Source organism: Dipodomys spectabilis, unplaced genomic scaffold, assembly GCF_019054845.1.
Source record: "Dipodomys spectabilis isolate Male_0828 unplaced genomic scaffold, ASM1905484v1 ptg000199l, whole genome shotgun sequence".
NCBI classification, from domain to species: Eukaryota; Metazoa; Chordata; class Mammalia; order Rodentia; family Heteromyidae; genus Dipodomys; species Dipodomys spectabilis.
This window is the reverse complement of record NW_024870876.1, coordinates 485,224-773,581: the sequence shown is the minus strand read 5'-3', so window position 1 is coordinate 773,581 and position 288,358 is coordinate 485,224. Positions and strand designations below refer to the sequence as shown.

Sequence of the window (288,358 nt, the reverse complement as noted above, 5' to 3'; positions counted from 1 at the left end):
ATGCAATATCCATCAATATCCCAACAACAATCTTTAATGAAATAGAACAAGTAACCCAAAAATTCATATGGAATAACAGAAGACCTCAAATAGCAAAAACCAATCCTTAGCAGGACAGAGTGCTAGAGGAGTATCAATACCAAACTTCAAACTCTATTGTACAGCCATAGTTATAAAAACAGCTTGGTACTGGCACATGAATAGGCCCAAGGACAAATGGAATAGAATTGAAGATCCAGAAATGATCCCATAGACCTATGGCCACCTAATTTTTGATAAGGAAGCCCAAATCAGCAGATGAAAGACAGCTTCAACAAATGGTGCTGCAGAATTGGCAGTACACTTGTAGAGAAGTGGACCCTTATGTATCACCCTGCACCAGAATCAACTCCAAATGTCTCAAAGAACTTAAGGTAAAAGCAGATACCCTGAAAATATTACTGGAAGGGATAGGGTATACAGTAGGGCTCTTTGGCACAGGTTGAAAATTCCTAAAGACCCAAAATCACAACAAATCAACAAATCACAACAAATCTGAATAAATGGGATTGCATTAAACTGCAGAGCTTCTGCATGGCAAAGGATATAGCCAGCAAGATAAACAGAAAGCCTACAGATTGGGAAATCTTCACTAGCTATATATCTAAAATATACTCAAGAGCTCAAAAATTAAACTCCCCAAAAACAAATCCTCAAAGAAACAACACCAAGGGGGAGGAATAATTAAATAATCATTTATAATTAATAATTAAAAAGAGACTTCTCTGAAGAGGAAATAAGAATGGACAATCAACACATTGTTCAACATCTCTGGACATAAAAGTCAATGCAAGTCAAAACTACATGAGATTCCACTTCACTCCAGTTAGAATGGTCATTATCAAGAAAACAAACAATAACAGATACTGGCAGGGATGTGAACAAAAGGGAATGCTACTGCACTGTTGAAGGGAATGTAAATTGGTTCAACCACTCTGGAAAGCAGTATGGAGTTTCCTTAAAAAGACTTAAACATAGAGCTTCCCTATAATCCAGCAATTCCACTCCTGAGCATATTCCCAAATGATCACAAACAAGGCTACACTAAAGCTACCAACACAACTATATTCACTGCAGCATTTTTACCATAGCTAAGATATGGAACCAACCCAGATGCTTCTCAGTAGATTAGCAGATCAAGAAAATGTAATATGTATACACAGTGGAATTCTGCTTCCATCACAAAGAATAACTTTGCCCATAAGGAAATGGAAAGACTTGGGGGGCGGGGGGGGGAATCGTATTGAGTGAAGTAAGCCAGACCCAAAGACATATAGGCTCCAGTTTCCCTTATTTTTAATAGACAATAATGATGTTTATCGAAATGAACCCCAAGATATGGAAACAAGAGGGACTTTTTGTTTTTGTTTTTAATGTACTATGTGAAGTTATTTCTCCCCCCCCCCCTTTGGTTTATCCCATTGTCACTGTTTCTGATTTGGTACCCTGTGTCTTATATATGTTTATCTGATTTGGGGGAGGGAAGGAGAATCACAAAATGGTGTGACAAAGGACAAAGGATGAACCAATGCAACAGCAATACTCAGAGGACAATATGTTGGAAATCAACTCTACACTTGGGAGAGAGGGGAAGGAAAAACAGGAGAAAATGAGGGAGAGGTAATACTGCTCAAAAAGAAAGGAACTAATTACCTTACATAACTGTAACCCCTGTGTACATTACCTTTTACAACAGAATTTTTAAAAAGTAAACGGCTAGATACAGAAGAACAGAAAATAAATAATAATAATAGCTTTTCCTATTTTACCAACAAATGAGGTGTTTTATTTTTCTCTTGAGTCTTTAAACACCCAACTGTTTCCAAAAGGCAGTATTTTTTTTCTTCCTTTTTTTTTTCTTTTCTTTTTTTGGTGCCAGTACTGGGTCCTGCACTTAGAGCCTTGGTACCATTCCTTAGTTTTTTCGCTCAAAGCTGGCAGTCTACCACTTGAGACACAACTCAACTTTCAACTTTTTGCTTGTTACTTAGAATCTCACAGACCTTTCTGCCAGGACTGGCTTCAAATCACAATCCTCAAATCTCAGCCTCCTGAGTAGCTAGGATTACAGGCATGAGCTATTGGACCTGGCTAAGAACAGTAGCTTTTTGATGTCCTCTATGATAGTAAATATTCACTCTGTAAACATCTGTCAGCATTAATCCCAACAATGTTCACTACTGCAGGGTTTAACCCCAAATGCTGTAAACTCACTCATCATTGAGATGGAGAATCAAATGCATTTGATATGAAATGTATTTATTACATTAGAATATCAGGTTTATTTATAATTATTGTTGATGAGAAAAAACAGAGTAAAACAAAAATATCAATTTAAAGTAAGAAAATGTCACATATGCAATTTCACAAGAAAATGTTCAGATATGCTTTTTATTTTTACATTGTTTAACTTTATATACATATACATATCATAAATATACGCTCGTAATACAAAAATCTATATAAAACCCAAATACTTAACACCTAGAAAAGGGAGAGGAAGATGCTGCATTTGATTTCAGATACTTTTCTGTTAAATACTTATTAAAATCAGTTTTCAAGAAGGCAACAAATCAAAAGCCATTCATTTTCAGAGCACTTTGTGTTCACGTAAATTCATCATTCAAGTACATTTTTACTGCAATAATACACCATCAAACAAGCTGCAAAATCAAACTAAATAAGCCTCAACAGTGAGCACAGTAGAGCTCTCCTCGGTTCTGCTCTCCAGAGCCTAGAATGAGCCTCTAACATAAACCACAATTTCCAAGTTACACTATTAAATGTCATGTTATAGAGCTGACAGCGCATTCTAGACTGTTTTACAGACTCTTGTTAAAATATAATAAATACCAAGCCAGGCGTCGGTAGCTCACATCTATAATCCTTGCTACTTAGTAGGCTGAGATCTGAGGATATCAGTTCAAAGCCAGCCCATGCAGGACAGTCCATGAGAGTCTCATCTCCAATTAACCACAAAAAAGTCAGAAATGGAAGCACCAGCTTTGAGCATAAAAGCTAAGGATAAGGGACAGCACCCAGGCCCTGACTTCAAGCCCTAGTACTGGCACACACACACAAAAAAAGGAAAAAATAATAATTGGAAATTATGCTATTCTTAATTTCTTTTTTACTTTACAGAATAAACACAGTACACCTTTTCATTGTGCTTGGCAACCAGACATATTTGAAAATGGACAAATATATGTACCAACTCCTGAAGAGTTTGATATTGTTTAACCAAATCAGTTATAATTTTGGTTCAACAATTATCCATGACAGTCAAGATACACAACTTAAAATAATGCTCCTTACCATGTTATTATCATGTTTTAAAAATTAAATTCTTGAGGCACAAAAGCTTCGCATGATTTGCTCAAATTATACAAGGACTGAAGCACAAATAAAAGCATTTCTTATTTAACCTAATCAAGCAACTAGTGAAACGTTAACATATACCCTCTCTCCAAATTAGTCAATCTAACAAACACAGATATTAAATGCATTATTCAGTAATACTGCTTAGCTAAACTGTTAAACCTAAACTGCTTTTATTAAAAACGTTTAACTTCAAAAACCTATATTTTTATCATTCATCACTAAGAATTTACAAATAAAATATGATCATTTTCTGAATTATTATGCATGTAATGAGTTGCTAATTAAATTTAACATAATTGATTACAAAAACACAATTGACAATATAAATTTAAATAAACAAGATCTAAGAAAGATGCTTATTAATATGCTCTTTTAAAAGTACCAAGTGTAGGACTTATAAAATGTAGAAGACAGTACTATAGTTGCAAACATATTAATATAGATGTATTAAATTATCTTCTAGTTGACCTTCTGTTTCTTGTGAAAACGTTCTAACAATGCACGCATAATATTTCCTGGTATTCTTTGGTGCTCATCAATCAAAGCTTGAACAGCATTCTTGGTCTATGAAGAAAACAGAAGAAAAGCCATTATCTCTTTGGAGCCCAGTATAGATCGGACATCTTGTAAAGGTTTCAGTATTCTACTACTTTCAACGAATCTCTCAGGATGAATTGTTTCCCTCTCAGTATACCACAGCATTTTTTTTATTAAGGTTGTATTTTATTTTATTACAGTTGTCTACTTGGTTATGTCTACACTGAGCGTTGTTAGATACATCTTAGTATTTTACCACTAGTGAGCACAACACTGTCTTGCAGACCATAAACATTAAAATGAACTGTAGGGGGTAAAAAAAACTCAGAAAAAAAGTAGAAAATGTTGTAGCAGTTGATTGAAAAGATTCAATCCTTCCTGGCTGTTCATAGACTATAGAGCATGTTCTCCATTATCGTCTTCACTCTGCAGTTACATCAAGTAAGGCAACAGGAAGAAGTAAGGAGACAAGAATGAGCTGGCACACTTCAGTCCCCACCTCGATTTCCACACAGCTCAACAGGAAAGGTAAAAATTCATACCAAAGGAAAAGTCATACAGGATACATCAAGTCATAGGGGCCCCCTGCTTTATCTCTTTAAAACAAAGAATTGCTATGTAGACCAGCTTCAAAAGGGCTAGGATTACAGGTATGTGCCATCTCTCTTGACTAAATTTTGTTTTGTTTCCCACTATGTTAATGTCAAAATTCAACAGTATTTTTTACTTTCAGATCACTTTATAGTTTTCAAAATTGTTTTATATGTGTATAAGACATGTATACACATATACATTTAATTTATAAAATTTAATCTTTGAGTAAATAAAGCCTAGCCCAAACGTGTTTTTTAAAATATGCTCCTCTAAACTAACTTTCATATCTGTAAAATGAGAAGTGCTTCATACAGTTACTAGAAGGATTAAATGAACTTGAAATGACATCTTCGGTGTTTAGCACAGTGATTGATATACAGCTTGCATTTTGTGAAGCGTATTTCTAAAATTTCATTCATTTATTCTATGCTATAAAAGCTATCGTGAGTAAAACAAATTTGTCATCTCAAGGCACTCACAGGAACAATTAAGTACAAAATATTTGCAGTCTGAGATCATTTGTGATAGATATGTGACATCTCAAAGAAATTCAGACTTGAGAGTGCACTGGGTGGGTGGCCATTGTACTGTTTGGTCAGGGTCTTGAAGGACAAGTGAGATTTTAATAGTGACACAAAAAGAGTATGAAGAACAAAGACCACAGAGAAACAAATGGGTAAGGAAGGGGAAATTAGTCTTTTTGGCTGGACTTTCAAATCTGATTTCAAAAGGTAGATGATATAAGGCTTTAAAATAAAGCTTCAGGAGCTGGGAAGGTGGTTCAGTGGTAGAGTGCTTGCCTCGTATGCATAAGACCCTGGGTTCGCTTCCTCGGCACCACATGAGCAGAAAAAGCCGGAAGTGGCACTGTGGCTCTAGTAGGGCGCTAGCCCTGAGCTGAAGAGCTGATGGACAGTGCCCAGGCCCAGAGCTCAGGGCCCACGACCAACAACAACAACAAAAAAGCTTCAATTAAATATCCAGCATGACTATAGATGATTTAGGATGAATTGAGGAATGAAAGAAGGATTCATGGGTAAAGTACCAGGGCTATGTATTAAGAAAATGCAGTTTACGAAAATATCACCAGTGACTCCTGTCATTAAATTCAAAAAACCAGGCTTCCAGGCTTTGCCTTACCAGTCCTCTCAAGTCACCACTAGTTACCCCTTTCTTGTAATGCTATTCACTTCTGGACCCTGGTGTTCTCTTGATCTTCTGGTGGCTCTCAGGCTATTTTCCTTCCAAGGACCCATTCTCTAAAAAGCATGCATGGAGTTACTCCCCAAAGACTCAGGAATCTCATCCATTGTCACAGCTTCAATCACCATTCATTTGCTGAAGATTTCCAATTTTTCATCTTCAGTGCCCTCAAGCCTCACAGGTATGTTAAATATGATTTCCCTTGGATATTTTTTATTGTGAAAATACTGTACAGAGGGGTTATAATTACATGGGCAAGATAATGAGTACATTTCTTATCAAGTATTGTAGCCTCCTCCTTTGTTTCCCCTTCACATCCCTTCCCATCCTCCCCCTGCCTCCCCTACCCAATCCTCCCCGCTCCCCCCACCACCAAAGTTGTAAAGTTCGTTTTCTACATAACGACTTGTACATCTCATTGTGGCAATGGGTCCACCTATATCCCTATTTAAACCATTTGTTTTTCCCCTTCCCTCCACAAATTATACCGACATCAAATACAGTGAAAGCAGGGGTTATACTGTCAGGGAGGGACATACAAAACAACAAAGAAATTATCTTATAAATGTGTTAGAAACAATCACATGAAAGAAAAAAAACATTTGAATACCTATCTTAGGGTTCATTTCCCTAACATCACCTTATCTGACCTTTTCTGCTTAACTCAAACATATACTAGATATTGCAAATAAGGGAAACCAATGGACCTATGTTTCTTTGGGCCTGGCTTACTTCACTTAATATGGTTTTTTCCAAGTCTTTCCATTTCCTAACAAATGGGGCAATGTCATTCTTTCTGATGGAGGCATAGAATTCCATTGTGTATATATACCACATTTTCTTGATCCATTCATCTACTGAGGGGCATCTGGGTTGGTTCCATATCTTAACTATAGTAAATAATGCTGCAATAAACATAGTCGTGCTGGTAACTTTAGTGTGGTCTTTTTTATAAACATTTGGATAAATGCCTAAAAGTGGAATTGCTGGGTCATAGGGGAGCTCTATGTGGAGTCTTTTGAGGAACCTCCATACTGCTTTCCAAAGTGGTTGAACAAGTTTACACTCCCACCAACAATGCAGTAAAGGTTCTCTTCTGTCCACATCCCCTCCAGCATCTGTTGTTATTAGAGTTCTTGATTTTAGCCATTCTAACTGGGTGAGGTGGTATCTCAATGATGTTTTGATTTGCATTTCTTTTATGGCTAGGGAGGTTGAGCATTTTTTCATATGTCTATTGGCCATCCTTCTTTCCTCTTCAGAGAAGTTTCTCTTTAAGTCTTTAGCCCACTTATTTATTGGGCATTTGTTTATTTGAGGATTTATTATTGGGGATTTAATTTTTTGTGTTCCAAGTATATTTTACATATGAGACCCTTGTCCATTGTATGGCTAGTGAAGATCTTCTCCCAATACGCTTTCTATTAATCTTGCTAGCTATGTCCTTTGCCATGCAGAAGCTCTGCAACTTCATGCAATCCCATTTGTCCAACCTTTCTATGATTTGTTGTGTTTCTGGTTCTCTATTAAGAAAATTTGGGGGCTGGGAAGTTGGCTCAGTGGTAGAGTGCTTGCCTTGCATGCCTGAGGCCCTGGGTTCGATTCCTCAGCACCACATAAGCAAAAAGAAAAAAAAAAGCCGGAAGTGGCGCTGTGGCTCAACTGGTAGAGCACTAGCCTTGAGCTGAAGAGCTGAGGGACAGCGCTCAGGCCCAGAGTTCAGGCCCCATGACCGGACCCAAAAAAAAAAAAAAAAAAGAAAATTTGGGCCTGTGCCAAGACCTAGGGTTTCTCCTATTCCATCCTGTAATGTTTTCAGAGTGTCTGCTTTGACTCTGAGGTTTTTGATCCATTTGGAGTTGATTCCGGTGCAGGGTGATATATAAGGATCTAACTTTAGTTTTCTACAAGTAGATAACCAATTTTGCCAGCACCATTTACTGAAGAGGCTGTCTTTCTTCCATTCTATGTTTTTAGCTCCCTTATCAAAGATTAGATGGCTATAGGTCTGTAGGTTCATTTCTGGGTTTTCAATTCTATTCCATTGGTCCTGAGGTCTGTTCTTGTGCCAGTACCAAGGTGTTTTGATTACTATGGCTTTATAGTAGAGTTTGAAATTTGGTATTGATATTCCTCCAGCAGTGTTCTTTCTGTTGAGGATCGTTTTTGCTATTTGGGGGTCTTTCATTGTTCCATATGAATTCCCTCAACATGCTTCATTTAAGACTAACTTAACATTCACCTTCTCCTGAGTTCCCCCTCTGTCCTCATATGGTCCTCTCATGAATCTTATAAGTCAAAGCCTGACATTTTCTGTCTCTTGCTCACACCAGCCTATCACTGGCAGTACTCTTAGCTCTCCAATCTCTCCATTTCTTTCCATCCTCTCTCCACCTTAACAATACAGGCACAAACAAATCATCTATCTTGCATATAGGTGAGAATATGGATGAAAACACAGAATGAGACAAAGAGAAAGAAAGATAAAGAAAACATGAGAGCAGAACAGAGTCTGAGAGATCTTTAAAGAAAATCCTGTCATCTTTCCCTTACTACAGGATAGTTTAATTTACATTAGGTGGTGTTTAGAAAATGACTTTTTTCCACAATTAGATGCCTGAACTACCTATGACCCACTTTTACTTAAGTTTTAATTTCTATATTTAAATATTAATTTGCATGATAATGTGTTTGGATTTGTGATAATCCAGGGATCATTATGCTATGGTTTATGCTCCTGTTATTAATAAGGAAGATTAGCAAATTATGAAAATGCATCCATTAAAGGAGAATTTCAAGTACTCTTGATTTTAAGCATACTTTACTGCAATAATATCAACTTAGACATTCATTTATCCAGACTGACACTCCTAACTAGTGGCAGAGCAGGATTGTGGCCACATCCATAAGCTTCTAGGCCATGGTTGCTTTGGAGTTTTTCCCTCCATTACTAAAAAAATAAGACAATATCTGGAAAAAAAAGTTCCGAACTGGTTCTGACCTACTTAAATCTTAATAGGTACACGGGGAAAAAAAAACTAGTAGAAAAAAATAGAATTCAACTGAAAATGGATTTTTAGGAAGCAGATACTAAAAATGGTAGGAGCACAGGTAACATCAAAGTGTTAGTGCCAGGTCTCAGCTATGTTGTATCTCAGTGCACGAAGCTCTCAGTAAAGAATATGGCCCTAAAAAGCCAGTGTCAAGGGTTTTACTCCCAGCACACAAGACAGAAATAATGTGTGAACCATCAGAATAATTGGACAAAAGAAGTAATATATCATGTCATCAACATTGCCTTTTGAAAGTTCTTCCATGTCACCTTTACATGAACAGTCTCCTTCAACGTGTTAGAAATGCTGAATGTTGGGCTGGGAAGGTGGCTCAGTGATGGAGCGCTTGCCTTGCATGCATGAGGCTCTGGGTTCAGTTCCTCAGCACCACATAAACAGAAAATGCTGGAAGTGGTACTGTGGCTCAAGTGGTAGAGTGCTAGCCTTGAGCTGAAGAGCTCAGGGATAGTGCCCAGGCCCAGAGTTCAAGCACCATGACTGAACAAAGAAAAAAAAAGAAGAAGAAAGAAATGCTGATTTTTTTTTCTTTTATTTTTTAAATTTGTGCTAGTATGGGGGCTTGAATTCAGGGTCACCCACTGTCACTAAGCTTTTTTTTGGGGGGGGGGGGTCCGGTCGTGGAGCCTGAACTCTGAGACTGGGTGCTGTACCTCAGCTCTTCAGCTCAAGGCTAGCGCTCTACCACTTGAGCCACAGCACCACTTCCGGCTTTTTTCTTTTTGCTTATGTGGTGCTGAGGAATCGAACCCAGGGCCTCATGCATGCAAGGCAAGCGCTCTACCACTGAGCCACCTTCCCAGCCCATGTCACTAAGCTTTCTTGCTCATGGATAAGGCTCTACTACTTGAGCCACACCTCCAGTCTGGCATTTTACTAGTTAATTGGAGATGTGGTCTGGCAGACTTTTCTGTATGGGCCAGCTTCAAACTGCAATCGGCAGGTCTCAGCCTCCTGAGAGAGGATTACAGTGCTCAGTTTGCATATTCTACATATATTTTATATATATATATATATATATATATATCTTAAGTAGTTGTACAGAGGTTTTAACATATCAGCTTATGAGTACAATGCATCTTGCATATACTTTTCTAAGATAATGTACTTGCTAAGCCATGGTATGGCAGGATGTTTCATTCTTTCATTCCCCTACTAGGCTATCTCCATGGAGGATTTCAGATCCTACCTTAAAGTAGTCTAGTGTGGCCATGTTGACTGCTTTGACCAATAAAACACCATTGGGCCTAAGTGGGCCACTTCAAATAGAAGCTTCAAGAGCCACTCTATGGCTGTACCCCTGACCAGCAACATGCCATATGGTATTATCTTTACAGCCTGAGTCTCAAAGCAATGAAGGCATGGGGGAACAATGCTGCAGCGGAGTTTCAAGGAAACATAACATGACAAAGTTTACTGTCAAAAGCCTCTGAGATATTGTTGTTTATTACTACAGTATAATCTAGTAATGCTGACTGAATACTTAGTTTTTTCTTGTGTAAACTAGTAAGGTCTACACTATAGGGATGACGGAGGATAAAGCCAGATAATATAAAGAAAAGAAATAAGATTATCTTCTATGGAAAAAAAATCCTAGCTGACACAAGTGATGCTACTATGATCCTTAATTTCATGTCTTGGAGTTCATTTCCCTTAGCATCATCTTGTATGGTCATATGTACATAGCTATTAAACTATTCTGCTCATCTGCTAAAATTACCCTAGACATATACTAATTCTTACAAATAAGGGAAACCATGGGACCTATGTTTCTTTGGGTCTGGCTTACTTCACTTAATATGATTTTTTCCAAATCTCCAATTCCTTACAAATGTAGTAATGTCATTCCATTTCTGATGGAAGCATAGAATTTCATTATATTTTACATTTTCTTGATCCATTCATCTACTGAGGGGCATCTGGGTTGGTTTGTTGTTGTTGTTTTTTCATGTGCTATGTGACTTTTTTTGTTTCTTTTGTATGTTCTTCCCCCTATGGTATATCCTCTGTTGTTACTGTATTTGATTTTGGTACCCTGGTATTGTATATACATTTATTGGAATTAGGAAAGGGAAGGGGAACAACAGAATGGTGAGACAAAGGACAAGGGGGGAACCAATGCAACAGGGATATACACAAGACAGTATGTTGGAAACAATCTGTACAACTTGGGGAGGGGGGTTGGAAGGAAAGAAAGTAGGAGAAAATTGAAGGAAGAGGTAGCAAAGTTGACTAGAAATGTACTCCTTACCTTACTTATACAACTGAAACCCCTTGTACATCACCTTGACAATAAAAAATGGAAAAAAAAACTAATTTCAAATATTAAAGCTACAATAATCAAAACAGTTCTATCTGGGGACAAAGACAAATAAAGGAATACAGCTCAGAGATAAACCTTCATGACATATGGCTAAATGATCTTCAATATGAGTTCCATCCATGATCACACAATGGGAAAAGTACAGGCTCTTTGGCAATGGCACTGGGAAAACTCAATAGATAGCAAAAGAATTTGGACATTACATGGCATGCAAAAATTAAAACATATCAAAGAGGTAAATATAAGAATCTAAAACCACAAAACATTAAGGTCTAAAACCACTAAAGATAGAAACAAACAGAAAATATAGAGGGAAAGTATCATCATCTGGAATTTGGTAATGAGTTTTTAGGTAGCACTTCCTCAAACTCAAGGCTTCTGAGCAGCATAGAAAACAATCAGAAAAGTGAAAAGGAGCCTACAGAATGAAACGTATATTTAACAGAAGGTTAACATATGGAATAAAATTCTACAACTCAACAACTGACTGACAACTAGGCAAACCAAGTTATAGAAACAGCCCAGATGTCCTACAACAAACAAATGGTTAAAAAAAAATTGTCTCATACACACGCACACACCTCTCAATGAGGTTTTATTCAGCCACTAAGAGGAATGTAATTATGTCATTTGCAAGGAAATAGATGGAGTTGGAAAAAAAATTCTACAGAGTGAAGTTAAGCCAGACCCAAAAAGATAAAAGTGCATGTTTTCTCTCATACATGGATCTTAGACACAAAATACAACCTCTTGTGTAAACACACAGGAACATATGTCTATATATACAATCAGGTTGACTAATGTACAGTACATGCAGGAGTGAAAACCAATGTAGTAAATACTTTGAACAATTAAGAGAGCATAACAAAATGAGGATCAGGAAGCTGAAATTGGTAGGAAGGGCTGGATGAATAAAAAAATGAGAGACAAATATAGTCACAGTACTCAGTGTACATGTATGAAAAAGTGAGAAATGACAGGCCTCAAAGGAGGGCAGTGTGGCGAGGATGAAGAATGATGCAAGGGTGATTCAGAGCAAGATGCATTGGACTCATACATGTGACCCCCACTGGAAGATTAAATTTAACAAATAAAAACTTTCAAATAACTTGAAATGCAAATCAAAACCACAATAAGATTTCATCTCACTTTTTAGAAGTGTTGAGAAAAGTGTTGGGTCTAAGGATACATTCTCCATACTGTGAGAACCTAAAGACAAGTCACCATGGAAAACAAAATGGAGGTTCCTGAAATAGTCACATGGGATCACATAAAACCAACAATCCTGTTCTGCACATCCATCCAAATAGGATCTCCAAGAGCCATTTGCACTCCTATTCTTTGTGGTATTCTGTACGATCTAGTCAAGTAGAAACAACCAAGGTGTCCATCAGCCAATGTGAATGGGTACTGAAAATGTGATAAACACAGGGAATAGTATTCAGCCTTAGAGAAGAATGAAATCCTGTCACATGCTACAAGATAGATGAAATCTGAGGACATTGTGATATATGAGAACGGCTAATTATAAAGACATAAAATCTGTATGATTTTACTCATGAATTATCTAAAGTACTAAGAAACAGAGTATAAAAAGGAATGCCCAGGGTTTGAAGGAGGGAAAATGTAAATAGTATCTTTCTTGGTTTAATTGTTTTTCCAGTAGAGTCTCATATTTTTGTCTAGGGCTAGCCTCACACTATGAGCCTCCTAACTCCTAGCCTCACACTATGATTCTCCCTCCCAGCTGGGATTACAGACATGCACCACCACACCCACCTTATTAAGGTATGGTCTTGCTAACTTTTTGTTTGGCTAGTCTTCAACTGTGGTCTTTCCAATCTCTGCCTTCTGATCACCTGGGATTACAAATATAAACCATTGTGCCTGGTTTCTGCATGACATTTTTAAATTTTTCATTTTCTTTGATCTCTTTGCAAGAACTCTATTACTGATCACCCCACTTGAAAAAATCTCCACACTGACTTCTGTCACACAAATTTACTTGCTGTCTTACTTAAGCAATTATCCTTCTTTCACCTCCTGCAGTCTGTCCTTGGTCCTTCTCTCTGTCTCTCTAAACTGCCTGGGAAAGCAGTCACTGCAGAGCAAATGACTTATAGATCCTCAGCAGCAATCAGACTTCTCTCCCTAATTTAAGTTCCTATTTCCAGACATTTCAGAACAGTATGTCCCTCCATGTCCCAAGAGACTATCAACTCCATCACTGATCTCCAGCCACTAAAGGTCTATGGCACCGGAGTCCTCCAACTCCTTTCATCACAACAAAAAAATGTCACAACCCAAGACCTTCTGTAGGACAAAAACCCCAGTAGTGGAGAAGCCCGACACAGAACACACTTATAGGACACACAGATGAGTAATGCCATTTTACATCTGGTAATCTCAAGAGAAAAATCTATCCTAAGACTAAGAAAGAAAAAAAAATGGTTTACCTTTTCAGCTAGTTCTTCTGCTGTGACCTTTGGATCATATGGAATGGGATCCCCTAAATAGGTCCGTAACTTCACTGGAAAACCCCCATACATTGGTGCAAATGGATAGCGGAATTTTTCATAAAGCCACCTAAATAACCCTGTTTTAAGGTAAGCAAAATCATGTTTGTTGATCAAATACTCTAAACATGTAATTTTAAATTTTCTTTGCAATTAATATAACTTTTTCAAAAAAGATCAACTTTTCAAAAATCCATTGTAACACAGAGATTATACACAGGCCCCTACCATCAATCGAGGACCTGAAGAAGATTGAGGGGTGTATGTCACAACTCCCTGTGTACTTCATACTCTATTTTTGTAGTAAATCTAAAAATGAAAAAAAACCAAGTCTACTAACATGAAAAGAAAATTTGAAAAAAAAACAAATTTGAAAAGACTAACTAGTTACAAGTGCTGCAGATCAAAGATTAAAGCCTGCAACCTAGAGCAGGCAGCTCAAGTCTAGACAGGAAATAGGTGACTCATGGGAACAAAAAACCCAAGAGAGCGGGAAACAGACTTGTGTACACATGAGACTACAGGGCATTTACAGATTGTATGCAGACTACAAACTACTACTGTAAATTAGGAAAAACAACCAACATATCAAAGAATTACTAAAGCTAAAGACCAAGTTTGAAACATAGCAGGATTGAAAAAGTGGTAAAAATGTAAAATAAGCAGATGGGCTAAGTTTAAAACACAAAAGCAGCAGCAAATGAACCCCAAAAGGCCATCTCCATAAGCTACACAGCTTTGTATGGTGTTCAAAATTGAATACCTCATAAACAAAAACTACACCGAAGTAATACTCCTGAAATTAAATAAAAAGAAATCCCTACACACTATCTTTGAGATTCTGAGCTTTAAAGTAAAAAAATTAATACATTAATTAATTAAAGAAATATATTTTCTGGAATAATTTCTGGTTTGCCAATATGAACAAACAGATTTGGAAAAAATGAGAAACAATTCTTAAATATAACTAAATATTACATCATAAATATAAATAAAATATATGAAATATATAACATATAAAATATATATAAATAAACTAGAAAGGCAACCTGCCTTTCTAGTTTACATCTGGGAAAAAGCAGAAAAATTAAAATTTAAAACAATAGGAGGCCAGGCACCAGTGGCTCACGCCTGTAATTCTAGCTACCCAGGAGGCTGAGATCTGAGGATCCTGGTTCAGAGCCAGCCCAGGCAGGAAAGTCCGTGATTCTTATCTCCAATAAACCACTCAGAAAACTAGAAGTGGCACTGTGGCTCAAGTAGGTGGAGTGCTTGCCTTGAGCTGAAGAGCTGAGGGATAGCACCCAGCCCAGAGTTCAAGCCCCATGACCAGAAAAAAAAAAAAAAAAGGAATTTCAAGCTCTTTAAAAAAGGGCCTTATATTTGGATACAAATCCTAGCAATGCAGAGGTAGGGATATACAATATAACTGACTGAATACAATACAAAAACAATGGGGTACAACAAATAACCTGAACTCTTAAAATAAGAAAACAGATGTGGCAAAGAAAAATCACATCCAAGTGTTGTCAATCTAATAACTGGATTACAAGTTTAATCTGCAATAAAGTTAAATGTAAAGAACTTTTCCAAGTAAATATATTACAGTTCAAAACACTGAAGGAAAACAAAAGATGTAACAGAAATAAACCTAAGTGAACAAACAATATCTCCTGAGATTGTTAACCTTAGTTCAATATGTAGGTCATCTATTTTTCAGAGCTGAGTTAAAAGGATAGTGTGCACATCTTTTTCTAACTCTCATCAAAATAGCCTGATACAATAAATTAAATCATTTTTATAAACATAATGAAGTTTTGTAGTTTTGTACATTTTTAAGTTCATTACAAATAAGTTTCCATATGCATGATATTCTTAATGAAAATACAACATTCAAGAACTGCCATTGCTTACAACTAGTTATCATTTAGATTTGATATAAAATAACATCTAAATAATATGTCTATTATCTAAAGTTAATAACTCAAAAGTTTTCTTTATAAGGCTCAAAATTTCAAACACTTTAAATACTACACAGTAGTTAAAAACCATATGAATCAGAACTTACTTGTTCCTCCAAGTGATCTAAATCCTTCTCGAATATTTTGTGTAAACATAGGAATAATGGGCTAAAGAAAAGAATTTGAGTTAAAAAGTAAATAAATAACTCCAAATAAAATCTCCATGAGTCAATAAAGCAAACTTTTGAGGGCATTGATTGAAATTATAAGAATAATATTTTTAATAAAGGCATTCTTAAAATAGTATAATTTGTCATATTAAATTTAAGTGGATTATTTATAAAAATGTGATTCTTTAGGAAATACTACCCTCCAGTGGCAATATATAATATTTCATTTACCAGTTTTCTTAGTATTCCATATAAAACCTTGAAATTCAATAATAAGAGATAATCATTAATTTATTTTTAAAATGAATGTGGTAAATTGGCTTTAGTGGGCTCCTGTTTAATAGATTACTGAATAAAAGTTAGATGGTAAAACTCTTTAAGATGGTAAAACTTGTAAGGGGAAATTTATATAAATTTAAATGATAGGTTTGGGCAAGATGTCATATAATAGTAAAACACTTTTTTGTGAGCCTATTGAAACTAAAATAGTCAACATCAACAAAAAGTATAAGATTCATATTTTTAAAAGGGGAAAGGAAAAGTACATGCACTAAGGAATTCTTTGTTTCACAAGTTCATGACTTTTTATTTTTCCATGAATATCAATGATTGTGATTTTAATAATTAAAAGCATTATATACAATAATGTAATATAATAAGGTATAAGTAGATTATACCACTGAATGCTGAAGCAAATTTTAAAGTTGGGTAAATATTTTACTATATTAACAAATATACTGAATTAAATGTTTTAAAATAGATTAAATTGCATATATGTATATGTTTGTGTAAAACTACCTGCCTAAACAAGCAAGGTTTAAGCTATTTAAGTAAGCTGGTATTTTTAAAGTGCTTCTTGTTCAGCCTTGGACAATATATAGACTAAAACGAAGAAAACAGAGCATAGCTTTTTGTTTTGACAGTTATGAGACATGAACTCAGGGCCTGGGCACTGTCCCTGAGCTTTTTTGCTCAAGGCTAGTGCGCCACCACTTTGAGCCACAGCTCCATTTCCAGTTTTTAGGTGGTTAATTGGAGGTAAAAGTCTCTTGGGGACTTTTCTGCGCTGGCTGGCTTTGAACTGCAATCCTTAGATCTCAGCCTCCGAGTAGCTAGGATTACAGGCATGAGCCACAAGTGCCCAGCTAGGCATGGCTTTTTCCATACAAGTAACTAATCTCTCATCCTATGTCTCCTCTCCACAGCAAGACATATATGTGGCAAGGACATTGGTTTACTGTGGTAATCCTAATAAGTAGGGCAGTACCTGGAACAGAGGAAGGGTAATGGAAGCTTTTGGATTAATTAAAGAGCGGGGCAATGCTTCCCATGGGTTTATATTTTCTGAGTACAGAGGTCCAAAATTGACAATAGCAGTCTCATAACTAGTTTAAAAGAAAAGTCAGGTAATCTAAGATGCTAGAAAAAGAATTCAAAGTTTAATTAATTCGTAAAGCTAACACATAAAAGATAAAGCACACTGAATACTTCTGTTTAAAAAAAACTCAAGTCTAGGAAATGGTCACTAATTTTGTAAAATAAAATGATAGCCAACATCCTAATGTTTTAAATTGTTAGAAAATGTCTTCAGAGGGCTGGGAAGGTGGCTCAATGACACAGTGTTTGCCTTGCATGCATGAGGCCCTGGGTTCGATTCCTCAGCACCACAAAAAAAGCAGAAAAAAGCAGAAAAGTGGCACTTGTGGCTCAAGTGGTAGAGTGCTAACCTTGAGCTGAAGAGCTGAGGCACAGGGTCTAGGCACAGAGTTCAGGCCCACAACCAGCAAAAAAAAAAAAAGAAAAGAAAAGAAAAGAAAATATCTTCAGATTGAGGACTTAGAATAATGTCCAAGAAGAAAGACAAACCTTTCAGTTCACAGATGCATCATTCTACTCCTGACCAGTACTGCTGGACGATGTCACTATGGCATGATCCCAGAAGTCTGTATAGGAGCATGTACCTTTCTAGAGCCCAATAAATAGGAGAAGGCTTATGCTAGCTGGTTCAGTATTCCATGCCATACTCTTGGGCCTAAGGTTTCTAAATTTGCATTCAAGCTTGTATCCAAAAAGTCACCAGCACTACCATGTTATAAATTTAAATAATTACATTTAACCTTGTTTATTCTGTGCATATGAGGTTGTTGCATTAGTAACTCTAGAGTTCAACTGTTTAAAAATATACATATTCAAGCCCCACTAGCAACAAAAAATAAATAAAATATGTGTATTTCTGCATGCATACATGTGCATAGGACATTTTAAAAACTGTTCTGGGGAACTGTGTGTGTTGGTACATGCCTGTGATACTAGTATTTGGGAAGCTCAGGCAGGATAATGACAAGTTCTAGGCCGGCCTGGGCTATATAGTAAGTCTTGATTTCAAATAAGACTAATAATAATTGTTAGAGAATAGGGTTAGCATAGTCCTAAAATCTTATTAATGTTATTGAAAACGTGGGAACCACAGGACAGCTGCTTATCTCATCTTGACAACATGTTCTCACACACACAAAAGGATAATTAACAATAATTACCTCTAGTCCAAAGGTTTTTCATGGATCAAGTGAGATTTTACTAATAATTTTATTTAAGATGTTATTTTAAATATTTTATTCATTCAATGTTATTTTCCTTTATATGTTGTTTTATTTTTCAATTAAATGGGCTAATTTTCCTCAACCTATTTAGATACGAAGTTACCTCAAAACTCTTATCATAGTCTCAACTCTCAACATTTCTCAACACAGTATCAACTCTCTACTCAGGCATTCACAAGGGTCATTTATGTTATATCAGAGAATCTTTCCCTTTCAAATGAACAGTTTTCTACCACTATTTTGTAAACTGCATTAATAATCTCAATTTCTCCCTCTTGCTTTCTTGTATGTCACAATTTGGATGTTATTATTTGCTTATTTATTTGCAATGTTGGGGGTGGACTCCAAGGCCTATCCCATGCTACAAAAGTACTCTGGCTGGGTTACATTCTCAGACCAGTAGTAATCATTTAAATGTAGTTAACTTTTTTAATTATAGCTTATGATAAATGTGTTAGGCTTATGAAGAGATTTTTCCAGGTGATGCGTAATTTTCTGGGGACATGTGTGTCGTATATTACTGAAAGATTTCCTTCACATACCTCGAAGTCCACTCAACCTCAGATGTCAGCAGACTCACTATGGAAGGTAGTCAGAGCTGGCAACAGCACCACTGCCTTGAGTCCTGTACTGTGCTGTCTGTGGCTGCCTTGTGTGTGACCAGATCCCTTCCATCCCTCCTGCTCTATGCCTCATTCTCCTCATCTGTAACATTTCAATATGACATATATCACCTGTGTGAAAGTCTTCAGAAGTGCTACAAAATGTTGGGCTGACAACAGATATCTAACTTATGTCATTTTGTAAATCTACAGCATTAAAGGCTTTTGTTTGTTATAAGCTTATAAAAAGCTAATTTTCTGAAATTTTATATAAAAACCTTCATGAAATTATCTAAACTGATTAAAAAACTTAAGAATTAAAAAAAGTATTCTTTATGTCATTTCTTTCAGTCTTCTAAGCAATGCTGCTAAAAACTACTGTTTTAAAAAAAGATGAGTTAGAATGATAAATTTATTTGATTTTAAATCTATTTTGTCCTTTTTTCCTGAAATTTATGAGGAAATAATCTTCAAAATATAAAGACACCTTTAGATTTTAGTTTGTTTTTAATTTTTATTATTGCTTTTGTATATATTATTATTACCACTTATTTTTATAAAACTGCATATAACCTTTTCTATTCCACATTATTTATGCAGTCTAAGTTTTTGCTTTCTAAATCAGTTTATGATTTTTTGGAAAAATAAGTAAAATACATTGTATCTCAGCTGTCTGTATAACATTAGTAATATAAAATTAATTTTCCACTAGTGTTAATATTCTGTGTCTAAAAATGTCAAATGAACAAATACCTAAAGCCTAGTCAAAGGTAGTCACTGTACTAAAGATTTAAATATAAGATCCTTGTCCGCAAGGACTTTATAATCTACTGTAGGACACTACTATTTAAATATTTATGTTATTTAGGCAGGCAAGTATCTTCACTTGTACTAGAATCACATTATAAAAAACACTAGAGCAACGAATGATTCCTAGGAGTTATATTTACACAGAACAGAACACTATGTATTTTACTTTATTATAAATTTTGCAATTAAGTCATAAAACCGTCCATCCTCCAGGTATTATTATTCAGTTAGAAGTCATCACTAATCTTTCTTTTTGAATCACAAGTCCTCATTTGCAAGACAGGCAGTCAAGTTAAGGGTGCAGATTGGTCTTTATGGAGCAGCAATGGAGACAAAACACCTGTTTTCATTGTATTTGATGTTGGTATAATTTGGGGAGGGGAAGGGAAAAAAACAAATTGTTTAAATAGGGATACAGGTGGACCCATTGCAACAACGAGACGTACAAGACGTTATGTCGAAAATTAACTTTACAATTTTGGTGCCAGGAGGGGGAGGGGAGGGTAGATGGGAAGGGATGGGAAGGGGAAACAAAGGAGGAGGCAACAATGCTTGATAAGAAATGTACTCATTACCTTGCTCATGTAATTGTAACCTCTCTGTACGGTATTTTCACAATTTAAAAAAAAAAAAAACCACCTGAAAGATGAAGGTTACTGGCAGTAGTCTTTATCAGGCTTGGAAAAGCAACTATATATCATGGAAAAACTACAATTTATTTTCCTAACACTCTAAAATGAAATTTAACAGCAACAAGGAGAAAATTTTCCTAAGGAGAAGATAAGTACTTCTTAGAATAAAGTATAATACAGGGACCAAAAAGCTAAGAATTTTTTTTCCAAAGGCAAAGGAACAAAATGACATTCAAATTATTCAGTCTTCTAAAGTAAAACAATTACAGGAATTACCAGGGACACATTTAGTTTTATTGACAAATTCATTTGGAAAATGTTTTTAACTATCTAAATTGTACCAGTCTTTCTTATCTTTATACTAGAAGATTAGCTGATGAAAAAAATGATACAAATCAATACTACTTCTGGCTTCTTTAAAACAAAGACTGGTCACAGACAAAAGAACTATTAAGAAACACAACAGGGGAAGGGAAGGGATAGTAGGGAAAAAAGGAGAGAGTAACAATGTTCGACAAGAAATGTACTCATTACCTTAACTCATGTAACTGTAACCACTCTGTACAGCATCTTTACAATAAAATAAAATAAAGAAAGAAACACAACACTGCAGCCAATCATGAATTCCAGCACTCAGAAGGTGGGAGCAGAAGGATCATGAATTTGAGGCCAGTCTGAGCTCCACAGCAAGACCATGTCTCAAAACTGGAGGGAGGGGAGGAGGGAGGAAAAAGAAACCAATATCCACCATGGATATATACAAATTTATTCATATATAAAATTTAAGTATATAAAACAAGAATTGTTATGCTTTCACTTGTATAAAATTATAAACCTGGTTGAAAGAAGCAGGAATTTGAATTATAACTATGATTGTCCAATTTCCACATTAACTTTTTCAGATTTAGCTGAGTGCTGGTGGCTCACACCTGTAATCCTAGCTACTTAAGAGGTTAAGATCTGGAAGGTCTCAGTTCAAAACCAGGCTGGGCAGAAAAGTCCATGAGATTCCATCTCCCATTAACCAGAAAAACAATAGATGGGGAGGTACAGCTCAAGTAATAAAGTGTCAGCCAAGCAAGCAAGAATCAAACACCAGTACTACCAAAAAAAAAATCAAATTAAGATTGCTTATCATGCATTAAGAATATTTTTACAATGCCTTATTGTATCACATAATAATCTTTAAAGTCTTATAACAAAATTACCTAAGCTCTTATAGTACCTTGGCTCACTATACATATAAGCATTTATTTTAAATCTAGCTCAGCTTTACTTGAGCAACTTCTGTGACACAACTTACCACTTGTGCATCAATTGCAACCTGAGCAAAGCCTTTCCGGCTGCCCCATATGATGTTGTAGGTTTCATCACTAATGAGGGCCTCCCGAACTCCACCTGGTGAGATAGCTAACAAGTGACCACTTCTCAGAATTTCAACACATTTTTCTCTTGGTCCGTGTAGAGCACAAAATACATCAAGTAATAAACTAAACCCTGTAAGAAACATGAGCACAAAGATACACCTAAATACTCCTTGTCCAATCCTGTAAGACCAAAAGTCTTTACAACCTATATGATTTACTCTCTGTACTTATCCAGTAGACTTTGAGTTCATAAAATCAACAAGTCAGAGGGTTAACATAAGATTAATATTGCTTACAAAGAAATATCTTCATTGTACTGACCTGTTACTATTAATTTACTCCTTGCTGATCAACTACAACTCTTGCTATTGTACATACTTGAACTCTTTAACCAAAGATCACAACAATCATAGAAAACAGAATCCATTTTATGGATGAGGAACTCAAGTTCAGCAATTAGGTAACAGGTTCAACGTAACACAGCTAAAAGTGTGTAGGCAGAAATTCCCAGTTAGTTATGTCCAGTCCAAAGCTCCTTCTACTGCATCTCATGCCAAATTCATTCTAAAGTGTTTTTTTAGGATAACAGCAAGCCTACCTTACATTAACCCTAAAAGAAAAAAAAAATCACTTGACACAATAAGAATCCGTGTTTTGTCCTACAAAAACTGGAAAGACTATAATCAAATATATTAAAATTGAAAGTAATGATGCTAATGCCACATTAATTTTTAAATTAGTAATAGTAGCAAACATCATTAAGAGTTTTTAATAAAGTGAGGATATTTAAATTCAAGATCAGCTCATTCTAAGTCTAAACATCAAACAGCTTTTCAAATTACAACTACTTATGAATAAAAGACATAATCCTGTCAGTAATTACTTTAATAAAAGCTGACACTAGAAAATTAGATACACATTACTCCCTAAGTTTGAGAAATATAGGAATAGGAGCTAAAACTCTTAGGACTAACCACGCTTCTCATTTATTTAAAGAGATAAAGTTAGATGATTAAAATTAGGATTTAAATAACATTTACCTTGTATTATACAAAAATTCACAGATTTAACTAGATGAACAAAAATCAACACTTTATAAGTCACAAGAAAAAATATAAAATCTTCCATTTTGAACTAAGATTTATGATTTCTACCTTTAGAAAGCAATGCCAGTATTATAAGGATCATAAAAGAGAACTTTTTTTAAAAAGACAAAAATATAGACATTTTTGTTAGTAATGAAAAGTAGAAAAATGGGAGCAACCTAATGTTCCATAAGAGAAAAATAGTTAAGTAAACCTTTTTCTTATACCTTAAAACTTGTTCCAGGCTGGCAATATACCTCAGTGGCAGAACCTTTTGCTAACAGAAGCAAGGCCCTAGGTTCAAACCCTACCATTATTTAAAAAAAAAAAAAAAGGCTTTCCCATGTAAAACATAGTAAGATGCTAATGCTTATATTAAATCTTTTTAAATTGTTTGCAAAATATGTGGAGGGATGCAATTTAAAAATAAATGAAATAGGGGCTTGGAAGTGGCTCAGTGGTAGAGTGCTTGCCTTGCATGCATGAGGCCCTGGGTTCGATTCTTCAGCACCACATAAGCAGAAAAAGCCAGAATTGGCCCTGTGGCTCAAGTGGTAGAGTGCTAGCCTTGAGCTGAAGAGCTGAGGGACAGTGCCCCGGCCCAGAGTTCAGGCCCCATGACCAAAAAAAAGAAAAAGAAATAAAAATAATATTAGGATGGTAAATAAAACATGTTCTGATGTTCTTCTGTTGTTTCATTTCTAAATCCATTATAAAGTGATCATGATAATTTTTAAAGGAAAATCTTACAGCCAATTTAATGTATAATGAAGAACAAATGGGAGTTTCATAGAACAACAATATCCAAAGCACTAACCATGATTATGCAAAGCACTGATGTAGGTCATAACTTAATTCTCTGCTTGGTTTGAGTCTGTCTGGTTGATGGGTCAGCTTTGCTTTTATTATTCCACGGAACATACTACCAACTTTCTTGACTTGTTTCTAGTAATTTGGTGACAGAAAAAAAATAAGATTTAATCTCAAGGAGTTTCATTCAAGGACTAAAAAAAACTTCATTCTGTCTGAAACCATTTTGCTAATTAATCTTTTTTAAAGGTACAAAATCGTAATGACAGACTTACAAAAAAAAGTTAAGGCCTACAAGGCAAGTTATATATGCTAAGAAACAAAGTATATATTATCTTACTTATAGTATGTTAAAATATACCCTTACTATCCCTTTCTCTAATTTTGTTTTATTGAACTCTTACAACAGTAAAATTAAACTTTAAAACTCAGTATCTCAGAAAAAAATTATTACACAAAATAATTTAATGACCTTCCATACCAAAATATACATTGTTGTACAAAAATTGTAACTTATTTTTAAAGTTAGAGATATGGGCGGAGAATGTTTTCCATTAGTAGAGGACTTGCCTAGCAAGGGAAAAAAAACTGGGTTTTAATCCTAAGCAGGAGAAAAAGCAAGGAAAGTCCAAAATTTACATGAGCTGTGATGGCAATCCTAGCTATTTGGAAGACTGAAGCTAGGATCCTCTTGAAACCAGAAGTTGGAGCCAGCCTGGGCAACACAGACAGACCCTGTCTCAAAAACAGTTTTCTTTGGGCCATTTTCCCCCTTGTTAGATATACCGCATAAATAGGATTATTAGATATCCTCAACTTAGAATTCTAACTTTGTACATTAAAAGGGCAAACTGCTTTTCCAAATGATACTAAAGTGCTCCAAGACAGACTACCATGTAACTTGGCCCAAATAAACATTTTTACATCACCATCTATAGTGAAGTTTACCTGTGTGTGTGTTTATTGTTTTGTTTTTGTTTTTGTCAGCTGTGGGGCTTAAACTCTGGGCCTGGATGCTGATCCTGAGCTCTTCAGCTCAAGGTGAGCATGCTACCACTTGAGCCACAGTGCCACTTCTGGTTTTCTAGTGGTTAACTGGAAATAAGAGTCTGACAGACTTTCCTGCCCAGGCTGGCTTTAAACTGTGATCCTCAGATCTCAGACTCCTGAGTAGCTAAGATTACAGGTGTGAGCAACTGGCAGCCAGCTTACCTGGAATTTTAAAGACAAAGTGATCAGCTACTACTCGGCACGTTCTGCCTTTATGGATAAAGATTTTAGCCATGAAGTAGTAAAAATCTATGGGAATTGCTCCATGATAAAAAATTATAAGTGCTGGTCCTTCTGGTATTTTTTCCATCCCATGAACTTCATAACCTGCTCAAAAGACAAAAATGCAGACACTTAGGACTTTTTTTTTTTTATCTATACTAAAAGATAGTAACTGAAAAGCTGTCTTTTCTTACAAAGAACATAAACCTTCCTAGTATCCATTCCCTTTCCCTTTTCCTTCCCTCTCCTTTCCTTGAATGAGTCAGTACTTTAACCATAAAGATGGACAGGGTGAAGAAGCCATTTGGATGGAGAGGTGGCTCAGAGTGAATGCTGTAAAACTGAACACCTGAAGCAACTCAGAATGGGGAGTCCAAGGTAGACATCCACAGAGGAAAGAACCCTAAAGCACAGGTTTCTGGAATCAGTAGGAAAAAGAAGGCACTCAAGAGTGGGCCAGGCAGCCGGGCGCTGGTGGCTCACGCCTGTAATCCTAGCTACTCAGGAGGCTGAGATCTGAGGATCGCGGTTCAAAGCCAGCCCGGGCAGGAGAGACCGTGAGACTCCTATCTCCAATAAACCACCAGAAAACCGGAAGTGGCGCTGTAGCTCAAGTGGTAGAGCGCTCGCCTTGAGCTGAAGAGCTGAGGGACAGTGCCCAGGCCCAGAGTTCAAGCCCCACGACCGACAAAAAAAAAAAAAAAAAGTGGGCCAGGCATGGGGATCAGAGACTGAGTAAACAAGGAGGACATTGACACAACAATGGTCTGGCAAAGGGGAGAGCCTAATGATGTTAAGAGATGTCTGTGTGAGGCTGGTGGTCTATTTTAAGGCCTTGCAGCCTGAGCAGATGCGGATACCATGCAAGGCAATGGCCTGGTCTGGGATGTTAAACCCCAAGCAGGGTAAGAGAGTGCCCATGAGTGCTAAGGGACAGAGGCAAGGAATGGAAACTGATGGCATAGAGAGGATTGATTACTATGAGCCTAAGAGTTTCCCGAAGACCCAGTAATTCCACTCCAATAGACCACAAACCAGGCCACACTAAAGCTACGTACCAGCACAACCATGTTCACTGCAGCATTCTTTACCATAGCCAAGACAGGGAATCAGCCCAGATGCCCTCAGACAAACGGATCAAGAAAATGTGGTATATATACACACAATGAAATTCTATGCTTCCATCAGAAACTATGACATTGTCCCATTCGTAAGGAAATAGAAAGACTTGGAAAAATTATAGTAAGTGAAGTAAGCCAGACCCAAAGAAACATAAGCTGCATGGTTTCCCTCATCTGCAGTCACTAGAATATATCTGTAAATCTACAAGTAAACACGATGGATAGTAAAGACAACAAAAATATACTCCGACATGATAAATTAAACAGGACTCTAAACACGCACAGTTTCTAATGACAAAAGGAGAATTTTCTTAGGAGAGGATCACAATACCTCAATAGCTATGTGCATATGATCATATAAAATGCTTATCGAAATGAACTCCAAGAAATGAAAACAAGGAGTTTTTTATTGTACTTTTATGGGGTTTTCTTTTTTTTGGGGGGGGGGGTCCAGTCGTGGGGCCTGAACTCTGGGCCTGGGTGCTGTCCCTCAGCTCTTCAGCTCAAGGCTAGCACGCTACCAGTTGAGCCACAGCACCACTTCCGGCTTTTTTCTTTTTGCTTATGTGGTGCTGAGGAATCAAACCCAGGGCCTCATGCATGCAAGGCAAGCGCTCTACCACTGAGCCACCTTCCCAGCCCTCTTTATTATTATTATTTTTTGTTTTTCCCCTTTTGTCACTGTTTTTTATTTCTGTTCCTATTGTAGGTAAGTTTATGTGATTTGGGGAGAGGAAGGGGAAGCACAGAAATGGTGGGACAAAGGGTGAACTAATGCAGCAGTGATACTCACTAGACACTGTGTTGACAATGAACTACACAAGGTGGGGAGAAGGGAAGAGAGAGGAAAAATCTGGGAGTAACCGAGAGAAGTGGTGATATAGTTTATAAACAAATGTGCTCATTACCTGACTTACATAACTGTAACCCTGCTATATATCACCTTAACAATCATTTTTTTTTAAAGGGTAACTTGAGCTCCTCCTGTTGGAGGAGGGGTTGCAAACACAGACAAGGAGAGAACTAGGTTTAACTCTAACCACAAGAAAATATCACTTCATCTGAGAAAGGGCCAGACAGTTTACAAATGCATAACTCTCTTAAGCAGATCAGAGAGCCAAAGACGCTAGTGGTTTGCAGAAAGTTCATCTGATGGTTCACAGTTGTGTGGGTCCTTGGGTAGTGATTAACAATTAAGATTGTGTTAAGCTCTAATATCACTTAATATAACTTATTAAAACTTTTAGATTTTATGATTTTTGATCTTACATGATTTTTTTCACAGAGCAATATGATTGTCTTTTTGTTAGTTTTGAGACTATGTAATCTGGGCTGGCCTTGAATTTAAGATCCTCCTCTTTGGGGCTGAGAAGGTGGCTCAATGGTAGAGTGCTGATTCGATTCTTCAGCACCACATAAGCAGAAAAAGCCGGAAGTGGCACTGAGGCTCAAGTGCTAGAGCGCTAGTCGACAGCTGAAGAGCTGAGGGACAGTGCCCAGGCCCAGAGTTCAGGCCCCATGACCCGGGAGGGGGTAGGGGGAGGTGGGAATCCTCCTCTTTTAGCCTTCTAAGTACTGGGATTACAGATGTGCAAAACCATACCAGACTTAAATGTTGTTTTTATTTGTACATTATTTTCCAGACAGGCACAATGGCTCACACCTGTAATTCAGTTATTCAGGAAGCAAAGATCAGGAGATAAAGGCCAATCTGGGGGAAAAAAAAAATTAGGAAAACCTCATCTCAATCAATAAACTGTATGCCCTGGGAAGCCTTAAGTAGGATGATTGTGGTCTAAAGCCAGCCCTGGGCAAAAAAAATTAAAATAACTAAAGCAATAAAAAGGCTGGTGTGGCTTGAGTTAATGCAAGGTCCTGAATTCAAATCCTAGTAATGCAAAAAAAAAAAAAAAAGTTTAAACATACTATTTTCCAAATATTATGAGGATCAATTTTCTTCCCAATTACTTAATTCTAATTCAAGCAACTAAATTTAAGTACACAGAATATTCACTGAAATTTGTACGTGGTTACCAAACAGATCAATTGTTCCACTGGATAAATTTTCTAAGAACTATTCCTTTAAATGATATTATACACAGAATATTCCTAAAGGTTACTCTGGTATACAAAATGCTTTTTTAAATTACGAAATCCTTAAATTGTTTACATAACTATCTTCCAAATCCCCAGTTGAAAACTGGAAAAGGAGAAACAATAAGAACTAAAAAATAATAATAGTTTGACATGATTTCACTAAGGATAAAGCCTAGGAGTATTTAATTGTCAGTCTAGAAATGTAGATGATATCATACCTCATGAAACCCAGAAAGTCTCAATAGATTTCCCTACTCCAACATTCTCAAGACCTTTCAGGTCCCAAGTACCTATCAAGTGATACTGATTACTTCCTATCAAATAAATGTACTTTCCCACCTTTGAGCTTCTGCTCATGTGGTTACTTTTAATTGAGGCATTTTCTGTACCCATGTTTCCCTAATAGTAGAAACTGTCTGTACTTAAGTCCACTTTCAGACTTTACATTCCATCACTATTGCATTTTGCTTCAAAACCTCCCAATCTACCACCCTTTTGCCTGTGTAATTACAGTTTCAAAGTGCAGCTTGATGAGCAATGGAAACTCAAGAGGAAAGCACACCTACAGGCAATTATTGTCACTGTCTATCTAACCGCTCTCCAGGGAAAGGGCATCCCAGCTTGCAGTTTGAGTTGTCTGAGCCCCATTAATAAAAACAGCCCTTTTCTGCAGTAAATGAATGACACTTTTATTTGATGTCATTAAATACAGATTTTTTATTCTGCTCTGATTCATGTTCATCAAGCACCAGACTGAGCCTTATGGAGCTTAGCCTCAAGGGAGAGGATCTGGAGATCAGATACATGAAACTCCATTAAGTCCCTCTGTGGCAAAGAATTATCATGCAGATGAATGTCCCCATCTGGTAGTGGAAACTGTACTAAACTGCTCCTCTGTCAGACTCTGCACTCAGTCACAATAGTTCATGTCACATGAATGCACTTCTAGCTTTGAATACCAGTATCCTGAATTCAGGTAATGACAATTTGAATACTAGGTAGATCCCTTTTAAATTTGTCATCAAAATTCTATTTTTAAAGCCTATACACCTACACATTATGGTAAATTACCTAACAACATCATCATTTTAGATTGTCCTCAGAAAAACAACTAAAATTAACCTACAAAATAAAGAACACTCAAGATGCTCCATAACCTGGCTTCCATTCTGTTTCTTCATCCCTCAACATATTTCTCACCCACAAATGACTAAACACACCATACAAGGCACCTGCTGTTATGTTTAACATAAATGACATCCTACTATTAGTAGAGTTATTAATCTTTTATGTTCAGCAGTGTATTTTGGGGATCAATCCAAGGCACTTAAACTGATCTTGTTTTTAGTGCTATGAAGTATCCCTTAATAAACCCATATAGGTTCATTTTGACATTCCAAGATTCAGAGAGAACTAGATTGTTTCCAAGTTTTCACAAATATTGCTACAATGAGCATATACATCTTTGTACACTAAACATGTGACTATATTACTAGAAGAGATAATAAGAAGGGCAACTGTTGGTCAGAGGAAATTTCCATCTTAAAGCATAATAGAAACTAGAAATAAACTGTCCTTCTGAACTGGTTCTACATTACTTCCCAACTAGCACTAAATGGGGGATTCTAGTTCTCTACATTCTTGTTCTCTGATGTTATTAGTTTATGACAATCTTCTGGGTTAAAAAACAAAAAACAAAAAACAGGGCTGGGAAGGTGGCTCGGTGGTAGAGCGCTTGCCTTGCATGCCTGAGGCCCTGGGTTCGATTCGTCAGAACCACGTAAGCTAAAAGAAAAAAAGCCGGAAGTGGCGCTGTGGCTCAGGTGGTAGAGTGCTAGCCTTGAGCTGAAGAGCTGAGGGATAGTGCCCAGGCCCAGAGTTCAGGCCCAACGACCGGACCCAAAAAAAAAAAAAAAAAAAAACAACAACAACAAATCTCACTAGCATTTTAATTTGCATTTTCCTAATTTTCTAAAGAGTAGTCTATGTACTTGTTATAATTATTGACCATTACATTGCCTTGCCATTTTCCTGTGGTTTTCTTGCTACATTTTTTTCTCAGATACATTATAAATAAGTTAATGACTTGTCCTATCACTTTTTTTTTTTTTTGACCAGTCCTGGGGCTTGAACTCAGGATCTGGGCACTGTCTCTTAGCTTCTTTTGCTCAAGGCTAGCATTCTACCACTTGAGCCACCCACCACTTCTGGCTTTTTCTGTTTATGTGTCTGAGGAATCAAACCCAGGGCTGCATGCATGCAAGGCAAGTACTCTACCACTAAGCCCTATCTCCAGCCCATGTTATATTTTTTTAAGTAGCTTTTGCTTTTCTGTCTTAAGACCATCTCTACTTGAAGATCCTCAATTAATTGTTCCCTGCTTAGGTCAGTGACAATTTTACACTTATTGAACTCATGTGTTTTTGTACACCAGTCTTTTTAATCTACATGTGACAATTCTCATCTTGTCCCAAGGCCACAATTTTAGTCCATATAATGTTAATAAAATGTTTTTGAGATAATACTGGAAATAACTTATTTTTTTCAAATTGTTTTTTATTGTTATTGACTCTCCAATATAAATTTTTGAAGTTTCATGAAAAATCAGTTGGCACTGCACTGAATTAATGAAATAACTTGGAGAATAAACTGTAGTAGTAACAGTATCTTTGTACATTCTTCATTATTGGAGTTGCCTTCATACTTCCTAGCTCTATCATATTATGTCCACTCAAGATTTCTGGTATATTACTCTCAAAAGTTAAAGAAGTACTTTCAACTTATTTACTAAGCCTTTTAATCATAAATATTGAATGTTATAAAATTTTCTATAAGACTAATCTGTATTTTTGTGTGTTTTCCTTAGTTTAAGTTCTTAGCAAAATTGTGCTTTCCAAATTATCACAGAAAGATGTTTAACCAGGGATAGTGGTATACATCTGTAATTTCGGCTACTTGAGTGATTGGTGAAGGTAGAAGCATTGCAGTTTGATGCCAGTCTCAGCAAAAGCGTAAGACTCTATCTGAAAAAAACTAAACAACACAAAAGAAAACAAAAAAGCCCTGGGGGTATGGCTCAAGTGGTAGAACACTGACCTAGTACAGTACCAGACCCAGAGTTCCTCTAATTCCCAATACTTGGGGGAAAAAACGCTTTGTTATCATGATGTAGCTAACCGTGATTGAAATTTAGTATATAATAGCAATTATGTTAAACATTTTACGTGAAATTTCTCAAAAGTAAGGTTTAGAAAAGTTAAGTATTATATTTGAGGTTATTTATATAATTTTAACATAGTTTCTTCACATCGTTATCAATTCCAAGATGAAAAATAACAACTGCATAGTAGAATATCCTGTGAAAGATCTCCTTAAACAAGTGGTCAAAGATAATAATAGGACTAAGAAGACACATTAGTACCCCCACTGCTCTGACATAATGCCCTAAAAAGCACACTTCATCATTTTTATAGAATTCTTGCCAATACTTCCTAAATTCCATCTAATTGTGCAAAATATCAAATCGAATTTAAGAGCCCTTCTACGAAATTAACCAATATTCCTCACAATGCCAAGGTCATGAAATACAAAGTAATATTAAGAAATAGCCACACACCTGGGGGAGATGAGACAATCAAATGCAATCAAAGATCTTGCAAAAAGGATACTGGCAGAAAAATCTAAAATTCGAGTAATATCTGAAGTTCAATTAATAGATTGCCTTGGGGTGCACTGACCACGACACCTTATCCTTACATACTGATCTGTTAAATTGAAGTCCCTTTGTATAACTATTTAAGGATAATAAAAAATTGTTTGACAGGGAATTAAGTAAATTACTTGCAGGACTTATAGTATTCTATATACTCACTAAGTCTTAGTCATTGGAAGGGTTAATAGCATGACAAACATTACTCAGCACACATACAGGAATAATAAACATTACCAAAACTTTAAGAGAACTCATTTGGATGGTAAATTTTAGGTAGCTATTTTTTAGTGATTTTTTTTTCAGTACTAGGTTTGAACTCAGGGTCTCCTGCTTCCCAGGTAGGAGCTCTACCGCTTCCAGCCCCTTTGTGCCTTGTTTATTTTGAGGTAGGGCCTTCCTTTATGTCGAAGAAAGCCTAGGCTTCAATATTCCAGCTTCAATATTCCGTGATACTGGGGTAACAGGCATGTGCCACTGTGCCCAGCCATTATGTAGCTGGGATAACAGGCACACACCGGTGCACACTGGATGAGATGAAGTCGCCAGGAGTTCTTTTTACCTATAATGGCTTCAAATTGTGATCCTCTGAACTCTGCCTCTGAAGAAGCTAGGATTACATGTTCACACCACAAAACCTGGCTATCCCTACATTTTTCAGTGAACATTTCTACTACTAAAAAACTTTGCTGAACATTCTTGAAAAAGTACACATTAAAACTTATTATCTTAAGAAAACAGACTAAAAATGTATTTTATTTCCTATGAGCTCTAAGTACATAAAAGTTTTAGTGTTTTAATTTACCTGAACTGAATTATGTCTCCTGAAATATAAACACATTCAAATGCCCTAACATATATTAACTTGAAATATAGAAGGTGCATGTATAGAAGGGGGACATAAATTCCCAAGAAGTATTATGCCACTGAATTTCTATTGAAGGGCTTAAAGACAATGAATAGTAGTCTATACACATACAGTATCTCCAGACGTGCAAAGTGGAACACCGAAATATCATCTTGCTGCATGCAAAACAATATAGGGCCATAAGACATATCACCTGACAGGACCTTTAATAGTTGTCAGTACATATTAAGATTTAAACCATCAAAGGCATATGACTTCTGTTTGTGAGCATGTAATACCATGTTGAGTACCACAGCTGTAAGTCCTGAGTTGCAACCATGGGGCAGATTTACTATCAGTACAGAGCACAGAGCCAGAAGTGCTGTACTCAAAGTCTTATGAAATCATTTCAATATTCAACAACATAATACAGAAAGCCATATCTTTTTCACATGTTGCTATGGTCTGAATGCAGTTTGGTACCCACCAAAATACATGATGAGGTTTCTCAATTTCTCAGTGATAGCAAGAGGGCCTAATGGAAGATGCCTGGGTGATAAGGAGAGAGTCCTTATGAGCAGGTTAATGTCATCTTCAGTTTTCATGCTTCGGGGGCTATGCAAGTTCCTTGAAGAACACAATGTTTGATATTTTAGATAGGATCAGGAAAGCATGGACAACAAAAGTAAAAATAGACCAATGGGACCACATCAAACTAAGAATCGCTCCACAACAAAGGAACAATCAACAGGACTGAGAGAAAACTCTGAAAGTAAAAATATGTGCAAATGAAAAGGGCCCGAAATTTAGAATATAGAAGGAATTTTAAAAAATGAACAGCAGAAAAACAAGCAACCTAATTTGAAAATGACCTAAATTACTAAACAGATACTTTTCAAAGCACATCTTTAAAACAACCAATAAAAACATGAAAAAAATGCTCAAGTTCACTGATCAGAGAAGCACAAATCAAAGCCATGATGAAATACCATCTCACCCTGGGGAGACTAGCCTTCATCAAAAAGATAAGAAAAATCAAATGCTGATAAGGATGTGGAGAGAGGGAGACTTTTTGCACACTTCTGGTGGGAATATAAATTAGTGTAGCCCTTAGACCCTCCAGAAGAAAATATTTACACAATGGAATACTACTTGCCATAAAAGAAAAAAGTTTGTTGCCTTTTTTAAAAGCAATATGGATACAACTAGAGAACATGACACTGAGTGACCCAACAACACAGAGAGACAAAAACTACATGCTCTTACTCATTTAAGGAAACCAACAAGTCAGCCCTAGAAAAGTAGGAAATGGAATGTGGTCACTACAGATAGGGGAGAGGAAATAGAAAAATTAAGAGGGACTTTCAGAGACTTTTAGAGACCAGGAGAGGACCAAGAGCAGAAGAGTGGGAGGACGTGATTAATACACAATCTGTGCACACATGGAAATACCACAGTGAATCTCAATTTGCACAATGAATATGTGGTAATTATATGTTGTAAGGGGGGAGAAACCACCTTAGACACATACTAGATAAGGAGAAGCTGTATCACTTCCGGTGTGCCTTTCATTAACTCTGACGCGGCTTTAGTGGTCCCCACCAGAGGGCGACAGAACTCCCACCCTCGCTCACCATGCCAAACAGCGGCGTGTCCATCCCACAGGGTGGCTACCGTGTTCCTGGCACCGTCCCATAAATTATGAGAGTAGGCTTCTTTTAACATATTCTTCCTCTTATAAATGTGCAGGAAAATAATAGTAAGGTAGAGAAGAAAGATGGTAAAGTAAGGAAGTATTAAAAGTAGGAGCGGGGTAAAAACCCACAAGAGATGGTTTGCAAAATTCACGTAGTCCTCCAACTGCTCCACGCCAAGCCATGCTTCAAGGATGTGAATCAGACAAGTCATATAAGGCAGGGAATCTTGTCCTGCAATGCAGGTTTGATTTTTGTCTATCATTTTTCTTCAGGTGAAAATAGCAAAGTCAGTCTCTTTCTTCATTGCCATATCAAGTCTTTAATTTAGATCCTAAAAGGTAAAAAAGTAATCCAGAGTTATTCTCTTCATATTTACAAACTTAAACATTTCAGTTTACATAAATCCTACATATGATCTTCTTTTTTTAAATTAAGTAGCTGCACAACAAGTTACAATTCCCTGAGTCAGATTATGAGCACAATGCTTTCGGTCAATGTTACCCCTTCCATCATTCTCCCTCAATTTTCTCTCCCTCCCTCATCCCTAGCCTCAAGTCACAAGTTCCTTTTTCACATAGTACGCACTGGCTTTAATGACTCCCTCCATTCTCCTGCCCCTCATGCTCCCAGCCCTCCAAATAACACGTTTCCACTCCCTAGCATTGATTCTGGTAAACAGTTATTTCTTCAGAGGAGTCAGTCATACCACTGAACTCAGCTATCATTTCTTAATACAGAAATAAGTTGTTTTTAATGTTTTACTTTGTTGCAGAATCAAAGGCTACAATAATAAGGTTTAATTTATGCTTGCATGAAATGTGTTGGGTTTAGCTTTTGAAATAATTTGCAGGCTGGTGCTGAGAGGAAAAATCTTAAAAGGAAAGAAAAGTTCAAACTCATCTTAATATTTTGATTCCTCTTTAGTGGAAGATGTTGAACATTTGGATCTAAACCTAGGCCAAGTTGAGACTGTGTTGTTTACAGAAGAAAACATCATTATCTGACTCAATAAAAGTAACCAAATCTTTTAGAAAATGATGGTGCATAGATTTGGACATTATCATTTTAGAGAAGGAGATTTACAAAAAGTCTATTTATTCTTTTGTTATTAAAAAATTATAGGATGGGCGCTGGTGGCTCAAGCCTGTCATCCTAGCTACTCAGGAGGCTGAGATCTGAGGATCGTGGTTCAAAGCTAGCCCAGGCAGGAAAAGTCCAGGAGATTCTGATCTCTAATAAACCACCAGAAAACTGGAAGTGGCACAGTGGCTCAAGTGGTAGAGCACTCGCCTGGAGCTGAAAAGCTGAGGGACAGCGCCCAGGCCCAGAGATCAAGCCCCATGGCCAACAACAACAACAACAACAAATATATATATATAATAAAAAATTATCAGTATGTCTATCCTATAATTACCCAAATTTCCTTTAAAACATAAATGGCTGAAAATACAGTTGTTACTTTATAAATTTACTTTCTAAAAGTGACTTGACTTACCAGAAATTGAGTAAGTTTTGTCTCAAGCTTCAGTGTATATATTCTGAAAAGCACAATAAATAAATGCAATATATGGTTAAAGAAGAAAATGTCATCATTAATAACTAGATTTAAAATTTCCATAAAATCAATCGCAACAGACATTCACAAATATTTGACAAATGTAATTACAGCTTCTGGCTGTACCAAAATTAAAAGTTATACTCAAGCTACAACTGCTTTACCAAGGACAACTGTTCAGTACCTCCATGTAAAGCCCCACCCAGAAGTTTGTTTTAGAGCGATTATAAGAAGCCTTGATTCCTTTGTTTGCGGGGATGGGGGAGTGGGAGGAAGGGTGGCACGCAGTTTAGATTTGCAATTGAGTATGTCTCTTTTTACTAACTTTTCCAGATATGTTGATAGTCACATGTGATACTTAATGATCCTATGATCATAATTTTTATGTAAAATTTCCTTCTCATATTTCCACTGATTCTGAGTCTTTCCTTAGAGAAACTTTATAAAAACTAAATGCAATCATCTCAAATGAGGAGAATCATCTCAATTCTTTGTGACTGAGTCAGAAAAGAAAAAGAGAAAAACAAAGTCAAATATGTAAGAGCATACATACTATCTTTATGCCAGGATTATCTTTCTTTTTTGTTTACTTCGTTGTTTTTAAATAAAGCATGCATTTTCACTTCTCACAGAGACAGGATTTAGTTTAATTTCCTCATAACCAACAGCATATACTTATGAGAAATAGGGACCTATTCTAGTAACTAAAAATAAACATATCACACATTAAGCATCTTAGCATGGGCTTTATTTATATCCTGTTCTTGCCACTGCATATGAAGAGCTACAGCTGAAATGTATCATGTTTGATCATCTAAAATACAACACTACAAAATTTAAAACTTTTAAAATTGAGAGCTTATTGTAGTAGGGTAGTCATATTGTTAAAAAAAATATAAAAAAAATAACAAGTATTGATAATAAAGTAGATGGGCTGGGAAGGTGGCTCAGTGGCAGAGCACTTGCCTTGCATGCATAAGGCCCTGGGTTCGATTCCTGAACACCACATAAGCAAAAAGAAAAAAGCCGGAAATGGCGTTGTGGCTCAAGTGGTAGAGCACTAGAGCCTGGAGAGCTGAGGGACAATGCCCAGGCCCAGATTCAGGCCCCACAACTGGACCCAAAATAAATAAATAAATAAATAAATAAAGTAGAGGAATTAGAATCTTTAAACATAGTTGATAGGGCTGGGTAGTTAATAGGCTCAAATGGTAGATTGCTTGCCTCATGCATGAAGCCCTGGGTTTGATTCCTCAACACCACATATGCAGAAAAGCTGGAAGTGGCACTGTGGCTCAAGTGGTAGAGTGCTGGCCTTGAGCTGAAGAGCTGAGGGACAGCACCCAGGCCCAGAGTTCAGGCCCCACGACGGGAAAACAAACAAACAAACAAACAAACATAGTTGGTAGGAAAGTAGTTGTGGCCACTATGCTAAAAATAAATAAATAAATAAACATGGTGTTATTCCCTTGAATCAACAATTCCAGTCCTAGGTAAATGCCCAAGAAGACTGAAAATGTATTCACACATAAGTCTATATACAAACATTCCCAGAAGCATTATTCATAATAGCTAAATCATAGAAACAGTTCAAATTCCATCAACTGATGAACAGATAAATAAGATATTGTGTAGTCATAACAGAGTATCACTCAGCTAAAAAAAAAAAAAAATGAAGTACCTATAGTTCATAAAATGGGAAAACCATGGAAATAGTATATGTTAAGTGAAAAAAGCCAGACTTAAATTGCCACATACTGTACAATTCTACTTCTATGACATACACAAACTAATCCATACAGACATAAAGGTTAATGGTTTCCATGTGCTAAGAGAGAAGAAATGGAGAAATTACTGCTAATGAAAAGACAAAATATTTCTAGAACTAGATAGTAACAAGCTTGTAAAGCTGATAAATTTCCAAAAATAAACAACATTATAAAATGATGAATTCTATGATGAATTTTATCGTAAATTTTAAGTGTGTAAACATTTTTAATTAAGTTATATCCTCTCAAACAGTTTATCATGAACTCTTCCTAGGCCCAATCCATACTTCAATTATGTACTCTCTCTGTTTAATACAATTATTTAGCCCACAATTATTTAGCCTTGAGTCTAGTTTTTAATAGGACTGCAAAATACTAAGGATAGAGCCAACCTCTAGTTAGAACATCTCAGACCCAAAACTCAAAATGCCACCAAATGAGGAACTTCTTGAGTATTAGCAAGTTGGGTGTTTCCCCACATGACCTCATGTCATGGGACATAGTGAAATTGCAAGAAATATCATACACAACTATCTTTAGGCTACATGATTAATGTGAAACTTAGGTAAAAAAAGAAGAAAACTTAGGCACAAATTTAACGTAGATAATCATTACAATAAAAACTAAAAGTTATAAAAGAAATTGAAAGAATGCTAAAAATGGAAAGACTAGAAAAATTAAAACTATTAAAATATTCATTCTGCTCAAAATAATCTACATATTCAAAGTAATTCCAATCAAAATATCAATTGCATTCTTCAGAATAAGAAAAAATATTTTTAAAGAACTATTCTTCAAAGTAAATATACACATATATTTTTCACAGTAATCTTCTAAAAAATACTCTTCAAATAAAAAAAAAAAGAAAAAGAAAAACCCTTATATGGAACTTCAGAAAAACTCTTGCTAAAGCAATCTTGAACAAGAGGAACAGAGCTGAAAGCATTATCAGACTTAACTTGAAAGTGTACTACACAGGGTATAAAATTAACCCTCAAAAATAAATGGGAAGAGCACAGCTGAAATCAGGACAGCAACTCCTTTTGTAATAACCCCCTCAAAAATAAAATAGCTAGGAGTTAACTAAAGAAGTGAAGGACCTCTACAATGAAAACTTTAAAAACCTAAAAAAGGAAATCAAAGCAGAACTTAGGAAGTGAAAAAAACTCCCATCCTCCTGGATTGGGAGGATTAACATCATGAAAATGGCAATATTTCCAAAGGCTATCTAAAAATTCACGCGATACCTATCAATATTCCAACCACATTCTTCAATGAAATAGAAGAAGCAATCCAAAAATTCATATGGAACAATAAAACACCCCAAATAGCAAAAACGATCCATAGCAGAAAGAACAGTGCTGGAGGAATATCAATACCAAATCTCTAACACTACTACAAAGCCATAGTAATCAAAACAGCTTGGTACTGACACAAGAACAGACCTCAGGAACAATGGAATAGAATTGAAAACCCAGAAATGAACCTACAGACCTATAGCCATCCAATCTTCGATAAGGGAGCTAAAACATAGAATGGAAGAAAGACAGCCTCTTCAGTAAATGGTACTGGCAAAACTGGTTAATTACTTGTAGAAAACTAAAGCTAGATCCTTATATATCACCCTGCACCAGAATCAACTCCAATTGGATCAAAGACCTCGGAGTCAAAGCAGACACTGAAAACATTCCAAGATGGAATAGGAGAATCCCTAGGTCTCCTTGGCACATGCCGAAATTTTCTTAATAGAGACCCAGAAACACAACAAATCAAAGAAAGATTGGACAAATGGGATTGCATGAAACTGCAGTTTCTGCATGACAAAGGACATAGCTAGCAAGATCAAGATAAGCCCACAGATTGAGAGAAGATCTTCACTAGCCATACAACGGACAAGGGTCTCATAGCTAAAATATACTTAGAACTCAAAAAACTAAATCCCCCTACAACAAATCCTCAAAGAAACAACTGCCCAATAAATAAGTGGGCTAAAGACTTAAAGAGAAACTTCTCTGAAGAGGAAAGAAGGATGGCCAATAGACACATGAAGAACTGCTCAACCTCCCTAGCCATAAAAGAAATGCAAATCAAAACAACATTGAGATACCACCTCACTCCAGTTAGAATGGCTAAAATCAAGAACTCTAATAACAACAGATGCTGGAGGGGATGTGGACAGAAGGGAACCTTACTGCATTGTTGGTGGGAGTGTAAACCTGTTCAACCACTTTGGAAAGTAGTATGGAGGTTTCCTCAAAAGACCCCACATAGAGCTCCCCTATGACCCAGAAATCCCACTTTTGGGCATTTACCCAAATGTTTACAAACAAGACCACACTAAAGCTACCAGCACGACTATGTTTATTGCAGCATTATTTACTATAGCTAAGATATGGAACCAACCCAGATGCCCCTCAGTAGATGAATGGATCAATAAAATCTGGTATATATACACAATGGAATTCTATGCCTCCATCAGAAAAAATGGCATTGCCACATTTGTTAGGAAATGGAAAGGCTTGGAAAAAACTATATTAAGTGAAGTAAGCCAGGCCCAAAGAAACATAGGTCCCATGGTTTCCCTTATTTGCAATATCTAGTATACGTCTGAGTCAAGCAGAAAAGGTCAGATAAGGTGATGTTAGGGAAATGAACCCTAAGATATATATTCAAATGTTTTTTTTTTCTTTCATGGGATTGTTTGTAACACATTTATAAGATTATTTCTTTGTTGCTTTGTATGTCCCTCCCCCACAGTATAACCCCTGCTTTCACTGTATTTGATGTCGGTATAATTTGTGGAGGGGAAGGGGAAAAACAAATCATTTAAATAGGGATACAGGTGGACACTGCAACAATGAGATGTACAAGTCATTATGTGGAAAACGAACTTTACAACTTGGTTGGGGGGGAGGATTGGGTGCCTTTCATTTAGTTTTGGGATACTTTTAGAAGGAAACTTTCTGTTTGTAATAATCTTTGAAGAAATTGAAAATAAAATTTCTGCTTAATTCATTAAAAAAAAAAAAACAAAGAAAAAGAAAACTGGATGTTAATATGAAGAAAGAAACTAGACCTGACTCTCTTGACTAACATCAACTAAAAGTACAGAAAAGGTCTGTAAGACTACTATAAAAGAAGAGGGACAAAGGTAGAATTTATTCACAAAAGCAGGAATTTCCTGAATAGAACTCCAATAGCTCAGCAAATAGGAATAAGAACTCACAAATGGATTGCATCAAGCTAAAAAACTTCTGCAGTCACTAGCTGAAAAGACTGCATACAGAATGAGAGAATGTTGACTGCTATACATCTGATAAGCGATTGACAACCTAAACATACTGGGAGTTAAAAAACAAACTCTCAAAAATGCAATAGCTCAACTAATAAATGGACAAATAAATTGGACACTTCAAAAAATACTAAAAATGGCAAATAAATAAATAAAGAAATACTCAACATCCCTGGCCATAAAGAAAATGCAAATCAAAACAACACTGAAATTCCATCTCACCCAAGTTAAAATGGCCATCATCAAGACTACAACTAACTGATGTGGGGAAAAACTAACCCTAATACACTCTTGGTGGGAATTTAAATTTATGCAGCCACTGCAGAAAGCAGTTTGGAGATTTATTAATTAAAAAAAAACCACTAAACAAAACTATGATTCAGAGATACCACTGTTGGCCATTTATCCAAAAGATTACAAGTCAGGATAAAATAAAGCACAATCATGTTCATTGCTGTACTACTCACCATAACCAAGTTATAAAAGTAGCCCAGATGCCCTTCAATGGACAAACAGATCAAGAAAATGAGATAAAAACACACAAACACACACACACACACACACACACACACACACACACACACACACACTCATACAGAATGGAATTTTACTCATCCATTAGGAAGACTATTATATCATTTGTAGAAAAATGAATAGACCTGAAAAAAATTATATTAGTGAAATAAGTTAAGACCTGGAGAGATAAAGGACATGTGTTTTCTCTCATGTGGAAATTAGGTTTCATTTATAAATACAATGTATGTATATGTATGTAAACATATGCAGGCCCTGTATATGTTTACATAGATGCATAGATACACAAATGTATTAGCTAAAGAATGGTATATGCCAGGGAGAATTCAAATAGTGTAACTCCTTTCAACAACTAATCTACATTCTAAGAAAATGAACTTGAGGAATGGAGGGGGGATAGTGAGGGGCTAAGATCAAGAGGAGAGGAGTAGACAAATGAAGAGAAGAAAGATAAAAGAATGCAATCATAAAATTCAGTGTATATACATGAAAACATAACTAGGAAGACTGGGTTATGAAGTGCGAGACATGGGGACAGATTGATAAAAGGGACGACATAGATCACCTTCACACAACCACTCAAAAGATTTTTAAAAATCCGAAAGCAAATTAAACTAGAGGTGTGACTCAACAGCCAAGGCCTTTAGTTCAAACCCCAGTACAAGAGGAAAAAAGTCGAAAGAAAACAAGCCAGACAAGGAGGTGTGTGTCTGTGATCCCATTTCCTTGGAAGAATAGGCAAATGATCACAAGTTTGAGGCCAACCTGCCAGTTAATAAATAATTGAGTCCAGGCAAATTTACCTATCTCAAAAACAAAATAAAGACAAACAGCTAGGGGCATAGTACAAGTGGCAGAATGCTTGCTTAGCAAGAACAAGGACCTGGATATAATCTCCAGTAATGGGAAGAGGGAGAAAGAAGAAGAGAAAGGGAGAGAGAGGGAGAAAGAGGAGAGAGGATTAATTGAAAAGCCACCTCCACACTAATGTTTACTATAGTACTTAGGATAATAAGGCATAATATGGAATCCACTAAAGTGTCCACTGAGGGATGAACAAGGGAAACTGGTTATTATTTACACACTATGGAATACTATTCAGCCACAAAAAGAATGCAATTCTGTCCGGAAGCAATATGGAAGAAACTGGAAGGCATTGAACTAAGTGATATCTCAGCATAGAAAGACAAATACAGCATGTTCTCACTTACATGTGGAAGTTAAAGTTTATAAAAAGAAATAAATCGGGCTGGGAAGTTGGCTCAGTGGTAGAGTGTTTGCTTTGCATGTATGAGGCCCTGGGTTCGATTCCTCAGCACCACATAAGAAAAAAAGCTGGAAGTGGCACTGTGTCTCAAGTGGTAGGGTGCTAGCCTTAAGCTGAAGAGCTAAAGGACAGAGTACAGGCCCAGAGTTCAGGCCCCATGACAGGAAAAAAATGAAAGAAAGGAAGAACGAAGGAAGGGAGGGAGGGAGGGAGGGAGGGAGGAAGGGAGAGAGAGAGAGAGAGAAAGAAAGAAAGAGAAAGAAAGAAAGCAATCAAATAGTGGTTATCAGGTCTTGGAAAGGGTGTAGGGAAGGAAGGGATGGAAAGAGTATGGTAATGGGTACAAGGATGCTGAAAAGGAGGAATAATTTCCAATGTTCTAAAGTACAATAGGCTAACTATGGCTGACTGCAAATGAGTTTTTCAAATTAGCCAGTAGAGATGACTTTGAATGTTCTCAACACAAAGAAATGATACATATGTCAATTATCCTGACTTGATCATTATATCACACTGTATATGCATTTGTATATATGCATTAAAATGCCCCACTGTACCTTCTGAATATGTAAAATTACTGTATCAATTTAAAATATAAATAAAAAATGAACATGCTGGCACATGCCTTTAATTCCAACACTCAAGAAGGTAAGGTAAGAAGATTGTGAGTTTGAGGTTCAGCCTCCATTACATAGTCAATCTTTTCTCAAAAAGGCAAAACAAATTTTAGATAGAAAATTTTTAAACCGTTTGAATTCCAAGCTTCAAACTCAAGGTTCTGATATGAATAACCTTTCGATATTAAACAAAGAAAAAAGAGGAAGAAATCCTGGAATATCCTTCAACGCTTTGCTAACACATTCCTCTCTCTTTGATGCTTCTGTTGTGTCCTTAATGTAGCCACCCATCCCTATGATGTTACAATGCATATCTAACGTGGTGCATGTGGAACTGCGCAGTACTTGTGCCTTCTTAAATCCCTAAGGTCAGCCTATCTCTGACTTCAAAATAAAGCAGAAAGGATATGGGATTAAATAACTTCTTTTAAAACTTAGTATTTTTATCCACTCATAAATACGGCTTGAATACTAACAACCCCTCTAGGTTTTAACTCACTTCTCCCTTTATTTCTTTTGTTTTTTGAAAGACAGGAGATCATTATGTGTCCCAGAACTGGCCCTGAAATTCTCCCATGTGCTAGACTCACAGATACCGGGCTTAACTCAGTCTTTACCTCGTCCTAGAGAAATAGAAATACTAATGCAATTTCAGCATGAATAGCACAAACCAACTCCTCAACTCCAACAACTTTCAGGTCTCAACTTGCTTCTGGGAGGGAAGCTGTCTGGCCAGTGTCAGGGAAAATCACACAAATTCTCACAGTGGTGCTGTGACAGTTCTCTCCATCTCACTGGGACATATGCATATTTCTTATTAGATATTTAACAGCTTGAAGGCAGAGACCTGTTTTACAGGTTGCACACTTCATCCAAAGATAGGGTGCCTTACCAGGTGTGTAACTATTAATAGCACAAATGAAAGGTTTGATACACATCCTTCCATTTAATCCTTTCAGCAGCCCCGACAGGTACTGTTGTTGCTACTGTAACAACCTCAGTAGTTACATAAAAGCCAATTTTAAAAAGATGCTTTTGTGGGGCCCAGAAAATTAACTTTGGATCTGTGCCCTTTGATCTGAACTATATTGCAATCATGACTTCTTTCCAGGAGAAAAGATTTAGGTACCCATCTTGTGTGGAATGCACACTGCCCCTCAAACAAGCAATGCCTTCTTGTATTTATCTTAAAACAGACAAAACCTCAGAAAACCACTTTGTTCCTGTTCTGTCTCCGTAATAAAGTAGTAACTTCTCCAGGCTGTTCCGGACAAAGACTAAGCTAATGGTCAGCCAGGCCATCCCTTCAACTTGGGACTGTTTAAAGTACGCATATCTTTCTCATCCCTTGCCCTCAATTCTATGTAACCTGAAGCCAACGTCTGTACCTACCCCCGCCCCCAGAAGACTGCCGAAGATGTTAAGTTGGTATGCGATTGATCTTTGCCTGCCCTTCACCATGTCTGTTTATTTGGCATATGGGGCGAGTGCTCCCACCTATAAACCCAACTTCGATTACAGATGATGCGCGAGGGATGAAGTTGAGAAAGCTTCGGTCGCCTGCCGGGCCCACAGGTAGCAAACAGCCCGGGGGTGGGGGGAGGGAGGGTCCACACCCGCCCGTCCGCGGGCGGTGCCGCCGGGCCCTGCCCACAGGCTGGGCGCTGCGAGGCGTCGTCACCGGGCCAGCCAAGGCCTCGGGGAGCCCGCGGCTGAGTTCCAACGAAGCGTGCCGAGAACCGGCTAGCCCCAGTGAACCAGGAGCGACCTCCTTCCGTCCCAGCCGAACTCCGAAGCCGGACCCCCGCGGGAAGCGCAGCCCACCAGCCCGCCCGCGTGGGGGACTCCGGAGGCCGGAGGGAGACCGGCCGGGTCAGACCGACACGACGCCCACCCAGCGACGGGAACTCACGGCGGCATCGACGTACCTCGGACAGAAAGGAGCGGAGATGCTCGGCTCCACCCCGGTGGCGGGAGATGCGGAATGACTTGTGGGGCACCCCGCGAGGAAGAAGCCCGGGCTGCATAGAGTGTGACACCGCGCGTCGCCCCGCCCCTTCCTGTAGTCACCCGGAACCACTTCCTGTGGCGGCTTCCCCGGCCGGCTCCTGGCTCGAGCGGCCCCGGGCCCGTTCCTGAGCTTCTCCCTGCCAGGCCCACCGTGGGCGGCTCTTGTCTGTCTCCAGTGCCGAGCAGAGGCTTGGCTTGGGCCGCTGTGGTTGAAATGTGCTGTGAGAATTGGAGCCGCGTGGCCGAGATGCTTCTGTTCATTGAAGGCCGGGAAGAGGACTGTCGGGTCCTCTGCCTGTGCTCCCGGGCGTTCGTGAAGTAAGTAGGCCGCGTTTCCCCTCCTCGCGCGTTCGAAGCCCGCCGGAACGCCGGTGTGCTCGACGTCGTGGAGGTGTAGCCCGAGTGCCTGTGGGCTGGGGAGCGGGGTAATGCCTCTAACGCCCGACCCCTCGGGGGTCACCGAATGGCCGCCCCCCTCTGCTGCCATTGCTATTAGGGAGAGACTACGCTTTTGAAGGGGTTTTGTGATGCGAAAATGTGGCAAATCATAGATATCATTTAGTGTTTACAATGAGGGCATTGAAAAATGGAGGCAGGGTGGATGAAAGGTATGATGTCTTACAGATGTGACATCATAAGGTCAAAGTTTGAACTTTGGAAAACATCTGTTCAAGACTTTTTCGGACCTTACATCCCTTTTCAAACCAAATCTACTCAAGCCCAAATACACACTATTACGACTTAAAATTATTTGGTATAAAAGGCCTAATGATTTTTTTATCTCCATTTTTTTAGATCTGTATTTTAAGAAAACTTTTTTGGTAAAAAATTATCTGGCATAGATAATAAATAATGGGGGTGGGGGAGAGTAAGAAGAAAGTTGGAATTTAGATTTTTTTTAAACCGGGTAGATTAGCCACTTAACTCATTCCTTTCCCTCTAAATCGTGTGTATTTAATCTCACATGCTTCACATTCATATCTTCGTGGAAGTGAATTGTATGTAATAAACTTTAAGTGTAGCTTAATGTGGTACAATTTTAAATTTGAAGGACTTTTTTCATTACATGTTTTTGTGGAGTAAGCTGAAAATCCAAAAAGAAATAAAATACTGTAAAGTTTCAAGTAAAAAGAAATTGTCTCAGCCAAGGGCAGTGACATAGGCCTACATTCACAGCCATTGGGGATGCCAAGCAAAAAGATCCTGAGTTCTAGCCTATCTTCCCTCCAAAGCTAAGAGAAAACATCTCCAAGCAAAATGCAAAGGGATGGGCTGGAAGCTAAAGTGGTGTGAGATCCTGGTTCAATCCCAGTATGCATTAAATCCTCAGTCTTAAATAAGTATTCATTTAATCTGTGGGTGCTTTTTATGCTCCTGCGTCTCTGGTATGCTTGTAAGGCCCTGGGATAATGCAGAGATTCTGTCCCTAAATGTGTTGTGTTTATTATCTAGCTCTAGAAGTAGATCGCTCATTAAAATATCTGGTTAGGGAATTACAGTGGTTAATCACAGTTGTCATAGTTATGAAGGAGAATAACGTGATGCTTTGAGAGTAACCTGAGCTTTCTCCAAGCATCACAGATGTCTTTCTTCAGAAAGTAGCCTTTGGAATGGGGCCAAAGGAAATAAACTGAGGTACATTTGAGTAGATGCAAGCATTCCACAGGCTAGATACTGTAAAATAGCTTTAAAGAGCAAAGGAGGCCTGTGAAAATGAAACAATGCCTAGGAAGAAAAAAATCAGAGACAAGATTGGTAAGCAATGATAACATGTAAAACTTGCAAGATGTTGTAAGAAGACTACATGCATCCCAGATTATTTTGAGGTTCAATGTTAATGATGATATGAAAGTCATATATATTGGATAGATATACAGCACCCAGCTGTTGTAAGATTGGATTGTGATAGATGGGCAGTAGAAGCAGAAAAGGTGAAAAAAGAGATTTAGGGGTTGTGAATTGACTTGCAGTTGGGGGAGTGAAGGAAAGACAAAGCACAGTTATGAAGGAGATTAGGTGAAAAGTAACTCCTTGGTTAAGTTTTATTTTTAGAACAGTGGTGAGGATCATAGGATTAATTTTTTTTTACATTTTGATTTTGAGAGTTAATGAATTATATTAAGAATAGATGGTACAAGTAGTTGGTTGTATTGCTTTGGAGCTTTAGAGAAATTTAAGCTGATCTTTGAAACTTGAGTCATTCACATGTAGATAGTAATTGAAACCATTAATTAGAAAGGCAAGAGTCCATCTTTGAGGAATTATGTGGGAAAACTGAGTTTGAGGCTAGCCTAGGCAACAGAGCAAGAACTTTTAAAAATAATAAAAATAAAAATAACCCATTAAGTGTTCTACATTTTTACTGACAAGTGATAGCATCACCAAATTTTATAGGCTCTTTTGATCCCACTTTGAATTTAGGTCTCATTTTCAGCTTTCCTGGTCCAGTTTTTGCAATAATCCTCATAAGAATTGCTGCTGAAGCCAGGCACTGGTGGCTCATGCCTGTAATCTTAAGTCTGTGAGACTCTTTAACTCCAGTTAGCCACCAGAAAACCAGAAGTAGAGCTGTGGCTTAAAGTGTTAGAACTATAGTCTTGAGGGCCTGAGTTCAAGCCCCACAGCCAACCAAAAAGAATTTGAAGAGGAAAAAGGGGGAGAATACAGTCAGGAATTCATTATATAACCTACAGAGAAAAGTGAGGGAATGAAAGGGATTTGAGGGATGGATGAGAATATTGAAAGGGATGACATTGATCAAGATGCGTTATAGTCAGAAACTGCTTTGTTTAATGGCATCTCCTTTGTACACTATTTCAAGATAATAATAATGGGCCTGGCACCAGGTGGCTCACGCCTGTAATCCCACCTACTCAGGAGGCTGAGATCTGAGGATCGCAGTTCAAAGCCAAAGCCAGCCCGGGCAGGAAAGACCATGAGACTCTTATCTCCAATAAACCACTCAGAAAACCAGAAGTGGTAGAGTGCTAGCCTTGAGCTGAAGAGCTGAGGAACAGCACCCAGGCCCAGAGTTCAAGCCCCACGACCGACAAAAAAAAAAGATAATAATAATGCAATTTTTTTAAAACTTCATTGTTTTTTCCAGATAACCTTTGTTCAGACCAGGAATTGTCTAGTAGAGAAGGGATAGTTCAGTCTGCAAATAAAACTAGTCTTACATGTAAGCTAAATCTTTACGTTATGTTACACTCAACTCAATAGGAAAATTTTACATATCATAAAGCAAAATGTTTATATGTCATAAAGAAAATCAGATTCTTTCCTCAGTAGTAGCTATAATTGTAAATGCTACTCTGTGTCAGAAAATGTTACTGTTTTACATATACTATCAGTTTTTGACTCCATGGGAAATACATTACATCTGTGTGATATGGGAGGAAAATGTATTGGCAAATTATTTTTCTATTCCTTAACTTTTTTATTTGTTAAATCTGTGTTGCCTTCAACTTCTTTCTCAGTTTTCACTTACTTCAATATGGCTCTTTAATTTTCTTCACAGGGATCGAAAATTGTGCAAATTGGGATTGAAAGGCTACTATGTCAAAGGCAATGACAATAATACAGGTAATATAACACTATTTAGGTAGAAAGCACTGTTAATTTATGTATAACTTATCACAATGTTATATTAACTAGCATAAAATATGATAAGTAGCAAGTAATCTTGTAATCATAGACACTCCTTTGTATTCTATATGAACATAAATATGTATAAACATGTTTCTAAAATCTCATCCAATCTCATGTTTTATTTCTACATAGCTACTATATGGACTTGATGTAGACTCTCTTGTCCTGTGTAGCATCCATCCTGAGGTGTCAAATTAGTAAAAAGTAATAATATAAAATAAAAAATCCCATCAGCTCTCAAGATGGAGCATATCACTAATGCTTCAGTCACACCTTGGATGAAACATTCGGTTGGATTTGTGCACTGCCACAAGTAAGGTTTCTGTAAACACTGGGCTTCTGAGCAAAGGAAAATAGGTGTATGCCAAACTTAACTCCTGCTCTTCTGAGCTACATGTAGTTCGTTGAATGATGAGTGGAATCACCTTTGTTTATAGATAGTGCAGGTTCCCCTCTTTGCCAGTCTTTCACTTTGCTGTGTAAGATTCCCTTCCTGTTGTGTGAGATCATGAACCTAAAGGGCATCTCAACTTAGAGTGTACAAAGTGTGTGAAGTGATTTTTATTACCTCACAGTTTAGATAGTTAATAGAGCACTTAAATGGTGTTTTTCTAGATAGTTGTATGATATATTTAGTTTTAAGACAAGATAAATTTTATTATAACGATTGCTTTTCTGTAAGGTGTAGAATCAAGGAGCTTCAACAGATTACAGTTGTGTAGATTTCAAACTTTCAATAGCAGGACCTTTCATTAATCAACTCTTCCACAGAATGTAGGGACCTAAATTCCTGTTGTGTTGAAGGATCTGTGAAGGGCTTGAGGAGGTACCTCTCATCTCTCTGGTTAACAGGTTCTAACATAATTCCACCAGTCATGATTTACAATCCCCTGATCTTGTCGGTGGTGTTCTGTATAGGCCTGGAACATACAAGTACTCCCCCGTTATATTGCCTCCCTAAGTAAGAGATCCTCCCTAAGTAAGACATTGACATTTGTAGACAGTGACAGACAAAATGTTGTTGGCTGGTTTTTAATTTCGTTCATACCACATTTCCTTAAAAAAAAAAACTTTCACATGTTTTTGTCAGGTCATGTAATCATTCTAGATCTCAGGTTGTTTGTTATAATGGGAATGAGAAAACTTGTCACTAAAATATTCACTATAATGAAACTAATAAGTGTTGGATGTAGGAGACCAAACTACAGAAGAGGAGGAAGATGATCATTCCCATGACACTATGAAATCATACAACAATGAAGACATAGGTCCAGATGAAAGTGAACTTGATTCTGAGGCCGAACTCATGAGAAGTATGGGATTGCCACTTCAGTTTGGTGGAGTATCTGCACATAAGAATTTTGAGGTAAATATTAATGTATTTATTTCTATTTCTTGGTTTCCTTCCTAAAGTATTATAAGGAATGTTTTATCCAAAAAGTAAATACATTCACTTTGCTATTTTCAAGTGTACAGATTTATAAGTTAACTAAGATTAAAAGCTGAGATATATCTCATTTTTACTTTTCCTCCTTAGAGGAAGGATCATGTTTTTATGTAATAAAAAGCCCAGGTCGGAGGTTGGGTTTAGTTTAATACCAAACTAGACTTAGATTCTACTTTCTTTTCTAGCTTATGAAGTAAATTTTACATTCACTTCTCATTTGTCTGATGTAGGTGTCTATGAATAGTAGAAATAAGGTTAAAGTAAAAAAGAAAAAGCGAAAACATCAAAAGAGGTACTTGGATCAAATTATGCAAGAATCTTGGAGAGAAAACTGTGAAAGTGATCTTTTAGTCTCAGATGATCCATCTTCAGTTGAACAGTTTGAGGACACCATAGCATGTGAATCTCAAAGCAAAAAAGACATTGCACCTGAAAATCTTGTTGAAAAGACATCTCCAAAGCTAGAGGTTACAGAAAAATGGGAAAAGTATTGGAATGAATATGGAGGAGGACTGTTATGGCAAGGCTGGCAAGAAAAACATCCAGATCAGACACTCTCTTCTGAACCTTGGAACTTTCCTGACACAAAGGAGGAATGGGAGCAACATTACAGTCAGCTTTATTGGTATTATTTGGAACAATTTCAATATTGGGAAGCTCAGGGCTGGACTTTTGATGCCTCACCAAGCTATGATACAGATACTTGTGTGTCTCAAACAGAAGTAGGAAAGAATGATGAAAATCACATGAAAATGGACTTTATAACTTCATCTTCACCTAACATGATTGATAAAGAAAGCTCAAGTGATAAAGATCACAATGAAATACTTGATGGCATAAGTAATATAACTTTGAGTTCAGAGGATATAGACCAGAGGCAATTAGGAACCTCTGTAAGGTGTGGTGGACAGCTGAATGAAGTTAGCAGCAGGAGAGAATGCCCTGCTTCTGGCCAGAGTGAACCATGTAACGGAGCAAGCAAGGAAAGCAACTCATCTGGGAATAGCAGCCCAGACCAACCAGTTCCAGGTAAGATCAGCAAGGTTTATTCTGCCAAGTTGTAGTTCGCACAGTGAATCTACTTAGCACAATAATTTCCACTTATCCTTCCGGGTAGAGTTAAATACCAACTATGCTTCATAGTATAGTAATGAAAGTTTTGGATCTTGTTTTTATATTTATATTTTGTATTAGTATAAATACCTACATACAGTCCTCAAAATGTTATTCCTTACTCTGTGTCTAGGTGGCCAGTGAGGAAAAATTCTTAAGAAATCTAATTTAAAATGAGCTTAGACCTTTCAGTTTTCCAGATCAAATGAGTTAGAGAGTGGTTAAGAGCAAGCATTTGACATTAGGCAAATGTGAGTCATATTTGGAATTCATTTAGGATCAGTGAAGTCTTACTTTCTAGAGAATATCAATAGGATATCATTCAAGTTTGTAACAAAAGATTGATTTCAGGATTCTTATCAGTAAAATATCTAATACTGAATTTGAGACTCTTAAATAAGAATTAAAAATAAAATCCTTATTGTACAAACTGCTATCATTGTCTGTTAAAACTAAAGAAATTTAATGAAAGACATTCAGAGTAGGGTGAAGATACTCTTTTTAAAAAAAAAAAAAAAAAGGTAATGAGTGCATATCTTATCAAGCATTGTTGCCTCCTCCTTTGTTTCCCCTTCTTATTTCCCCTCCCCTCTTGCTGCCCCCCCCTCCCAAGATACTGTTAACAAAAAGAAGTCTCTAAACATCACATCAGAAAATTGGAGAGGAGGAAATAGTTTTTAGTTGTGTTATTCTTACTGTTTGGTGCTAGAGACATCTGGTAAAGACTGATTTTGTTCTCAGCCTTATTCCAGTGTGAACCAAATCTTTTTTTAAGTGGTTATACAAAGGAGTTTTAATTTAGCATGTCAGTTTGTGAATATAGTACATCTTGATCAAAGTCACCGTTTATCATTCTCCATTTCTCCAAACTCCAACTCAATTTTTCTAGTTCCATTTTTCACATATATAAAATTAAATATTGTGACTTATTCTTTCACTCTTCCACTCTTCATTTATCTACCACCCTCCCTTTGACACACTTCACCTCAAGTTCTATCTTCCTGGAATTCATTTTGTTAGGACTACAGGTTAGTTATTCAAAGGAGTTACACCACTAGAATTCTTTCCCGCATATACCATACTTAATACATTTGTGGATAGGCATGTCACCTGTATATGTTTAGATATATACAAATTTTGGCTGGGAAGGTGCTTCAGTGATAGAGTGCTTGCCTTGCAGGCATGAGGCCCTGGGTTGGATTCCTCAGTACCACATAAGCAGAAAAAGCCAGAAATGGTGCCATAGTTCAAGTGGTAGAACAGTAGCCTTGAGCTGAAGAGGTGAGGGCAGCACCCAGGCCCAGAGTTCAGGCCTCACAACCAAAAAAAAAAAAAAAAAAAAAAATTAGATCTAACTACTACATATGAGAGAAAAACATATGTCCTTTATTTCTCTGGGCTTAATTAACATAATTTTTTTCCAGGTTCATCCATTTCTCTCCAAATGATGTAATAACATTCTTCCTAATGGATGAGTAAAACTACATATACATACATATACATATACACACACACATACATGTATATATATATATATGTACACTCAGAGAAATAGCATGTACATAGAGAGAGACACTTTTCTCTTTTTTTTTTTTTTTCTGCCAGTCCTGTGGCTTGAACTCTGGACCTGGGCACTGTCCCTGAGCTTATTTTGCTCAAGGCTAGCACTCTACCACTTCGGCCACAGCACCAGTTCCAGCTTTTTCTGTGTATGTGATACTGAGAAATGGAACCCAGTACATGCAAGCAAAGCACTCTACCACTAAGCCACATTCCCAGCCCTAAATAGACATTTTTCTTTTTGCCCACTAAAGGGCATTTCCATTTGCCCATTAAAGGACATTTGGGCTGTTTTCATAACTTGGCTATGGTGAGTAAATAGTGCGCAATGAATATGATTGTGCAAGTAGTTATCCTGACTTGTAATCTTTTGGATAAATACCCAAGAATGGCATCACTTGATCACAAGGTAGTTCTGTGTTCAGTTTTTTGAAGATTCTTTAAACTGAAGAAATGTTTTGACCTTTCACTTAACAAATGGATTTACCCTGCTCATCTTAGGTTGCTGATCTTTCTAGCTGAAAGTTTTCGAGCTCTGTCATCTTCTCTTTTTGCTGAACTGTTAAAAAGAACCTTGTATTATATAGCATTTTCATTGTTTTCTGTCAGTGTTTTCATCCTTTTCTATCTAGTGATTTTATTTTAGTCTTCTGATACTCTTCTTTGCACTCCCTATATATTCCTTATTTAATTTGGGCACTAAAGTTACAATGGACATACTGATGAGTATACTGGAAGAGAATCAGAAATTAACATGAGGTAGTAACACAGGGGCCAGTATATTGGCCATTATGTTCATTGTGATGCTCAAAACTAAAGGTAGCAAGTGCCCTGGCTGTTTCCATAAGAACTGTATTAACGACATATTGGCTTTGTAATGGAGAGAAGTTATTTGTAATCATGTGTCTTTATTGTAATCATATGTCTTTAGAATTACATAGATTAAAGTTCCTTAAGAATATGATTACAAGCCGGGCGCTGGTGGCTCGCGCCTGTAATCCTAGCTACTCAGGAGGCTGAGATCTGAGGATCGCAGTTCAAAGCCAGCCCGGGCAGGAGAGACCGTGAGACTCCTATCTCCAATAAATCACCAGAAAACCGGAAGTGGCGCTGTAGCTCAAGTGGTAGAGCGCTCGCCTTGAGCTGAAGAGCTGAGGGACAGCGCCCAGGCCCAGAGTTCAAGCCCCACGACCGACAAAAAAAAAAAAAGAAGAAGAATATGATTACATGGGATTGGAGGCTTATGGCTCAGTTGGTAGAGTGTTAGCCAATGAATGAAAGCATCAAGTACCAAGTGTAAGTCCCACTCTTGGCTTGAAAGAAAAGAAAATGATTACAAGAATGGAGAGAGGAAGTGTGAGCAAATGCAGTCATTATACTCAATTTATGTAACCTAGAGTAGAAATGGAAGGGGGGATATGAGAGAGAATGATGGAAGGGGTGACTCTGACCAAGAAGCATTGTACTCATGGAATTGTAACCTCCTCATACAACTACTTAATAAATAAGAATATGATTACCTACTGCTATCACACACATATGTTGGTAGATTAATTTTTATAGCTCTATACAGCTAAGAAGTACTTTCTGTTTGCTTTTATAAAATGATAGCGGTATGTTCTGAGAAGTTCATTAGGCAAATTTTATTGCTTTGCAAATATCAAGAGTACTTAAAGCAGATGAGGTAGTATATATCTATAATCTCAGCACTCAGGCTGAGGCAAGAGGATTGTTCAAGACCATATAGGTAGAGCTACAGTTCTTATGTTATACTCAGACTGCAACTAGACATACAAGTAGCTAGAACATGATATTTTCTGGTGTACTACACAGTTCATTGCAGGAAAGGCACAGAAATATTTTGATTGCCTTTGCAATTGGCAGAAAAGTTGTCAAACCAAGGAGGAAATCCACTGTACTACCTTTGCCCCTTCAGAGCCACAGGAGTCTTTGGGGGCAAATACATGCAAAGACAGACCACACACCAGTGGGACTGATGGAGATGAGAGTGAGGAAGATCCACCTGAGCATAAGCCCAGCAAACTTAAGAGGAGGTAAGTTGCTGGTGAGCATTGTGTCCATGAGTGAAGGACCATTCCTTGCTTGTTACTCATTCAACATATAACAATAGCGGGAGATCGGATGTCTGGTAACACTGAACTTTTGGACTCGAGTCATTTCCCAACTCTGATGCTCACATGCTCTATTTTTCTTAATTTCTCATCTGTAAAATTGGACTGATCATTTGGTGGACTTAAGTTGGCATGTGATATGTGTCAGGTGCTGTTAGTGGATGATAACATAACTAATAAGTATCCCATCTCTCCCTCCAGTTCTTTTTTTTTTTTCCTCAAAATCTAGGTATATGTTATTCCAGATTTTTAGTGCTGACATAGCACTGATTCTAGTGCTTTCATTGAATGGATAGAAATACTGAGACAAGTTAAACTGTAACAGTGGGTAACCTAAAACTAGAGAGCAATCTAACTCTACTGTAACCAGTGTTCCATTTATCACCTATAAGTATAATTAGACAACAGAATAATGAAGTTATAATGTAAAGTAGGATATAGTCAGATGCTGATACTGTAGATAACAAAGATTGGATCATTGCAGAATTTCAACATTAGAGAAATTTCATTAATAGGATGGGAGGTGCTCCATGTCTTTGCTCTCTATATAGCCACTAGAAAAACAAACAGTAAGCAAGCTCTGGAGGCTTTAGTTAGTACAGAGAAGCATGCCTCTTCAATATTATTCCTTCTTTGTGGTAGACCCATTTCATTTCTGCAAGTTCCTAGAAAGAATTGGAAAAACTAACTTTGTGAAAAATATTTTTTTCCATGTTTGTTTACTTGATGCTATCCAGGTAGACAGGATTTGTAAAATGTATCTAATAGTTGGACTTCCCTGGTCTACCTATTTGTATTACAACTTATTTTTCTTAACATTTTTTAAAATTTTTTTGATCAGCTGTTAAATGTTTCTTTGTTTTCGAGAGAACCTCTAGAGAAATCACTCTAGGAGATTAATTTTAGGCTACAGCTTTTATTGATGTTTTTCCAAAGTAAAATGGAAAAATCAGTATTGGGATCATGTTCAGAAGAAGGTAATTAACTGAAGTGTGTTGAACATCAGGGTGCTTATTACTATGTTCCAAACTCTTCTGAGTACTTTAAGTCATTTGGGAAAATCCTGATTGAAGTAATATTTCTCCTGGCTTCCGGGATCTGCTAGCTGTTGTTGACTATTGATACTTGATTGAATGAGTAGACTGGAGGTAATGGCTTATTGTTGTTTACCCTTTCTTTGTTTAGCCATGAACTGGACATCGATGAAAACCCAGATTCAGACCTTGATGACAGTGGTTCCCTCCTAGGATTCAAACATGGCTCAGGACAAAAGTAATTATCGATAAAAGTTATTATCCACTAAAAAGCCTAATGACTTAAGTTGGGCTTTCTGAGTTTAAAGCTGTCCTTAAACTCACTGGTATTTGTGTAGATAATAAATAATTCTTTTTTTGAAAGTGTTTGATACATTACAATTAAGTGCAAACTTGTTAGTAAACATTATAATAGAGATATCAAATAAATTTCATGTATCACTGTATTACTAACTTGCACTTCTAGCAGTTTGGTGTTACTCTGTTTCACAGATAAAACAATTGCATCTCACAGAGGTTTTCACTTAATGGAAATTATATCATTCCTTAGGAAGGAGATTTAAGCCCAGCCATAAACATAGTTTTCACCTAGCATGTAACCTATTTACTCCTGTGTACAAATAAAGAACATGACAGATACACCATGAACTGTTCAAATGTGCAATAACCGTTTTGCTTTTTTCATTACAAAAATAATAAAACTGAAACACTGAAAAAGTAGAAAGTGAAAATCTTGTTCTTAAATCACTCTTAAAGGTAGACTGTGTTTAAAGAGTTTGGCATATATCCTTCCACATTTACTTGTTTGTTTTAAAACCTAGTACTGAAAGAAAAAAATGGGGTCATATTATGCATATTCTAGCTTTTTGTTCATGTGTTGCTAGTGTTTGAAGGGCCTTGATCTTTAGCTGGTTTGCTAGACAGGTGCTCTGCCACTTGAGCCACACCTACAACCTTGCTTTTTTACTATATTTTTTGGAGATGACTTCTGCCTTGGCTGGTTTTGACCTGCTGTTCTCATCTCAGCCTCCTGATGAGCTAGTATTAAAGGCATGAGCCATCAGTGCCTAGCTTATATATCCTGAATACCTTGTATATACATTTATGTAATCCTTTTATGGGGGCTTTATGTTTAATTGACTATCCTAACAACATTATTACCTAACAGCTAAGTATATTGCCCTCCAGCTTACTGTTTATCAGTGGTTCTTCTTAGTGCTGAATGTTCATTGTGTGAATGCATCAAAATGTGTTCACAAAAGGCATTTTGCTATTTGCAAATAAAGCCATTCTGAAATTTGAGTATACAAATCTAAGTGTTCTCTGGGATTAAGTGACCAGACCTTGGTTATAAGAAGGAAAGTATGAATAAGTAGATGATTGCACAAGAATAATGGGAAATTTCTTCTATGAAAGGAAGACTAAACTAAGTAGATAAGTCATATTAAATAAAGTACTATTTATGTAACCTTACATTCATTCTTTTAGTTTTATGTTTCTAGATATTGAAACTTCATGTCCAACTTTACCTATTTTAGGAATTTTCAATATATACCTATACATTCTGAAGTCAGAAAGAAAAGACCATGAAGAATTTCTCAAAAATTGACATCAAAATTGATACCATGTCAGTTTAAAAGATATGCTGATAGTTTTATACCATAAAAGTTTCTGAAGTTAACTCCTGATACTTCCAGAGAGTCCTCATTTGCATAATTGTTTGAAGCTAAATACCATACAGGTAGTGCCAAAGATTTTTAAATCTCTGGCATGGTCAGGTACAGTTGCTTGAGCCTATAAATCCTAGCTATTCAGGAGGCTAAAATCTGAGGATCATGGAACAAAGCCAACCCAGGCAGGAAAGTTCATAAAACTCTTTGGTGGTTTATCTCTAATTAACCACCAAAAAAAGCCAGAAGCCAGCTGTGGCTCAAGTGGTAGAACTAGCCTTGAACAAATAACCTCAGGGACAGTGTCCAGGTCTTCAGTTCAAGCCTCCATACCATCACACACACAAAATTCCTGGCAGTATTTATTGCTGTGCACTTAGGATAGCATTTGACAAACTATTGTATAGTTCTTCATAGTATGCATTTGTAGACATCTATTTTGTTACTTGGAATTTACCTTAAAAGAGAAGGATAAACCTGGCACTGGTGGCTCACGCCTGTAATCCTAGCTATTTAGGAGGCTGAGATCTGAGGATCACAGTTTAAAGCCAGCCTGGGCAAGAAAGTCCATGAGACTCTTATCTCCAGTTAATCACCAGAAAACCAGAAGTGGCACTGTGGCCCAAGTGGTAGTGCACTCACCTTGAGCTGAAAAGCTGAGGAGCAGCACCCAGGCCCAGAGTTCAAGCTCCATGACCAACAAAATAGAGAGAGAAGGATAAGCCTGCTTTTTAAAATAAAGAACTTCCTGAGCAATACATCTTTTTTAGAGTTGGAAAATTTCCAATAGTTAACATCAAATACCCTGTAATTATTTTGGTAGTAGAGGTTTTTGGGTTTTTGGGGGTTGTATTTTGTTTTTGGTCAGTCCTGGGGTTTGAACTCAGAGCCTGGGCACTGTCCCTGAGCTTCTTGCTCAAGGCTAGCACTCTACCACTTGAGCTACAGCACCACTTCTGGGTTTTTTGTTTGTTTTACAAACTCAGATTGCTCTAGGTTAAGAATTTAATGACTACTTCGAGTGTAATCTGAATACGTTCAAGTATGTGTTAAGAACTTTGTCATCACCCTACTTTAGGGATAATTTTCCCTAACAAAGGAATATAGTTTTTTGCTATTGTGATATGCTGTATGTATTCAAATTCCTGTTGTGCATACATTAGGAATGTCGTATACTGGACATAGTATTGCCTATCTGTAGTTCCAAAAATGGGGAAGCTAAGTCAGTAGGATCAAGAATTAGAGGCAAGAGGGGCTGGGAAGATGGCTCAGTGGTAGAGTGCTTGCCTTGTATGCATGAGGCCCTGGGTTTGATTCCTCAGTACCACATAAGCAGAAAAAAAGTGGCGCTGTGGCTCAAGTGGTAGAGCGCTAGTCTTGAACTATAGAGCTGAGAGACAGCACCCAGGCCCAGAGTTCGGCCCCATGACCAACCCAAAAAAAAAAAAAAAAGAATTAGAGGCAAGACTCAGACCCTATATCAACAAAGGAAAATAAAAAAAAAAATTGCCTATCTTTGACAGTTCACATTTGTTTTAAGATTAACAAAAGCTATAAGAACACTTCTGTAATTTATACTTGATTTCATTTTCCTTTTTTTTCTTTTTTTGTCAGTCATGGTGCTTGAACTCTGGGCCTAGATATTGTCCCTGAGCCCTTCAGCTCAAGGCTAGCACTCTACCACCTGAGCCACAGCACCTCTTCTGGTTTTCTGGTAGTTAATTGGAGATAAGAGTCTCATGGACTTTCCTGCCCAGGCTGACTTTGAACCCCCGTCCTCAGATCTCAGCCTCCTGAATAGCTAGGATTACAGGCGTGAGCCACTGGCTCCCAGCGATTTCTTCATTTTCATAATTCAATAAAATTGAAGTGGGGGATACTAATAACAAACTAGTGGAAATTGTTCATTTTTCTCTTTTTCTTTAAAGAAGCATTCTCCTAGAACTTAAAGTGTTAAGTCCTTTCTTTTGATCTGTTCACAGATATGGAGAAATTCCTAACTTCAGTCATCGGCGCGTCAGGTATCTAGAGAAGAATATGAAACACACATCAAAGTACCTGGACATGCGCAGACAAATAAAGATGAAAAACAAACACATCTTCTTTACTGAAGAATCAGAAAAACCATTTTTTAAGAAAAGCAAAACTCTGAGTAAGGTATGTATACATTTTGTTTTATACTTAGAAGGAATTGCATTTTGTGATCTTTACTCCTTAAAATCATCGCATTCAAATGGCCAGCCTGTTTCTGTATGGAGGGTCCTAAAATTCTTCCCAGCCTACTTCCTGAATTTGTATAGTGTGTAAACTAGACCTGACAGAAAGGAAGGTGACATGATACAAAAAGGGTGTGATAGAAAGCTAGCATGTAGTAGTGTTTAAGAAGATAAATAAGTCAAATGGTGCTGTCTGTGCCTTAACAGACAAGGTCAAGGGGAATTTCTGATCTGTTTCACATAAGTCATGCAGTCCATATTCTGATACAGCATATGCCATCAGCCTTAATTCTGAGTTCCTCCACAGGTAGTTAGTGGATTACACTTTGAAATACCAAGCTTACCTCTATAGTGTGAAATATAAACCCAGTTTTGTGATTCACATTGTAATTTGAGAAAGTCACATATCCTGTTTTCCACTTTGTTATACCTGCCATTCAAGCACCTGGGAAGCAAACATAGAGGATTGCTTGGTTTGATGAGCTGTCTTTTACCTTCTAAGAAACAGGCTTTGTGCCATTGCCTGAAGCTGGTTACAATACAACCTAATCTCAAAGTCTCCAGCTTACCCTCAGGTTTCAGTATCTTTCCTAACCCCAGCATATTTGGAAAGCATGCTACAAGCTTATAGCTGATCTCATTTTTATTATATTTCAGATTGATTGGATGTTGGTGATATTTAATGAATGTTTTAGTGGCCCTGGCTGTATCTGAAACAGGCTCACTAGTGTTAGTACTGTAGGACTTTACTGAGTCAGTAGTAGAAAGGTTCTAAGTGTTAATTTACTGACTTATGACAAGGTTGTAAAGATTTGCTATGAAGAATTTTCGTACTACAGAGGATTTAAGTGTATCTCCTGACCTGGGCCTTGATACCATTTCAACAAATAAACCTACTTCATTGGGACTTAATCTTACTGGCACTGCTACTTCAGTAAAAGGCAGTGCTCATTCTTTCCAGAGTAGTACCACTTAGTTAAAAAAACAACTAAGCACTCTCTTTTAAAAAGAGTTCACCTTTGATGCCAGGAGACATTTAACATACTATAACTTGACCATGACAGGAATAACATGAGAAACTAAAATGAATAACAAATAAGGACATTGGTCATAGTAAATCATAGCACAGCTCTTTGTGCCAGCATTTATGTAAAGCTACTGAGATTTATGGCAGGAAGTATTTAATCTTTTTTTTCTTTTCTTTTCTTTTTGTCAGTCATGGGGCCTGAACTCTCGGCCTGGGTGCTGTCCCTCAGCCCTTCAGCTCAAGGCTAGTGCTCTACTACTTGAGCCATAGCACCACTTCCAACTTTTTCTGCTTATGTAGTGCTGAGGTTTGATTCCAGGGCCTCATGCATACAAGGCAAGCACTCTACCACTGAGCCACCTTCCCAGCCCATTTTATATTTTCTTCCTTTTAAAGAAGTATTTAACAAGGTCATGGGATGCCCTCAATTACTTTTATAAGCTTGGGTGATGAACAGTATATCCCTGTGAGCTAATAACAGTTTGTCAGTCAAGTCACAAGAGGGAAAAGGTAGAAAGAGATTATGTTTGCTATTAATTCATGCTCATAATGGCATCTTCAAATTTCAGGTAGAGAAATTCCTGAAATGGGTTAATGAACCAGCAGGTGAGGAAACATCACAAGCATCATTTTCACAAGACCACGTGCAAGATACCTGCACAAGCAGTGAATCAGAACAAGACATACCTGCTAATAAAGCTGATGATCCAGTGAAAACAGGAAGTCCAGAACCTGGAAAATGTCAAGTCAACACTTTTGTTGGGGAACTGGAAATGGAAGAAAAGAAAGAAGGAGACAGTTTTGTAGCTGCTGTCTTGGAGGAGCAGGATTGTGTAACTAAAGAAATACCAGACTGTTCCCAGCTAGAAACTGACAGTAAGATTACATATACTTTAGTTTGCTGGTTGGTTTCCATGAGTACATTTTGTCTTTCATTTGTATTTCCTTAGTTTCACTCTGTGTCATCTGTGCTTCCAGTTTCATCGTATTTCATTTGAAATGAGAGAAAGCACTTTGGGTGTGAGTGCATTAGGTAGCTATGACATACAACCCCAAGCCCTCTTCACTGTCAGCTAAGCCATCATGATAAAATCAAGGAGAAAGCGTAGGAGAATACTACATGTAAAGACCACATCTGCCATCAAGCTTGTGCTGGACACTGTTATGCCTAAGGTGGTCCATCCCTCCTGAAATTTACTGTAGCTCTGATTTTCTTTTTCATAATTCTTTTTGTTTTTGTAGTTGGTTGTGGTAGCGTATTTTTTTCTAATGGTACATTGATATAAAGTTTTCACAGTACTCGGCTCTAATGAATAGGGAAATGTCACATTTCTTACTTTATACCCTTTTATACTATTTGAATTTTTCTGTGTGCCACTGGGGCTTGAACTTACGGCCTGGGCACTGTCCATGAGCTTCTTTCACACGAAGTGAGAGCTATACCACTTGAGTCACAATGTCACTTCCGGCTTTTCCTGAATAGTTTATTGGAGGTAAAGAGTCTCATGGACTTTCTTACCCAGTCTGGCTTTGAACCATGATCCTCAATCTCAGCCTTCTGAGTAGCTAGGATTACAGGCATGAGCCACCAGCTCCCAGCTTAACAAGTTCGTTTTGTTGTTTTTATGTTTTGTTTTGTTATGCAGTACTGAGGCTTCAGCTCATACTTGATAAGCAAGTGGTCTACCACTTGAGCCACTCCACCAGCAAAATGTAATTTTTAAAATTTATTTATTGTTATTATTAAGGTGATATACGGAGGGGTTATGTAAGTCAGATTGAGTATATTTCTTTTTTAACAATGTCATCCCTTCCCTCACTCTCCCAGTTTTTCCTTCCCATTCTCAACCACACATTGTATAGTTCATTTTCAACATAGAGTCAAGTGAGTATCACTGCTGCATTTGTTCACCCTTTGTCCCACCATTTCTTTGCCCCACCTGCCCTCCCCAAGACAGATAAACAAGACAAAAAGAAATGAAAACAAAAAGAAGAAGGAAAAAAAGCCTCTTGTTTCTTCTTCCTGGTCCTGGAGTTCATTTCATGAAATAAATATTATTTTGTATAGTCAAATACACATAGCTATTGTACCTATATGATCCTCCTAAGAATATCCTCCCTTCGCATTCACATAGAGTGAATGCCTAGGGACCTATATAATTTATCATGTTCCCAGTGTTGTTGTTGTTGTTGTTGTTGTTGTTGTTGTTGTTGTTGTTGTGCCACCAGTATGTTACTTGTAGATTTATAGGCATATTTTAGTTACCACAAATGAGGGAAACCATGCAACCTGTGTTTGAGTCTGACTTATTTCGCTCAATATAATTTCTTCCAAGTCTTTCCATTTCCTATGGATGGTACAATAGCATTTTTTCTGATAGGAGAGAATAGTTCCATTATGTATATAAAATGTGATCATTCTTATCTACCTATAATGTTTGTGGCCCTCCCCCCCTCCCCCCAAAAAAAAAAAAGCTTAGAGCTAGATTGTTCCATTTGGAATATTTGCAAAGAGAAAAAAGAGAAGTATCTTTAAGAAAAAGAGAAGTTCTGTCACAAATTCATTTATGTTCTTGTGCACTTGAACAGAGAACCTAAAGGCAATTTTATACAGTTTTTAATACACTCAAATATTAATTGCAGGTAGATATGTCAGAGCTCAGAAAGTTTCAGATTTTGAAAGATTTTATAATTTCATTTGGGGATAATCAGATCATCAGTGCTACAAAAAAAAACTAGTAAAATGTTATATGTTCATTCTTTTTATAGGTATAAAAAATTGAATATTGGAAAGCCTTGGTTACTTTTCCAAGTTCTCAGATTAAAAACAAAACAACAGCTATAATGTGAAGCCAGTGGCATGGCCTTCCTGCTACTCTGGATGTGTCTTTACATGTGTTCTGAAACAATGCAAAGCTGTAACTATTTGGTATAGCTACTACCCCTTTAGACTTTGGGTTCTCTCTTTTTTTTTTTTTTTCCATAGTGAACACCTGTGTATTTTGCATTTTATTTTAGCTGAAATAAAGAAGAAAAAGAAGAAGAAAAAAAATAAGAACAAAAAGGTAAATGTGCTGCCTCATGAGATAGCTTCTGTTCCTGAGCTGGCAAAATACTGGGCCCAGAGATACAGGCTTTTCTCCCGTTTTGATGATGGCATTAAGCTGGACAAAGGTAAAGTGTGTATTTTTTAAGTTTATTTTAAAACCAGTAAAGCTGTAATATAGCAGAATTTTCATATCCTCCTTACTTGGATTCTGTTACTTCCACACTCACCATATTTATCCGTTCTCTGTTTATATGTATATGTATTTCTTTTTTGTGTGTGTGTGAAAATCCCATACAGAGGGGTTGTATTTCTGATCAATACATACATACTACTACCCTTTAATACTTTAGTCTGCATTTCCAAGAACAAGTATAGTTTAATGTAGTAATAATAATAATTATGTCTGCAATCTTCATGAATTGTCCTACTTGTGTTTCTTATACAATCTTTTTTTCTTTTTCAGTATAGGATCAGGTATTACATTTATTTCTCACGTTTCTCTAGTTTCCTTTAATCTGTAAGAGTTTGTCAAGTTCTCCCCATTCCCAACCCCAATTGGGGATTAAACCCAGGGCCTTACACATGGTAGATCTTGGCTTTGCCAATGACCTACACCCCAACCCACGTTTGACAGTTGCCATAGCAATGATGTTCTGTACAGTAGGCTTCAATTTGGGTATTTATGTATTTTTAAAACCTTAGATTGAGGTTTAATCTGTAGTTGTTGTATCTTCCAAAAGTAATGAATAAATTATTAAAAGGAATGGCCACTGAAGATTTAACAAATGCCAAACATTATAATTTAATTAATTGACATTGGGAACTTGAATTTTTTAACCTTTCCTATTCTGATCATGAGCAATTTACTTGCATACTGACGCTCATTTTCATATTAAGGTTTCCTAAATTCTAATTTTTTTTTTTTCCAGTTCTGGGGCTTGAGCTTAGTGCTTGGACATTGTCCCTGAGCTTCTTTTGCTCAAAGCCAGCACTCTACCACTTGAGCCACAGCACAGTTTCCAGCTTTTTCTGGATAGTTTATTAAAGATAAGGGTCTCATAGATTTTCCTGCCCAGGCTGGCTTCCAACCACAGTGCTCAGATCTCAGCCTCCTGAGTAGGTAGGATTACAAGTGTGAGCCACTGGCACCCAGCTTAAGTACGAGTCTTTATTAAACTATCAGAAGCAGAATGTCTTGATCCATAATAGATTTTTTGGAACTCATTATAGTTTTCTATCATAATTTGCAAAATATTTATGGCAGTTTATAACCATTCTCTTTTTTAAGGCTGGTTTGTTTGTGCTGGTACTAGGGCTTGAATTCAGGGCCTTTGCTAGAATTTTTCACTCAAGCCTGATGCTCTGCTACTTGAGCCTCACCTCTACTTCTTCATTATAGTTCCTTAGAACTAGGAAAAACTTGAAGGTCTGTAAGGAGTTTATATGGGCACCAGTAACTCACACCTGTAATCCTAGCTACTTGGGTGGCTGAGATCTCTGTTCCCAGCAAGCCCAAACAGGAAGTTGGTGAGACTTTTACCTCCAATTAACCAGCAAAAAGCTGGAAATGGAGCTGTGATTCACAGTAGCCTTGAACAACACATCTCAAGGGCAGTGCCTAAGCCCTGTGTTCAAGCCCCAGGACTGGTACCAAAAGGGGCAGTTTATACTTTTAATATTCCAGTAAAAAGGAGCCATTTAAATTTTTACTCGTGAGGAGGGGGGACAGGAAATTTGGCATATTGTTTTGTTCAGAGAAATGCCTCTGAAAAATGCATATTTCTACTAGGGGAAGAGAGTATATCTCCTTCCCTCCAGAATAAACACAGGACCACATTTCTGAAAGTGATGAGGGTACTGTTCACACGGTACTTAGGTTACTAGCTCTTTCTTTTTCAATCGTTGAAACATGCAGATTTCCCTCAACATGTCCAGTATAAACTGGGACATTGTTTTTCCATTAGGAGCTGAATTATTTCGGAAACTCACTGGTGTTTTGGGGAGCTAATGTTAGAACTGCTAACTTATAAGCGGTTCTTAGTACTTCAAACAGAAATATTGATGTTCTATACAGTTACTGGAGAAATGGGAGTTAGATGAATCTGGCTAAGAATTGGAATGTTAACTTGTACAAAAATTAGGCATAGCCAAGCATCGGTGGCTCACGCCTATATTCCTAGCTACTCAGGAGGCTGAGATCTGAGGATCACCGTTCAAAGCCAGCCTGGGCAGGAAACTCTGTGAGACTCTTATCTCCAATAAACCACTCAAAACTGGAAGTGGCATTGTAACTCAAGTGGTAGAGCACTTGCCTTGATCTGAATTGCTGAGGTATAACACCCAGGCCCAGAATTCAAGCCCCACAACGGACAAAAAAAACAAAAATAGGAATAGTACTGCTTTTTGTAACAAGCTTTGTTGAATTTTCCTTTAAAAGTAGTTAGCTTCAATTTTTTGGAAAAGAGAAAGTAAGCCTTTTTTAAATATGTAATAATTTTTTTAAATGTTTGTTTTGTTTTTACTCGGCTTGAAACTGAATGTCTTAACAGATCCCCTTCATTTGCAGAAGGTTGGTTTTCAGTTACACCTGAGAAGATTGCTGAGCACATCGCTGGTCGGGTCAGTCAGTCCTTCAGGTGTGACATTATCGTAGATGCGTTCTGTGGAGTTGGAGGAAATACCATTCAGTTTGCCCTAACAGGAAAAAGAGGTAATTAGTCAGTGATGGAAAAGAACTATTTTATTTGCAGTTTATTCAGTGAATGTTTTCATTTTTCTTTAGTCTTTCTAGAGATTCAGTAATTGACAGTTTTGTTAAATCATCTTCATAGTTGTTTGACTTTGGAATCAAGAGAAAGAAAATTTTCTTTATATCTGTCAGTGAAACCTTTAAGGAATAGGCCATGCATGGTGGTTCACACTTATATTTCCACTGTGCAGGAGTCAGAGGAAGGAGGATTATTGCTTGAGTCAAGCCTGGGCAAAAAAAAAAAGTGAGATCCTTTCTCAAAAGACAAACCAGGTGATATGGTTAACTATGGTAAATCAAACTATTCAGGAAGCAGATGCAGCAGGATTACGTTTTCAAGACTAGCCTGGGCAAAATTAACAACCCTCTTTTCTTAGAAACAAAAGGGCTCAGACATAGCTTAAGTACATGAGTCTGGGTTTGATCCCAGTACCTTTAAAAAAAAAAAAAGCCATACCCTGAAGATCCTTTTTTCCCCAATATCTTCTTAATATACATATTAGTTGATGATAATTTCCATTTTAGTAGATTTCAGCAGAATCCTATAACAATTTGTGTGGCATTCTTAATGTTAGCTGGGAAAATGTAATGTGATTCTGGAAAACAGTGGGGAGTTTAGATAAAAATTCAGTGGTCTTACTGTACCATTGGTTTTAGGATCATTCGCTAACTTCACAGTGTTTTAACATCCTAGGTAAAAGCTATTTTCACATTTGCCCAGAAATAACTATGAGCCATTCCTATAAGGTCAATTGTCTAAAAAACAGTTTTTCTTAAAAAATTGTAAAATTCATCTTTGTTTTAACATTGTATGTTAAAATTAAAGGTAAATATCTGGTCCTGATGAAGCCAATGAGTCTGGAAATTTTCTTTAAATATGTGAAACAGTTTTTATTGTATATTTTTATTTTATTGATTTTATCTTTTTTTTTCCCTAGTACTAGAGTTTTAACCTAGGACCTTGCACTTATCAGCTTTGGTGCTTTAACTGCAGACATACTTGCAGCCTTACTTCTGCTCCTTATTTTGAAGATGGAGTCTCACAGACTTTTCTCTCTGGGTTGGCTTCAAATTGTAAGCCTCCATATCTCAACCTCCTGAGTAACAGATATAGATAGATAGATAGATAGATAGATAGATAGATAGATAGATAGATAGATAGATAGATAGATAGATAGATAGATAGATTTTATTTTTTTTATTTTTTTGTCAGTCTTGGGGCTTGAACTCTGGGCCTGGGTGCTGTCTCTTCAGATCAAGGCAAGCACTCTACCACTTGAGTCACAGTGCCACTTCTGGCTTTTTCTGCTTATGTGGTGCTGAGGAATCGAACTCAGGGCCTCATACATTCAAGGCAAGCATTCTACCACTGAGCCACCTTCCCAGCCCCCTGTAAATTTATTTTTAACAAGTAAAGACCCATTGCCAAGGCTTTTGTAGTTTTAGTATAATTGGGTAAAGGAAAATAACTACTCTGAGTCCCAAGCCAAAGGGAGAATGCTTCTTCTGTGTTCTCACAGTCCAGCTCCTTCATGGCCCCTCAGTTTCATTTAATCTCACTCACTTAGCCAACACTGGGCCTTCCTTGTACTATCACAACCTAGCCTCTGCTCCAGCAGCATGTAGGACCAGAAGTGGACTCAGCTTATTCTGTGATGTGATGTCCTGTGCCCTGCTTCCCAGGCCAGAAGTGATTGTTGAGGTACTCTGAATGCTACTTGCAGATGTTCTTCCTAAAATTCTACTAGGTGGGTGAGCTGACTACAATATGCAAAGAATTCACAATAATTACAGATTGTGTGTGTGTACTCACCCATATGGACACATTTACAATTATACTTAATTCTTGAACTCTAGTGCAGGCATGTGTTTGTATGTATACATATAAAAATATGATTTGGTATGTGGTTTGTAGTATCCCTTTGTACAATGAATACCGTTATTGTCCGTAAATATAAATATACTAGGTGATTAGGGAATCTGCAAAGCTATTAGGGATATTATATATTCCAGTAGTTCAGCCTTGAGACTTCCTGATAGAAGTTTGCATGATAATAGAAATTTTCAGTGTCTGTACGGTCTAACAAGGTAACTAATAGCCACATAAGGTTTTTTTGGTGGTGGGGGAGGGGCCGTTTTTTGGTTCTTTAGGGGATTTTGTTTGTTTATTTGTTGAGAAAAGGGGCTTGCTTAGTACTCCTGTCTAGTCTTGAACTTAGTCTGCCTGCCTCCACCCCCTATATGCTGCACATTTTTCTTAGTATTATTAATTTTAATTAATCAAAAGGTAAAAGTTGCTGGTGGCTACCATTATTGAACAGCACAGATTTGTCATCGTTTCATTTATGCGGTAGTGTTTAATGTTGTGTTGGCCTGAAAATAACATTTGCCCATAAAAACAGTATAGATAAAACCAAGATTAACTAAGTAAATGTGACACTGAAAGTTAGTTTTTGTTTGATTTTTAGTATTTTTAATGAATTTAAAGAATAACAAATATATAAAGTATATCTTATAAGTTAGAATATTTGTTTATTTAAAACAGGAAAGACCTCATTAGAATTAGCCTGCTTTTGCAATACATTGTAATCAATAACATTATTGGGCTGCCAATTCTATAATAGTATTTACATTCGTTATACATCATGTACATTTAGAAAATAGGATATTCATTGTTCCAGTGATGTAAGGAATTACCTCTCAAAGGTGTTAATAAATCTTGAAAGTAGCATTTTTCTGAAAAACAATTCCATTCCCGTGATAACATGCTGTCTGTATCTAGGTTCCCTGTTGTCCTTGTATGTATAGAAAACTGCCCTAACACACATATTGCACATTCACACCCATGGGTGCAATTAACTATAAGATGTGAATGAGCTAACTTAACTTTTATTTGTGTTGGTTGCTATGAAATTGCAATAAGTTAAGTGAAGGAAAATAAAAGCCATCAGGGCTCCTCTACCTAAAGGGTCACTAATATCTTTTCATCTCTTATTCCTGACTTGGCTATATAGGTTTATAAAAATGCTTTGATTTGGGTTTTCTATAGAAGTTGTCAAATTCGTCTTCACTTGGGCATTTTCATTCTAAGGAAATTTGTCTTATGAAAGCAGGCATTTGCAAGTGCTTCTTGGCTGTTCATAGCATGGCAAGGGCTGACCACATATTTGATATTTGGTATACACTTTATGCAGCTATCACCTGTAGCTTAGGATTCTGGCTGAGAGAAGCACCTGAAACCTGCTCTTTCTTAACCACAAGTGAGTCTAATGTAAATAAAAACATTATGACTTTTAATCTTGACAAAAAGGTTGTTTGGGGGTTTGGAGAGGGGTGGAGGTAGACTTTTTTTTCCCCCCAGTCCTGGAGCTTGAACTCAAGGCCTGAGCACTGTCCGTAACATTCTTTTTACTCAAGGTTAGCACTCTACCACTTGAGCCACAGTACCACTTCTGGCTTTTTCTGCATAGTTTATAGGATAAGAGATATAAGATGAGAGTCCAATGGACTTTCCTGCTCCCCCAGCTGGCTTCAAACCATGACCTTCAGATCTCAGCCTCCTGAATAACTAGGATTTATAGGAATGAGCCACCGGCACCTGGCTTGTGTAAAACAGGTGGTTTTTTTTTTTTAATAGAATATCAGCATACTGTTGGACAAAAGCACTCTCCTATGTAACTAAAATCCGTGTCAACTGACTCATTTTTTTCTTTCCTGATTCTTAGTGATTGCCATTGATATCGACCCTGTGAAGATTGATCTTGCTCGTAATAATGCTGAAGTTTATGGGATAGCAGATAAGATAGAGTTCATCTGTGGAGATTTCCTGCTCCTGGCACCTTGTTTAAGGGCTGATGTTGTGTTCCTGAGCCCACCATGGGGAGGACCAGATTATGCCACTGCAGAGACCTTTGACATTAGGACAATGATGTCTCCTGATGGATATCCTTTGAAGTCCTAAGAGTTTACAAATTACTTGTGGAGAAGAGTGTGAGAGAAACTGGTGAAGGAGGGAGATACTAGCTAAAATCATTTGGTATATTTCAGTTTATTTGCAAAAGAAGGAAAAACCCAGATAATATAAAAAAAAAATCTCTGGTTGACCTTTAAAAGGAATAGCAAATGTGAAGTCACATACTACTTGACTTACTATTATAAAATAAGAACTTGGATATATTGTTTGGAATTATCCTCAAAGCTATTCTTAAGAGTCTTGAGTGGCAGGCACTGGTAACTCACTCCTGTAATCCTAGCCACTCAGAAAGCTGAGATCTAAGGATTCAAGCTCAAAGCCAGCCTAGGCAGGCAACTCCGTGAGACTCTTATATCCAATTAACCACCAGAAAAATGGAAGTGGTGCTGTGGCTCAAGTGATAAAGCAGTAGTCTTGCGCTGAAGAGCTGAGGGACAGGGCCCAGGCCCAGAGTTCAAGCCCCATGACCGACCCAAAAAAAAAGGCTTGAGTGACTGATTTATAGAATCTTGTATTTAATTTTCATGTAGCCTCCCTTGAAGGATTTAAATTTGTGCCTTTTCTATATATACTAAAATACATATGGCTTATTATTAATAAATATGTTTTTTCTGGTCAAAGACCAGCTGCTTTTTCCCTTAACTGCTCTCTACCTTTGAAATTTTCAGGCTTTCTCAGAAGATCACTAATAATATTGTTTATTTTCTTCCAAGAAATGCTGATATTGACCAGGTAAGCCTTGCTGCAGAATTTCTATGGGCCACTGATTTGTTACAAAGAATGGGCAGAAAAAGGATGCAGGTCATTTCCTCACCAGAGTGCCAGTTTGTGAGAATTGCCTATGTTGTGGACTGTAATTAGCTACTGGAAGTATCCAGCAGATAGATACATGTCTGTTACACTATCCTTCCTCTCCTCAGTTCTAGGAAACAAGGACACAAATCTAGCACTCTGGACTTTAATGAGGATGTATTTTCAGTGCATCCTTTTAACATGATTGAGTGTGTTGTTTTAGATACTATAAAACTAAACTAGCCACAGTCTGCTTTGACTGATATCTGCCTGGAGAATGAAGCCTAGCTAGAATTAAAGAGATAAGACCTTTCATTTGGCCAAGAACAATTTTAACTATATCTCCTATTTGTCCCTCAGCCACATTCTCAGCATCTTTTTTAGGGGCATTTCTTACCAGTTGATCTTCCATGTCTGTGCTTCTTCATGACTCAGAGCTAATATCTAGAGTTTTAGATAAGGCTTGGCTTTCTGATTCCATACTTCTTTTTCTTCTCATGTAATTATTTACTCTATAGCTGTCTTATCAGACTGTCCTTTACTGGGCTATTGTATTGTGATCCTTATCAATCCATCGATTGATCACTGTCTCTCTCTCTCTCTCTGTCTCTCTCTCTCTCTCTGGATAAATAGTTGGAAAGTGGTTGTTCAATGTAAATTTTTAAGTAAGTAAATTTTTGTCTAGTTAAATTAACATTTTCCCAACAAGAAAGTTAACTTCCTTAATTTCTGCTTTTTGGCTCTGGAAACCTGCCAAAATTAGGGCTGATAATTCATTCATGTTTTCTGCCTGTAGAGGGAGTAATAATACTAGAAAATAACACAAGTCAAAAGGAAACGGGGAAGACTTCAAGTTATTTTTTGTGGTATTAAATTTAGATCAAATTACAGTAGGAAGTCAACTTTTTCCTTCTTAAAAGAGAAAATGTATCTATATTTGATGAGAAGAGACAGTAATAAAAGACTGAGAGAAACCAGAGGTACCAAGAAACTGACTTTCTGTTCAGAAACACTGAGAATGTCACAACTTTGGGCTACGTTCCCGAAGTTCATGAGTCTGCTGCTTAAAACTCTAGCTGCATTTCTTCCTATATTATCCTAAACTAAATATGATGCATCACAAAAACAGGTTGTCTCAAAAATTATTCTGTGTAAAAGATTATGCCAGTTGTTCTCTGTATCCAGTGACATATTTTGTTGTGTTCCTTTTGGTGATACTAGGATTTGAACTCAGGCTCACACTCACTTGGCTTCACTTGCTCAGCTTAGCTTGCTCAGGTGGCACTATACCACTTGAACCCTTCATTTGAACTCACTTCAGCCCTTCATTTTGGTGGTCGTTGCCAGTTGGAGTCAACTGGACTTTTTCACCTCAGCTAGCTTTAAATCACATTCCACTAAATCTCAGCTTACTGTGAGTAGCTAGGATTATAAGGGTGAATACCCAGTTGGTAAAATTTTTCTAATTGTTCCCTTACTCTGATCTCTTGATTCTCTTTTTCTTTTGGAGCATTACTCTGGACATGAATCCCTTGCTATTCAAACTCTCACTTTTAAACTGAGAACTGAATAATTTTAAAACTCTTGTTTTGTGAGAAACTCTGTGAAAATAATCTCTCTAAAATTGCCATTGAACCTCAAAGACATGTCTTAGATTAGATTTAATTCAGAGAGCCACAGTGACTATTTTATCTACTTGATGCCTGTATTTTCTAGGTTTCCCTTCATTTCTTTCTTTGACCATCATGGATTCATGGATATCCAGCTTGAAATGAGAATCACCTCCTCTTTTAAGTAGTAAACCTAAGCAGAATGATTCATCTTCCCATAGAAGCTGCGTAGTAGTTACCAACCACCACTGCTGTGTGAAATCTGTAGTGGGCTAAACCTCTAGACATGAAGAGTATTGTCTCTTAGCCAGACATCAGGAAAATGAAAACAAGTTCTGATGCATTTTGAACACTAACTCTTATCTTTGTTTGATTTTCATAAATAGACATAGAATGGTACAGCTCAAAAAGTAATAACATATTCATTCCAAATGAATGCCTTAACCATGTTCATACCAATACAGACAACAAGTAACATTGGATGTAAAAAATAAACTGGGGGCATTCCATCAGGTAATTCCTGGCCTTATCCAACATACTATACCTGCCATAGCCTCTTCAGCTGTACATCCTGGCTGCAGTTAGACCAGCTTCCCTCCCCCCCCCCCCCCCCCCCCGATATATTTCATTTCCTCAAAAAAGTGAAAATATATTCAAATTAACATCATGCTTGAACAAAACGCCCTATGATTGTATTGTGTCTGTAAGTACAGAGATTAATCAAGGAATGTATCCCTTTCTAGAAGGCAGAACTCCAGGATCCCATTGGCTTTTTAAATTCCATTCCGTAGGGGTCTGAATGTGTAGCCCAGTGGTAAATTATGTGGTTAATATGACCTTGGATTCAATCCCCAACATAAAAAAGAAAAAAATTAGCAAAATTCCACTCTGTAATGTCAAGTGAGGGAAACATTCCTAATCATAGCAGTCACCACATTTCATAGGTTTTTTTCCTGCATTTTTTGTTTTTGTTATTTTTTTCAGTTTAGGGAAATGAACACAGGGCCTCTTGCATACTAAGCAAGCACCATATCATTAAACTACCTCCCCAGCCCCCAGTGGATTATTTCATTGGTGTGTAGAGGTAAGTAGATAGGAATGAGGTGTTTCTTTGTGCAATTTATAAAATTTGCCATGAGAAAAATAAGAGTAGTATACATTTGAATAAATAGAACTGTCTGCAAATGAGAGAATTCATTAGATGACACTTTCATTTGGAAAATATTTTAATATAACCAATTTCAACTCACTGGCATTGTTAATGATTTTGGTTAAAGAACAAAAATTTATAGTTGGTTTCTTTATAAATAGTAGCTCTGCAGAGGGGCTAGGAAGGTGGCTCAGTGGTAGAGTGCTTGCCTTGCATGCATGAGGCCCTGGGTTCGATTCCTCAGCACCACATAAGCAGAAAAAGCCGGAAGTGGCGCTGTGGCTCAAGTGGTACAGGGCTAGCCTTGAGCTGAAGAGCTGAGGGGCAGATCCCAGGCCCAGAGTTCAGGCCTCATTACCAGCAAAAAAAAAAAATAGTAGTTCTGAGTAATTCTATTATTTGCTTATTTAATAAATGGAAAATTAGGGCTTTAATGATTGCTAAATATTAGAATTAATTTAAAACTTCATGACAAAATGTTCTAAATTCAACTGGATGGTAGGTGGCTCATGACTGTAATCCTCTCTATTCAGGAAGCTGAGATCTGAGGATCACAGTTCAAAGCCAACCCAGGCAGGAAACTCCATGAGACTCTTATCTGCAGTTAACCACCAAAAAGCCAGAAATGGAGATGTGACTCAAATGGTAGAGTTCCAGCCTTAAGCAAAAAAACTAAGGGATGGACTGGGAAGGTGGCTGAGTGGTAGAGTGCTTGCCTGGCATGCATGAGGCCCTGGATTTGATTCCTCAGCATCACGTAAGCAGAACAAGCTGGAAGTGGCACTGTGGCTCGAGTGGTAGAGCTCTAGCCTTGAGCTGAATTGCTGAGGGACAGAGCCCAGGCCCAGATTTCAGACCCCACAACCAACAAAAAAAAAAAAGAAAAAAAGCTAAGTGAGAACAGCCAAGCCATAGGTTCAAGCCCCAATACCAGCACCAAAAAAAAAAAAAAAAAAAAAAGGTTCTGAATTAAATTAATATATTTGTAATGGGAATCTAGCCTACTGATAGCATTCTCATATAGTAAATCTGTATGCATGTGGTACTATGAAGTCATTCCAATGGATAGAGGACTTTAATCTTGGTTAGGGAACCAGAAACGTGAGAGACTAGTCCTAAGGACTGGATTAGGTTTCTGATACTTTCAAGAATTGTAGGCTTTAAAACAACTGAATCTGAAAATAGTCTTTACAACCCAGAGTACCCCAAAAGCATTCATCCTACCAACAATACTCTGCAAGTATACATGTATACTATACATGAATTTAATAAACATTTTCTGTAATATAGATACTTAGGATTCTGTACATTTCATTGGGTTATTATAAATTATAAAACCTGTAGGATATCTGTTAATTGATTTTATTACTGGTTTTATTTTCACGTAAGCTAGGGAAGTTATTTGCTTAGCTATTCTGCCATGACCACCATAATACCTTGCTGCTTCCCACTGAGGGGATATTTGTTGCCAAGAAGGAATAGATTTCATCTGTTACCACCTTAAGATTAGAAGCAGTGATTAGAAGATGAGGTGACAAGAAAAGCAAAGGGAATTTCTGATGTATTCAGAAAAATTCCTGATGAATCAGTTTCAGTTTGTACCTTTTTATGCAAAAGATGACAGATCTAAAATATTGTGGTGAAGTAGAAAGTCCTCATTGCCCTTGAATTTGACCTGCTGCAGGTATTCCTTCATTGCTCCATCCTCAACTCTCTTGTCCAAATTCTTCACCACTCTGGTCTCACAGTCTTTAAGGAAGATAGGAGGAATAGGAAAAATACTAATACTGCACTGAAGTGATAACTGAAAAACATTAGAGAGAGCCGGGTACCCATGGCTCAGGTCTCAGCTACTCAGAGGCTGAGATAGGAGGATTGCTGTCTGGAGCCAGCCTGGGCAGAAAAGACTATCAGACTCTGTATCTCCAGTAAACTATTATTAAAAAAAAAAAAAAAGCTAGAAGTGGAGCTGTAGCTCAAGTTTAGAGCACTAGCCTTGAGCAAAAGAAGCTCAAGGACAGCACTCCAGCCCTAAGTTCAAGCCCCAAGAGTGGTGCATGCATTTACACACACAAACTGAGAAACTGTTAGATTTAGATGAGCTGGTCAGAATTCCTCATTTTGCCCTTTCTTGTAAAATGTCAGCCTTAAATAAAGATAAACAAATAGAATGTAAAACACATTTCTAAGTGAGACCACTTGACTATTTCTAAATTTCTACTTTCATTTCAAGTGTTCCTTACAAAAAAACAGTATCCATGTGTTCTTTGAATCATTATAAGGTATTTGATGTTGGACTTGTTTTCATGTACCTCTGTTTATAAATGATAATAAGCACAGCCAACTTGGGTTGTTTTGTTTAAATCCTTTGGCATTGGTGTTGGTCAATGATATTACTGCATTGGTGGAACAAATTTTTTTTGAAGAGTGTATCATAGAATAGCGTGGTTCTTCCCTATTTATCTTCAACCTTGTTTCTAACAGGAAGTTGAAATAATTTTAAATACACTCTCATTAGTAATGCACAGTAAATCTGACCCTACCAGATGTATGTGTGGTTTCTATTATACCTCTAATTCTCTCAGCCCTTGAAACCAAACTAGACTGAACACCTTTTTTTGCAAAATATCTAACTGCAGTTTTACTAATGACAGTGCACAGGCTTCCTCTGCTTGTACCTAATACTTGAGATACCCCTTTCTCTATCCCTGCATGACTTCTGCCCTGCCTACCCAGGGTTCTCCACCATATTCTCCCTTCTGGCAATCTTTCCTGTTGCCACTCTAGTAATCTGATCTCTGTTGCCATGATCCTGGGTTAGAATTTACCATGTCTGTGAGCTAATAGATCTCTGAGATGGGGTGAGGGGATGCATCAAAACACAAGGCTTATCTGTGTAAGAACTTGGTGTGAAATATAGCTGTTTTGAAGCCTTAACAAAAAAAAAACAAACAAAATCAAGAGCCGGGTGCAAATGGCTCTTCCCTGTAATCCTAGAGGCTAAGATCTAGGGATCATGGTTGGAAGCCAGCCCAAGCAGGAAAGTCTGTGAAACTCTTTATCTCCAATAAAATACTGAGAGAAAAAAAAGAAGTGGCACTGTTGTTGTTCAAGTGGTAGGGTGGTAGCCTTGAGCAAAAGAAGTTCAGGGACAGTGCTCAGACCCAGAATTCAAGAATATTGTATTATCCAAATAAAAGAATCTTTAGCAGCTGATTGCACCTATTGTCCAGCATTAGCATGACATCATTTTGTTGTTATCTTTACAAAGGAGTTGGAAGAACCTTTAGCTCTCTGATAAAGAGAGTTGCTTATTATGTTGTAATACAGCTCAAAATAAGCTATATATATTTTAGCACAATAATAAGTTTTAAAAGACTTAAAGTAACTAAAAAAGAGCAACAGGTAGAGAATGTGGTTCATGTTAGGAGAACAAGAGCCTGGCTAGAAAAAGAAAAAAAAGTATAGAGACTTGGCTCCTCATGAGACTAGGAATCCTGGCTGGATCAAAGCTATCTTACTCTGCTGTGATCATAATTTATGTAACAAGTACTCCATAAATATTGTTCACTAATCCAGAGGGTGATATGAGGAGTGAACAAGACATAGGCCTTGGAAAGTGGCTTCTCCAAATGTCTGTGTAAATAAATAAGCCTGACATTTGAAGAAGGGTTTGTCCATTTTCTCTTCCTCAGAGATTTTTAGCTTATGACATTACAGAGAGCAAGACCTTTTTGCTTCATTAATACCTACCTGAGAAGTGATGTTTGAAATGGTTTTTTATTTGAAGGACTTAAAAAGCTAATCTTCCTGATACTTGATTAAGCAAAGTGAATGAATGAAAGAATTGTTCTAGAGATAATATTTGTGTATATGTGGCTTTCTCTCTGTTAATCTTTTTAGGTGGCATCCTTGGCTGGGCCTGGAGGGCAAGTAGAAATAGAACAGAACTTTCTTAACAATAAATTGAAGACAATCACTGCTTATTTTGGTGACCTGATTCGAAGACCAGCTTCTGAAGCCTAAATAAGAGGCCATATAAGGACAAAAAGATCATGTGGTAATCAACATTATCTAAATGAGACTGAGGAATGTCCACCTGTGCTCATTAACACTTTGTTACTCATATCTTATGTTACCACATGATATGGAGACCTTAGTGAGTTGTAATGAATATCAGTGAAGTGTTTTGAGATCTTTGGAGAACATTAACTATGAACCATATATTATACAGCAGAAGAGTCAAGTATCTGATATGGAAAGAAGTGTGCCTTTGTGTTTAATTTCAGTGTGTATCTATGTAAATGTATGTGTGTTTTTATTTTCTAATTTTTTATATTTTGTCTTAACATCTTTGTGTATGTACATATATATGTTTACAAAAATTCTGTAGATTTTTTATTTTGGTTCTTTTGTGTGTGTGTGTGTGTGGTGGTGTTTATGTTGTGGTTTTTTTGGTTTGGTTTTTTTACTCAGAGCCTCACACTTGTACACAGCTTGCTTCCTTAGCTGGCCCTCTACCACTTGAGCCATACCTCTAGCCTTACTTTTTGCTGATTAATTGGAGATGGAATCTTAAGGTCTTTTCAAAGCCTAGTTGCTTTGAAATATGATCTTCTAGATAACAATCTCCTAAGTAGCAGGGTTGGCATGAGGGCACCTGGCTAAGTATTCTGGTTTTAATGTAAAGAAATAGAAAATAATGGATGAGTTGTATTCTGTCCACCCATTTAACTCCTGTAATAATGTTAAAAATTAATGCTAGAAAAGTAAATAATGCAAAACAGTTCAAAAAGGAACGTCTCCCCAAAAATCCCTACACTTTATTCATTTATCTAAAGATAATCACAACTAACAATATTTATAATTTTTTGGAGAACAGAAAAAATTACAGTATACCCTAATACAAGTGTAATTTTTCCCCTTTATTCAACCTGCTTTCTTTTCCCCTTTCATATGCATTTTACATTCGTGTATCATGAGGACCTTTCCATATCAGTAGATACATGTCTTCTACCTCATTCCTTTAAATTGCTGTCTTATGTTCCATCTTCCACTCGTACCATCATGACCAGCATCCTATTGATGAACCCAGACTGTTTTCACGTTTTTGCATTACTGACTCTTCTGTGCCATCCTTACTTACATATTGCTGAGCAGGTGTCCCCTTTGGTCATTTCCAGCAGTTAGTTTGCAGGGAGGCAGAACGGTCTACATAATAGTTTTGATGGTATGGTTGAAACATGCTTTTATCTTACAGAGTTTGATGTTTTTAAGATTCCTGTTGCAAAATCAATGTGAAATATATTTTGTAATATACCAGTTTATATTCCTTTTTATTAAAATTGCAATGAAAGGAAAAGTAATATGTGTGGTTTAATTATTCAGCCAAAAAGTGTGTTCCATCATTTTTGCATGTAGGAAAGAGTGATACACAACTTTGCAGCTGTCGGGTTTCTTCTGGAGCCTTAATCTCTTAATAATGTGAACATGTGAGTGGAACATTAAGCAAAACATGATTTGAGCTGCATGATAGTACATGGGAAAATGAGATGAATTATAGAAATTTTCGATAAGCACTGGAAAAATCACACAAGAAAAATAACGGAGGGACTGGGAAAGTGGCTCAGTGGTAGAGCGCTTGCCTTGCATGCATGAGGCCCTGGGTTCGATTCCTCAGCACCACATAAGCAAAAAGAAAAAAGCCGGAAGTGGCGCTGTGGCTCAAGTGATAGAGCGCTAGCCTTGAGCTGAAGAGCTGAGGGACAATGCCCAGGCCCAGAGTTCAGGCCCCATTACTAGACCCAAAAAAAAGAAAACAACTGAGTATATATAGCTCACTGGTAGAGTATGTACTTAGCATTCATGAGACCCCAGATTTAGTCTCCGGAACCAAAAAAAAAGTTGTTGAGTATGCTAAATTAATCTCTTGAAATTTTACATGTATACTCAATTGCCCTGCAGTACAAACAGTTGAAGTAGTCATGAAGAATAAAATTACTTTTTATTAATTTGAAGCATCACAATCTGTCCAAATGAGAAAAGGAGTTTTACTAGAGATTAAATTCAGGCTCAGTAGGCAAGTGCTGTACTAGACCCTGAGCCACAGTCATCTTATACTTCATTATGTACCAGTACTGGATATCTCAAATTTGTCCATATTTTGAATCAAGCCAGCATTGGTCATCAGCAGTTGTGTACATGCGTACATTTTCCAGGGCACATCCTATTTGGATATTTCTAAAATTGACGTCTTTCTAAATACATTTAACTTTTTTTTTATTTAGAGAATACTTTATTAGTTTCTATAATCAAACCCACATAGATAAGACCTTACATATTTAATACAGTGCGTTTACTCCTGTACAAATGGAAAAAAATTAAGTTTAACATTTCTAGACCAATATGGCTATTAATTTCTGTACAATGCCAACTCAACATGGTAAACTGGGATACTTTTTCCAAAGTTGACAGCACAGCTAAAGTTTCCAAAAATTCAAATTATATATATGTATATATTTATATTTATATAAAAAGACCAATAATAGCAGTATAAATACATTTAACCTTATATGCATAGAATAAAAAGACTAGCAAAGCTAAAGTATTCCTGTCCCACTGATCACTCTGATATATAATCATAGACCTTTTTTGTTTTTCTGCTGGTACTGTGGATTGAACTCAGGGCCTGTGTTTGCTCAGCTTGCTTGCTCACCTGGCACTCATCCTTTGAGCCACACCTCCAGCCCAGCATTTGCTGGTTACTTTGGAGATGGAGTCTAGCAAATTTCCGTTGGGCTGGCCTCAGACTGTGAACCTCCTCTGTACCTCAGCTTCCTAAGTGGCTGAAATTACACATGTGAACCACTTGAGTAAAGCACTTTATCAGATTTTTAAATGGGCATCTGGGCAGGTTCCCGTGGCTCACACCTATAATCTTAGCCACTCAGGAGACCGAGATCTGAGGGTTGTGGTTCTAAGCCAGGCTGAGCAGAAAAGTCCCCATGAGACTCTTTTCTCCAATTAACCACTCAAAAACCAGAAGTGGTGCTATGGCTCAAAGTGGTAGAGCACCAGCCTTGAGCAAAAGAGCTCAAGGACAGCACCCAGGCTCTGAGTTCAAGCCCCAGGGCAGACAATAAACCTTGTCTGATACCATTCTAGTTTTGCCATGTCATGTCAATATGAACTAGTTTGGAGGGCAGGCAATTTGGAGATTTCTGGAGATGGAAGCCAGGTCTCCATGCTGCTAGGCAGAAGCTCTACCACTGAGCTATACCTCCAACCTCTACTTAATTTTTTTTTAACATAAAATTGTTTTGTAAAGGAAATTTGGATATTACTATTAAAAGTCTTATTATTGTTTTAATGTTTGTATAATGTGAGAAATGTCCAGTCCTTCACTTTGGGAAGCTAGGATAGATGGTGGGTGAAAGACACACTGTCCATCTTAGGAGTTGTGTAGTATGAACTTCTCACTGGTATGTTATCAGAGTTGGAGACATCTAAGCAGAGTAGAATTTTCAGGTTACCAAACTAGGACAAGACATTCCTGGAAAGGAAAGCAGCCTCTAGAATGTACAAAGGAAACCCCAGAGTATTTAGGTATCTGAATGCTAATCTCATGTAGGAATTGCTGAAGTAGTGGCTGGAGAGAGAGTGGGTTTCCTATGCTGGACTGAGGCTAGCTAGCTACATTCCAAACACAGAGGAAGTTGTTAAGCCCAGGGCTTGGTGAAGCCCACGGGCCCCTTGTCAGAAAAAAAAATGCTATAAAAAGCACAGAATAAAAGTTTAAGGTTACAAAACAATACCAACATACCAAGATATTTTAGTATATATTTATTAAAAGAGCAAATGTGACATAGTAAATATTTTTATTAACACTTTAAGCAATGAAAATTACTGGGGTGTCCACTAGCTATTAAAATTTCAGAATAGTATACAAGTAAATGGTATTTTAAGGAAATTATAGCTGGTACTAGTGGTTCATCCTATAATCTAGCTACTGAGGAGTCTTGAGATCTGAGATTCACAGTTTGAAGCTAGCCTAGGCAGAAAAGTCTTAAGAAATTTTTGTCTCCAATTAACCAACCTAAAAAAACAATGCATCAAGTTGTAGAGTGATAGCTGATGAAGAACACAAGGCCTTGAGTTCAAACCCCATTATTGGCACCCAAAAAAAGACAAGGAAAATTAAAACAGCTAAAATATTACATAAAGGTATTAACATATTTAAACAGCAGTTATTGAAGGGGGAAAAAGTAACTGTGTATAGTGGTATGCGTCTGTGATCCTAGCATTTGGGACTGAGGCAGGATTGTAAATATATATCATCAGTGTATTTAGTTGCAAAGCACATGTGCTGTTAGAAGTTTGTTTTCTGTTCAGTGATTTCTGTATTCACAGATGGCCTAAGTTCTATCCAGGAGCCTACAAACTTCAGATGAGCTTTTAAGTCATCTAACACAAATGAATTGGGTCAGTTCAGAAGCTAGAGGCAAAGAGAGGCACTGCTCACAGTCTGACTAAGGGGAGGGCTGGTGTGAGAGAGGCAAAGGAGGCAGAGCTCCTAAGAGGGGGCAAGTTAACATCACTCCCTGCAGGATCCTTGACTCCTTTCCAGCCCACTTCTTGGGGCCTTGTGAAACAAGGTAATCTCAGCAAGAGAAAGAGTTAATGCTCCAGTGGTGAGTGGGGAATGCATTCCCTATGTAAGTGAAGTACCAGTGGAGATTCTCAGGAATAGTACACATGAGAATCAACTAGATTAGCATTTCCCAATAGAATGTACTGTGTAAACTACTAATGTAACAACTTTCTGAAAACTTTAGAAATTAATTTTAGTAAAATACTGAACTATCCAAAATACCATTTTAACATGTAATCTATATAAACAATTGTTAATAAGATTTTGTTTTTTGAGATAGGATCTTATTGTACATAGTAAGCCCAGGCTTACCTGGAATTCATGATCAATCCTACCTCAGTCCAAAATGCTAGGATCACAGACCTCTACCACCATACCCAGCTATGTTTTTTTTTCTTCTTCAATAACTGCTGTGTTTTAAAATTACAGTTTGTACTACATACATTTTGAGTTTTTAGTCTCCACATATGGCCAGAACTAATGGCTCCCCATTCAATGGTCACATCTAGATATCTAGAGAGGGAAGAAAAAAAAAAAAAGAATACTATTTTGTACTTCATTTGCTACTAGTGATAAGGACAGTAGAGTTCATTCGCAGGTAATAGGGAACCACACACAGGACCATAATGGAGAAAGTAAACTTACTAGATTTGCATTCTATAAAGAGAATAAAATACTTAAAAGTTTTCCTTCCACCTAGGGAGGTGGAGATCAATCTTTGAGAGTATTTCAGGTGGAGTTTAGGAAGTCCTATGTCAAAGTTCTGTTAATTCCAGTTTGACTGTCTTGATTGAAGTAAACTCAGAATTGTTTAATTATGAATACTTCTAGCCTAGATGCTTGAGACAAATATAACTGATATATAAAATAGTGTGTATGCTAAAGGTTTGGCTAAATAGTTCCTGAACCTAGAATGATTGATTTTTATTGTATTTCTTTTGTCTGTGCCAATCTTGGGACTTTAACCCAGGATCTGGACACTGTTCCTGACCTTGTATGCTGAAGGCTAGCACTCTACCATTTGAGCCACAGCTCACTTTCAGCTAATTTGATAGTTAATCAACATCTCATGGGCTTTCCTGCCTGGGCTCATTTCAAACTGTGATCCTCAGACCTTAGTGTCCTAAATAGCTAGGGCTACAGGTGTGATCCACCAGCACTCAACTGGGTGAACTTGTTTTGCTCTTTGAGGTCTCAGATTTCCTGGGAACTTGAGGCATCAGAACCAATGAACAGCTCAGGCCTGGGCCACACTCCACTCTGGGGGAGAGGGGACCTTTCTCACTTATACCCACAGTAAAGGATATTCTAAGACACACTCCTTTCACTCAAATCCACTTTCTTTAAATTATTTGTCCAGTAAATAAACTGAAAAATACCCAAATACTAGTATTTATTAGGAAATGCAAATAACATGAAAGCTATATATTTCTTCTTAATTATTTGTTGAACAATAAGTATGCCAGACATGGGTATGCCTTGATTCACTAAGCTAATGAAAACACCTGCTTATATTCATCAGTTTGCAATTTAATCATCTGTTGGCCACATTGCCTTTTGTAAAAGCAAAACAATAAAAGGGTTGATGGCTTAGAGCTCCTATGTCTCACTTCCAACCTAAGCCTATGGCCATGACTCAAAAAACAAGGTGAAGCCCTGTCGTGCACAGGTATAGCTTCTTAGTAATACCATCCCTGGCCTCTGTGTGCCATCTGTTTCTCCAGGGCTCTCCACATTGATGCACTGAGATGGCACTAGCTGCCCCACTGTCTGTTTTCATTGTGTGTCTGGCCTACCTTAGTCCAATCCAGACGTACCCACTTGATGTCACTAATCTGTCTCTTAAAAGGAGACAGATCTGTCCTGAGGAATTACTTGAGGATTAAAAAAAAAAAAAAGGCATGACACCAGAACATGATAAATTATACAGGACTCTAGACATTCACACACAGTAAGATCAAAAGAGAATAACTTAGGGGAGGAGCCCAAAGAGGCACTGCCTCAGTGCCTCTGATCATATAATATTTATTGAAGTAAGTTCTGGGAAATGGAAACAAGAAGAAAAAAAGGCATGAAGATGTTCAAAGCATATAAGCAAAAAATTTAACACAGCTTAAATGTTTCATGAAGAGGAATAGCTGAAGTATATTTCCTCCACTTTGTGTAGTAGTATACAGCCACTATTATGCATTGTGACTAATAACATTATGGAAATGCCTTTGTTCAAAATCTGTACAGTTCCAAAGAATCTGATATATTCCCTAGCACAAAGCACGGTACTCTAGACCCCTGTTTTAGGTCCACCTACCCGAGAGGTTGACCAGAGTGGGTCTTGTGGGTACTGTCTGCTCTCCTTGCAGGGACCCCCACATCTATACTATTCTGCTGTGTCCTTGCTTAATCTCAGCACAGATACCAGAGGGCCTAGGAAAACATGGGTTGAAACACATCGATACAAGTTCTGCCCTGGGACCCTCGCTCATGTAGATAATTTCCTCTTCTCTATGCCCACCATATAAACAGAACAAAAGTAGATACCTTTGTTGTGAATGCCTACAATGAGAATCTTTAATTTCTAATTTCTTACCAGAAGGTTAATGAGAATCACACCACTTGGTATCAGGATTCACTTTAGAGAAGTGTTTCTACTTACATTCCATCAGAGAATTAGAACAGATGGGAAAACACTTATACTACATTATAAAAAAAACCAATAAGCAGCATTTCATTGAAAGGCAGAAAAATGAGAGCTGAGGTTATAGCTCAGTGGTAAGAGCACTTGTTTAGACTGTATGAAATGCTAGGCTTGATTCCCCAGCACAGTAATTTGAAAACTACAGAAAATACATAGAATAAGAAGTAGATCTTTACATTAGCATCAGATAGTGATCTGTTCTTCTCAACATATTTATGAATTTGCAAAAAGTGGTTTACATTTTCATAATTATTTGTCTTAGGAATTTGGCCTTATGTGACAAAATGTTCTCCTCTACTTTCCTAATGTATATCCTAAGAAGAGGGAAGTCTTTATAGTTACTAACATGTGAGCAGCCTGAGCTGGCCTTGATGGTTCTGCCTTCCAGTATATACATCCTGTATAAATCCTCTCCCCTTTGTTGTGTCAGCCTGACAACCCACTGACTTTCTTCTAACCAATGGACTGGTGAAACTGATAGCATGTCACTTCTGAGACAAGGTTGCAAAGGGCCATAGCTTCCATGTATGCACTCATTTGCACTCTAGATAGCTCACCCTGAGAGAAGCCAGATTTCACATACAGGCAAGCAACAGACCAACAACTACGTAAAAGCTCTTGAAAAAGGATCTCTCCCCAGGCAAGTCTCCTTAAGAACATAGCCTCATCTACCAGCTTAACTACATTCTCACAAGAGACCTCAAGCCAGCCTCTATGTTCTCTACCACAGAAGATGAGGTAACATTTGAATGTTGTTTTAACCTGATCAGTTTGAAATTGATAAATACCATTAACAGATACCCGAAACAAGATCAGATATGTTATTAAGATTAGATATGTTATTAAAAGCTGGAGCTACAGGCTGGGAGGTGTTGCTAAGTCGTAAAAAACATGCTTAGCAGGTACAAGTTTCATCCACCAGAAAAGCTAAACAACTTTTGCTTGGGTCTTTTATTTATTTTCACAATGCTAGAGCTCACACTCAAAGTCTTAGACATACTAGGTAAGAGCTCTACCACTGAATCATATCTCCATCCAAGTTCAGGGGTTTATTCTGTGTAGCCTGGGCAGGCCTTAAACTTGCCTCAGTCAAACTTTGTAGGCATGAACCACTATACTCATCTACCTCCAAGTTCAGTGTTTTGGGTCTGAGTATTTTGTTTTGGAGGTATGGAGGTTTGAACTCAGAGCCTCCAGTTTATAAGGAAGTTCTCTACCAGTTGAGCCATACCTCCCATCCTCAAGTACAAATTTTTTTTTTTAAATTTAATTTAATTTTATTTGTGAACATACTGTACAGAGGAGTTACAGTTACATGGGCAGGATAATGCGTACATTTCTTACCAAGCATTGCAGCCTCCTCCTTTGTTTATCCTTCACATCCCTTCCCAGCCTCCCCCCTCCCCCCCTAATCCCAATCCTTCTCCCCCCCCCCCCCCCCCCCCCCCCCGCACCAACGTTGTAAAGCTCGTTTTGGACATGACAACTTGTACTTCTCATTGTTGCAACAGGTCCACCTGTATCCTGAAACAACTGGTTTTTCCCCATCTCCTCCACAAGTTATACTGACATCAAATATAGTGAAAGCAGGGGTTATACTGTGGAGGAGGGACATACAAAGCAACAAAGAGATAATCTTATAAATGTGTTAGAAACAAATGCAGGAAAGAAAAAAACATTAAAATACACATCTAAGGGTTCATTTTCGTGACATCACATTATCTGACCTTTTCCGCTTGACTCATACATATACTAGATATTACAAATAAGGGAAACCATGGGACCTACGTTTCTTTGGGCCTGGCTTACTTCACTTAATATAATTTTTTCCAAGTTTTTCCATTTCCTAACAAATGGGGCAATGTCATTCTTTCTGATGGAGGCATAGAATTCCATTGTGTATATATACCACATTTTCTTGATCCATTCATCTACTGAGGGGCATCTGGGTTGGTTCCATATCTTAGCTATGGTAAATAATGCTGCAATAAACATAGTTGTGCTGGTAGCTTTAGTGTGGTCTTGTTTGTGAACATTAGGGTAAATGCCCAAAAGTGGGATTGCTGGGTCACAGGGGAGCTCTATGTGAAGTCTTTTGAGGAACCTCCATACTGCTTTCCAAAGTGGTTGAACAAGTTTACATTCCCACCAACAATGAAGTAAGGTTCCTTTCTGTCCACATCCCCTCCAGCATCTGTTGTTGTTAGAGTTCTTGATTTTTGCCGTTCTAACTGGAGTGAGGTGATATCTCAATGTTGTTTTGATTTGCATTTCTTTTATGGCTAGGGATGTTGAACATTTCTTCATGTGTCTATTGGCCATCCTTCTTTCTTCTTCAGAGAAGCTTCTCTTTAAGTCTTTCGCCCACTTACTTATTGGGCAGTTGTTTCTTTGAGGATTTGTTGTTGGGTGGTTTAATTTTTTGAGTTCCAAGTATATTTTAGATATGAGACCCTTGTCCGTTGTATGGCTAGTAAAGATCTTCTCCCAGTCCGTGGGCTTTCTATTGATTCAAGTACAAATTTTTTATTTCCAATTCCTTTCCATGCTCAGTTCTTAAATCTGAGTTCTTGGAAGAAGAGGAAAGACTCTTGAAATAAAACACCCCAAATCAGTGAATGACAAAGGCAAATTTGACTTGGATGTATTTAATTAATTTCTGACTTGACATTCATGAAGCACACTATGGAGAACAGAATTATGTAGTTTCATGTTAATAGTATCAGCATAGAAGACCATTATTAATGATTGCCAACTTTCCGGTCATTCTTGAAGGAACGTGAACTTCCTTGCCATAGATTTGAGTAGGTGGGCCCTGGTAACTGTTCTAAGGATGAGCTTCAAATGGCTGAAGCTGCACTGGATAATCCCATCTCCTTTTAGTCTAAATCATAGCTATACACAAGCCATACACAAGTCCTGTCTTGTGTATGTAAGTGTGTGTGTGTGTGTGTGTGTGTGTGTGTGTGCATGCACATGCATGTGCACTGCTACTGGGGCTTGAACCTGGGGCCTGGATGTTGTCCCTTAGCTTTTTCACTCAAGGCTAGCACTCTACCACATGAGCCACACCTCCACTTTTGTCTTTTTGCTGGTTAATTGGAGTTAAGAATCCCATGGGCTTTCCTGCCCAGTCTGATTTTGAGCCATGATTCACAGATCTCAGCCTGCTAAGTAGCTAGGATTACAGGTGTGAGCCACCTGCTCCTGGCCATAGTCTGTCTTAAACAGAAGAAGGGCAGGACTTGCGTATGGTTGGGAAGCAGCCATCTTGACACCATGAGTGGCCACAAACGGACCTGTAGATCTAATCACTTAAAACTCTACTACTGGTAATAAACTCCTTTTATTATTGAGTCAGTTGGGTCATATTGTTTATTTCCTGTAAGTGAAGGCATCTTAACCAAATACATAGCTGGCCATCAACTTCCTATGCATAAAATTCCTATTAACAGTTCAAAAATCTATAAACAGCTCCCAGGAATGGCTCTAATTAATTACACTATCATGTGAATAAAGCTCCCCAAAACATTGATTTGAAAATAATCATGTTGGGAAATGGAGGAGCCTACCAGGAGGGAAACAATTCTATTTCCTTCACCTTACCACTTTTCATGGGGTAATATCCCATACATGTTCATGTATTGAAAGCCCAGTAGTCAGCTAGTGGTGCTATTGGGATATGATAGAACCATGGGAGTTCTGCTTTAGTCCTTTGATGGATTTATACTATAGTGGCATTATTAGAAGGTGGTGGAAAGCAGGAGGTGGGGCCCAGTTGGAGACAGTAGGTCACTGGAGGTGTGCTCTGGGAATTAGTATCATAGTCCTGCCCTTTCCTAACTCTAACTCTCTCTCTCTCTCTCTCTCTCTCTCTCTCTCTCTCTCCAGAACCCCTCAACTATGACACTCTGCTTCATCCAGGCCCACAGTGATGGAGCTAACTATCCATGGTCTGAAATCATGAGCCAAAATAAATCACTTCTCCTTCAAAACTCTTTCTCCTCACAGCAACAACAACAACAACAATAATAATAATAACAAAAATTATTTAACACTACATTGGAAGCTAATGGCTCATGCCTGTAATCCTAGCTACTCAGGAGGCTGAGATATCTAAGGATCTCAGATCAAAAACAAACTAGACAGGAAAGTTTGTGAGATTTGTATCTCCACTTTTAGCAAAAAGTAGAGCTATAGCTCAAGTGGTAGAGTGCCAGGTGAATGAGTGAATGAATGAATGAAAAAGCCAGGTGAGAGCAAAAAGCCCTGAATTTAAGCTCCAGTACTGGCACATACACACACAAAACTACCAAAACCCTAACACTATTCTGTTTTTTTACCAAGAGCCATATCGTAATGATTTCCTCTTCTTCCTCTCTTTTCCACTGCCCCTGCCTTGAAATTGATATTTTTCCCTACCAATCTTGGAGACCTTTACCCCACAAGAAAAAAATTAAGAAAAATGCTCTATTTAAAAATGAGTAACAGGATAGTGGGAGAACAACAAAGAAGGGGTAACAATGCTCAATAGGAAATGTACTCATTGCCTTACTCATGTGACTAAAACCCTCTATACAGCATCTTTAAAATAAAATAAAATGAATAACAAAAAGGAAAAGCACTCCTTCATGATCCTACGTGTGACCTGATTCATAAGCTTAATAATTCAAATGAAACATCCCATTTCATTAATTCATTTAAATGCTTTTACTTTAAATTGGCTTTTGATCTCCAATATTATTCCAATAAACACCCCCCAATTTTACCACTAGACTCTGTAATTATCTTAGGAGTTATCTTTATTGGGAAAGGGGAAGAGAGGAGAAGGGACTGGAGCTTGAACTCAGGGTTTTGTACTTTTGCTCACTCAAGGCTGGCTCTCTACCACTTGAGCTACAGCTCCATTTACAGCTTTTTGCTGGTTAACTGAAAATGAGAGTCTCACAGATTCTTAAAAGTCTTTCAGGATTTGTCTGCCTGGACTGTCTTCAAATCAGGATCTTCAGATCTCAACCTTCTGAGTAGCTGGGATAGAGGCATGAGCCACCAGTGCCCAGCCTAGGAGTCATCTTAGCAATTGAGTGTGGATAATTTTTTAACAGTAACTTTCATCACACCCCTTTAATTTCTCTAGTTTTTTTTTAGGTTTGTTTTTCCAATCACCAGCCATCATCACTCACCACTCACTCATCAAAATACACCATTAACCTGACTGGAGAAGCAGCTCCCCGAGCATCTCTAACGTTCAAATATCAAATCAAGAAAGAATTATATTGTTTTTTTCTTTCTTTATTTCACTTTTATCATTATTCTGATCATTTCATTTCCTTGAGTAATCTCAATTACAATAAGAATACTAACAAAGATCAATGAGCTACTGCCATTAATCAATTCCCATTAGTACAGTGCAGCCACACCCACAGAATCTCAGGAAGAACACCCCTCAAAAATTACCCAGTCCCCTTAGCCAGGCACTGATGGCTCACACCTATAATCCTAGCTATTCAGGAGACTGAGGATCCTGGTTCAAAGCCAGCCCTGGCAGGAAAGTTCATGAGACTCTTATCTCCAATAAACTCATCAGAAAAAGCTTGAAGTGGTGCTGTAGCTCAAGTGGTAGAGTGCTAGCCTTGAGCACAAACAGGCTCAGGGACAATGCCCAGGCCCAAAGTTCAAGCCCCAAGACTAGCCAAAAAAAAAAAAATTACCCAGTCCCTTAGATTATAAAAATCTGGGGTAGGGGGAAGGTGGGGGAAGTATGGGAAGGGATGGAAAGGGGAAACAAAGAGTAGGCAACAATGCTCGATAAGAAATGTACTCGTGGGCTGGGAAGGTGGCTCAGTGGTAGAGCACTTGCCTTGCATGCATGAGGCCCTGGGTTCGATTCTTCAGCACCACATAAGCATAAAAGAAAAAAACGGAAGTGGCGCTGTGGCTCAAGTGGTAGAGCGCTAGCCTTGAGCTAAGAGCTAAGGGACAGCGCCCAGGCCCCAGAGTTCAGGCCCCACAACCAGACCAAAAAAAAAAAGAAATGTACTCATTATCTTGCCCATGTAATTGTAACTCCTCTGTATGGTATTCTCACAATAAAATTTAAAAAATAAAATAATCTGTACAGCATCCTAATTTATTATTTACACAACTATAATTAACTCTATTGATAAACTCCAACATTACTACAGCCCAAATTATTATACTTATATCTCATAGAAATCTATGAGGTCAATAGTATTTTGCTTGTTTTTGCTGAACAGGAAACTGAAGAATTAGAAGTTGAACTAATGTAAGTGTGGTAGCTAGGGCCCTCTTGTTCCAGAATCTACACTTTTGTCCACATGATATTTAATACATGGGGACCCCCGCCCTATGATGGAAATCTGGGGAGACAGAGATGAGTCCAGAAACAAACCCTTCCTGTCTATGCCCAATGTTCCCCATCTGAACATGAAAATACTTATGACACCTGTCTCATTCAATAATCATGAAGATTGTTATATACTCAGAGGAAAATGTAGGGCTAAAGACAACTCTCAAAGTGCTAATAAAACCACATCTCATATGTGTTACATAAGAACTACCTCAAATATATATATATATATATATATATATATATATATATATATATATATATATAACTTTTAGCCAGATGCTGGTGGTTCACACTTGTAATCCTAACTACTTAGGAGGCCAAAATCTGAAGATCTAGATTCAAAGCCAGCTTGAGCAAAAGTAGTTTGTGGGACTTTTATCCAATTAACCACCAAAAACCTGAAATGGAGATATGGCTCAAATGGTAGAGCACCAGACTTGAACAAAAATGTCAAGTAAGAATATGAGGCCCTGGGGGCTGGGAAGGTGGTTCAGTGGTAGAGTGCTTGCCCTGCATGCATGAGGCCCTGGGTTCAATTCTTCAGCACCACATAAATAGAAAAAGCCGGAAGTGGCACTGTAGTTCAAGTGGTAGAGTGCTAGCCTTGAGCTGAAGAGCTGAGGGACGGCTCCCATGCCCAGAGTTCAGGCCTCATGACCTACAAAAAAAAAAAAAAAGACCCTGAATTCAAGCCCAAGGACAAGTATACACAAACACACACACACACACACACACACACACACACACAATTTATTTTCACTCATTGTGAATTGCTAAAGTTAAAAGCATGTATTTTAGAGTTTCTGTGTGTGTGTGTGTGTGTGTGTGTGTGTGTGTGTGTGTGTGTGTGTGTATAATGCCAGTCCTGAGACTTGAACTCAAGGGCTGGGTGTTATCACTATTGAATAATAGTTCCACTTCTGACTTTTTTTGCTGACTAATTGGACCTAAGAGTCTCTCAGAGTTTTTCTGCCTGGGCTAGCTTTAAATTTTGATCCTTAGATCTCAGCCTCCCAGCTAGGATTTAGGCATGAGCCACCAACACACCATTGTCTTCTCCTTTTTCACCTTCCTGATCACATTGTTTTAAGCATACAGAAGTGTCAATATTGAGACTGGGGACATTAAAAGGTGGATTTTTGTGTTTTGTTGCTGTTGTTGTTGTTTTGTAGTACTGGAAATCAAACCCAGGACTTCTCATATTCTGGACATATACTCTAACTCTGCTCTCCCCACTCCACCAGGCCAATTTGATTCAATTCTATCACTTATTCTGTAATTGTGGGCAACTCACTCCATGTCTCTGACAGTTTTATTAAAATGGAAACAACTCCTGCTCTGTAAAATAATCAGCATGACAAATAAGGAGACATTACAGCATAGTGGTTAGAAATACTAATTCTAGAGTCATTCAAGCTGTGTTTAAAACCCAGCATCTCCCTGAACTTCTTTTGTAAAACTGAAATTAAGGTGAACAGACTCACAGGGTTGCTGTAGGGCTGAACATAGTGATCACTGTTCCAGATCCTGTAATTGCCTCAAAACATAAGAATTAAGCTGGGCACTGGTGGCTCCCACCTGTAATCCTAGCTACTCAGAAGGCAAGATCATGGTTTGAAGCCACACACACACACACACACACACACACACAATCAGGAAAAAAACAGGGTTGGGAATGTGGCTTCGACTCTAATAAACAAGAGTTCCTGAATTTAGATCCCAGTAACTGAAAAAAGACTGGCACAGGAAGGAAAGGAAAGGAAAGGAGAAGAAACAAGAGGAAAGGGGAGGGGAGGACAGAAAAGGAAAGGGGAGGGAGGAAGGGAAAAGAAGGGAAGGAAAGAGAGGATTGGAAGTTCAAGGATGGTGTGTGACTATATAACTCAATAAATAAACAGGAGAACAAGGAATCTTTCCACCTTAGTTTCACAAATTCTGGATTCCTGAACAGCACGCTAAGTTTAATTCCAGAATTTAATCTGTCATTATATAGAGATTGTTTCAAAAAGAGGAGAGAACCATGAGGAAATGTTCTTTTTAGTCTATCAACCAAGCAATGTTAATTCTATCTCTTGTATCAAGACTATCCAAAAGGAAAGAAGTCAGAGTTTTCTGAGTAAGCATGAAGCTGAAGTTGGTACTTCAGAGATGAAATGGGACATGTCAGTTACTATTGTATTGTCTAGGAATCAATAGACAGTAGGACCCCAAAAACCACTGATACGTTGTGGTTTAAACAAATTTTATTTGAAGTCTAGGAAAGTGGCTCAGTGGTAGAGTGCTTGCCTTGCATGCATAAGGCATGCAGAAAAAGCTGGAAGTGGTGCTGTGGCTCAACTGGTATAGCACTAGCCTTGAGCTGAAGAGCTGAGAGACAGCGCCCAGAGTTCAAGCCCCTGACCGACAAATTTTTTTTTGAGTGAAAGAACAAAGGGCTGAAGCGTCAGGAGCATGCCCAAGGTCAGGATCTTAGCGTACGGCCTTGAGTGCCAGCCTGAACCAGCTTTTAAACATTTTTGACCAGAAGGGGGATGTAAGGAAGGACTTCAGCCTGTGCAGTTGGGCTCTGTGTCCATTTTGGCCAGCGGTCACTCCAGAAGTTTTTACAATTTGTGCCAGGGCCTTCTGCGTAGGGACTGTTGAGGGGAAGCTTGGGGAATAGAACACAAGCTGGGAGCGACACATTTAGTTAGTAGCAGAAACAGAGTTACAGTTTAATTTTACAACCACAAAAACAAAGTTACAAAATCACCCATTATTGATAAGCAGAGGATTCTAATTCTTACATGGCCTAAGTCCCCAAATCAAACGTTATATCTTTCATTTTCATACCACACTACAACAAGACTCAAGCTTTAACAGAAGCATCTGGAACATGCCTTGCACTCTCTTCTTGGGTAGCGAGGGAGGCTCATTGGTTATATTGAATTCTAGCTACAATTCCAAAGGCTTTCCTCACAAACATCAATGGGTCTGTCCTCACCAGTGCTCCTCACAGGCCTCCTGAACTGCATGGGCGATGGGCGTGGCCTGTGCTCTCTTCTGCCCTGCATTCCACTCAGAGGAAGCCAGCCAGCCACTGGCATCCAGGCATAGGTATGACAAGGTGTGTGATGACCAGCCAGCAATGGAGTGATAACTAATTGCCAGATGCAGCCTTGAATGTCACCTTGGGTTCAAAGTACCTTGGCCTCTGAGACCCTTATTTGTACAGCAGGCCCCATATCTGTAAGATGGGGAGAAGGGAATTCTTTCTAACCATATGGAGACTTGGGGTGTAGCTCGGGGGGTGGGGGGGGGGGAGACATGCTAAACATGCACAATGCTCTGGTTTTAACCCGCAGCACCAATAAATAGAAATTGTTTGAGTTGTTTGTAATGAGCACAAACTGGATACTTCTTCCCTTATCATTCCTGAGATAATGCAGAAAGACACCTATTGGTACACCATTTATATTGAGTGTAGGCATTATGAGGTATCTAGAGATGATTTACAATATGCAGGAGGAGCTGCCCACACTCAGCTCATGGAAGGACCTTGAGGGCCCTTGGATTTTCATATCTTTTTTTTTCTTTGTTGTCTTTTTATTCTATTTTTTGCTTGTGTGTGTGTGTGCATGTACACACCAGTATCGGTGCTTGACCCCAGGGCCTGGGTGCTGTCCCTTGGCTTTTTTCTTTATTAATTCATTTTGTTGTTATTATAGAGGTGATAGACAGAGGAGTTACATTTACATCTGTCTGGTAATAAGTACGTTTTCTTTCCTACGGTGCCATCTGTTCTCTCATCCCTTGGCTTTTTCACTTAAGACTGGTGTTCTATTACTTCAGGTGTTTTGATGGTGAATTGAAGATAAGAGTTTCATGGGCCTTTCCTACCTAAAGTTGATTTTGAACTGAAATCCCCAAATCTCAGCCTCCTGAGTAGCTAAGATTACAGGCATGATCCACTAGAGCCCAACTGGGATTTTGATATTCAAGAAGGTCTGGCAGTCCAAGAGACAACTGTTCTCAGAAAAGTCAGATTTCAGCTGGGTGCAATGATGAACATCTGTAGTTCCAGCTACTAAAAAGGCTGAGGTAAGCAGAAAGATCCCTTTGAGCCAAGGAATCCGAATCAACCTGGGCAGCAGCTAGGAAACAGCAAGACCTCATCTCAACAAAAAACAAACAAAACACTAACCTAATTGCATAATGAAAGTCTTACTCTTTTGACTAAGGAGTTAAACACATCATAGCTATTCAAAAACAATGAATTTCTAAATGGAGTACGATACATACGTATGGAGAATACTACACAGAACTATGGTAGAAATACATAGTCAGTTCGAGATGTTTTATGCAGGCATTATGACAGTCTGAAGCAATGATCTAGTGAAGGTGAGCTCAAAGGCTCAAGTCTATAATCCTAACTACTCAAGAACTAGAGATCTGGTGATCACAGAGATCAACCCTGGGCAAAAAATGCAGTAAGGAGACTTCATCTCAATTAATGGCTGGGTACAGAGGCACATGCCTGTCATCCCAGCTATGAGGAAAACTCAATGGCTGGGCAAAGTGGCACTAAGGATGGCACTAGGGATGCACTTGTCATCCCTAGAAGCATGAGTAACAACAAGTAGGAGGATTACAGTCCAGGCTGGTTAGCAAGACCCTACTTTGAATATAATCCTGGAAAAAGAGGCTAGTGGTTTATCTCAAGTAGCAGAGTGCCTGAGTTCAATCCCAAGTATACCAGGAAAAAGAAAAGAAAGAAAAAAAAAACAATGAAATGATGTGTTGACCTACTCATCAGCAGTTTCAGGTCTACTTCCTGTCTGAAGCAGTCCTCACCCCTAGCTTCCCTCACTCTCACTCGGCCCTTGGCTTAGTGTCTGTTCTGTATACCTGGTAGTCACAAGGGCCTACAGGGGCAGGATGGTGTAGCTCACAGATAGAGTACTCAACTAAATTTAATCCTCAGCATTGTAAGAAAAAAATTAATTAAAATCTCCATAGCCTACATACTCTCCCCTTTCCAAAAGAATAAAAAACAGAGAGGTGCAATATACAAGTCTTTTTCATAAGACATCATCTACTCAGTTCTTTATTTGAGCTTTATTATTCACTTTGAACATTTGATATTAATGCCCTATAGACATTTAAAAGAAAACAAGAGGTTTATTGAACTAAGGGTAAATTATGTAAATAGCACCAATGTACTGGCATCCTACTACCACAAGAACCAAAGAAAGATTTGCACATGTCACCAATTCCTTTCTGAGCCTCAAGAAGAGTCTTTGACTGGGCATCAGTGACACATGCTACTAGTATCCTAGTAGCTAGTAGCTAGTAATCCTAGCTACTCAGAAGGCTGAGCTGATGATTGTGGTTTGAAACTAGCTCAAGTAGGAAAGTCTGTGAGATTTATCTCTAATTAACTGGCAAAAAGCTGGAAGTGGAACAGTGGCTCACATGGTAAAGTGCCAACTTTGAGCAAAAAAGCTAAGGTACCTGAGTTCAAGCCCAGGCCCTGAGTTCAAGACCCAGTGGGCAGAAAAAAATGCCTTTGAAGAAGCCCATTAGGGAATCCCAGACAGCACCAAACTCCCTAGTCTACACCATTATTTAGTAACTGTAATAGACTGAGGTGTGTCTCTTCCCAAATTCATATTGAAAACCTAGTTCTCAGCACCCAAGAATGTATTTGGAACTAGTAGTCTTTTCCTCCCTCTCCTCTCTGCTATCCTCTTCTCCTGGAAATGTGGTCTTTAAAGAGAAAAATAAAGTAGTATGGTGGCACATATCTAAAGTCCCAGCACTTAGAAGGCCAAAATAGGAGAATCACTAAGTTCTAGACGAATCTGGGCTACATATCAAGATATTGTATTTTAAGAAAGAAGAAGGAAAGAAAGGAAGGAAGGAAGGAAGGAAGGGAGAGCGAAAGAAAGAGAGAAAGAGAAAGAGAGAGAGAAAGAGAGAAAAAGAAAGAAAAAAAAGAAAGAAAGAGAAAGAAAGAGGAAGGAAGGAAAAGAGAGAGAGAAAGAAAGAAAGGAAGAAAGAAGGAAAGAAAGGAAGGAAGGAAGAAAAAGAAAGAAAGGAAGGAAGGAAGGAAAAGAAAGAAAGAAAGAGAAAGAGGGTGGGAGGGAAGGAAGGAAGGAAGGAAAGAAGGGAGGGAGGAAGGAAGGAAGGAAAGAAGGGAGGGAGGAAGGAAGGAAGGAAGAAAGGAAGGAAAGGAGGGAGGGAGGAAGGAAGGAAGGAAGGAAGGAAGGAAGGAAGGAAGGAAGGAAGGAAGGAAGGAAGGGAGGAAGGAAGGAAGGAAGGAAGGAAGAAAATAGGATAATTAAGGTAAGATGAGGTCATGGAACCAGGCCCCAATCCACTGTAATTGATGTCCTTAGATGACAAGATTAGGTCATAGATATTCAAGGAAGACCGTGTGAAGACTCAGGGAGAAGGTGACCAAGGACAGAACCTGTGGAGAAAGCATGTAAGCATATTCCTTGGCCTTCTCCAGAATGGTGACAAAGTAAAATTCTGATGTTAACCACCCAGTGGTGTCCATTGTGACAGCCCTGGCAAACAAATACTGTAATGAAATCTTGCTGTAGTGTGAGAGAGCCCTTCCCTATTTGTCATCTGACATGAGCACCCCAGGAAAAGTCCTGATGTGTTCATGTGTTCTTTCCAACTAGAAGGTGGAGTTCTTGAGGGCTGTATGGAGGGAACTCCAGGAATGAGAGGGGGCCCAGGTGTGGGTGGAGCTGAGGACCAAAGGTGAGCATAATACTAACACTGAGTAGCTAGGATTGCAGGTATGAGCCACCAGTGCCCAGCTCTATAAGACTCTTATCTCTAATTAGCCAGCAAAAAAGCCAGAAGTGGAGGTATGGTTCAAGTGGTAGAATGCCAGCTTTGAGCAAAAAAGCTAACGGACACATTCCAGTACCAACATGAAAAGAAGGAAGTGTGTGTGTGTGTGTGTGTGTGTGTGTGTGTGTGTGTGTGTGTGTGTGTGTGTGTGTTAATTAAGCTCTGGCATGGATCTTGAGTACTTACTGCAAAGTCTCAAAGGGTTTTTTCAGGGCAGGGTTTCTTTTTCCACTCGTGGTTTTCCGGTTGTGAGCTGGGTGTCTATGCACTGAGTTACAGTCTCACTTCTCCATTCCCTGGGCTTCCTCCTTCCCCTTGATGAGCAGCTGGGGGAGTCTGTGGACCTGAGAAAGCACTTGGGCCCAGAGACACCATTGTTACCACATTCAACTCTGCTCTCTTTTTTCGGGGGGAGAGGGGAGCAGAGTTGGAGAGTCACAGATACTACCACCCTTCTTCTTCCAGCCTTGTTTGAGGTTGTCTACCCTCTCTCTTTTCTCTTGTCATAAGCTCAATAAACAGATATGGTAACAGCTATTAAACACAGAAAGCAAGAAAGAATTTCTATCCTAATGAAGGGACATTATTTTTCTCTAGCAGGTGACCGGCAGGAAAAGTAATTAAAATCCTATTTCTGTCTTGAGGTGCCTCATGCCATGCCCTCTTCCCCCACCAGGAGTGATGGGAAATAGGACAAAGGTAAGAGTGCGATGGAGAACTGGAAGCCTGCGAGTGTTCTATCCTTAATAAAAACAACAACTATGCATTGCAAGAGCGCTCAAATTTATTTCCTTGTCTCCACTTGTTTTGTTTTGTATTTAGATGGTGCTATTTGGTTACCACTAAAATTACCTCGTAGATGGCCATCTCTGGTCTCAGATTTCGTGTGTGTTTATGTGTGTGTTTCTCTGTACTGGAACTTGAACTCAAAGTCTGGGCACTGTTTCTTAGCTTTTCTCCTCTCAGGGCTGACACTCTACCACTTAATCCACAGCACCACTTCAGGATTTTTGGTAGATAATTAAATGTAAGAGTCTCAGAGACTTTCCTGCCTGGACTGGCTTCAAACTGTAACCCTCAGATCTCATGCTCCTGAGTAGCTAGGATTGCAGGCATGAGTCACCTGCACTTGACACAAATTTCTTAAGCAGTCAAGTCCAAGTATGTTCTTCAACTTCTATTAAAAACTTTCACTCTGAGGAGGCTGGGAAGGGATGTGAAGGGTAAACCAAAGGAGGAGGCTGCAATGCTTGGTAAGAAATGTATGCATTATCCTGCCCATGTAATTGTAACCCCTCTGTACAGTATGTTCACAAATAAAATTAAATTAAATTAAAAAAAAAACTTTCACTCTGTATTGTTAATTACTCATCTACCATTCTATCCCTTACCAAGTCACTTGCCAAAAATATGTCACTCATTTATTTTTTTATTTTATTTATTTATTTATTTTTTGGGGTCCGGTCATGGGGCCTGAACTCTGGGCGCTGTCCCTCAGCTCTTCAGCTCAAGGCTAGCACTCTACCACTTGAGCCACAGTGCCACTTCCGGCTTTTTTCTTTTTGCTTATGTGGTGCTGAGGAATCGAACCCAGGGCCTCAGGTATGCAAGGCAAGCGCTCTACCACTGAGCCACCTTCCCAGCCCTATGTCACTCATTTACATTGGTATATCTGTAATATGGCAACCCACTTACTTCATTTTTACTTTGTCTACTGTGAGCATTTTATGTCATTTACTGGACATTTTTGGTGACTAAAGTTGGCTTCTCAGCTAGGTAAAGTTAGCAGGTTGCGCTTATGTCCCAGGGGTTTATTTGGCAATAAAGCTGATCTGAAGGAAGGGCTGACATGAAGAAAGAAAGAAAGAAAGAAAGAAAGAAAGAAAGAAAGAAAGAAAGAAAGAAAGAAAGAAAGAAAGAAAGAAAGAAAGAAAGAAAGAAAGAAAGAAAGAAAGAAGAAAGGAAGGAAGGAAGGATGAAAGAAAGAAAGGAAGGAAGGAAGAAGACAGAAAAAAAAAGTTAGGAAGGAAGAAGACAGAAAAAAGAAAAAAGGAAGGAAGGAAGGGAGGGAGGACAAGGAAGGAAAGAAGGAAAGAGAGAGAAAGAAAGGAGGGAGGGAAGGAGGGAAAGAAAGGGGGAAGGAAGGAAGAAAGAAAAAAGGAAAAGAAAAGAAACCAGCTCAATGAAGCCCTCTGAGCTAGAAGTCAAGATACTTGTGGGACTAAAAATACATGATCCCATAGTCCACACCACTTAGTGTTTGTCTTCGTGGCATACCCATACTGATATTGAATATCCTACTATATGTCTAGTGGACATTGTTAAACTGTATTTTCACCTGAAATGAACAGCCAACAGAAGTAGTAACTACTATATTCCTAATCTCAGAGCCTCAGGCTGAGTCAGGAGCAATGCATCTCAGGGCTAGAGAGATACTGAGGAGGAGATAGTGGCTCCAACTGCCTCTCAGCCCTCCTTTCCAGAGAAGCCTGGCCTGCTTCAAGGGATGGGTGGAGGCCACTGGAGATAAGGATAGGATCCTGGGCGCCTCCAGCGGAGCATCTTCTCCTCCTGGAGATCTTGTTGATTCTTTGTTTGGTCTCAGATCCTAGAACAACTTCAAAGGGAAACCCCAACAGGATATTCCGGTGCCCTGGACATCTTTACAAGTTCTGCATTGTCACTGGCTGAACAAGGCTCTGTTGTTCCCTTGTGAATAAGAGCTCAGAGGACTTCCACGGAATGAAGACAGGTGAAAAACTGCACATCAGGAGAAGATTCCCCAGGGATGAAGGGACCACCAGACATTGTGAGAACCTAAGATCCATCTTCCTGTAGCTTTCCTGGAAAACCAGGGGCATGCCTGTCTATCAGTTCCTATGGAGAAAGCCAAAGAGTAGGTCCTCATGTTCCCTAGGAGTGGAGCTAGAGGCTCAAGGCTGTCTGGGACTGCTAAGCAAGTTGTCACAGCTTCAAATTGCTACTTTCCTCACACCTGCTCACATCCCACTGCCTGTTCCCTGGGCTACCTGAAATGACTATTTAAGCAGCTGATGACGTTTCTCAACACCGGGCCTGTGATGAGATTTGGATGGAAGGATTTTTGTTCTCATTGAAATTATGTTTTGTTTTTATACATTACACAGCCTATACTATTTTTGATAATCAGGAGTGTATCAAAAGCTTTGCCCAAACAAACTGATCCCTGTAATTATTTCCTTTATTTGTTGGTGCTGATAATACCAGGTTTTTATAACTGTGAGGCCACCAGAGATAGAATCATACTAAAATACATGGCCTCCAAACATACCCAGGGCTTTGTTTCTTTAAGATACCCTACAATAGTGTTCTCTCTCTCTCTCTCTCTCTCTCTCTCTCTCTCTGTCTGTCTGTCTGTCTGTCTGTCTGGCAGGACACTGTCCCTTAGTTGTTTCACTCAAGACCAGTTGAGCCCCAGATCTACTTTTGGCTTTTTGCGTGTGTGGTTAATTGGAGATAAAAGTCTCACAGACTTTTCTGACCAGTCTGGCCTTGAACCTTGATCCTTAGATCTCAGCCTGGTGAACTGCTAGGATCACAGGTCAGAACCATTGGCACCAGATATTCCATTTAGTCTAGTGAATTATTTGTACCACCTTGAGCTGTGGCTCATGTGGCAGCATTTAGCTTCTGTTGCCTTTGTGATACCAATGACAAGCTTGATGTTGCCCCATATATATACTGTTAGGTAAATTAAATCAGCAGCCAAGGAAAGAGAACACCATGTTGTATTCAGGCAGGAAGAGGAGTTTATTTACTCAACTGCTGCCCAGCTGCCTTGCTGTGTACAGTAGAGGGTTTAAGTAGGGAAGAGCAGGGAGAAGGTGCATGTTGGTGAGGGAAGGTGTGGTCACACTGGATGTGGATGTGACCTCAGGGACCCTCCCTTGGTCCAATGGGAGGCGTGATGGGGGTTGGGGGACTACTGCCTCCAGGTGTGCCAGTTACCTAGGTGACACAGGTACTGGGTGGAGACATAGCTAAGAGGTAGGCAGGCCAAGGCTTGCATATATTATATATAACGTATATTATATTTATATGTGATAGTATATATTATATACTATAATATATATTATGTATATTAGGCAACATCTCACTACATAGAAGTCTAGATCCTTTTGCCTCTGCCTCATAAAGGCCGAAATTACAAGTGTGCATCACCAGGCCCAACCCTGTTTATGTCTTTGTTTTCTGTTACCATATTTCATTCCCATCTTTGTCTATTTCTGGGCCCCCTAAAAGTGCTCTGATTTTGTATCTTTCCTAGACATTATCAGAAAGTCTTGGAAGGAAGATCACTAGGTGGACAGCAACAGTACAATCCCCAAGTTAAGCGCTTTGTTAGTTGGGTCTCTGGGATTTCCTCTTTACCCACACTACATATTCCTAGCCCAAGGCCAATTTATTCTAGCAGCATGGTGGTATAGTTTTATAATCCCAGCAATTAGGAGGCTGAGGCAAGAGGATCACTAGAACCAAGGAGTTCAACAGGCAACACAATCCATACACTTCCAAAATTAACAAAACAGTGAAATGTGTAGCTGGTGTTGTAATTCTGCTGAACACTGCAACAGAAATAATGCAACATACCTAGGCAGGCACCTTCTCCAGGGGTTTTGCTTCCTTATCTCATGCTAGACTGGTACCTTCTCCTAGGGGTTATGCTTACTTCCCTGAAGCACAAGGTTGACATTTCTCTGACTGTAAAAGCAACATAAAAGGTACTTTTGCTGGACCCTGTGAATGAACTAAAAGCCCCTCATCTTTTTAGCTATATCCTTTCATCCAGGTTATTCTTGGCTATAGTTCCTTTGCAAACACCTGTTTGCAGGAGAAAAGAATCATTTAACTACAGTATGTGGAAGTCAAACTGCTACTCAAACAAGAAATGCCTTCCTCTTCCACCTTAAAGAAAATAGCTCCCAAACTCACCTTGTTCCTGTTGAGCTCAAGGCCAACCAGGCCATACCTGAAACTTAGGATTATTGTAACTCTGCATGTTTTTCTCACCCCCTGTTCACAGTTCACCTTGTTTAGCCTGAAGCCAATATCTGTACCACTCAAGATGGGTGGCTGAAAGGTTGTCTTTCTATGGCCTCCATGTCAAAAATCTTCTCTGTCCTTCACTATGTCACTTTATTTGGCACATGGGGGTGAGTAGCTGGAACTAATTTGAGACTCCTGGACTTTGGGTCAGGGGATCTAAAAACACACTTATAAGACCTCCAAGCTTCCCAATGTTCCATTCCCTTCAAGACTTCAGTTCAACACAGCCCATCATCTACAGTCAGTTCGGTGGACCCTGGTGGTCAGGTAGTCAGGCTCCTCCGGATGCCAGTCTCTGTGTGTGTGTGTGTGTGTGTGTGTGTTGTGGAGAATGTTCTCATTTCAGGTCAACTTTACTATCTTATAATCCTCAAGCCTCTCATGAGAATTTCAACATCTCCTTCTCCAGCCATAGCTCTACATCCACACTCACACCCCTCACAGATCTCTGCTAAAGAAAATACAGCATCCATGGTGAGTAGCTATTGCTCCACACTCAAGAACTGAGATATGCATTATCATGCCAGCTAAAAACAGCTTTGGAGGGCTTTGACTAGCTCATGAATCCCGATTTCTCAGACAGGCCAGCTATGTGGCTTTGTTTCAGCTAGCCAGTCAGAAATTTTAGCATGAATGACTCCATTTTAATTTTTAGCCTAGTGTATCAGGACACAATGTGAAGTCTAATCCAAACCAGTAGCATCTTGTACTTCTAATGGAGCAGCCCATCCATGGACAGTCTATGCAAGTCACTTTACCTATATAGGAACATTCAGTCACGCATACAGCTCTCTTTTACCAGACAAAGGCTATGGCTTGCCCAGCATCAAAGAGTTGATTGAGAGCAGTGGTAAGCCCAAGAGCTGGCACCATGGTGCTAGTCTTGTTTATACTTCTACCTAATTCAAATTCCTTTCTCACCTAGACAATATATATATCATATCTTATTTTATGTTGTATTTATTATATACTGAGAAATCAAACCCTGGGCCTTGGACATGCTAAGCAAGCACTCTACCATTGAGCTACATTTCCAATCACTGATTTTTTTCTTCTGTTTTTTGTTTGTTTGTTTGTTTGTTTTGGGCTCTGGTTGTGGGGCCTGAACTCTGGGCCTGGGTGCTGTCCCTCAGTTCTTCAGCTCAAGCCTAGCGCTCTACCACTTGAGCCACAGTGCCACTTCTGGCTTTTTTTTCTTTTTGCTTATGTGATGCTGAGGAATCGAACCCAGGGCCTCATGCATGCAAGGCAAGCATTCTACCACTGAGCCACCTTCCCAGCCCCTTTTTGTTCTGTTTTTTAAAGAGTCTTAATATGTAGTGACCCAGCCTAGACTCCAACTCAAAATCCTCCTGTTTTGGCCTCCCAATTGCTGATATTACAGGTGTGTACTACCACAGCCAGCTTACCCTCAGCCACTTTAGGTGCTTGTCCAAGAGGAAAATTGACTTCACATGCTTTTGGTACCTATAAATCCTTTACTAATCCTTTCACTAAGACTCATCTGTGAGTTAAGACTTCCCAGAGAGGGGGGAGAGAGAGAGAGAGAGAGAGAGAGAGAGAGAGAGAGAGAGAGAGAGAGAGAGAGAGAGAGAGAGGGAGGGAGGGAGGGAGAGAGGGGCTCTTAGAAGCTATTTATGTGATGATGAACAACTGGGGAGTCCCTTTTACCCCTAAAATCTGATGAACAGATTCAATGGCTCTTCAATTTTCAAATGTTTGACCCTAGCATCAAGATAGTCATACAATCATGAATATGATACCATCATCCAGAGAGGCTTTAGGAAACTAGATTTATGCTGACTGCAACCCTAGCCCAGGCAGTTCCTGGTCCCAGGGGCTGAGGAAACGGCAGCCACACCCAGGCACAGATGGCTCCTGATAACTGATCAGCTCCTTCCCAACTGGCCCTGAGTATTGTTTCCAGAATGCTACACAGACAATCCATGGGCTAAGATTCTTGGAGGGGCTGGGGAAACTCCTGCGTGAAGAATCCAGCCAGCAAAATGAGACCTACGTTGAGTATAGGAGAGGTGTGAACCAGGTTTGAACCACCCTATTTGCCAGCTGACAGCATCATGTGCTTCTGGAGCCAGGAGTGACCTGGAAAGTTCCCCTGGGAACTGAGGAATACTGCAATGACTGAGAGAGGCCTTACTGCAAACACTGTGTTCCTGGCAGGCCTGGAGGATACACTGCATTGTTGTCTGTTTACAAGCCAAGGGGTTATGCTTCTTCTTCTCAAAGACCATTTCAAGGTATGGGCTTTGCACTCAGTTACATGAGCAAACATATATCTAGGGAGCAAACACATATCTAGGGATGATTGGACCATGCAAATTGGACAGCACCTTAAGACACAGAAAGACTAAGTTGCCACAGGCCTGCAGAAGCTGGACCAAACCTTCATTCCAGGCATAAAATTCAGTCTATAAAAGCTTGGGGAAAAAAAAAAGCTTTGTCTTTGTAATCTCCCTAGGGCAGGCCTGTGGGATAACTGAACTCTCTCCCTTCTTACTTGTGGATGTCACTGCTGGGTGTGATGCAGAATAAACACAATAGGACAATAAGCCATAAAGACCAACACTTACATATGGAAACAAAATCACTTTATTCTAGATCTTTCTGGTGGCTACATTCAAGGTGACAGTTCTTCCCTACACTTTCTCCCTTTCTTCCCTCCTTCCTCCCTGGTCCCCTGGGTACCTGCAGAGTCTGCCTATTAACGTGATACCCACTATGGTACCACCTTCATATAATCCATGCTGCACATTCTCCTACTTCTGGAACACCTCATTTTGGTTCTATCCTCCATGAATCTATCTTAAGTGAGAAGGCCATATGTTCACATCTCTTACCTCATTCTGTTCATCTGTTTCTATCATCCCTGGAATGGCTCTGGTGGTCCTGGAATAGACGTAGTGGTTTCTGCCTTATGTGTCCCAATCTAGCATCTTCAAGGAAGGACATACCAGAGACAAGCCCCCACAAGATGGCTCCGTGACCTCAGCTTTCTGTTCCCCACTCAGCATCTTCGGGTGCTTCTCTCATCTTCCCTCCTTTTCCCTCCACTACTGGCCATCCTCAGAACCAGTGGAAGGGCAGCTGGTGGGAAGGGAAAAACAATGGTCTGCCATGAATGGTCCACTATGCATCCCATTCTCATTGTTTCCCTCAAGACTCAAAGCCGGTGCCATCTGTATCCCTGGCCCTTGCCAATCCTGTCCCTAAAGGGATTCTGTTCTAATAAATTCCAGAAACTCCATTCCGTCTCATGTAAGTATCAGGACCACATTTTGCTGAAAGCAGTCCTCCTCTTCTTCCTCCTCTTCATCTTCTTCCTCCACCTCCTCCTCCTCCTCCTCCTCCTCCTCCTCCTCCTCCTCCTCCTCCTCCTCCTCCTCCTTCTTACTAGTATTGGTCCTGGGGCTTGAACTCAGGGCCTGAGTGTTGTCCTTGAGCTTTTTTTGCTCAAGATTAGTGCTTTACACTTGAACCACAACTTCACTTCCAGCTTTTTTTGTACTTAATTAGAGATAAGAGTCTTATAGGCTCCTTCCCCAGGCTGGCTTTGAACTCTGATCCTCAGATCTCATCTTCCTGAGTAGCTAAGATCACAGGCATGAGCCATTGGCTGGCTTCTACTTCTTTTCCTGTGTGTTCAAGCCCCATATACTGGGGCTTGAACTCAGAATCTCTTACTCTCAGTCAAAGCTGACACTCTACCATATGAGGGACAGTTCCACTTCTGCCTCTTTAATCATAAGAGTCTCACAGACTTTTCTGTCTACGCTGGCTTTGAACAGTGGTACTCAGATCTCAGCATCTTGAGTGGCTGGGATTATACTAGTGAGTCAACCAGCTTCTAGCTCTAAATAAAGGTTGCTATTTGCCAGACCTTAACTTCTATTTGAAATCTTATAATCAGAAACTACTTCTAAGAATAATTCTGATTAGTATGTTTTTAGAACCCAAGAAGATGCCAAGTAGCAGAAGAAGAAGGGCAAACCTGAGTGAAAGTATATTGACTTTCCACCTGACTGTTCATACCAGCTAGGAATCTCAAAAATATAGTAGACTTAGATTTAAACTTAGGAGGAAGACCCAAGCTGACCTCTCTACTGTGCTTACACATGAACACAGAGGCAGAAGCTGGTGGGAGGTGACTGGAGGTGACCACACGGAGGTCAAGCAGGGCCTTTTCACTCATTCGCACACCACTCTCTTGTTCAAGGCATGCGTAGTTCAAGCTACCTGTTGGGATGTTTTCCACCCTTGGAGAATACAAAATGGAGATTTATACCCCCCAGCCATTCAGTGTAACAGGGGAGGGGGCTACCGTTGGAAGTCATTCTCTTGAATCTTTTGCTTTTCCAAATTCCAAAGTAATCTTCAATGCATAAAAAAAATTGTGAATGTGATACAGAGAAAGTTTTTTTCTCCCCTTAATCAGATGACACTAAATTGCTGACTTGCTATCTGCCCTGTGTTAAGCATGTGCTTTTTTTCCTATATTGTGATACAGTTTACTTTGTGTTGTGTTGTGTTTTCCCTTTCTTTTTTAATCCCAAGTTTGCCTGGAACTTGCAATGTAGCCAGGCTGATCTTGAACTTGGGATTCTCTAGTCTCTGTCTCTTGAAGACTGGGATTACAGGTGCAGGCCACACGCCCTCCTAAACTCTCTCTTCAATGGCAGCTATCACCTGATCTGGTGGCTTCATCAGACCTAAATAATAATAACGACATATACTAAAACACCATCACCATTGAGTACTTTATCACATATATTATATATATATATACATAGATATAAGTCCTATGTCACTTCAAACAATTACAAAAACTGGGAAATTAGGTTTAGCATTGAGTGTGTGGCTCAGTGGTAGAGTGTTTGCCTAGCATGCTACAGGCCTTGGGGTCCTTGGAAATTATTATTGGTACTTTGCTTTAGTACCAGAGCTTGTACGCAGGGTTTTGACCTAACTTGGCTTGCTTACTATTCTGGTATTCTACCAATGGAGACATGCTTCAAGTCTACCTTTTTGCTGGTTAATTTGCAGATGGAATATTGAAGACTTTTCTCCCCAAGCTGGCTTCAAACCATGATTCTTCTACTCTCATCCTCCAGAGTAGCTAGGATTCCAGGCACGAGCTTCCAGTGACCAGATCATTAAATACCTCTTAAATTCCCTGTTTCTAGATCCTGTCACATTCTGAGGTACTAGGGCTTCAGAGAATGTCATTATATAAATTTTGGGAAGATACAGTTCAGTCTATAATAGTGATCTATAACAGATCAGCATGCAATTTGGAAAAAATCTATGTGCTCTAAATGCAAAGGAGACAAGCCTAAACAAAATAAGCATAAAAGTGTCCTAATTTCCACCCCATTAGTAGAAAAGTCCTGGCTAACTCTGAACAATGGGCTTTGCCTGGTTTCAAGTCTATAATTCCTTCCCTTCAGAGCATTCTAGGCCTAAACACACTTCTTTCTCCATGATGTTTACAACGTAGTTACATTTAGTTTACAATTTTAAATTTACATTCTTAGACTAAATAAGTTAATTTATTTTAAATGTATTAGTTTTATGTTGAGGAAGTACAATGTGGACAGATTTCTACCTTTCAAAATTACTGTTTTGCTTTACAGTGTTGTCAGTTCTACATTTGACTAAAAATTGTTTTATCATTTAACCTGGATTAAATCATAAGAAGGTTTATTACCACTTATTTCCATATCACTTTTTCCCACAAACTAATATTCATTTGACTGAAACTTGCAACAATCTCAAATTCAATCAGGAACTTTAGTTTTAGGAAAATTTTGTGGGTTTTTTTTTTTTTTTTGGTTGTTTCTTTTGTTAAAGACAGTGTCTTGTTCTGTTGTTCAGATTGCGAATGTAAGTTCAACTTACACTACACAATAAGACCTTGTCTCAAAAAAAAAAAGACAAAAACAGAAACTCAGTACAATTTGTGTTGCTATTGCAGAATCTATGACATTGGATGATGTGCAGATTTTTTATATATTTACTTGCTTACATTAGTTATACAAGGAGAGTTACACAGTACACAGGAGCTCAAACTCTAGGCTTGGGAGCTATCTCTGAGCTCCTTTTTGCTCAAAGCCAGCACTCTATCACCTGAGCCACAGCAACACTTCTAGCTTCTTCCATGATAGTTGGAGATAAGAGTCTTACAGACTTTCCGGCTTGGGCTGACTTCTAATCACTACCCTCAGATCTCATCCTCCTGAGTAGCTAGGATTACAGGCATGAGCCACCAGTTCCCAGTTTAGGGGTAGATTTCATTGTTACTTTTCCACACCTATTTACAATGTCTTGCAAACAATTTTACTCCTGTCACTTTCCCTTTCCCCCAGAATGTGTGCGTGTGTGTGTGTGTGTGTGTGTGTGTGTGTGTGTGTGGTGTGTATACAAAGGCTTAAACTCAGGACCTGGGTGCTGTCCTTTAGGTTTTTACTCAAAGCTGGTGCTCTACTGCTTGAGGCACCATTCTGGTTCTAGCTTTTTGCTGGTTAATAGGACATAAGATTCTCACAGAATTTCCTGTAAAAGGCTGGCTTCAAAATATGATCCTCAGATCTCAGCCTCCCAAGTAGCTAGGATTACAGGCGCGAGCCACCAGCTCCTGGCTTGACGAAGGGCCTCTTGTTTTGTAGCAGCATGGAGGATGACAAGATAATGGGAGCCTTCCCACTCAGGTCTCTCTTCTTTCAGTCCCACCACGGTGACCTCTTACTCAGGATCTTACCCAACCCTAATTATCTTCCCAAGTTCTCCCCTTTGAATACAGTTAATACATGAGCATCGAAATTAAATTCCTAACACATGAATTATTGTGGGACACATTCAAACCACAGCACATCAAACTCATTTCCTGGGCACGAACCATCCCTATCACCCCTGGACTTTGTGGAAGATCACATGGCCTGTCCTCATTTTTCTGTCAAGTTCACAGTGGACTAACATCCAGTCACCAGCTCTTCTTCCTGAAAAGGTTACTGATGTTCCTTCTTTATTTCACCAAGCCATCTTTGCCTGTACCCCAAGAAGGATGAGCCTGGATGGACCCCTCTCTTCCCAGGATGGCTGACATCTGCAGTCTTTTGCAAATAGAAAGACACTATACCTTCTTTGCCTCACAAGTCCCTGTATCTGAGCAGGTTAAAATGTGACTTACACCTTGTGGCCTGGAGGCATTCAGACTTTGATTTAGACACAGTAGAAATGATTCAAATGCCCAAATCAGTAGAGATTCTAGTGCTTTACACACTTGAAGCATCCTTTGCAAGTCTATTTGTTTTCCTCTTTCCTGTCTACCTCTTCTACTTTGCCTTACGGGTTTTCCATCAGACAAGCTATGCTGCAGTATCTAATTTAATCCTCAGGCCATTTTATAAAGTCTTGGGAGGTTTTTTTTGGTTTTAGTTTTGTTTGTTTGTTTGTTTCATTTGAAAATCAAGCACTTGAGTTGAGGATGTGGGCCAGGGGTCTCTCCATTAGTGTGTACTATGGCCCAACATACTGGGGCCCTGGGCTCAACCCCCAGCACAAAACCAAAGCATGAGAAAACAACAAAAACAAAAACCAAACAATCCGCTCAACCAAACCCTACAAATAAATAATAAGAACAAGAATTTTTTAAGTCAAATACTAGAGTCTTATAAGACTTTGCAAGTGATAGACAAAGTAAAAATTAGAGGCCAAACTCCCCTTAACACCAGCCCCTGGCTGAGGAGAACGTAGCCTCTGTTCTCTCCTTGATGGGACCTCTCAGACTCTAATAATTAACCTTTACATCTCAATTTACTGCTAGCTTTCCAATGCCTCAGTACATCAAGCGTCACACAACTGCGGTGATCCTTTAAAGCATGTCCGCAGTTGACAGTGGTCAGTGACTTACCACTCTCCACCCACTGAGGTCTCCATATCTGGCCTTGGTTTTGAAAACCCTGCCCAATGCAGCCTCAACTGTTGTCATCTTTTAATTGCATTTTGTAAACCTCTTGGTAGTCAACCCAGTTTTCACAATTTCTTACCCAGCATACTTTCTCTCTCTCTCTCTCTCTCTCTCTCTCTCTCTCTCTCTCTGTCCACACACATATACACACATACACATGTCTGTACATACAAAACTATATTCACACTTGTAATAACCTTTATCCTCACATACCCACAGTTCCACATAAACACATACAAACAATGCATTCTTGCATATCTATAATGACTTACACATACGGATGCATTACCTCTCCTCCCAACACACACACACACACACACACACACACACACACACACACACACACATTGTGACACACACATATCTGTGGGCATGTATAATCCCCTCCAAAAAACTGTCTCTGTCTCCTACCTACACACAGTTCTGTACACAAACCTGTCTATACATTCTTACACACATACAAAGAGCATTCTCTCATCACTCCCCAAACACATACTAATAGACACCTATCTGTATAGACACATAATCTTACTCACAAATATACCCTGCATACAAACACATATATACATGTGCACAACTAGGTTAGTAGTACCTGTTTGCATGTGAAAAAAAATAAGAACTAAGGCCAAATTTTTATCATTTAAAAATTCCAGGGACAGAACTGAGGAAACCCTTTCTTTGTTGAACAGTTTTGTTCATAATGCAACTTGGCCATCAGTAACCGGAAGTAGAGAGATCACATGAGGTAATGTTTGTAGTCAAGAAGTTTTTGTGCAGCGGAGACATTTTAAGCTTCCTAAATAAGCACTGCAATTAAAGAAAAAGAGGAAGTAGAGTCCTCCATGTGTTCTTCATTTATTTTCTTTTTATTCCCCAAAGGACTATAGAACTGAATGCATGGAATTTGTTTTGGCTTCATTGCATCAATAAAGTGTTATAGTCTCTTTTCATGTGAAGTTGCTTTTCTTTTGATTTTTTTTTACTGTATTACAGGTGGGCTTTCACAATTCTACATCATTTTATTTTCTTATGGTACAGGGGATAGAATCCCAGGCCTTAAACATGTTAGGCAAACACTCTACCACTAAGCCACATCCCAAAATAAAGAGCTAAAAAGGGTTTTTAGTTGAGCATTTCATGTTATCAAAACAATGGCAAAACTCAGTGATTCAGTGAAGAGATATTTTCACACCATTTATTACCACCAATTGAAAAAGGAGAACTGGAAAAATTGGAGAGATTACTAGCTCAGGGCTTGAGCTGAGGCTTGTTACACTTCCTGAGTTGTCATCATCTACATATCAAGTTTCTTTCACTTCAAAAATAATTTTGTAGCAGAAACCTTTATATTTGGACAAATATAGTTTGTTATCCACAATCTATGTGATTAATATTTATGAAAAGAGAAGAAGCATGCACAATAAGACTGTTTCCGACGTGTCAAGTTGTGTAGTGAGTCATGGGTCTGTCTAACCAGATAAATGTAACAGGACATCCTGTAGTCACCGTGCAATTTTTCCAATGTTTCTAGTTTTCCCCCCCTTTGCCTCAGCATGAAATGCAAAGACAACTCAATTTTAACCAAATACTAGAACACATATAACTATAGTTGCAATTTTTGCACCAAAAAATGGAAGAGAAACTTAAAGACACTATGAGAGAACTTTCTTTCTGATAACATCCTTACAGAATAGGCTTAGATTTTACATTTGTGAGATGGAACCAAAGTCTCTTCCAAGCCAGGCTGGTGCTCTGCCACTGAGCTACCCTCTCAGCCTTAGATTTTCAATTTAAAGTGCAAATGCCTTTTCTGTTGATTTCTCATTCCTTCATTCTCTCCTTCTCCCTCACCCCCATGTTTGATATGTGTTTAATTTTTGATTCTTACATTAAAAATTTTTTGATGGGAAAATAAAAACTTCTCTGAAAGGTTAAAGACCAGAAAAATTTGCTTTGTGCTAAAAATTTGGCAAAGTGCTATTTGGTTCAGTGTTCTCATATCTACTTTGAAATTATTTTATATTTCTTTCTAGTTGAATAGTGAAAGACTCGCCAAGACAGTAGCATAGTAGGCCCCCAGACAGAATGCTGGAGGATTTCTAAGAACAGGACCAAAGCTAGTTAACATGGATAAAACAGATGGACAATAGCTTTTAGTAAATTATGACTCATAGTTTACTTTTAAGCAAACTACAAATAAAATGTATAATTTAGATAATAACAGTAGATGTTAACAAACTATTTGTGATAAATGCAGCACAATCAAGCATAGAGAGAATCCAAAACTGTTCTAGTTTTCATTTCCATTTGATCTCTAATCCTCGAGCTGGTTTGCTAACCAGTTCAGCAGCCTCTGTTAGCATGGCCATTGTGTGACCACCGACATAGTTATTATGCATGCAAGATGTGTGAACTAATGCGTAAAAGCTGGAAACAGGATCTAGTGTTCAGAAAAGCTCCTGGTGTCTTTGAATTCCCACATCTTGTCAGGGAGTTTTGTTGAGATTTCCTGGAACTTAAAAATCTACAGCCCTGCCAATGCAGCCTGAACCCTTCAAACGGTTGGAAAAGAACCTTCTTGGAGACCTCATTTCTATTTCTTGTTGTCAGACTTATGTCACATAAGCACTTATTAGATTTTCATTGCTCTGATCTGAGGTAAATCAACTCAGAAGGAGGAAAGGTTTATTTTGGCCCAGGGTTTCAGAAGTTTCAGTCCATTGTGGGTGGGCTCTGTTGCATTGGGACCTGTGGTGAGGCAGAATATCATGGTAGGAGCGTTGGTAGAGCAAAGCTGCTCAGCAAAGCTGCTGAGGTCCCTTTATCCTCTCCAAAGGCACACTCTTAATAAATGTAACCTTCTCCCACAAGGCCCCACCTCTTATAGGGCCAGTTCCATAGGTTGGTTATCACACATAGCATATTAGAAGATTTGATATGGATCCTCTAATCACCACGTTTTCTTTCTTTCCATCTAACAGTGGCATCTAGTTGGACTGGTTTGTAAAAGTTGGTGTGGTTAAAGCTCCTTAATGTGGATGATCTTCTTACCACTTTTGTTTGCAAATGACCCTCACCAATGTTTTTCTTTATTAAGTAAAAAGCTGCTTTTGAATTGGCTTAAACAAAAATTCTGCTTTACTCAATTGGTTGATCTAGGCCACAAAGAATTGTTTTCTTGGAAAAATGCTTCAAAACAACAGTGAAAGTTTTGGGGGCTCTTCCTGTAAAAAGCAGTGAATCTGAGGCCTGAGAGTTACTCAAACACTGTGGAGCTAACCCCCCCTTTTTTTAAAAACAAAATGCACAAGCTAAGGTTGCACAGCTAATAAACTGTGGACGTACAGCCAGCACAGTGCTTTTGGAATTCCTCCTCACAAAGATTATTGATGTGACCAGTTGATATCCAAAGAACTTTGTATTTATTGATTCATTAAAAACAAAACTATGTGGCTTAGAGATATTTTAATACACTTAACAATTCACACATCTAAGAGACATTTACTTAGCATATTCATGGGCCTGGCACTGTGCTAGGCATAGGAATATAAAGGTAAGCAAAGGAACATCCTCTATTTTGAAGGTACAGGTCTTCTGGAATGTACCTATGGCATAACTTCTTGGGATGTAGCTGCTGCCATTTGAAGCAGAGGATGGACAGGTAAGGCGGGTCATCCTTAAGTGATGGGAAGGAAGTCAGTGGGAAGCACCATGGATCTGTTTTAGAAGACCTGAGTTGAATCCTGGTCTTCCATTTGTTACCTACATGACCTTGAGCAAATCTCAATTTCATCTGTAAAATGAGACTGAGAAGCCACATGTGATGGCTTAGATCCCAAATGTCCTCCCAAACCCTCATGTTAAAGGTTTGGTTGTCAGCCTCTGATGCTATTGGGAGGTGGTGGCACCATTAGGAGATGAAGTCTTGTGGAAGGAAATTAGGTCATTGTATCAGTGCCCTTAAGGGGGATGTTGTGAATTATTACTGTAAATTATCTCACAATATTATCGCATATCCCGTCTCTTACTCCTTGTTTCTTCTTAACCACCTAAACAAAATCCTTCAGTGTGATTTCAACCAAGCTCCAAAACTCACTAAGATCAAAATAAGAGGTGGGAGTTTGAACTAAGGAAGAAGTGCATTCTCCTGTTCCCAACCTATTCTATATTGTTGAAAGTTAACTTTCCATTCACTAAGCTCTAAGAGCAGTTACACTTGCACTGTACTTTTTTTGACCAGTCCTGGGGCTTGAACTCAGGGCCTGGACACTGTCCCTGAGATTCTTTTTGCTCAAGGCCAGCACTCTACCACTTGAGCCACAGTAGCACTTCCAGCCTTTTCTGTTTATATGTCACTGAGGAATCGAACCCAGGGCTTCATGTATAGTAGGCAAGCATTCTATCACTAAGCCACATTCACAGTCATGCAGTATATTTTTATCCTTACTTTTTAGTGCTTTACTTCTCAGAGAATACATTAAATTGGCCCATATTTATAATAAAGATAGCATTAAATACTTTTGTAGTACATTGATCTAATAATATTACCAATATTAAACCACTGACCAGTAAAAATGGCAGTGGTGGTGCCTGCCTTATGTTGAACATATAGATGAATGAGAAGAGCCAAATAAAATAGAACGTATGTATATATTATATAATGGAATATAATGTATGTATAATGTGTATATATATGCATATGTATATATAGACATCCTTGGGCCATAGGAATGAGCAATTCAGATTCAAAATTATGAACAAAGAGTCATGTTTCTCCTGTTGGGAGGAAAAAATAATACATATAGTGTTAAATTCTAGCTTTGTGATGAACATTTCCACTATAGCATACATTCTTACTTACAACCAGATCTGAAGAATCTCCAAATAAGAGCCACATACTACATGTTATGGGAAGGCGTATTTTTAGAATTATTGTATTCTCAGACCTTAACAATAACTGATCAGAACAAACAGGATTTCCAAGGAACAGACACACATAAACTATTTAGATAACAAAAAGACACACCCAGTGTTCAAGAAAACTATATACTCCCTGTAAGATGAACTCTGCCTTTTAGAGAGCCATTGAGATTTTACCAAGTTAGCAGGAAGGATGCTCAAATTTTCTATAGTTGCCTGGAGGTAGAAAAAAAGAGAATAAAACAAAATTATAATAGAACCATGGAGATCACATGACATCATTGGGCACATGGTATCACTAGCTTGTTGGTCTGATGAGATGTAGAAAGACAAGCCACCAAAGTGGCTTGTTCAAGTACAACACTTTCCTCACATAACAAAAATCTATAGAATTCCATGAAGTATGTATCATCTAATAGCAATAGTAACTATGTATACAAAGTAGTAAGGGATCAGAGGCATGGTTCAATTGGTAGAGTTCTAGCCAAATAAGTGACAGTGTCAGGTACCAAGTTCAAGTCCCAGTCTTGGACCTAAAAATAAATAAATAAAGTAATAATAACCAACATATTATCAAGCTAGCTCTACACTTTGTCCTAGATTCTGTTTATGTCTCCTACCATAATAAAAAGTAGAAGTAGAAGTGGTTCATGCCTGTAATCTCAGCTATTCAGATCTCTGGGATTAGAGGAGGTTGAGATCTGGGGATCCCAGCTTGAAGCTAGCCCAGCAGGAAAATCTATGATGACACTCTTATTTCCAATTAAAAGCCAGAAGTATAGTGCTGGCTTTGAGCAAAAAAGCTAAGGGTCAGTGCTCATAACCCAAATTTAAACCCCAGTACTAGCACATAAAAAGAAAAAAGAAAGAAATCAAAGAAATTTGAGCTAAATTCACTCAAAGGAGGCATGGACTGAGAAACTGGACATCTAAGATGGTTCCTGAACCAAATACATACATGCACTGCTTTGTAGAACTGAATACAGTACTTCCCCTCTTCTCCCCCCTTCTTGACCTACAAGAGGTATTGAAGAATGGAAATAAGGACTGACTGAGAGGTAGGTGGATGCATGAGAGGCTATGGCATTGGCCAGACCCCAGAGTGGCCCCAGTAGTTCATCATGAAAGATACCTATAATGACTTTTTTTTTGTGGGGGGGGTGTCTGATTGTGGGGCCTGAACTCTGGGCCTGGGCGCTGTCCCTCAGCTCTTTAGTTCAAGGCTAGCGCTCTAACACTTGAGCCACAGCGCCACTTCCGGTTTTTTCTTTTGCTTATGTGGTGCTGCGGAATCAAACCCAGGGTCTCAGGCATGCAAGGCAAGCGCTCTACCACTGAGCCACCTTCCCAGCCCCCCTATAATGACTTCTATCAACAGAGTGATGCAAAACTTGAGAAAGAGGCTAGACGTGCTTTGATAGCCAATAATTTCCCATTATGAATGAGAAAAGGACTCAGTGATCCCTGCCCACCACTTCCATGCCCATCATTTAAATAATCTTTCTGTCATGCCTTTCACAGGGGCCAAGCCTGATCTCAAAGAGCACACAAGCAAGTACCCCAGTGACCTGTAACAATCCCGTCACTGATAGGACATCACAGAGGCACTGCTGTAAGACGAGTTTACGAGCCCTGAGCATCTCCACTGAGGGTTTGAAGATGACAGCCTCTACTTACCTGTGGAGACTATCTCCCTAATCCCATCCCCATTGACTTCTTTGCTGTTGCAGACTTTGAAGGTGATTATTATTAAAGCTGCATCTCCCAGAAGGAATTAAATTATACCTTCAGCTTTTGAGCTCAAAGTTTAGTCTGTCCTACAATCACATAAACTATAATATCATAGGCAACATATGACTCCTTGCTTTTCACAGTTTTATCAAAATTACTATTCACAGAATGCTAATAGACCTTAACAAGCTTTCTGATTAAACTGTACTGGAAAACTGCTCTGAAAGTAAAGGTTTTCTTTTATATTCTTTCTGTTTCTTATTTCTTTTTCCAAATTTATTCTGTTTCCACTGACTGACACAATCCAATTCCAGAAGCCCTTTTTTTTTTTAATCCAAAAGTCAGAGAATATGTCATTTGGCAACTACCATGATCATAACTGTGGTTGGCAAGATCATTAAAGAATGCTGATAGTAGTAGGCAAAAGTGTGATAAAAAGAAAACTTATAGTACCTAAGAAATTTCATGTGAGATTCTGACTGATAACAGTCTAACCAAGGAATCCAAGTTAACCCCATCAGTGATGGGAGACACAGGCCCTCTGTGCCTCCTGACTCAGTGCACTGAGAAGAGCACAGCACCATTTTAAGTCAGAGGTGCTCTAGCCAAGAAATCACAATTACAAGATGATAGCACACTGAAAATTCCACAAAATAACTTGTCTGTATGCTGTAAAAACAAATGTCAGTATTATGAACCACAAAGAAAGACCCAGGGCAGGGCACTGGTGGCTCACACCTGTAATCCTTGCTACTCAAGAGGCTGAGATCTGAGAACTGCAGTTTGAAGCAAACTTGGGCAGATAAGTTTGTGAGACTCTTATCCACAATAAACCAGCCAAAAGCCAAAAGTAGAGCTCAAGCACCAGTCTTGAGTGAAAAGCTGGAGATGAGAAAATAAAACAAAACAAAAAACCAAGAACTTTTTTTTTTTTGGCCCGGTCGTGGGGCCTGAACTCTGGGCCTGGGTGATGTCCCTCAGCTCTTCAGCTCAAGGCTAGCGCTCTACCACTTGAGCCAGAGCGCCACTCTGGCTTTTTTCTTTTTGCTTATGTGGTGCTGAGGAATCGAACCCAGGGCCTCAGGCATGCAAGGCAAGCGCTCTACCACTGAGCCATCTTCCCAGCCCAAAACCAAGAACTTTTATAGACAGACCAAACAGCAGGGAAAATAAGTGCAAAGCCTGGAAGGTTTGTCCTTTGCTATAAAGCTTATGATTAGGACAACTGCCAATAGTTGAATAAGGTCTATAAGCTAATCAATGGTGTTAATGTTAGTTAGTAAGAGAGGTTTCATCTTCAGGAAATACACAGTGAAGTATTTAGAGGGCAAGTGAACATTATGTCAGTAATTTCCAAACTAGAGTTGGAAGAGAGAAAAGGAGAGAGAACTCATGATGCAAATCTAGTCAAATGTTAACAGGTAGATACATAGTGATTCTTTCTGCTTTATTGGAAAGATTCTGTTAAGTTTGAAATATCAATATGAAAAACTAAAAATACATGTTCTTAGACATTGTAAGTCTACCTAGAAAACAAGTTTAGAATTTTTGAAATTAGAACTGGAGATAGGGCAGATGGGAGGGTCATACGAGGAAGAGTTAAATGTCCTGGCTCAAGACCACAAGGGGGAAAGAGATGAACTGTAGTCCCTCCTTGAAAAAAAGAAAAACCTAAAATGAAATCACAAGTCTCCTTCAGACTGGTATGTAGACCCCAGAAACCTCTAATTTGACCGTAAGAGACAAGTTTAATGTACACTTTTCTATTTTAGTCTAATTATCATGTAGCACCATTTTCTATGTCATTATGTGACAGATTAACTTAGCTTTAAATTTAAGAAATTCAAGCTATAATTATGCTATCAATATTATCATCATTCGGATATGGCTCTGCTTCTTTACTATTCCAATTTTATTACCTTTTGGTATTTGTACAAACGGGTTTCAATTCAACAGGTCAGTTTGTGAGTAGAATGCATCTTGATCAATGTGAGCCCCTTCATTATTCTCTGCCATCTCTCCCAGCCCCACCCATCCTCTCCATTTACCTATTTCCATTTTCATATTAAATATTATGACTGCATTCTTCCACCTTTTCCATCTTGAGAGGACAAATGTGTGCTACTGTATCCAGCTACCTGTAGAGCAGGAATCTGATGAACTTTTCTGTCTGGGCTAGCCTTGAACCACATTCCTTCTGTTTTCAGGATTACAGGAGTGAACCACTAGCACCCAGCTACTCTTTAGAATACACTTTCCCAAAAGCCAGTTGTTTTACTGTTAATTGTGTCTGACTTGCAAATAGGCAGTATGATTACAGTATTAACTAATAAAATAGTTGTTGCTATGTAAAATAAAATTGAATAATTGGATATAGTCACAGGTCACATGGTAAATACAAGTAATTGTGATAAATTAGATGTGGATAAGCAGATAGGGTAAGACAGGGGATTGTAGGGAGAGATGGCTTTGTAGGCCCCTTTCTCTCCTTCAGCAAAGCTGGAACTGGAAGTCAGAGATGAGGTTTCATGGAGGCAATCTAGGTATCAAAAATGACAATAGTAGCCAGAAGCTGGTGGCTCACATTTATAATCATAGCTACTCAGGAGGCTAAGATCTCAGAATCTTGTTCAAAGCCTGCCCAGGCAGGGAGTCCAAAAGACTCATCTCTAATTAACCACCCAAAATCCAGAAATGGAGCTGTGGCTCAAGTGGTAGAGCACTAGTCTTGAGCAAAAAAGCTCAGACACAGTGCCTAGGCCCTGACTTCAAGCCCCAGTATTTGCACAGAAACAATTAAATATTACATACATAGAATGTCAAGTAAATGAGCTATGTTCACAAGGAATGCTTGGGCCTCACAGAGACATGGTCAACAAATGAACATGCCTTAGGCTGAAGTTCAAGTAAAATGTTTATCACATACTTACAGAATTTTAAGTATTTTTTCCACTTTAAATAAGCTTTTAACGCATTAGTCACTGATGTTTTGGATGAGAGGGCTGCTACTGTATTTTATTCAGAAGGCTAGTGCTATATAGAAACTCACTTGCTTGGCAAATACACCCATAGTCTCCTGAGATGCCTGGTTGAGGGTCTACCTGAGTGGTTTCTTAACTTCCAGTGCTCATTGGAACCACCTGGAGAGCTTCCAGTGCTCATTGGAACCACATGGGGAGCTTGAGCATTTCTAATGATGGGGCTCGCCCTTCCAGAGACTGCGCTAACTCGTCTCCACAGAGATTCATTGTGGATACTCTAGTGATCATGTTATTTCTACCTTGGCTACAAGGATTGAGCACCTCTGTTCTCTAATATTACTACTTGGGCCACTTGCATCTGCAGTCATGACTGTAAATGTCCACTCTGCCCCTGCCTGAAAAGTAAACAAGGGGGATAATAGAGACAGTTTGCAACCATCCATTTGTTAGGCTTGGGCATCTCAAGCCTTAGAGACTAGCCCCTGGAAGAGTGGAAGGAACATTCTCATCTGCAGTCAATCCTTATTATTTGTGATATATAGGTTCTATAACATTACTGTGAACATCTAATTTAGCAAATATAGATTCGAGAAATATAAGGTTAGGTTCCTGTGGGTCTCTGACCTCATTTTCTTCAACTGATCAATATGCAACCTTGTTTTATGTATGTTTCTGTTCAACAACACCTTGATATATTATATTATTGACTTACCCATAATAAATTCATGATCAATAGCCTTGTGGCTTATGCCTGGGTGAAGCGCATCTGACACATTTATTTGCTCCATAAGGCATGCCATAGCCTCTTATGCTTGCGTACATGAGAAACAACTTCAGCACTATAATTACAGACCATTTCACCTAGCAAAGCCACCAATTAAAACAAACAAACAAATAGGACTGGTGGTGCAACAACTGTAACTGCAGCCCCTAGGAGGCTGAGGCAGGAAGGTCACAAATTTGAGGTCAACCTGACCTACACGAGGAAGAAACAAAACAAGATAAAAATATGGGAAATAGAGCACTGAGTAGACTGGAAAAGAGTCACTGAGAAAGAAAGCAAGAAGGCAGAAAGTCAGTTTGTTCCTCTCAGTGGGAAATGTGAGCACTGAAACAATCAAATAGTTTTCATTGCTCTAGTAATGCACATGTAAACAAATGGCTGGCAAGGTACTCTGAGCATTGATTTCAGTGGATATAACCTATATGTTCAACATCTTCCCAAGGTAACCCACCTCTACTCTTAAGCAGAAAACTAAAGACACACCAGTGAACAATATAGGTGTGGTTATTCTACTTTGTTTCTTTTAAGGAAGTATACTCTCAGGGGACTTGGGGACATTTTCTGAGAAGTGTGCTGCTGAGGGGGGTTTTATCTTTGTGTGAACATCACACAGTGTACTCAGTCAAACCTAAATGCCTAAATGTTCAATCCATGTGCTTTTTTGTTTGCTTGTGCTGGAACCCAGGGCCTCACACTCTCACTTAGCTTTTTCCATTCAAGGCTGGTGCTCTACCACTTGAGCCACACCTTCATTCCTGACTCTTTGCTGGTTAACTGGAAATAAGAATTTCATGGGAGTTTTCTGCTCAAGGTGACCCCATATCCTCATATCTCTGCTCCCTGAGTAGCTAGAATTATATAGGTAGGAGCCAACTCTGCGGGCTTATATTAGCTTTTTGGTGCATGCTAGGGACATCATAAACCCGAGACAGATAAAGCTAACTCGGGATACTGTTTTACGGTAAGCTTCATTTGATAAGTAAAAGGAGTATGTTTTAAATTAATAATTTAAAAAGCATGGTATAATAAATCCATAAACTAGCAACATATTTCTCTATTATCATGCCCAAGTGTTCGATACTACATGTAATTTATGTGATGTACTTTTATGCTATGGACAATATATTAGATTTTCTGATATCACCATTGCCATAAACACCTGAACATTGTTTCACATTGTAGTTATGATGACTATGGTGCCACCAAGTTATAGAAATTTTTAGCTCTATGTTTATAGGACCATCTTCATATATGTGGCCCATTGCTAATGGAAATACACAAAATATCATCATGCAGACCATACCCGCAGCTTGCAAACTTTAGTTCTCTTTTACAAGTAACAAATGACTGCTGTAACCTCAGGACCAATGGAATAGAATTGAAAACCCAGAAATGAACCTACAGACCTATAGCCATCTAATCTTCGATAAGGGAGCTAAAAAAATAGAATGGAAGAAAGACAGCCTCTTCAGTAAATGGTGCTGGCAAAATTGGTTAACTACTTGTAGAAAACTAAAGCTAGATCCTTCCATATCACCCTGCACCAGAATCAACTCCAAATGGATCAAAGACCGCGGAGTCAAAGCAGACACTCTGAAAACATTACAGGATGGAATAGGAGAAACCCTAGGTCTCCTTGGCACAGGCCCAAATTTTCTTAATAGAGACTGAGAAACAACAAATCAAAGAAAGGTTGGACAAAGGGGATTGCATGAAGTTGCACAGCTTCTGCATGGCAAAGGACATAGCTAGCAAGATTAATAGAAAGCTCACGGATTGGGAGAAGATCTTCATTAGCCAAACAATTGACAAGGGTCTCATATCTAAAATACACCTGGAACTCAAAAAATTAAATCCCCCAACAACAAATCTTCAAAGAAACAACTGCCCAATAAATAAGTGGGCTAAAGAATTGAAGAGAAACTTCTCTGAAGAGGAAAGAAGGATGGCCAATAGACACATGAAGAAATGCTCAACCTCCCTAGCCATAAAAGAAATGCAAATCAAAACAACATTGAGATACCACCTCACCCCAGTTAGAATGGCAAAAATCAAGAACTCTATAACAACAGATGCTGGAGGGGATGTGGACAGAAGGGAACCCTACTTCATTGTTGGTGGGAGTGTAAACTTGTTCAACCACTTTGGAAAGTAGTATGGAGGTTCCTCAAAAGACTCCACATAGAGCTCCCCTATGACCCAGCAATCCCACTTTTGGGCATTTACCCAAATGTTTACAAACAAGACCACACTAAAGCTACCAGCATGACTATGTTTATTGCAGCCTTATTTACCATAGCTAAGACATGGAACCAACCCAGATGACCCTCAGTAGATGAATGGATCAATAAAATATGGTATATATACACAATGGAATTCTATGCTTCCATCAGAAAGAATGCCATTGCCCCATTTGTTAGGAAATGGAAAGACTTGGAAAAAATTATATTAAGTGAAGTAAACCAGGCCCAAAGAAACATAGGTCCCATGGTTTCCCTTATTTGCAATAACTAGTATATGTCGAGCAGAAAAGGTCAGATAAGTTGATATTAGGGAAATGAACCCTAAGATATGTATTCAAATGTTATTTTTTTCTTTCATGTGATTGTTTGTAACACATTTATAAGATTATTTCTTTGTTGCTTTGTATGTCCCTCCCCCACAGTATAACCCCTGCTTTCACTGTATTTGATGTTGTTATAATTTGTGGAAGGGAAGGGAAAAAATAAAAAATCGTTTAAATAGGGATACAGGTGGACCCATTGCAACAATGAGACGTACAAGTCATTATGTCTAAAACGAACTTTACAACTTTGGGGGGGGAGAGTGGGGGGAGGTGGGGAATGGGAAGGGGAAACAAAGGAGGAGGCTACAATGTTGATAAGAAATGTACTCATTATCTTGCCCATGTAATTGTAACCCCTCTGTACAGTATTTTCACAATAATAAAAAACAAAAACAATAAATGACTGCTGTAGCAGGTTTAGTTACAAAGGGGCTATTTACACCAGTTTTATGGTATGTGGCTGAGACAAGACTCGAGAATTTTTCTTTTTGTCTGTTTTGTCCTGGTACTAGGGCTCGAATTCAGAGCCTTGTGCTCTTGTTTGGATTGTCCCCTCAAGGTTGGTGTGTTAACTCTTGAACCATACCTCCACTTCCACTTTTTTGGTGTGTTTAATTGAAGATAAGAATCTCATGGGCTTTCCTGCCTAGGCTGGCTTTGAACCACTATCCCCCAGACCTCAGCCTCTTGAATAGCTGGGGTTACAGGTATAAGCCAACAGCATCTGGCTCTTAAGAACAGTGTTAGTAAAAAGAAAGCATATGTTTAGAACAGTGTCTGGTCTTATCAGGCTTTACTAATGCAAAGACCTAATCTTGGGCAGTGCCTTATTCCTTTCTTCATAAAACCCACAGCTTACTACAAAGCTGAGATCGCAGGAAACATAAGACAGGTTGGAACATGAGGGCATCCCCAGGGACTAAGACAGGTCTTACTTACACTTGGGATGTGCAAGTGGCATTTATCAAGTTGAAACCCGAGCTTGAACTTGCAATCTTTGGATAAGCACTGGTTAGATTTTTGCTATCCGTCAAACATGCTATGTTCAGGGTTGCAGAGATGGTAGGAAGAAATTACGAACAGCCATCGTCACCACTTGCTAAGTGGTGTGAGCCCTCATCAGTCTCCATTTTCCTGGGAGGAAACCGAGGCATTGAGTTCTTGCTAGGGACTTGAAATTCCACTAATATCCTAACAACTCCAACGAATGTCCTGAGCGTCTGTGGTGTACACCTTTAATTAAGGAACCGATTCCCTATTGATTACAAATGCAAGGCGCCCCTGAGCACCCACCCACTCAGCCCAGGTCTTGCTCTCTAGGGAACTCCAAATGTTGCCAGGGCTGCGTTTCTGGCATTGGGTCGTTCCAGTTCGAGCACCTTAAGGAGTTTGAACACAGGAAAGAATGAAGTTCCCTTGTTCCTCTGAACCCCCAAGAAAGCCTCCGTGGATTCCCGTGGGTGCAAGGCTGGACCTCGGGTTGTCTGACTTTCTCACCTTGCACGCTAGCTCGCCAGGTTTCTCAGCTTGCCAGGCCCTAAACGAGGGCCACACCAAATACCAAACCTTGGACAAGAATCAAACGGTCACTTCCCCGCCCTCTGGGCGCAGTATGCAAATCCGAGCACCAGGAAGTAGCTGGGACCTCTCGGTGGAGCCCAGCGACAGCCAGTTCCTCTCCCACCGCGCCGGGCCGCGCCGCCGCTCGCCCGCTCCCGGCCCTGGCGCCTCCCGGCCCGCCGCGCTGCAGCCTCCAGCCCGCGGCAGGCGGGGCAGCCGCCACCTCCGGCCTCCAGCCCGCACCCCCCGGCCCCACCACCGCCCCGATCCGCATTCCCTTCCCAGGAGGGCCCCTCTGGGCTGTCCCGTCGCGCCTCCAGCTGTGAATTCAAGTCACCGTGGAGTTCCGCCACCACCGCCCCGAAACTTTCACGGCGAGCGGGTGAGTGCCGAGTGTGAGCCGGGGGAGGTGGCGCGGGCTCCGGGGAGGACCGGGCGGGGACCCCCGTCTCCGCCCTCGGCTGGAGCCCAGGGTCGTGGGGGTTGGCTCGGGATTCGGCGCCACCGCCGCAGCCGCGATCGTGAGCCGCCTGCCAGCTGTGGAAGCACCCCAAAGCCTTTAGCCTGGGGTGACTGGCCGCGGGGAGCAACGGGGGCGCGGGGCGGGAGCTCCGCAGGTGTCCGCAGCCGGGCGGGCAGGGGCGTGGCGGGAGGTGCGGGTGCGGGGTGGGCGCTCGGCGCCTACCCCGAGGTCGACGGCTGTCCCCGGCCGCTGCCCCGGTTCCTCCCCCGCCCCGGGCACCCCTGGAGGAGCTCCTGTCTGGAGGAGCGCGCGCGCGCGCGCGGCCGTCCCGGAGGGGACTTCTCGAATGGAGCAATCTGATCGCCCCACTGGGCCCCTGGAGACGGGGAGCAGGGTTCGTCCCCGGCCTTTCCCAAACCCGCGGACGGACCGCTGCCCCCCTGGGCGGCGCTGGGGAGGGAGGGTGGCGTCCGGGGGCTGCGGCCGAGGCCGGGGCGCACCCTCCCGCCGAGCCGGGCCCCTCGGTGCCTGCCGCGCAGCGAGCGGTCAGAAGCCTGGGCCAAGAGGAAGCGAGAGTTATTTTAAGAATTCAGGGGTTGCCTTCCCTCGCGGTGGGGGAAGGGCCGACGCGCCGGTTCCCCCTTTCCTGCCTGATCTTCACCGACTTCACTGCGGCGGCTTCTCCGTCCGAGCGTTCGTGATGTTCCTTTTCATTAGTACCACGGCGCTGCGCACTTGTTTGCTTGACACCCCCGCCTCCCCCCCCCCCCCGGCCTGTGTGTGAAGCGTGTGTGTGTGTGTGTGTGTGTGTGTGTGTGTGTGAAGTGTAAGTGTTCCATATTCCAATCCACGTATCTCTTTGCCTCCCTCAGAAACCCAAGTGGGAACCTAGTCCTGCAGTCTTCCAGCTGTGTGAAGGGGTCCCCCTTATTGAGATTCCCCGTTGTTCTATTTCCTCGATTTAGAGAGTATTCCTACCTCCTTGGGCTTGCCCAGTACCCAAGAAAACTCCTAGGCACACTTGCTTTTCCGCAAACGATGTTATTTTTTTAGGGCAACGATTTCTATCCGTCGAAAACGAGGCTCCCTGGCTCTCTGCAGTTTGGTGGTGTTAAAGCTACGACAGTTTTGTCCGAGGTAGCCACCCAACATGCATGAGTGACTTGCAGCCCCACAGCAGGCCCGAAGATTCCATGGGTCCCTGGAACCCTAACAACTAGCCATGGAACATCCCTGTCTCTGGCTTGGTTCTCTCCCCAGAGAACTGCAGGGGTGGTCTGGGGGAGGGGGCCACCACAGTAACCTAGGGCATCGCTGAGGAAAGCTAAGTCGTTCTAAGCGAAGAGAAGCTCCATAGGAAGGCTGGGGTCCAGCAAGTTCTCAGTTGGAGATGAGATATTGTGAGGCTGGAAGGAATTTAATTGGATTACAAGAGCCTTTTGTGTCTGAAGGATCTTTTTGGCCATAAATGGGGTGATCCTGTTCATGAGTGAAAGTGGATATGAAGGAACAGACAACACATATACCTGTATTCTGCTTTGGTTTCTTCACCGTTTACCAGAGCTGACATTTGGAAGAAGCCGCTTGGGCAATTTAATTAGCCAACATTTCCTTCATGGAAATAAGTTGTTATTATGATGTGTCATTGTGGTGGAAGTGACAGGACATGTCAACAGCATGGCAAATGAGAGCTTGGTGCTTGGAGGGTTCTAGGTGGGGATTACTTGGAAGAAAGAAAAAAAAAAAGCCAGCCAAGGTCATCCGGAGGTGGAGAAGCAGGCCTGGTCCAGTCGGGCAGCCTACCAGCCCTTTCTGTCTACCTTTTCTGTCTGTGGTAAGAATGGGAGGAATGTTGACTATCTCTAGTGTTCTAAATGGAAATCTTGCTCTGGCCCAGTCTTTGGTTTGAGCCAGTGGAACAGGGCTTGATGGTGAGTGGTAAGATGTTTCCTAGGTATTTGGCCTCTCTGCATCTTAAGAGTCTTTGGTGTTGTAAATGTTATATGTTTGTCGTGTCGTATCTCCTACCACTTCTAATGGCCTCTTATCAGCAGAAAAGTGATACAGCTCAGTGGTCTAGCCTTTTAGTTCTACCTATATTTGTTTTCTGAAATACATCACCCACACATCTGACTGAGAGTGTAGTTATTTGCCATGAATCTAGAGTTGTAACAACACAATGAAGGTATATGATCGTATATAAATTTCAGTTTTATAACTGAAAGTACAGTATAACATTGTCATAGCTCGCTGGTATGGAGGGCTCACTATGATGCCTGGATGAGTGCCCACACTGAAGAGTCACCACAGTCCATCATTAGGACACTGGTCAATGACACATTGACTGCAGAGACAGCCTTGGTTCTTTCCTGGACAGTTCTTGACAATGATGCCCAGGATTTCTGTATCCTGAATCCCAACCTCCTCTGAACCTCTCATGCTACCTGCAGGATAAGCAGTAGCAGATACAGAGATTCAAGGGCTGGTCTGAGATCACAGATTAGGTGGCAGCATGGGTATGGTGGCAGCATACTATAATATGACACCAATAGCAATGCTTGCTAGATGGCCGCACTTGTCTACCTTTGCACCTGAAGTAGGCCCTCAATCACTTAAAAGCAAATATACTGATGTGTATTATTATTTAGAAATAGAGAAATCTTGGAGTTGATTTTAAAATCACTTCATACCTGTCTGGAATAAGAAGCTTACTGCTCAAGTTGTAGCAGATGTTCCTCAAGCTGGGCATCTAAGCTGTAGAAATACATTTCTTTTTTTGGGGGGGGGGATCCTGTTGTGGGGCCTGAACTCTGGGCCTGGGCACTGTCCCTCAGCTCTTCAGCTCAAGGCTAGCACTTTACCACTTGAGCCACAGCACCACATCTGGCTTTTTTCTTTTTGCTTATGTGGCGCTGAGGAATTGAACCCAGGGCCTCATGCATGCAAGGCAAGCGCTCTACCACTGAGCTACCTTCCCAGCCCCTAGAAATACATTTCTGTGACTGCTTTTTTTCCTCCTTCCCTCCCTCTCTTCCTCCCTCCCTCCCTTTCTTCCTTCCTTCTTCCCTCCCTCCCTCCCTTCCTCACTCCCTCTTTCCTTCTTTCCTTCCTTTCTTTTATTCTTTCTTTTTCTTATTTTCTCTTTCTATCCTTTCGTCTCTATCTCTCTTTCCCTTTTCTTGCGCACAGGCGTGTGTGTGCATGTGCTTGCATGCATTCCAATCCTGGGGCTTGAACTCAAGGTCTGCACTTTCCTTAGCTTTTTCTTTCAAGTCTGGTGCTTTTTTTTGGGGGGGGGGGTCCGGTCGTGGGGCCTGAACTCTGGGTCTGGGCGCTGTTCCTCAGCTCTTCAGCTCAAGGCTAGCGCTCTATCACTTGAGCCACAGCGCCACTTCCGGCTTTTTTTTCTTTTTGCTTATGTGGTGCTGAGGAATCGAACCCAGGGCCTCAGGCATGCAAGGCAAGTGCTCTACCACTGAGCCACCTTCCCAGCTCCTCAAGTCTGGTGCTTTACCACTTGAGCTGCACTTCTACTTTTGGCTTTTTTGGTGGTTATTAGAGATAAGCATCTCTTGGACTGGACTGACTTTGAACCTTGATCCTTAGATCTCAACCTCCTGAGTAGCCAGGATTATAGGCATGAGCCAACAGTGCCTAGCATTTCTGTGGTTTTTCAACACTGCTTCTTCTTGAAGATGGGTTACTAAACTACAGGGACACTTTTTTTTTTTGGTCAGTCGTGGGGCTTGAACTCTGGGCTTGGGTGCTATCCTTCAGCTCTTCAGCTCAAGATGAGCACTCTACCACTAGAGCCACAGTGCCACTTCCTACTGGGACATTTATATGGTGGCAATCAGAGAAGCTTTAGTAACTGTCTTCATGGTCGCTTAGGTGCTTATTGGTTGGCACCAAAGTGTCCTAGGGATAATTGGCAAATGACTCCCTATACTTCTGCTAGATGTGTCTCTCGTGAAGCCTACATACTTGGATTTTTGTTGTTTTTTTTTGTTTTGTTTTTTGGTCAGTCGTGAGGCCTGAACTCTGGACCTGGGTGCTGTCCCTCAGCTCTTTAGCTCCAGGCTAGCACTCTATCACTTAAGCCACAGCACCACTTCTGGCTTTTTCTGCTTATGTGGTCCTGAGGAATCCAATCCAGGGCAATGCTTGCATGTGAGGCAAGCATTCTACCACTGAGACACCTTCCCAGCCCAGCCTACCATACTTCTTTTGTATTTTTTTTTTTTCCAGTTGTGGGATTGAACTCAGGGCCTGGGCATTGTCCCTGAGCTTTTTCCACTCAAGACAAGAACTCTACCACTTTGAGCCACAGCTCCAATTCCAGTTTTCTGCTCGTTAACTGGAGATAAGAACCTCATGGATTTTCATGTCCTAGATGGCTTTGAACTGCAGTCTTCAGATTTCAGCCTTCTGAGTAGCTACAATTACAGGTGTGTGCCATGGCGTATAGCTTTATTGTTAGTTTTAGCAATAAGAGCATCATTCAATATGGAGTCTTTTGAGGAATCTCCATACTACTTTCCAAAGTGGTTGAACAGGTTTACACTCCCACCACCAATGCAGTAGGGTTCCCTTCTGTCCACATCCCCTCCAGCATCTGTTGTTATTAGAGTTCTTGATTATAGCCATTCTAACTGGGGTGAGGTGGTATCTCAATGTTGTTTTGATTTGCATTTCTTTTATGGCTAAAGAGGTTGAGCATTTCTTCATGTGTCTATTGGCCATTCTTATTTCCTCTGCAGAGAAGTTTCTCTTTAAGTCTTTAGCCCACTTATTTTTTGGGCAGTTGTTTCTTTGAGGATTTATTATTGGGGTATTTAACATGACCTCCCCTATGACCCAGCAATCCCACTTTTGGGCATTTACCCAAATGATCACAAACAAGACCATACTAAATTAGCTACCAGCACAACTATGTTTATTGTAGCATTATTTACCATAGCTAAGATATGGAACCAACCCAGATGCCCCTCAGTAGATGAATGGATCAAGAAAATGTAGTATATATACACAATGGAATTCTATGCCTCCATCAGAAAGAATGACATTGCCCCATTTGTTAGGAAATGGAAAGACTTGGAAAAAATTATATTAAGTGAAGTAAGCCAGGCCCAAAGAAACATAGGTCCCATGGTTTCCCTTATTTGCAATAACTAGTATATGTCTAGGCCAAGCAGAAAAGGTCAGATAAGTTGATGTTAAGTGAAATGAGCCCCAAGATAGGGACACAAGTGGTTTTTAATTTCTTGCTATTGTTTCTAACGTATTTATAAGGTACCACGTGATTTTTTTTTTTGTTGCTTTGTATGTCCCTCCCCCATTGTATAACTCCTGTTTTCACTGTATTTGATATTGCTATAATTTGGGGAGGGGAAAAACAAAATGTTTAAATAAGGATACAGGTTGACCCATTGCAACAATGAGATGTACAAGATGTTATGTCGAAAAACAAACTTTACAATTTAGGCAGTGGGGAGGGGGGTGGGGGGATGGAGTGTAGTTGAGGAGGTGAGAGAAAAGGGATGGTAGGGGAAAAACGATTAGGTAACAACGCTTGATAGGAAATGTACTCATTACCTTGCTCGTGTAACTAACCCCTCTGTACAGTATTTTCACAAGAAAAAAATTTATTAAAAAAAAAAAGAGCATCATTCAAGGTGAAAATATGAAGTTAGTACACAGAGGCCATAGGATGGAGCCTACATTTTCTCTTTACCAGCCCCTATTGTCAGTCAACCTTCCTATAATAGGCAAGCATCACCCCCCATCTTCTAAGGTTAATAATGAAGAAGGCACACAGAAAAGGAAGTATATTTTTTTCCAGTCAGAAACACTGAAATATTTCTTACAGCTGCCTAATTTCCTGGTACTTACGTTGTGAAACTTTGAGCGCTTTCTATCATCATTTCTAAAATCTATTTTGCGTAAGTTCCCATTTTGGAGGGAGATATCCCCGTGTAGAAAATGGCATGGACACCGGCCAGTGGAAGGATTAGCAGTGTTGGGACACACCAGGTGGACTTGGACCTTCTCTCATCTGTGGTTGAAGTTAACTGAAGGGCTCTGTTGTCATTAAGAAGAACAAGTTTAAATAATTAAATCGAAAGGCCTCATCCATGCTGACAAGTGCAAGGTCCTATAATAGCTTTTATTGTTTATTCTTGGGACTTTTCTTTGTTTCTGTTCGCTATTTCATTTTCTCTTGCTGATAAGCTTTCAACATTTGTTATTTGTCACAAAACTATTTCTTGAAAGTTGTTTGTGCAGCCAAGATGCATTATTTTCTGGGTTTAGAATTCTCCAAAAATGTTGTTTATTGTACTGTATTTTATCAACCCTCAAAACTTTAATGCTCCTTCTCTGGCTCCCTTTTCAACTTTTACCTATATAGTGCTAATTTTCCTTTTTTGGTGGTCCTGGAGTTTGAACTCAGGGCCTTGTGCTTGCTTGCCAAGTTCAAGTTCTTGAGACATGATCTTGCTGTATTCTGGAACTAGCCTGGACTATGATTCTCCAACTTGTGCTTCCCTCATAGTTGGGATAACAGGAATGTACCACCAGACCCAGACATTGGTAGAGATGGAGTCTTGTAAGCTTTTTTTTTTTTTGGTCATGGGGCTTGGACTATGAGCCTGGGTGCTGTCCCTCAGCTCTTTAGCTCAAGGCTAGCACTCTACCACTTGAGCCACAGTGCCACTTTCGGTTTTCTAGTGGTTTATTGGTGATAAGAGCCTCATGGACTCCCTGCCCTGGCTGGCTTTGAACCATGATCCTCAGATCTCAGCCTCCTGTGTAGCTAGGATTACAGGTGTGAGGCACCAACACCCAGATGGTGTTTTGTAAGCTTTTATGGCTAGGCTATCTTCAAACTACTATCTCCTCCTCTCAATTATATAGGATTGCAGACTTGAGTCACGTCTGGTTTCTTATCATCTTTTAAAGCCTTTTTCAAACTAGGAAGTGACATGATATAAATAGCTATACATTTTTGTGCTGTTACTAGGCTTTGAACTCAGGGCTTTAATACTATTCCTTTGTTTTATTGTTCAAGGCTGGCACTCTACTACTTGAGCCACAGCTATCCCTTAGTTTTATTGTTCAAGGCTGGCACTCTACCTCTTGAGTCACACCTCCACTTCTAGCTGTTTGGTGGTTAGTTGAAAGTAAGTGTCATGGACTTTCTGCTCAAGCTGACTTTGAATCACAGTCCTTTGCTCTTAGCCTCCTGAGTTGCTAAGATTACAGGAATGATCCATCACTGCTGAGTTAAGGAAGTGACATGATGTAAGTAGACCAGTTATGTACAGAGATGACCATTATCTTCCTATAACTGTATCTATTGTTCAGAACACCAAGGTTCCCTGAGTGATGTTAATGATATCTTGTATAACACAATGGAGGGGAAAGTCATACCATCCACTTGTGTGGCAGTTTCCTAACAGTCTAGGCCCTGCTTTTGTTGAGTTTACCATATTGGGGAAGAAGTCTTCAAGTGTGTAGAGCTTAGAGAGTTGCTTGGTTTGTCTCATTTCCCTTTTTTCCAGTTCACGGTTCAGACAGAGACACCTGTCCATGAGCATCCTTTATTGACACCAACCACACAAATGGGAAGCTCCTTGCAAACAGATTGTCTAGTTCCCTCCTTCCTCTCCCTGGATTTAACTCCTAACCTGGTGGGAGCTATACTGGTGTCATTGGGCCTGTCTTGGGGGCTGAGGAGTCTCTAGCGGGCTTGCAGAGTGGGATGTGTGACCACTTTGCCTCCACCTGAAGCTAGTTGGCCACTTACTGTTTGGGTTGAGTGAGTGGCCCAGGCTTCCTGTAAATGTTAACTCCTACTGAGAGGAGGGGAAAGGTGAAACTGGTCTCCAGAGGCCTCTTGGAGATGAGGGAGGACCACTTCTGCTTTCCACGGGGTGGGGGTGGGAGGGAAGAAGGGTGTCACTGAGAGCAAAACATTACAGAGGGAGGAGGCAGCAAGCAAGTTCTACTCCCCTCCCTGTCCTCCACAGACCATCATTTGCCTGTGGCTTCATACATCCTCCCGCCAGCCCCCATCACACAGTGATGCTTCCCTCCCGGACCTTCCAGCCCTCAGCCACTGTTCGTGTTTTTCTAGGAAGGGGGAATAGACACGAAGTGAATCTTCCTTAGTACAGATCCTTCTCAGAAAAAGCCCACTGCTGCTACACTTATTTTGCCAGCCACAGAAAAATGTCCAGTTTGAAACAGGCCATCTTAGAAACCATTGAGAAACTCTAAGTAGAAATTTTGAAATTATTTAATGTTTACACAGTCTGGTAAGGGTATAATCCTGACCACAATCATTTAGGGCTATTGTGTTTGTTTGTTTGTTTTTTAATTCTTAGGATAAAAACAATGATTATCAAAACTCCTTTGACCAAAACCTCTATCAAGATACATACTTTGCTTGTGCTCCAATATACATTTGTGTGCATGCAAAACACAAACCAAAACAAAATAAGTCACAGAAAGCTAGTGCAGAAAGAAGTCCCTTCTGGATTGCTGGGATCTGGAGTAGCCTGTGGGTCTACCTCATGCCACTATCGGGCCCTAAAATGCACAGAAGGGGCCAGCAATTCCATAAGCCTCGTAAAGGTGGGAAGTCTATTAAACAAATACAGATCAAACTGAGTGCTGTGAGGCAGGCCTATCATCCCAGCTACTTGGGAAGTTGTAGCAGGAAGATTATTTGAACTCAGGAGTTCTGACCCATCCTGAGCAACATAGTCAGACTGTCTCAAAACAAAAATAAAAACAAAAACTGCAAATTGAACCCTTATGCCTCTCCACCCACCCACCCACCCACACACACAACCTCAAATGAACTCCAATGATATGGAAACAAAGGACATTTTTCTTAATTTATTTTTTCTTTTTCTGATGACTTTGTATTCTTACCTTATATACAGTGTATTCATGTGTACATCTGTGGGAGATCATGAATCTGAGGAAAAAGCACAGTAGTGGAGTGCACTGGACATTGATGAAAGTGAACTCTACAACTCATGGGTGGAGATGGGAGGGAGGGAATGGAAGAGAATGAGGGAACAGATGACACTGTACAAAAGGAAATGTACTTATTACTTGATGTATGTAAGTATAACCACACTGTATGTCACCTCTAAAATAACAATAACAAATGCAGATTGAGATGCATCCATACAATGGAATACCCCATAGAAATCTTAAAAGGAGTATGGAATTACATACCCTAATATGAAAAAGGTGATTTTCAAAGTTGAACAAAGGCAGGTAGGCAGTAGAACCCTGTTTCTGGAAGAAAATTTTCATATGTACAATATATCCTCTATAAACAATACATATCAACTTTTTTTTAAATCCCAAAGTCTTAATAGTTATTATTTCTGAGTGAAAGGGTGGACACTAACTTTTTTCTTTTGTGCTTTTTTTTTTTTGGTCAGTCATGGGCCTTGAAGTCTGGGCCCAAGTGCTGTCCCTGCACTCTTCAGCTCAAGGCTAGAGCTCTACCACTTGAGCCACAGCGCCACTTCTGGTTTTTCTGGTGGTTTATTGGAGATAAAAGTCTCACAGACTTTCCTGCCCTGGCTGGCTTTGAACCGTGATCCTCAGATCTCAGCATCTTGAGTAGCTAGGATTACAGGCGTGAACCACAGGTGCCTGGCTTGCTTTTTTGTTTTAATTTATTGTTTTGTGCTTTTTTGAATGAGTTATTCATATATTTTTAAATGCTATTTTAATGGGTTACATTAAGCCATTTTCATATATTTATATAATGTACTTTGATCATATTAACTACCTTTTTATTTTATATTTTTATTTTTTATTTTTTGTCAGTCATGGGGCTTGAACTCTGGGCTTGGGTGCTGTCCCTGAGCTCTTCAGCTCAAGGCGCCCACTTGAGCCACAGTTCCGGTTTTCTAGTGGTTTACTGAAGATAAGAGTCTCATGGACTTCCCTACCTGGGCTGGCTTTAAACCATAATCCTCAGATCTCAGACCTCCTGAGTAGCTAGGATTATAGGTGTGAGCCACCGACACCTGGCTTTATTTTTTCACAATGCTGGAATCCAACCCAGGGACATGTGCATCCTAGGCAAGTATTCTACTGCTGGCCTACAGCCCCAGCCTTCATCTTCATTTTTCAAAGAACAGTTATCAGATAGGATTTTCAAACAGTAGCAGAGCACTGAAATGAAGCTAGAGTTTTAGCAGGCAGGTAGATGTCAGAAGGCTTGAAGGATGCTCCTAGATTTCCAGTTGTCCTTAGTGCTGAGTTCTGGGACTCCTGAAGGGGACCAAACTGTGGAAGACACAAGTCTCTTTTATAAAATGCAGCAGTATTTGCATGTGATCTGTACATATCCTCCAGTATACTCTGAATCAGCTCTAGATTAATTATAGTTCAGTGTGAAACATAAACAGTTGTTAGATGGCATTTTAGGGGATTCATATAAAAATAAGTGTACACACTTGGCTTTTTTTTTTCTCAAAATATTTTCTATCCAGTGGTGGGTTGAAGCCACAGAGATGAAACCTGTGGGTACTAAGCCCAGGTGTAACTGCAAGTTGATTTGCCCTAAGAGCACTGACAGGCCAGGAATGTTGTAAATAGAACATTTCTTTTTCTTTTCTGTTTTTCTCAGTACCTAGGCGGGCCTTCAATTTGTAATCATCCTGTCTCAGACTCCTGAGTGCTGAGATTACAGGTGTGCACCATTACACCTGGTTTGAAGACATTTTTCTCTTCCCTCCTTCTTTTCCTTTCCCTCACTTCCTCTCTTCCTCCTCCCCATCCTCCCTCCTCCCTCATCCCCTTCCTCTCTCCTTCCATCCCTCTCTCCCTTTTTCCTTCCTTCCTTCCTTCCTTCCTTCCTTCCTTCCTTCCTTCCTTCCTTCCTTCCTTTTTCCTTCCCTCCCTCTTTTCCTTCTTCCTTCTCTCCCACCCCCTCCCTCTCTCCCTTACTTCTCCCCTCCCCCTCTCCTTTTCCTCCTTTCTCTCTTTTTCTTTCTTTCCTCTGTCTCCATCTCTGTCTCTGTCTCTCTCTGTCTCTCTCTTTCTCTCCCTCCCCCCTCTCTGGGTCATAATCAATTTTTAATACAGACTTTCAAGTGCATTCTCAGAGAGTTCTTGTCCATTCTGGGTGGTGCTTGAGAATCTGCATTACTAATTTATTTACTAATTTGTTTGAACTCAGGGCTCCTACTTGACACCTGATCCCCTCTCAGCCCAAGAACAATTTTTTGTGTATGTGTCAGTCGTGGATTGTGGGGCCTGGGCACTGTCTGTGAGCTTTTTTTTCTTCCAGGCTAGAGCCCTACCATTGTGAGCCATAGCTCTACTACTGGTTTTCTGGGGGTTAATTGAAGATAAGAGTCTCTTTCCTAGGCTGGCTTTGAATCATGTTCCTCAGATCTCAGCCTCCTGAATAACTAGGAATACAGGTGTGAGCCACCAGCTCCTGGCCCAAGAACAGTTTCTTAAAGAAGCATTCACTAGTCTGTCTAGTGTTTGGTTTGGCAACCCTCTCTTGAGTACTTCTGGGAGTCAGGCACAGTGCGCCCATGTACATGGAAACCCTGGTGGTGAGGACCAGCTTGGTGACCAGCAAGGGTGGGATGCACAGGGAGCCAGCAGAGCTGGTACCCCTCACATCACCAGATCTCAATCTGGGAGCTGTGATAAAGCTTGACAGGTAGGCCTGGAGAGTCCTTGGCTGAAAATAATGAATTTTACTGCAAAATTAAGGGGTGTCAACTGAACCTTTTAGCAAGAAGCCATTTTTTTTTCTCCATCACAGGCAATTTCTTGTTAGACTTTTTTGTAACAAGGCTTTTATGATGTAGCCAAAGAGTAAAAAGACATTTGAGCCCTCTTTTACTGCTTTGAATAGATGGATTACTAATTGAGAGGTTCAATAGGACTTCCGCAGAGATTCATTGAGAACTAGAAAATAACATTTATAAAACAGACATGGTGGTGCATGCCTAAATTCCCAACTACTCAAGAGATAGAAGTTGATCCAGGGATCAAGTCCAGGCACGGCAAAAAGTAAGTGAAGGTCCATCTCAACCAACAAACCAGGCATAGTGTTTTATGCCTATAGTCCCAGTTACATGGCAAGACCTTGCCCCTCACAATAAAGAACTTTCTCCCCACAAACAACTAATGGGAGGATGGGAGAAATTAGAACTCCTGTGCTCTGTGGGTAAGAATATAATATTGTGCAGCCACTGAGGAAAGCAGAATAGCAGTTCCAAAAAAATAAACATAGAAGAAATATATCATGCAATAGTTCCATTTCTGGTTGTATATCCCAAAGAGTTCAATGCAGGGCCTGAAGTGTTGCTTATAGCTCCAGAATCATTGCCGAGATCTTTGCAGTAACCAAAAAGTGGGAACAAAAAGCTATTGCTGCAGAAAGCCAAAGGTAGCATTTTCACATGTTGAGAATATTAGCCTTAACAAGGAAGGAGATTCTCAAACAATTGTACCACATTTTTTTTTAATGGCCATACAGGTAGGGGCGGTCTTGAGGATATTTGCCCTTCTTTTGGCTTAGGAATTTGCCTTATTAAGCACACTGGTGTTCATTCTTTTGGCCCAGGGCACATGACAAGGCCTTTTGCAATCTCAGTCAATACAAGACCCTGTGGATTGACAAAATGTTGAATTTGCTGTGATGTGAGAGAGAGCATCAGAATTGAATTGATGGATTTACAAAGTGGAGATTGTGGATGAGAAGGTACCAACAATTAAGGATGCCTGCCCCACTGTGGGGTAGGCTGCTCTTTCTCGATCCTTAGAGGTCAGTCAGCATAGGGTCTCCATCGAGCCTTTAGAAAAGGGGCTAAAGAGCTCTATAAATGTGCTTTATAACTTGATGAAACTGCTATTTCTAGATGTTTACTCATCGATTCCAGTTATTATTATTATTAATTTGCAATGTTCAAGCTCAAACCCAGGGTTTCCCACATGCCAGGCAAGTGCTCTGCCATTGAACTGCACCCCCAGCCTGACTGTTCTTAAATTTTCATTATTTATTCATTCATTATTTTAATGCTTTCACTCTTAGGTTTCAAAGGAACTTTTTTTTTTTTGACAGAAACTCTCTGTACCCCAGGCTGCCCTCAATCTGAGTCCTCCAACCTCAGCCTCTGCAGTGCTGAGATTTAAGAGTGTGCTACTGTACTATGCCCTCCTTGAGAGGAGTTCTTTTCTTTAAAAATTTAAGACTTTTTCCCTCCCTCCCTCCCTCCCTCTCTCCCTCCCTCCCCCCCTTCCTTCCTTCCTTCCTTCTTATTGACAGGATTTTTTAAAAGGTTTTTTTCCAGTGTGACATTTTAAGTATGATGTGCAAGTATCAAGTGGAAGAGAATCATCTTTAAGCAAAAAAGCTAAAGGACAGAGACCAGGCTGAGTACATGCCCTACTACTGTGCACATGTGTGTGCGCACGCGCGCACACACACACACACACAGAGTAGTACAGAGAACAGAAAAGTCTGGCCCACGAGGACCCTCCATAACCACTTGCCGGTGAGAATTCAGACCAGTGCTCCCACCATGCTCATTGTCCACCCAACAGGACTTCTCAAAGGGACCTGCCATTCTGTATCCAGGTTTCCTTCAGTTGCCAGCAGCACAGTGCAAGCACTGAAAAGCAGCCCCAACCTGGTTGGACTGATACGTGAACGGCTTTCCAGGCAGTGTGTCTGGCTGCTGCCAGCATTTCTTGTTTATGAGACTGACCATCATTCAATCCCAGAGGGGGTTCTTGCTCTGGGCATTCAGGGGTTGTGTTTCTCACACTTGTCTAAGCCTTATTTAGATGCCTTTTATTTACCCATTAACGAGTAAAATTAGTTAACATGTACCATAAATAGCTTGTTTTCTTACCAGGGCTTCACTTAGAAGTAAATTTATAAATGCAAATATGCGGGTGAGCTAGGACCGTTTCCACTGAGCCACAGCCAGCTGTGACCTGGGAGGTGACACTTTGCTGTCTGTACATGGGCCCCAGGAGCTCTCACCTGCCCAGCTCAGGGAGGCTGTTCTTTAGTAACTGTTTTACTAAAGAAATTTTTTCTATGGTAAGGAACACTCTTTTTCTGTGGTAAGGAGCATAACACCTTTATTTTGGACTGTTTGTTTAGCTTGTGCTCTATGTTGTTCTGATATTTGCTTTTGTTGGTGGAGGGAGGGGGGCACACTTTGACCTGAAGAATTTGCTAATCCATGAAGTAATGCTTTATTTATTCATCATTCAGAAAACATTTCTTGGATCCTCACTACTCATGAATATGCAGTGGCTATGGCTTTCAGTATAGCCATTCAATAGCAGAATTGTTCCATATATAAAGTCAGCCCCAGTTTTCTTGGGTTTTCTGTCCTCTGATTCAACCAACTTTGGATTTGAAAATACTTTTTTTAAATTGCACCTGTACTGCACGTATAGAGATTACCTTTTGGTCATCGTTTCTTAAGCAAAACAGTCTAACAACTACTTATTAAATAATGCACGTTAAGTTCTGCATACCATTTATACAGCAGACCTGAGGATCTACGGTTTGGAATTCACAGAGAGTCCTGGATCCAGTTCCTTATGACTGAAGAACTCTATCTCACGGAGGGAAAACTATACTCAAAAAGTTAGACTGGCACACACACACACACACACACACACACACACACACACACACACACACACAAAGTTAAAAGTCGTTGTTTTTTTTGTTTGTTTGTTTTTGTAGTACTAAGGTTTGAACTCAGGGCTTGGTAGGCAGATTACTGTTTGAACCCCACCTCCAGCTCTTTTTGCTTTGGTTATTTTTGAGATAGGATTTTGCTTTTTTTTCCCCTAGGTTACCCTTAACCTTGATCTTCCTATTTACATTTACTGTTGTAGTCATGATGACTGATTTGTGTCTTTATGACACGCTTTTATATTGGAAAATGAACTTTACAACTTTGGGCAGGGTTGGGGTGGGGAATAGAGTGGGGTGGGGGAGAGTGTGGGAGGTGGGGGAGGGAAGGATAGTGGGACAAACAACAAGGAAGGGAAGGGGTAACGATGATGGACAAGTAATGTACACATTGCCTTACCCCTCTGTACAGCATCTTCACACTAAAAAATAATTCGAGATAGGATCTTTTGAACTTCTTGTCCTGGAATTGTGATTCTACCAATTGCATCCTCCCATGTGGCTGGGATAACCTGTGTGTGTCACTGCCTAGCTGTGGTTAAGATGGGGTCTTGTGAACTTTATTCCCAGGACTGGCATGAACTTTGGCTCCCCGCCTCTGGAGGAGCTATGGTTACAGATGGGAGCCACTGGTTCCCGGCTCAGAAAGTGAAAGCATTTCAAAAGCATGATGAGTATTAAGATTTTGTTTTACACAAAATTGGAAGAACATAGCGGCAGAAGTACCTGCCTGGGACTGCACAACATGTGAAATATTGAGGAAACTATTTTTTTTTGTGTGTGAAAAAACCTCAGGTCTGGGTCAAGGCAAGGGACAAGGAGGAAACTCTGAGTCTGGGGTTTTTCTGTCTACACCATCAGCCTCCGTTTCTCTTTGTCCCCAACTCTTCAGCCACTGTTGCTTATATTTACCATCTGCATTTTTCCTGTTGGGTCTGTTGGTAACCATGTGATGATAGAGAGTATCTGAACAAGTAGAGCAGTTTCTTTTTTCTTTTTTTGGGGGGGGGGTCCAGGCGTGGGGCCTGAACTCTGGGCCTGGGCACTGTCCCTCAGCTCTTCAGCTCAAGGCTGGTGCTGTACCACTTGAGCCACAGCGCCACTTCTGGCTTTTTTTTTTTCTTTTTGCTTCTGTGGTGCTGGGGAATTGAACCCAGGGCCTCTGCATGCAAGGCAAGCGTCTACCACTGAGCCACCTTCCCAGCCCTAAGCAGAGCAGTTTCTAAAGGAAAAAAATAAGTTCCTTCACTGGGAATCAGAAGAGTAATAACTTGACTGATTCCTTACCTATCTCGGTGAAGAATGGGAACTGTGGTACCAATAGGTACTAATGGTACCTAAATAGCCCATGAGGAGTGTTCTACTTTGTAAATTTTAGATGTCTCAGGAACAGTGGGATGTCATAGTTTATAAACAGATTCAGGAATTCTAGTCTACAGTGTTGAATACTTTTGCCCTTCAGGCCTTGTTTTCTGCTACAGAAAATCATAATTACAGATGCCTGTCTGGTTCACATTGTTGTAGAGATTGAATGAGGTAGTAGTACACTTGCATGAATATCACATTGCTATAGCAAAATACCCGTGGTAATTAACTTATTAATAGAAAATAAAATCTCTTAACTTCTAGTTTTGGAGTTCCTCATCCAAGATGGAGTGGCACTATTGCTTTGAGCCTGGGTGAGGCAGGACATCATAGCAGAGGTGAATGGGGGACCAAGTGGGTCACCTCAAGAGCCAGGAAACCCAGAGAAAGAAGAGTTCAGGCCCCACCATCACCTTCATGAGCATTCCTCTGCTGACCTGAGGACCTCATAGAAGGCCAGCCTCCTCACAGTCTACTGTACCTCACACTATCACCACTGTCAACACCAGTGGCGAACCAAGCCTTTAACACATGGATATTTGGAGAACGCCCTTCCATACCATAGCAATGCCTACAAGTTCTTTGAGGAGTCTAGCTCACTGCACACTTTAGGTTGTTTTTTGTTTGACGAGTCTCACTGTGTTGCCCAAATTGTGTTCTCCAACTCCTGGGCCTAAGCAATCCTCCTGCCTCAGTCTGCTGAACAGCTAGGATTATGGGAGTAGACCACCATACTGAAGATTGTGTGTGTGTGTGTGCACGTGTGCGTGTGTGCATGCGTGCACACACATGCATGCGTGTGCTAGTCCTAGAGCTGGAACTCAGGGCCTGGGCACTGTTCCTATGCTGTTGTTTTGTTCAAGACTAGCATACTATGGTTTGAGCCACAGCTCTATTACACGCTTTTTGGTGGTTAATTGGAGATTAGAGTTTCTTGGACTTTCCTACCCAGGCTAGCTTCAAACCATGATCCTCAGATCTCACCCTCCTGAATAACCAGGGTCACAATACTTTTAGTGTGCCTGTGATTTTTTTCATTACTATTAAGGTGCTGTACAGAGTAATTACCATTTCAAAAGTCAAGTAATGAGTATATTTCTTTTACTGGACAGTGTCACCGCTCTCTTTACTTTCCCCCAATTTCCCCCTCAAATCCCTGTCCACAAGTTACATAAGTTATTTTCTACATAGTGTATACTGACTAGCATAATTCCATTTGTTCACCCTTCCTTAGTCCCTTTCTACACTCCTCTATTGCCTCCCATAAAAGAAAAAAAAAAACAAAGCAAAAACAAACATCACCACCACCAACAATAACAACAACAACCAAAAAAGCCCATGTTTTCACTACCTGGAGTTTGTTTCAAGAAACAGTATTTTAAATGTTCAGAGAAGTTACACCTTTGAATTTTTCCTCCTTTTTCATCTGACTGTGTATGAATGCTGAGTCCTGTATAGGTCTCAGCTTGCTCATTCTCCTGGCACTCTACCACTTGGGCCATGCCTCTAACACAGCTTTTTTGCTGCTTAATTGAAGATGAAGTCTAATGATTTTTTTTTCTTCCCAGTCTGGCTTCCAGCCAGGCTCCTCAGTTTGCAGCCTTTTGAGTAGCTAGGATTATAGATATTAGCTACCAACACCCAGCTCAAAGTACATGCTTCTTGTAAGTCTTACTAAGTTAAAAAATGTGCACTTATGGCTCATGCCTGTAATCCTAGCAATTCAGGAGGCTGAGGTCTGAGGATTGCAGTTCTAAGCCAGCCTGAACAGAAAAGTCTATGAGACTTTAATCTCCAATTAATCACCAAAATGCCAGAAATGGAGCTGTGGCTCAAGTGGTAGAGCACTAGCCTTGAGCACAAAAGCTCAGGGCCAGTGCCCAGGCCCTGAGTTCAAGGGTAGGACCAGCACACACAAAAGGAATGCTAAGGTCAGCAGCTACCATTTTCTGCCAACTAGACCTCTGACTTCCTCACTGGTGGTTCTATAGGACTTGCATGTAATAGACAGTGGAGGCCTGGTCACAGTTTGCATTGCCATTCCTTCTGCTCATTGCCATTCCTCACGCTAGTCTTTCCTGGTTCATTCTCTGTTTAAATAGGAAACTCATGACTTCATATGTAATTCCAGCTATTCTAGCAATTTACTAAAGAGACATAGAACTCTGAGCCATCGAAATAGCTATTAACGTTATTAGTACACCATTTTTATTTTGCAACATATAACAAACTAAAATTAAAGTAGAGCTGATTTAAAGTAGTTTTTTTTTAAATCTACTTTTACAATGTCAATAGACAAGTCAAGGACAGGGACACATGCCTGCACATCCTAGCTACGTGTAAGGCTGAGGTATGAAGATATTGGAACCTGGGAGTCTGAGATTAATATGGGAAACATAGAAAGACTATATCTTAAAAATAGTTTTCTAGAGGCTGGGAAGATGGCTCAGTGGTAGAGTGCTTGCCTCACATGCATGAGGCCCTGGATTTGATTCCTCAGCACCATATAAGCAGAAAAAGCTGGAAGTGGCTCTGTGGCTCAAGTGGTAGGGCGCTAGCCTTGAGCTGAAGAGCTGAGGGACAGCACCCAGGCCCAAAGTTCAGACCCCACAACTGACAAAAAAATTTTAAAAAATAGTTTTCTATAAGTCATGAATTTGGGAACTTGCATAGATTTATTTAATACTACAGTAATAAGGATCCAGAATAGTTCACCCCACCAAACTCCCTTGTGCTCTGCACATGCTGTTCTAACAACCTGCTCTGTTCTCTGATCCTATGATTCTGTCTTTTCCTTCATGTCACTTTAATAGAAACATGTTGTATAGAACCTTTTTTCCTTCCTCAATAATGGCTTTGTTGAGATATAATTCACATTACACACAATTCGCCCATTTCAAGTATGCAGTACAGTGGCTTTTACTTCATTCAGAGTCCTGCAGCCATTAGCAGTCAATTTTAGACCATTTTCATCACAGCCAAAAGAACTCCTATGCCTATGAGGGGTTACTACCCATTTTCCCCAACCTTGGCATACCTTTTTCCCAGCTTGCCACTAATGAGCTTTCTGCCTCCATGAGAAATTCCTGGCAACTGTTTTTAATCATTTTCTGTACACAGCTTTTGATGTTTCCCAGACTGAACTGTTTCCAATTTTATAAATTTAACTTTGCAGGATTTTGAGGTATAATTTATGATGTAATTTTTAAAATAAAGCTGAATATTATTGGGGGAAGAAAATCCTTATTGAGTCCTTTCCTAAAAAGAACAGCCAAATGAAGCTCTTTGATTAGAAAAGATGAAATGCTTTCCCATTAGGGTCCTCCTAGATCGTAGAAGGCAGTATCCCTGGAATAAACTTTACTGAAAGGGAACCTTGGAAAGCTGGAATTTAAGTTGTTTTGCAGTGCTAAGGATGAACTCAGGCCCTTGCTGATGCCAGGCAAGTGTTCTACCTTTAAGCTCTACCCCAACTCCTAAAACTCAGCTCTATCTAAGGGGAATGCTGTGGGTATCACCACCTCTCCCTATAAGTATGAAAGCAGTACCCCACTTTCCAGGCTTACTTTGGGGAAACATCTCTGATTCCCAGTTCCCTCATTTATAGAACAGACACAACTGCAGCTTCTTGAGGTTTTCACAAGAGTAGATGGGGCAGTAGTTGACTGAGTTGTACTTTGATGTTCCCTTCTTTGTAAGAGACAATGGCATGTAGGAGCAGATACAGGATCTGACCATAGGATACAGCTCCACATCTAGAGGCACAAAGTCTCACTGCCAGAGATAGATGATCTTGTGTAAGTCACTCAGCTTCTCATTGTAGCCCTGAAGCCATGTGTTATGTGTTCATTAAGAGTAGGCACATTGTTAGGAAGTTTCTCTGATTGTGTAGAGGTAACCCATTGTATAATATATTGAATATCATCTTCTTCTTCTCCTTCTTCTCCTTCTTCTCCTTCTTCTCCTTCTTCTCCTTCTTCTCCTTCTTCTCCTTCTTCTCCTTCTTCTCCTTCTTCTCCTTCTTCTTCTTCTTCTTCTTCTTCTTCTCCTCCTTCCTCTTCCTCTTCTTCTTTTCTTCCTCTTCTTCTCCTCCTCCTCCTCCTGCTTCTTCTTCCTTCTTCCTTCTTCTTTTTTGGTCATGGGACTTGAACGTGGGGCCTGGGCACTGTCTCTGAGCTCTTTTGCTCAAGGCTAGCATTCTACCACTTTGACCCATAACATCACTTCTAGTTTTTTGGTGTTTAATTGGAGAAAAAGTCTCACAGTCTTTCTTACCCAGGCTGGCTTTGAACCATGATCCTCAGATCTCACCCTCCTGAGTAGCTAGGATTACATGTATAAGTCACCAGTGCCCAGCTTTTAAAGTTTTTTGGTGAGTTAGTAGGATTTGAATTCATGATCTCTTGCTTGTTAGGGTGGTGGTGTTGTGACACAACTAAGCCACTTTTCCAACCCTATTTTTTCCTGTTTGTGTGTGTGTGTGTGTGTGTGTGTGTGTAAGTGCATGTGTGTATGTGTGCATGTGTGCATGTATGCATGTGCTTAGGGCCTGGGTAGTGGCCCTGAGCTTTTTGGCTCAAGGCTATCACTCTAACATTTGAGCCACAACTCCATTTCTAGCTTTTTGGTGGTTAATTGGAGATCAGAGTCTTACAGATATTTCTGCCCAGGCTGGCTTTGAACCATATCCTCAGATCTTAGCCTCCTGCGTAGCTAGGATTATAGACATGAGTCACTGGCTTCATTGTTATTTTTGAGACAGGGTCTCTTTGTCCACACATGCTTGTGATCGGTCTATTTTAGGCTTTCTCTGGTTGCTGGGATTACAGGCACATGCCATTGTATCCTGCTTCCCTCTCTGGAGATGGAGTCTCTTGGACTTTTCTTGCCTGTCCTGGCCTGTAACTACTTGATTCATCTAATACATAGCACAGGATGATAGGCATAATCAGCTATGGAATGAGAATGGGTCTCAAGAGCTTATTTGTTGCGCTTGGGTGGTCTAAAACTGTAATCTTCCCAATCTCAGTTTCCCAAGCAGCTAGGATTATAGGTATGACACACTGATGCTGGCATAGATCATATAAGTCTTTAAGGATCTTGTTCCATCTGACTTTATGGAAATTACTGGAAAATGATCCTGCTACTTTTTTTTTTTTTTTTGAGGGGGAGAAGGACAGGATCTTCCTATGCTGCCTAGGAGATGTCTAACTGCTAGGTTCAGGTACTCCTCTTGTCTCAGCCTCTAGAGTAGCTGAACAATGGAACTACAGTCATAAAACACTGTGGCATCTCACATACTTTTTTTCTGCAAAGGTTTTGGTCATCTGAAGCTGTATGCATGCTAGAGCATGGGATTGTTTGCTAAAGCATAAAAGCAAAATTGGAAAGAGTATTTCGATGAACAAAGATGGACAAAAGAGAAGCCTACACCCAGATAATCTGTTTTCCATGTATTGTTGAGTCCCTATAGGAAGTGAAAGGAACTTTCTGGCTCTTAGAGCCTTATATCCTCCTGAGGAGGATCATGAACTGTCTGAGGACACTTGAACCTTGAACTTCTGTACTGACTAGTAGCTGATAGTGAGCCATGGGACGCCATCTTTTCAGATGAAAGAACAACCTAAGGGAACCAAGGAGAAAAAGGAACCAGGATATGATTGGTTTAGGGACATAAAGGAAAACAGGTTTTTTCCTTAGATGAAAGAATTTTATAATGATGCCAGACATCAAACAGTTATTACTTGCTAGACTTCTATAATAAGTCATAGTTAACTTTTATAGAAAAAGGTAATCAAAGTAATCATTTAATGAATGCGTATCCTGTTAAATGACCAATGCCTTTGAAGGTGTGTTATTGACAGTCTTGTTATTGATAAGGAATCAGAGGTGCTTATTTAATTAATAAGTAAATGGATCACTCATTAGCCTGACTCCCAAAATCATGTAATTTTTTTAACTTTGAAAAGTTATTTTACAAGAATCATAGCTGTCCTATGTTGGAGGAAATGACCTTGACTTTGATTGACTGCTGAAAGACCAATCATAAATATGACACAGGCAATATTTATTGAACACTCCCTGTATTAATTCACTATTCTAAGCATTAGCCAAGTTTTGGTGTATGTAGTCCTTATAATGGCTTTGTGTGTGTGTGTGTGTGTGTGTGTATGCCAGTACTAGATGCTGCCCCTTAGCTTTTTTACTTAAGACGGTCTCTACCACTTGAACCATAGCTCCATTTCTGCCTTTGTTTCCCCTTCTGTTAATTGGAGATAAAATCTCATGGATGGGCTGGGAAGGTGGCTCAGTGGTAGAGCGCTTGCCTTGCATGCCTGAGGCTCTGGGTTCAATTCCTCAACACCACATGAGCAAAAAGAAAAAAAAAGCTGGAAGTGGCGCTGTGGCTCAAGTGGTAGAGCGCTAGCCTTAAGCTGAAGAGCTGAGGGACAGCGCCCAGGCCCAGAGTTCAGACCCCACGACCGGTTCTCCCCCCCGCCCAAAAAAAAAAAAAAAATGTCATGGATTTTTTTTCTGTCTGGGCTGGCTTCAAACTATAATCCTCAGATCTCAGCCTCCTGAGTCACTAAATGAACTACTGGTGGCCAGCTGGCTTTTTTTTTTTTTTGGGTCCGGTTGTGGGGCCTGAACTCTGGGCTTGGGCGCTGTCCCTCAGCTCTTCAGCTCAAGGCTAGCACTCTACCACTTGAGCCACAGCGCTACTTCCGGCTTTTTTCTTTTTGCTTATGTGGTGCTGAGGAATCAAACCCAGGGCCTCATGCATGCAAGGCAAGCGCTCTACCACTGAGCCACCTTCCCAGCCCGCCAGCTGGCTTTTTGAAATAGGTATAACTACTGTTCTTTTCAGATTAGTAGAGGCTGGTTAACCTGCTTACTGTCACATTGCTCTGTGAGTGGAGCTGGAACTTAACCCACAACATCTGGTAGCCAGGCTGAGTTCCACAGCTGTAAGAACCTGACATGCAGGCACTCTGACTTGGAAAGACCAAAGTTCAGACACCACCAATCAGAGGGCAACCAAAGCAACAGAGCCCACAGCTGGGCCAACTTGGTGCCAATTTACTGTGACCACAGTTTGGAAAGAAACAAAAACAAAAACCCAAACAAATTTGTGGACTTTAAGTGGAAAATTTAAACATTAACATGAGCTTGAATTTTGATCAAAGTGAAGCCATTATCTGAATGAACTTCAGAGGACAGCTCACTTTATGTGTAAGCATTGTCACTGTTGGTTGGGAACAAATAATTTCCTTTTTCTGTTCTGGAAATATAATGTGTTTTATAGCTAAGAATCGATGGCTGGATTAGGCTTTTTTTTCAATATGTATCTGACATTTTTCTTTAGCTAAGTATTTATCTAGATTGTATGTTTCTTGTCATTAGACAATAGCTCTTCGATACCTTCTATTTGTTTAACTCTTTACAAAACTGCTCTAAAAATCTGAACCTTGAAAAGTTGTGAAGCTGTTAGTTAGATTATTAGCAAAAGGAAGGATGTGTGGATCTAGTGAGTCACACAGCTCATTCCCTTTCAAGTTTCTGGGTAGACTTTGTGGCAAGTGTTTTCGACGTCTGGGTAAAACCAGCTTACTTCTTGGGTAGGGATTTCATTGCCCTAGCCGTGGCTTTTGCCATGCGTGGGCCACCTGTGACTGAATGTCTCTTGTTGGAATCACAACTCTTTTTTAAAATAATTTTTTATTGTGATTAAGTGATTACATAAGTTTCACAAGGAATCCTAACTCTTTATACAGAGATATTTCCACTTTCTAATAATCGCAGCACTGTGAAGAGAATAGCAGCTAAACATTGTCAAGACTTCAACTTTTCCTTTAAAAAAGAGGATATATTTAAAGTCCTTTATTTCCTTTCAGTATTCAAGGTGTCAGGTGATTCCTTTAATAAAGCTTCAGTTTTTGTTTCTTCTGAAGTCAGTATGAAGTGTTCTGACACCGACTTGAACATAAAAAGAATTATTTAATTGAATTGTCTAGTGTCAATACCAGACCTGTACACAGTCTTGGGTTCTCATGTGAAGAATTGTGGTTTTTGGTTTTGTTTTGTTTTGCTTTTTGGTGTCAATGCTGGGGCTTGCACCCAGGACCTTGGGGCTCCCATTTGGCTTTTTTGTGCAAGGCTGGTATTTTACTACTTGAGACACATCTCCACTAATAGCTTTTTGCTAGTTAATTGGACAAAGGCTAACATGAGCTTTTCTGCCCTAGCTAGCTTTGAACTAGCATGCGCAAATCTCAGCCTCCTGAGTAGCAAGATTTTCAGGCATGACCCACAAGTGCCCAGCCTTTAATGTGTGTGTGTGTGTATGTGTATGATATATAAATAAATTTATATTTAACATATAAATGTATATTTATATAATATAAATAAAATGTAATATATTTTAGAAGCATAGAAGCATATTTATATAATCCTATTAGAAGCATAATTATATAACATAAATATACTATATATAAATAAATGTGTAATATTATATATGTATATATTTGTGGCCTTACTGGAAGCACATCTGTTAATTTCTCTGAATTTGATAATCTTCAATTCCAGCAGTTTGGGGGTGGGCATTGGGTAGAGGTGATGTGTTGCTTTTACTGTCTGTGCAGTAGGGACTAGAGCTGGAGCAGGGTTGACGGTGTCTTGTGTCAATGTTTTTAATTGTGGTAAATGAACTTGGGCGTGCTGGTGGTTTGGACCCAGCAGTGGGCCAATAGGAACTCTGGTCACTGCTCCACCCTCCCCTGCTCATCACGTCTTTCCCAGCAGAAAGTGTGTGAGGAGAGGGCTCCTTGCTAAGCACTCACCATTATCAAGGTGCACTTTCTGGCCCAACCAAAGGCAAGCAGAGAAGAAACAAAGACACTAGCAGCTTTCAGACTGTGACCTGGGTCAATCTCATCTCAGGGAAGACATGGATTTGTGTTTGCCATAGTCATAGGAAAGTCTGATGTTGGAGAGGCCAAGTGACCATTTTATATATCCTTGTATTTATACCAAGGGAAATTGACCTCACAGTAGATTGCACAAGAGTGCAGCCTTTGTTTTGAAGGCATTTATTTATTTAAAGTATTAAAAATTAAAAAAACAACCAGAGATCTAGCAGGGAAACAGTGAAAACTGGGTGTGAATCAAGCCCTGAGAGTGAAAGTGGATAACATACACTATGGAAGGAAAGAAAATAATGAACTGAACCTGTCACTACTGAAATGGAAGGGCCAGACGTCTCCTCTTGTAGTGAGCTTCTGCTTCAAGACAAGCAACCAGTGGACCCAGTAGTCTTCAACTGAGATTGCCCCCATGAGTTCTTAACAACTTATGGCTCATTTATGTAGATTTAAGCTGCTTTCTTGCTTATGTAGGTTTTAAGGTGGTAAGTCTCTTTCTCCCTTGCCCCTCCCTCCTTCCTTTCTTTCTTCCTTCCTTCCTTCCATGTTCCCTCTCTCTTCTATCTTCTCTCTCCTCTCTCCCTTCTCTGTTTCTCTTTCTTTCTATCTCACATCACACACCGAATCTTGTGCTAAGTTTCTTACCCTCTCCTGAAGCCTTGGACAGAAGCATCTTCCTGCATCAACTCCCATATTGCTAACCCTGCACCACCACAACCTGCTTAATCTTGAAGTTTTATCCACGAAGTAGTAGTTTCTACTCATTCACAAAATTCTACAGGAGTTGGTTATAATAATGAGGTAGAATGAGTTCTGAAACAAAAGACAAATAATAAAAAAAAGTTTTATAAGAAATAAACTGGAAATAACTATACTGATCTCTGTTATTTTAGATAAAATATTCTCTTAAGCTAATTCTTTAGAAATACTTATTTTATTTCTTTATTTTTGTCAGTACTGTGGTTTAAACTTGATCATCCTGTTTGTTGTCACTAGGATGACAGGCTTGGAGTACTGCATCCACTTATTCTTTATCCTCCATAGCTTGGAATGCCAGCCATGTACAACCAAATCTACCCATTAAGATACAGTCTCATGAACTTTTATGCTTAGGCTCCTCAATCCTCCACCCATCAATCTCTACCTTCCAGTTAGCTAGTATTACAGACTTGAGTCACAGTGCTCAGTCACCATATTCTTAATCACTGTAGTGTGCCCAAATTCAGGATTAAACACATTTCTAGTTTTTAGTAATCAAGTTTATAGCAAAAACAAAAGTTCAAAGAATGGGATATGAAATATAATCCAAAATTAACTTCTGAATTTACTGAACATCAGAAAAATGCATTAGTAATTGTTGGCTCTGATTTTGCCAGAAAGTATATTTTCCACCATCTTTTTTCTTTTGGGGGGTTCAGATAAACTTACTCAGTTTAGCTTAAACACTTTCCTACCTTTTACTTCTTTAATGGGAGAAGAAAACAAATCCATTCTCCAAGCTGGCAATATTTTCTTGCAAGAGATTTCCATGTTGACTGGAAAAAATAGTTGTCAAAGCCTTGCAAGCAGAATCATGGGGCTATCTCTCATATCTGGGGTTCCCCCATTCCTGCTGCATTGATTGGGGTGCAGTGTGAGCACAGGGAAGTAGAAGGGGCTAGAGTGGCCAAGTTCCCACTGCAACTCTTGAGGAGGGCAGAGGGTTGTAATATTCCATGGGATCACTATGGTAGTGGCCCAGAAGGGCACCTGATATGAAACTACTTGTTTTCTATTTCTGTGATTTCAATGCTGGGTCAGGGTTTGATAACATTTCATGTGCTACTGGGCTGTGATTGTTTTTCAAGAGCATGTCAGGCTGTACAACAACAACAGTGAAGAAGAAAAGGCATTGGGGGTGGAACAGAGGTAGAATAAATGTTCCAACTTGCTATCTGGACAGCCTCATGCTGCAAAGCAGCTCTACCTGGACTGTGTTATGTATCATGGGGAGAACAGAAGTTTTCTCACTTGGAGTATTTCCCATGCAACTCTGGTTTGTCTACCTGTGTAAGCAGTCCGTTCCCATTCTTGGGGTCCCAGCTCTAATTCTTGCAAAGCAACCTAGGAATAAAAACTGGATGAGAAGGAATAAGAGGAGTATGCCCTAGCAACCAAGAAGAGCAGCATAGCTGCATCCAAACTTTTCTTACTCAATAGTTGCTTCTTTTGGCGCTTTCTTTTTACCTATGAGAGGTCATGTGAGCTGTTCCTAGATGAACCTGTCTAGTTGGAGGCTGGGTTGGAGAATTAACATTGGGTACTCTGACAAGGCCCTTCATCTGTGAACTGATATTTCATTATTTGCAAAATGTTTTGGTGGGAGGGAGTACACGTCTGGGGCTTGAACTCACAGCCTGGGTGCTGTACCTGATTTTTTTGTTGCTCAAGGCTAGCATTCTATCATTTGAGCCACAGCTCCATTTCTAGCTTTTTTGGTATAATAAAGAACAAAGATGCTACTTACAGTGTGGGATGTGGGATGTTCCAGGAACCTGTGTTTGACAGAGGTGTGGAAGGCCTGGAAGGGTTGGGTCACCATGCTTGCTGTGTAGGAAGGGTTGGAAGAAGGTGAGCAGCTTGGAAGTGAGCAGGAAGTCAGGTGCCCATGAGAAGCTTTGGGCTAAGCTAAGCTGTTGTTGGAGCAACAAGGAGAGAGGTAATTGCAATTGCAGTGCAGTATGTGGTCTGGATGATAAAGACAGAGAAGTGGGGGAAGAGAGAATTGAATGGTAAGGGAAAGGAAGGGAGGGGCCTGGGCAGTGATTTTTTTGTTGTTGGAGATAAGAGTCTCACGGACCTTCCTGCCTAGGCTGGCTTCAAACCCCAATCCTCAGATCTCAGCCTCCTGAGTAGCCTGGATTACAAGTGTGAGCCACCAATCGTTGGCTTGGGCAATGATTTTCTAAGTTGTTTGTACAGCTCTGGACCGGTATTGTGGGAACACAAAGTTTGTCAGTGGATGAACAGGAGAATTAGAACTGAGGTGGGATGTATTCTGACGAGACCATCCTGTTGCTCACTGAAAGCATTTTTTTTTTTTTTTGGTCAGTCATGGAGTTTGAACTCTGGGCTTGGGTGCTGTCCCTGTGCTCTTCAGCTTAAGGCGAATGCTCTACCCCTTGAGCCACAGTGCCACTTCCGGTTTTCTAGTGGCTTATTGGAGATAAGAGTCTCACGGACTTTTACGTATTTGGTATGAAATATTTTTTTATTATTATCTTTAAGTAGTTGTACAAAGGAGTTGCTATTTAACAAAGCAGTTTATGAGCTAGGTGCCGGTGGTTCAAGCCTGTAATCCTAGCTACTCAGGAGAGGCTGAGATCTGAGGTTCACGGTTCAAAGCCAGCCTGGGCAGGAAAGTCTGTGAGACTCTTATCTCCAATAAACCACTAGAAAACCGGGAGTGGTGCTGTGGCTCAAGCGGTAGAGCTCATGCCTTGAGCTGAAGAGTGCAGGGACAGCGCCCAGGCCCAGAGTTCAAGCCCCACGACTGACAAAAAACAAACAAACAAAAAACAAAGCAGTTTATGAATATACTATATCTTGATCAGTGTTGCCCCTTTCAGCATCTCACCTAATCCTCCTAACTCACCCCTTCCCTCACGCTTCTTAATTTTGTAGGATATATATCTATATTGGGTTCTTGTCTGTGTTTTTCCCCTCTTACTGAGACATGAGATTTTTTTTCTGAGCCTTGATCAGCTATATAGATAATAATAATGTAATCAAAAGATTTGAAAAAAAGGATTCTAGCTTCTCAGGAGGCTGAGATCTGATGGTCATGGTTGGAAGCCAGCCTAGGCAGGAATGTCTGTGAGACTTTTATCTCCACTAAACTACCAAAAAAGTGGCTTAAGTGGTAGAGCACCAGCCTTGAGCACAAAAGCTCAAGCACAACACTCAGGCCCTGAGTTCAAGCCCCAGGATGGAAAGAAAGAAAGAAAGAGAGAGAGAGAGAGAGAGGAAGGAAGGAAGGAAGGAAGGAAGGAAGGAAGGAAGGAAGGAAGGAAGGAAGATAGTGAAGGAAGGAAGGAGGAGAAAGAAAGAAAAGAAAAGAAAAGATTTGAGGGATAGATGTGGTTCTGCCGAATTCAAATATTTCACAGTATATACATGCATTGAAATGTCACCAGATGATGGATGAGAGAGAGGGTCACTCAGCCTTCCAGTTCCCAAAGTGGGGGGAAATCACAGGTTCTTGAGAAAAGAAAAGGTGTCTCAAAACCAGGGGAGTTTCATAAGGTGAACATTTTAGCAAGGATTTACTTTAGGAGAAACTAGGGAGAAATGGAACCAGACACATAGGTTCTGCTCCATGACTCAAAATGGCATTGTACGTCCTGAGCTGGGAAAATGCACCCTAATCCTTACACAGTGGTTCTGAGTGGCTGAGATGTGTGTCCTTTACTATTCTAAAACATGGAGAAGTGACCTAGGCTCTCCTAAGGCACTGGGACAATGATTTGGGGGCTTCCCTTTGCCAGACCCTCTTTCTAATTCTCTGTCTACATCCCACTGTAAAGAGTTTGTAGCTTTTTAGCATCTTAAAGGCAAAGTCAGGTGCAGATAAACATTTTATGTCTCCTATTTGTGTTTTTCTTTTGGTGCTGGGTCCTGGGGTTTGAACTCAGGGCCTAGGGGCTATCTCTGAGCTTTTTTGCACAAAATGAGTGAACTACTACTTGACCCACAGCTGCACTTTGAGCTTATTTGGTGATAAATTGAATGGAAAAGCCTGACAGACTTTTCTGCCCACGATGGCTTCAAACTGTGATCTCAGCCTCCTGAGTAGTTGAGATTGCAGGGATGAGCCACCAGCACCTGGCTATGTCTCCTTTTCTTGCACCTTAACCTAGAGAAGTAAATGTGCGAAGCAAGAGGGCACTTAATCGTTTTGGCTTTTCAGTTTTTACTTCCTGGTTTTAATGTCTAAATTTGGTCCTTTAAATATTTACTATTTAAATTACCATATCTCTTCATCTGGCTATTCTGCTTCAGGAACATCTCTTAGTGGTCATGAATATGTACAATTTTTATGCTTTTATATACAGTCTAAATAAAATATAGTACACTGAGGTTTTTTTTTTAATTACAGTATGGACTTTTTTTAAATTAGCAGCACTCCAATAATTGTCTATTAAATTGTGACAAATTTATTCACTGGTGTAAGAAAGTTAATAACGGGAAACTGGGTGTGGCACATACAGGAACTATATTCTGTACTAGCTTTATAACACTTCTGCAAATCTAAATTACACTGTGTTTTTAAGAGTACAAATACCGTTTCCTCAATTAGGAAGAAGAAGCAGAATGTTCTCATTGACTCATGTGGAAAATGTCAGTTTCCTTCAGTGCTCAGAGAAACTGCTGGTGGGTCAGTCCAGATCAGGAGGAGCTTGATGAGACCATAGCCCTTCTACCATCTGCCATGCCCTTCAGGACCTGCTCAGTAGAGCTCAGGACCCTTCTTCCAAGGCCTCCGTTTCCAGGCTTCTGGAGGAATCCATAGGCTGCTCATCACAACCAAGAGACTGGCTGTCCCAACAGACCTGGAAACAAACAAACAAACAAAAAAGCACTGCTTTAGAACAAAATTCTGCAGATTTACCTACTTGGTAAAATTTAAAAGGCCAAGAAAGTTGCTGTTCTTCTCTTAGCTCCCTGCCCCTGGTTACTTCTTTGTAAAAGTGGAGGAGCCAGTTCCAGACAAATGGAGAGAAGGTGAACAAAGCTAAGGGATTGTCTTGAATGGGAGTCAAGGGTCAGTTCAACTTGAACTTGGCTCTTGGCCATCTGTTTGTGTGCCCAGGTTTTCACTTGCTTTGGATGATGATTTCACCAGCACTAATTAGTCTGGGAAGGTACAAATGATTTTGTTAGTTAGATGAAGTGAGATTTTATAATACTTATTAGATTAAGCAGGGGTTAATGACTGAGACTGCTTTGGGTCTGAGCCTTGTTATCTGTTCTTCTTTTGAAAATCTGCCTTCTTATCTCCATGCTCATCAGGCCTGTGCCGGTGTCTCTTCTACAGCAGCCCAGTCTTCCTGGCAGTCTAGAATTAGATGCTGTCTGCCTTCCACGCTACAGCTCTCTTCTGGCTTTTATTTTTCCTTGATATTTTGCAAATATACACACCACAGTTGCAGCTCCCTGGATTTAATTATATTAGTTAGAGTTTGTATAAATACATTTTATTGCTTGCCTTTTTGGAGAATGGATACTACTGTGAAATCAGAGCCCAACAATGAGGAAGTAGCTGAGATCCTGGACTTGCAATTCTGTTTTTTCCACTTGGGTATGACTCTGTTGCTGGACCTCCATAACCACAGTCTTGCCTATAAAACAGGGAGGCTGGCTAACACTTGAGGGTTTGCTCCATGCACATTGCTAGTCCCAGGACCCTGACTACTCTCTGACCCTCTGCATTCCTCTTCCTCCTCTTCTTCCTTTTTGAGGGTGGTGGTGTTGGCGATTGAACTCAGAGCTTTGACCAAGCTCTAACGTTGGTCTTGTCCTCATTCCTTTGGTTTTACTTTATTTTTCAGATAAAATCTGTTTTTGCTGGGGACTGGCCTCCAACTGTGATTCTCCTACCTCTGCCTCTGGAAACACAAACACACACACACACACACACACACACACACACACACACACACACACAATTGCATTTCTAACATACTGCTTTGCTAGTCTACATGAATGACTGTTAAAGACTTGTCCTGCTCCACTGTTGCTTCTCTGTTTTTCTCTAAAGCATCATAGGAGACTTGTAACATTTCTCTCACACCAGTCTGTTTGTCACCTCCATGAACTTCTACTAGATGTATTAAAAAATAAATAATTTCTTGTTTGGGGATGTCTCCACGATTTTGTTGTTCTGCTTCTACAGCCTAGGCTTCCCTTGAAGAAACCAATGTGTGGACACATGGAGGCACATCATGTGCCTTTCACAGTGTGCAGCCTTGCAAGGTAGATTGCACAGGGCTGGAGCCTTCATTTCCACCGTCCAGCCTACATATAAGCTCCTGTTTTACTCAGTTTTTGCAACTCCTATTGAAGAGTAAGTGGTACATACTCAAGGACTTCCTTCTAGCTCTGGCTTCCTGCTTCTGATACTTTTTATGGCTCAATTTCCTACTCTGTCAATGGAGATACGAATAATTATGCAGGGTTGTTGCAGAACAGAAAAAAAAACATGCAAAGTGCTTAACAGAGTACCAGATACTTAGTCTGCTTTAAGTAAACACCTAAGGTCAAGGCAATGTTTATATTATAGACAAGCTCAGCCTGGAACAGAAGCTTATCACCTATTTATGTTCAGAAACCATCTGCCAGGCATGCCAAATACTATTCACCTGCAACATTAATGGGGGAAGAGATAGACCAGCTTCTTGCTCAAGTTGACTTAAACTGAGTTTAATAAATAACTAAATTTCCCCTGCTTAAAATAATGTGATGGGGGTGGGGGGGGGGGCTGGGAAGGTGGCTCAGTGGTAGAGTGCTTGCCTTGCATGCATGAGGCCCTGGGTTCAATTCCCCAGCACCACAGAAGCAAAAAGAAAAAAAAAGCCAGAAGTGGCGCTGTGGCTCAAGTGGTAGAGCGCTAGCCTTAAGCTGAAGAGCTGAGGGACAGTGCCCAGGCCCAGAGTTCAGGCCCCACGACCGGACCAAAAAAAAAAATAATAATAATGTGATAGGGGAGGGATGTAGTTCAGTGGTAGCATTTAAGGCCTTGATTGCATTTCCAGCACTGTTAGTAATAATAATAATACTAATCATCATCATCATCATCATCATCATCCAGGTGCTGGTAGCTCACACCTGTAGTCCTAGCTACTCAGGAGGCTGAAATCTGAGGATCACGGTTCAAAGCCAACCTAGGCAGGAAAGTCTGTGAGACTTTTATCTCTAATAAACAACCTAAAAGGCATCAGTGAAGCTGTGATCCAAGTGGTATAACACTAGTCTTGATGACAAAGGCTCAGGGACAGAGTTCAGGTCCTGAGTTCAAAACCCAGGACTGACACAAAAAAATTAATTAATTAAAATAAACAGAAGAGGATTTCATATTCAAATAGAACAAAGATTCTGATCTCTAAAAAAAAAAGCCTATACTTAAACATATATATCAAGAGATAAGATGTACTTTTACATTTTGTTGCCTTTGGGCTCATAGTTAAAGGCATGTTAATATTTTAGAGTGGCCATCAAAAATAGTACATAAAATATTGATATAATAAACCATAGTGTTTTAGATTAAATAAAATATAGACCTTTGAGTGAATTACAAAAAGATTGTAACAGTCCCATTTGTTAACTAAATCTTCAGAAAAGAAAATTACTGACTTGATCATTGGTTAAAATTAGAATTGTTTATTTATTATTGGTAGTGATGCCAGGGTTCGAACTCAGAGCCTCCATCTTGCTAGGCAGGCATTCTACTTAAGACACATCCTTTTTAAATTTTTATTTATTGCCATTCCTAGGGCTTGAACTCTGGGCCTAGGCACTGTCCCTAAGCTTCTTTTGCTCGAGGCGAGTGCTCTACCATTTGAGCCATGGCACCACTTCTGGCCTTTTTGAGTAGTTTATTGGAGAGAAAGAGGCTCACAGTTTCCTGTGGGCTCCCCCCTTCCCCGCCCTGTTGGTTTCAAACTGCGATCCTCAGATCTCAGCCTTCTGAGCAGCTAGGATTACAGGAGTGAGCCACTGTGCCTGGCTAGGATTTTATTGGTTTTAAGAAAATTAATGTTTTATGGTGTTTTTGTTTTTGAGGGACAAGAAAAAGAATATTGGATGTATTCGTTATCGATGTTATTAATATCAGTTGGAACGGGAAAGAGCTCTTTCCCCTGTACAGAATTGACTTTTCTTGTTTCCCAACTTTACAATACACCCCTAAGGCTAAGCCTTTTACTTAGGGATTTTTGTCAGATACAACTCTAGAAGGTTGTACACAAGAGATCTCAGGCAGTGAGGACTAATATTTCCATGGGAAGGCCATGGTGCAGTCTGTGAGGCTGGGCAATTGTTTTCCTCGGGTATCCTGTCCCTGACAATGATTCTTGAGTGCCAGATGTGAAGGAAGAGATAAATCGCTCATCATGTACTGAACTGCACAATGCCTCCCCAGCCCCTGCACTGGGAGCCTAGCACAGGCTGACCTCTGTCCTGTTCTATCCTAGAGAAGCGTGGGAATTGTAGCACAGCTCTGTGTGTGTGTGTGTGTGTGTGTGTGTGTGTGTGAGTGTGCGCGAGCTTGCGCACGTGTGTTCCGGTACTAGAGCTAGAACTCAGGGCCTCTCATTCTTGCTTGGCATTTTTTCTCAAAGCTAGCATTCTGCCTACCACTTGAGCCACACTTTCACTTCTGGAGGTGTGTTTAACTGGAGATAAAAGTCTCATGAACTTTTCTGACTGGGCTGGCTTTGAAATGCGGTTCTCAGATCTCAACCTTAGGACTACAGGCATGAGCCACCAGCCCTCACCTGATAGCATAGCTCTATATCATGTGTGCAGTATTAAAATGTCACCTAAGGTTGTATGTGCCATGGCTTAGATATGGCTTGAATGTTTCCCATGGGTGTATTGTTGAAATTTAGTGCCCACTATAAAATATTAAGAGTATAAAAACTTAACCGGACTATGCTGTTTGGAGGTGAACCTTTTGGAGGTCATTAGACTTTGATAAGATCTTCATGATAGAGTTCTCAGGGTTGAAGCCTAGTAGTAATATGCAAGGGAGAAAGGATCAGAGGATGTGTGCGAGCACATGTACACACACACACATGCATACATAAACATACATACACATCCATACACCCATACACAGATACACACATACATACACACACATACACACACACATGCACGCATGCTTCCTAGTTTCCAGCCATGACCCTCAGATCTCAGCCTCCTGAGTAGCTAGGATTACAAGTCGTGGGGCCTGAACTGTGGGCCTGGGCGCTGTCCCTCAGCTCTTCAGCTCAAGGCTAGCGCTCTACCACTTGAGCCACAGCGCCACTTCCGGCTTTTTTCATTTTGCTTATGTGGTGCTGAGGAATTGAACCCAGGGCCTCATGCATGCAAGGCAAGCGCTCTACCACTGAGCCATCTTCCCAGCCCAAAATAAGCTTTTTTTTTTTTTATAAAGTCACACAGACTACTATTTCCTTAGAACAACAGAAGATGGAATAATACAGTATGTGTATGTATGAATCAAATGAGACAAAAGCAGTATAGAGGTTCCTCAAAAGAATCCACATAGAGCTCCCCTATGGCCCAGCAATCCCACTTTTGGGCATTTACCCAAACGACCACAAACAAGGCTATACTAAAGCTACTAGCATAACTACGTTTATTGCAGCATTATTTACCACAGCTAAGATATGGAACCAATCCAGATGCCCCTCAGTAGATGAATGGATCAAGAAAATGTGGTCTATTTATACAATGGAATTCTATGCCTCCATCAGAAAGAATGACATTGCCCCATTTGTTAGGAAATGGAAAGACTTGGAAAAAATTATATTAAGTGAAGTAAGCCAGGCCCAAAGAAACATAGGTCCCATGGCTTCCCTTATTTGCAATGACTAGTATATGTCTAGGACAAGCAGAAAAGGTCAAAAGCTATGTACATATGAGCACATAAGATGATATTAAACGAACTGAACCCCAAGATAGGGACACAAGTGGTTTTTTTCCTTTCTATTGTTTTTAATGTACTTATAATGTACTATGTAATTTTTTTGCTTCTTTTCTATGTTCTTCCCCCATGGTATAACCCCTGTTTTCACTGTATTTGATTTTGGTGTCCTGCATCTTGTATATACATTTTTCTAATTTGAGGAGGGGAAGGGAAATAACAAAATGCTGAAATAAGGATACAGGTTAACCCATTGTAACAATGAGATGTACAAGACACTATGTTGAAAACGAACTTTACAACTTTGGGGGAAGGAGGGAGGGAGGAGTTTGAGAGGTGGGGAGGGAAGGGGTGGTAGGGGAAAAACAAAGGAGGAGATAACAATGCTTGGTAGGAAATGTACTCATTACCTTACTCATGTACAGTAATTTTACAATTAAAAAACATATACAAAATAGAGAATTGAAAGAAGAAAAAAAAGTAAAACATTTATATTTTAGTTTTGGTGAAGATTGACGTCAGGGAGACTTATTTTGAATCTACTCTTTTCACCTTTTTATATCATGAATATACTAAAAAGATTTCGTCAAATTTAAGAATTAGAGGGACTGGGGAGGAGGTGGATTGTGCAAATGAGCTGTGCCAAAGACAAGCAAGGAGAAAAGAAAAGAATTTCCGGTATTCACACCCAGTGCTCTTTGCGAGCTTGGAGTTACAGATCATGTTCTCAGCCACTTGTCTTATAAGTACTTATAGTATCTCTCTTATATATCCAAGAGGATAAAGTTACCTCAGCTTCAAAGATCCTTAGAATTTTAACTGGAAGTGATGGGCCTTCTTTTTTTGGACAAGTAAGTTGACCCAGAAAGGAAATGCCTGGAGAATTCAGTGGCAGAGGCTGTGGTAGATTTTTCTAACCCTCCCAAGCTGATGTTCCTCAGCCTTTGTCAACCATGACTACATAAGTCAGGCTAATTTAAACTGAATGACGTGTATACCAGCTGAAAGCCTTTGAGTTTCTATGGAAACCTCCTTTTGTTATCATCAGCAAAAATGAGGAAATTATTGCAAGGAAGCTGAGGTATTGCACATAATTGCACAAATCCAAAGGAAGAGCTGACCAAGTGAGACTGTGACGAGAAGGAAGCAGGGCATTGGCGCGGTGGTGGCAGCAGCTAGGGTCCTAACTCAGGTGACCCTGTCCTCTAGATGTCCTAACTCAGGTGACCCTGTCCTCTAGATGTCCTAACTCAGGTGACCCTGTCCTCTAGGTGTTTCCTTGAATAAGAGACTCTGCTGTCCCCATAGGACTCAATGGGAACAGGATGAGTCCCTCAACCCCCCATGCTTCTATCGTTCATTGCTCAGCTGTAATACTCTTCATTTCACTCCTCATGAGGAAAAAGGTTTTAGTTACTTGTTTCTCTGAGATTTAATAATTCTGATCCCAGGCCTAACCCCCAGAAATTCTGATTTCACTGGTCTGAGTGGAGTCAAGGATTGGATATTTATCTTAAAAGCTCCCATGTTGCTCAACTATCAGCCAACATTAAGAACTCCATTGGTCTGTATTGATAGACCAGTCTAGAATGTGCTGCGTTAACCAGTACATCAGAAAATGTGATTTTTAAGATGGATTCCAAATGAATCCATAGAAGCTAGGAGATTCAAAAACTTTCCAAGGTCCACCACTTGCCCAGGATTTCCACTTTTAGTGAATGCAACCATTGTGCCATCCAACTGTAACAGGATTCTGACCCGCTCCTGGTGAGTGTCTAGGAGGGGACCACACCGGGGCTTTGGTGTAGATTCTCTGTCTGTGTGGAGGTCAAAAATGCGGAAAATGATGTCAGTCAGAGATCATGACAGCAGGGACTGCTGCGTGTTGGGTTGTGTTTGTTGCCAGGGAGATCATAACTTTAACAGAAATGATAGGAGAAAAGAGGACCTCCATTATCACCAGAAAAGCAGAATTTGCTGTAGTTAGGGAAGTAAGAAGGACCTAGTGTCTGCAAGTCTTACTCTAACAGTCAATTTAAAAGAGGAGAAGAAAATAAAGGAGGAAATGCAGCATTATTTTTATCTGTTTATAAAATTGAGATAACATTTAATGTTTGCAATTTTGGAGTTTGGTGAGAAGAGAAAGAAACATAAATATGATCAATCTGGTAATCATGTAATTTTCATGCAAGTGAAGGAAATAGACTGGAGATTTACTCAGAGATGGAGCACAGGCTTAGCAGATAGCAAGCCCTGGATTTCATCCCAACAACCTCCAGGGTTGAGGGATGGTGTGTGTGTGTGTGTGTGTGTGTGTGTGTGTGTGTGTGTGTGTGTGTGTGTGTGTGTGTGTGTGTGTGTGTGTGTGTGTGTGTGTGTGTGTGTGTGTGTTGTGTATGTGTGTGTGTGTGTGTGTGTGTATGTTGCATTAAAATAAGTTCCTATGAGAAGTCATCTGGAACTTCTGTCTGTCAGGGTGATTTGAAATGGACTGGTTAGAACATAAAGGGAATGAATAGTCTACAGGCAGCTATGAACTCTTGTGGCTTTCTGCAAGAATCCTTTGTAATCCTTTTGGGCTTCGCCATTAAGCAAATTGAGTTTCCTTGTCTCAAATAGAGAAAGCACACGCACTATAAGAAAAACTCCGGCCTGTGGGAACAAGTAACTTCCTCCCCCTGGGGCTGCTTGGAAATCTTACTCTTCCTGTTGGAGGCCAAGTCCTTTTCTTGCTCAGCAGGAGGCTGGCTGGGGTGGCATCCAAGAGGCCCAGGGACTCTGGGAAGGGAGGCTGTGCCAGTGGGACCTTGGAGCAAGCATACACTGGGTGAGATGGGTGATGGGAAAATGGCTCTTCAGACAAAGAGATAGCTTTGTAATTCTGTGCCTACCTGAGCAAATGCGAGGCTTCTGTGACTTTGCCCTGTGTGGCCATTCTTTGCTTTTTTGTCTCTTCCTTTTCCAATTATTATGACAAGAAGCTGAAAAGTAGGAGGACAAAAATCAGGGACAGACATGAAGGCTCACTGCAAAAGAGAAATATCAGTCAGTGCAGAACTCATTTTTCTGCCAAATGTGAATGTAAATTCTAAATACAGTAGAAGCAGTGTAAGCTGAAGAAGGCCTGAAATCTGGACCCCTTAAATTACAATAAAATGAATAGAGGCCTAAAACTGAGGTGAAGGTGGAGCTGAAGGGGGTATTTGAAATTGTATTAATGAAGTTACCAGCAGGATCCCAGGCATAAAGTTTAGCAATTCTTTTTGGGGGGGACAAGAGGGACGTAACTGGTCCTGGGGCTTGAACTCAGGACCTAGATGCTGTTTTTGAGTTTCTTTTGCTCAAGGCTAGTGTTCTACCACTTTAGCAATAGGTCCAATTTTGGCTTTTAAGTAGTCTCATAGACTTTTTTTTTTGCCAGGGTTGCCTTCAAACCACAATCCTCTCTGATTACAGGCATGAGACACTGATGCCCAGCTTTTTAACAATTTTTATTCAGTGACTTGTACAAAAGGTCTTAGAGGTCTTTCTTCACTTGAGGATGATGATGTCACTGCGATCTGACTTTCCTTGTTATAGGGGACAGGGAAGGAAATAGGGAAATAGCAGCACATTGTTTACTTGCTTTGGGAAAAGCATTTAACATCTGCTATTTAATTCTCATTGGAAACTTTAAAAGAGGAGTATTATCTACGTTTTACAGATGAGGAAAATAAGGTTGAATTAGGTAACTTGCTGGTGTTTATAGTGGCTATTAATAAACCGAAAAACCAGATTGGAACCAAATTCCTCCCTCTTTACCCACTCACTGAGGTGAAAGATTTTCAGCCCCAATTCTTTGAATGACACAGAGTCTCTGGGAATGGGGCAGGGGCATATTTTCATGATATAGATATGTTTGAAATAAAAATAGTCTTGGAAACTAACATTTACTAATCATTTATTAAAAACTGAAGAGAGCCAAGTGCTCTGGTGGCTCATGCCTCTAATCCTAGCCACTCAAGTGCTGAAGATCACCATTCAGAGCCACCCCAGGCAGACAAATTCAAGAGACTCTTTATCTCCAATTAACCAGAAAAAAGCTGGAAGCGGAGATATGGCTCCAGTGGTATAGCACCAATCTTGAGCCATGAGTTCAAACCCCAGGATCGGCATGTGCCTGCGCACGTGCGCGCGCGTGCGCGCGCGCGCGCACACACACACACACACACACACACACACACAGAACCTGAAATGATTGGGCTAATAAAAATAAGGGGCTTACACAATTGCCAACAACCACAAAATATGGCCTATGGAATTTTCAAGTGTGCTTTCATTACACAAATGGTGTTTTATTGCTGACTTTGTAGCTGGATAGTTGTACTGTGTGCATTTGATGATGGAGAAATGATGATCTACCAAATAGCATCTCCCCTGAGTTTACACTCTATTTGAGGAGAGGGCTGTGTAGTCAGAGTTTTTGAACAGATGGACACCAGTCTGCCTCTCTTTTAGGGCCATGAGAGCAGGGACTATGGCACATGTTACTAGGATTCAGAGGGGCTAAAGAGAAAGACAGGGAACCAAAGGTACAGAATGCTGTGGGTGATGGAAGACAGGCAGGGCTGGGTTCGAATTGGGTTTGGGGGACTGATAGGACTTGCTTAAATACTTGGCATGAGGGAACCAATATAGGAAGACAAGATGATGGCATATGTCGAGTACTTAGAAATGTATGTGCATGACAGAAATCTCATGGTTGGAGTCAGCCATCCTGGGCATGTTGAAGTGGATGAAGCCAGGTGGTGAGGGGCAGTAATGATGGGTTGGCTAGTTGGGATTTTATCCTATGGGCAATGGTAGTGGTGTAGGTTATATTAGAGATGCTAGTGAAATAGAAATTAAAAATGCCTAACATTTATTGTGTATGTATTTGTTTATTCGGCTACTCTATATTTACTGAACATTCACAGATGTGGTTATTGCTCCTGTACAATGATATACAAAATGAATAAAAAGTCTCTGCCCCTTGAGTCTACATTTTCCTGAAAAAAGGATGATAAAATAGGCAAAATCTTGTATTAATGATATTAAAGAGAAACCTAAAGAGATGTGTTTAGGGAGTGTATGGAAGGGGATCTACGGGTTTTGTCTGTGTATGTGCCCATCTTAGGACTTGAACTCAAGGCCTTAGCATTGTCCCTGAGCCTTTGTGCTCAAGGCTAGTGTTCAACCACTTGAGTCACAGTTCCATGTCCAGCTTTTTGGTGGTTAATTGGAGATAATAGTCTCACTTCATTCCCAAGCTGGCTTCAAATCTTGATCTTCAGATCTCAGCCTCTTGAGTAGCTAGGATTACAGGCATGAGCCACAAATTTTATTTATTGACTTTTGTTTGTTTATGGGGTTTCAATTCAGGGTCTTGAGATTACTTGGCTGGCACTCTTCCACTTGAGCCATGCCTCCAACCCTGCTTTTCTCTGGTTAATCTAAGGTGAAATCTAGCAAACTTCTTGCTCAAGCTGACCTCCAACCTCAATTGTCCATATCTCAGCTCCCCAATTAGCTAAGATTACAAGTGCAAGCCACTGGTGCCCAGCTGCAACTTGTATTATAACACAGAGATGCAAAGCAATAGTATGTTTCATTTTCCTGTTGTACTTTTTTATGGTGACCTTGTATGATCACCCAAAATGTCCATTTGTGTCTTTTCTTTAAATAAATAAAATTTTTCATTTTTTTAAAGGAAGAAAATGATGTGAGACTAACTAGAGGTATCTCCTAAACAATCACTAATTTCTCCTTCAAGGAGTATAGACAATATGAAAAGTAGAGATGATGTCCTTGTGCCAGGAGCCCCATTTCTCCTTCCCAGGGTGCACCAGCTCGCTCAGTCCACACACTCCCTTGCTACGCAATCTACCAGCAACCTGCCCTCCCCTCCCCTCCTTCCCTGCTGGCCACCACTTCTCACTTTCACATGTTCTGGGTCATGGTAAGTCTTGGTTTTCAGCACTTCAAGTGTAATTGTTTTCAAGGCAACCATAGAGAACATGAAATGTCGGAGACTTCTTTAGTGAGCAGTGAAGTCCAATAACAAAGTAACTTTGGGATGTAATGTTATAGTGCCATTTGAAACAAAAAAGATACACACATTACAGAAAGATTATAATGTTGTGTTGTTTTTCATGACCATAATTTAAATCAGAGTTTTAGACCATAGGCCCAAAATCCAGGAGTCCCAAGTTAGGTCTGGCTACCCTTAAATAAAAAGACATGGGAGCTGGGAAGGTAGCTCAGTGGTAGAGTTCTTGCCTTGCATGCATGAGGCCCTGGGTTCAATTCCTCAGCACCACATAAGCAGAAAAAGCTAGAAGTGGTGCTGTGGCTCAAGTGGCACAGGGGACAGCGCACCGTCCCAGAGTTCAGGCCCCACCACCGACAAAAAAAAAAAAAAAGACATGGTATGGGCTAGGAATGTGGCTTAGTGGGAGAGTGCTTGCCTAGCATGCATGAAGCCCTGAGTTCGATTCCTCAGTACCACATAAACAGAAAAAGTCGGAAGGAGATTCACTACATGGCACCTACGGGAAGACAGCAATTCAGTACATCTTCAACCATCTTCAGGATTTAGACATTAGCTTCAGGTAAAATAGAATTTGGGGCAGTAGGTGAGAAAGGTTTGCATAGTTAAAACAGCCCCAAGTCACAGCTGTGGCCTGGCTGACCATTAGCTAGTTTGTGTCCTTGGAAGAGTTTAGAAGTTATCGCCTTATTACTGGAACCGAACAGGAATAAGATAATCTCCTGAATTTTGGCTGTTCGCTTTAAATTAAGAAGACATTATTTGTTTGAGGGGAGTTTGCCTTTCAAATGAGTTGCTTGTCTGTGAATCTGGTCTTTCTTGGAGCCCATGGTGATTGCAAAGTTGATTACAGCAGAGAATGTAGCTCAGATCAAAGGGCACTGATATACAGTTGGGGGACTGATAGTTAATTCACAAGACCTAGCCAGAGCATCTTTCAAGTTAGATCTTAGTTCCTCTGAAATGGAATGTATGTACTTTGCTACACAACTTTTCACACTCTGGAGTTATATCTGATGTACCATCCTCACTTTCGGTTAGTTTTCAAGTGACACTTTGTTATTACAACAGCTACAGAAAACCCAGTTTCACAAAGATGTAATAGCACAGGACTAGATTATGATCTAGCCTTGAGCTAAGAGCATTCATGTTGTGCGATAGAGGTGGTTGCTTTTCCCATGCAAATTTGCAGTATCCTGTAGATCTCCTGTGACTGTACGGTGGTACCCTGGAGTGCCTTGGAACATAGTTTGAGAACTGTACTTGAGACCACAGTTTGCTGATCCTGGGGCTTGAACTCAGGGCATGGACACTGTTCATCAGTGGTAGGCTAATGCTCTACCACTTGAGCCACAGCACCACTTCCAACTATTTCTGAGTAGTTTATTGGAGATAAGAGTCTCACAGACTTTCCTACCCAGGCTGGCTTGGAACCACTATCCTCAGATCTCAGCCTCCTGAATAGCTAAGATTATCAGTCTGAGCCACCAGCGCCCAACTAAAAGCAGTGGTTTTGTACTTTTTTCCCTCTCCAAGTCTTGTGGTCCCCATTTATAAGAAAATAACATCAGATCTGGCTGTGTCCTTTAGTTTCCTCTTTTCCATCTTAAAACTCTCCACTTTGGATATTGTGCACTGCAGAGACGAGCCACGTGCTAACTCACTGCAGGCTGAGTTGACAGCATGGGTCCCAGCACTTCACTGTGTGCTGTTTAGAATCTTGACCTAGGTTCAAGTCATTTACCTCTTACTACAAGCTCAAGTAGGTGCCAGGCCTTGATAGAGAATTTTCTCTGCTTTTGGCTACTTTCAGTACATGTGAACTCCTGGGATCACAGCAGAACAGTAAGATACCTTTGGCTGGCTTGTCTTCAGGTTCTGAGGACAAGAACCATATCCCATGCCCATGAATGGTATCAGTAAGTGGCTGGCTGTGTTTGATTTTGAATCTTTACAATTATATTTTGATGAAAATAAAACAAAATTGCAGCTCAATAAAGGAAGAGAAAAATAAAAACTGACCCACTGTTGAAGCATAAATATATTGTGTTTTTATTTAAATTTTATCATTATATTCCTTCCAAGCTTTTTGCATAAACAGGAGATAAATAAAATAATCTTGACAAAAGTCACATTGTGTATATTTTCATTTAACTATGTATTTCTTCTATGCATAAAAATAATTCTTTCTCTCTCTTGCACACTCACTCGCTCTTCCTTTTTTGGTGACAGTATAAGGGCTTGAACTCAGAGCCTCTCCATCTGCTTGGGCCTTTTTGCTCACAGCTGGTGCTCTTGCCACTTGAGCCAGGCCTCCAGCCTGGCATTTTCCTGGTTAATCAGGGATAGAATCTTGCAGGCTTTTTTACCTGGTCTGCCTTTGAAACGTGATTCTCCAAGACTCAGCCTCCTGAGTGGTGAGAATTAGGCATGAGCCACCAGTGGCTGTCAAAACAAGCTAATTCTTATATTTACTATATACATACAGCTTCCAAATATAAACATTTTTTTGTTTTTACAGGCTATTTAAAAATCAAAACAACTAAAAAGCTTTAACATAGCATAGTAGACGTCTGCTGTCTCACCCAGACTCTATCACCAGATCCAGCACTTTTGAGCGTCTATTTAATGGCTCTTCAGTAGTCTATTAAAAGGCTGCACACTTTATGGACCTGCTGCCCAGCCTACTTTTTACCTACTAGAGTTATTGAACCGTTGATTAGAAGCAGTGGTTCTGCCAGTCACTCCCTACACAAATATATGTATATGTGTATGTACACATTCAAGGCCATATTATCAGATGTACTTTGTCTTGCTATTTTATGTTTAATCTAATAGCACATTTTACTTATCTTAAATGACGAAGGGCATATTATTAGGAAGAATGACTTTATCATTAAACATTAATAAATCTCCCAGATTATATGAGTTATTTTCCAAAGCTAAAGCTATAGAAGTTTGGGGAGCAGAACAAAAAAGATTTAATGGGATTCTGTTTTGGTTTGGTTTGGTTTGGTTTTTTGCCAGTCCTGCTTGAACTCAGGGCCTGGACACTGGACACCTGAGCCACTTTTGCTCTACTACTTGAGCCACAGCACCACTTTCGGCCTTTTCTGTTTATGTGGTACTGAGGAATAGAACTCAGGGCTTCAGGCATGCTAGGCACTCTAGCACTAAGCCACATTCCCAGCCCTCTGTTGTGTTTTCTTTCCCCCTTCCCTTCCTTTCCCTCCCTTTCCCTCCTTTTTCCCTCCTTTCCCTCCCTTTCCCTTCCTTTTCTCTCCCTTTTCCCTTCCTTTTCCCTTCCTTTCCTTTCCTTTCCTTTCCTTTCCTTTCCTTTCCTTTCTTTCCTTTCTTTCCTTTCCTTTCCTTTCCTTTCCTTTCCTTCCCCCTCCACTTCCCTCCCCTCCCCTTCCCTTTGTCCTTTCCCTTTTCATTTTTCCCCTTTCCTTCTCTCCCCTCTGCTCTTCTCTCCTGCTTCTCCCCCTCTTCCCCTCCTCATCCTCTCTACTCCCACTCCTCTTTAGGAGAGAGAACCTATATTGTTCAGGCTGACCTAGAACTCCTGGACTTTAGCAATTCTCCAGTCTCTGTTGCATTTCAAATGATGATTGTTAAGCCAGAACAGGAACAGTCTGCACTTGGTAATTGTAAAGGCTGTTGGGCATTAATGGCACATTATGTACATGAGTCTAACTTTCCTCAGAAATATTTTAGCATTTAATAATTGAGAAATTGTTGGAGTATCATTCAAAAGTATGTAGTTCAAGATCAATACCTGTTCTGTCGCAATCCATTTTAAAACATTAATGGACTTCTAAAGAACAGCTGAACAGTTACAAATAATTGGCACAGAAACCACAGCATCCTCATACAGCCCTTCGCAGCCCATCTTTCCTCCTAGCGTGTTTCTCATTAGTGTCCAGCATTGGTCTGGTACATTTGTTACAATGATGAACTCGTATTGACACATGATTATTATGACTAGCTCATTCCTTGTGTAGTCTATGGGGTGACAAATGTGTGTCGACCCGTGTTCTCCATGGCAGTAGCACATGTAATCATTTCAGTACCCTAAAAAGAATTGTGGTTTTTTTTCTATTCATTCTTTTATCATCCTAACCCATGAACAGCCACTCACCTTTTTACGGTCTTTGTAGTTTTCCTTTTCAAAATCATATAATATGTGACCTTTTGGGAGTGGCTTCTTCCACTCAGTATACATGCCTTTAATGTTAGTCCATATCTTCCCATAGTTTGATAGCTCATTTTAGTGCCAAATGATACACCATTGTCTTGATGAACCACCATTTATTTATCCATGCATTTTCTTTTTTTTTTGGTCGGTCATGGGCTTGAACTCAGGGTCTGGGCGCTGTCCCTCAGCTCTTCAGCTCAAGGCTAGCACTCTACCATTTGAGCCACAGTGCCACTTCCAGCTTTTTCTGCTTATGTGGTACTGAGGAATCGAACCCAGGGCCTCATGCATGCAAGGCAAGCACTCTACCACTGAGCCACTGGCCCAGCCCGAGTATATTATTTTTTGTAAGAAACTTTAAAACTGTCTTCTCCATGGCTGGACTGGTCTATACCCTCCTAAGCAGTAAATGAGAGGTCCTGTTGCTCTACATCATCACCAGCATTTACTGTTAGTTCTGGATTGCTGCCATTGTGATATGTGTGTAGGCCTATTACTATTTTACTTTTCAATACCTTGATAATAGATGACAGGAAGAATATTTTGCATATGCTTAGTTACTGTGTGTCATCATTGTTGCCTGTTGGCCTATTTTTAAAATGATGTCCTTGCCCTACTTTTTAAAAATTGGATTTTCTCATTATTGCTTTTTAAGAGCTCTTTATACATACATACTATATATATAAACACTAATTTATTATTAGGTGTCCAGTTGATTTTCTTTCAATCTATTTTCTAAATGATATCATTCACAGAGCAATTTTTCATTTTAGTGAAGTACAGTGTATACATTTTTTTCTTTTATAGATCGCACTTTTGCTGTATCTAAAAAGTCGTCACCAAGCTCACAGTCCACTAGCTTGTCTCGTGTGTTATCTTTTAGGACTCTTAGAGTTTTGTTTTTGTTTGTTTGTTTGTTTTTTGTTGGTCATGGGACCTGAACTCTGGGTCTGGGCACTGTCTCTCAGCTCTTCAGGTCAAGGCTAGCGTTATACCACTTGAGCCACAGCACCACTTCTGGCTTTTTCTGCTTATGTGGTGCTGAGGAATTGAACCCAGGGCCTCATACATGCAAGGCAAGCACTCTACCACTGAGCCACCTTCCCAGCTCCAGCTCTTAGAGTTTTATATTTTACATTTAGACCTGTGATGGTAAATGATGCAGGTATGAGCCTATAATATTATCTTCCTCCTTCTCATAATGCTTTTGACATGTGGATGTTCAGTTGTTCTTGCATTATATATTGCAGTAATACTAAGCCATTCCCTTACTCAAAGAATTGGCTTTGCTTCTTTGCTCACAGTCTATCATTTATGCACATGTGGTTGTTTTTCAGAGCTCTCTATTTCATTTGCAGTAATCTTTTAAAGGAAGTCTTTGTGTGTGTGTGGGAGTACTTTTAGCAAAAATAACATCAAAGTAAAATATAAAATTAAAATAAAATCAAAATTTTGGTTTGATATCTATGGCTCTTGGTATGCTCCTGAGAGGAAGAGTAGACAGAATAGCTCCTTCTAACTGTTTCTTCCATTTCTGCCTCCTGAGACCCATCCATATTTACAGGGGCAAGATAATAATGATGACTTTTTTCATAGTTTCAAGACTCATTCCACAGGCAGCAGGTCTGTGTATGTGCCTTCATGTTTGTGTATGTACAACAGCATTTTTTTTGTCAGTCATGGGGCTTGAACTCTGGGCCTGGGTGTTGTCCCTCAGCTCTTCAGTTCAAGGCAAGCGCTCTACCACTTGAGCCACAGCTCCATTTCAGGTTTTCTGGTGGTTAACTGGAGATAAGAGTTTCAAGGACTTTCATTCTGGGGCTAGCTTTGAACCACAATCCTCAGATCTCAGCCTCTTGAGTAGCTAAGATTATAGACATAAGTCACTGGCACCCAGCTTAGACAACATGCTCCTTACATTCTATAAATAGATCTACTGTCTATGACCTTACCACCCTGACCATGCCCCATCTTGTTAGAGTTCAGAATCTAAGTAGCATCAGAACTGGTCAGTATTTGGATGGAAAACCCTGTCCTTCATTGATAACCAAGAAAGTATAATGGTCTGTTCCAATATGTAACAAAAATATTAATATTTGATGGTTTTGTGAACAATAAAATTCCAGATTTTCCCATGAGGCAGAAAGTAGAGGCCAAGGAAGTGGCTTAATATCTTACATTGCACGGAATAACCCTTCATCAGTTTCTGTCTTGAAAGTTAGTAATTCTGAGATTCAAAATCCCTGTTGTGGACATCAGACTTCCTTCCATTCATGAGCATGTTCCTTCTTTGCGCTGGCTTCTGGAACAGCTAGATGTTTTCAGATTTGACAGCTACACCTCTCACTTGTGTGGAAATCTATGGTGATGTAATGTTTGCCAATCTATAAGTGTTAGATGGAGAATTGCTTTTTCCTGAGCTGATGGCAATTTCTATTATGTTCCATGCCTTTATATAACCTATTTTAATTTTTTTTTCTTTTGGTACCAGTCCTGGGTCTTGAATTCAGGGCCTGGGCACTGTCCCTGAGCTTTTACTCAAGGTTAATGCTCTACCACTTCAGTCACAGCTCCATTTCTGGCTATTTTTGGATAGTTACTTGGAAATAAAAGTCTCACACACTTTTCTGCTTGGGCTGGCTTTGAACTGCAATCCTCAGATCTCAGTCTTCTGAGTAGTTAGGATTACAGATGTGAACCATCAGCATCCAGCACTTCAATTCTTAAAGTAAGTCATAAATATTTCCATGTCTGAATATAGGGGCTGGATTATTGATCATAGAAATCAGCCTGGAAATGAAATTGTTTTGTGTAATGCTTCTTGGTTGGCTGTAGGTGCAGAATTTCTCCTTTGGGTCCTTTAAATGCTTCTTTTCCTACCATACATATGTTTCCATGAGCTCATCTTGTTTTCCTTTTATTGTTAAGAGAAACAAAACCAACCCTCTCTCCTCAAAAACACAGCAAGGCACTGCTGTCCTCACTGAGGGTTAGACAATCTATGAACCAAGCTGCAGGGGATGCTTGCTGGCTGCCCATTGACCCAAGGGACCAGCACCCTGACCTGTGAGGGTCTTGCTGGCAGGTGCACCTTGCCATACCTGGCCTCTAATGAGGCCCCCACTTGCATTGCTGCAGCCACCCCAACTCTCTCTTTCCCTTTCTCTGAACCTCTGCTCATTCCAGGTGCTAGACCTCTGCTGGGGTATTTGTCTAGCTTCAGCTCCTCTGTCCCTTCTAAGTTGCTGGATGGTCCAGTCCCTCCATAGCAACAGGCTCATCTCCCCCATGCCCAGACATTTCCTGTGTCTAGTAAAAGTCCTCCTGATAGCCTGGCACTGGTAGCTCATACCTGTAATCCCAGATACTCAGAATGCTGAGATCTGAGATCTGATGGTTCTAAGCCAGCCCAGGCAGGAAAGTCCATGATACTCTTATCTTCAATTAACTACCAAAAAGCTGGAAGTGGAGCTGTGGCTCAAGCGGTTGAGTGTTAGCCTTGAGCGAAAAAGCTGTTAGACAGCACCCAGGCTTTGAATTCGAGAGCCAGGATCAGCATACACACACACACACACACACACACACACACACACACACACACATCCTCCTGATTGACATTTCATCTCCTTTGAGATTCTTAGCCAAAACTGTGGCTCCAGCTGTATCTTCAACTTCTTTAATCTTACAGATTCTTAGACTTGAAAGATCTTACATCAAGGATTCAAATTTTCTTCTTTGGTTTAAAAATGTTTTAAAAAAGTTCCATTTCTGTATAAGTGTTAAGACAATATACTGGATACATTATGTATAACATGTATATATAACATATATAGTATATATGCCATATATTAATATATGTGTTATACAAATTTATATAATGTATTTTGTATACACATTCTGTACAACTTGTATAGAGTTATATATGTATAAAAATGCATTGTATATATTTGTGTATATATACATATATATAGTTTGAAAAAAATAGAAAACATCCAAAAATTTGTAGAAAAGGGGAAACTAAGTACAGGACTTTACGAACTTTCAAAATTATGTCACATATGGTTGGAAATTTTAAAAACTGGAAAAGACAACAGCAAAACTATATATAATCCCATCAATTGTAGGCAACATTATAACATTTAACATAGTTATATTTACATTTTTTTCTACTCATTTGTACCTTTTCCCATCATAAGAATGCTATCATACTACATATACTACTGTTTTCTCTTAAAAACATATTTTTGGTGGTATTGGGATCTGAACTCAGGGTCTTGTGCACTCTATTACTTGAAGCACACTCCCAGCCCTTTCTACTTCAGTTACTTTTTATATGGGGGTCTCACAATTTTGCATGCCAGGCTCAGGCTTCAATACTCCTACCTGTGACAGCTTTTGGTCATACTTAGCTTATTGATTGACATGGTGTCGTGCTAACTTCACTCTCCCCAACTGGCCCAGAACTTAATTCTTCTGATTGCCTGCTGAGTACCTGTTATTACAGGCTTAAACCACTACAATTTGCTTTCACTTTACTTTTTCAACTTAATGTATTGTAAATATTTTTATGTCAATAAAACACACATGAAATAGTTTAATGACACATGGTATCTTTGTGTGTGTTGAGACAGTATATTCTAGGTTGAAATTGCCCAAAAATGAACTAAAAATCAATTTGGTGATTTATCAGATATCTGATTTACCAGATAATCAGTTTACCAAAATCCTTGTTCCTTTTAACTACTTAGATACTGTTTCTATTTATTACACATCTTTATCCATTTTTCAAATGTTCTTCTGCCTGTCAATGTTGATGTTTATTTCTACAATGAAAAAAACTAAAATTTTAATTCAAGTTGAAATTTATACTTGGGAAGTTCTGTCAGGAGGATATTGGAAGTGGCCAAAACATTCCCAACGCATATGAAATGCTTAAGTTCTAGTGGGTAAGGAGCATTTAGGATGTGTAAACTTGGCAGCTATTTGCACCAGCCTGTGATATGAGAGAGAGCCATACATTGAAGGGAAGACAAGTAGATAGATCCCAGAAGGAAATAGAAACTTGAATTTCAAATGTAGTTTTTAAAAGTGACACTAAATAAAACCAGATGCCAGGGGCTCATACCAGTAATCCTAGCTACTCAAGAGGCTGAGATTTGAGGATCGCAGTACAAAAACCAGCCCAGGAAAGTCCATGAGACTTTTATTGCCAATTAGCCACCAGAAAACCAGAATGGTAACTCAAAATGAGAGAACACTAGTGCAAAAGCTCAGGGACAGAACCCAGTGCCTAAGTTTAAGCCCCATGGTCGACCAAAAAAAAAAAAAGGTGGATGCTAAAATAAAATAATTTTTTTTAATAATTATGTTTTAAATCCTAGAGTTGAAGCCTATCTTTTGATTTGGATGAGGATTTAATATCCTTTAATACCTAGAATGTATAAACAGCTCCAAAATTTCAATACAGAAAGAAACAATGCCAGTAGCAATCCAGATGGCAAATGAATAGAGCAAATAGTTCCCAGACAAAGTAAGAAATACATGAAGCCATGAAGGAAATGCACTTCAAAATGACACTGAGATTCCATCTCAACCCAGCCAGAGCAGAAATCATGAAAAAAGCATACAACAAGTGCTGGTAAGGAGAGTGGATTGGGGCTAAGGGAGAGACCTTTATACAATATTGATGGCAATGTAAATTCAGCAGCCACGGCAGAAATCAGCATGGAGATTCCTCAAACACCTAAAAATAGACCACCACGGGATACAGTGGCCGTATATCCAAAAGAATGTACATCAACATACATACAGACACTGATATACCCTGCATCTTGCAGCATTGTCTTCAATAGGCAAGCTGTGATAACAAGACAAGATACACTACTACTGAAAATATGGTGTATACACACAATGGATTACTATTCAGCCATAAAAAGAATTGAATTATGTCATTTGCAAGAAAACTTATGGGACTTGAGATCATGAATAAAAATGACAAACTTTGCATGTTCTCTCTTATATGTGGAATCTAGAATTTTTTTTTTTTTTTATAAAAGGACATTGGTGGGGCTGAGAAGGATGCTCTGTGGTAGAGTGTTTGCCTTGCATGCATGAGGCCCTCGGTTTGATTCCTTAGCACCATATAAGCATCAAAAAGCTGGAAGTGACACTGTGGCTCAAGTGGTAGAGCGCTAACCTTGAGCTGAAAAGCTGAGGGACAGCGCCCAGGCCCAGAGTTCAAGCCCCACGACTGACAAAAAAAAAGAAAGAGGGCTGGGAAGGTGGCTCAGTGGTAGAGCGCTTGCCTTGCATGCATGAGGCCCTGGGTTCGATTCCTCAGCACCACATAAGAAAAAAAAAAGCTGGAAGTGGCGCTGTGGCTCAAGTGGTAGAGCACTAGCCCTAAGCTGAAGAGCTGAGGGACAGCACCCAGGCCCAGAGTTCAGGCCCCACGACCGGACCAAAAAAAAAAAAAAAGAAAGAAAGAAAGAAAAAAAGCACACTGGTATACAATGGGGACTGTTTGGGGCTGGGGATCATTGGGAGGGGTTGAATGAAAGAAGAGGGTGAAGGGAGGGTGAAGACAGGGTAAATATATGACTGAAAAACAGCACACATTTATCTGAAGATAGAATAGTGAAATCTGCTAAGATTGTTTCACATGGGGTGAGAGAAGATTAAGCAATATAAAAGAGGTGAACTTGATCAAAGTACACTCTTTGTATATATGAAAATATCACAGTGAAGCCACTGTACAATTAATATATAATATTAATATATAATAAAAATCCTAAAAGTGTAGATGGTTAAAGTAAGCAAATTAGTAACTACCATAATAACTATGTCTCATATTAACAATTAAAGTTAATATAGTCCTAAGAAGAGTCAAGCCTACTTAAATGTATGTGTGTATGTGTGTATGTGTGTGTGTGTGTGTGTGTGTATGCCCTGGTCTGATGGCTGTCCCTGAGCTTTTTTGCTCAAGGCTACAACTCTACCACTTGAACTACAGCTCTACTTCCGCTATTTGGTGATTAATTGGAAATAAGAGTCTCTCACCCCAGACTTTTCTGACTTGGCTGATTTAGAACCATGAACCTTAGATCTCATCTTCCTGAGTAACTAGGATTACAGGTGTGAGCCTAGCCATCCTTAACTTTTAAAAACAGGACATTTCTTAAATGACTTCATAGAAATCTCAAAAACTTTAAAAATCAAATTTTTTTTTTTTTTTGGTGCGGTCGTGGGCCCTGAACTCTGGGCCTGGGCGCTGTCCCTCAACTCTTCAGCTCAAGGCTAGCACTCTACCACTTGAGCCACAGAACCACTTCCGGCTTTTTTCTTTTTGCTTATGTGGTACTGAGGAATCGAACCCAGGGCCTCTTGCATGTTCTACCACTGAGCCACCTTCCTAGCCCTTAAAAATCAATTATATGATAATCATTATTATATTCTTCAGTTAGGAAAACAACTCCAAATAATAAAACCATTGTAAACTTACACTGTTAAAACTATCCTATCTGTTATAAAATCCACAGATCATTAAAGGATAACCCATTTTAGTCAATTGATCCTCTTATAAATTGAAACTCTAAGAGAAGTGACCTTTGGTGAAGTGAATTTTGAGCCCTGTTTTTCATTTATTTAAGCTGTATAGTATTTCAAACAGTCCTACAACAGGTATCCATTTATGCAGAACTTTGCATAACTCCATTAATGCTTTTAGGAATTATTTTATTTTTTGTTCATATTGGGATTTAAACTTGGGGTCTTGTACTTGTTAGACAGGTGCTTTACTGCTGAACCACGCCTCCAGCTTTTTAGAAATAATTTCTTACTCTAAGTGATGATGTTGGGTTAAGAAGGCTTCCATGTTAAAGGAGCGTAATGCATGCATATTGTAAAGACACGCCAAACCCAACTATTTTACTTAATGGTGAGGAAACCAGGATGCAGAGAAAAGAATGATTTTTCTATGATTCAGAGTTTTCAAAGGTGGCTGAAGCAGACAGACAGTCTTCCTTGGGCCTCCTACACATCTGTCTTATTCTCCTGTTTCTCGCTCTACCAATTTCAGAAGGTCACCCTCACTTTTCCTTTAGTTATCTTACAGTTCTTTTCTGGACTGTGGTATATGAGGGCCATTCAACTGTACTCAGTGCTTTGATAAGCACAGATAATTGACTGTCTTCATGCGTCATTATTTCGGAATATCTCAGGATCAGGTTAGTTTACATGCCCCAATTGGAGATTTGTGTCCTCAACAGCTCCGTATCCTATGGGTTTTCTTATGGCTGGCAGCAAAGAGGTGACTTAAAACCATGAGCACTCTGCAAGCTTAAGAGAAATTAAAATGTGTCACATTCAGATCATAAAGGCTTAAAGAAAATAGGTAAAGAGGAAGTCATTGAATATATACAATCTGTTATTTATTTTAGAATTAAACATAAAGAGAACACATGTACCATGTTTCTCTTTGGGAATAGGAAATATTTAAGATTAATTTTGTGTTGATAAAATTAGTGTACCATGAAATGCAAACTTTTTAATTGATTGATTGGTGGTATTGGAGTTTGAACTCAGGGCTCTGTGCTTTCTAGGCAGATGCTCTTAATTTTTTAAAGTCTCATATTTTGCCCAGCCTGACAAGGACAGTGATCCTCCTCTATATGTTTCCAGTGTAGCTGGGATGACAAATATAAACTAACACCTCTAGCTTTTTATTGGTTGATATTCAGTCTCTGAGCTTTACTTTCCTTGCCTGAGAAATGCTAAACAATATATCACTCCTTCCACCTAGCTGTTTGCTTTGAATCAATGCAGCTAGATACTGCAACTTCAGGTGAGAGAAGATCAGACTTTAGAGCTCTCAAGAAGGCCTTTGGATGAGCAATTCTCATGTGTTGCTAAGGTGACTCAGTACCACTAAGACATTCAGTTGCAGCAAAGGAAAAAAAAATAGATTCAATTCGGTAGTTGTTAAATGTGAAAGATATATGAATCCTAATAATAAAACATAATGCCAACACAGTCCCTTATTTATTTTGAGATAGGATCTCACCATGTAGCTCCAGTGGGCTTTGAATTGCAATTGTCCTAAGCACTGGCACTATGAACAAATACCACCATGCCCCGCTATATATTTTATTTTACAAATATTTTAATAATCTATAATGGCATGATACTTTAGTCATCAGGGGGTCAGAACCTACTGACTTTGTTTTTAAATGTTAACATGTGGGCTGGGAAGTTGGCTCAGTGGTAGAGTGCTTACCTCACATGCATGAGGCCCTTGGTTCAATTCCTCAGCACCACATAAACAGAAAAAAGCCAGAAGTGGCACTGTGGCTCAAGTGGCAGAGTGCTAGCCTTGAGCTGAAGAGCTGAGAGACAGCACCCAGGCCCAGAGTTCAGCCCCCACAACCAATAGAAATCCCCAAAAATGTAGCATGTAGGATTATATGGACCACTAATGGAATCATATCTAATTTCTCAGGGAGAAAGTGTCATCTAGTTTCCTACTTCTGTTTCTTTGAACTCTACTTAGATGAATGGTATTTTTTTCTTTTTTAAAAAATATATATTCTTTATTGTAACAATACTGTACAGAGGGGTTATAGTTACATGAGTAAGGTAATGAGTACATTTCCTATCAAGCATTGTTACCCCCTCCTTGTTTTTCCCCTACCATTCCTTCCCTCCCTACCTCTCCTACTCCTCCCTCCCTCCTTCCCTCAAAGTTGTAAAGTTCGTTTTCAACATAATGTCTTGTACATCTCATTGTTACCGTGGGTAACATTTTGTTATTTCCCTTCCCCTCCCTAAATTAGAAAAATGTATGTACAAGATGCAGTGCACCGAAATCAAATACAGAGAAAATAGGGGTTATACCCTGGGGGAAGAACATACAAAAGAAACAAAAAAATTACATAGTACATTATAAGTACATTAAAAACAACAGCAAGAAAGATAAAACCTTTGTGTCCTTATCTTGGGGTTCATTTCACTTAGCATCATCTTATCTGGTCATATGTACATAGCTTTTGACCTTTTCTGCTTGTCCTAGACATATACTAGTTATTGCAAATAAGGGAAGCCATGGGACCTATGTTTCTTTGGGCCTTGCTTACTTCACTTAATTCTATGGAGTGATAAGTAATTTAAAAACCCTTAGTAGGAGACAGCAGGATAGATATAGGATGGGAGGCTTTTCAGTTTTCCTTAGTTCAGTGGAGGAGTCCTTTTGCTAAACTATGATTTCTCTTCGTAGTATGAATGACACTTGCATGCACATCCCGGTGCCCTGTGCTTTGTGGCAAATGAGATCCCCAGAAGCACAATAAAGGTGCACAGTTGCTTCTTTGTCAAGCAAGTGAACAATTAGTAAACATTTTTGCAGATCTTACCAGAGGCTAAATTATTCTAAAAGGGAATCATAAAGACTATTATTGTTCCGGGCTCTTTTTGGTTTGTAAAGTCTTCTTTGGTGGTGGGGGGGGGGGAGCTACTAGGGTTTGAACTGAGGATCTCATGCTTTCTAAGAAGATATTCTACCACTTGTGCCATGTCTCAGCCCATTTTGCTTTTGTAATTTTTCAAATAGGGTCTTGTATTTTTGCCCTAGCTATCCAGAACAGTGATCCTCCTATTTACACTTCTCTCCATAGCTGAGATGACAGATATACATCACTACGTGCAATGTATTTATCGTTTTAGATGAGGGCTGGTGAACATTTTGCCCTAGCTATCCACCTGATCTTCACCTCCAGAATTTCTAGGATTACAGGCATAAGCCATTGTGCCCAGAAAAAACATTTTTTTTTAATATACTAAAACAGTAAGCCAGACCCAAAGAAGAGCAGGTCACATGATCTCCCTCATTTGTAAGAACTAGAACATTATATGATATTTTTAACAGGGAATCTCAATAACCCAAGTCCTTAGTGCAAAGGACTACATATAATAAAGCATATTAACATGAACTCCAATTTATGAAAACAAGGTTCTCATTAGGCCCTGTATATACTTTGCTCTTTTTTCTCTATTGTTGTTTTTCTCTTTCTTCATTTCTCTTAGGTTTTTGTACTTCATGTTTTGCACAATAATCCATATGTGAAAGGGAAAAGAAATCACAGAAACAGCAGAACAGTGGATGAACCACAGCAACATTGATACTTACTTGATACTATGTTGGATATGAACATTACAACTTGGGGGGGGGATAGGGAAGGGTAAGTGGGAGACAAAGAAATGGGGTAGCTGATTAAAAACAAATGTATTTATTGCCTTAACTATGTAACTGTGACCCCCTGCTCATCATCTTTTCAATAAATATATTTCATCTATCTATCTATCTATCTATCTATCTATCCACACTAAAGCCCTTAAATAAGGTTTAATTATCCAAGTGAGTATTTTCTTGGGAAGAGATGTTAGCAGCCCCTATTTCTCATAGGTTTTGCTGAGTGGTCATTTGTGATCAAGGAGCTGCTATCTAAGTCTGAAGATCAGACAGCTGAGTGTGCACAGGCACATCCAGAGTTATATTTGCATTCTCAGTGACTAGGATTCTTTTTCTTTTTTCAAGTCCAAGACTGGGACTCAAACTCATTACCTGATGCTTTTCCTCATTGGCTAACATTCTACCAACTGGAACCATACTTCCAACCAATGATGACTTTTATTTTTGTCGGTCATGGGCTTGAACTCTGGGCCTGGGCACTGTCCCTCAGCAGTTCAGTCTCATGGACTTTCCTGCACAGGCTGGCTTTGAACTGTGATCCTTAGCTCTCAGCATCCTAAGTAGCTAGGATTACAAGCGTGAGTCACCAGTATCCAGCTTTATGATTATTTTTAACCAAAGTCTCTACATTGCTGGGCAGTGGTATTTCATACCTACTAGCTACTCATGCCTAGCTACTCAGAAGGATGAGATATGACCATTGCAGTTCAAAGCCAGCCCAAGAAGGAAAGTCCCTGAGACTCTGATCTCCAATTAACCACCAAAAAAAAAAAGCCAGAAATGGGGCTGTGGCTCAAGTAGTACAGTACTTGAGCAAAAAAACCTTGAGCAAAAAAAGCTCAGGACAGTAGCCAGGCACTGAGATCTAGCCCCAGGACCAACACACACACACACACACACACACACACACACACACACACACAGAGGGAGAGAGGGAGGGAGGGAGAGAGAGACAAAGAGAGAGAGAGAGAGAGAGAATATGCCAGCAACCTCATCCAGAGCACTGAAGTCATTATAAGCAAAGTTAGACTTCTCGTTGAGAACATACTTCTGGGTGACTCTCTCTCAGTTCTCTGGTCCCTACTGTAAACTCAGGGCAAAACTCAAGGAACACCTAAACCTATGCTGTTATACCAGATCTATTACCCACGGTCTAACCACATTCACCTTTTCCTCTTTTCATTGGCTCCGCTTTTTGTTTTCATTTTATTAACCTCATTATTGACTCTTTTGTGGTAAAACATTTCATATCCTTTTGAGAAAGAGGCAGATTATGAAAATAACCTCTTGGTTTCACATTAATGAAGTACGAGTTTTAAGATGACAGCTGAATAGCTAAGAAAATGGTAAGAATACAGGCTGTGGAATTTGTTTTAGCCTCAGACTTTAGACCAAAATGGTGTGTGAGCAAGACTCAACCCTACCACTCACCAGAAATGGCTTTGGGCCAGTTATTTAACCTCTCTGAGCCCTAGTTTACAACTCTGTAAGTAGGCACCACAGTACCTCAGGTGTCTTTAAAAATTAAATGATGAGATGCTCAACACATCCTAACTGTTTAATAAAAACACTAAAGTACAGCGCAATGTACAGTGTAGCTCAGACTCTAGGACATATGCACATACTTGCTCAGTTCTTATCAGGAGTTAATTGTATTGTCTCCCTCTCTGGGCCCTTTGCCCAGCATGCTGAATTGCATGTTTTACTTTGGTTGCTGGTCACAGGAGGTTTCTTGCTGATCTAACTGCAGGGCCCCAAATTGAACTCTGTGCCTGGTAGAGAAGCAGAGGCTGCTGCCAGTGCTTCCAGTGGATTGGCTTTCATTTTATCATCTGCAGATGATAAAATGTGGTGATTTTGGGGGGTATGGGGGTGGGAAGGGAGAGTAGGAGAAAAACAAAAGAGGGGGTAATAATGCTTGACAAGAAATGTACTCATTACCTTTCTCATGTAACTGTAACCCCTCTGTTCAGCATCTTTACAATAAATAAACTTAAAAATAAATGTGTGGCGATAAGGGAAAAGATTAAACAAGAATGGAGTCCTTGGTGACACTTTGCCCCTATCCACCTGCTAATTTGTGCATCATAGCTTCCTCTGGACCTTTTTGTGGAGGTTGGGGGTCAGGTGTCTTTCCTGAAAAGTTCTCTCTCAGAACTAGAGGTCTCTATATGCTATTCCCAGTTAGACAACTTTCTATGGCTTCCTGATAAAAGAAGAAGAAGCTTGCCTTCCCTGGCATACCCATCAAGAATGGCAGTGAGCTTCTCAAATCACACCTCCTGCCTTCACGCCACACCTCACGTATCCATGTCACCTCACGGACACACACACACACCACACACCAACATATGCACAGCACACACACAGACGCATCGCCTTACCATGCATTTTTTAATCATTTTAATGACAATGTCTTTTCGTAGATGTTCATAATATTCTCTTATCTTACCTTTCATACTATTAACTTTTTTTCAAATATTTGCATTTCTGCTTTAAAATGTTCAAATGCACAGAAAAAAATGATGAAAGAATATAGCCTTTCTGTAGACGCACCAAGTCTTAGATATTTAGACACACCTGTCCCTTTCTCTCCTCTCCCCCATTGTGACTGAAGGGTTGAAAGTGACAGAAACTTTAACATTACTCCCATACAGCCCATGGCCTCTCCTAAGTGGTGGCTGCTTTCCTGCCTTGCCAAGGTACCATGATCATACTGATAAACCCACCTCAGCTGCTGGGTATCAGGCCTAGGCCAGCTTAGGTTTCCCCCGTTTCTCCAACTATTTATGTTCTGTATTCCCCCACCAGTGGGGGGAATCCCCCAAGATTTAGTCAAGTATTGTCCCTGTGGTCTTCCACCCCCTCCTCCCCTTCCTGGCCTTCTCTCCTTCTTTCTCACATCTTGTACATCTCAGGCAGATGAAAGAGCACCCCTCTACCACCCCAACATGATGCACACTCTTGTCTTACCCCTACCTACAGTTAATTACCTATTGTCCTTCTAAAGGTCAACTTCACCAGCCAGAATAGAGGTGAGTAGCCAGTTACCCCTCTGATTCCCCACAGCGCCAATACCTGCAGCTTGCTCCCAGGGCTTGCTCAAAGCCTATTTACTAAAAGAAATAATGATCAGTAGCTGGGGCTGTGGGCACTAGGCTGGCAGCAGGCTCAGCAGGACTCCTGTTACTGAAAGGTGCAGGAGGAAAAGGAAGGAGAGGGGTGAATGAATCTGACCTCAGGCTGTGTTGAGTCAATGTGTGGAGAGTTCCAGTCTATAGGAAATACAGAAGAGAGGAGTGAATTCAGACAGAATTTGCTCATCCAGAATGTGCCATATTCTGAAGATGACTAGTCTGGGTGCTTCCACTAGAGGAGAGAGGGACACAAATGTTAGTCCAGTGAACTCCTTCCCATAGCTTAGCATGCTCCTTTCCCAGGCAACACTAGGCCCATTTAGTAAAGGCAGTAAATAATCAGCCTTCTACTCCTCTTTGCCTTGAGATGGCACTCCTCTGGGGCAGCTACCACTATATAAGGCAGCAAGATCCCCTTAGAGTGACCTTCAGGTCTGGGCAGCTGCAAGACTCCTTATCTACTACTTGGGCTGCAGCCATAAATCCTAGTCCACTATGATTAAGACTCTGGTCCTCCTATCCACACCAGGGTCTCTGCCTCCTAGCCCCTCCTAAACCTCCTGGGTTATATAGATCACCTCAGACAATAGCTTGTACTTCTCTCTTGTGAGAAAGGGTCTTGCCAGTCCCCTTACTGGCAATAAACCTTTTCTTGGTTCTTTGTACCTGGATGTCTGCATGGTTTTCTGGCAAAGTCTAATTTACTCTTAACAACAAATGTTCCATATTACAAGAGGCTAAAGGACTGTGTGTAGCTCAGTGGCAGAACATTTGCCTGGCAAGATGGAGGCCCTGGTTCTACCCCAGGAGGAGGAGGGGCACCAGGAAGGGGATTGATGATGGGGGAGGGGCTCCCTTTGTTCATGGGGTTAGATGGTGACCTGGTTAATTTGGGCTTCCATCTGTGCTGGGTGGGAAAGGATTCGGCCAAATTCTGAAGGGCCAGGTCACCTCCTCTTCCAGCTTTTTGCTGGTGAATTGGAGGTAATTGGCTTTGAACCGTGTTTCTCAGATCTCAGTGTGGTGAGTAGCTAGAGGATGATAGGCATGAGCCACCAGGGTTCATGGGTCAGGAGACCCACCCAGGACTCCTCTCCCTGGAGCTCATCCTGTGCTCAGGAGTCTCAGCTCACAGGGCTTTCCTCTTACCATATTTATCTTAATTTTATAAGCACCATTTTGAGACTGAGCAGTTAGTCACAGATTGTGGAGAGGCCCTGCAAAGAGTATGGTAGGAAAATAGAACTGGCATACTTATTTAAAAATTCATCTCGACTTGAGAAACTTCAGTTGGGGGCAGGGCAGGGGAGATGTGCTGTTTTGAATGAAAGAAGTACTTGCTTCCCCTTTATTTTGGGAACTAGAGCTCACTGGTTTCAGAAAGAGGTGTGGCTGTCCTTTAGAAGCTGGTTCCTAAGCTAGTGAAATGATAAACAAGTCCACAAGACCCACTAGAAATCTGTAGGAGTGTAAGACTGTGTGCAAAGCTGGATGAGTAGGAGCTAGACAGGAAGACAAAGTCCTGGGGTTTCTTTGAAAATACCACTCTTCCCCCATGAGGTACGGCCTGATTCATGACACTTCTCTCCCAAACTGAAATTCATCTTTCTGTCCTCTAAAGTTCTAGAACTGTGCTTCAAATTTGTCAGGGCTCTAGACTTACGCAGATTACATGGCATGTACTATGTCTTCATGGAACCCCAAAGAATTGCCTAGAAGACCTTCTAATAGGGATCAGTACAGATTTTTGTTTTGTTTTTCAACTATAAGTTCAACTGTGAGGTCATACCTTAGGAGGAGTGTAACGATACAAATTTTCAGTATCTGTTTAGTCTCCAGAGTGCTCTGTCCATTTCATAATGAACTGGATGAAGAAATGGAAGAGTTTACCATTTAGCTGCAGAGTGGTGTCAACTAGTCAATAAAGGCTCCACCACACAAGGGCTTTGCCTCTCAGTGCTGTCTGCAGTCCCAGCTTGTGGCTGGGTTCTACCACTTCTCCTGGTTTCCTAGCTCAAATACCTTCCTGGGAAGCCTAAAGGATTTAATTATCTGGATTTTATTAAAGACATATTTTCTCCCACATCTGTGTCTCTTTTCATTTCCTCATTTCTAGAAGGCCAGCGTCGTATTTTCATAGGTCCCAGGCCATTCACTTAAGCCATGTCTGGGAATCCCCCTGTCCCCACCCCAGCTCAGCTCTTAACCATACCTTTCCATGAAGCCACAAGGCCCCTTCCCTTCACCTTGTACTCTGCAGATATGATCTGTCACTTGTTTTAAGGTTGAAAAATAAAATTTCGTTGTCAGTATTGCACCCAACTTGTGTCTTCTCCAGTTGTAGTTTCTAGCCATCCTATTAGCCACTTCTCCTTTTTCTTTCTCCTCCTGTTCCTCCTGTTCCTCCTCCTCCTCCTCCTTCTTTGTGGTAGTGGTACTGGTGTTTGAAGTCAGAGCCTTATATTGCTAGGCAAGCACTCTACCACTGAAGCCCCTCCTACTCTTTATATACATATTTTATTTTATATGATATTCATTATATATATATGTATATAAAATGTATATATGTATATAAAATCTTTGAGTGGTTGTACAAAACAGTTGCCATTCAACAAGACAGTTTAAAAATACAATTTTTAAATTTTGATCAACGTCACCTCTTTTAACATTTTACTCATCCCTCTCATTTCTTGATGGAAGGGGTTAATGGTGTTGAAGCAGCTTTCTGTAGGGCCACAAAATCTTGATATCACTGTGGCGGCATGTCTAGTTCCTTCTTCCTGGAATCCCTCTGCTGATTTTGCCACCTGCTGACATCTCTCCCAACTCAACTCAGAGTATTTCCTTCAGGAAGCTTCCTTGACCAACTCCTTTTCCTCTTGCCTGAGTTAGAGAGTCTATCTTAGATGATCTTAGGTTTCTTCTGTCATCAACTTGCCACACTGTGCTGTAATTTAATTCTCTCATCTTTGCCATAAGAATATAAGCACATTTAGACTAGGAATTAAGTGACAGAAAATTGATGCTCAATACTTTTGAATAGATGGATGAATGAATAAACAAATAAATGACCAACCAATTCTATTTGTGAACATTTTCTGTATTTGAATGTATTAAACTATGGATGATAAATTAAAAAAAAAAAGTTCCTTAATCTTCTTTAATGAAGAATGTCCTAAATATCCTAATGTCCTAAAGCCAGTTTCTGGAATGGTAAAACAATGTTATTGCTTTCTATTTCAACAGGAAATATGGGATGTATAAAATCAAAAAGGAAAGACAATCTGAATGACGATGGAGTAGATTTGAAGACTCAACCAGTACGTAATACTGACCGAACTATTTATGTGAGAGATCCAACGTCCAATAAACAGCAAAGGCCAGTAAGTAGATAGTCTCAGGGAGAATTGTCACCACAGGATCAGAGCATGGCTGCATAATTTGAATCCTAATCTGTAATACATGCATGCAAAAAAAATGCATTGATTACTTGGGCCTTGAATAATTTTTGGTATGCTTTTTAACTTTGTCCTTACAAGAATGTATAAACATAAATGGATAGCCAATTTCCTTACAGAATGATGAGCAGGCCTTCAGTTACATTTTATGTGTTAAGAAAGCCATCTTTTTATTATTGGTATATAGATTCCAACATATATATATATATATATATATATATGTATATGTATATATATACTTATATTTATATATATATTTATTTATAGGTTGTGTGACTTGGGGTAAGTAATGAGATCAACACCAAGGTCTGGAAGCAAAAAGGAATTCTGGATTCAAATGAGATGCTAAGGAAGTGGCGCTGTGGCTCAAGTGGTAGAGCGCTAGCCTTGAGCTGAAGAGCTCAGGGACAATGCCCAAGCCCAGAGTTCAAGCCCCATGACTGACAAAAAAAAAAAAGACAAAACAAGATAAACAAACACATGAGAAGCTAAAATTGTGCTATTATATCTTTTGGGATATCATACTTTTACTCTCTCCTGACATTTCTTCAGTCAGCTGAAAAATAGTACAGATAACTGATTAGTATAACGAATTAAAAGATTGAGAAGAAGCACATGGAATTGGACCTTAAAAAGTTTCAACAGCTACCTAGCCTAGAAATCTTTGTATGAGTGATGTGCTCTCCAATGCATTTTGCAAATGTTTATCCTAGAAAGAATTAGCATCACATTTTAGGGGAAGCAGGAACTCAGAGCTTTGGATAATGACAACCCTAAGTCCACTTTATTTCAGGTCACCTATCCTTTGTGTCTCTTCTTTCTGCATATCTGTTTAATCATACTATAGCCTGGTTTTCATGGAATCTCTTGGCATTTAGGAAGCAAACAGCCTATTCTATGATAGCCTAAATGTCTTTATTAAGGATTTTCATGGCTTATCTTGTTTGACAAGTTTTTTGTTTGTTTGTTTAATTTTTGTCGGTTGTGGGGTCTGAACTCTGGGTCTGGGCACTGTCCCTCAGCTCTTCAGCTCAAGGCTAGCGCTCTACCACTTGAGTCATGCACGGTGCCACTTCTGGCTTTTTCTGATTATGTTGTGCTGAAGAATAGAACCCAGGGCCTCATGCATGTGAGGCAAGCACTCTACCACTGAGCCACCTTCCCAGCCCTAGTCTGACACAGTGTTTTTTTGTATTTTTTGTTTTTTGTCAGTCATGGGGCTTGAACTCTGGGCCTGAGCGCTGTCCCTCAGCTCTTCAGCTCAAGGTTAGCGCTCTACCACTTAAGCTACAGCGCCACTACCACTTTTTTGGTGCTTTATTGGAGATAAGAGTTTCATGATTTTCCTGCCGGGGCTGGCTTTGAATCTCGATCCTCCATCTTAGCCTCCTGAGTAGCTAGGATTACAGGCGTGAGTCACCAGCACCTGGTTAATCTGACAAGTTTTTAAAGGCCTTGGAAATTTAGGAATCTATTCTAATTAGCTTTTCTCCTGGTACTCTTCCATATTTCCCATTTCCCTTTAGGTAGAATTTATCTGTCCCAGGTCAGAATTTATGTCATTGTAGGGACTCTGATAAGTCAGATTTCAAGAGAAATTGAGTGAGAATGATGCATCGTGTATTCAGTTATGCCTGTGATGTTTTTGGATTGATAAATGAGCCTTGAAATGTATATATTTGCATGGAGGAAATAAAGTAAGATCATCAGTCATTTTAACAATTTAGATTTAACAATTAAATTTAACAATTTAAATACATATGAAAGGAAAATTTAGCCAGATGCCAGTGGCTCATGTCTGTAATCTTAGCTACTCAAGAGGCAAAGATCTGGGGATCAAGGTTCAAAGTCAGTTTAGACAGACAAATCGGGAGACTTTTATTGTGAATTAACCAACAAAAAAGTCAAAAGTAGAGCTGTGCCTCAAGTTGTAGAGTTGTGCCTTTTAAGCAGAAAAAGCTAAGCAAGAACTTCAAGTCCTGAGCTCAAACTCTAGTACAAGTACATCACACACGCAAAAAGAATTTTAAAAGAATTTTGTGGTAACATGTAGATATAGACCTGCATATTATTTAAGCATGATTAACAGAAAGTGAAATAAGAGGCACTGGAGTTACAAATACTTCTTGTAGACTTCAAAGTTCTCATATAAAAAGATCCATTTGTGTCTTATACCAAATGCTAGATTTTATATACCTTAAAACCTAAGGTTTTTATTCTTGTTTATTTTGTTTTTGTTTTTTAAATGTTGAATGAAGTAGTCCTTTATTCAGAAGAGCAAAGGAGATTGGTATAGAGTTACACACCATTTTCTCCTCGTGCTCAGAGTTACAGAAGATTGAAAATCAAGAGGGGAAGCAGAAGTAGTAAGCATGCTGGGTATCTTTCGATTCCTCACGTACCCCTTAACATTCTAGTTCATGTCTTCTGTAATCACAGATGCCCTCACCCCAGGAGCTGGTTAGTTTGGCTTCATGCCATGGCCATATATAGCTCTCTTGTTCCCTGCCGGATGTGCCAAAATGCATGAGTCTGAGGAGCAGGGGAGGTGAATTTTAATGCAAACTTGAGCCAGAACTATTCTAAGGAAAGATCTAGAATGATAGTCTGAGTGTTATGTGTATATGTTTTGCATATATAAACTATGTGGTAAACTGGGCTGGGTGTGGTGTCAAGAGCCTGTTATCCCACCTGCTCTGGAGCCTGAGGCTGGAGGATCACCTAAGTCTATGAATTTAAGACGAGCCTGAGAAACCTAGTGAGAGCCAGTATCCAAAAGAAAGTACATTAAAATGTTTGCAAATGATTCTCTGATATTTTCAGATCAACTTGCTGCTTTCAGAAGTGCTGGATTGACAGCGCCCAGGCCCAGAGCTCAAGCCCCACGAGTGACCCAAAAAAAAAAAAAAAAAAAATCAGAAGTGCTGGATTAATTTCTCATGTAATTAGTTCCTCGGAATCACTTTAAATGTTTCCTAATTGGACAGAAGTAAATGACTAAACACATCAGCATGAAATTGTTTTGTGTTTGTGTTTCCTTTAGCATAAAACTTTTTGAAATAAGTTTCTCTTTTTATTTGGTGGTACATTTGAGCTCAAGGCCTATTCCTTGCGAGGCAGATGCTCTAACACTTGACCTACTCCCTCAGTCCATTTGGTTCAGTTTTTGGTTTTTAGATAGTTTCTTACTTTTGCCCAGAGGCAGCCTCAGATGGTCATTGCAGACATATACCACCCTACACAGCCTATTTTGTGAGATAAACTCTTGCTAACATTTTTGCTTGAGCTGGCCTCAACCATGATTGTCTTAATCTCCACTTCCAGTGTAGTTGGGATTACAGGTGTGAGCCCACAGTACTGGCTGTTGAAGTAAGTCTTGAAAGTTAGTATAGACCCATAAATATTCTGACCCCTTCCCGAGTAGTACTTGTCCTTGCTCATTCATTTAGAGACTTCTGTTTCATCTGAAATTTAAATTTCAGTAAAACTATTTTGGTGCCATTTATTGAAATCACTTTAATCAAAGAGAAACAGAAAAGTTGCACATGATACGCCTCAACCGTCCCTTCTATAGAAAAGTGTTTTACACAGCCTCACCATGACATCATGAGGGAAAAAATGGTTGGTTTAGAAGATATTGAGGTGGCCCTTTGGGTCAGTAGGCCACGTCCAATAATTCTCTGCCGAGCTATACTAACAGGGAATGCCATCTGTCTCCACCATGGATTCAGGGCCAGCCAAGAAGCCTGAATCCGTTTGGACTTGCCTTCAGCTGCTAGCGTCAATTCTGACCAAGTCCAGAAAACATGGAGATCAGTGATAGATCCTCAGAGTCACCAGGGCCCTGCCTTTCTCCATATCTTCCCTGCTGTCCATGGTGTTTGGTTTCCATGGCTACTGGGACTACAGCTTTCATTTATTTCTAGGCAGTAAGGAGGCAGGGAGAAGAGTGAGCTGCCTCCAAGCTCCACACAGACTGGGAGCTTATGGACACTCCCTCTCCATCTGCACAGAGTTTGGGATGTTCAGCAATGACATTCAGAAGCATTCACAGAGTAAGGCAAATTGCTACTCCAAGTAATAATAGGGTTCTGTTACCGTAAACAAGAGAGAATTACAATGGGGTAGGTTTTTAGTTCCCAACTTTCAGAACCCTGTTCACTTCCTGCCCTTCCAGGTAAAAATGCCTCTCACTCACCTTGCTCTAGTGATTAAGTCATTCTACAAGATTTTCTCTGTCTTCTGCTCTTCTTTCCAGCTTAATAAAACAGCAAATCCAAACCTTACTTGCTTCTGTTAGCCAAAATGTTATACAAGTGAAAGTGAGTAGAAAAAAATAAGCATCATTTCTTTCTAACAAATACTCTCTTGTAGGTTCCAGACTCTCAGCTTTTACCAGGACAGAGGTTTCAAACAACAGGTATGTTTCCTTGAGCAACATAGTTTGTATATTTTCTTAACTGTGAAGGCTTCCATGAAGTAGTTGTCCTATATGTTGGCTTTCCTTTTTTTTTCTTGTGGAAAAAAATACATAATATACTATTTATCATTTTAACTACTTTTATTGTATTTTATTGGCAGTACTGGGATTTATACTCAGAGTCTTGTGCTCACTTAGCTTTCTTTCTCACAGCTGACACTCTACTACTTGAGCCATGCCTCCAGCCCAGTCTTTTGTGGGTTGGAAATGGAGTTATCTTGGAGTTTTCTTTCTGGGCTGACTTCTAACCCAAATCCTCTGGATCTCAGTCTTCTGAGTAGCTAGGATTACAGTCCCTGGCACTGCCTCACTTTATTTTTTTAAATGTAGAGTCTAACGCATGAAACATACTCACATTGTCTTGCAGCCACTACCATTACCCATCTGCCGATATTTTCATTCTCCTAATCTGAAACTCTGCACTCATTAAATACCAACTTCTTATTCTCCATTCTCATTTGTTCCTGGCAGCCATTAGTGTACTTTCTCTCTCCATCAATTTGGTTGTTTAAGGTACCTATTGTGAATGGAAATACACAGTGTTTGTCCCTATGTTCCTGGCTTCATTACCTTACCATAGTATCCTGAAAGTTCACCTAAAATGTAGCACATTTTCAGTGCTGAGTAAATCCCTTTTATGTATATGCTATATTTGGTTCATTCATAAATGTATTCATGGAAACTTAGACTCTTTCACCTTTTCATATTGTGATTGCGCCATATGCACATGGAAGCGCCATTTTTCAAACACAGGGTTAGAATCATACTTGAGAGTTAATATGGTTTGTTATAACGAATGCTGTATGCCATACATAATGTTGCTTTGTAGACCTGGAGCCTGTGCTAAGAAGTATGCTCACGACCTCAGTCCAGAAGCCCCTGTCCTAAGCTCACTCACATCCTTTGTGCCCATGAGGATTTGTCAAAATGTTTCTGACAATAGAGTCTTATTTATGTTTCTTTTTTTTTTTTTTTATTTGGTGCCAGTCCTGGGACTTGAGATGGGGACCTGAGTACTTACTGTCCCTGAGCTTTTTGTTGCTCAAGGGTAGCACTCTTCCATTTAAGTCACAACTCCACTTCTGGCTTTTTGGTTGTGAATTGGGATATGAGTCTCATGGACTTTCCTTCAATCTGCAATCCTTAGATCTCAGCCTTTCAAATAGCGAGGCTTACAGGCATGAGCCACGGACTCCAATGGATTCATAAAGTTACTTTGCCTGTGTCCTCATTTGTAGATCCAGAGGAGCAAGGTGATATTGTGGTGGCCTTGTACCCTTATGATGGTATCCACCCAGATGACTTGTCATTCAAGAAAGGGGAGAAGATGAAAGTCCTGGAGGAGTAAGTATGCTCAGACACCCTGCCATAGCAGCTGCTATGAGATCTGAGGATCCCAGTTCAAAGCCAGCCTGGGCAAAACAGGCCATAGAGATTGCAGACCCACTTCCGGCGGTCGACCTGGGCTCCCAGCACCTCTGCTTGCCAGGAAGGTCAGACAATAGAAGGAATAATGCCAAAACAAATTTCTCTTTCCCATCTGACTGTGAGCACTCTAGAATTTTCCCTGAGCGAGGACTATATTACCATAAGAAGCAGTGCAAATGTTATGTGAGTAGTTCTTGTATCAATTAGTGAATAATGATAAGGATAAAAAGTCTGTACATGTTCAGTACATCTGCAAATATTTTAGATATCTCACTCAGCCTGTGGCTGGTTGAATCTGAGGGAAGGGAGCCCACAGCTATGGAGTCTGGCTTTCTATGTAAATACTGCACAGGTATTAGCATAGTCGACTGTAGCATTAGTTATAGCATTAGTTACGTTGTTTTTCCTGTCTGACAGATAAAGATCCCCTCTGTGTGTGAGCCTTTAAAAAAAAGAGCAGTTGAGGCTTATAAGGATACATTCTATTTAGCCTCATTCAAGGCTCATCTGTTCCATTCAGTCCTTGCCCACCTCCTCTGTCTGGTTCCCTGCTTATTTATTTATGTGTCTTCTTGCTTTTTTATTACCTTTAAGCAGTTTGGCAAAGGAGTTGTCATTTAACAAAGCAATTTATGAATACAATATATCTTGATCAATGTCACTCTTTCAACAATCTCACCCATCTCTTCCCTTATTCTTTTTTTATTCTTGTTTTTATTTTTGTAGGTCGTGGGGCTTGAACTCAGGGCCTGAGCACTGTCTTTGAGCTTTTTCCCTCAAGGCAGCACTCTACCACTTTGAGCCACAGCGTCACTTCCAGTTTTCTAGTTTTTAAGTGGAGATTAAAGTGTCGTGGACTTTCCGGGCTGGCTTTGACTGGGATCTTCAGATCTCAGCCTCCTGAGTAACTAGCATTACAGGCGTGAGCCACCGGCACCCGGCTCACTCTTCTTACTATTGTAGGATATACAGTATTGGATTCGTGTCTGCATTTTCCCGTGATTCTCTTCATTTGTCTACCCCTTTCCTCATGACCCCACCCTGCCCCTTTCAAGTACCTACTTTCTGGTATTTTATTTTGCTGGAATTTGATTTTGGCTTCCTAGGGAACTGTGCTATTTAAGATCTCCCTTGAATCTATGATATTTCAGCTAATATACTCTCAGACACTTACATGCTACCGAACATATTTACTTTTGAGTTTGTACATTAATCTAGCTTCCACATGTAAGGGAATACGTGGATCCTTGTTCTCTGGGCCTGATTTTCATTCAACATAGTTTTTCCCAAGTCCTTCCATTTCTTTACAAATATTATTCTTCTAATGGATAAGTAAAATTCCATTGTATCTGTACCACACTTTTTTTCTTTTTTGTTGGTCTTGGGGCTTGAACTCTGAGCCTGAACACTGTTCCTAAGCTCTCCAGCTCAAGGCTAGTGCTGTACCACTTTGAGCTACAGTGCCACTCAGTTTTCTGGTGATTAATGAGAGATAAGAGTCTTTCCTGCCTGGCATTGAACCATAATCCTCAGATCTTAGCCTCTGAGTAGCTAGGATTATAGGCGTGAGCCACCAGCACCTGGCTTCACATTTTCTTGATCTATTCATGCATTGAGGGGCAGCTGGGCTGATACCATATCTTGGCTGTAGAGACTAGTGCTGAAATAAACATGGTTGTGCTGGTGGTTTTCCTGTATCCTGGTCTGTAATCTTTTGGGTAAATGCCCAGGAGTGGAACTGCTGGATCATAAGATAGTTCTGTCAGTCTCAGTCTGCACCGGGAAAGTGAGAGTTGAGCCTCCGTCCATGTTTCTTCTCTGGCATATGATTGTTGTGTGATTACCTGATTTGGCATTTTCTATGATTCTTTATTTATTCGTCTCGTCATCTCTATAGAAACTAGATGTTTTAACAAAGATGTTTATAAAACATGAACCATAGGTAACCCAATATACCCTTGACTTCCATTTCTATAAGGATTCTAAAGCATTCCTTATCTATCTTGGTGGTGCAAATGACAAATACTTTACTTCTGCAAGATGAGAATCCTTTTTTTTTTTTATTTTTTTGGTGCCAGTACTGAGGCTTGAACTCAGCACCTTGCACTATTGCTTACTTTTTTTGCTCAAGGGTGGCTAGACTCTACCACTTGAGCCATACCTCTACTTCTCCCTTTGTGCTGATTAATTAGAGATGAGAGTATCACAGATTTTCTGGTCAGGCTAGCTTTGAACTATGATCCTCAGATTTCAGCCTCCTGAGTAGCTAGGCATAAGCCACCAGTACGCAGTTCCAAATGGAATCATTTTTACCAACTGTTTTTCTAATGCTGCACTGGGCACATTAGCCCAGATAAAAGTTAGAATGCCATTTTCCTTTGCTTCTGTCCCAAAACACACTGTGTACCATTGAGAGGAGTGAATTTTCCCACTGAACTCTGGGATTCAGGGATATACCCCATACGCTTTCCCCTGCAGAACTAATAACTGAAGACCATTGGACTTACTGATCTTGACTCTTATATATAAACACTACTTAATGTATATTTCTATTCCAGGCATGGAGAGTGGTGGAAAGCTAAGTCCCTATCAACAAAGAGAGAAGGCTTCATCCCCAGCAACTACGTGGCCAAAGTTAACACCTTAGAAACGGAAGAGTGAGTGCCTATGTGTTGCCATCTTGGATGTTTTGGTTCACTATGTTGGGTTCCTTGTTTCCTTAATTACCACTTTCTTTCTGAGACTCAATGAAGCATTAAACTGTCTTCACAGGTGGTTTTTCAAGGATATAACCAGGAAGGATGCAGAACGACAACTTCTAGCACCAGGGAACAGTGCGGGAGCTTTTCTTATCAGAGAAAGTGAAACATTAAAAGGTAGAAAGTGCTTTAAGACCTCTAAAATCTCTACTTGAGAAACAGATGAGCTTTGCAGTTCTGTGACCTGACCCTGGGTCTTGCCTGTGCTAGGCAAGTGTCCTCCACTGAACTATACCCTCAGCTGAGGAAGTCTTATTTGTGTGTGTGAGAGAGAGACAGAGACAGAGAAACAGAGAGACAGACAGACAGAGACAGAGAGATACAGAGAAAGAGAAAGAAAGAGTGCATGCGCATACTGCTCCTGGGACTTGAACTCAAGACCTGGGTGCTGCCCTTGAATTTCTTTGCTCAAGGCTAGCTAGCACTTTAGCACTTAAGCCAAACCTCATTACTGGCTTTTAATTGGAGGTAAGAATCTCACAGACCTTCCTGTCTGGGCTTACTTCAAACTGGGTTCCTCAGATCTTAGCCTCCTCAATAGCTAGGATTACAGGCATAAGCCACAGCACCCAGCTGAATCTGGAAATTTTACCAAAAAAAATCAAAGTAACTTTCTCATTTAGCTAAGAAAATGGCACGTTGGCTACCCAATTGTTAATAACTCCACTTGTCAAGGAGCATTTTTATAGGACTTTTAAAATGATACATTATGTACATATTTAAAATCACATAGTTTATCTGATATGTTATTTGTTATAGGTATTATTTATAAAATACAATCATACAATTTCTCCATACTTCTTCCCCCAGGAAGTTTCTCTCTGTCAGTCAGAGACTACGACCCTGTCCACGGCGATGTTATTAAGCACTACAAAATCAGAAGTCTGGACAATGGGGGTTACTACATCTCTCCACGAATCACGTTTCCCTGCATCAGTGACATGATTAAACATTACCAAAGTAAGTAAATCCCGAAGGCTGGAGAAGATCAACCTCACCATTATAGTTACAAGATGCCAAATGTTATTTTTGTATTAAAACTTTGTATGTGTCATCATCTAGATAAAGTTGATAGGTTATAGTCTAGAATTGATTCTAAGTTGAACTACTAATTCTAAGTTAAACAGGTGTTCCTTGACTTATGATGAGATTTATAACAATATACCTGTTATAAATGGAAAGATGTTGTATATTAAATGCATTTATTTAGCGTGCTTTATCTACTGGATGTTATAGTTTAAGGACTTGAACCCATACTATTCATGAAGCAGCCTATCAGCTATTGTTAATTTGCTGTGGTGTTTTTTGCTTTTATGTGTTAGCAGGGATAATGAATAAAGTCAGATGGGTCAACAAATTTCAAAAGTCATGACTATGTAACATATTCCATCCTGAGCATCTTAGATTCATGGCAGCAGGTTGGACATTATTAGATTAGCTTAAAATAAGATTAATAGCTTATTCAAACCTCAAGCTTTCCTCCTCCTTCTCCTCTTCCTCTTTCATTGTTTAAAAATCTGTCACGTGAACCATATCCCCAACCCTTTTTGCTTTTAGTTATTTTTTTAATAGGGTCTTTTGTTTTTGCCCAGGGCCAGACTGGGACTGCAATACTCCCATCTATGCCTTGCAGGTGACTAGGATTATTGATATGCACCACCACATCCAGTTTACTTTGTTTAGCTGGGATCTTGCTAACTTTTTTTTTTTTTAATCCTGAGATGGTCTTAATCCCCTGCTCTGCTGATCTCAGCCTGCTGAATAGCACACCAGATTACAGGTGTGCACTACCATGCCTTGCCTTCAAGCTTCTTTATATATACTGGTAAAACACAAACTATAAATACTTGCCCTTCATATCGGTAGCTTCTACATTCACGAATGCAGCCAACTAGAAGGCAAAAATATTTGTCATTGCATCTACCTGGGCACCCATGGCTCGTGACTATAATACTAGAAAATTAGAAAATTTGCAGGCTGAGATCAGGAGGATTCTACTTTGAGACCCACCCAGGCAAAAAAATAAAAAAGTTCACCACCTCTCAACCAACATCTGAGCATAGTAACAGGTACCTGTCATTGTAGCTACATGGGAGGCTGAGATTGAGAGGATCCCAATTCCAGTTTAGCCTGGCTGGGTGTGGTGGAGCATATCTGTCATCCCAGCTACAGAGAAAAGAAAACAAACCAATGGGGGAGAGAGGACGGGGAGATCATGATCTAGACATGTGCTTGGACAGGGAGCAAGATCCAATCTCAAAATTAGCCAATTCTTTTTTTTCCCCCCCTGTGGGGTCTTTATTTTTTCCCCTCTATTGGGGCTTGAACTCAGAACCTCGCTTTCTCACTTGGCATTTTTCGCCCAAAGATGGCACTCTACCACTTTAGTCACAGTTCCACTTCTAACATTTTTGTGTGTGTGTGTGAAAATACTGTACACAGGGGTTACAATTACATGGGCCAGATAATGAGTACATTTCTTATCAAGCATTATTGCCTCCTCCTTTGTTTCCCCTTCCCATCCCTTCCCATCCTCCCCCCACTCCCCCCCATCCAATCCTCCTCCCCCCTCACCAAAGTTGTAAAGTTCGTTTTTCGACATAAGGACTTGCACATCTCATTGTTGCAGTGGATCCACCTGTATCCCTATTTAAACGATTTGTTTTTTCCCTTCCCCTCCACAAATTATAACAACATCAAATATAGTGAAAGCAGGGGTTAGGGGTAGGGGTAGGGGTAGGGACATACAAAGCAACAAAGAAATAATCTAAATGTGTTAGAAACAATCACATGAAAGAAAAAAACATTTGAATACATATCTTAGGGTTCATTTCCCTAACATCAACTTATCTGACCTTTTCTACTTGACTCAGACATATACTAGTTATTGCAAATAAGGGAAACCATGGGACCTATGTTTCTTTGGGCCTGGCTTACTTCACTTAATATAATTTTTTCCAAGTCTTTCCATTTCCTAACAAATGGGGTAATGTCATTCTTTCTGATGGAGGCATAGAATTCCATTATGTAAAATTAGCCAATTCTTAAAAGGACTTGGAGGCCTGGCTCAGTGGTAGAGCACCTGCTTGAGTTAAAATCCCAATACCAACCCCCCAATGTCATTTGTATTGAATACATTTTGCTTTCTTCTTGTCAGCATCTCATGTAGCATCTATTTACATGGCATTTAACTTGTATTAGGTATTACAGATAATCTAGATGGTTCTGGTGTATGAGAGCATGTGCCTTGGTTATATGAATATGACACTACTTTACATAAGGCACTTGAGCATCTGTGGATTTTGGTCTCCAAGAGGGGTCCTGGGATCAGGCACTCATGGATACAGATTGTATTGCATTTCTTTTTTTTGGGGGGGGGGGGGTGTCCAGTCATGGGCCTGAACTCTGGGCCTGGGCGCTGTCCCTCAGTTCTTCAGCTCAAGGCTAGTGCTCTACCACTTGAGCCACAGCGCCACTTCCGGCTTTTTTTTCTGCTTATGTGGTGCTGAGGAATCGAACCCAGGGCTTTATGTATACAGGGCAAGCACTCTACCACTGAGCCAACTTCCCAGCCCATGTATTGCATTTCTTAACCTTTGTCTTCCCTTCCCAATTAGAGCAGCCAGACGGCTTGTGCAGAAGACTGGAGAAAGCATGTATTAGTCCCAAACCCCAGAAGCCATGGGATAAAGATGCCTGGGAGATTCCCCGGGAGTCCATAAAACTGGTGAAAAAGCTCGGCGCGGGACAGTTCGGTGAAGTCTGGATGGGTGAGTGTGTGGCTCTGGGACCAGCGGCCCACACAGGGGGCAGTGGCAGAGAAGGACTAGAGCCAGTTTCTTTCAGCTTTTGAGTCAGACATTGAACGGTGTCAGGCATTTCTTTGGTTTCTCCTCTGTCCATTGCTCTTCCTTGTGATTCAGTAATTCTCTTCATGTCTGTAAATGTGGTAAATGTATGTATCCTGAGTATTCTGTCTATTCTCTTTTTGTTTTGTTTTATTTTGTTTTGGTGGTACCAAGGTTTGAACTCAGGACCTTGTATTTGCTGGTGCTCTACCACTTGAACTATGCCTCCAACTCAGCTTTTGGATAGTTATTTGTAGATAGAGCCTCTTGGACTTTTCTTCCCTGGCTAGCCTCAATCTGCCTTCCTCAAGATCTTGATCTCCTCAGTAGCTGGGATGACAGGTGTAAGCCACCAGTGCTTCACCTATTTTATTTGCTTTCACTTGGTTCTGACTGTCATCCTCAGAATCTGGATGCAATTCTGAAGTGCAGGGAATTTTATTTCACCACAGGGAAAAATTCTCTTTGCTTCAAGCTACACTTAGTTTAGGAAGCCCCCATTTACTGTCATTTTCAGGTCACTAGAAGAGTTTCTAAAGATGTTTCCATCATTAGTGAGTCCTTCCTACCCAAGGTCTTCACAGGCTGGGAAGTAGTGCACCAAGATGGCAGCAGAGGCTTTCTGTAGGGACATCTTTTGTCCATCTCTCTCTTTATTGTTTAATTTTATTAGTTTGTTTATTTTTTTTTCCAGTACTGGGCTTGAACTTAGGTCTTTTTTTTTTTTTTTGTCGGTCGTGGGACTTGAACTCTGGGTTTGGGTGCTATCCCTGTGCTCTTCAGCTCAAGGCGAGCGCTCTACCGCTTGATCCACAGCACCACTTCTGGTTTTCTAGTGGGTAATTGGAGATAAGAGTCTCGCGGACTTTTCTGCCTGGGCTGGGTTTGAACCATGATCCCAGATCTCAGCCTCCTCAGTAGCTAGGATTACAGGCATGAGCCACCGGCGTCCGGCTGAACTTAGGTCTTGAGTGCTGTCCCTTTTTTCACTCAAGGATGGTACTCTGCCGTTTGAGCAAAAGTTCTACTTCTGGCTTTTCTAGACATCTGTTTAAACAAGGAGCTGGTTAATTGGAAATAAGAGTCTCATGGATTCTTCTGCCTGGGCTGGCTTTGAAGTATGATCCTCAAATCTCAACCTCTTGAGTAGCTAAGATTCCAGGAGTGAGCCACCAGCACCTGGTGTCTTGCTCTCTTTTCTAAAGTTTTTATAGTGAATTTGAATCTCTTTTGTGATAAGAATAAAACATGAAACTGTTTTAAAGCCACACCTCCTTGGTATGGTTCTACTAAACACAGAGTCGCTTCTGGGGAGGGTTGCATGGCAGGTGGCATGGTCAGTGGTGAATCACTTTCTCTGCTCGCTTTGGATGAGTGATTTCCAGGGAGAGCAGCTTCTGAAACCTCACCCACGCCAGCCATGCAGAAGTCCAAGCCTCAAAGCCTGAAGCTACCATATGACTGCACTGCCACAGCCAGAAGGCTTGGGGTGGGGGGTGGGCGGGGGGGGGAGGTCCCTTAAAATCCCACCCCTGGGACCATAGCTGTGTGTACTATCTTTTGTGGACACCTCACTGGCTGTTTTAACTAAAACAGATAGTGACCCAACCTGGAATTTGATTTCTACTGTACTATCAGTCCAATTTGCAAAAGTTTCCAAATTCAGGTAAATGATAGTTATAGAATTGCACATTTTTGTTTTGGTTACCTTATCTCAGTGCTCATTAAGTAGTTTTTGTTTGTTTGTTTGTTTAAATGTTTTTGGGGGTTTGGGGCAGAGCTGAGGACCAAACTCCAGGCCTTGTACTTGCCAGGCAAGTGCTCTTCCACTGAGGTAAATTTCTAAGCCCTCCCAGTGCTTATGAAATATATGTTGCTGCCATTTCTGTCAGGGAATTCTTGGACATGATGTCATAATATCTGTCTAATCATATCATTGTCCTCATTTTTCTCTTATTTAAAAAAATAGCATAAAATTAATTCTAAAGCAAACGGTTCAGTGGCATTTATACATTCACATATTGTAAAAACCATTCACCTCTATCTAGTTCCAAAGTATTCTCATCACCCCAAAAGGAAACACTATATCCATTAACCAACAACTTCCAACTTTCCTTCTCCTTGGCAACTGATGACTAACATTCTACTATCTGTGTCTGCAATTTTTCTCACCTCCAGGTATCATATATAAGCCAGGGCATATAGAATTTATTCTTTTGTGTTAGCTTATTTCACTAGAATAATGTTTTCAACTTTCTCCCACATTCTAGCTTACATCAGAGCTTTATCCTTTATTATGGCTGAGAATAAATTCCATTGTATGGATATACCACAATGTATTTATCTCTTGATAGACATTTTAGTTTCTTTCACCTTGTGGGTGTTATGGATAATGTCTTTATGAATATTCTTTTTTTGTTAGCAGAGAAAAGTTGCTTAATTCATATCCCAATAGAATACAAATATCTATGTACTATTAGTAATCCTCGAAATCCATAAATTGGCAATTCAATTTATAGTTTTACAAAGTATGTATGCTTCCCTTTTCCAATTATGAATATTCTTTTTTTTTTTAAGTTGGTCGTAGGGCCTGAACTCTGGGCCAGGGTACTGTCCCTGAGCTCTTCAGCTCAAGGCTAGCACTCTACCACTTGAGCCACAGCACCACTTCCAGCTTTTTCTGCTTATGTGGTGCTGAGGAATTGAACTCAGGGCCTCATGCATGAGAGACAAGTACTCTACCACTGAGCCACCTTCCCAGCCCCCAATTATGAATATTCTTATACAAGTCATTGTGTGAACACATTTTCATTTCTCTTTGGTATATGTTCAGATTTTACTAAATAACAGGTTATGTGGTCAGGTCAGAGTGAAATTTTTGGGGAACCACAAAACCGTTATCTCCTCATTAAAAAAAAAAAACACTGCCTCTTTCTCCCGTCAGGTGTTTGTGCTTGTTTTTAAAAATAATTTACTTATTTTTTCAAATCCACAAAAGTTATATAAAACAATGTTTACTTATCTACCTAGACTTAACAATTGTTGATACCTTGGCATATTTGTTTTGTAATGTGTGTGTATGCATGGTGTATTTGTGTGTGTGTGTGTGTGTGTGTGTATACCACTTGAGAATAATTTTCCTGTGCGGTAACTGCTCCTACACACCTAAATTTAACAGTGGATCCATTCTGCTATCTAATATGGACTTCATATTTGAATTTCCCCCATGCCTTAAATAACATCTTTGTGACTGCTTCCCCAAAGCCAGGATCATATAATTTTACCTTGATCTCTCCACCTTGATATGTTAATCTCTTTGATCTGGAAAGTGCTGCATTTGATCTCCATCTGCCATCACACCCACATGTAACAGGAGCCATTTGTCTTGTAGACTGTTTACAATTCAGAACTTTCTGATCCTTCCCATGATTTGGCTTAGCTTGTGCCTTTGTGAATAAAATCTTCCCACCTAAATGATGCTGTGTTCTCAGAACCTCCAAAAGTAGGGATACAATGACATTAATTGGTCCTGTTCTTGCTGAGGCTCTGTTTAACTGTTTTTTGTATGCTGATACTAATGCTTAAGCTCAGGACCTTGTGCCTTTGTTCAACATTCTTGCTCAAGGCTGGCACTCTACCACTTAAGCCACAGCTACACTTTTGAGTGTTTGCTGGTTGAGATAAGAGTCTCAGCCTTCAATTTCTGCCCTGACTGACTGAACCACAGTTCTCAAATCTTAGCCTCCCAAGTAGCTAGGATTACAAGCATGAGCCCTGGGTGATCGGCATATTCTTTCAGACTATGTACACAGAACTTTCCCCATGGCTGGGCATAATATAATACTCTGATAAAGCACTCTGGAGGCTGAGGCTGGAGGATCTGAGTTTGAGGCCAGTCTAGGCTACATAGGGAGGCCTTCTTACCAAAACAAAGAACTTTTCCCTGAGTGATTTTAGCATGATTTGCTCATGTTTACTTCTCTTGGGTTCTTAGAAGCTGCAACATCTCAATAAAGCTGTAGTCCTCCCTCTCTTCTCAAATATATCTGCTTTAAGCCTACACATTTGCTTATCCCAGTGGGCTCATACAGAATCAGGCTCTGCCTTCTCTCTTGATTTCAAGCATTGGCAGGAGGGCAACTACATTTGATTGAATTCTGGGTCTCAGAGTCCACGCCAGTGCCCTTTTCTCTAGAGTGTACCTATCTTACTTACCATAGCTTTGATTGGAGAAGAGAGGAGGGGTGCATAGGGTGTGCCCCATCACATACGCCCCCCCGGGTACATTTTCATGGACAGTCTCACTTAATTCAGTGGCACTCTTAAGACACTACTATCACCTCTTGATAAACTAGATAAGGAATTGATCGAGGTCATTCAAAGCAGTGAGAGAGGGTGGCTGCCCTGGCATCCAGAAGCTGTGGGCGCAAGTGCTTCCTGTATGATCTACAAATGAATTTTACCTCCTTGGCCTCATTTTCCACATCTGTGAAATGGGTAAACACCTAGTGTTGAAAGGAAGAGTGCAATTACACACCTAAAGTTTTCTCCACAATTGGGCTTTCTTACCTCTGTTTTTGTTACTGTATTTATGTTTTTGACTCTAGTCACTAGAGGCTATGTTTTGATAGATTTTTTTTCTCAATTTTAATCCCCAAACCAAACTATAAATAATGCCATTAGACTGTCCCATGGATATGCTCTAGTGAAGGAATTGCATATCTATAATCAAAAAAAAAAAAAAGTAGAGGTCTGGGAATGTGACTAGAGTGGTAGAGTGTTTGCCTAGCATGCATGAAGCCCTGGATTCAATTCATCAGTACCACATAAACAGAAAAAGCTGGAAGTGGTGCTGTGGCTCAAGTGGTAGAGTGCTAGCCTTGAGCAAAAAAAGAAGCTCAGGGACAGTGCCCAGGCCCTGAGTTCAAGCCCCAGGACTGTCACCAGATAAATAAATAGATAAATAAACAAACAAACAAACAAATAAATAAAGTAGGGGCATTTAACTGGGGGATGGGGGGTGCTCACTCTCCCTAAGGCAGCCTGATCATAAAAGAGTGATTTGGTATTTCACTCCAGCCTCTTCACATTTTGGGGGGGGGGGGGGGCAGTGGTCCGGTCGTGGGGCCTGAACTCTGGGCCTGGGCGCTGTCCCTCAGCTCTTCAGCTCAAGGCTAGCCACAGAGCCACTTCCGGCTTTTTTCTTTTTGCTTATGTGGTGCTGAGGAATCAAACCCAGGGCCTCAGGCATGCAAGGCAAGCACTCTACCACTGAGCCACCTTCCCAGCCCCATCTTCACATTCTTCTGTGAAGCCAGAATAAAGACAAATGGAGCTGTATCCAGAGCATGTAGGGCTTAACGCTGACTCAGATACATCCACATTCAAGTACTTGAGTGGACTATGTATATTTCAATTGGCATGATTTTAAAAATACACTTATCGTCAGGTGTCAGTGACTCATACCTGTAATCCTAGCTTCTCAGAAGGATTTGAAGATTCTGGTTCAAAGCCAGCCTGGGCAGAAAATTCCATGAGACTCTTACCTCCAGTTAATTACCCGAAACAAGGAAGCACAGCTGTGACTCAAGTAGTAGAGCACTAACCTTGAACAAAAAAAAAAAAAGTTCAAAGATAGTGCCCAAGGCCTGAGTTCAAACCTAGGACCAGCACCCCACCGCCCAAAACATATCAGCTATGTGGATCAGAATGCCCAATGTCAGCTGTATGCTGAGTGCAGCTTCCGGTGGCTGGGGGTGGGGAGGTGCCTGTGGCAGAACACAAGGCAGATTAGATTCATCTTGTGCTTCCCTGAGCACCCTAAGAGGAGTCATAGTGAAACAAGACACTGGCCAGCCACTCTGCTCATCTGGAAGTTACTACTTCAAGAGGAAGAGATTAAGACAATCCTCTTGTAGTTTCATAAAATATTCTTGAGGGCCACCAGTAAGCTCATTATGACTTCTTTACAGCTCGCTGGTGGTGCCAAGAGGCACCATTTTCCTGCCTCCCTTGCCCATTCCAAAGAAACTGAGAGTTGAGCCAGCAGGGGTCAGGAGTGGTATGGTAGTGGGGCAGGCACTGTGGAGACCCCCTATAGCTCCTGATCGGTCCTGGGGTTCAAGTTGTGCACCTGGTTCCCTCCTGGGTTGAGAAAACCTCTTTGCCTCTATTTCCAGAGACATCACCCATTTCTTACACTTCCTTGTTCATGAGTTTCCATGGAGGTCATGTACTACCTGTTTATACTCAGGTTTTATTGAACTTTAATATACTCTGTGCCCAGGGAAAACTGAGGAAGGGGTATTGGAAAATCTATAATTGTGCCCAGGGAAAACTGAGGAAAGGGTATTGGAAAATCTATAATTGTTCTATCCAGAATTTTTCTTTGTATTTAAGTCACCTAAACAAAGGTGAAAATGATGTGAGAACACCGCGTGAATGAGTTTGCTAATAATGATCATATACATGTATATGGTCATATAAATGATCATATAATATGATCATATACATGTATATGATCATTATTAGCATACTCATATATATACACGTATATATATATATACGTGTATATATATATATATATATATATATATATATATAAACTGTGGCAAAAAGGCACACTATGTAATATTTATATCCTCACCTTTTTTAAGATTACAGAGCAATAGCATTGTGTACATTCATATAAACTCCATGTCCAGTAAACTCCTCTGTGCATCTAATGGCAACCAGTCTATTTCCTGTCTCTGTGATTTTGTCCCTCTAGACACCTCAAAGGAGTGGACTCAGACAGCCGTGTCTTTGTGACCCTTTGGCTTAGTTCACTTTAGCAAGGTTCAGTTCACTTAAGCAAGGTTCAGTTCACTTAGTTTACTTCAAGGTTCAGTCAGTGTGTTATAGAACATGTAAGAATTCCCTTCCTATTTAAAACTGACTAATAATTCCATATGAGCATACACCACTGGTTTATGCGTCTCTTGGTGGACTTGAGATGACGATGTGTGGACAAGGGTATGCAAAACTCTGCTTTCAGCCACCAGCTACTGAAGCTGAGGTCTGAGGCTCCCAGTTCACAGCCAACCAAGGCAGTTAAATCTGAGAGACTGGTTAACCAGCAAAAAGCCAGAAGTGAAGATGTGACTCAAGTGGTAGGGCACCAGCCTTGAGGGAAAAAGCCAGGCATGAGTTCAAACCCCAGTACCAGGACCAAAACAACTATGCAACAACAACTCTGCTTTTAGTTATGGTGGGCACATGCCAGGAATTGGATTGCTTGATCATGTATTCCTATTTTTAATATTTTGAGGACTTATCATACCCTTTTCCTTATTGGTGGAAGAGTTCACGTTCCTGCCCAGAGTGTACAAGTGTTCATGTTTCTTTTTTATATCTATTTTTTGTCAAGGTGATGCGCAGAGGGGATTCATGTTTCTTTAGGTCCTCACCAGCCTTGTTCTTTTCTGGTTGGGGAAGGAGTTGTTGGGTTGCAATCCTCCTGCCACAGCTTCTGGGGTGCTTGCAATTACGTGACAATATGCTCAGCCTGACTGGCTTAAGTGGTATGAGGTGTCTTTTCATTGTGGTTTGGATTTGCCTTTCCCTAATGACTAGAGCCATGACATTGAGTATTTGTCCATGTACTTAGTGATCATTTCTGTATCTTCCTTGGAGAAATGCATAGTATACTTCTTAAACAGTTTTATTCATGTTGTTTATTGGAGTTCCTAATAAACTTTTAAAAGAGAACCAGGCACAATTGCTCAAGTTTATAATCCTACCTATTTGTGCGGAGGTAGAAATGGGGAGAATTGTGGCTTGAGGCTAGTCTGGGCAAAATATTTGCAAGACCCCATCTTAATAAAAAGTTGTTTATGGTGATGTTTACTAGTCATCTCAGCTACATGACAGGTACAAAGTAGGACGATCACAGTCCAGATACATCCAGGCAAGAAAAATGAGACCCTATTTGATAAGTAAGTAAAGGAGAAATTGCTAGAGGGGGGACACTCCAGGTAGAGCACCTGCATAGGTGAGCCCCAGTATTGCAAAATAGAGAGTGGAAGATGAGAAAGGGGGGGGGAGGAATGGGGGGGAAGGGAAGGGAAGGAGAAGGGAAAGTTTGACCAGAGATCTTTGGCAGATAGGATCTATGAGATTGTCTGTCATATTGGAAGCTCCTTCTTAGCTAGTGAAATAATTTCCATCTGTTAAATATATTTAGCAGAGGACTATTGGAAATAACCAAAAGAATAGAGATTTCTGAGGCCATGTGGTAAATCAGAGGTCCCAGAATGCTCCTTCCCTATTGTGTATGCCTCTTAACCTGCCCATCCAGGGGTTGTTATAATAGTAAGCTCTGTGTAATTTAGAGCTGCCAGAAGTTAGTTGTTATTTCTCAAAGGATAAGTAGGCTAGCTTTTCTCATTAGTCGAAAAAACAAAAAGGAAAGAAAGAAATCAATTCAAATCATGTCATTGTTAATCAATTAAGTTAATGTTCTTGTTAAGCACAGCCATTTATTCATAGACTATATGTCACTGTTATAGTCTTAATTTTTTTAAGTCTGAAACAGGGAACAAATGCTAGGAAGTGACCTATCTATTGTGGGGGAAGGGGTGGAATAAAAGAAAAGAGGTGTCCCTGCCTCAAGCTGTTTCCTGCTGTTGTGTGATCCCCTTGACATCCGTGTTTCCTGTGTGCATTGTTATATTCCCAGGGAGCCAATGGAACCGCTCGGAGAGATGGACAATGCTTCCTCTTGGGTTTGGTCTGGGAAGAGCCTTTATGGAACAAAGAAAATACTTTTCATACATTCTTATTTGAGCCACTGCATCAAAATTAATCACTATCCAAATGAACTTCATATATTTTTGACACGTTTTAAAATATATTTTAAATAGTATGGTTTTTTAAAAATATAATAGTTGTAATGAATTGCACTTTGAAATTTTTATATGTACAGAGTATAGGTAGATCAAATTCTCCTCGTTATTGTCTCTTGTTCCCCTTCCCCTATCCTGATGACACCCTGTTTCCCAAATAGTCTTCTATTTTCATGTCTTTTTTTTTCAGCGTAGCTTTGTTTGAGTCTAGCTTATTTTTCTTTTTCTTTTTTTTTTTTTGGTCGGCCATGGGGCTTGAACTCTGGGCCTGGGTGCTGTCCCTCAGCTCTTCAGCTCAAGGCGAGCGCTCTACCACTTGAGCTACAGCGCCACTTCCGGTTTTCTGGTGGTTTATTGGAGATAGGAGTCTCACAGTCTCTCCTGCCCCGGCTGGCTTTGAACCGCGATCCTCAGATCTCAGCCTCCTGAGTAGCTAGGATTACAGGCGTGAGCCACCAGCGCCCGGCTTAGCTTATTTTTCTTAACACAATGGTCTCCAGTTCCATCCATTTTCTTGCACACAATATAATTTCACTCTTCTTTCTGGCTGAATAAAGCTTTGTTGTGTATATATTCCACATTTCTTAGAATGATTCCACAACTTGACTACTGTGACTAGTGTTGCAGTAAACCATTGTGTAAGCGTATCTACCTTGTGCTAAAGCCATTCTCCATCCCCACAATACATGGACACTTTTTAGTAAACCAGTCACAGCTAGAATTGGAGCTTTTGCAAGTTGTCACATCAGTTTTTGCATTTGTCTGTGACAAAGGGACACTATATAAGAAGTTCTTTGCTACCTTGAAAAAGATTTTGTTTTCAGTAATTTTCCTTCTATAACAATAACACAAATCTCTATGAGAAGGTGAATGGGACCGTCTAACTGGGAGTATCTTGGCAAGGTATTGTCTGGTCCTGACTGCAGAACTGTCTGTACTGCAAGAATGAGCACCGCCCTGCTATTGTTGACAGCCGGCCCTGGAGATGATGTAGCGGATGCTGCTGCCTTTCTCGAGCCAAGGGACACAGCTGTTTAGTCGCTGTTCATCTCAAAATCCTTATCTGTATTTTTAATGTCTTTAGCAGCTGCGATATTTCCTGGTAACTTTTCCTCTACCCTTGGAAAGCACTTTTTTTTCCTTCATCCTTTAAAAATATGCCAAAGTCTCCGTCGACTCCATTGTGTTCACAAGGACCAAGAGGAACTGACTTTGTTTCTTTAACTTTTATTACTATGTGATGTAATTAGTAGACCAAAAAAAAATGCTTGCCACACAAATATCCAATGTAACGAATAATTACAGAATGAAAACTTGCATAGTGACTCCTGAGATCACACACAGGCAAGCTGCAACCTGCACCCACCCATACATACATGCACACACACGCACACACACACACACACACCACTGCCTATTGCTATTCTAATCTCTGTCCTCATTTCCTGGCTTTTCCTCCTTCAGGCTGCTGAGACTTGAACCCAGGACCCTGTGCATAATGGGCAATTGTCCACTGAGCTACACCTCTCCAGGACATGTATTTATTAGTATTTTTGTATATGGTGATATATGTTTCGCCAAACAACATGGTCCAGTTTTGCTTGAACTTGAACTTGGTATAAATGAATCACGGCAAATATGCTCTATTATGTCTTGCTTCTTTTACTAGGAAACATTGTGGACTCATCCCTGTTTCCCGGTATAATGTTAGTTCATCCATCTTCGTCACAACAGAATGTTGATTCGGTGCATGTTCAAGGCATGCAACTATTTATTTGTCCATTTTATTATTTGCTGATGAAATTGGAGCTGTTCCACATTGCCACAACAATAGGCACTGTGCTGTAAACATTTTTGTGATTCTGGAACAGGAATGTAGGAGGTGTTCTCGGGTGACTAGGAGTGGTTTATCTGGGCTGTAAGGTACAGCCGTCTATATCCATGGGACCTGTAACTATGGATCTAACCAATCACAGTTGGGAAATATTTAGGGAGGGGGGATACATTTGCATTGAACAAGTGCCAACTTGTTTTTCTATAATTATTCCACAGACTTACAACTTCTTACCCAGTATTTACATTGTATTAGGCATTACAAACCATCTACAGATGATTTAGAGTACACAAGAGACTGGGAATGGGTTAGATGCAAGCATCATGCCATTTGATGTACTTGAGCTTCCTCAGGGTTTGATAGCCACAGGGGTGCCTGGTCCAATTCCCATAGACTACCTAGGGATGACTGATGGTGAAGGTTCACCATCAGCCTTAAAGTGCTGATCCCCGTGGAGATCCTTAGCAGCAGTAATAAGAGTCCTCAATGTTTGCTTTCCTGGCAGGTAGAGGTGAGGTGCCCCTAGAGGGGTTTAGACCCAGGGCAGCACTGTGTGGGTTCAATCATTTGGAAGGAGGCTCTTCTCCCAGCATCCTTCACCAGTCCTTTGGGATACAGTCACAGATCTTGCAATTGAACCTCATTGATGCTCAGAATAGAGCACAGAAAAGGGCCCAAGAGAGCTCTCAAGTCGGCCCTCCCACAAGAGGCACCCACGACCTCTACTATTTTGGGAATTTTAAGTTTTTTTCAAGCAAGGTAATTATTTCTCATTGTAGCTTTATTTGTATCTGATTAGCAATAAGATTGACTATATTTCAATGTGTCTCTTAGCCATTGGAATTTCTTTTTGTTTTTCTTTTTAATACCCATGTAACCCCTTATCTACTTTTACATTTTACTAATGGACTTGAAAAAATTGCTTATAGATTCTGGATGCCAGTTCCTTATTAGTTATATATTGTGAGAGTGGGTTTTTTTTTCCTGACTGGACTTTATCATGGACATACTCCTGAAATGAGAGCCCATTTATAAATTAGTAAAAACTTAAAATAGAGCCAGGTACCAGCTGCTCATCCCTGTAATCCTACTTACTCCCGAGGCTAAGATCTGAGTTTGATCACTGAGATCATAGTTTGAAGCCAGCCCAGACAGGAACATTTATGAGTCTCTAATCTCCAATTAAGGATGAACAAGCCAGAAGTAGAGCTGAGGCTCAAGTGGTAGAGTGCTAGCCTTGAGCAAAAAGCAACTTAGGAATAGCACCCAGGTCCTGACTTGAAGTCCCAGAGCAGTGTGTGCATGTACGAATGCGCTTACGTACATGTACTCACACACACACACACACACACACACACACACACACACACATTTAAAACAGAATCATCTTGATTCAAGTGGAATTTACAAGGCTTTTGGCAACTGCCCAATAAATAAGTGGGCGAAAGACTTAAAGAGAAACTTCTCTGAAGAAGAAAGAAGGATGGCCAATAGACACATGAAGAAATGTTCAACATCCCTAGCCATAAAAGAAATGCAAATCAAAACAACATTGAGATATCACCTCACTCCAGTTAGAACGGCAAAAATCAAGAACTCTAACAACAACAGATGCTGGAGGGGATGTGGACAGAAAGGAGCCTTACTTCATTGTTGGTGGGAATGTAAACTTGTTCAACCACTTTGGAAAGCAGTATGGAGGTTCCTCAAAAGACTTCACATAGAGCTCCCCTATGACCCAGCAATCCCACTTTTGGGCATTTACCCTAATGTTTACAAACAAGACCACACTAAAGCTACCAGCACAACTATGTTTATTGCAGCATTATTTACCATAGCTAAGATATGGAACCAACCCAGATGCCCCTCAGTAGATGAATGGATCAAGAAAATGTGGTATATATACACAATGGAATTCTATGCCTCCATCAGAAAGAATGACATTGCCCCATTTGTTAGGAAATGGAAAAACTTGGAAAAAATTATATTAAGTGAAGTAAGCCAGGCCCAAAGAAACGTAGGTCCCTTGGTTTCCCTTATTTGTAATATCTAGTATATGTATGAGTCAAGCAGAAAAGGTCAGATAATGTGATGTCAGGAAAATGAACCCTTAGATGTGTATTTTAATGTTTTTTTTCTTTCATGCATGTGTTTCTAACACATTTATAAGATTATCTCTTTGTTGCTTTGTATGTCCCTCCCCCACAGTATAACCCCTGCTTTCACTATATTTGATGTCAGTATAACTTGTGGAGGAGATGGGGAAAAACCAGTTTTTTAAGGATACAGGTGGACCTGTTGCAACAATGAGAAGTACAAGTTGTCAGGTCCAAAACAAGCTTTACAATGTTAGTGCAGGGGGGGAGGGGGGGGAAGGGGGGGAAGGAGAAGGATTGGGATTAGGGGGGGAGGGGGGAGGCTGGGAAGGGATGTGAAGGGTAAACAAAGGAGGAGGCTTGCAATGCTTGGTAAGAAATGTACACATTATCCTGCCCATGTAACTGTAACTCCTCTGTACAGTATGTTCACAAATAAAATTAAATTAAATTTAAAAAAAATAAAAAATAAAACAAGGCTTTTGGCAGTAAAATTACTGTTAAGATCAATAGAGAAGGTCATGTTCTCATAATTGCATGCTTAAATGGAAAATCAATTTAATACCTTAATGATTCTGTGCTCTTCCTATGGGTTGTAGCTTTTGTTATTGTTTCCTTTTTGCTGGTACCAGGGTTTTAAACTTAGGAATTTGAGCTTGCTTGATTTGCTTGCTTAGCTGATACTCTACTACTTGAACCATGTCTCCAGCACTATAAATTGGTCTGAACTGGCCAAAAGAAAAATCATTAGCTAGTCCTGACTAATTCCTTATGTGGTAACACTTTTATAGTGGAGGGTTTGGAAATTGAAACACAACTTGTTTTCTTTAAAAAAAAAAAAAAAAAAAGACAAACACCTTTTTTTTTGGTCTGTTGTGGGGCTTGAGCTCGGGGTTTGGGCACTGTCCTTGAGCTTCTTTTGCTCAAGGCTAGCACTCTACCACTTAAGCCTCAGTGCCACTTCCCGCTTTTTCTGTTTAAGTGGTACTGAGGAACCAAACCCAGGGCTTCATGCATGCTAGGCAAGCACTCTACCACTAAGCCACATTCCCACCCAAAACATCACTTCTTTTATACAAGTAGTCACTGACAAATTTATTAAAAACAAGGGGGGAAAAGAGAAGTTTACTCAGAGCAATTTTGTTATTTAAGCATGCTTTTAGTCATCTCTCTTGCGGCCTCCAAAGGTGAGATTATCCAGAATATAGCTAGTATTTGATATGGGTTTGTTTTGGGGGTCTGTTCTCTCTCTCTCTCTCTCTCTCTCTCTCTCTCTCTCTCTCTCTCTCTCTCTCTCTTTCTCTCTCTCTCTCTCTCTCTCTCTCGGTGTATGTGTGTGTAAAAGGGTTGTAAAGTTTAGAATTTTGTTGTTTATTTAGGTCTCAGGTAACACTATCTTAGCGAGAGAAATATATTAATAGTTCTTGTGGTAGAGTGAAAATAGAATTTTTCTACTATTTGGGAAAAAAACTTCGATTTTACAATGTTAGATGTCTAGATGTTTCATATACCCTTCATCCTGCCTCCTCTAATTTTAAGACTAAATAGTATTTTGTCTGAAGCACTCCTTACCTAACTTGTTTGGTGTCTCTGCACCTGCAAAGTGCAGGTGTGGAGGTTCCCCTTGAAGCAGCAGGCCTACTCTCTCCTCCTCCTTAGGTTACTATAACAACAGCACTAAAGTGGCTGTGAAGACCCTGAAGCCAGGTACTATGTCTGTGCAAGCCTTCCTGGAGGAAGCAAACCTCATGAAGAGCCTGCAGCACGACAAGCTCGTGAGACTTTACGCTGTAGTCACCAGGGAGGAACCCATCTACATCATTACTGAGTACATGGCCAAGGGTGAGTGACAGACACCAGCCCCCAGCACCTCTGACAGGAGACAGATGGAGGGAAGAGTTTAAGTACCTAGAGGAAACTCAAAAGATTTTCACTGAAAAATAGCATACACCTGAAAAAAGAAAACCAGAAACTCTTGAAAAAAGAAAGCCTATCTAAAAGCCTACTCAATTTTTTTTAATCAGTTGTAGAGCTTGAACTCAGGGCCTGAGTGCTGTCCTTGAGCTCTTTCACTCAAGGCTAACACTCTACCACTTTGAGCCACAGCTCCACTTAGGTTTTCTCGTGATTAATTGGAGATAAGAGTCTTGTGGACTTTCCTGCTGGGTTCTGTGCCTTCTGCTGGGTATGGACTGGAGCAAAGCCCTGGTGTCTCCTGAGGGCAGGCTGTCTGTGAGGACTTGCTTGCTGAGTGTTTGTTTCCAAGGTGCTTGCTAAATACTAGTACTGCAGTAGGCTAATCACTGTATCAGTGGCAGGTGCATGGTTGCATCCATTTGTGGAGGGAATATTGGTGTCACCATCATCCTTTCTCACCTGCATCACATGCTGTGTTTAACATCATGTTAAAGGTAACACTGGAAGGAACTGGGTTTGATCAGTCTCAAGGGAAGGCTTTCTAATCTTACAGAATTGCAAAGCTCATCATTTTGGGGAGTCTTCTCCACAGTAGTAATGATTACTTGGATTTTATTGAGATTTTTTCTCCTCTAGTATAGCAATAACCTGTCCTTCCTCTGTACACAGGCAGTTTGCTGGACTTCCTCAAGAGTGATGAAGGCGGCAAGGTACTGCTCCCGAAGCTCATTGACTTTTCAGCTCAGGTAAAGTATTAGAAAGCCCACTATGCGTGTGAACCTGCAAAGAACCCTCCTACTTCAAACTTAGGATGCAGCCTCTGTGCTGGGGAGAAATGATTATGAAAAGAAAAAAAAAAAACGGACTTTTCAGAGGTCCCTTCCTCAGAGGGGGTGAGAGTTTCACATAGAATGTGTGCTCATGGCTTGATAGCAACTTCTGTGAGACAAGTAGTTATGGAAATGGTGGCTGAATCAAGCTCTTTGCTCAGCATCTTGGAGGGGGTGAGTTTATATTGTATAAGCAAGTATCTTTAGTCATGTAAATGTTTCATTCTATATTATAAATCGATGGGTAGGGGGAGCCAATTTCCAGTGTCTCATGCCTGTAATCCTAGCTACTCAGGAGGCTGAGATCTGATGAGTGTAATTCAAAGCCAGCCTGGCAGGACAGGCCATAAGACTCTTATCTCCAAAAAAGCTGGAAGTGGAGCTGTAGCTCAAGCGGTAGAGTACTAGTCTTGAGCAAAAAGAAGCTCGGGGACAGTGCCTAGGTTCTCAGGCACTGAGAACTCACTGAGAACCTAGAACTCAGGTTCAAGCCCAAGGGCCAGCAAAAAAAAAAAAAAAAAAAAAATCTGGAAAAAAACATGAACTACATTCCTTTCCTGTTCTTCCCCTTTTTACTCCTTCTTGTTGGGTATGTCCTTAAGATTCTGAGAAATAATCATCCATAATATTTCTTGTACTGACCTAGGAGTTGTCGATTCATTGGCACTAGAATCACTTATTTCCTGAAGCATGTTTAGGAGCAGAAGCAAGGTACCCAGAAATGGGGCAATGCTGAATGATGCCAGTTACTGGCTTTTAACAGTTTTGTTGTGCTTGTTAATCATGTTGAGAAATTTGCTTGATTTTTTCCTCCGTCCTGGCCACACGTGGCTCGTGCTTGATAGGCACCTTCCATAGTATCCCAGGTGCACAGCACAGATGATTTATACACATTCTAAGAAAGGTGGCCTCTTTCTTTCTTCAAATGTTCTTGAGTTGGGAAACTCATAAGGCCTTCTTGGGAAGATGAGGTCAAAGGAATGTATGAGAACCCAGGGAATATGTTTCAAGGGAACTATGATCAGAGCACAGACCCTACAATGAGGTATTGTGAGCAGAGCTGTAGAGTTCAACCTCTGATAAGTAGTAAGCTTTGGGTCCAGACTGTGCTACCCAGTATCTGTGCTACTTTCAGGAAGTGCTTAGCCTGTGCTTCTTTGAATTAGGTTGTTTGCCTATAGGCTAGGAATGGTAATCCCTCCTTTGAGGAGTGTTTCAGGTCAAATCACATGAGCTGGCATGGCATAAGCACCTCCCAACCTGTGGGAGAGAGGTAGGGACATGGAGTGGGGGCTGGCTCTATCATTGATGTGAAGGTCTGTGAGGAAATCACCTGCTCAGCCCTCATCTCATCTGTGTAAATTTGGCATTCTATCATCCAAGAAGGAAATCCAACTGTGATCTGATATGCCAGGGTCTGATACAAACAGAAGCCAAAATTGTGGTGAAACCTGGGGTGGGGGATGGGGGGGCAGTATGTGGAAGGATCCAGCAGTCCTGCCATCTCAATTCCATCCTCAAGTTTTCCATACTGCCCTGAGAGGTCCTGTGGTGCTCCAGGAATCCAGGTCCATGTTTTGCAGACCACTGCTTTACAGTGAAAATAGCAAGGTTCAGTGTGAATTCCATGTAGATAGTAGGACAAAAAATGGAGAAAGCAGAGGTCTGATAAACTTGTGTATCACTTGACATAGATAAATGAGGCCCACTTCTTGGATGGGTGCTGGGGTATCTTCTATTGAACAAGAGACTAGAGGACTGTGGTGAAGGTTTGTCAGATGGGTCAAGGATATGAAAAGTGGGTCACGTGGTCAGAAGGGCTGAGCAGCCATTGCTGTTCCGAGATGCCTGAAGAAAGTTTGATCTGTCCTGAAGCTCCACAGGGTAGAAATTGCATACAGTGGAGTGTGTGCTAGACCCAGAGAAGGGCTTTCTTTCATGCATGGATTTTTTTTTTTTTATTCGATTTTGTACATCTTATCTCATCATTCACTTGAGATAGTCCAGTTTTTCAAACTCCGTGGCTATGTTTTAACTTTGTCAGTTATTTCTGTTACTACAAAGAGTAACTTGTAACTTTTAAGTGGATGAAAAAGTTGCTTTCCTGGCAAGCATGATGATCACACTGCCTGGTCCATGTGACTGTGTAATGTGGGTACCCAGCAGATTGAGTTGACTCTGCTGTGATAGACCTGAGTCCTTGGTGACATTGGTGACGGGAGGGAATAAGGGGGATCAAGTCGCCACCACTGCTCTCCATGAAAGCTAGGTGGCCTGTACTGGAGGAGCTCTTGGTTGCCTGACCTCGGGTCTCTTTCCTGGCAATGGCCAGAGCATTAGAACTGGTAGAACATCTGAGTAAGTACATTCAATGTCACTGGGAGGTTCCCGGTCAGAAGCAGTCAGGAAGACTCTGATATTTGGGTTCAGTGTAAAATTTACTTTCCCTTCTTTCCTGCTTCACTCTCTCCCTCTCTTTCTTCCTTTTTTTTTTTTTTGGTTTGTTTTTATAATTTTGGTACTGGGGCTTGAACTCGGGGCCTGGATGCTATTTCCCTTAGCTTTTTTTTTACTTTTTTTATTGTAAAAATACTGTACAGAGGGGTTACAGTTACATGAGTAAGGTAATGAATACATTTCTTATCAAGCATTGTTACCTCCTCCTTTGTTTTTCCCCTACCATCCCTTCTCTCCCCACCTCCCCAACTCCTTTCTCCCCCCACTCCGAAGTTGTAAAGTTCATTTTCAACATAGTGTCTTATACATCTCATGGTTACAATGGGTCAAATACAGTGAAAACAGGGGTTATACCATGGAAGAACATACCAAAAACCTAAAAAAAAACAAAAACAAAAACATAGTACATTACAAATTTGTTAAAAATATTAGCATGAAAGAAAAAACCACTTGTATCCCTATCTTGGAGTTAAGTTCACTTAACATCATCTTATATTGTCATATGTACATAACTTTTGACCTTTTCTGCTTGTCCTAGACATATACTAGTTATTGCAAATAAGGGAAACCATGGGACCTATGTTTCTTTGGGCCTGCCTTACTTCACTTAATATAATTTTTCCCAAGTCTTTCCATTTCCTAACAAATGGGGCAGTGTCATTCTTTCTGATGGAGGCATAGAATACACACACACACACACACACACACACACACATATAATGTTTTTTTGATCCATTCAACTACTGAGGATATCTGAGTTGGTTACATATCTTAGCTATGGTAAATAATGCTGTGATAAACATAGTTGTGCTGGTAGCTTTAGTATAGCCTGCTCATGATCATTTGGGTAAATGCCCAAAAGTGGGATTGCTGGGTCATAGGGGAGCTCTATGTGGGGTCTTTTGAGGAACCTCCATACTGCTTTCCAAAGTGGTTGAACAAGTTTCATTCCCACCAAAATGCAGTAGGGTTCCTTTCTGTCCACATCCCCTCCAGCATCTGTTGTCATTAGAGTTCTTGATTATAGCCATTCTAACTGGGGTGAGGTGGTATCTCAATGTTGTTTTGATTTGCATTTCTTTTGTGGCTAGAGAACTTGAGCATTTCTTCATGTGTCTATTGGCCATCCTTATTTCCTCTTCAGAGAAGTTTCTCTTTAAGTCTTTAGTCCACTTATTTATTGGGCAGTTGTTTCTTTGAGGATTTGTTGTTGGGGGATTTAATTTTTTGAGTTCCAGGTATATTTTAGATATGAGACCCTTGTCCGTTGTATGGCTAGTGAAGATCTTCTCCCAATCCATGATCTTTCTGTTGATCTTGCTAGAAGTGTCCTTTGACATACAGAAGCTCTGCAACTTCATGCAATCCCATTTGTCCAACCTTTCTTTGATTTGTTGTGTTTCCGGGTCTCTATTAAGAAAATTTCAGCCTGTGCCAAGGAGACGTAGGATTCCTCCTATTGCATCCTGTAATGTTTTCAGAGTGTCTGCTTTGACTCCGAGGTCTTTGATCCATTTGGAGTTGATTCTGGTGCAGGGTGTTATATACGGATCTAGCTTTACTTTTCTACAAGTGATTAACCAATTTTGCCAGCACCATTAACTGAAGAGGCTGTCTTTCTTCCATTCTATTTTTTTAGCTCCCTTATTAAAGAGTAGGTGGCTATAGGTCTGTGGGTTCATTTCTGGGTTTTCAATTCTATTCCATTGGTCCTGAGGTCTGTTCTTGTGCCAGTACCAAGCTGTTTTGATTACTATTGCTTTGTAGTAGAGTTTGAAATTTGGTATTAATATTCCTCCAGCACTGTTCTTTCTGCTAAGATCATTTTTGCTACTCGGGGTCTTTTATTGTTCCATATGAAGTTTTGGGTTGCTTTTTCTATTTCATCAAAGAATGAGGCTGGAATATTGATAGGGATAGCATTGAATTTGTAGATAGCCTTTGGAAATATTGCCATTTTCATGATGTTAATCCTCCCAATCCAGGAGCATGGGAGATTTTTCCACTTCCTAAGTTCTGCTTTGATTTCCTTTTTCAGGTGTTTAAAGTTTTCATCGTAGAGATCCTTCACTTCTTTCATTAACTCCTGGGTATTTTATTTTTTGTGGGGCTATTACAAAAGGAGTTGATTTCCTGATTTCAGCCATGCTCTTCTCATTGTTGGTATACAGAAAAACCATCGTTTTTGAGGGTTAATTTTATACCCTGCTACTTTGCCAAAGTTTTGAATCAGCTTGAGTAATTTGAGAATGGAGTCCATAGGATTCTTTAAATACAAAATCATGTCATCTGCAAAGAGGGAGAGTTTTATTTCATCTTTCCCTATTTGGATCCCCTTTATTTTTTGCATCTTTTCTTATTGCTGTAGCTAGGCATTGTAATACTAAATTGAAGAGAAGTGGAGAGAGTGGACATCCTTGTCTCCTTCCTGAGTGTAGAGGAAATGGCTTTATCTTTTCTCCATTAAGTGTAATGCTGGCTGTAGGTTTGTCATACACAGCTTTTATTATATTGAGGAATGTTCCATGGATTCCTAGTTTTTCCAGAGTCTTCATTCCCTTACCTTTTTTGCTCAATATTGGCCTTCTACCACTTGAGCCACAGCTCCATTTTTGTCTTTTTTTAGGGGGGAGAGGGTAGTTTATAGGAGATAAGAATCTCGCAGACTTTCCTGCCCCAGCTAGTTTAGAACTACAATTTTCAGATCTACACCTCCTGAGTAGCTAGGATTATAGGTTTAAACTACTGATTCCTAGCTCCTTTTTTTTTAATGCCAAGATTAAACCTAAATCCTTACACTTGCTAAGAATTTACTCTATCACTGAGCTGCACTTGTAGCTGAAATTAATTTTCTTTATGACCTACCACTAGCTACTTTGGAGTCCATCTTTGTGTGAGGTGCATTACCCTTTCCCTGACACCCCTCCACACTGTAGTCCTTCCTAAGAGCTGATGAGACTACCTGATGCCTTACTCTTCATTCTGTTGGCTTCATTTGCTTGGCTTTATTTGCCTTTCTTATTACAATACTGATAATGTAGTAAGGGACCTTACCCCTTCAACAAGCAAGGGCATTTCTTTTGCCTCTGAAATCACATCATTCACACATATGCTTTTTGGTGAAGGTACCCAGTGCTATCCTAATGCCCTGAGTGCCTTTCTGCTTGGCGCTGCCCACTGAGCCTCCTCCTCCTTTAGGTACCTTTCTAAAATTCTCTCTCCACCAACAAAGCCATCTCCATTTATTTTCATTGTTTTTTGTTTTCTCCACTAGTTAACTTTGTTACTTTTCCATATGGAAATAACATGCAAGTAGTAAACATTAGTAAAGCTGGGTCAAGCTACTAACAGTTGGTGTCCCAATACTTAGACAATCCATTCTGTTCTCTACCTTTACTCCAGTTTACAGATGGAAATTTAGGGAAAGAACAATGGGATGAGTCTATGTGTTATTTGAGTTTTGCCTTGATTAGTAGGCAATGAGCCAACTGCACAATACATTGATGCTGGTTTCCACTCATAAGTCAATAGGGACAACAGATGGGAAACTGAGTGTTGGCAAGAGGGTGTTGTTAGACTCAACCATTTTTCACACTAGAGATTGGTTACTGTAAATAGAAATAAGTCCATTTGCTTAATCACAGCCCCAGGAAATAGGGGAACTGGGCAAGGGGCAAAATTGGGCTTTTCCCACTGTTTCTGTGTGACTTCTTCTTCCCTCTCCCCAACATCTACTTCCCCATGCTCTATCCACCTTCTTCCCTAACCCACCAAGACAGGAAGTGGCTGGATGCACATGACCGCCTCCTAGTTCATATGAGAACTAATTTCATCACTTCCTGTCTCTGAAAGGTTTATCACAGCCTAAGTGGAATCCACGCTCTCGCTCTATCCCTCAGCCCAGCTAGACCAAGCCCTCCCTTTACACCTGATGGAGATGAAGACATTTTGACCACTACATTAATCACCGCTTTTCTCCTTGTGTTGAACGAAGCAATTCTGTGTTTTTGTGCCTGAGATAGGAAAACAACCCTTTGTAAAGGAAGCTTGACATTGCAAAGCAGAATGACTTTGCATGCCTCCTTTCTATCCTTTACTTCAGATGTGAGGAACAACTTGGTGGAAATGGGGAGGGATGGGAGATCCTGCAGCAAAGGTAGAGATGGGAGTGTATATCAGCTGCCAGAAAGAGGGTGAACCAGCATGGCTGGGGGCGGGGTAGCGGAGGGGGGAGAGGAGCAATGAATCCTCTTGTCAATCACACCCAGGAAACTACTCTTTGTCAGCAACATAAAAGTACCAAAAATACACAAAATGAAAACAGATAATTATTTGTGAACAAACTGCAAAAGAAAAAGTTTTGTTATGATCAGGGCAATGAGTAACATTTACTTTTGCTCCTGTGAGCCCAACAGCTGAAGTGTGTGAGTGTGTGTGTGTGTGTGTGTGTGTGTGTGTGTGTGTGTGTGTGTGTGTGTGTGTGTGTACTGGGGTTTGAACTCCAAGCCTCACATTTCACTTGGATTTTCTACTCAAGGCTGGAGTTCTACAAGTTGAGACATAGCTCTACTTCCACCCTTTTGATGGTTAATGGAGATAAGTCTCTCAGATTTATCTGCCTGGGCTAGGCTCAAACCTTGATCCTCAGATCTAAGTCTCCCTAACTAGCTCAGGTTACAGGTGTGAGCCTGGGGCACACAGCTTTTTACTGCATTTTTAACATTGTGTAATGTATGTTACACATGAGAGAAAGACAGAGAATGAGAGAGAACTTGGACTTGTCCACAGATACTAGGTAGAATTGTTGGGACTTGACCCTGGTTCCTCTGACTGCAGATAACTGGCTTTTCCCTCATTCCTTGTCATCCCATGATCAGAATTGATCTTGTGAGCATTTTCTTCTAATAATACTGGGATTCTGTAAAGATTTTACTTAACAGAGTAATACTTTCTGTGGCATTTCGATGACCCCCCCCCTCAAAATAATATCTTCATGCCAAGACAGATCTATCATACATATATATATATATATATATATATTCACTGTGCCCACAATGTAGTATGCCTCTGGTATGAAGTTTTGAGCCACATTTTAAGTTGGAAATTGGTCAAATGAAGAAGTGTGTGATTTTGAACCTTTCTAAGTAAGAGCACCTTTGAGATGTTGGGCCTTTGAACATCTCATATAGACTGAGAATCCCTTGTCACAAGTGTCATGAGATTCACTATTCTGTTGGTAATAAATGAGCCTAAAGGGCCCAGCCTGACATGTTCTTTAGAAGTTTCTAGAGTGTTTGCCAATATTATCAGGTGTGATACCATTTCAGTACCTTTTCTCTATTCTATCTCTGTGAGGGACTTAAGTAAGAAAGAAGTCAAGGTCTCATTTTCCAGCTCAAAGCTATTCTCCATCATCCCCTCTCTGCCATTGCCACTACCTCCAAAATATCCTAATAAAGTTCTTCATTTTCCAAATTATTTTTTCCATTCTAAATTTTTTTTTGTAGCCTGGGGCTTGAAGCTCAGCCTCTATGCATGCTAGGCCAGCGCTCTACCACTGAGCTACACCCTTAGCCCTTCAAAACCCTTGTTAAAAGCAACACTTTGAACCAGAGCAGCAGAAAGTGGAGGTCTCCAGTGACAGACTTCATTTAGCGCACCCATCGGTAGACTGTATTGTCTTCCTACTCTCACGATTTCACTTCACTCGGGGGATGTTTTATGATCCTTCATGTCAAGGCCCCTCCTCTCCTGCTTCCTCTTTCTCTCACAAGAGATTCTCCAGAGGGGGAAAAGGACAGCACTGAAATGGAATGAAATCATTTCCAAACAGTAATCTGAACCTACCAGTGCTGTGAGGCAGGGTGAGTGTGCCTCAGAACAGAGCCATTCCTTAGATGCCCTAGTTTTCCTGCTTGCTCACCTTTCTCTATAGAACAAGATTATTGTGATGACTTGGTAAATAGAACTATAGATGGTGTTAATGGTGGAGAAAAAAAAGTGGAACTGGGAGCCAGGAAATCTGACTCTGCCTGAGGAAAGTCACCACAATTCCCCAGGGTCCTCATCTATAAGAAGACAAGCACAGGTTAGGTGTCCCACAGCCTTGGCTCTAGTTCTCCATGACATGAAGATTCCCTTCTACTGAGACTGTCTGTGTGAAGTGTCACTCAGAAATTACAACTAATGATTGTGAGTGTATTTAGATGACATTGATAGAAGATTTTGAATTGCTCTAATACAAATAAAGGAACATGACTATGTCACATGATCAGAGTACCCAAATGTCAAGCATATAAATGCTGTCCTTTTTAATTTAAAATATTTTAATTACTGTATATATTTAAAACATAAAAATTTTACATATTTAAGACATATCATGGATATTTTGATATACATATGCATGATACATGATAAACAAATCAGAGTAATTAACATTTCCCTCTTCCCAAGCATTTATCTTTTTTGCATGTGTACTGGAAATACTCATCCTGTCTTCTACCCATTTTGAAATATATAACAAAATATTGCTAACAATAGCTACCCTACTGTGCTTTAGAGAACTAGAGTTCTTTCCACTTAAACTGTACTTTTGGCAGTACTGGAGTTTGAACTCACGGCCTCATATGTATTAGTCAGGCATTCTACCACTTGATCCTTTTAACTCTAATTTGGAACCTATTTCTATTTCTCTTTTTCTATTTCTCTTTTGTTGACCATGAAAGTTTACCAAAAGTGAAACTAAAGTTAATGTCAGGATTGCAAAACTTGATGACATGCAGTTTTCTTCTGAAAAAGAAAAGGGGGAAAGAATAGTGAATTATGAGTTTAAAATAGTACAAAACAGGAACTCTTTTATTTCTGTAGATGGGGATGGGGAGACAGAGCATATTTCAACAGAGAAAACATGATTGCCTGGCAAATGAAGTCGAAGACTAACTCTATTCTGCTTTTCCTTCGATTGAAGGCTTTGCAGTACCAATATGAGGCTTTAAGCTACCATGAGGAGAGCTGGTATTACACATGGCCTTTGTACAAGATCTGCTTCTTATCTTTAGACTGTTTTGTCCGGGGATGGCAAATTTCTGGTCAGCACTTCTGTAAGTCACAAACCAGTTTCCTCTTTTGAGTCCTTGCATGACATCCTGCGGCTAGAACGGCAAGCAGTGACATAGGGGCAGGCGAAGTCCCTGCCAGGCATTCACACTGATACTGAAGTAGGTGTGGGAGCACTTTGAAGGGAATCCACAAGATGTGGATCCCAGTGGACCTTTGACTTAAGCACGCACCTTGCTTCTCTAGTGCTCCTCCTCTTCTTTCACCCAAGTGCACTGAGCAGGGTGGAGCCTGTGCTAGGGATAGGGTAGACAATACGCATCCCTGCCTCCAGGAAGGATGTTCGAGAGAAGAGGGGGGAAGCCCTTGCCTGTTACAAGGGTCAACCAATGGGCACTCACTGTAGGCTGCCTTCAGAGCACACAGATCTAGAGAACCCAGAGCAACAGGACAGCAGGAGTGACGTTTCCTGGAGGAAGTGTTGGTCCTGCCATCTTGGGAAGGGTACTACCACTTTGGGCTTTTTGCTTGGATCCTTGATCCTACTAATTGATCCAAGATCAGTTGGACCTGATTTCCAAGTAACTGGGATTACAGACTTGGATTACCACACTCAACTTGTTATTGTTTCTTAAAATATATTTAAGATAGGCTTGGTTTTCTCCTAGGAAGGAAAAAAAATTGAAATAAAATGGAGAGAGTATACATTTTCAATGATTGGTCTTTAAAAAATAGTTTGGCCAGGTGCCAGTGGCTCATGCCTATATGCCTAGCTACTCAGGAGGTTGAGATCTGAGGATCATGGTTCTAGGCCAACCCAGGCAGAAAAAATTGTGACTCTTATCTTCAATTAAAACTCTTTTTTTTTTTTAAGTCAGAAGTGGAGCTGTGGCTCCAATGATAGAGTGCTAGCCTTGAGCAAAAAAGCTCAAGGAAAGCATGCAGGTACTGAGTTCAAGCCCCAAGACTGGCTCTCTCTCTCTCTCTCTCTCTCATTTTGTAGATTTCTATATAGAAAACTTTTCTTCCCCCACATGCAGAACAAGTGTTTAAAGAAACTTCTAATTGTAGCTGTATCGATCCCTGAGTTTTGTAACATACAGTAGAATAATTGTTTTAAAATGGAGTCACAAAGTAGCCCCCCACTCCCTAATTCCAGGACAGTCTGACTGTTCATCCTGAGGTCAGCAGGACCTGGAATAAGCTTGCAGTGGGAGCCTGGAGGTCAGGTTCTCAGCCTGCTGCGGCTGCACAACTTTGCCTCAATTCTGTGTTGCCCTCTGGGCAGGTGTCTCCAGACTCTTTTGCCTGTGACTCTTTTGCACCTCCTCTGTCTCACAGCAGCCTGAGGCCCCACCCGAGGGCCCAAGGGACACCACAGTAGCCACAAGACTGCCAGTAGGAAGTTCACTCAGGTGCACAACCCCTAACAGAACTCCTACCACAGATGCCAACCCCCTCCCACCTCACCCCTGCTCCTGCCAAGTGAAAAGACGGGCCACACAGGGTGAGCCACAGAAGGCCCTAACTTCGCAGCAAGCAGACATAACCTGCCCACTCCCACCCAGTTCTGGTTTACCTTTGAGCCTGCTGCTTAGGGCAATGTCTTATATAAAATAGGACTCTTCTTTCTTTCCTTTGCCCCCATAGCTCATCAGCAAGCCCTCCTGTTTCTTCTCCAGAGGCATATCCCTCCTGCAGGTCACAGCTATCTCATTTGTAGTTGTGCTTAACTGTCTAGCAATCAGACATTCAAGGCTCCCATTAAACCTGTGTGTCATCTAACATGTATGTGCACTCATACACACACACACACACACACACACACGCGCACACACACACACACACACACACACACACACACACACACACACACACACACACACACCCTGCTGTTCCGGGCTCTGGTAACTATTTTCCCCTGCATCTATGAAGACAATGTTTTTAGCCGCTGCGTGTGAGTGAGAATGTGTGGGATTTGTTAGGTAATACCTGAGGAGATGAATGTACTGGTTACTCTGGCTCAGTCATTGCACATTGAGTCCATAGGCTGAAATGGCACTCTATACCCCATAAATAAAATTATGTATGTACCAAGCAAAGCGTTTTATTTCTTCAAAAACTCAAGGCATCAATTACAATTGACTTTTGGGTAAGGGATTCTGTTCCTAGTGGGTCTCTCCCCGTATTTTGTTTCCCTTCATTCCAAGATTTCCCAGGATTATTTTTTTCCTGGATTTCTAAAAGTGTGGTAAAATAGATAGATGCTAAAATGTACCGTTTTAATCATGTGTACTACGTATACTTAGAAGCATTAAATATATTCATCTTGTTGGCAAGCTAAAACCACCTTTCACCTGCAGAATGCTTCTATCTTTTCAATAACTTTGCATCCATTAAGCACTGCCTCACCTTGCCCTGCCCCAGACACTGACCACCCTCATCCTCCTCTCTATAAATCTCAGTGCTCTGTGCATCTCAGCAAGTACATGAGTTTCTTCCCTGCCAGTACCTTTCAGTGTATTCCTACCACACATAGAACAACCCTCTATGACCTGTGGGCCAGCACCTGCCTGATTTGGTTCTGCTGCCCACCAAATTTTCCTATTTTAGTACCTTCTCCTAACTCTCCATGCCATGCCACCCTTCCTGCCCAAGAACAGAACCTTCTCACCCACCACTGTTGTTGGCCATGACCCATCCATTCATCCACAACTTGGAATGCAATTTTTATGAGCTCTGGTTTATCTTTGAGTGTGCTGCTTAGCACGATGCCTTGTAGAAAGTAGGGCTCAGTAAATATTTGCTGAGTAAACTCAATTGACCACTTCCATTGGGATCTATTTATATTCCATTTAAAACACTAAATTCTTGATTCTCTACTTCCAACAGCTCTGAACAAGTGATGAAGAATATATGGGTTTTTTTTTTTCTGCATCACTATTCAGATGTGAATTGCACATTTTTGCCCTTCCTCTTCCTCTAACTGTGGGTTTCCTTTCCTGAACAAAATTTACCTTATTGGTCAACACAAAAATGAGAGAAGAAGGAAGTAGTGTATGAGTTTTATCTGGGCCTGTAGAAAAAGACAAAGAAGCTTTTTGCTCTATGTTCCTTATGGAATAAAGAACACTAGAAGAAAAATTATGAAGGAAAGTGTTTGAAAGTGAAGTTGACTGTAGATGCCTTTCATGGGAGTGTGGAGATTTAGGGGGTAGGGGCTACCACAACTGAACAGGTAGCCTAATGCTGAAGTTCCCATACTGAGGACTCGCTGACTCCTCTCAGCAAGCTTATAGGGATTTTTCCACCCACTTCCTAAAGTGACTATAGCCTAGTAACCTATATTTAACAAATCAACTCATGGCACATCTGTGGATTAAGATGTTTGTGAAACTAGGTTTTTAGACACCAGGCCCAAGGTCCAGGAGTCCCACATTAGGTCTGGCCACTCACCTCCATGTGTCAAAGAGCCATGATGAAGAGCAGAGAAAGGGAATCTATTGCATGGCAGGCATGGGAAGACAACACTTCAGTTCTGTCTTCAGCCATCTTCAGAGATACAGACGTTGGCTTTAGGGAGTATGGGAAGCAGAGGGTGAGAAAGGCATTTAAGATAGACTCAAGTCTCAGTTATGGCCTGGTTGACCATTAGCTCAGCTTTTGTCCCAGGAAAAATTCCAGAGAGGTTGTTATACTTTATTACTGGAACAGAACAGAAACAAGGTGGTCTGAATTTTGCTTTGTTTGCATTAAGATAAAAAGAAGACCAGATGGTTATCTGGTCTTTCTTGGTGACTGCAAAATTGACTTCAGCCAAGCATAGCTCAGATCAAAAGGCCCAGACACAAAGTTGAGAGAATTTTAGTTAATCCACAGGACCCAGCAAAAGCATTTTTTAAATTGCCTCTTATACGTGTACTACAGTGACTAAGCAGGACCATGGATGTATCTTAGCTGAGATCTCCCCTATTCTGTATAAGGAATGGCATTGCCTGACCTGCTCTGCTGTTTGCACATCCCCCACCTCTTTCCTTCCCTCTATACCCCAGCTTTGAAGTCCATGCCCTTAGACTGTCTTTTCTCAGGTGTCCTACAGTCCTTGGCATGTGCTCCTGTGACTTGTTCTAACACATACTTCACTGTTCTAGTCCACATACCTTCTCACTAGGTCTCTGCTTTCTTGGCTTCCTGACCCCTTGGACTCTGTCCTCCTCCCCAGTGAGCCACTTCATGCAGTTGCCAATACTTTAATCTACCTCCTTGCTCACAACCTGCCTTTTGTCTGGCTCATTCTCTCGCACACCAACTCCACAAGTCCACCAGTTTCTCACAGCTTCCCTATCCCCATTTCTTTACCCACTCCACGGCTTTCTGCTCTTTTTCCCTAGCTTTAACATGCTCCTTTGCCTCCCCTTTACCAGGCAAAGTCCTAGCCTTAGGCAACCCTCTTCACCTCAGGTCTGCACGACAGCTGTGACCAGCACTGATAGTGCAGCTGACCTTTTGCACCTCTAATTCAAGATCTCTATCCTGAGGTCTTGGATCCTACTGCATGTTACCTGTCCAGTCCTTCTCTCTGGTTGCTAGGCAACAGTATCTTACCTTTGGGGGCTGCTCCTCCCTCCCAAACCCCCTCCTCTAGGGCCATCAGCGGCGAATACCTCTTCTTCCACAGCCTGTTGCCTTCCTTCCTGATGGGACCACTGCCCTGTGGAATGCACTGGGTCCTAGCTTCTCTTGCCGTTTCTAGACTTTGTTCCAGAAGTTCTACAGAAGCATTTTCTCTTCACTTCTGTCTGGTTACCACTTCCCCATATCCCATCCCAGCCATCTCTGCTCTCAGGTTTCTCCTCCTCACAATGGCAAAAGTCCTTACAAGACCCTCCTTATCTTTTCCAATCCCCTCACCCTTGCTTATCTTGAAGATACTACCTGTCCAAAGCATATCCCCCCCCCCCCCCGTGTGTGTGTGTGTGTGTGTGTGTGTGTGTGTGTGTGTGCACGCACGCACATGCTCTGTGGCTTGAACTCAAGACCTTTCACTGTCCCTGAGCTTTTGTGCTCAAGGCGGGCATTCTACCACTTAAGCTACAGCTCCACTTCCAGCTTTGGGGTGGTTAATTAAAAATCGCACAGACTTTCTGGCCTGTGCTGACTTTGAACCAAAACCTCAGATCTCAGCCTCCCAGATAGCTAGAATTGCAGGTGTGAGCCACCAGCACTCAGCCAAAGCATCTCTTAACCACTCAACACGAAATTCACTCTTGCTAGGTGTGTTTGATGCAATTGGTCTCACACCTCTCTAATGAGTTTTCTTCTCTTGGTTTCTGGGGTACTGTGTCTGCCTCCCTCCTCCCTCCTGGCTATTCCTCCAACATTGAAGTGTAGGACTATTCCAGGGTTCTTTTGCTAACCTCAGTGATTGCACTGAAAAATGGTATTTGTTTCCTAGAGTGACTGTTAGACTTTAAACTACAGAAATTTATCCTCAGTTCTGGAGGCCAGAAGTTGGGGGTAAAAAGTCAATAGTAGCCAGGCACCAATGACTGATGCCTATAATCCTAACTACTCAGGAGACTGAGATCTAAGGATCACGGTTCAGAGCTAGCCCAGACAAGAAAGCCAGTGAGACTCATCTTTAACCAAACACAAAAAAAGCTACAAGTGGAGCTGTTGGCTCAAGTAGCAGAACACTAGCTTTGAGTGAAAAAACTCAGGGACAGTGCTCAGGCCCTGAGTTAAAGTCCCCAGGACTGGCATTTAAAAAAAAAAATCATCTAATCATCAGCCAGGCTGCGCTTCCTCCATAGACAAGAGTTCTTCCTTACCTCTTCCAGTTCCTGGAAGCTTCTGGAGTTCTCTGGCTTATGATAACATCTCTCTAATCTCAACATCTATCTTTTTATAGCCTTCCTTACACTGTGTGTGTGTGTGTGTGTGTTTGTGTCTGTGTGTCTGTGTGTGTCAGTGCCTGGATCTGTACTTAACCTTTTCTCTTAAGGCTGGTGCTCTGCCACTTGAGCCACAGCTCCGCTTCTGGATGTTTGGTAGTTAAATGGAGATTAGAGTATCATGGACTTTCCTGCTTGGACTGAATTTGGACTGTGTGAAAGGCATTGAAGATAGACTCAAGTCTCAGTTATGGCCCGGTTGACCATTAGCTCAGCTTTTGTCCCAGAGGGGTTGTTATACTTTATTACTGGAACAGAACAGAAACAAGGTGGTCTGAATTTTCCTTTGTTTGCATTAAGATAAAAAGAAGACCAGATGGTTATCTGGTCTTTCTTGGTGATTGCAAAATTAACTTCAGCCTCCTGGCTTCTCTGCACCTCTGTACCCATTCTCCCTCTGTTCCTCTCATGTACAAAACCCAAGTCATTTACATTTAGGCTCCACCCGAAACTGGGATAGAATTCTACCTCGAGCGCTTCAGTTAATTTTATCTGAAAAGATGCAATTTGCAAATTAGGGCAGTTATAATCTGAGAAAATGCTGCTGATTTCAGATCATGTGTGCCTCCCAAATATTTTGGCGTCTTCTGTCCCCAGCTCCAACTGCTTCCTCCAGCTAACCGCCTCCCAGCTTCTCGAGGTGGTGTGTGTGATATTCAGGCTCAAATGAAAGCTGTTCTCCCAAACCTGCCCACCCACTGGTTTTCCCCTCTGACAACGGTGGTGCCATCTTTAGAGCTGCCAGACCGCCAACCTAATCAGATCCTTCAACAAACCTGGCTGCTTCCCCCTGCAAAGCCAGCTCCCAACACTTCTGATACGTCCACTTTCCCGCTGCTACCCAGCTCCAGCAAGCACTTTTGAGATGAACTACCTGGTAACTGCCTAACTAGTGTTGTGCTTCCGCTAAGCCTCTCTGCCTCCTCCGAGGCCACTGGTGACAGTGTGGCCCAAGTTCTGAGTCGAAGACAGTCAGATCAGCATCCTTCTGCTCACTGGCCGTCTTTGAGGCCTGCTAGATCTTAGGCTGAGTTTGCAGAGGTCACTTCTCATTTCTCTTCTCTTGTTTGTATTGAAATCTATGTTGCAGAGTTTCACATGCTTTTTGTATCATAAGATTCACCTTAATCTCTGGTTTAAAAATCTATATAGTTTTGGGGGTTTTTTTAGAGTCTTGTCTTCATTAACTAAGAAGTAGGGCCCATGGACTTGGAAGAATCTAGAAGCAGTGTTGGAGAGAATTGCAAACAGTGTGGCCATCATACAGTGTATGAGACCTATTCTTTTCCCTCATCATGAATCAACAGCTACAAAGGAATTACACTTTTGTCAACTTCTTTGTGTGAGGGGGAGGGGGATAGGGAGCTTGAACTCAATGCCTGAATATTTTTGCACAAGGTTAGCTCTCTACCACTAGAGCCACAGTTCCACTTCTGGCTTTTTGGTGGAGAGTCTCAAGGACTCTTATGCCTGGGCTGGCTTCAAACCCTGATCCTCAGGTCTCAGCCTCCTGAGTAACTAGGATTACAGGCATGAGCCACCAGCACCAGCATCGGAATCAATTTCTTTAATTGTCAGACTAATCCCCTGAATTGGACTAGTGCTGCCTGGTGAGTTAGCATGAATCTTCCTCAGATTGCCCTTCTACCGCTCATCCCTACTTCCTCCTGCTTCCATGTTTTTTAGGAAAAGGAAAATTCTGGAGCAGCCATGGTAGGGAAACCTTCACAGTTTCCATCCATAAACACACATTATTTTGAAAACTCACTTCAAAGGAGTTGAACTATAAATAAAGATGACTGTGGTTCTATTCCAGGTATATTTGGAATCTATTAGCGCTTGTTGCAGACTTCCTTTAAGTTTGTCACAGAACAAATAAGGCAGAGGTTGTTTTCAGAGTGTAAAAATATTGCCTTTGTGTGGGAATTATTTTCAGCCTAACAAAACTCTGTCTGGAAGGAGCTTGGTTTTAACTGAAGTGTAGCATTGGTGCCTGCTGTGCCAGCCATCCAACATGGTACATATATAGTTGCTGGTTTCTTATTTTCTGTCTTCCTCCATTAAAAAGTAAACTTGACAGGCAAGGACAGTGTCTATGAGACTGGCTCTGGAGCAGGGAGCGACGCAGGGAGAGACTTTTTGTGTGCAGGCATAACTATGTTGATGGATGATGCTACAGATGGATGGATGGATGGATGGATGGATGGATGGATGGATGGATGGATGGATGGATGGATGGACGGATGTTCTCTAAAACAAGGAAAACCCTGCTTCAGAAGAACCTTGCTTTTAATACACTAAGAGTGGGCTGGGGATGAAATTCAGTGGTAGAAGGCTTAGCACTGATAGTAATGGTAATAATAATAATAAATCCATATTACACCACAAGTGCCTTTTGTTAACCCTTGACATCAATATGATTACTTTAAAGTATAATATGTACCTAGAGGATAAACCTAGTAAGTAAAGCCTTATAGCACAAAACAAGTATCTATGCTTTAGAAAATTCTGGAAAAAACAAGAATGTTTTAAATTAAATCTTGTTTTATAAACTAGCAATAGTTTTCTTCATAGAAATAAATACATGTTTGTTGTAGAACTATTGAGAAATATTACTCTATGATATCAAAGGCAGCTGTGTTACACTTCTGTGTTCTTATCTTACACTTCAGTCTTATTTTATTTCTCTAACAATTTAGTACTCACATTGACAATGTTTTATAAAAAGAAAAATCACCCTACCCTGCAGTTCACAAACTAAAGCCTTATTCCCTAACTCTTTAAGCCTGATTCCAAAAATTCTAATTTATCTTTCCAGATACTAGCATAAATTATGCTCTTTAACCTTCCAAAGATGGAATTATACTATATATTTTATGGTTCAGTTTTATAGTTCAATGTACCTCAGAGACCTTTTCATATCAATATGGAATGACTTACATCATTCATTTAAGGCTGTATAATAATATCTCTGGTGTTGCTATGCTATAATTGCTTTAAATCATTCCCTATTCATTGACACTTGTGTTGATCGACGTGGGAGTTTGTTGTTGCTGCCTGTTTTATTTGTTTGTTTGTTCACTGTAACAAACAATATATGTTAGCTAGGTGCTGGTGATGGTGACTCATGCCTGTAATCCTAGCTACTCAGGAGGATCTGAAGATCTCAGCTTGGAGCCAGACCTTGGCAGGGAAGTCCATGAGACTCTTATCTCCAGTTAATCACCAAAAATCTGGAAGTGGTAGAGCACTAGCTCTGAGCAAAAAAGCTCAGGTACAATATCTCCAGATCCTGAGTTCAAGCCCCAGGACTAGCACCAAAAAAATTTATATAGATAGATAGATAGATAATTTATTCATAATTCTTCTGTATACATGTTCATGCATTTGAATAAGTGTGTCTGAAAGATTCTTAGCTGTAGATCAACTGTACCCAAAATATGTATTCATTTTAAAATTGATATTTCTTCCTAAAAGTCTGTTAAAATAATAAGAATTTTTTTTATTAATTTACTTATCACACTGGGTATTTCTATCATTCTCTAACCCAATCCAGCAGGTCAGATTTCTTATTTTATCATTATTATATTATAAATGTTTATTGACTATGAAGTCAAGCACCTTTTGTTTTTATTTTTGGGGTTTTTTGTGGGTCCTGAGGCCTGAAGACAGGGCCTGAGCAATGTCCCTGAGCTTTTTCACTCAAGGCTAATGCTCTAGCACTTGGAGCCACAGCTCTACTTCCAGGTTTCTGGTGGTTAATTGGAGGTAAGAGTCTCACAGACTTTCCTGTCCAGGCTGGCTTTGAACCACAATCCTCAGCTATCAGCCTCCTGAGTAGCTAGGATTACAGGTGTGAGCCATTGGCAGCTGGCTTCAGGCATCTTTTCCTATACTTACTTCTTGTTACAGTTTATTTTGCTGGGAACTTTCTGATGCAAGCTCTTTGCACATCTTTTTTATTATTAGCTCTTTGTCACCTATTCTTTATTATGATTTTTTAATTACATACTAGGTTTGAACTGTGTGTGCTATTGTCCATTTGTAGACATTTAACTAAAAGCTCTATAAACATGCCTGTACCTATTACAATATTCTGCACCTATGAGGACATCATTATTTCCCTAATCTTCCCTTAGAGATAAACCCTTAAATCATCTTGTTTTCCACTGAAGAAAGTGACAAAGCAAAAACTGCCTATGGAAAGCCTCTACTTGTTACCCTGGGTGTCCTCATAGCATGTCTCAGAAGCCAGATAACAAGAAACAAGATCAGTATGACTTTTTAGATCTCTTGACATTTATAGTTTGTTTTCACTGAGCAAGCTTTGGCATTTGAATAGAGTGAATTGTGTCTCACTTTGCTATGTTACCTGTTGGGTCAATTCACATTCCACAACAGAGACAATCACAATGAAGCTCACACCTGTCTCTTGGCAACGCCACAGGTAAGAGCCAAAGGCTCTTCTTCCCTTTCCTCCTTCACTGGAGTACTTTGAAAACATTTACTTCCTTCCTCTTCTCCTTTCAGAGTAATAAGCATAGCTTATTACCCAGTGATCGATGAGTAAAGTACTTAAGTTATTGCAGTAGCAAAAGACACTCCTATTCCCAGAATGATCTGTCTTGGCCATGGAGAAGTATCAAGTCCCTCTCCTAGGTGGGAAAGATCATACTCTTTACACCCTTTGAACTCTTTACTGTAGAAAAGGGCCTCACCTGTGTGTAGGTCCCACCACTCTGTACCAAGGTCTAAACGAGCAGCTCTACTCTCTGCCATTTCACTATTAGAAACAGTCTTGACTTTAGTCTTTTGATTATTAATTGTGTTACAGGAATGGGTGTATGGCTCAGTGGTAGAACACATTCATAGCATGTACAAGACCCTGGATTCAATTCCCAGCAACACACAATCGACAAAAACTTAACATCTCGATTATTATTCTAACAATAGCAATCATTGGTGAATGTCTCACATTGAGTCTTCTGCTCAGTCCTTTGCAGTCTCATTGGGACTCTGCCAAGTTGATTGGATGATTGTGTCTTTTGCAGAGTGGAAAATTTGAGAATCTGAGAGGAAACTTGCCTTGTCATCTTCTCCAGTTGATACTGTATCCAGTTCCCCACAATCTCTTCCCCAGCTCCCCAAATCACCACTCTACTCCATCTCTCTCAGTTTCACCATTCCGAGTACCATGTAAGCAGAATTGCACAAGAGTTCTCTTTTTGTGACTAAGGTCTTAAGGTTCATGTTGCACCATGTATTTGGATTTTCTCCCTTTTTAATGCTTGAATAATGTTCCATTCTGTGAATATACCACTGTTTATCCTTACATCCATTCTTGATAGCCATTTGGGTTGTTTCTGCCTTCTGGCTATTGTGGCTAATGCTGCTTTGAACATGGGTATACACATGTCTGCCCAAGTCCCTTTCCTGTCTCTTAAGAGTTGGATTACTGGAACCCTATTTTTAACATTTCTAAGAGCTTTGATGATGTTTTCCATTATACCTACACCATTCTACTCTACATTCCCAGCAGCAGTGGGCACATTCTAACACTTGCTATCTTCTTAACTCTCTGGCTCAGTCTGCCTGCCTGCTGGCCTGCCTGTCTCCCCACTGCCAGCTCACCCCCACCTTGTTTCTCTCCCCAGCCCCTTCTTTTTCTTTTTTCTTTTGTAAATTAGTAAGTTTTTTTATTGTGAAAATACCGTACAGAGGGGCTACAATTATATGAGCAAGGAAATGAGTACATTTCTTATCAAACATTGCTGCTTCCTCCTTTGTTTCCCCTTACCATCCCTCCCTCCCCAACACCCACCCTACCCACTACCCCTACCCGCCCCCACCAAAGTTGTACATAACGTCTTGTACATCTCATTGTTGCAATGGGTCCACCTGTATCCCTATTTAAACAAATGTTTAATGCCAGGGCTTGAATTCAGGGTCTCAAAACTCCAGCTCTCTTCCAGTTTTTTCACTGATGTCTGGCACTGTAGCATTTGAGTCCAGCTTTTTCCTGTTTAATTGAAGATAGAGTCTTTCAGACTTTCCTGCTTGGGGTGGCTTCAAACCATGATCCTCTGATCTCAGCCTATTGAATAGCTTGGATTACAGGCATAAGCCACTAGTTCTCAGCTATTTTTCTGGGCTTTAAAAAAAAAAATACCATCCAGTGGATGTGAAATGGGCCACAATGGCTTGTTGCAAGAGAAAGTCTGAATATCAACTGACAATTCCTCCCTTCCTCTCTCCTTCCCTTCATCCTTTCCTCCTTCTCTTCCTTCACCAAACAAGGTAATTTTCTTTCATGGAATTTTACTACTTTAAATATAGTTATTTGGTAGAAAGACTTGGAAAAAATTATATTCAGTGAAGTAAGCCAGGCTTAAAGAAACATAGGTCCCATGGTTTCCCTTATTTGCAATAACTAGTGTATGTCTAGGACAAGCAGAAGAGGTCAAAAGCTATGTACATATGACCAGATAAGATGAAGTTAAGTGAAATGAACCCCAAGATAGAGACACAAGTAGTTTTTCCTTTCTTGCTATTGTTCCTAACGTATTTATAATGTACCATGTGGTTCTTTTGTTTCTTTGTATGTTCCTCCCCGAGAGTATAACCCCTGTTTTCACTGTATTTGATGTTGGGTCTTGCATCTTGTATATACACTTCTCTAATTTGGGGAGGGGAAGGGAAAAAACAAAATGCTTAAATAGGGATACAGGTTGATCCATTGTGACAATGAGATATACAAGACACTATGTTGAAAAACAAACTTTACAATTTAGGTGGGGGTGGGGGTGGGGGAGGGAGTATAGTTGTGGAGGTGGGTGGGAAGGGATGGTAGAGGAAAAACAAATAAGGAGGTAACAATGATACCTTGCTCATGTAATGTAACCCCTCTGTACAGTATTTTTACAATAAAACATTAAAATTTTAAAAACATAATTAGAATTTAAAAATATATAGTTATTTGGGGGCTGGGAAGGTGGCTCAGTGACAGAGTGCTTGCCTTGCATGCATGAGGCCCTGGTTCGGTTCCTCAGCACCACACAAGCAGAAAAAACTGGAAGTGGTGCTGTGGCTCAAGTGGTAGAGTGCTAGCCTTGAACTGAAGAGCTGAGGGACAATGCCCAGGCCCAGAGTTCAAGCCCCATGACCGAAAAAATATATATATAGAGAGAGAGAGAGAGAGAGACAGAGACAGAGTTATACATATAGTTATAGTTATATTTGATGGAGCCTTCTTTCTAGAAATTATGGTTCATTGAAGCACCAGGACTGCTTGTATGTTGTTGGAGTGATTGATTATAAGCAGGCACAGACATCTCCACTAGCCCTTTGAATATTCTTGTAGGTGCCACACTTGGCCTCATCTCTGAGCTATGAAGTAGATTCACACACTGAAAGCTTTTTTTTGCCAGTCCTGGGGCTTGAACTCAGGGCCTGGGCACTGTCCCTGAGCCTCTCTGTGCTCAAGCTAGCACTCTACCACTTGAGCCACAGCGCCACTTCCAGCTTCTTCTGTTGATGTGGTACTGAGGAATCGAGCCCAGGGCTTCATGCATGCTAGGCAAGCACTCTACCACTAAGCCACATTCCCAGCCCTGCAAGCTTTAATTTGATCTGTTTTTAACTGTCTAGTCTTCTTATTCCTCTTTCCTTCTTTCTTTTGGCTGCCAACTTATAGACATTTTATATTATTTTTATTCTTCTAATTTATTTTTGTTTTATTTATCAGTCATAGGGCTTAAACTTAGAGCCTGGGCACTATCCCTGAGCTCTTTCACTCAAGGTTAGCACTCTACCACTTTGAGCTATAGCAGCACTTCCTAGACATTTTTTAATTATAAATGTATTGTCTTTAAGTATATATACAAAGTGGTTACAATTGAACATGTCAGATTGTGAGTACACTGTATCTTGATTTCCTCATGCTCTGCCATATCTTCCAACCCCACTCATCCCTTCAAGCATCCTATTTTTACCTATGGAGTTTGTTTTTTATTTTGGGGTTTGGGGTTTTTGTTTTTTATTTTTGTTTGTTGTGGGGCTTTAACTCTGGGCCTGGGCGCTGTCCCTCAACTCTTCAGCTCAAGGCTACAGCGCCACTTCCATTTTTCTGGTGGTTAATTGGAGATAAGAGTCTCACAGACTTTTCTGCCCAGGCTGGCCTTAAGCCGATCCTCAGATCTTAGCCTCCTGAGTAGCTAAGATTACAGGCATGAGCCACTGGTGCCCCATTCAAGCATCCTATTTTTAAAGGCAGAAGCCAGAGTGGATGGTTAAGAGCACTGATAGACCAGCAGACATGGATTCAGACCATAGCCTTTGTAAGAACATCAAAACTCCAAGACAGCCTTTCCTTTTACTGGGATAAAACTTGCTCCATAGTCTTGTTTTTTTTTTTTTTTTTTTGGGTCCGGTAGTGGGGCCTGAACTCTGGGCCTGGGCGCTGTCCCTCAGCTCTTCAGCTCAAGGCTAGTGCTCTACCACTTGAGCCACAGCGCCACTTCCGGCTTTTTTCTTTTTTGCTTATGTGGTGCTAAGGAATCGAACCCAGGGCCTCGAGCATGCAAGGCAAGCGCTCTACCACTGAGCCACCTTCCCAGCCCCATAGTCTTGTTTTAACTACTCCAAATGCCTTTTCCAGTGCCTGACTAAGGAACAGTTAGTACTTGGTAGCTACCATCTTCATCAACACCGTACAAGTATACATTTCCCTAGTTCTTAGCAGCTTTGCTTAGAAAATAATAACGAAAGAAAGCTAAAATAAAGGCTAGGAGTCATGTGACATGCCTGTTATCCCAGTTACTCAGGAGGCTTGTTCAGACTGGCAAATCACAGACTATTTAGCTTGGTGAGACTGGCAAAGTTAGTATAGGACTTTATCTGAAAAACAAAGTAAAAGCAAAAGGACTGGAATATGGCTCAAATGGTAAGCACATGGCAAGCGTGAGGCTTTGAGTTCGTTCAGTCACTAGTAACACCAGGAAAAGAAAGCTAAAATAATATTCTAGAGCAATTTTGATTCTAAAAAGGTTAGAGTACAGCCAGGTGCTGGTGGTTCACACCTGTAATCAGATCACAGTTCAAAGCCAGCCCAGGAAGGAAAGTCTGTGAGACTCTTATCTCCAATTAACCACCAGAAAAGTGGAAGTGGTGCTATGACTCAAAGTGGTAGAGTACTTGCCTTGAGTAAAATTGCTCAGGGACAGTGCCCAGGCCCTGAGTTCAAGCCCCATGATTGACCAAAAAACAACAACAACAAAAAGGTTAGAGCACAAACATAGCAGTGACTGAACTCCCTGAGCCAAGCTTCCTTCCTTCCTTCAAATTACAGATGAGAGTGCAGGGACTGTGGAGGTAGAGTGAGGACCAGTAAGTATTAATAGAAAGTATTTTAGTAATAACTGAGTGCTATAAAACAAATGATGTCATATTTGGTACACATAGAAAAGATAGGGTTTTATTTCAAGGTGTTTTGTTGTGGATTTGGCAAACACTCTATTTTCTTTATGTTGTTCTCATTAAATAGTCCGTTAGGCCAGTTTGAGATTGACCTCTGGGCTCTGTTAGAAAGGGTCCTTGAGAGAGACTGTAGGATTTACACAATTACTGTTCTTTTTTTTCAACTTATTAATGTTATTTTAGTGTGTGTGTGTGTGTGTGTGTGTGTGTGTGTGTGTGTGTGTGTGTGTGTGTGCCCATGCGCGCACCAGTACTGGGGCTTAAACTCGAGAATTGGGCACTGTTTCTTAACTTTTTTGTTTAAGGCTGGTGCTCTACCACTTGAGTCACAGCACCACAGCTTTTTGGTGGATCCCTGGAAATAAGAGTCTTAAGACTCTTTCTGCCCAGGCTGGCTTCAAACCAAAATCCTCAGATCTCAGCCTCCTGAGCAGCCAGGATTACAGGTGTGAGCCACCAGCACCTAGGAATGCTCATTATTTCATAGGCTTTCTAGGGCTTCTGAATGTAACTTATTATTTGAATTCTTTCTCTCAAGCCCAGGACACAGTTCGATCTCTAGAGAGTGAGGCAGACAATGCCCAGGGAACCAGGTAAAGCCACGAGAAAGGCAGATGTCTATCATTTCCTGCTTTCTGGAATGTTCCTTGTTTAGTTTCTCACTGTCTGTCGAGATGAACAGTGTTTTTCAGCAGCGGATTCTCAGACAAGATTGCGTGTTCATTCCAGTTTCTCATTAAGGCTGGAATTTCCTGCGGTAGATTTTAGCTTTGCTTGAGAGATCACATTCAGCTCTGCCGTGGAGGTCTTTTGATTACTTTTTTTTTTTTTTTTTTGGTCTTTTTCTAACATCTGATTCAAAGTGGGTACTTCTCATTAAAGTAAAGAGAGAGAGACAGAGAAATCTCACCAAGCTAAATCGCCTGTGATTTGCCAAGTTTTCAGAAAAGCCCCAACAATTAGGATGAACACCAGACCACTTAAGCAAGCCTCCCAGAGCCAGGTCATCCACAAAACACTTCATTATGTTTATCCATTGCCGAGCTTCTCAGGTGATGGCAGGTGAGTGTGTGCTACTGAGACAGTAATTAAGTCCACAGGACACCTGAGGGAGCCTAAGTGTTGTTGAGATGTTGGAGTGGCAGAGGTTGGGGGTGGGGGTGGGGGCAAAGACTAAGGAAGCTTCTATATGAGAGTTGCTGCAGCTGACAGACTCCTTATGGAGTATTTGAGGAAAACAGGCAAAGGTGAATGTAAGTGTGGTTATCCATAGTGAGCAAGCCATTTGCAAGGGGTTTTGTTTGAGCTTTGCTTGAGTTTACAAAACATTGTTGAGATTTCCCTCTAGAGTTAAATTCAGATACCAGGTAGTACATCCTTAAAATTAACTTAACTAGCTGGGTGCCTATGGCTCATGCCTGTAATCCTGTAATCCTAACTACTCAAGATGCTGAGATCTGAGGATTGTGGTTCAACGCCAGCCCAGGCAGAAATGTTCCCCCAATTAATCACTCAAAAACCAGAAGGGGCACTGTGGTTCAAGTGGTAGAGCACCAGCCTTGAGCACAAAGAGGCTCAGGGACAGCACCCAGGCCCTGAGTTCAAGCTCTACAATTGACACCCCCCCCAAAAAAAAAAAGAAATAAATAGCGTAACTGTGGGTCTCCATTGTGGTCTAGCTAATCAGTAAATGCATTGACAATTTGAAGTTAAAGTTCATTAGGAAAGAGGAACCAATACTATCTTCCTCCTCAAGCATCATGCCCAGGGTACTGGGCAAGGGCCTTGCTGAGACTAATCATGATTCATCCTTCCAGTTTGGGGGACAGAAATATGAACTTTTCATTTAAACTTGGCAGGGGACAGGAAAAGCACGTGAGTACATTCAACTAAGATGATTCTAAAAGCTTTAGGGTGATTTAACACTTCCTACCTCATACCCTGGGGAAAAATAAAATAAATAGAACTCTCCCCTCATCCTGCCAACCTTCCGTGTGTCTGTGTTAAAGGTTTGTGTGTGCTGTTGAGAGCAAGGAGCAGAGGGAGAACAAGCTATCTGTAAGGACTATTCTCACAGTCATGCACCCATCAACCACAAGCAGCATATACAAGCACAGTCCTGTAAGATTAATGACATAACTGTCTTGGTTGGTGTAAGTACACCCCACGATGTTCAAACAATGATAGAATGGCCCAGTGATGCCATTTCTCAGAAATATCCCTGTCCGTAATTGACGTGAATATGCCAAAAAATGAAGACAAGGTAGCAGCATATCAGGTAGTTTTGCAGAATGTATCCATGGCAGACTCTGAGGTGGTGATCATGGACTGAGATCCAGTGGCTGAAGCGACAGCATTTTCCAACCTGCCTTGATACCTCTTTAGTTAAAGGATTCACACTTCCTGTTACATACCTGCATGTTTGAAAGGCCTTTTTCCATTTCTCCTGGCCCCAGAGTCTCTGGATCTCTAGCTATAAAATTACAGTCATTTAACTGATTGGTGGATGAGAAAGTTCAGATGATTGGCCACTGAAGAAAGTCAGCGAGGGAGGAAATTCAGCTGATTGTCAGTTAGAGAAGGCTACCCAGGATGCCTCACTTCTTTCCTTCCCTTAGTACATTAGAAAGACCATTCTGCAGAACTCATGTTTCCTAAGACTGGAATTCTAGCATCCAGCAAGATAATCCTTCAACTCAGCTAGCATCATTATTGCTACCTTGAATTTTCATTGAGCACCAACTGCCCCACCTAGGTTCTGGCTAGTGTAGATCTTCTGGCTCCCAGTTTTTGCTAATGGTTCTGCCCTTCTTCTCAGGATAACAATATGCTCAGCTTGGGTATCAGTTCTGTATCATTTGATTTTGTTATAAGTATTTTCAAGTGACAGCCACCATGCTCCACACTTACACTGCAGCATGGTTATTGTGTTACCTTCATGGACCTCTTAACACTCTCAGTAAACCCTTTTTAAAAACAGAGATTCAGCAACATCAAAGGGAACAAGTGTCATTTTTATGTTTTCAGTGAAGGTATAAAAGGAACTAAAACAATGAGTCAGCCATGCTGATTGAGTTGAAATGCACTAGAAAGGAAAGCACATTTCAATTAAACTCAGTTAGCTATTCAGTGCTCAGCAGCCTCATTAACAGTAGCTGCCTACATGATCATCCTCAATGTAGGTCATGGGGCTACCTCTTATTTTACATTTCTAGTAGCTTAACACATAGCTTGTCTGAGGCAGACCGCATGGGAAGAAAAGAGACATTTTGAATGATGTCTTCAACTTGGGCAGTTGGTTCAGAAAGTTGGGGTTTTCTGTGTTTATACAGCAATGAGCCTAGCATCCTGAGGCTAGCCTGGCCCAACATGATAAGATTCTTTAGACTCAGAACCAAAAGACTAAAATCCATTTACCCCAACCTTTAACTAATTATCACAGCCCAGAGCCATAATACAGAGGTACTGGCGGCTTGACTGTTCTCTGCCTCTGAGCCATGAGACTCAGGGAGCCCTCCTTCCTAATTTGCAGGAAAAAGAGAAGCTCTCAAGCCTCGTGCTTCAGGCTACTGATAGACTGAGAATTCTATTGAGGCATGGTGCACCTTTATTTCCTGTAGCCTCATCCTGCCCAGCTGCCCACATGACACCCCCTCCTCCCAGGTCTGAACTCTTTTGGAAGGCCTTGTATAGCTTGCTCTTTCTTAAGCTGAGTTGCTCTGATACTTCCTCCCCACACGTAATGAAGACACAGGCCTTGTGTGAGGTGGTTCCCAGGTAAGAGGTAAGAACCAAGATTTTGTTTCCTTCTACCACAAACTTTGAATTCTGAAATAATGTAAGATAACGTAAGCCTATGATTTCGTGTCATTCTCAGATTTCATGTGCTGGCTAAGAGCCATATTTCCTGTCTCAGGAGCTTTTGGGGTTCTCAGCCTGGGCTTCTCATCAAGATCTCTAGAGGAGGCTTCATTTCTATTGATTCAACTTTAATTAGTCGAAGCGGGACTCAGAGAGTGACAGCGTGTGAAAGTTCCCCATCTGATTTCCACACAGCCAGAGTTAAGAAATCCTTGCTTACATGTTAGCATTTAGTTTTATGCAAAATGTCCAGAAGGGAAACTGAATTCGCTTCTAACCCTGACTTGAGGCTGGGGCATGATTCTGAGAAAGTAATTTCCTTTTGGCTACCTATCACAGCTCCAAAGGGGAAGAAATCTATTGCTTTGTTACATCATATGGGGCTACCTTGGAAAAGGGTATTTTCTTGTTTAACATTTGCTTGGTTATTTTCATTCTGACACTATCTGAGGCAATGCCATTATCCGTTTAAATAGTGAAATTGGTTTTTAAATGACATTGATTCCATTTAGCACCTCCTAAATCATGTGCTTTAGTCTGCTAGTGCTGCTGTAACAAAATACTATAGACTGAGTATAAAGAAAAAATGTTGTTGTTGTTTTAAATTTCTCACAGAGGCTAGAAATCCAAGATCAAGATGCTAGCATTTGGTGCCTACTGGGGGCCAGAGCCATTGTGTATGTGTGTCCGTACTAGGGCTTGAACTCAGGACCTGGGCACTGTCCCTTAGCTTTTTCACTCAAAACTGTCACTCTATTAGCTCCACTTCCAGCTTTTTTGTTGGAGATACAAGTCTCACGGACTTTCCTGTCCAACCTGCCTTCAAACCACCATCCTTAGATCTCAGCCTCCAGAGTGGCTAGGATTACAGGTAGCAGTCACCAACATCCATCTGTGAGGACTTTTCTAATGAGCCTTCATGGCAGAAGGCAGAAAAGTGAACAGGGGCCCAACAATGTGAAAGTCTCTTTTCTTGATAAAGGCTCATGTCCCATTCATGAGAGAGGAGTCCTAATGACCCTAAAAGAAACAAACCTCTTCCAAAATACTATTGCATTGCATGAAGTTTCCACATGAATTTTGGGGTACATATTCAGACTATGGCTTTGGGGACATGATCTCTCCCAAGGAAGGAGCAAGGAAATTTTAAAATAATACTAGAATTGCTTGTACTTCTGACCAAAGTTCAGAATTGCCTAATATAATCTTATTTCTTTGTATTTAATTTCTCTTGTGTTTAAGTTTTCTCTTTTTGTCAGTCCGTAGGTTTAAACACAGGGCCTTGTGCTTGCTAAGTAGGTGTTCTACTACTTGAGCTACCCTAAGCTCTGCTAGCTTTAGCAACTTTTATAATAGGGTCTCACATTTCTTTCCCCAGGCCAGCCTGAGCTTTCATCCTTGTATTCATACTTCCCCACACAGCTTGGGAGATAGGTATGAACCGTCATACCCAGCTTATTGTTTGAGATGGGAGTCTTCCTAAATCTGCTTAGGCTGCCCTCCAACCTCAGTCCTCCAAATCTATCCCTTCCAATTTGCTGGGTTTATAAATGTGAACTACTATGCTCAGCCCAAGATAAGTTAACTTTAACTTAAATTTTACTACTATTATTTTTATGTAGCTAGACATTGAACTCGGAGCTTAGTGCGTGCCAGGCAAGCGTTCTACTTCTGAGCTACATCCCTAGCCCCAATTTTAAAGTTAAATCCAAATAAAATTTTTCCTCTAGAGAAGAGGGTTGAAGTAGATCTGTCCTAGATAAAGACAGCACAAACTTGACACTTTCTGGGCTAAGTACCCTTCACTTGGCCTGGGTGGGAGTTAGTGATTCACTTTGAGGGTGAAATTTGAGTCTACCAGGCATGAATTGTGGCAAGAAATCTCTCTTGTTCTCAGTCCAGAAATATTCTGTCTTTGAACACTTGGGTCTTGGAAGTACCTAGTAGTCTATCAATACTGGAGTGTTTGGGGTTTTTTTCAAGTAGAACATTCTGGAAAATAGACTTTGATGTCAGACACACCTAGGGTAAATACTGGCTCTCACCTTCCCTCTGCGGCTTTGGGCAGGTCCTTTAGTTTTTCTAAGCCTCATTTGTATCTACACACTGAAAGTAAAACCTGTCTGCTAGATTTGTTACTAAGGTAAAATATGAATTAGGTCTAAAAGATGTAAACTAGGATGTGGTACATTATAAATGCTCAGTTGGTGGGGAAGTGGTAGTTATTCATAACTAACTGTCACCATCAGCATATATAATCTGTGAGCACAAAACAACATAACAACCTCTTTTGTGTATTTGTGTTTGTGTGCCAATCCTGAGGCTTGAACTCAGGGCCTCAGTGCTGTTCTTGAACTTTTTGACTAAAGGATGGCATTCCACCACTTGAACCACAGCTCCATTTCTTGCTTGTTGTGGTTATTTGGAAATTAACCTGGCTGGCTTTGAACCACGATCCACAGATCTCAGCCTCCAGAGTAGATTTGACCCCCATGTTACTCCTGCACCAATGGTTTTTCTGAGTTACTGGAATGCAGGAAATCAGAGGTAGGCTCCCTGATTCTGAGCCCCTTGCTCCTGGTAGGGAGCCTTGGTTTGATATATTTGTGTGTCAGTTCTTTCTCCAGTGCTAAACACTAAATGTCCCTGTGGGGAGAAAGAAGGCATTCTATGAAAGAGATTAATGCTATATCTAATTAGCCCAATTAGTCTCTGATTTCTTCCTCCTATTGTGAAATAGAACTAGATTTACTTCAGCCAAAATAAATATCAACCAAAAAAAAAAAGTCAAGGTTTTTCTTTTTATATAAAGAAACTGAGAACAGGTTGGCACTAGTGGCTCATACCTATAATCGTATTTAAGAGACTGAAGTTTGGAGGCTCATGGTTGAAGCCATCTCAGGCAGAAAAGTTCACAAAATTCCATCTCCTAAATAATTGGCAAAAAGCTTGAATAGAGACGTGGTTCAAGTGGTAGAATGCCAACTGAGAAAGCAAATCGTACAAGTAAGTACAAGACTCTGAGTTCATACGCCAAAAAGCAACTAAGAAAGAATAAAGAGAATTAGATCATTTTGCATAAGGGGAGAGGTATAATATTTATTATCTTAAAAGTCAGTCATCTTGGGGCTGGGAATGTGGCTTAGTGGTAGAGTGCTTGCCTAGCATGCATGAAGCCCTGGGTTCAATTCCTCATTACCACATAAGCAGAAAAAAGCCATAAGTAGCACTGGTTCAAGTGATAGAGCACTTGCCTTGAGCACAGAAAGACTTAAGGACAGTGCCTAGGCCCTGAGTTCAGACCCCAAGACCTGCCAAAAAAAAAATCAGTCATCTCTAAAGCCTTTCATTATATTCCCATAACTATTATTTATTCTGTTTGGCTAATGCTATTGCTTTGAATTCTTATCATGGTAAATAGATTTGTTTGGAAGCTGAATTCCTTAAAGCACTGTGGTATGGAAAAGAAAGCCAACATAAACAAGACATGTTGCAAGGCTATTATTATTTCCTTTCAAAAATGTATTCGGACTTATGTAAGTGCAGAGCGTGGGTAGGTGTGATAAAAACCTCGCTAACAAGTTCTTAAATTGCACCGACCACTGAAATCCATCGCTGATCATGAAGTCTGGAAGTCCCTGATGCTGTATCTGGAGACCCTCCTGTGCATATGCTATGTGCTAGTAAAGTAGTTTTGTAGTACTATTTGAAAACTCACAGTAGAAAATTCTAGAAAGGCTCAGTGACAACATTAAAGTTTCCAGCAGACAAAGTGAGAATAGGAAAGATGTAAGGTATGACTTTTTTGTTTGTTTTGGCTTTTGCCTTACATGTGTTTATCGTCAGGTTGACATGAAAACAATAAATACATTACACATAAAAACAATGGCAGGCTGAGCACTAGTAGTTCACACTGATAATCCTAACTAGTCAGGTGGCTGAGGATCACAGTTCAAAGCCAACCTGGACAGGAAAACTGTGAGACTCTTTTTTTTTTTTTTTTTGGTCCGGACGTGGGGCCTGAACTCTGGGCCTGGGCGCTGTCCCTCAGCTCTTCAGCTCAAGGCTAGCGCTCTACCACTTGAGCCACAGCGCCACTCCGGATTTTTTCTTTTTGCTTATGTGGTGCTGAGGAATCGAACCCAGGGCCTCAGGCATGCAAGGCAAGCGCTCTGCCACTGAGCCATCTTCCCAGCCCCAACTGTGAGACTCTTATCTCCAAGTAACCACCAGAAAATCAGAAGTGGAGAGTGATAGTTAGCCTTGAGTAAAAAAGCTTAGGAACAGCACACAGGTCCTGAGTTTGAGCCCCATGACCAAAAAAATAAAAAATAAAAAAGACAGCTATAATTCATGGTTACAAATGGTTTTCATACAAATTGAGCCTAAGAGGATTGAAGAGAAGTTATGGAGGAATGAGGAGGAGTCAGTTGCTGTAAGGCTCTATAAATGGAAGGCAAACCTAGGGAGTGGCCCAGTGGGAAAGGAGGAGCAAACCATAGCACAGAATGTCCCACTAAGCAGCAGGGCCTGGAACAGGGGCTCGAATTGAAGGATAGAGAGGAGGATGCTGATGGTGGGTGGGAAGAGCCAGGTTCTCCAGCTGATTCACATAGAATCTGGCAGAACTGATTCGTCTCTTGTGAAATAAACAGTGGAGGGAGGGGTGTTAACGAGGTTATAACTCGGGGCCTTGCACTTGCTGGAGCTGTCCCCAGCCTTTTGCCACCATTATTTTTTTAATAGGGTCTTTAATGTATGTCAGGCTGGCCTGGACTGCTAACACCTACCCACGTAGCTAGGATGACAAGTGTCCACTATTGTGTTCAGCTATTGACTGAGATGGGGTTGGGTCTTGTGTTCATGCCCAGACAGTCCTTAAACTTGGATCGGGCCAGCCTCTACTTCTCAAGTAGCAAGGATTACAGATGTGAACTTCCAGTGTTGTGAAATAATTCTATTTTGTGAATTTGTGTATTCTAATTACCAGATATACCTAAATGGTATATGATTTCTATCTATTATCTGTCTATCTATCTATCTATCTATCTATCTATCTATCTATCTGTTATCTATCTATATCTTTCCTACCCCTCATCTCTTGTTCTGCATTCTACTTCTTTCCCTCACTTAACTTGATAATTAGGCATTGTCATCTTAAAAACCCAATTCTGGCCAGGCGCTGGTGGCTCATGCCTATAATCCTAGCTACTCAGGAGGCTGAGATCTGAGGATCATGGTTCAAAGCCAGCCCAGGCAGGAAAGTCTGTGAGACTCTTACCCCGAACAAACCTAGAAAACCGGAAGTGGTGCAGTGGCTCAAGCGGTAGAGCGCTCGACTTGAGCTGAAGAGCACAGGGACAGCATCCAGGCCCAGAGTTAAAGCCCCATAACCAACTGACCAACCGACCTCACACACACACACACACACACACACACACACACACACACACACACACACACACACACATAAGATCCTAGAGAAATGCCTGTTTTTTTAAATTAAATATGACTAGCTTGTCCGCCCTTGCTCAGTTTCTGTTTGGATCTTTGGTTCTTCCTTGCTCAGTCGTCACCGTGAATCTTCTGAATGTCCTAGGGGACTGCACATGGTGAACCTGGTGATCCAGTTCCATGGTTGTTCATTAACTTGACAGAATACTGTTGCCCAAGCATGTCCTGATCCTATTAGCATTGTACTTTTTCCAGCTTTGTCTTAGTTCCAGCTGCAACAAAATCGATTGTGTGGCTGAAATAATAGACATTTATTTTCTGTACTTCTGAGGAGGGAGGAAGTACATGATAAGACTCCAGGGAAATTCCTTGTCTGGTGAGGACCACATGCAGGTTGATAAAGCTCAAGTCTCTTCCTGCTGAGTCCTCACATGGTGGGAAGGACCAGCAGCTTTCCAGGGCCTCCAGAGGGTTCTGCCCTCGTGATCCGATCATCTCCCAGCACCCCTGCCTCCTAGTCCCTTCATAGTGGGGGGGACAAGACTGCAACGTGAATTTGGGAACACAGGTACTGCAGGAGAAAATGTAAACCTAGGTAGGAAGTAACCCAAAGAAGTAACCCAAAAGACCACGCAGACAGAAGTCAAGTAGAAGGAAAGATTTATTGCCAGCAGAGCTGACAAGGCCAAGTTCTCATGAGGAAAGGGAGAAAATGGCACTCTCTGACTCCTTGGAGACCCCTTTTATATCAGGGGCAGAAGTGGGAGGTGCCTCACCTGCTCGGAAGGCGCTGCCATCAAGGGCAGCAATTAGGCCTGCAAAGGGGGCGTTTCCTTACAGGTATCCCAACTAACTATGACATGTGTGTACACATTTGAGAAGCTGAAATATTGACATCTGCCTAGCAACATACTAGGTCTTAGAAGTTGGTCTACAGATTAGCAAATGTTGAGACATGATTGGACATTTGGCTGGGAGGAGATTATATTAAAAACAGCTCATGCCAGGTGCCAGTGGCTTATGCCTGTCAGCCTAGCTACTCAAGAGGCTGAGATCTGAGAATTGCAGTTCAAAGCCAGCCCAGGCAGGAGTCTGTGAGACTCTTATGTCCAACAAACCAGCAAAAAACTGGAAGTAGAGGTATGACTTACATAGTAGAGTGCTAGCCTTGAGCAAATGCATCCAACCCCTGAGTTCAAGCCACACACACACACACACACACACACACACACACACACACACACACACACACACACACACACACACACTCCTCTTGATTTCCCACTGTTTTCAAATTTGAATGACCAAAATAATGTATGCCGGAACTCAAGGCTTCTTAGTGTTCCTTGCTGACCTGCTCTGACAGACTTGCCTTCACGCTAACTCAGGAGTTGATTTCTGATTCCAGATTGCAGAGGGCATGGCGTACATCGAGAGGAAGAACTACATCCATCGTGACCTACGGGCAGCGAACGTCCTGGTGTCTGAGTCACTGATGTGCAAGATTGCAGATTTTGGCCTGGCTCGAGTCATAGAGGACAACGAGTACACGGCAAGGGAAGGTGCGTGTCTGTGCGCGCACGAGGCCTGTCTTTCAGTCTCTTCTTACTGTCTCCTTTGATGGTTTTTTGCTTTCTTAACAAAGCAATTACATCATCATTGCCTGCAGGAAAACTTCTTTAGCACACCATTCAATGTACTATCATTGTCTATTATTGCCTTGTTACAATAATAGTTTTGTTTTAAGATGATGTACAGAGGGGTTACAGTTACATTAATCAGGTAATGAGTACATTTCTTTTAGACACTGTCACCCCTTCCCTCCCTCTAAAGGTTTTTCCCTCCCATCTCCACTTACAAGTTATACAGTTTATGTTCAGCATAGTGTTGAGTAGCACTGCTGCATTTGTTCACCCTTTGTCCCTTCATTGCTGTGTCTTCTCCTTTGCCCTCCTGCAATAATAGTTGTGGCATTTTTTGTTATTGTAGTGGTTGTTGTTGTTTTGTCTGTCATGGAGCTTAAACTCTGGGCCTGGGCGCTGTCCCTCAACTCTTCAGTTCAAAGTGAATGCTCTACCACTTGAGCCATAGCACCACTTCCAGTTTTCTGGTGGTTAATTGGAGATAAGAGTCTCATGGACTTTCCTGCCCACAATACTCAGATCTTAGCCTCCTGAGTAGCTAGGATTACTGGCGTGAGCCATGGGGCCTGACTGGGTTTTTTTTGTTTGTTGGTTGGTTGGTTGGTTGGTTGGTTGGTTGGTTGGTTGGTTGGTTTTTTCCCCCCAAGTTATCTTTAGTCTGCAACAGTGGTTCATACCTGTAATCATAGCTACTCAGACTGAGATCTGAGGATCATGATTTGAAGCCAGCTTGGCAGAAAAGTCTGAGACTCTCATCTCCAATTAATCAGCACAAAACTAAAAGTGGAGCTGTGGTTCAAGTTCAGTGTGCCAGCCTTGAGTTAAAAAAGCTCAGGAACAGCACCTAGGCCTTGAATTTAAGCCCCAAGAGTGGTACAGGAAGAAAAAGAAGGGGAGGGGAGGGGAGGGGAGGGGAGGGAAGGGAAGTGAAGGGAAGGGAAGGGAAGGGAAGGGAAGGGAAGGGAAGAGGAGGGAAGGGGGAAGTATGAAGGCCTCACACTCATAACTTTTCTGCTTGAGATGCCTAAGTCAGAGTCACATGTCATCTTCTTCCTCAGGTGCTAAGTTCCCCATTAAGTGGACGGCTCCTGAAGCCATCAACTTTGGATGCTTCACTATCAAGTCTGATGTTTGGTCCTTTGGGATTCTCCTGTATGAAATTGTCACCTATGGGAAGATCCCCTACCCAGGTATGGCTTACTTAACTGCTTCCATGCAGGTGGTCTTTATGAGGAAATAGTCAAACTGTGTGAGGCTTTTAAGAAACCAAATAGTTCCATCTGCCAAAAGCAAAGAATAAATAAGTATACCAAAACTTGACTTTCACTGTGTTTTGTGGCAATGGCTCTAAAATATACTTCGAATTGCTTTCAAATCTTCTTGACCTTCTCTTTGGTCGTGCATAGCTCTCTCTCTAATGAGTCCCACCAGTTAGTTACTCAGTACCTAGAGCAGTGCCAGCACTGTTGTACTGCTGTAAGTGTTGAGATGAGTCAGAATTTGACATAGGTGCCCCTGACACAGGAAGAAACCAATGCAAAAACGAGGACTTCCAGAGCCTTCTAATTGATTTTGGAACCGAGGGGATTTTTTTTCTGGTTTGTCTAGTTGATTTTGTTGGTGGTAGTAGGATTTAAACTCAGTGCCTTATACCTGCTAGAGCAAGCCTTCTGCCACCTGAGCCATGCCTCCAGCCCTGGAATTGAATTATGGAGTGTCTCTTCCTCTTTAAGAAATAAGTGCCTGTTTTCAGTAACAGATGCTTCTGATTTTCAACTTACCACTGTCCATGGGGGCATCATTCATTACCTCCAGATTCCCCATACCCAAGCTGAAGGGAGCTACCTTCTGTCCCCTTCACCCACACTCATGGTAAGGAGGGATTTTTCCCCAGTCCTTCATGAATGTCTGACTTTCCACAAAATCTACAGATAAGCTGAATGTAAAATTAAAGTTCTACTGTAAATCATTCCTTCATTTAAAAATTATCTAACAGGCCGGGCGCTGGTGGCTCACGCCTGTAATCCTAGCTACTCAGGAGGCTGAGATCTGAGGATCGCAGTTCAAAGCCAGCCCAGGCAGGAGAGACTGTGAGACTCCTATCTCCAATAAACCACCAGAAAACCAGAAGTGATGCTGTAGCTCAAGTGGTAGAGCGCTCGCCTTGAGCTGAAGAGCTGAGGGACAGCGCCCAGGCCCAGAGTTCAAGCCCCCCAACTGACAAAAAAAAAATTATCTAACAGGGCTGGGAATGTGGCTTAGTGGTAGAGTGCTTGACTAGCATGCATGAAGCCCTGGATTCAATTCCTCAGCACCCTATAAACAGAAAAGACCAGAAGTGGCACTGTGGCTCAAGTGGTAGAGTGCTAGCCTTGAGTCAAAGAAGGTCAGGGACAGTGCCAGGCCCTGAGTTCAGCTCCAGGACTGGCCAAAAAAAAAAATTATCTGAGGGCTGGTATGTAGTTCGGTGGTTATGAAGGATGTGCAAGGCCCTGACTTCAATTGCCAGCACCAACAAAAATAAATAACTATAAACAACAACAACATAAAACCATCTGAGCAGGCCAGGTACTCTCAAGACTCTAGAGATGCAGTCATCTCAGTCCCTGCCTGTGAGAGCTACTATACTGGTAGGGAGAGATGGGTGCTCTACAGACCTTAGCTGTGGGTGGGGTGGGATGCTGGGGAGAGTGTGTGCCCAGGCTCTGGGGCTAATGAGTACTTGAGGAAGAGAGGGTGAAGAAGCTGCTGGTTTTATCTAGTGGTCCTTGTAGTAGCCAGGGGCTCAAAGACATGATGGACAGAGTCTCCAGACCTGAATGTCCCATGGTGGGACTAGCTAGTACCTGGGGTTGGACCACAGGAGTAGGAGGCCAGCATGATTTGGGTTTCAATGAGTACTCAGTGGATGGATGGATGGATGGATGGATGGATGGATGGATGGATGGATGGATGGATGGATGACCCATCCACCTAGGCCATTTAGTTGGAGACAGGCTCTGTGCTGTGGATGAGAAAGCAGGCCAGTGTGTGTCGAGAGATCTGTGCCACAGGAGATTGGTGTAGGTATAAGTGGAAAGCAGGGAGCTTGGGGGACAGAGCAGAGTTGTGGTGGACATGTATTGGTTGCTCCCCACTGTGCTACAAGTATGGCTACACACCAGCTAGAATGGGACCATCTGGGGCAGAACAACTTTGGGTAGTGCCTGCGTTGGGCTGAGGGCCCCAGAGAATTTTATATTCTGACCGTCCCTACAGTAGGTGCTAAAGTTAGTGAACTCATACCATAAAGTGGCGGTGTTGGGTGTGTGTGTGTGTGTACACGCGTGCGTGCATGTGCCTGTGTATATGTATGCAGTACTAGAGCACATGTGTATGCAGTACTAGAGCATGAACTCAGGGGCTGATCACTGCCTGAACATTTTTTCTCAAGCCTAGCACTCCACTACTTGAGTCATAGCTCCACTTCCGGCTTCTTGTTGGTTAACTGGAGATAAGAATCTCATTGACTTTCCTGACTAGGCAGGCTTCAAACCATGATCCTCAGATCATAGCCTCTTAAGTAGCTAGGATTACAGGTGTGAGCCACCAGTGCCTGGCCAAGAAATATATTTCAACCTTTCTGTCTCTCTTCGTGTATCTATAGCTCAATCATTTATGTCTATATCTATAGTTAGATCTATTTATACTGAGAAAAAGATTAAATTTCCACATTATATGTGTAATCTGATATGTGATAAATATATAACAGGGTAATATGTAACATGCATGATGAGTTATAAATGATGCTCAGTTGAGGTCTCTAAAGCTCAAAGAAAACAATTTAGCTGCTGGCTGGTAGCTGAACTGCTTCCAAACTAGATCCCTGTGCCTTGTAAGACCTTCTCCTCACTTGCTGTGCCCAGTGGTCAGAATCTGAAAGGATTTGAGTTGAAAAATCATGAAAAATATGAAAGAAACCAGATGCTAGTGGCTAGTGCTTATAATGCTAACTAAGATCTGAGAATCACAGTTTGAAGCCAGCCCAGACAGGAAAAACCATGAGATTCTTGTCTTCAATTAACCACCAAAAAGTCAGAAGTGGAGCTGTGGCTCAAATGGTAGAGTTTCAGCCTTAGCCTTAGCCTTGATCTAAAAAACCTAGGCCCTGAGTTCATACTCCTGTATCAAAAGGAAGGAGGAAGAAAGTGAGGGGGAAGGGAGGAGGGAAGGAAGGAAGGTAGGAAGGAAGGAAGGAAGGAAGGAAGGAAGGAAGGAAGGAGGGAGGGAGGGAGGGAGGGAGGGAGGGAGGAAGGAAGGAATGAAGGAAGGAAGGAAGGAAAGGAGAAAAGAAGAAAAGGAAAGGAGAAAAGAAGAAAAGAAAAGAAGAAAAGGAGGAGGAGGGAGGGAGGGAGAGACTAGAGTAAGAAAATGATAATTACAAAAAGGATTGCTTTGTCCATTCCCATTATGCTTATTCTTTATAAGGATTGGGCTTGGAGCTACCTAACTATTTCTACTCCAGAACCTCCTAGGAATGGCATCATAGTTGCTGCCCTATGTGTCTGTTTATTTCACTCAGCACAGTGTCCTCTAGGTTCATCCGTGACATGACATGTTTTCACACTGAGCCTTTCTCCTCACTCCTAGTCTCCTGTCCCAAGCAACTTGCACCCTTACTGGGCCTGGTGTCCAGGCATGGAGCTCTTCTGCTCCGTTTGTCTTAGTCTGTTTCCAGTGGTTCAAAGAGAATGTTGCACCTGGGTAACTTGTAAAGGAGAGAGATTCACCTGGAAGCCAAGATGCCCAAGAGCATCTGCTCAGTGTCCAGTGAGGGCCTAGTGCAACTTTATAACATGGTGAAAAGCAGAAGGGTGAGCAGGCGCATGCAGAACAAAGCAGGAGGGGCAGCCTGGCTTTTTGACAGTCAGGCAGCTGGAAACTAATGTCAAGAGAAAGGCTCCAATCTCCCTTAACCTAACCATCTATTAAAGCACCTCTCAGCACTGTCACAATGGTGGTCCTAAGTCAACATGAGTTTCAGTGGGGGGAGGGGAGATGGGCACACCATATTCATACCATAACCCACTTTCTCCACTGTTAACCAAGTCTCTGCCAGGCAGTCTGTGGCAGCTGGCTTCACTCTCTCTTGTGGGGTTCTGGCCATCGCTGGGCCTTCCCAGGATGTGTGGGGGATGAGCCTTCCTGTTCTACCCTCTGTTGCCCCTCTCTGCTGGCACACCAGGGACCTTTTCTTCCTCTCAGTTCAGACCACTTCTGCCTGCGATTGCCAGGTGCCTCTTAGTTTCATCACAGGCAGAGCTGAAGTTTCTATTTCTGTTCTTTTTGTTGTTGTTGTGGGGTGAGTTATGTGGGGGGAAAATTGGAGGTGAGGCCAAAGGTCCTCATTTCAAAACTATGATTATATTTTTAACATGAATTTTAAATGTTAAAAAGAGGAGTCTCTATTGTTGTTGGAATTGTTGTTTTTCTTTGCCCCTAAAAAGGTCTAATGGTTTAAAATAGACAAAATGCTCAGAATCATGATGTCTTCCCCCACACTCACCTCCAGTACTGGGGCTTGAACTCAGGCCCTGGGGGCTGTGTCTGAACTTTTTTACTCAAGGCTTGGTGCTCTGCCACTTGAGTCATACATAGTCCTACTTCTTGTTTTTTAGTGTTAAAACTAAGAGTATCATAGACATTCCTGACTTGGCTAGCTTTGAACCTGGATCCTCAAATCTTGGTCTCCTGAGTAGCTAGGATTAGAGGCATGAGCCACCAGCACCTAACTAAGGTCTTTCTGTGAGCATATTCTGGCCTTTTATACAGCTGAGAGTTTTTAAGAAAGGAAGTAAAGGAAATCCCCAACCAAGTATGCAGATCCAGTTGGTACTGATGTCATCGTGAATTACATCTCCTTCTTCTCCAGGATACCCACACATCACCCTTTGGTAGTGCATTAATACAAACTGACATTCCTATGGAAATTGATCCAGGCAAGCTTGTTTAGTTACAAGAATCAAAACAATGCGCATAATTTTATGCAGATCAGAACTCCAAATAAAAACATGATGTAGCTGGGTACAAGGGGCTCATGCTTATAAACCTACTCAGGAGACTGAGATCTGAGGATTCAGTTCAAAGCCAACTAGCTCAGAAAAGCCTGTGAAACTCTTAGCTCCAATTAACCACCAAAAAAAAAAAAAAAAAAAAAACAGATGTGGAGCTGTGGCTCCAGCCTTGAGCACAGAAGCTAAGGGACAGTGCCCAGGCCCTGAGTTCAAGCCCCAGTACTGGCAAAAACAACACTAAAAAGGAAACAAAACACTAACTTGTTGATTTTGTCCTACTATTTGAAAAACACTGATTATAGAATAAGCACTTTTAAAGGTTCTACTTTAATTCTGGTAAAGCCATTTGCCTAAAGTGACTCTTTTAGAATTTTTTCAGTGACAAGTGAAGATGAAATTTGTCACAATAGAAAGGAAAGGGCTTGAGATGAATGAGTTTCTCTTCTGTTCCAGATAGCACATATCTTCTGCATGAAATAAAGTCTTGTAGAGAAGCTCACATGCCTACACAAAGGGGAAGGGACAAAATATGTAAAAGGCACAGCTGAGACTAAGAGCTGCTCAAACGGCTAAATGAGCACAATTCCTTGTGACATTTTAATAATGCAGGACAATGTTGTTATTCAAATGATCCCTTTTCCCTTAAAGCATTTCTCAGTGTGAGAACTTGACAGTTCAGCCTGAGATATTAGGTGGTCTTAGGAGCCCTCTTCCTTTTTTTTTTTTTTTTTTTTGCTGGGCATGGGTGCTGTCCCTCAGCTCTTCAGCTCAAGCCTAGCACTCTATCACTTGAGCCACAGTGCCACTTCTGGCTTTTTCTGCTCATGTGGTACTGAGGAATCGAACCCAGGGCCTCATACATGCAAGGCAAGTGCTCTACCACTGAGCCACCTTCCCAGCCCCCCTCTTCCATTTAAGCACCTCATTCCCCTCAAGGGATGTTGAAAATATGCAAATTCCCCTTGCATTGTGAACTTTGACTCTAGTCAGGTACTGAAGACAGAAACAATTTAATGACTGAGACAAGCTATGAGTTGCCTCCCCCTTTCTGCTTCTCAATATCTTGTTCATAAGAGACAAAGTATATCACAGGTGACCTGGCACATACTACAGACAGATGTCCTGCAGATGACCCAACATATGATTCATTTCTAAGTGAATGCTGAGTGTGTATCTATATGGCAATATTACCAGCTCAACTCGGGTACTTGAAGATGCTGGATTTAAGTAAATTGATAATGGAAGACCAAATTTAAAAATTACATTGGTGACTGGGTGCCCAGGCTCACACCTGTAATCCTAACTACTCAGGAGGCTGAGTCTGAGGATCGCAGTTCAAAGCCAGCCTGGGCAGCAAAGTCCATGAGGCTCTTATCTCCAATAAACTACTCGAAAACCAGAAGTGGTACTGTGGCTCAAGTGGGAAGGCACTCACCTTGAGCTGAAGAGCTGAGGGACAGCGCCAGCCTGAGTTCAAGCCTCAGACTGACCAAAAAAAAAAAAAAATCGTGAACTGGATTTTGATGATTCACAGCTGAAATCCCCAGTAGGCTAAGATCTAGAGGATTGAGGTTTGAGGGCATCCTGGGAAGAAAAATCTTCTAGACTCTGTCTTCAAGATAACCAACAAAAAGTAGAGCTGGTGACATGGGTAATTAGTAGAGCACCACCCTAGAAATCAGCCAAATTATTGGTGCTGGTGGGCTTGGGAGAGATGGAAAAGAACGATGGGAGGAATGACACTAATCAAGGTGGATTGTGCTCAAAACTGGCATGTTGAATTGAAACCCTCTTGTACAACCACTTAAAGATAATAAACTAAGTATTGGCACGGAGAGTGATAGTTCATGTCTGCAATCTCAGTACTCTGGAGGTGGAGGCAGGAGGATCATGAGTTTGAGACCTGCCTAGGTCACATAGTGAGATCCTGTGTGTGTGTGTGTGTGTGTGTGTGTGTGTGTGTGTGTGTGTGTGTGTGTGTGTGTGTGTGTGTGTGTGTGTGTGTGTGTGTGTGCGTGCCAGTACTGGGGCTTGAACTAAACACTGTCCCTTAGTTTTGTCCCTTAGCACTCAAGGCTACCTCTCTACCACTTGCACCAGACCTCCACTTTTGGCTTTTTAGTGGTTAATTGGAGATAAGACTCTCACTGACTCACTGACTTTCGTGCCCAGACTGGCTTCCGAACTTCCATCCTCAAATCTCAGCCTCCTGAGTAGCTAAGATTATATAGCAAAAGCCACCAGTGCCTGGCTTTCATTGTGATGCATTCTCTTCTTCAGTCATCTTATCTCCAAATACAGCCACATTCTGAGAGATTTGGGGCTTTGATTTCAAGGTATACTCTGCGGAGAGTACAACTCAAACCATAAAATACTCAATAATACTTGTTTAGAAAACACTTTTATTAAATAGTGATTTTTTTAAGTGCTTGCAGGATATGAATAGCAAAAAGACCCTCTGATTGGTTTCTAAATAGCATGTGGTTTTTGGCCCTAGGGAGAACCAATGCAGATGTGATGACCGCACTGTCTCAGGGCTACCGGATGCCTCGCATGGAGAACTGCCCAGATGAACTCTACGAAATCATGAAAATGTGCTGGAAAGAAAAGGCCGAAGAGAGACCAACATTTGATTACCTACAGAGCGTCCTAGATGATTTCTATACTGCCACCGAAGGGCAGTATCAGCAGCAGCCCTAGCTGGAGGGAGAAATGTCTCAGGATGAGATGAAGTAGCCATTCCCAATGGCTGGGGTCATCTGCACATCTGGCTGGGACCATCTGTACATAGGAGCTGAGTTTCTCAGGAAGACCATCCTGGTGTGGGAAAGCATTCTGTTCCTTTGGACTGATGCCCACTGAAATGCAGTTGCACTGTATCTCAGCTGGGCATCGCGTCCTGCCTGATCACCATCAGCCTTCTGAGGACAGAACAACTCTTCTCTCCAAAAAGGAACCCACGCTGGACATGTGAACATAATTAAGACATGTGACTCAAAAGTTCAGAGACCAGTGCAACAGATCCCCAGTACTAGCAGATCAAAACTCATCTATTAAGCAAAAAATAACCTCATGCATAGCATGACTCTTCTTTGCACTTCTTTGTGTTTTTCTCTATGCTTTGGCTTTTTTTTTTTTTTTAACCTACTAATCCAACCTGTTAGATTTTACAGGTAAAGTCAGCAGCTTAAAGATGTCTCCCTCAGATTTCAATATTTTTGTTCTTTGGATTCCATTCCCTCTGTCTTGGAATTTGACAGTTACTATCGTAGGAGTTGATAAATCTGTTGGGCAGACATCAGCAAGGACAATCTCTACAGGACAATCATTTATGCACATTCACCAAGGCCAGGCCCCATTGTTCAGGGCTGCTAGCCCAGGCCTCCCAGAAGGGAAAGAGCTCAGAGACTGCTCTGCCTGGCGAAGGAATATTTTTAACCATCCAGCCTTTGAATTCCAGGATTTACTAAAGACTTTGGACAGTGTCCTTTAGAAGAACAATATGATCCTAATTTCTGCTGAACTTTGCAAAGTATAAACATTTCTTTCATCGCTTCAAATGATTTGAACATTATTTTAAGGATCAAATATTAATTTTAGTTGTACTCTAGAAAGTAAAAAAAATAATAATTCTAGATTTGAGGCCCTTTTGTGATTTATCGATCATTTCTAGGTTGTTTATGTGTATGAGACTATTTATACCCAAGAATATGAAAAAAAGGTGACTCCAGAGGGCCCAGGAGCTGACACAGCAAGAGATGGAGAGGTTTTGTTTACTCGTTTTTCTACTGGAAGCTCTGAATGACTGCAGTGACATTTCATTTCACTTACTCTAATATGTACAGACCTAATAATTCTATTTTTGATTTTGTTTTAATATACCTGGTCCAATAACATCTCAAACCTTTCTCTTGTGTGTGTGTTCAAAATTTTCAACAACTGTCAACACAGAAGTGAGTACTAATTGGTGGAGTCTGGTGTGGGGAGGTTATAGTTCTATAAATTGTAGAAGTTCTCCCTCTACCCATCTTGCTATCAAATTAGAGAATCAGGGAGTTGATGGCTCAGACTCCTGAGAGCCCCTTGAAAAGCACCAAATAAGATATACATTCAGGGCTGGAGGCATGGCTCAGTGGTAACAACACCTGCCTAGCAAGTAGGAAGAAGAGTTCAAGCCCCAGTATCAACATTTAAAAAAAAATTAAACCAATTAAAAAAAAAAAAAAAAGCCAGGCGTCGCAGTTCAAAACCAGCCCAGGCAGGAAAGTCCCAGAAACTCTTATCTCCAATAAACCACTCAGAAAACCAGAAGTGGCGCTGTGGCTCAAGTGGTAGAGTGCTCTCTTTGAGCTGAAGAGCTGAAGGACAGCACCCAAGCCCAGATTCAAGCCCCACGACCGACAAAAAAAGAAAAAAAGACTTGTTGGGCTGGGAAGGTGGCTCGGTGGTAGAGTGCTTGTCTCACATGCATGAATCCCTGGGTTCGATTCCTCAGCACCACATAAACAGAAAAAGCCGGAAGTGGTGCTGTGCCTCAAGTGGTAAAGCGCTAGCCTTGAGCAAAAGCAGCTCAGGGACAGTGCCCATGCCCTGAGTTCAAGCCCTAGAACCGGCAAAAAATAAAATAAAAACCTTCTACAAAAAAAAAAAAAAAGACTTGTTTTCAAAGAAGTATTGCAAGCACCACTAAAATCTTACTTTGTTTGGGCTTTCAGGTGCCTAGGAGAAAGAGTCTTTTCTCTAAATTTTAGTCTTTTTCTTGCATAATTGCCTTAAAATGTCATTTCTAAAGTATGAAAACATCCTTTCCAAAGTATTAAAATTCTCCATTCACAAAGATAGAATACTGTCACTGTGTAGTATCTCATAGTTAGTTTTGCAGTGGTAAACTGCATACTTGATTTGCAGTGGTCCAATTCCTGATCTCTATGCCCCTTGTTCACATTTTGTTTCAGAATCACATGTATCATTCAGCTTGTGACATGGAGAGAAGTTGGAAAGGATCCCTGAGATTAAAAGTCTCTAGAGACTTACTAAAACTTTATCTTCACTTTGTTTCGCTTTCCTCCAGCCTAGCTTCAATCAAGAGCCATCAGCAAAGTGTGTTGCCCAAGCCCTCTGCTGAAATACCAAGCAGTCAGCTGGCTGCCTGTCATCTTAGCAACTTGGGAGGCTGAGGATTGCAGTTGGAGGCCAGCCTACGCAGAATAATCTTCAAAAGCCCCTTTTGGATCCCTAGCTAGATATGGTAGCATATACCTGTTATCCTAGCTACATAGGAGGCTGAAGGTGGATAATCCAGGTTCTTGGCCAGCCTGAGCAGAAAAATCATTGAGAGAGCTGGGAATGTGGCTTAGTGGTAGAGTGCTTCCTAACATGCATGAAGCCTTGGGTTCAATTCCTAGTACTACATACAGAGAAAAAGCCAGAAGTGGCACTGTGGCTCAAATGGTAGCATGATATCCTTGAGCCAAAGAAGCCCAGGGACAGTACCCAGGTCCAGAGTTCAAGCCCCAGGACTGGCAATAAAAAAAAAAGCCAATGAGACACTCATCTCAACAAAGAAACTGGTCATTGCAGAGAAATCATGTCATCCCAACTACAATGGGAAATGAAAAATAGAATTGTGGTCCAGGTTCACACCTGAGCACAAAGCAAGACCCTGTCTCAAGTATAGCACAAAAATGTGATGGAGGTGTAGGTCAGTAGTAGAACACCTGCTAGCAAACATGAGATCCAGAGTTCAAACTCTAGTATCAATTTAAAAGAAAAAAAAAAAAAAACGCAGGTATCCCTGTCCCAAGAGTATATTGAAGGGTAATCAAAGGAGGGGACACTTCTTCTATTTATACAGTGGATAGAGCCGAAGCACTGGAACAATTATAACTATAAAATCATTGTCAGTGCTTACTTTCCCTTCTCATCCCCCATCTTTCATAAACTATACCCAGACAACCAGAGACACTAAAAGGTTCTTAGCATCGAAACACCACTTCTGATACGCCTGGGTTAAATGAAATGTTCCCCAACTAGTTTCCCCACTCGTCATTTTCACTACCAATTTCCATAGTTATGTGTCCCACAGTTTTTGAACATTTTCTGCTTCCGGAGCCCAGAGTCTATCTCCGATGACACAACTCCCACCTTCTCAATGTCTTTCTTCCTTTACTGTCTCCTGCCTGGTGAAAGAAAAATCCACATCTTTACTGTAAGTTTTTAGATTAAGTGAATCAGAGCCTTGCTGTTCTTGCTGATGTCAGTGCTGATTATAAACACACGAAGATGCCGATAGAGCTACTCAGAACTTCTCTGTGTTTTCTCACTTTATAAAAATGAACTCACACAACAACCCTGGAAAGATCTAGAAAGTGCCTATCTTTAGTTCATAGCCAAGCAATCAGGTACATTCAAAGCCGCGGAAACAAAGAGACTGGCTTTTTCTTTTTTTTTTCTTTTTTTTCTTTTTCTTTCTTTTTTTTTTTTTTTTTTTTTTGCCAGTCGTGGGGCCTGAACTCAGCCTGGGTGCTATACCTCAGCTCTTCAGCTCAAGGCTAGTGCTCTACCACTTGAACCACAGTGCCACTTCCAGCTTTTTCTGCTTATGTGGTGCTGAGGAATCGAACCCAGGGCCTCATACGTGCAAGGCAAGCACTCTACCACTGAGCCACCTTCCCAGCCCTGGCTTTTTCTCTTGTTTCCTTGTAAAATAAATGAAAGAAATGCCTTTGAAGCAGACTCTCCCTGAGTATTCAGTGTTTTGGTAGGTAAGGGTGTGACTTACAAAATGACCCATTGAAGTCCATATAGATAGGAGGAGAAATCTTTCTCAAGTAATCTTTTTTTTCTTTTTTTTTTCTTTTGCGGGGGGCGGGTCCGGTCGTGGGGCCTGAACTCTGGGCCTGGGCGCTGTCTCTCAGCTCTTTAGCTCAAGGCTAGCACTCTACCTCTTGAGCCACAGCGCCACTTCCAGCTTTTTTCTTTTTGCTTATGTGGTGCTGAGGAATTGAACCCAGGGCCTCATGCATGCAAGGCAAGCACTCTACCACTGAGCCACCTTCCCAGCCCTAAAGTAATCTTTTGTGGACAAAATGCTATACAAGTGCTGCCAGTGGCAGCACCTAGCTACTCAGGAGTCTGAGATCTGAGGATCATGCAGTTCAAAGCCAGCCTGAGCTGGCTTTGAGACCCTTACCTCCAGTCAACCACCAGAAAACCAGAAGTGACACTCTGGCTCAAAGTGGTAGAGCCCTAGCTTTGAGCAAAAGAGCTCAGGGACAGAGCCCAGGCCCCAAGTAAAAGCCCCATGACTGACAAAAAAAGTATTAAACTCATCCATCACAATTTCAAAGACAGTTTATAGGGTCTAAGTTTTGAATACAAAGTTTGAATAATATTTTGCTTCGAGGATATATTGAAATTGACAAAACATTTGTCTCAGCAAGCTTTACCTTGATGCATGTGTAAGACAAAAGTTTTTCCAATTCAATTTCTTATGAGTCTTCTGTGTTCTCATGAATCTATTCAATATTTCAGATAGGAGTGCCAAAAATGTCACCGAGTTCCCAGGGTAGCCATAGTATATGGTCTTGATGTTTCCCTTACGTGTGGGACAAATAGGAGCAAGATCTTAGGTATCTCCATCTAAGGGAGTGGGGCCTAGCTGGAGGAAGTTACATCGGCATTGTGCCTGGAAGGAGATGCTGGAATGCTGCCCCTTCCTGCCTTTTTCTTCTTACTTCCCAGCTGTGATGAAATAAACAGTCTTCTTCCGTGTGCTCCCAACCCAAAGCAATGGGGTGAAGCAACTATGGACAGAAACATCTTGACACTGAGAACCAGAACAAGTTTTTTTAAGGGGGTCACGTAACAGAAAGGTAACACTGGGCCATCAAAATAGATGAGTTGCTAAGCCAGAAACTAGAAGAGCGAAAACAGTATGTTGTAAAGGGTCCAGCTAATGAAGTCTTTATGGAGGAAAGATAGGGAAGCTGTGTATTTGTAGAATATAGGTTTTTATAGCTGGGTGCTCATGGCTCACCCCTATAACCGTAGTTCCTCAGGAGACTGAGATCTGAGAATCACGTTAGAAACCAGGCACCAATTAGCCATCAGAAAACTGGAAGTGGCCGTGTGGCTCAAAGTGGTAGAGCATTAACATTGAGAAACAAAGCTCAGGCCAGCATCCAGGCCCTGAGGTCAAGCCCCATGACTGACCAGAAAAATAAAAATATATAGTCTTTATTTTCATAGTAGGCACCTACCATTGAAGATAGTTTGTTGTCCAGAATTCTCAAGAGAAGGGATGCTCCATGCCAGAAGGACCACATGGAGAAGCACCAGGGTTGGCAGGGAGGAAGACACCCTCAAGAGTCAGGGGAAATAGGCAAGGGTGTTTAGAAGGATTTTTGTAGGTAAGGCTGGAAAGGAAGGGTAATGTGGCACCAGATTGGTGGGCTCTAGGGCTTACGGAATGGATATCATTGTCAAGTACACAGTTCTGGGGTGACTGAAGCTGGTAGATGAGTGCCCAGTGACAGGTAGGAGGATTAATTGGTTGGTTTGCAGTTGAAAGGTGAGCTGTCCTGAAGAATGGGCTGGAAGTGGAAGGGACAGTCCCTCAAAGCAAGACCACAGATTGAAAGCCATCAGAATACAGGGAGGAAAAGAAGCAAAAAGCATGCTAAGGCATCATATGACATGCAAGAAGGAGGTGCTGGGAGTGGATCAGGAAGAGTTGTGCCTTTCTAGGAGTGTTGAGTAGCGCAAGCTCCCTGAAGGCAGGGCTTGTGCCCCAGTGGAGCCCTGTCCCCAACACCTGGAAGAACCAGCTATTTCTGTAAAGAGAAAAGTCAGGCACCAGTGGCTCACACCTGCAATCCTAGCAACTCAGGAGGCTGAGATCTGAGGTCAAGGTTCAAAACCAGCTCTGGCAGGAAAATCTGTGAGACTCTTATCTCCTATTGAGCATCAAAAGCTGGAAGTAGAGGTGTGACTCAAATGGTAGAGTGCTAGCCTTGAGCAGAAAAAGCAAAAGGACAGTACCCAGGTCCTGAGTTCAAGACCCAGTACCTACACACACACACACACACACACACACACACACACACACACACACACACACACACACACACACACACACATGAGAGAGAGAGAGAGAGTATAAAAATATGCTAAGACAGCAAGGAAAGCAAAGAAGGAGGCCAAAAGGCTGGGAGTGTTGGTGAAGTCCACTGGACAACTTTGTGCTACAAAAAGGCAACAACACCACAGATTGGAAACCATGGGCTTGACCTGAAGACCATGCAGAGGGCCAGGAGCAGCTGTGGAAAGCATGAAGATAAGCAAGTGAAATTGTGCTCCATGGTGCAGTGGGGTAATCAGCCATCCTTCCAGGAAGGAAGCCTTGGGATTCCAGTAGGAACATCAAGCCTGGGCTTCCCCAGGGCTGCTCTCAAGAAACACCCACATAGCAGGTATACCTCCAGACAGAAGCTGTGTTCCTGTGCTCACCTCCAAGATGGCAACTGCCTCGGTGTTAGGAATGTTCCAGGTATAAAGAAAACCAACACAAAACAAAACAAAACACAGGCTGGGCACAGGTGGCTCACATCTGTAATCCTAGCTACTCAGGAAGCTGAGATCTGAGGATTGAAGTTCAAAGCCAGCCTGGGAAGGAAAGTCTATAAGACTCTTATCTCCAATTAGCTCCAGAAAACCGGAAGTGGAGCTGTGACTCAAAGTGGTAGAGCATTAGCCTTGAGCATAAAGAGCTCAGTGATAGGGCCCAGGCCCAGTCCAAGCCCCACAACTGACACAAAACAAACAAAGTTCTCCTGCTAAGGCTCATCCTTGACAGTCATTTAAAAAATGCTATAGACAGAGTGGCTTACCAACAGAAATGTGTTTCTTACAGGTCTGGAGGAAAGTCAAGGTCAAGGTGTGTAGAACAGTTTCCTCCTGAGGCCTCTCACTGGTTTGGCTTTCTGATGTTTCCTTCTGTTGTCTTTATCTCTTCCCTCTCCGTTTCTGTGTTCCAACCCCTCCACTAGGGCCTCCAAAGTTCCTTTATTAGGGTCTATTTCATGACCTCTTTTTTCCTTTGTGCTTGTCCTGTGGTTCAAACTCAGAGTCTAAGCACTGTGTGCTCTACTACTTGAGCCATGACTCTACTTCCAGTTTTTTTTAGTGGTTAATTACAGGTAAGAGTCTCATAGATGTTCCTGCCCAGGCTGGCTTACAACCATGATCCTCAGATCTCAGCCTCCTGAGTAGCTAGGATTATAGAGGTGAGCCATCAACACCTGGCTTCATGACCTCTTTTTAATGTATTTACTTCTATGAAGACTGTCTCCAAATTTAGTCACATTGTTAGGCACGGAGAGTTAAGACTTCAGTGTATTAATTTGGGAGAAACACAATTGGGTCTATAAACCTGTTTCCTGGAAAATTCAAAACAGGAACTAAAGTTGACTTTATGCATCCAATTGCAAGATAGCATGAAACAGGTCAGTTGTTCTCGCTTTTCTATACTCAGTTTTACTAGGACAGAGGCATACTTCAGAACCTGGTCACCCTCACGGCACCTTTTGTGGCCAGCACTCTTTGGCAGGCTGAGCACACAGGGCCAGGCCTAACTGGCCTACATTCCACCTTCCTGGCCTCCCCTGGGTCTTTGAGCCTCTCTGGGCCTGGCTATGACACCTAGCCTACCTGCTGCCTATTGACTGTGCATAATGATTTCAAAGTATCCTATTCTGCAATTGGACTCTGCTGGCCATAGTGAATGACCAAGGCAGATGGGAATATGGCTTAGAGGTAGAGTGCTTGCCTAGCATACGTGATGCCCTGGGTTCAATTCCTCAGTACCACATAAATAGAAATAGCTGGAAGTGGTGCTGTGGCCCAAGTGGTAGAGTGCTAGCCTTGAGCCAAAGAAGCTCAGGGACAGTGCCCAGGCCCTGAGTTCAAGCCCCAGGACTGGAAAAAAAAAAGAAAAAGAAAACGACAAAGACCATTACCATGCTGTGTGGTAAAGTGGCTAGCAGGGGGGAAATACAGCGCCTGATGTCTGTGCATGGCTGGCCTCGCCAGCGACAGGTCATGGGTTGACAGTAAGGATAGTGGTGGGCAGAGTGGCTCACACCTGTGATCTTAGTACTCAGGAGGCTGAGATCTACAGATCAAGATTTGAAGCCAGGCAAGAACATTTATAAAACTTTTTTCTCCGGCTAATCACTAAAAGCCAAATGTGGAGGTATGGTTCAAGAGGTAGAGTGCTAACCTTGAGCAAAAACGCTCAGGAACCGTGCAAATCCTAAGACTGGCAAGGAGGAGGAGGAGGAGGAGGAGGAAGAGGAGAAGGAGAAACAACCTTAGAATTCAGTGAAATTCTCAACTCTGAAGAATTGGATCAGAAAAAAAATTCTACTTATTAAAAAAGATCCCTTTAGAGAGTGAATCCACATATCACTAAGGTTCTACAAGTGTAATGGATCAAAAAATAGGGCCATCTTCCTAGGACACAGCATGAACATGAGGCTGAGGAAAAAGTAAAACCTTCACAGAAAATCTGGGGATATGGTCTCCCCCAAGACACATCCCAGACTAACATCCTCAGTGCATATGATTTAAGGTCTGAGTGCAAATCCCACACACAACCCTAGCTGCACAATGAAGACTGGGCTTCACTCCCTCTGGGGAGAAATAATAGAAATCTAGAAATCTGTTTTCATTCTGGTCCTATTCTCCCTCCTACCAGATATGAGTCTAGCTGGGTCTAGCAGTGTAGCTTCTAGTGCTAATTCTGTGATCATCATGAGAATCGCATAGTGGCATGCTGAAGCATGAGGAAGAAATGGGTATCTTCAAGCCTTGACCTGCTGCTGCTGCTAAGAGAGCGTGTATGTGTGTGTGTGTGTGTGTGTGTGTGTGTGTGTGTGTGTGTGTGTGTGTGTGTGTGAGAGAGAGAGAGAGAGAGAGAGAGAGAGAGAGAGTATACCCTACTGAGGCTTTCAGGGCCTTAAGCTCTTTCAATTTTTTTTTTCTGCTCAAGTTGGCATTCTACCACTGCAGCCACAGCTCCACTTCCAGTTTCCAATTCCAGTTAATTGGAGATAAGAGTCTCATGACCTTTCCTGCATAGGCTGGCTGGTACTGAACCATGATCCTCAGATCTCAGCCTCCTGAGTTGCTAAGATTACAGGCATGAGCCAACTTTTGAGAGAGTGAGGCAGCCCAGAATGTAGAATTCATTCTCCCACAGTCATTAAATTGTCTTAAATTGATCACAGAAAATTTTCTACCGCAGTGTAGCAGAGGAAATGCATGCTGATAAAGACAGCGACCAGCTTATAAATTCACCTCACCCTTTCTAGGAAAGCCTTATTTCTCATTGATCCTTCGGTATGTGGAGATTTTCAGTTAAGGACCTTGTGATTATTTGTTTAGTCTGGACAGTATCTTTCCTTTTTGTGGGTTAGCTTCATTCCATTTATTCAATTTTGTAAAATCTAATGATGAATCAAGAGCTTTAAAAAACATTATGCTATTATTAGACTCAGCTCAACCTCTATAAAATTTTTAAATATGAAAAACTGATTAAAATAACCTGTAGGTTTAAATGTTCTCATTGCATTGCTATTCCAAAATATTGAAATTCTAGCTATTGAAACTCTAACTCAGTAGAAGAGCATTTACCTATATTCAAGCCCTGGGTTTGATCCGCAACACTACACACATACAACCACACACATGTTCACACACATATACACAAAGCCTATAACTGACTCATTTAGTCTCAAAATCCACTATCTGTGCACTCAGATTTGGTCAATACTTTTAGGGATCAATTGTAGTTCATTATAAATGTAAGGTTAATTGAACTATTGCAACATTTCAAGTGTTATATATGTATGATAAAGGAGAAAACGTCCATCAATCATTCATTGTTAAGAACTTATCAGAATATACAATTACTTACAAATATTATGTGCATTTATGTATTTATTTATTTATTTGCTGGTCCTGGGGCTTTAACTCCAGGCCTGGGTACTGTTTCTGAGCCTATGGTACTCAAAGCTAGCACACTTCTACTTAAGCCACAGTGCCACTTCCAGCTTTTTCTGTGTGGTTTATTGGAGATAAGAGACTCACAGACTTTTCTGCCCAAGCCAGCTTCAAACTTCAATCCTCAGATCTCAGCCTCTTGAGTAGCTGGATTACAGGCATGAGCTACTGGTGCCAGATTTGTGTACAGTTATTGTAAAGAAATGTCTGAAAGTAGGTAATTAAGAAAATAAGAAAAAAAAAGAAAAAAGCAGATGCCAGTTGCTCATACCTATAATTCTAGCTACTCGGGAGCTGAGATCCAGAGGATCACATTTGATGCCATCCTGGGCAGAAAAGTTCTTGAGACTCCATCTCAAAATAACTAACAAAAATATGAGGCTGGGGCTGGGAATGTGGCTTACTGGTGGAGTGCTTGCCTAGCATGCATGAAGCCCTGGGTTTGATTCCTCAGTACCATATGCACAGAAAAAGATGGAAGTGGCACTGTGGCTCAAGTGGTAGAGCACTAGCTTCTCCACCATGTCTGGCAGGGGCAGCAGTTGAGTAAATAAACTTCTCCTGCCTGAATAGCAGTGGTGTTCTTATCATCGGCTACCTAACGAAACCTATTTAATATACCTTACACCCAGGTCCTAAGTTCAAGCCCCAGGACTGGCAAAAAAAAAAAACATGAGGCTGGAAATGTGGCTCACATGATAAAGCATCAACCTAACAAGTACAAAGTCTTGAGTTCAAACCTCACTACTTGTGAAAAATCATTAAAATAAAAAAGAAGAAAACTAAAATGTCTTAAGAGTCACACCAAACCCATATAATGAATTGGACTCTTTTCCTACTTTCATTTTATCTTTTAATTTTTATTATTATATATCAATATAATAATGAGAAATTTCTCAAAAGAATGAATAAAATCTCTGTATCTATATCTTCCTGTACCTCTATATCTATTAGAGATAGGTAGGTAGGTAGATAGATAGATAGATAGATAGATAGATAGATAGATAGATAGATAGATAGATAGATAGATGGTTCACATCTATAATGCTAAGTGGCTAAGATCTGAGGGGATTATGGTTGGAAGCCCGCCCTGGCAAGAAACTAAGACATTTTATCTTCAATTAACCACCAAAAATCCAGATATATAGCTGTGGCTTAAGTGCCCAGGCCCGGAGTTCAAGCCCCATGATTGACATAAATAAATAAATAAAATAAGGCTGACATACTAATATATCAGAAACACAGAAACCAATTGAAGGAGTTTCCCAGAGCAGCAAATAAAGTATTTTTGCCCAGGCACCGGTGGCTCATGCCTGTAATCCTAGCTACTCAGGAGACTGAGATCTGAAGTCACGGTTTGAACCCAGCCCGGTTAAGAAAGTCTGTGAGCCTCTTATCTCCACTAAACTACCAAAGATGCCAAAATGGAATTGTGACTCAAGTGGTAGAGCAAGAGCCTTGAGAAAAAGGCTCAGGGACAGCATCAGGCCCTGAGTTCAAGTCCCAGGACCAGCAAAATAAAGAAAGAAAGAATTTTTGGATTATAACAGAGGGTACCATAAACTATGCACAAGTCCACGTGGCGTAAATGAATAATTCCTTAATTCCTCAGGCATTCTAGTTCCAGGTAATTACACAGGTATGACAGTAGGTGGCAGAAAAGTGCAACTTCCTAGCCCTTAAATTGTTTGTGGAGCTTTCATTTCAAAGAACACAGACTGGAAAGAAGAAGCAGCCAGACAATGCATCCATACACTTCCTGCTAATAATGAAGAAATACAAAATTTCCAGAGGGCATACCAGACCAAGAGCTCCCAAAACCTTCAAGGTCACTTAACAGGAAGAAAGGTCAGAGGAACTGCCATAGGCAAGATGAGGCTAGGGAGACTTGCTTATATTCTTTTACTCACCATTTATAGATATATTTTTTTTATTGTGAAAATACTGTACAGAGGGGTTACAATTACATGGGCAAGATAATGAGTACATTTCTTATCAAGCATTGTAGCCTCCTCCTTTGTTTCCCCTTCCCATCCCTTCCCATCCTCCCCCTGCCCCCCCACCCACTCCTCCCCCCACCCCACCCCCCTACTCCCTGCACCAAAGCTGTAAAGTTCATTTTTGGACATAACGACTTGCACATCTCATTGTTGCAATGGGTCCACCTGTATCCCTATTTAAACGATTTATTTTTCCCCTTCCCTTCCACAAATTATACCGACATCAAATACAGTGAAAGCAGGGGTTATACCGTGGGGGAGGGACACACAAACCCAAATGGATCAAGAAAATGTGGTATATATACACAATGGAATTCTATGCCTCCATCAGAAAGAATGACATTGCCCCATTTGTTAGGAAATGGAAAGGCTTGGAAAAAATTATATTAAGTGAAGTAAGCCAGGCCCAAAGAAACATAGATCCCATGGTTTCCCTTATTTGCAATATCTAGTATATGTCTGAGTCAAGCAGAAAAGGTCAGATAAGTTGATGTTAGAGAAATGAACCCTAAGATATGTACTCAAATGTTTTTTTTTTTCTTTCATGCGATTGTTTCTAACACATTTATAAGATTATTTCTTTGTTGCTTTGTATGTTCCTCCCCCACAGTACTTACCATTTCATTAAATTATCTTTTTTTCTTCTTCTTCTTCTTCTTTTTTGGCGGGTCGTGGAGCCTGAACTCTGGGCCTGGGTACTGTCCCTCAGCTCTTCAGCTCAAGGCTAGCGCTCTACCACTTGAGCCACAGCACCACTTCTGGCCTTTTCTGCTTATGTGGTGCTGAGGAATTGAACCCAGGGCCTCATGCATGTGAGGCAAGCACTCTACCACCGAGCCACCTTTCCAGCCCCTAAATTATCTTATTTTGAAAGTCAAGGGAAGCTGGGCACTAGTGGCTCATGCCTGTAATCCTAGCTACTAAGGAGGTTGAGATCTAAGGATTACAGTTCGAAACCAGCCTAGGGAAGGAAAGTCAAAGAGACTCTTATCTCCAATAAACTACTCAGAAAAAGCCAAGAATGATGTTATGACTCAAGTGGTAGTGTGCTAGCCTTAAGCAAAAGAAGCTCAGGGACAGTGCCCAGGCCCAGAGTTCAAGCCCCACGACCAGAAACAAACAAACAAACAAAAAAAAAAAAATCAGGGAGAACTCAATAGTATAATTCCTTAGAAAGGCAAAATCAAATTCAGACAAAATAAGCACCAGTAAACAGGTACTTGCAAGAAAAGGAGGTGGGCTCAAAGGGAGAGGGATAGGTTAATGAAGAGAAGGGAGGGAACACAGTCAAGAATTCAGTGTATATGCTACAAAATTAAGAAAAGTAAGGGAAGGAGTGGGTTGAGAGGGGTGAATGAGAATGTTGAAAGGAGTGACACGATCAAGATACATTCATTAACTGTTTTGTTAAATGGCAATTTCTTTGTACAACTAAAGGTATTAAAAACTTACATTTGCCAGGCATGTTGGTGGCTCACACTTGTAATCCTAACTACTCAGGAGGCTGAGATCTGAGAATCAGGTTTAAAGTCAGCCCCAGCAGGAAAGTCCATGAAACTCTTATCTCCAATAAACCACCAGAAAACTGGAAGTGGTGCTGTGGCTCAAGTGGTAGAGTGCTTGCCTTGACCTGAAGAACTGAGGGACAGTGCCCCGGCCCAGAGTTCAAGCCCCACGACCAACAACAACAACAAAAAAAACAACCAAACTTACACTTTAAATGGTATATGCTTTATTCATAAAGTTAACATTATTAGGCATAAAAAGTAAAAGAGTATTTTTTTTTTACTTCTGACAAACACAATAATAGAACTCCTGAAATAGACTTTGAAGACTGTAATGACCAGATACCCAATTCTTGTCTATTGCCACAAAGAACATTGCCATCTAGTGTCCAGGCACATGACTGACAGGTCTTGGTATTGAAGAATGTATATATGATTCCATTGGTTGTTAATAAACTATGCTAAAATGACTATATTTATTCTAATCTTCCAATAAAAATGGCTGCTGTTGGGGCTGGGAAGGTGGCTCAGTGGTAGAGCACTTGCCTTGCATGCATGAGGCCCTGGGTTCGATTCCTCAGCACCACATAAGCAAAAAGAAAAAAGCCAGAAGCAGTGCTGTGGCTCAAGTGGTAGAGCGCTAGCCTTGAGCTGAAGAGCTGAGGGAAAGCGCCCAGGCCCAGAGTTCAGGCCTCACGACTGGACCCCCCAAAAAATGGCTGCTGTTGAATAGCAATATAAAAAAAGCTAGGTGTTGGTGGCTTATGCCTGTGATAACTAGCTACTCAGGAAATTGAGATATGAGGATTACAGTTCAAAGCCAGTGCAGTCAAGAAAGCTCATGAGACTCATATCCAATCAGCCACCAAAAAGCCAGAAGTGGAGCTATGGTTCTAGTGGCATAGTGTTATCCTTGAACAAGAAACTCTCAAGAACAGAGCCCAGGCACAGAGTTCAAGAAAACAAACAACAACAAAAATGCATCAAAATTCTGCAAAGCACAAAGTGCATGTGCTCAAGTATTGCAGTGAATCTCTTTTCTTTCTTTTTCTCTTTTGTTTTTTTGTTGGTCATGAGTCTTTAACTCTGGGCCTGAGCGCTGTCCCTGAGCTCTTCAGTTCAAGGCAAGCGCTCTGCCACTTGAGCCACAGCTCTGCCACTTCTGGTTTTCTGGTGGTTAATTGGAGATAAGAGTCTTCTGGATGTTTCTACCCAGGCTGGCTTTGAACTGTGATCCTCAGATCTCAGCCTCCTGAGTAGCTAGGATTACATATGTGAGCTGCCAGTGCCTGGCTGAATCTCATTATTTTATACAATTAATAATGATAGCAAACTTTAGAATAATAAACTGAAAACATGTTTTCCCCTCCCCCTAGAAAGTGCTCACCCACTCTAATGGCTCTTGATGAAATTTAAATAATTTGGTTCTATTTTATGAATTTATCTTAGAATTATTCTGTTTTTTTAAAAAATGCTGATTTCTTAAGGGTGGCAATTACAATCTTCAGGTTCATTATTTCAACTGCAGACTGCTTACATTGGAATTGCGTGGCCTTTCTATAAAAAGTGTGAATTTCCCTGGATGTTCTCTGTAGTAATGTTGCATGATACCTGAAGACAATTTCGTTCACAAGCCAGTAAATACTAACTGCTCAGCAAACTTTTCCTGTTTCTATATTACAAAATATATAAATGTCCTAGAAAATATGAAAGTTCAAGAATTATTTTGTGGCCATATTAGATCTATCAATCTATAACATATATATAGAGAGAAATATATATATATTAAAAAACACATACTACTTCAACATTTCTATCTTCACAACATCAGCGTGAAAATAATATGCATGCAAGATATTTTATCAAAAACAATCTCACAAAAGCGTAATATCTAATCACTTTTTAAAAGTTTAAGAGTTCAATTTAAGCCCTACAAAATAGCAGATGTCAATTGTAAATGTCAGTTGGAGAAACTGTAAAGCTATGACAACCTAACATTGTTATTTAATTTTTAATCTAACACTTACATCAAGCTCCCTTGCTGAATAGGTACATGTTTTCTTTAATATCAGAATGTTATTCATAAAGTTATACATTTATTAAGAATAAACAGAAGATACACAGCTGAAAAAACTGGCACACTCCTGTGGCAAATAACCACTATGTTGGTTTACCCATAATATAAAGGGCAAGATATACTTTTCAGCTAATTTCCTACACACTGGTGCTTCATTATTAATTTGAATACTATTGTTGTGACCACAGAGCCCTTCCTAGGCCAGTGAGCAATTATTCCGTCACATCTCGGATCAAGAGGTGAGTTCTTATATTAAGTTGTCTTCAAGCGAAGAGTCGTTTTGGTTTTTTTGTTGTTGTTCTGAAGATTTCACTAAGATTTAGTTGCTAGATTGCTTAAAGGCACTGATGACAATGTATCCAGGTTATAACTTACTCTAGTTTTTTGGTGTTTGGCTTTTCACACAAAAATTTCTTTTATGTTTGGGGTTTCAAAGTTTCCTGAAATCAGCCGAGTACTGGCAGTTCATGTCTGTAATCCTAGCTACTCCAAAAGCTAAGATATAAGAATTGCAGTTCAAAGCCAATCTGGCCAGGAAAGTCCATGAGATTCTTATCTCCAATTAACTATCAAAAAAGCTGGAAGTGGAACTGTAGCTCAAGTAGTAGAGTGATAGCCTTGAGCAGAAAAGCTCAGGGACACGGGCAATGAGTACAAGCACCAGGACCAAGACAAAAAAAAATTCCTGAAATCAAGCAACTTACTGCCCCAGATAAGTGATGACACATAAGGTCTGACGTATCTACTACTAACTTGGTCCTGTTAGTTGATTGACATCTTTGCCCTGGAAACATTAAATTTAAGAAGCTGTTAAAAACCGTGACAGAAAGAAAACAAAAAAGGTTCTGAAGCCAGGTGCCAGTGATTCATACCTGTAATCCTAGCTACTCAGGAGGCTGAAATTTAAGGATCACGGTTTGAAACCAGCATGAGTAGGGAAGTCTGTGATGCTCTTATGTCCAATTAATCACAGAAAAACTGGAAGTGTTGTAGCTCACGTGGCAGAGTGCTAGCCTCAAGCAAAAAGAGCTTAGAGACAGTGCCCAAGCCCAGAGTTCAGGTCCCAGGACTGGCAAAACAAACAAACAAACAAAACACCCCAAAAACACAAAACACAAGATTCTGAAATTGAAATCCCTTTGTTGAAATCCCTATTTTAATATTTTTTAAACATTAACAGAAAAACTTTTGAGATGTAAATCACAGAGCTGAACTGTTTTTCTCTAGAAGGTTTAGCCTCAAAGAACTATGGGAAACTGGGTGCTGGTGGCTCACACCTGAAATGCTAGCAACTCAGAAGGCTGAGATCCAAGGAACACTGCTCCAAACCAGTTGCCAGGACAGGAATGTCCATGAGACTCTTACCTCCTATTAACCACAAAACAATAAAAATTAAAATTTAAAAAAAAGCTGCAAGTGGAGTTATGGCTTAAGTGGTAAGTGGTAGAGCTCTAACCTGGAGCAAAAGAGGGCTCAGAGACAGTGCCCAGGCCCTAAGTTCAAGCTCCAGAAACAGCACACAAAATATCCATGGGATTAACATAGTGGCAGAACATGAACACTGGTGATTTCACAGACAAGCATGGTAACTAATGGGAAGACTACCTCTTCCACTGGAACGTTGTCTGTTTCCTTTCTTACTTAGAAACTGGTGCAGGGCAGCTCCGGCTACACACAGATGCACTGTGGAATCAGGGGCTTCAAAGGGGATGTCAGCCGGCACTGCGAAGACAGACACCCATTCCTGCCCACTGCCCAGCCCAGCAAGGCTCTGCTGTGGCTTCCATTTGATTCTACTGACATGTACAAGATGACAGGAAGATGTTTTCCTGGTTATGGAAACGAATCAGAACGATCATATCTAAGAAAGTGAGGAGTCCAAATGTGAAAGGAGACAGCTGGCTGGCTGGACTGACTGCCCGTGACTCCTCCACTGTGTGCTCAGAGTTTGCACAGAAGTGGCAGCAATTCATACATTTTCCCATGGGGGCTTTAAACCAGGGAAGGAGAGCTTGCTGGAAAGGTTACACATAGGTCACAGGTGACCATGCTTAAAGGAAACCTCCAGACAAAGTAAAGAGTTTGCTTGAGCAAAAAATAACTTACAAACCAGGCCCCATTCACCTATTTTGCCAGGTGTTAGGTGGGGCTCCAGCCAAATGAAATACGATGCTGCCGACTCTTTCAGGAGACAACTCAGCACCTGCAGGCTGCAATATGGGGGCCCCTTCCACTTTGCAGGTACAGCTGAAACCCAGGCCAGCTCCTGCGAGTCTCTTGTTTTTCTATTGTTTATTATTATTTTTTATTTTTGTGCTGGTCCTGGGACTTGAATCTGGGCCAGCTCCTGCGAGTCTCTTGTTTTTCTATTGTTTATTATTATTTTTTATTTTTGTGCTGGTCCTGGGACTTGAATCTGGACCCTTGTGCTGTCCCTGAACTTCTTTTGCTCAAGGACAGTACTCTACCACTTGAGTCATACCTCCATTTCTGGCTATTCTTTTTTTTTTTGTTTTTTGTAGTTAATTGGTGATAAGAGTCTCACAGACTTTTCCTGTCTGAGCTGGCCTCAAGCCACAATGCTTATATCTCAGCCTGCTGAGTACCTAGGATTGCAGGTATGAGCCACTGGCACACAGAAATCTCATCTCTTTGTTGAAGGACTCAAGCACACCCAGAGATGCTCTTCTCTTAGTGCCACGACTGAGTTCATCCTTTGGACGTTTGTTCTATAAAATAGGATTCTCTCTGGGCTGGGAAGGTGGCTCAGTGGTAGAGCGCTTGCCTTGCATGCTCAAGGCCCTGGGTTCGATTCCTCAGCACCACATAAGCAAAAAGAAAAAAGCCGGAAGTGGCGCTGTGGCTCAAGTGGTAGAGCGCTAGCCTTGAGCTGAAGAGCTGAGGGACAGCGCCTAGGCCCAGAGTTCAGGCCCCATGACCCGACCCAAAAAAAAAAAAAAAAATAGGGTTCTCTCTCCTCACCTTCTTGTTCTACCCAATGATGACTATAAGGCCCCTTCTGCCTTAAGATCTCTTATCCTAGAGAAGTAGGAATTAGGAAATAAAAAGTCACTGAGCTCTGACATAGTGGCCCCTGGTCTACAGTGTCCAAATCCTGAGCAGGTCTAGTAGATTTCTGCCTTCCCCTGCTGGTCTTCCCAGTGAATGAGAGTCCAGCACATGTATCTTCCCTTCACTCCCAATAGCTAATGGGTCAGAGGTTTGAGTACAATGTTCTCTGAGCAATGTCCTCTTATAAGGATATTTAATCATGAAGATGGTTACCCTTTTCATAAATCAACTATAAAAAAAGTATAAACAATAAAAAGTGTGCCCCAGTTGAATGAAGTCTTATTTCAATTGTAGGGCACCTCCACATCATTTTGGTATTTGTTACATGACTATTTCAGGAATCATGCACTGACTTTTGTGACATTTCATACATAACTGAAGTTATAAAGATACCCCTGAGAAATGGGTGGGTTTCAGACATTTCAAAGATTGCAGTGATTTCTGGTGCCACCATAAAGTGAGTCAAGGTCTGAGAGATTTATAAATAATGACCTCTGGAAAGAAGCTCACTGCAGGTGTGAACACATTCAAAACCACTACTCAGACAGCTTAATGACAAAGAAGTTATTTCATTAAACTTTGAAGGGAAAAGTTCCCCTCAAATTTAATTTCAAAGTTGAAATTAAATATGTGCCATGATTTTAACTAGTTCTAATAAATTTCATATCTATTCCAAGTCCCTGAGATTAATAAAAATGTATGAAGATAGATCTAAATATGGAGACCTGAGGGGCTGGGAAGGTGGCTCAGTGGTAGAGCGCTTGCCTTGCATGCATGAGGCCCTGGGTTCGATTCCTCAGCACCACATAAGCAAAAAGAAAAAAGCCGGAAGTGACGCTGTGGCTCAAGTGGTAGAGCGCTAGCCTTGAGCTGAAGAGCTGAGGGACAGCGCCCAGGCCCAGAGTTCAGGCCCCACGACCGGACCAAAAAAAAATTTTAAAAAAATTTTTAAAAAATAAAAAAAAAATAAAATTAAAAAAAAGAAATAATTGATATAGCCATTTAGTTCACAACACCCCCCCCTCCCCCCCCCCACCTCCACTGCTACAGCTTTCCTGCCTGTAAAACAAAGATGTTTCACCTTGCTCTAAAAACTTAGCTGGGTGTGGGTAGTACACGCCTATAATCCTAGCTACTGAGGAGGCTGAGATCTGAGGACCACAGTTCAAAGCCAGCCTGGTCAGGAAAGTCTATGAGACTCTTACCTCCAATTAACCAGAGAAAAAGCTGGAAGTGGGACTGTGGCTCAAGAGATAGAGTCTTGAGCAAAAACCCCTCAAGTTCAGTGCTCAGGCCCAGACTTCAGGTCCCAGGACCAGAGCATGTGCGTGCATGCATGCACCACAAACACACAAATCCACTAATTATTGAAGAATAACTTTGTGTCCAATTCACTGAGTTAAGATATGTGTAAGTCGGTGCCACTATGCAGCCATAACAGCTGAGTCAATATGCAGAATGTGTCCGTCTGTCACTTCCCATACTACCTTGTGTTCCTCCATATTCTCTGCCCCCACCCCATCCCCCTCCAGCCCCACTTCAGTCAGCACTCATTTACCTTCTCTCAGGGTAGTTTTGCTTTTATCAAAACTTCACATACATTGAGACATTGCTTGTAGAGAATGAATTACTTCATGGTCTTACCTGCTCCTTCTGTGGACCTTGCTCTTTCAATCCACCCCCCACCCCCCAGCCATGCTGACAACTGACCACTTTCCTGGGTCAGGAAGGAGCCTTTACCCAGTGCCTGAAGCAAACATGTGTGTGTGTGTGTGTGTGTGTGTGTGTGTGTGTGTGTGTGTGTGTGTGTGTGTGTGTGTGTGTGTGTGTGTGTGTGTACTGGTCCTGGGGCTTGAACTCAGGAGTGTTACTCTACCACTTGAACCACAGCTCCATTTCTGGATTTTGGTAGTTTATTGGAGATAAGAGTCTCACAGACTTACCTGCCCTGGCTGACTTTGGATCATGATCCTCCGATCTCAGCCTTCTGAGTAGTTAGGATTTACAGGTGTGAGCCACAAGTGCCTTGCTGACATGAACATTTTTTCACTCTGGCTTTTCAAAGGTTTCTCTCTCAGCCAGGCATGAGGAGGGAAAGAAAGACTGGTGTGAGGCTCCCAAAACCTGGCTTCCACCAGCCTTGGTGAAAAGCTCTGAAAGCCATGCTAAGGTTGGGCAGTTTGCATGTGACATGAGGGGAAGAAAAAAGCCCCAACACACAGATGGGTTTGTTTGCTTTCCTCCAAACCCCACACCAATATGTTTCTTTTCGAGTAAAGCCCTTTTACAAAAACATCCTGGTGGAGAGAGTGGGAGGAAGTCTTCCCCAGGACTAAGTTCAGGAAGGGGGTGCAGAGGCTGAGAAGCGAATGAGGTCATTGGAGAGGAGCACTTTGATGGACATTCAGAAGTCTAGTTGGGCCAATGAGAGTCCAGCAAGAGTCAGGAATCCCACCCCTTCATCTAAAAATGAAAAGAAAGCTGGGCTGACAAAGGGACAGCCTTTGGATTCATGAGAAACTACATGAAAGCCTAGAAAGAAGGGCCCTTCACAAAGTCAGTTTGTTCTTTCTGATGATTCCTCTTCCAAGAGAGAATAATAGAGCTAGCAAGCAAGAAGGATCGTTTTTGTTTTTGTGTTCTGTTTTAATCTCCTCCAGGGAAGAGAGAAATCCATAGTTGTTCATACACTGTATGTCAGGTTCTGTGTGAAGTGCTTTATATCCAGGTTCATATCAAAAAGAGAAAAACCAGGTAATTTGAGGGGATGGGTGGGGGTGGGAGAGTTGGGGGAGAATGACAGAAGGGGTAACACTTGATCAAGATGCACTGTACTCATAAACTGACATTGAAATAAAAACCCCTTTGTACAACTACTTAAAGATAATAAAACAAAGTGGCACTGTGGCTCAAAGTAAAACACTACCCTTGAGCAAAAATGCTCAGGGGCAGCACCCAGGCCCTGAATTCAAACCCCACAACCAACAACAAACAAAACAAATCTTTAAAAAGCCAGGCACAGGTGGCTCACACCTGGAGTCCTTCCCTCTCAAAAGGCTGAGATCTGAGGATCATGGTTCAAAGCCAGCCCTGGCAGAAAAGTCCCCAAGACACTGATCAATTGACTTCTCAAAAACCAGAAGTGATATAGTGCCTCAAAGTGGTAGAGCACTAGCCTTGAGCACAAAGTGGCTCATGGACAGTGCCCAGGCCCGGAGTTCAAGCTTCATGATTGACAATAAACTAACGTTTTAAAATCATAATTAAAAAAATAAAGATTTTTGTTGTAGAAAAAAAGCAAAATTTAATCTAGGAAGTGGCCCCTAGAATCCTAAGAGAGAGCCACAATAGGACAAGAAGAGATATTTGGGGAAGTTAAGGGAATTTTTGTATAAAAGGAAAAGGAACAAGGATTGCCACATGTGTTAATACTAGTTATTTAATAGGAATTACAAATAATTGTAAAGATTAGAGTCTGAATATAGTTACTGTCATTCACTATGTAAAATATTTAGCTTTTTGGATGTCACCTAGATGTACAAATGATGGCCTGGTTTTTGTGGGCTAGTTCATAGGACACAGACTTTCTATAAAGGATTTAGAAATCCTGGAATCATAAAATTTCCTTCTGTTTTTACCTTCTGCAGAAAGCTAATCTTATTTCTTTGGCATAGTGTTAGCCTGGCTCAGATCGCTGACTTACATCAAACAGCAGTGCAAATTAATATATCACAGGAGAAAGAGTGCTAAGCTCTGTTCTGTTTCTGTATTTGGGTTGTTGCCGGTGTAAGTAATGAAAAGAGAGTTGTTCTGATCAGCTATGTCAATGTGGAGAAACATGTTCTCCATCCAGCTCAGCAGGTCATCCAAGAACAGGTTATTTGGATGTCATTGTTCTCATCCTTGCTTCTCCAGACCTCATTGGCCTCTGGGATGATTGCTATAACTTTCCCTTCACCTTTAACGCTGTTACATATGCACAACAGATCCAAGTGTAAAACAGTCAATCCTAGCAGATGGAGAAGCATAAATTATAATGTACTGATGATTGGTTTTGGCCTAATTCAAGTAAGAACCTTCCATTATAAAGGATTTTTTTTAAGCGCAAAAGAACCAGGTATGGTAACATACACCTATAATCCTAGCACTAGGGGGAGCTCAAGTAGGAGGGTCATGAGTTTCAGACCAACTTGTGCTACACAGCAAGCCTCCAGGCCAGCCTAAGCTAAATATCAGAAACCTGTGTCAAACCACCAGCAATGCCCTGCCACCCGGCTCGGCAACAGCCCCCCCTTCCCCCGCCGACAAGCTGCAAAAAAGGCAAAGGTTACAGGAGCCTAATCATATCATGTCTAGAATTAATGACTCCAGTTTTATTACTGCTAGTATAGTTTTCTCTATAATTTTACTCTTTATGTATCTGAATGTTCAGAAAATGATTTATTAAAACAAACAACAACAACAAAACCCAAGAGGCCACACAGGAAAGCACAGTCATGAGGCATAGGGAAACAAACTATGGGCGAGAGAACTTATTTTGGCTTTTAGGAGAAGGAAAAAGTGAAGCAAGAGTGGCTGGTATACATAACGACAGCGAGTTCTGAGGCTTAGGGGTTGTCTGCTTTTCCAGGACCTGGATCTAAGTGAGATGGAATCTCAGTACACTTTGGTTTGAATTTCCTTTATGGCTAAAGATGTTGACCATTTCTTCTTAACCACTTGTATTTTCTTCTGATAGCTTTCTGATCATTTTGTTTGTCCATTTATTAATTGAATTATTTATTTTTCTATTTTTATTTCTTTCTTTATTTTGCTGGTCCTGGGGCTTGAACTCAGGGCCTAGGCTCTGTCCCTGAGCCTCTTTGTGCTCAAGGCTAGCACTCTACCACTCAAATCACAACACCACTTCTTGCTTTTTCTGAGTAGTTTATTGTAGATAAGAGTCTCACAGACTTTCTTGCCTGGGTTGGTTTTAAACTGTAATCTTCAGATCTCAGCCTTCTGAGTACTAGAATTACAGGCATGAACCACTGCCCCCAGCTGCTGTTTAATTTTTAAAACTCTTCACATGTTCCAGATATTAATCTTTTATTCATTGAGTAACTGAAGTTTTTCTGGTACTTCTTGGATGTGCAGAAGCTTTATAGTTTCTGTAGTACTATTCATCTATTCTAACTATTTGCTGAGTTATGAGGGTGATTTCAGAGAATATTTACCTATTCTGGTATTTTTTAGGGTTTTCCCAATGCTTGCTTGTAGTAGTTTTAAAGTTTAACAGTACAAGCTTTTGTTCATTTGGAGTTGATTTTTGTACTGGGTGAGAGGCAGTTTCAGACTTCTGCATGTAGATAATCAGTTTTCCAAGCACAATTTGTTGAAGATGCTGTCTTCTGAGTGTATGTTTTTGTTTTTGTCAAAAATTAGTTGTCTGTAACTGTGGAAGTTTTATTTCTGGATAGTCTATCCTATTTTATTAGTCTTCATGTCTGCTTTTGTGCCAGT

The 288,358-nt window shown here is 40.5% G+C and overlaps 3 protein-coding genes across 4 annotated transcripts; 2 read left to right on the top strand and 1 right to left on the bottom strand.

Annotated features, from left to right (window-relative positions):
• Positions 1-3,151: 3,151 nt before the first annotated feature.
• On the bottom strand, positions 3,152-45,474 carry Tmem68 (transmembrane protein 68). The gene is made up of 8 exons (XM_042696132.1): positions 45,407-45,474; positions 35,940-35,982; positions 34,382-34,775; positions 24,914-25,078; positions 21,743-21,936; positions 15,733-15,793; positions 13,605-13,744; positions 3,152-3,984 (listed from the first exon to the last, which is right to left on the bottom strand). The coding sequence occupies exons 3-8, from the start codon at positions 34,704-34,706 to the stop codon at positions 3,880-3,882; spliced, it is 990 nt and encodes a 329-aa protein (XP_042552066.1). The 5' UTR covers positions 34,707-34,775; positions 35,940-35,982; positions 45,407-45,474; the 3' UTR covers positions 3,152-3,879.
• A 75-nt stretch (positions 45,475-45,549) lies between these two features.
• Positions 45,550-79,041, top strand: Tgs1 (trimethylguanosine synthase 1). The gene is made up of 13 exons (XM_042696125.1): positions 45,550-45,806; positions 49,009-49,073; positions 50,333-50,505; positions 50,817-51,615; positions 55,196-55,313; positions 56,577-56,663; positions 60,078-60,252; positions 61,908-62,214; positions 64,357-64,512; positions 66,954-67,097; positions 70,862-71,078; positions 71,763-71,841; positions 78,565-79,041. Exons 1-13 carry the CDS (start codon positions 45,703-45,705, stop codon positions 78,685-78,687), a joined length of 2,547 nt encoding a protein of 848 aa, XP_042552059.1. The 5' UTR covers positions 45,550-45,702; the 3' UTR covers positions 78,688-79,041.
• A 47,966-nt stretch (positions 79,042-127,007) lies between these two features.
• Positions 127,008-265,040, top strand: Lyn (LYN proto-oncogene, Src family tyrosine kinase). 2 transcript variants are annotated; one of them, XM_042696128.1, is made up of 13 exons: positions 127,008-127,224; positions 190,897-190,970; positions 195,483-195,528; positions 196,827-196,932; positions 199,575-199,673; positions 199,789-199,892; positions 200,586-200,735; positions 203,393-203,545; positions 218,098-218,280; positions 219,025-219,101; positions 254,850-255,003; positions 256,143-256,274; positions 263,635-265,040. In XM_042696128.1, the coding sequence occupies exons 2-13, from the start codon at positions 190,902-190,904 to the stop codon at positions 263,835-263,837; spliced, it is 1,476 nt and encodes a 491-aa protein (XP_042552062.1). In that variant the 5' UTR covers positions 127,008-127,224; positions 190,897-190,901; the 3' UTR covers positions 263,838-265,040. The 2 variants fall into 2 exon arrangements, with proteins under 2 accessions (XP_042552062.1, XP_042552061.1); XM_042696127.1 differs by having other exon boundaries at positions 190,897-191,033.
• Positions 265,041-288,358: the final 23,318 nt, after the last annotated feature.

Excerpts from the sequence above, each read along its gene's own strand:
- Lyn (XM_042696127.1), top strand. The coding sequence starts at position 190,902 with ATGGGATGTATAAAATCAAAAAGGAAAGACAATCTGAATGACGATGGA. Across the intron at positions 199,674-199,788 it reads AACACCTTAGAAACGGAAGA|GTGGTTTTTCAAGGATATAA; the intron begins GTGAGTGCCTAT and ends CTGTCTTCACAG. Across the intron at positions 255,004-256,142 it reads CGAGTACACGGCAAGGGAAG|GTGCTAAGTTCCCCATTAAG; the intron begins GTGCGTGTCTGT and ends CTTCTTCCTCAG.
- Tmem68 (XM_042696132.1), bottom strand. The coding sequence starts at position 34,706 with ATGATAGACAAAAATCAAACCTGCATTGCAGGACAAGATTCCCTGCCT. Across the intron at positions 15,794-21,742 it reads TTGCAATTGATGCACAAGTG|CCCATTATTCCTATGTTTAC; the intron begins GTAAGTTGTGTC and ends TCTTTTCTTTAG. Across the intron at positions 3,985-13,604 it reads CAGAAGAACTAGCTGAAAAG|ACCAAGAATGCTGTTCAAGC; the intron begins GTAAACCATTTT and ends TTTTCTTCATAG.
- Tgs1 (XM_042696125.1), top strand. The coding sequence starts at position 45,703 with ATGTGCTGTGAGAATTGGAGCCGCGTGGCCGAGATGCTTCTGTTCATT. Across the intron at positions 51,616-55,195 it reads CCCAGACCAACCAGTTCCAG|AGCCACAGGAGTCTTTGGGG; the intron begins GTAAGATCAGCA and ends TTGCCCCTTCAG. Across the intron at positions 56,664-60,077 it reads AAACATGGCTCAGGACAAAA|ATATGGAGAAATTCCTAACT; the intron begins GTAATTATCGAT and ends ATCTGTTCACAG.